The 245,146-nt window shown below is 37.8% G+C and overlaps 3 protein-coding genes and 1 long non-coding RNA gene across 17 annotated transcripts; 2 read left to right on the top strand and 2 right to left on the bottom strand.

Moving 5' to 3' along the window:
- The first annotated feature begins 19,835 nt into the window (after positions 1 to 19,835).
- On the top strand, positions 19,836 to 120,011 carry ZFP82 (ZFP82 zinc finger protein). Of its 7 annotated transcripts, XM_082439452.1 has the most exons (10): positions 19,837 to 23,703; positions 32,873 to 32,945; positions 36,614 to 36,709; positions 65,636 to 65,756; positions 69,858 to 69,975; positions 70,070 to 70,136; positions 101,745 to 101,830; positions 103,276 to 103,402; positions 105,564 to 105,656; positions 114,900 to 120,011. In XM_082439452.1, the coding sequence occupies exons 7-10, from the start codon at positions 101,822 to 101,824 to the stop codon at positions 116,255 to 116,257; spliced, it is 1,587 nt and encodes a 528-aa protein (XP_082295578.1). In that variant the 5' UTR covers positions 19,837 to 23,703; positions 32,873 to 32,945; positions 36,614 to 36,709; positions 65,636 to 65,756; positions 69,858 to 69,975; positions 70,070 to 70,136; positions 101,745 to 101,821; the 3' UTR covers positions 116,258 to 120,011. The 7 variants fall into 7 exon arrangements, with proteins under 7 accessions (XP_082295584.1, XP_082295583.1, XP_082295578.1 ...); XM_082439453.1 differs by lacking the exon at positions 65,636 to 65,756; XM_082439455.1 differs by lacking the exons at positions 19,837 to 23,703; positions 32,873 to 32,945 and adding an exon at positions 36,294 to 36,310.
- Positions 63,507 to 93,501, bottom strand: LOC309649438. Its single transcript, XR_014257113.1, has 3 exons — positions 92,896 to 93,501; positions 65,044 to 65,107; positions 63,507 to 64,327 (listed from the first exon to the last, which is right to left on the bottom strand). It is a non-coding gene; the product is annotated as an uncharacterized lncRNA (long non-coding RNA).
- On the top strand, positions 118,789 to 173,061 carry ZFP14 (ZFP14 zinc finger protein). 7 transcript variants are annotated; one of them, XM_082439437.1, is made up of 7 exons: positions 134,473 to 138,254; positions 138,911 to 138,953; positions 142,817 to 142,903; positions 144,734 to 144,812; positions 146,233 to 146,359; positions 147,491 to 147,589; positions 167,721 to 173,061. In XM_082439437.1, the coding sequence occupies exons 4-7, from the start codon at positions 144,783 to 144,785 to the stop codon at positions 169,085 to 169,087; spliced, it is 1,623 nt and encodes a 540-aa protein (XP_082295563.1). In that variant the 5' UTR covers positions 134,473 to 138,254; positions 138,911 to 138,953; positions 142,817 to 142,903; positions 144,734 to 144,782; the 3' UTR covers positions 169,088 to 173,061. The 7 variants fall into 7 exon arrangements, with proteins under 7 accessions (XP_082295565.1, XP_082295563.1, XP_082295564.1 ...); XM_082439436.1 differs by lacking the exon at positions 144,734 to 144,812 and adding an exon at positions 139,508 to 139,651 and having other exon boundaries at positions 138,236 to 138,254; positions 147,494 to 147,589; XM_082439435.1 differs by lacking the exon at positions 144,734 to 144,812 and adding an exon at positions 139,508 to 139,651 and having other exon boundaries at positions 138,236 to 138,254.
- An 8,715-nt stretch (positions 173,062 to 181,776) lies between these two features.
- On the bottom strand, positions 181,777 to 215,021 carry LOC309649428 (uncharacterized protein). 2 transcript variants are annotated; one of them, XM_082439450.1, is made up of 5 exons: positions 214,484 to 215,021; positions 213,330 to 213,382; positions 199,213 to 199,336; positions 198,821 to 198,916; positions 181,777 to 196,290 (listed from the first exon to the last, which is right to left on the bottom strand). In XM_082439450.1, the coding sequence occupies exons 2-5, from the start codon at positions 213,336 to 213,338 to the stop codon at positions 194,855 to 194,857; spliced, it is 1,665 nt and encodes a 554-aa protein (XP_082295576.1). In that variant the 5' UTR covers positions 213,339 to 213,382; positions 214,484 to 215,021; the 3' UTR covers positions 181,777 to 194,854. The 2 variants fall into 2 exon arrangements, with proteins under 2 accessions (XP_082295576.1, XP_082295577.1); XM_082439451.1 differs by lacking the exon at positions 214,484 to 215,021 and adding an exon at positions 214,140 to 214,282.
- Positions 215,022 to 245,146: the final 30,125 nt, after the last annotated feature.

The following is a 245,146-nucleotide window of genomic DNA, read 5'->3' as shown; positions in this document are numbered from 1 at the left end:
AACCTTCAAGGTGGGATGCCTGGGGCAAGAGATAATGGTGGGGACACAAACTATGGCCTGGAGGAAAAACTAGGGTAAAACTCTGGGAAAATAAGACATTCAAAAGCAGATGTATATAGGGGGGACTTTACTAAGACATACACATGTCCACACAGGGACTTCCCTGGCAATCCAGTGGTTAAGACTCTGCTTCCACTGCAGGGGGTGTGGGTTTGCTCCCTGGTCAGGGAACTAAGTTCCCATATGCCACACGGTGCAGCCAAAAAAAAAAAAAAAAAAAAAAAGAAAAGAAAAGAAAAAAAGATATACATATGTCCACACAAGAAGCATGCCAAGAAGTCTTACTTAATCTTGAGAAGACAAGATTTCACCTTGGGGTGATCCCTAGGCTCAGAGCAATTCTAGCTAAATGGTGAAGGAATGCCCCAGCACAGAACCAGCCTGCAAAGACTAGGGAAGGTGGCTGTTCTCTTGTGTGTGCGTGTTCGTGTATTGTTTGTTTCAGCTTCTGGCATTCAAGAAAATCTCTGTCAAAACAGTTAAAAGCAGATATACACAAAATGAACTAAAGAAAAAGGCTTTTAGGGACTTGCCTGGTGGTCTAGTGGTTAAGACTCTACACTCCCAATGCAGGGGGCCTGGGTTTGATCCCTCATCAGGGAACTGGACCCTGCATGCTGCAACTAAGAGTCCGCATGCCGCAACTAAAAACAAAGATTCCACATGCCACAACTAAAGATCCCACATGCCACAACAAAGACCCAGCACAGCCAAATAAATAAACAAATATTTTTAAAAAACAGAAAATGACTTTTAAGTTATCATGCATGCAAGAAACAGTCTATGCAAAAATAATTAGAAAAAGTATCAGATTACCACAGCCTTTAACAATCAAAAACATTGAAACTGGGGAAGGGGGAAAATCTGATTTCCGGAATTAACACTTTTTAATAGTGTCCAATTTACAATACAAAACATAAAACACATGAAGAAACGGGAAACATGACTCATTAAAAGGAGCAAAGTTAATTGACAGGAACTGTCCTTGAGGAAGCCCAGTCATGGACTTACTAGACAAAGATTTTTAAACAATTGTCTCAAATATGGTCAAAGAGCTAAATGACAATATGGACAAATAACTAAAGGAAACCAGGAAAATCACATGAATAAAATGAGAATATCAACAATCAGAAATTATAAAATGGAACCAAACAAATTCTGGAGCTACAGTATATAATAATTGATGTGAAAAATTTACTAGAGGGGTTGGTTCAACAGTGGACATGATTAGACAAAAAAGAAAAAATCAGCAAACTTGAATATATTAAATAATATATTATTTTATATTGAGTCTAAGAAGCAAATAGAAACCCAAATGAAGAAAAGTGCATAAGGGACTTGTTGGACACCAACAAGCAGATCAACATATGCATTATGGAGTCCCAGAAACAGAAGAGATACAGAAGGGAGTAGAGAGGTTATTTGAATGAATAGTGGCCCCAGACTTTAAAAATTTGATAAAAGACATGAATCTGGGGCTTCCCTGGTGGCACAGTGGTTAAGAATCCACCTGCCAATGAAGGGGACACGGGTTCGAGCCCTGGTCTGGGAAGATCCCACATGCCTCAGAGCAACTAAGCCCATGCGCCACAACTACTGAGCCTGTGCTCTAGAGCCTGCAAGACACAACTACTGAGCCTGTGTGCCACAACTACTGAAGCCCATGTGCCAAGAGCCCATGCTCCACAACAAGAGAAGCCACTGCAATGAGAAGCCCATGCACTGCAATGAAGAGTAGCCCCCACTTGCTACAACTAGAGAAAGCCCAGCGCAGCAACGAAGACACAATGCAGCCATAAATAAATAAATAAATTATTAAAAAAAAAAAAAAGACATGAATCTACAAGAAGCTCAACAATCCCCAGCTAGGATAAACCCAAAGAGACCCAGACTGAGACACAATGTAGTCAAATTTTCAAAAGCCAAAGACAGAGACACTTGAAAGCAACAAGAGAAAAGTGACTCATTTAATACAACAGATCCTCATAAGACTGTCACTCAATTTCTCACCGAAACCTTAGAGGCCAGATGGCCTACGATAAATGCTAAAGGGAGTCCTTCAGGTTGAAGATATACGATATAAGAAGAAACTCTACTCCAGTAGAGTAAAATACATGGGCAAATATTTTCATAATTTTGGTTTGTAACTCCACTTTTTATTTTCTACAGAATTTACAAGACAAATAGATTAAAATATTTACAAATCTATGTTATTGGGCACACATTGTATACAGATGCAACATTTTGACATTAATAACAAAGGGAGAACAGAACTCTATAGGAGAAGAATTTTGTTATGTGGCTGTAAATAAGTTGGTATTAATTCAAATTAGATTGTTATAACATTTAGGATGTTATATGTAATACCTATGGTAACCATAAGGATATATCTATAGCATATGAAATCAACAACATATGAAAAGGATTATACACCATGACCAAGTGGGATGTATTCCTGGATGATTCAACATATTCAAGGATAGTTCAGCACAAATCAATTAATGTAATACACTGCATTTAACAAAAGTCAATACCCACTCATGATAAAAAAACACTCAACAAATTAATAATAGAAGAAACCTCCTCAACATGATAAAGCCATATATGAAAAACCCATAGATAACATGATACAATGTTGAAAGACTGAAAACTTTTCCCTTAAAATCAGCAACAAGAGAAGGAAGTCTGCATTCACCATTTCTATTCAACATAGTATTGGAAGGTCTACCCAGACCAATTAGGCAAGAAAAAGAAAATGCATTTAAATTGGAAAGGAAGAAGTAAGATTTTCTCTATTCTCTGATACAATCTTTTATGTAGAAAACCCTAAGGATTCCATAAAATATATTAGAGCTAATAAATGAATTCAGCAAAGTTGCTGGATACAAAACCAACATGCAAAAAATCAATTTCATTCCTATACACTAACAATGAGAAAACCCCTCCCCATGCAAATTATGAAAACAATTCCATTTACAATAGCATCCATTCCACTTGCAACAATTTTGCATTGAAAAGAATAAACTACTTAGGAATAAATTAACCAAGGAGATCAAAGGTTTGTATGGTGAAAACTACATAATAGTTCTGAAAGAAATTAAAGAAAACATAAACAAATGGAAAGACAGCTCATGTTCATCAATAGAAGATGATACTGTTAAGATGACAGTACCACTCAAAGTGATATACAGATTAAATACAATCCCTATCAAAATCCCAGTAGTGCTTTGGTGGAAATAGAAAAACGTATCCTAAAATTCATATGAAATTTCAGTGGCCTGAACAGCCAAAGCAATCTTGAAAAAGAGAACAAAGTTAGAAGGTTTGCTGATCTTGATTTCAAAACTTACTACAAAGCTACAGTAATCAAAACAGTGCAGCACTGGACAGACAAATAGCAAACAGAATATAATAGCGACCCCAGAAACAAACTTTTGTGTATATTGTCAATTGATTTTTAACAAAAGTGCCAAGACCATTTAATGGGGAAAAGACAATCTTTTCAACAGATGTTGCTAGGAAAACTGGCTCAGGTTGTTATGAAGTTGAGCCCTTACCAAAAACCATATACAAAAATGAACTCAAAATGGAAAAGAAGACCTAACTTAAGACCTAAAACCATAAAACCCTTACAAGAAAACATAGGGGGAAAGCTTCATGACAATAGATTTGGCAATATTTTATTGGATATGATACCAAAAGCACAGGCAAACAAAAGAAAAAATAGATAAGTTTGACTAAATCAAAATTAAAAACTTGTGTATTAAAGGTCACTATCAAGAGAGTGAAAAGAGGGACTTCCCTGGTGGTCCAGTGGTTAAGAATCCACCTTCCAATGCAGAGGACGCAGGTTTGATCCCTGGTCGAGGAACTAAGATCCCACACGCTGCAGGGCAACTAAGCCCACGCACTCTAGAGCCCACATGCCACAACTAAGACAAGCCCGTGCACTGCAACAAAAGATCCCACATGCCACAATGAAGAGCCCGTGTGCCACACCTAAGACCTGATGCAGCCAAAAAAAAGAGAGAGAGAGAGTGAAAAGAAAATAATTGGAGAAAATATTTGCAGCACACATATTAGTATCCACAATATATAAAGAATTCCTACAACTCAACAACAAAAACAAACATACAAAGAAGAATTTATGCCTATCCTTCTCAAACTATTCCAAAAGATTGAAGAGGAGGGAACACTCCTAAGTCATTCTATGAAGCCACCATCAACCTGATATCAAAACGAGATAAAGACAGTATCAAAAAAGAAAATTACAGGCCAATATCTTTGTTGAATATAGATGCAAAAATCCTCAACAAATTATTAGTAAACCGAATACAGCAATATATAAAAAGGATCATACACCATGATCAAGTTGGATTCACTCCACGGTCACAAGGCTGGTTCAACATATGCAAATCAATCAGTGTGATATACTGCATTAACAAAAGGAAAGACAAAAACCACCTGATCATCTCAGTAGACAAAGAAAAAGCATTTGACAAAATTAAACATCCATTCATGATAAAAACTCTCACCAAAGTGGGTATAGAGGGAACATATCTCAATATAATAAAAGCCATTTATGACAAACCCACAGCAAATATAATACTCAACAATGAAAACTGAAAGCCTTCCTGCTAAATTCAGGAACAATACAAGGATGCCACAGCAATCAGACAAGAAAAAGAAATAAAAGGTATCCAAATTAGAAAGGAAGAGGTAAAACTCACTATTTGCAGATGACATGATACTCTATATAGAGAACCCTAAAGTCTCCACACAAAAACTATTAGAACTAATAAATGAATTCAGCAAGGCAGCAGGACACAAGATTAATATACAGAAATCTGTTGCGTTTCTTTACACTAATAGTGAAATATCAGAAAGAGAAAGTAAAAAAAAAAAATACCCATTTAAAATCACATTAAAAAAATACCTAGGAATAAACATAATCAAGGAAGTGAAAGACCTATACACTGAAAACTATAAAACTTTGATAAAGGAAATTGGAGATGATTCAAAGAAAGGGAAATAATATCCCATGCTCTTGGATTGGAAGAATTAATATTGTTAAGGTGGCCATACTACCCAAAGCAATCTACAGATTTAATGTGATCCCTATCAAAACACCCATGACATTTTCCACATATCTAGAGCAAATAATTCTAAAATTTATATGGAACCACAAAAGACCCAGAATTGCCAAAGCAATCCTGAGGAAAAAAGAACAAAGCTGGAGGCATAACCCTTCCAGACTTCAGACAATACTACTCAACTATGGTAATCAAAACAGCATGGTACTGGCACAGAAACAGACACATAGGTAAATGGAACAGAATAGAGAGCCCACAAATAAACCCACACACCTACAGTCAATCTATGACAAAGAAGGCAACAATATATAATGGAGAAAAGACAGTCTCTTCAACAAGTGGTGCTGGGAAAGCTGGACAGCTACATGTAAATCAATGAAATTAAAACACTCCTTCACACCACATACAAAAATAAACTCAAAATTGTTTAAAGACCTAAACATAAGATGTGATACCATAAAACTCCTAGAAGAAAACATAGGCAAAACATTCTATGACCTAAATCATAGCAATATTTTCTTAGATCAGTCTTCCAAAGTAAAAGAAATAAAGGCAAAAATAAACAAATGGGACCTAATCAAACTTAAAAGCTTTTGCACAGCAAAGGAAACTGTCAACAAAATGAAAAGACAACCTATGGACTGGGAGAAAATATTTGCAGACAATGAGACTGATAAGGGGTTAATATCCAAATTATATAAACAGCTTATACAACCCAATATTGTAAAAAACAACCCAATCAAAAAATGGGGAGAAGACTTAAATAGACATTTCCCTAAAGAAGACATACAGATGGCCAACAGGCACATGAAAAGATGCTCAACATCACTAATTATTAGAGCACTGTAAATCAAAACCACAATGAGTACCACCTCACACCAGTCAGAATGGCCATCTGTAAATGGCCATCTGTAAAGTTTATAAATAATAAATGCTCGAGAGGGTATGGAGAAAAGGGAATCCTCCTACATTGTTGGTGGGAATGTAAATTGGTGCAGCCACTATGGAAAACTGTATGGAGGTTCCTTAAAAAACTAAAAATAGAGCTACCATATGATCCAGCAATTCCACTCCTGGGTGTATATCCAGGAAAAATGAAAACCCTAATTCGAAAAGATGCATGCACCCCAATGTTCATAGCAGCACTGTTTACAATAGCCAAAACATGGAAATATCCCAAGTGCCCATCAACAAGATGAGTGGCCTAAGAAGATGTGGTATGTATATACAATGGAATATTACTCAGCCATAAAAAACAATGAAATATCGCAATTTGAGGCAGCATGGATGGACCTGGAAAATATTATACTTATTGATGTAAGTCAGACAGAGAAAAGACAAATGCTTTATATCACTTATATGTGGGATCTAAAAAATAATACAAATGACTCTATATACAAAACAGAAAGAGATTCACAGACATAGAAAACAAACTTATGATTACCAAAGGGGAGAGGGAAGGGGGGGTAAAAGTTGGGTATATGGGATTAACAGATACAACCTATTATACATAAAATAGATAAGTAACAAAAATTTACTCTACAGCACAGAGAATTATATTCAGTATCTTGTAATAACCTACAATGAAAAATAATCTGAAAAAATATATATATATATATATAACTGAATCACTTGCTGTACACCTGAAACTAATACAATATTGTAAATCAACTATACTTCAATTTTAAAAATTGTTAAAATGGTAAATGTTGTGTTATGTATACTTTACTACAATAAAAAATCTATTTCCTGGTAATAAGTATGCGATGAGTAAATGTTAATCATAATTATTATCTAGTATTTAAATGAGTAGTCTCACATCAGTAAGTTAAAAAATAATAAATCTACAATATTGGTCTAAGCTATGATTAAAAGAATAATATTTGTTCAGAGAAGGTAGAGACCAATGCTAATTGAAAGAGTTTTTTCATCTCAGGTAGGAATGCAAAATTAACATCAGAGGATGTTTTTATATGGACAGAGCATATAATAAAAGAGGCAGATGTAGGGAAGAATACAATGTGAAAAACTTGAAATGGAGTACAGGAAGAATAAATCTTGCCAACTCCAGTATAATTGATTTTCCTCTCTAGTACCTCAAGGCCTTGAAGGTTTTGAATCCAGATTCTGTGACCCAAAATGCATTCATTTGGCATAGTCTCCATAGACAACCTGGGTCATGAACGGAAACTATTTGAAGTGATCCCTCAAATGTGAAAAGGAAGGGTATGTCAGTCAGGCAACATTTTTCCCATCTTGCAACCATAGAGACATTTGTTGAACATCTACTACAGCCCAGGCCACTGAGGAGCTATGTGTTTCTAGAAAAGCCTCAGTCATATACTTTGCCAAATGTCCTAAGTATGAAGTGCAAAAAGTCAAATCTATTTTTCATTCAATTATTTATTGATCCCATCACTGAATTAGGTCCTGTTGTTGGCTAATGGATATGTAATACACAGTTTGCTCCCTGAGGCTCACATAGTGTAGTACAGGAAACAGATATAGGGTTAAATAATCATAAATGTTGTGGAATAGAAAAATGTGAAAGATATGCAAGAGTACAGAAGAGCCTGTGACAAATTTTGAAGCTGGGTCTGGGGAGGCTTCTCAGAGAAGGTAACATTTAAACTGAGTCTTGAAGGGTGAGAGTGACATCACTGGGCAGAGAAGGGAGAAAAGATCATTCCTAGGCAAAGGATACCCTATGTGCAATTGGTCAAGGGCTATATTACAGAAATTGTAAATATGCTGTCCCCAAGCTAGGAGCAGCTTCCCACCCACTTTACCTGATTGGTTCTGACTCATCAGCTCAGTGGTTAGTTTCTCAGGCAAGTAGCCTCTGAGAAAGCTGATTAGGGCAAAACTGCTATTTTTACTGGTCATCAAACTATATAAATCCTTGTTGTAACACTTAAAACTGCTGAGAATTTCCATTTTTTAATTACTGATAAATACCTGTCTCCTTATCTATGCTGCAAGACTCAGGAGGACAGAAAACATGTTTACTATTATTCACAATTGTATTTCACAGCTCTTAGCACAGTTTCTGGACCACAGAAGGTGCTCAATAAATATCTGAGGAATTAATTAATGAATGAAATGAATAAACCCCCTCAAGACATGACAAGTGAGTTGCCTATGACTGATAAATAGAAGATGAAGACAAATCCCCAGGATTCCTGATCTCTGCTCAGGGCTCATTTCAATAACAAAAAGCCCTGGGTTAGGGGAAAATTTTGTAGATATTTTGAAATTCAGCATTTTCCATCAATATAAAGACAAAGTTATATTCTTCTTAAACCGCTGTACCATTCTTTTTTGTGGTCATCTCCAAGGGCTCTCAAATGACCTTGAAAGGTCACAGACTTTGGAAGCAGTGATTTCTCTCTCTCTCTCTCTCTCTTTTGGGTACCGATATTCACATTATTCCATCTCTCAGGGAACTGTGAGATGAGATCTCAGATTTGACAAATATTTCCATTATCTGCCCTGGATAAAATGGGAATGACTTCTACTATGCTTTTTTACTCTCTTCGCACAAGTGATTCATGGTGTATTTGTGAATGGAATATTAGGACAAATAGTATCTATATTTCTATATTTATTAAATATTTCTAAATTGCATTAAAATTGTTGTACCAATTTATAGTTGCTTAGCAATGTATGAGAATCCCCACTGACCCACATCCTCACCAACCCGTTTTCACACTAATTTTCCCAAACATATTGATTGTGGAATGGTAGCTCACTATGGCTATAATTGGCATTTCTTTGGTTATTTGCGAGGATAAGCTTCTTTTCAAATGTTTGTTGTCCATCTAGTTTCCTCTTCTGTGGCTTTTCTGTTCATGTATACCCTTCACCCACTTCTTTTTTTTTTTTGCATTTACAAATAATTATGTATGAATTGTGTATATAATCTGAATACTAATCTTTTGTCAGTTATACATGTTGCAAATATCTACTCTCAGACTACAGCTTCTTTTTTCACTTTATGATATTTTTGGATGCCCAATAGTTTTAAATTTTAATATAATCACCTTACTCTTTTATGTTTGCATTTGGGATGTTGCTTATGAAGTATTTCCTACTCCATGGTATCAAAGCTATTGTACTATATTTTCTTTCAAGAGTCTAACAGATTTGCTTTTCATAGTTCTTTATCTTTTCCCCATATAATTGATATATAACATTATATTAATTTCAGGAACACAACATAATCATTTGAAATTTGTATATAGTGTGAAATGATCATAATAGCTCTAACATCCATCACCACACAGTTATAATTTTTCTTTTCTTGTGATGAGAACTTTTAAGATTCATTTTCTTTGAGACTTTCAGATATACAATATTATTAACTATAGTCACCATGCTGCACATTACATCCCCAGGACTTACTTATTTTATAACTGGAAGTCTGTACCTCTTAATAACCTTCATCCATTTCACCCACCCACCCACACCCACTCCACACCTCTGGCAACAACCAGTCTGTCCTCTGTATCTGTGAGTTTAGTTTTTGGATTTTTTTTTCTTTCCACATATAGGTGAGATCATATGGCATTTGTCTTCTGTCTGACTTATTTCACTTAGCATAATGCCCTCAAGGTCCATTAGTTTTGTCGCAAATGAGATTTCCTTCTTTTTTTGTAGCTGAATAATATTCCATTGTTATAGAAGATATACAGATGGCCAACAGGTATATGAAACGGTGCTAAACATCATTAATCATCAGGGAAATGAAAATCAAAACCATGAGCTATCTCCTCACACCTGTTAGAAGGGCTGTCATCAAAAAGACAAGAGATAAAAAATGTTGGTGAAGATGTGGAGAAAAGGGAACACTTGTGCACCGCTGGTGGGAATGTAAGTTTGTGGAGCCACACTAGAAAACAGTTTGGAGGTTCCTTAAAATATTAAAAATAGAACTACCATATAATCCAGCAATCCCACTTCTGGTATACAGTTGACCCTGAACAACATGGGTTTGAACTGCCTGGGCCCATTTATATATGGATTTTTTCAGTAAATACATACTACAGTACTACACGATCCATAGTTAGTTGAATCCTCAGATGCAGAACCGCAGATCCAGAGGACTGGCTGTAAAATTATACTCGGTTTTCAACTGCGTTGGGAATTTGTGCCCCTAACCCCTGCATTGTTCAAGGGTCAACTGTATATCCAAAGGAAATGAAAACAGGATTTCAAAGAGATAGCTGCACTCCCATGTTCATTGCAGCATTATTCACAATAGCCAAGATATGAAAACAACTTAAGCGTCTGTCAATGGATGAATGGAATAAAAAGACGTGGTATATATACAGTGGAATATTTTACAGCCATAGGACTTTATTTCAAAGGAGCAACAGGATTAGTTTTCAGATTCAACTCTTTTGAATGTTCACTACTTTGGACTTTAACTTTTGAGTGGTTTTAGTTTTTAGACTTTAAACAGGAAATATGAGTGGAAGGAAAATTTTCTCAAATTTGGTACATCTTATGTTGGGTATTTCATTAGTCCTTATTGCAGAATCTCTGTGATGGGCTTTATTAGACAGTAGAACTAAGCATAATTTGGGATGGAAAAAAATTATAGACTGATGTGAAAAACCAGAGCCGAACAGTAGCTAAGAGAGTAAAAATACATTTTATTCAGGACTATATCAATAGGGGAAAAGAGACCTCAGGCTCAATTCTGAATACAGCATGGACAAGTGGAAATTTATAGCCAGGGAACAGGATGAGGGTCAGTGGATGAAAAATTCTCAGAGGAAACATCAGGGGTAAGGGTGGTTCTGGCTAAATCAACCTAACAGGGTTCTTGTTGAAGGCAGGCCAGCATGATCCATCGTCACTTGGGGGATGGTGGATGATGAGGAACCTGATCAGATATCAAGAGTGATCAGATGTCAAGGGTGAAGGGTTCTAGTTCAACTGACTTAGCAGAGTTCTTGCTACATCTAGATTTCATAATAAGTGCACAGATAGACCTAGGAGATGGTTCAAGAATCTGACTAAAGTTTGCTCAGGCAAAGAATCTTTGTCACAGGATTGTTGGCATTTGGGCAAAGCAAGACCTTGGGGTTAATTAAACTAATGTGCTATGAATGACCCAATTCAGAGACTTCTGGAGGCAAATTATACATTTTCATTAGCAGTCCAAAAGGATGCCCCAAGTAACAAGGGTTGGTAGTGGGGCAGTGGTCTCACGAAGATGCAAGCAAGGCTATACTAATAAATTATTGACTCCAGAGGGTTTTGGCCATATCCGTTGAGTTAACAGAACAAAACCTGGGGAACGTTAGTGAATAATGCTTCTTTCCCACTCATCCATTTTTCAAGAGGAGAGATTTTCCCTAAATATTCTTGGCTTCTTGCCTTACCTCTTATTTCTCTCCTGGAAAGGTGGAGCAAAATAGCTGATTAGAGAATTTATTGCCGCTTAGCTCCAAATTAACCCTTTGTTGCCTGATCTGTGAGAAGAGATTTTTCTTTTTAAACATTTTTTCTTTCACCAGCTAGCATGATGTTTAGTTTCGTCATTAGAGGGTGCTGGAGAAACAATGCAGCAGGAAGGAGTTCTTGGTTGAGTGTGGCTCTCTCTCCAAGTTCCTGAAAATATGCTCTATTCTCTATTGCTTAGTTCCACAGTTTTCTCCAGTACAAAGTGCCTTTCTGGCACAGCTTTCTCCAGCATTTGGCCACCATGTTTTCTCTAGTCCTTTACTCAGTCACAGACATCATAGCCGAGCTCTTCAAACAAATGTGTCTGTGTCCCAGCCAGGTCTCTACTCCCTATACCCTTTCTAAAGCCCTACAAATGCACACTTGTGGGCCTCATGTAGCCAGCCATCTAGCAAGCCAGTACCTGGCCTTTATCAGCTGACAGCTACCAGGAGCTGTCCTGGCCCAAGCCCTTCATGGATATATGCTAGGTACCTACAAAGGGAGGCCTCTATAGCTCCACATTCCAGTAGTGTCCATAGTGATGCCCCAACTCCCTCTACATGTCTATCTATCAGCTTCTGCTCATCTCACTGCCTGGTGTAAATCATATCTGGGGTCTGAGCAACTCAGAAAACTTCTCTGCTATCCAGTGGTCTTTCAAGAAGTATGAACCCCTCCCCTTCCAAGTTGGTCCTTCCTTAGGTACACTGCCTCAGCCCCAGAGACCCTTGAGTCCCTTTCCATCTCAATAGTATATAAAAATAGCTCTATATAATTACTATTATTGCTTAATAATTCTTTATATTAAACTTCCCTGTTTCAGTTACTGTGTAGTTTCCTGTCTTCTGATTAAACCTAGACTGGCCTGGCCCTGCTTCTTTTCTCTTCTGCTGTGGAATCTGCCTGTCTGCATAGAGCACAGAGCATGCATTCCCTAGCCCACGCCTTGGGACTGGGTATTGAGAGTCTGTTTTTTCCACCGTCATGATTCACTAAGCCAGTCTATTTGTTTCTGGAGTCCAGTCAGGAATCTCATTGGACTCCCACACAAACCATCCTCCAATTTGCCTTTATCTATAATAAAGGCAATATTTAGCTTCCATATGTCTTAACACTTTGTCCCAAATCTCAGTTGAATAACAATTCATGGGAGGAAATGGGGTGATATATACTTGGCCTCTTCAGAAGCCCCAGCACACAATGTCACATGGACACTGATATAAAAATTTTACAGACTATCCTATGCTTTTATGATCTTGCTTATAGTAATTTCCATAAATAGCTTTTGGGAGGAGAAAAATCCAGACTTGCCACAACATGATCTATAAGAATGAATGAGAAAACCCCATGCTCACTTTCCAGACCAAGGGGACTTAATACTTGGACCCAAGACAGTTGAAACCATGGAAGAAAAGTTTCTATTAGGCATCAGTGGGATGGAAAGAATTGGAAGTGTTAAGAGAGAGGACTGAAAATGATTAGTGAGCATTTCCTACTATACTCAAGCCTCCAGTCCGGTTGTCACACCCACATTTTGCTCACTCACTCAGCCCCCTCAAAATGTAGACTTAGATTAAGAAGCCAGTGGAGGTTTGGGTTCAAGATGTTGACATAAGAGGCTCCTTAATATACCACCTCCCACAGACACACCAAATCTACAGCCACCTATGGAATAATTCCCTCTGAAAGAAATCCAGAAACTAGCTGAGTGACTCCTACATATCAGGAAAATGAGAAAAAATCCACAGTGAAACAGGTAGGAAAGTCTGAGACACAAACTCGCCATAAACCCCACTGCTGGCACAGTGACACACAGTCAAGAGAGAACCCAACTCCCAGCTTCTCCCTGCGGGGTAAAAGGTTTGGACCACATATCTGGCACCCTAACTTTTAAGAATTCCACCTGAGAGACAGACCCCCAAAATATCTAGCTCTGTAAGCCAATGAGGTGTGTCCACAAGACTCACAAGGCTATAGTGAACTAAGAAACAGTTCTTAACAGTCCTGTGAAAAATCACTGTGGCTATTCTCCCAGGGCTTGGTGCAGAAGCAGCAGACTAATTTTGTCTTTTAACCTTCATACTAGATTTATAAGTGATTAACCCACCACGATCACAACATTAGATTATTCTGAACTTAACTAAATAGTTACATTTACCAGTGAGATTTATACTTTCATATGTTTTCCTGTTACTAATTAGCACCCTTTCTTTCATCTTAAAGAAGTTGGTCAGACAGCAGCTTTTAAAGTATGCAAATATAAACTTCCCTGGCGGTCCACTGGTTAAGACTCTGTGCTTCCATTTCACGGGGAACAGGTTCGATCCCTGGTCAGGGGTCGAAAAGACCCCACATGCCCCGTGGTATGGCCAAAAAATAAAAATTAAAAAAAAAAAAAGTATGCAGATATACCTTTTCTGGGGAAGATTAGGAGATGGGTGTTTCTGTCTGCTCCCTCTGTACTAACCCCTGGAGGAATAGCCAGTTAAGAACTGCTTAGGTTTTTTTTGGTTTTTTGCTACCATCCCGTTGAACCCATGAACACAAGCACCACTGGCCACCAGAGTCTGGCTATAAGGAATGTGTCCTCTGGACAGCAGCCACCATAACCGGGGTGCCAGACTTTGCACAAGCTCCTTTCATGAAGACTCCAGCATGCAGGGGCAGAGGGAAAGCATAAAGATGGGGCCAACTGGTGTCCTGGTCTCTGGGGAGAATTGCAGTTAGCCCCTATATATGTGTTAAATTAGAAGCATACCCCTCAGGCTGCAGCTTTTAAGATGAGCAAATAGGCCTCTTTCACTAAAAGACTGGAGTTTCAAATAAACAACCTAACTTCACACTTCAAGAAACCAGAAGAAGAAGACCAAATTAAGCCCAAAGTTAACAGAAAGAAAGAAATAATAAAGATCAGAGTAAATAAATAAAGACCAGAAGAACAATAGGAAATATCAACAAAACCAATAGCTGATTTTTCAAAAACATAACCAAAATTGACAAACCTTTAGCTAGACAAAGAAAAAAAGAGAGAAGGTTCAAATAAATAAAATAATAATAGAGATGTTACAACTGATACTACAGAAATACACAGGATCATAAGAGACTGCTATGAATATGCCAACAAGTTAGATAATCTAGAAGAAGTGAACAAATTCCTAGAAACACACAACCTACCCAGACTGTACTGGGGGCTCCTCTGGTGGCGCAGTGGTTAAGAATCTGCCTGCCAATGCAGGGGACACAGGTTCTGGTCCAGGAAGATCCCACATGACGCAGAGCAACTAAGCCCGTGCGCCACAACTACTGAGCCTGGGCTCTAGAGTCTGTGAGCCACAACTACTGAAGCCCACGTGCCACAACTACTGAAGCCTGTGCGCCTAGACCCTGTACTCTGCAACAAGAGAAGCCACCACAATGAGAAGCCCTCACACAGCAACAAAGAGTAGCCCCCACTCACCGCAACTAGAGAAAGCCTGTGCACAGGCATGAAGACCGAATGCAGCCAATAAATAAATAAATAAATAAATAAATAAATAAATAAATAAAATTTATAAAAAGACTATATTAGGATGCAATAGAAAATCTGAACAGGCCAATAATGAGTAAAAAAAAGTGAATCAGTTATTAAAAACCTCCCAACACAGAGAACCCCAGGACCAGATGGTTTCACTGGCAAATTCTACCAAACATTTAAAGAATTAATGTCAATTGTTCTCAAACTCTTTCCAAAAACTGAAGAGGAGGAATATTTCCAAACTCATTTTACCACATCAGCATTAACCCGATACCAAAGCCAGAAAAGGACAAGAAAAGAAAATGATAGATCAATATCCCTGATGAATGTAAATGCAAAACTTCTCAACAAAATATTAGTAAACTGAATTCAAGAACACATTAAAGGATTAAACATCATGACCAAGTGGAATTTATCCCTGGAATGGAAGGATGATTCAACATTCACTAGTCAATAAATGATACTCCACAATAATAGAATAAAAGGTTAAAATCACATGATCATCTCAATAGATGTAGAAAAATCATTTGACAAAATACAATGTCCTTTCATGATAAAAACCCTCAAGAGGGGGCTTCCCTGGTGGTGCAGTGGTTAAGAATCTGCCTGCCAATGTGGGAGACATGGGTTCGAGCCTTGGTCCAGGAAGATCCCACATGCCGTGGAGCAACTAAGCCCATGCGCCACAACTACTGAGCCTGTGTTCTACCACCCATGAGCCACAACTACTGAGCCCACATGCCACAACTACTGAAGCCTGTGCTCCTGGAGCCCATGCTCTGCAACAAAAGAAGCCACCACAATGAGAAGCTCGCACACTGCAATGAAGAGTAGCCCCTGCTCGCCACAACTAGAGAAAGCCCAGAGGCAGCAATGAAGACCCAAAGCAGCCAAAAATAAATAAATAAATAAATAAATAAAATTTTAAAAATATGTTAAAACCCTCAAGAGATTGGGTATAGAGGGACTATACCTCAACATAATAAAGGCCACGTATGACAAAACCACAGCTAACATCATACTCCACAGTGAAAAATTCAAAGTTTTCCCCTATGATCAGGAACAAGACAAGGATGCCCACTCTCACCACTTCTATTCAATATAGTACTGGAAGTCCTAGCTAGAGCAATTAGGTAAGACAAAGAAATAAAAGGCATCCAAGTCAGAAAAAAAGTAGTAAAAGGGTTTATTTGTAGATTATATGATTTCTATATATAGAAAATCTCAGACTCAACCAAAAAAACTGTTGGTACTAATCAACAAATTCACTAAAGTTGCAGGGTATAAAATCAACAAACAGAAATCAGTTGCATTTCTATATAATATCAATGAAATATCTGAAAAAGAAATAGCCCATTCACAATAGTATCAAAACCAATAAAATACCTAGAAGTAAATTTAACCAAGGAAGTGAAATATCTCTACAATAAAAACTATAAGACTTTGTTGAAAGAAATTGAAGAAGACACAAACAAATGGAAAGACATCTTGTGTTCATAGATTGGAAAAATTAATATTGTTAAAATGTCCATACTACCCAAAGCCATATATAGATTCAATGCAATCCATATCAAAATTCCAGTGGCATCTTTCACAGAAATAGAAAAAACAATTCTAAAGTTTGTAGGGAATCACAAAAGACCCCAAATTGTCAACACAATACAAGAAAGAAGAACAAAGCCAGAGGCATCATACCCCCTGATTTCAAACTATACTACAAAGCTATAATATGAAACAGTATGCTAGTGGCATAAAGAGAGATACATAACCCAATGGAACAGAATAGAGAGCACAGAATTAAACCCCAACATACATGGTCAACTAATATTCAACAAGGGAGCCAAGCACCCTTGGTTTGGAATGGGGAAAAGGATAGTCTCTTCAACAGATGGTATTGGGAAAACTAGATGACCACATGCAGAAAAATGAAATTGGATCTCTGTCATACATGACTAACAAAAATTAACTAGAAATGAATGGAAGACTTAAATGTAAGACTTGATACAATAAAATGCCTAGAAGAAAACATATAGAAGAAGCTCCTCAACACTGGTCTTGGTAATCAGTTTTTTGGATATGACACCAAAAGCAAAGGCAACAAGCAAAAATCAACAAGTGGGACCACATCAAATTTAAAAGCTTCTGCATAGCAAAAGAAACAAACAAAATGAACAGCAACCTAAAGAATGGGAGAAAATATCTGCAAATCATATATCTGATAAGGGGTTAATATCCAAAGTATATAAGGAATTCATACTACTCAATAGCAAATAAAACAAACCATCTGATTAAAGAAATGGGCAGAGGAACTACATAGACATTTTTCTAAAGAAGGAATCCAAATGGCTAACAGGCACCTGAAAAGATGCTCAACACCACTAATCATCATGAAAATGCAAATGAAAACCACATTGACATATCACTTCACACTTGTTACAATGGCTATCATAAAGAAGACAAGAGATAACAAGTGTTGACAAGGATGTGGAGAAAGGAACCTCTTATGCACTGTTGGTGGGAATGTAAATTTGTTCAGCCACTAAGGAAAACAATATGGAAGTTCCTCAAAAAGTTAAAAATAGAACTACTATATGATCCAACAATCCCACTTCTGGGTATATACCCAAAGATAATGAAAACAGGATACTGAAGAGATATATGCACTCCCATGTTTATTGCATCGTTATTCTCAATAGCCAAGGTATGGAAACAACCTAATTTCTCTTCAACAGTGAATGGATAAAAAAGAAGTGAGATATATATATATATCTACACACACACACACACACACACACACACACACACACACACACACACACAGTGGAATATTATTCAGCCATGAGAAAGAAGGAAATCCTACCATTTTCACAACATGGATGGACCTTGAGGACTTTACGCTAAGCGAGAAAAATCAGAGAGAAAAAGACAAATACTGTATGTTATCACTTATATATGGAATCTAAAAAAAGCCAAATTCATAAGAACAAAGAGTAAAATGGTGGTTACCAGGGGGCTGGGGGCATAGGAGAGAGATTAAGGATACAAACTTGCAACTAGTAGATAAATAAGTCCTGGTGATCACTGGATCACCATTAGCACAGTACATTAGCACAGTACAGTGATTATATGCAACAAATTTGTATTATAAACATCACACCGGCTAACAGACTAGCTCTTAATAACTCCCACCACAAAAAAGAAATGATAATTATGTGACATGATAGAGGTGTTAGCTAATGCTACAATGGCAATCATATTGCAATATATGAATGTATCAAATCATCATGTTGTATACCTTAAACTTACACAATGTTATATATCAAATATAATTCAATGTAAAAAAGAAATTAAATTCACAGTTTAAAAATTCCAAAAAGAGAAAATTCCAACCCAGATGGTTTTGCTATTGAAGTCCACCAAATATTTAAAGAATACATAATGGGAATTCTGCATAATCTCTTCCAAAAAAACAGAAGGGAAAATGTCCTAACTCATTTTATGAGGCTAGCATTACTCTGATACCAAAACCAGACAAAGACAGTACCAAAAAAAAAAAAAAAAAAAAAGTAAAAGCACAGACCAATACCCTTGTTAACATAGACACAAATCTGCTCAACAAAAAGTTAGCAAATCAAAACCAGCAATACAGTATGTATCACAAGCAAGTTGGGTTTATCCCAGGAATGCAAAGCTGGTTTAATATTCAGAAATCAATTAATGTAATCCACCATATTAAACTAAAAACAAGAAAAACCATATGATCATATCAACTTATGCAGAAAAAGCATTTGACAAAATTTAAAGTCTATTCATAATAGAAACTCTCAGCAACCTAGGAGTAGAAATGACTTTTCTTAGCCTAATAGAGGACCTAACACTAGTGGTTAAAGATTGAATGCCTTCTCTCCCAGATCAGGGATAAGACAATGATGTCCACTCTCATTGCTCCTATTCAACATTATACTGGATGTCCTAGCCAGTGAAATAATAATAATAATAATAATACCCCAATGTTCATTGCAGCACTATTTACAATAGCCAGGACATGGAAACAACCTAGATGTCCATCAACAGAGGAATGGATAAAGAAGATGTGATACATATATACAATGGAATATTACTCAGCCATAAAAAGGAACGAAATTGGGTCATTTGTAGAGATGTGGGTGGACTGAGAGTCTGTCATACAGAGTGAAGTAAGTCAGAAAGAGAAAAACAAATATTGTATATTAACACATATATGTGGAATCTAGAAAAATGGTACAGATGAATCTACTTCCAGGGCAGGAATAGAGACGCAGACGTAGAGAATGGACATGTGGACACAGGGGGGCAAGGCAAGGGTGGGACAAATTGGGAGATTAGGATTGACATATATACAATACCATGTGTAAAACAGATAGCTAGTGGGAACCTGCTATAAAGCACAGGAAGCTCAATTTGGTGCTCTGTGATGACCTAGATGGGTGGGATGGGGGGGTGGGAGAGAGGTCCAAGAGGGAGGGGATATGTGCATACCTATAGCTGATTCACTTCATTGTACAACAGAAACTAACACAACATTGTCAAGCAATTATACTCCAATAATAATAATAACAACAATGATAACAATATGAAGAAGAAGGAGAAGAAGAAGAAGCAGCAGAAACAGAAGCAGCATACTGTGGAACACAGTATGGTGGTTCGTCAAAAAAATTAAACATTTAATTACCATATGATCCAGTAATTCCACTTCTAGGTATACCCACAAATTAATTGAAAGCAGGGTTTCAAAGATATGTTTGTATACCATGTTCACAGCAGCATTACTCACAACAACCAGAAGATGGAAACAACCCACATGTCCTTCAAGAGATAAATGGATAAACAAAATATGGTATAAACATACAATGAAATATTATTCAGCCTTCAAAAGGAATGAAATTCTGATACAGGCTACAACATGGATGAACCATGAAAGCATTATAGACTAAGTTAAATAAGCCAGGCAGAAAAGAACAAATATTGTATGGTTCTGCTTACGTGAGGTACCTAGAATAGTCAGATTCATAGAGACAGAAAGTAGTATAGTGGTTACCAGAAGGGAGAGGGGATCACTAATTATTGTTTAGTGTGTACAGAGTTTCAGGTTAGGATGATGAAAAAGTTCTGGAGGTGGATAGTGGTGGTGGTTGGACAACAATGTGAATGTACTAATGCCACTAAACTATACATTTAAAAATGATTAAAATGGTAAATTTTATGTTATGCATAATTTATCACATACAGAAAAAAGATAGGCCTAGCATGGAAACAAATCTGTTGGTCATGAGTCAGTAAATGTTGCTGAAGCCATCGTAGTGGGATATAGTTGCTCAAAAAGAAAAAAATTACAGATTAAGAGAAGATGGTCAATAACAGAATCCTAACTTTAAGAAGGCAAGTGGAAAAACAATTCACTAATGTTTTTGTTGCTGTTATTATTTGTTTTAGTGATCAGAGGATTAGAAGTAGAAAAATGAAAGAGAGGTTTGAAGGAAGTCAAGGAAATTGTCAAGAATGGGGTTGTGATACCTTTCTGAAAAGAAATGTAATGAACACAAAGATCTTGGATATGCATCATCATAACTAGATCTGTAGGATAAAATCCCAGAGGTGGGATTGCTCAGTCAAAGGATAAATGCAATTGGAATTTTGAAAGATGCTGCCAAATTGCCTTCCAAATAGTTTGTACCAATCGCAGTCCCTCTTAACAAGGTAAGTTTTCAAATTTTGGGAATATTTGCCATTCAAGTCTATAAGAAACAGTATCTCTACATAGTTTTAATGGCATTTATGTTCCTGTGAATGAGGTGGAGTGTATTTTCATATACTTGAGAACAATATGTAGACTCTGTTCTGAGTACTTTTTGTTAATCTCGTTCTCAGTTTTTATTGGGTTGTTAGTCTTTTTTGTTTAATCAATTTTTTGAGTGCTCCTTATATACTAGGGAGATTAGCTATTTGTTTGTAACAAAAAATGCAAATTTTTTCCAACTTGTCACTTTAACTTTTTTTTTTTTTTCTCATGTAGTAGCAATGATCAATCTTTTACGTCTTGGTTTTGGGATTTTGAAGTTAGGAAGGCCTTCCTCATTCCATGGTTATAAATTAATTCAAGCTTTCAGTCTCTGTAATTTATTTATTTTTTTGTTTAAGTTTTAAGTTTTGACCCATTTGGAGTTAACTCTGGATTCAGTACATGGCATAATCTATTTTTTTTTCCAGAAAGGCTACCAAATTGTTTCTATTACCATTATTGAAAAGTCCATTTTTTCCAACTGATTTGAGATGCCCCATTCACCAGACACTAAAATTCTTTATTTGGTTCCATTTTTGGATTCTCTGTTCTGTTCCACTGGTCTGTCCAGTCAGATAACAAGCCCGCATTATTTCAATTCTTGAAGTTTTAGGGTATGTTTTGTGATCGGGTAAGACTAGCCCCAACTGCCTCCCACTGCTTTTTTTCCCCCCAGATATACTGTCTATTCCTACCTTTGTCATTCCACTTGAACTTTAGAATAACCCCTATTTAGAAAAATATATTCTTTTCAATGGGATCATATTAAATTCATAAATTAATTTTAAATGACATGTTTATGATGTTAAAGATTTCTATTTAAGAATATGGTATAACTTTTCATTTGTTAATTCTTTGTGTGTCCTTCATAGTGTTTAAGTTTTTTATGTAGGTTTTATTTATTTCTTGCTAAGATAATTCTTAAGCATTTTATCCTATTCCAAGGTTTTGTTTGTACATATGAAGTTTATTTACACGAATTTTATACCCAACAACCGTATTTTCTCCTTTTATTTAAAACTACATTAAAAGTAACTGTAGTAAAATTCTTGGAGAAAGTATCTTTGCAATTAGAAGCAATTTATTTCTACACCTAACAAAATCCACCTGGCCTGGCGGGGGGGGGCGGGTAACCAGAAAAAATTAGTAAATCCGTTGATCTGACTAGGCTCCTTGAAGAACTTTAAACTTAAATTCCTTGATCTCTCTAGACCATGGTGTTTTCATCAGAAAATGGGAATAACACTCCCTAATTCACTTCTCTGCTTGTTTCCAATGGCCGATACTGCTCATCAAACTTTAAAGTCATTTCTTAGTCTAAGACTTCACAAATCAGCTCCCTTAGACCTAAACCCCTCCCCCAGGACATTAAAAGAACACGTAAGATTGAATGGCTATGCCTCCAGGGTCTGGGCTCTAAGCAAGAGCAAGCACCCCATTAAAAAAAAAAGAAAATAGAAAAAAAGTTCCTTTCAAACCGACTTTCTTTTTAACGAAAGCGCTGTTTTTATTTCTATTCCAAAATTGACGCTTCTGGTTGAACATAAAAGTCAAGCTTTCAATAATTTATTAGCTCAATTACGTAACCTTTCTCCCATCAAATCTAAAAAAAAAAAGAAAGAAAAGGCTTCCAGATCTATCCTTCTTGTTATTGTTTTACAATGAGGCTCAGAGATTATTTTCCAGTATACAATCCCAGTCATACATACGGTGATACTCATTTAAATTATCAATTACACAGACACACACACACACAGTTCTGTTCCTGCCCCTCTCTACTATCCCTGACACCCTAAGTCACACACATCCGGGCTTTCGTTACTTGCCTCCTGCACAACCTGCCTCACCGCCCCCTCATTCTCCTCACTCCCCGACTACCACAGAGAAATCAGTAAGTAGCACAGAATAGCATCAACCCCCTTCGCAGCATCGGAAACGCATCCCGTTCGGTTTACCCCTCCCTGTTTCACGTTTAGCGATTCCTCCCCCTTCAACCTCCCGAATAACTTTGCAGGTTCCTGGTTTCCTCCCCTTTGTCCTCCCTGACTAGATTTCAGAAGCTCAGGTCTCAGAAGCCCTCTGCACTGAGGAACCCCCAAACCAAACTCACGCCCGAAGAGCCAAAACGGCGACCCAGGATGCCTGCGCACTCCTTGGGCGCAGGGACACTCCCAGAAATCTCCGGGGTGTGACCAAGCGCAGGCTGTGAAGAATCAAGACGAATTTCAAACGACCCATCCACCGCTTTTCCTGCTCCCTAACTACATTTCCCAGAAGGCTCGGCTGTGCAAATTATCTCCCTTTGCGGACTAGTTCTTTTCTTCCAGAGCCTGTTCAACTCCAGGGGATAGTAGGGCGGGCCCGGAAGATCCATTTTCAAACGCTTCAGAGTGAGCTTCTTTGGGAGTAACGGCCCGAGGCTGAGCCACGCTCCGTGAGGCCTCCGATGCGCGGTTTGATGACGGAATGCGATCCTTTCGGCTGGGTCGCAGCTGAGCTCTGAGAGGAATCCGGGAGGCCGGCGGCCATCTTGCTCACCTCAGGGACGTCTCTGACTACACTTCCCAGAGGACTTCTCGGCAAGAACTTTATTCTCGCGCGAATTCAGCCTCAAAGTCACGCGCTGGCGGGACCCGCAGGTCTGCACAGACGACTGTTACAGTCCTTTGGAAGGTTCTGCTGCTTTGGAAGCTTGGAAGATCTGAAGTGGGGAACCAGAGGAGAGGGTGGGACCGGAGCCTCGGCTTTGTACCGCTGAGGGGGTGAGTTTGAAATTGTGTGATTGTCTGTGTAGTGGTATGTGATGAATGAACGCGTGATTGTATCTGGCTGTTCCTGTAGTGAGCGTGTGTGTGGTTCCAGTGATAATCGTGTGCAGCACAATCTGAGAGCCTGTGACTGTGCTGGTGTGATGGGATGCGACCCGGTGATGTGCGTGTAATCACGTGCGGCATTGTATGTAGGGGTGTGAGGAGCTTGTGACTCGGTGGATGTGATAGCGTTTGTCCCCGTAGAGGGGTGTGACTGTGCAACTGTGGGCTGCAGAGTACACGTGGGGGCACCTGTGGATACTGTGTGGTTTTAATCTGTGGTTAGTGTGATTGTGACTGTGCGACCATGTGCAGGTGTGCAGTGCCTGTGACAGTGCCGGTTGTGACTGACTGTCCTCTTGGTAAATGTGTGATTGTGCTTATGTGACCATTTGAGGCCCTGGGTATGCGGCCCTGTTGTTGGGTTGTGGGTTATCTCTAGCTGTATGTCACCATGGTGATTTAAGTTTGTGTGTGATTATGTTTGTGTGACTGGCTAAATGTTTGAAGTTTTTTCGCTTGTGTTTACCTCTTTAAGCATTATACTGTAGTTTCCCCCCCGTTTTTAAACTTTATATGAATGCTGCCATACTGTCTTTTATCTCTTACTTTGTTTATTTGTACAACTGTTTTTGAGAATTATGCATATTAGATATAATAGTGGTTCATTTGTTTTCCTTGCTATATTGTATTCCATCCCTTTAAAGTATACTACTATTATTCATCCCTTCTAGTAATGATGGGCATTTGAGTTATTTCTAGTTTTTGACTTTATAGACTATGCTGCCAGGAGCATTCTTTTACATAGGGTACACATGCATGAGTTTACCTACCAATGGAGTTGCTAGGTCATATATCTTCCACTTTACCAAATAGTGCCAAAATATTTACAAAAGAGGATGCCAGATTTATATTTGCACAGCAGTGTTTGAAACATCTCATTGCTCCATGTCCCTACCAAAACATGGTTCTGATAGTTTTTTTAAAACATTTTTATGACATATAGCATATATACAGTAAAGTGCACAAATCTTCAGTATACAGCGATAAAACAGTTTCCTGGATCAACATAAAGAACTTTGCCAGCACCCCAGAAGTTTCCCTCATGCCCCTTCCCAGTTATTCCTCTCCCAGAATCAATATTCAGAATTCTATAACCATTAATTAATTTTACCCATTCTTTTTTTTTTTTTTTAATTAATTAATTTATTTATTTTTGGCTGTGTTGGGTCTTCGTTTCTGTGCGAGGGCTTTCTCTAGTTGCGGTGAGCCGGGGCCCCTCTTCATCGCGGTGCGCGGGCCTCTCTTGTTGCGGAGCACAAGCTCCAGACGCGCAGGCTCAGTAGTTGCGACTCACGGGCCTAGTTGCTCCGTGGCATGTGGGATCCTCCCAGACCAGGGTTTGAACCCGTGTCCCCTGCATTAGTAGGCAGACTCTCAACCACTGCGCCACCTGGGAAGCCCCAATTTTACCCATTCTTGAATTTCATATATAAATGGAATTATATGGCATGTGTTCTTTTATGCCTGGCTTCTTTTGTTCCACGTTATGTCTATGAGATTCATCTATGTTTTTGAGTGTAATTGTACTTAGTTCTCATTACATTTCGGGGTATATTGCAATTTATTAATTGATTACACTGTTCAGGGACATTTGATATTTTCTAATTTGGGGCTATTACGAATTGTGTTGCTGCTATGAACATTCTACTGTGGTTTTGGTGAACACGTAAATGCTCTTCTCTTGAGTAAATATTTAGGAGTGGAATTGCTAGATCATTGGGCAGGCATGTTTAATGGATACTACCAATATCTCATGTTGTACCAATTTACATTCCATCCAGTAATGTATGAGAGTTTCAGGTGTTCCACATCGTCTCCATTATTTGAAATTATCAATCTTTTAACTATTCTGGTGGATGTGTAGTGGAATTTCATCACAGTTTTAATTTGCATTTCCCTGGTGTGTAATGATGTTCAGCACCTTTTCATATCTTTATTGGCCATTTGAATATCCAATTTTTAAAAGTGTTCTCTTGTCCTTTTAATTTTTTTCATTAAAAAAAACTTTATTTTCATATTGTAAACATAGTGCAAAGAATTCCAATATACTCTTCACTCAGGTGTCCACAGTACAATTATGAAAACCAGGAAATTTACCCTGATACAAAACATTTGCTAATTTACAAACCTTACTTAAATTTTGCTAATTGTCTTATCAGTGCCCTGTTCTGTTCCAGAATCCAATCTAAGTTCCCAGATTGATTTAATTGTCTTGTTTTGTTAGTCTCTTCCCATCTGACATAGTTCTTTAGTCCTTTTTGTCTTTTATGACCTTGACACTTTTGAGGAGCACTGGCCAGTTATTTTGTAGAATGTCTTTCATTTGGATTTGTCTGCTGTTTCCTCGTGACTAAATTTAGACTATGCATTTTTGGCAAAAAGATCACAGAAATGATGTTGTGTTCTTCTCAATGTGTCATATCAGGAGTTATATCAGTATATCTCATTATTGGTAATGTTAACTTTGATCACTTGGTTAAAGGTGGTGTCTGCCTGGTTTCTCCTTTGTAAAATTACTGTATTCCTCTTTTTAATTAATAAGTATCTCGTGGGGAGGTGCTTTGGGACTATGCAAAAATACTGTTTCTCATTATACTTTCACTCATTAATTTTAATATCCATTGATAATTCTTATCTGTAACAATTATTACTGTGATGTTTGCCTAGTGGTGATTTTCCCTTTCCATCATTCCTTCTACATTTATTAATTTAAATTCTAGTGTAAAGAAGAGTTGTCCCTTATTCCTCTTATGTGTTCAATTATTTATGAACTCATAGATATATATATATTATTCTGAGTTCATAATCTATTATTGTTACATATTTTGTTGCTCAAATTGTCCCAGATTTGGCCACTAGGAACTCCTTCAGTTTGACTTCTGTGTCCTTTCAACATGCCATTATTTTTTTGAGCACTGTCTTACTTTCTGGCACCAATATGTTCCAGGCTTGTATTTTTCCCTCCTCTAGCCCTGGAATCAGCAATTTCTCCAAGGATCCCTGGTTTCTTTTATTGGAGAGTGGATTTATAAACCAAGCTCTGGGCACTTGTTGTGCTCATTTCTATCTGGGTGTAATTCCTCTAGTTCCTGGCAACGGACAGAGCTAGAAAATAAGCAAATGTATATACACACATCTCTATCTACCTATCTATCTATCTATCTTTATTTGTATATATTTAAAAACCACCAGTTCATACTCATACTTTCAATTCCAGTTCAATACCATGGGATTCTGTCAAGAACTGTGAAGTGTCTGAGATTTTACCCTACTTATAAGTTAAAAGTTAGCTTGGGCAGCTTCACAGATGCTGGTAGAAGACATGAGATTTCGGAGTCAGAGATGAAAGTTTGTTGCTCATTGTGGTAACAGTAGCCAAAGTATCAATATTTTCCTTGCACTGGTTCACTTGCACCCATAGGGTGATGCAAAATACACAGGTATTTATGTGCTCCCTTGAATTTAGGGAACCTGAACCTTTTATAATGGGTAATAAGCATGCCTGGCTTTTGCTCTAGAGAGAGACTATCTCTGTCCTCCAAGGCTGTTCATTATATAAACATCTTGCAGAAATTATCCAGAATAAAAGCACTTAGTCTCTGATCTGGCAACATGTGCAGAAACATGCAAGACTCATGGAGAATTGTCTCCCTTCAGGTTTGGCCATTTCCTTATTTGTAACTCTTTTCTCCAACAGTGAGAAACCTGCTTCTTAGTATCAATAATTTTTTTACACATATCCTAGAATGTATATAAAGTAGTTGCAGAATTGCTAACCCCATACTCGTGTAAAAAATAAATGTACTAAGTACAGTAAAGTATTTGTGTGCAACTTTTTTGTTCTTTAACTTAAACTTATATAGTCAAAACTGTTTCCAAAGTTACTCAATTTAGTTTTCTTCACTACCCTCTTCAGTATAGTTTTGTTACTCATTTTTCCTACATTTAGCTTTGTGTGTTACACTTTGGGTTCCTTCACATCCTGGTTGATTGTAACATGTCATAATATTTTGAGTATGAAAACATTAACATGGTTCCTGCCCACTTCTTGTACATAATCAGTCTCGTTAGTTTCTGTTTTATCCTTCTGGTATTTCCTTTGCACAAATGAGCAGATACAGGTACTCTTTTGAATGACCTCTTTTTTTTTCATTAAAGATAACATATTCTAGGTACTCTTTTGAACATTGTTTCTTTCACTTAATGACATATCCTGGACATTATTCTACTGCAATTCAAAGAGATACTAATAACTCTTTTTTACAGCTACATAATATTCCAGTATATGGATTTAATCATAGTTTATTCAACCACTCTCCTATTATGGGCATTTAGGTCAATATTTTACTACTAGAAATAGTGCTGCAATGAATACTTTGTATATATGTATTTTTGTATTGCTGGAGGTATATCTTCAGAGTAGATTCCTAGAAGTGGGATTGCTGGGTCAAGAGGTAGGTGTGTATGCAGTTTTGTTAGGTGTTGCTAAATTCTCCTTTAGAGCTGTTGTACCAGTTTTCATTCCCACTTGCAGTGTGTAAGAGTGCCTCTTTCTCCCCACAGCCTAGGAGCAGAATGTGTCCTCATGCATGCCTTTTGTTTTTACCAATCTAATACGTGAAACATAGTATCTCGGTGTTGTTTTCTAATTTCTTTAATTATGAATGTGCTTGAACATTTTAAAATCTTTTTTTGATTGCCTATTTATATCTTTCGCCATTTTTCTAGCAGTTTTTCAGCCCTTTGTCTTTTAGGATTAGTGGTTTTTTTATATCTTGGAAAGAAATCTTTGATTATTCCCAAGGTCTTGAAGATACACTCCTATGTTTTCTTTTAGAAGCTTTATAAATTTATCATTCACATTTAAGACTATGATCCATATTGAATTAATTTTTGTGTATGGTGAGAGGTAAGGATAAAGGTTAATTTTTTTTCCATTCAAGTACCCAGTTGTTCCACCACTATTTTATTGAACATACCATCCTTGCCCATTTGAATTGCAAGGAGCTTTTATCATAAATCAGGTGGTATTATATATGTGGCTCTCTTTCTGAACTGTATTCTTTTTTTATTTTTTGTCTTTTGTCAGTACCACTGTCTTGAAATCTGTAGTATTAATCCTCTGACTTTTTTTCTTTTTCAAGAAATCAATTTCCTGTAGATGTTAGAATCAATTTGTTAATTCTCACCAAAAAAGAAAAATCATTGCTGGGATTTTGTTTGTGTATCTATTTGTTAATATGGGGAGAATTGACATCAGTATTGCATCTTCCAACTATTAAATATGGCTTATATCTACATTTGTTAAGGTCTTTAATTTCTCTCATCAGTTAGCTATGGTTTTCAGTGCACATCTTTTGTAGATTTATACCTGGGTATTTGACATTTACTGTTGAAATTGTAACAGCATTTAAATTTTGAAAAATTTCCAATTGCTGCTAAAAGTACAATTGCTTTTTGTATTTGTCCTTGTATTAGCATCTACAAAAACACCTATTGTAGATGCTATTTATCAGGTTGAGGGAGTTCGCTTTCTCATTTGCTAAGACTTTTTTACATTAATGAGGGCTGAATTTAGTTAAATGCGTTTTCTGTGTCTATGAAAGGATCAAATGTGGTATTGTTTATTATTAATCTGGTAAATTATGTTGATTTTCAAAAGTTGAACCAACCTTTTATTCCTGAAATAAACCCTACTTAGCCATAATGTATTACATTTTTCCCCCAGTGGGTTAGATTTGCTAATACTTTTTGTAGAATTTCTGCATGTGTGTTCATGAGAAATATTGGCCTATAATTTTCTTTTCTTCTAATGTCTTCATTAAGTTTTGGTGTCAGGCTTACATTAGCCTCATATGAGTTGGGAAGAATTCCTTGTGTTCTCTTTTCACTACATTGTAAGGCTACAGTTAATCCTTAACTTTGGAAGAATTCACTGGTGAAGCTATCTGGGCCTGAAATTTTCTTGATAGGTAAATTTTAAATTATGGAATCAATTTAACTTTTCAGCTATTCTGTTGTTTCTGTTTGTTTTGTCAGTTTTGGCATTTTTTTCCAGGGAATCTGTCCATTTCATCTAAGCTTTCAAACTTAAGAACATAAAGTTATTAGTATTCTCTTATTATCTTTTTAACATCAATGCTATCTTTAATAATGTTCCCTTTTTCATTCCTGATTTTGTTCATGTTATCCCTTTCTTTTTTATCAGTGCTGTTGGTAATAGATCTTTCATTCTTCTGGGTACTATCAATAATTTTTTCCTTTCTCTTTGGTTTTTAGCGGTTTGACTCTGATATGCTTGGTTGTGGTTTTGCTTTTGTTTTGTGTGTTTTGTTTACCTTCTTATATATTATTCATCAGGTTTGCTGAAGAAACCTGAAGAAGGGGGTTGAAACTCTTGTTGAGACTTTTAATCAATTAATCTATTCAAATTAAAAAAAAAATTTTTTTAAATTTAAAAAATTTTTTTCAGATCGGTCTCCCCCATAGGCTCTTTTGTTGTTGTTGTTGTTTAATTTTTTAATTTAATTTTATTTATTTTTTTATACGGCAGGTTCTTATTAGTCATCAATTTTATACACATCAGTGTATACATCTATTCAAATATTAATTCCTCTCCAATCTCTTCTCCTTCTGAGATTCCACTTATGTTTGTGGTAGATCTTTTAACTGTGTCTCGTGTGTCTTTTATACTCCTGTTATTTTTTTTCTCCCACACTTCATGTGGCTATTTTTTGTTGGCTTGTCTTTGAGTTCAGTGATCCTGTCTTCTGCTTGTCTGACCTCAAAACCATGCAATGACTTCTTTGTTTCTTAATTTGCCAAAATTTTATGGATTTCAATTCTGTTTAGTTTCTTCGTCTTATCATCCATTTGCCTATCTTTTCCTTGGTTGCCTTTAACATTTTAATTATAGCCATTTAAAATTATTTGTTTGCCAACTCCAGTATCTAAATTGTCTTTGGTTCTGCTGCTGTTTTCTGTTTTTATCTCTTTGCATGTCTAGTAATCTTTAATTGTATGATAGATATTGTGTCTAAAACAACCATGGGGACCCAAGCCAGCCACTACCTACTTCTAGCCTTCTCATTATATAAGAAAAATTAAACTGCTTTTCAGGTCTCTGTTACTAGCAGACAACTACAGTTCCTAGCATACAGGAAATTTTTAGGGTAATGCTGGAAATATTTAATACATTACATTTTTTTTTTAATTAAAAGAGGTGTGTTATTTAGAAGAGTGCAAAATTCTCAAAAATTTTAAATCACCTATTAGATTGTAAGACTCTCTTCTCCGTAGTGGTATCTTCTGGCAGTGCTCCATGCCCCAGGTGTGGTCATGTTGCAAATATACGATGGTCTTGGCCACAGAGATTGTTGGCTTTAAAAGGGAGGAGCAGATCCTCCAGATGCAAGAATTCAGCCTGGGAGTATACCATCTGGGGCAAAGATGAAGAGGGCTGGGAATGTGACAAACATAGTATGGAGCTATTGAAGTGAGATGTTTCCTGCCCATTCTGCTTGGAAGGTATAGCACTTGAGGAAGTCCCTTTAAAGTCAGGGAAAGGCCAGGAAGAGAGACCAGAAAGGGGGACTTAAAAGTGAGGAGTATAGGAGAAGGAACTCTTTCTTTCTGGATTACTGTTGATTCTTTAGTATCAACAGTGACCTCCACAGTCCCCCCTTCTTCTTTTAGCACAATACCTGGCATGTAAGAGGCTATGTGGTTGATAAAAATACTAAGAACTTAGTAAGTAGTAATAATAGTTATTTAAAGGAATGCTTTCAGGTTTTAAGGAAGAGGCATTTGTGGATTACTTTGGTTTTCATTTCCTGGAATGTGTTTACCTGTGGGGGAATGCAGTGAGTAACTAGGGGTAGAAGTAGCCATTAAATAATTTATAACATGATACCATGGTGTTACTTCCTCCGTGGTCAGTTTTACATGAAATTATTGATAAATTGTTTGATGATCAAGGAGCTTGGTATATATAGAGGATGCTCACTGCCCGTTATACTTTTATAATGCTCAGTTTATTACATTCCTATATCCAATAAACAAAAAAACACAAATTTTCTTAAACATTTAAACATCGATGACAAATTCAGTCACTCCCCTTAAACAGTTTTAGACTTCTATTAGTATAGAAGCACACAGAATATACACAATTATTATGAATTTTATTACTGTACTTATAGTCAAAAGCTGTTCTAAAGCATCAGTGATGTGGGTTTAGTCCATTTCTATGTTATTTCTGTAGTTTTTAATTCCTTTCTATTGTTATGCTAATTTTAATATCTTCCCCAAATTACTGTAAATTCTGTAAAATTACTTTGTTTGCTTTTCTGGATTTCAGTTTTCTTAAGTCAAGGCTCATTAACCCCAAAAGTCTTCTCAACTAGGCAAGATTAGAGGATCTGGTTTATCAACCAGATGTTTCTTGGTCAGGACTTGGGACCTGATTGTACAATCCAAGATCATTGAAAATTGGTTTGACCAATGTATATCCAAATTAAAATGCATATGATCAACTTTTAGGAATTAATCATTCAGAATTTATATACAGGTAAAATGATATATGTACAAGAATATATATCACAGCATTGTTTGTTATAGTGAAAGACTGGAAACAACCCAAATGATCATTGGCAGCAAATTGGTTGAATAAATTAAAGTGTATCCATTTAGTAGAATACAATGTAGCTAAGAGAATTATGTAGCTCTGAATGTACTAGTTGGGATCTGGTCCAAGATATATTAAGTAAAAATAGTAACAGTGTGTATAATATTCTAAAATTTGTACTTTTCAAAAGTACATCTTTGTGTGTATATGTGTATATATACAAGCTATGTTCTCTAACCCATGTCAAGTTGTCCAGATCTATCTGGCTCTAGTCAAAGCTTGAGGTTTCTGGAGTAGGGGATAATGAGAGATTTGCCCATTCTTCTCACTGATACCCCTCAACTGTTTGTGTGGAGTGAACAGAGGGGAAATATGATCATTCTGGGAGGTATGAGGCAAGTGGGATCTTATATAGCTTCTTTTCATCTCCACCAGCTCTGCCTTTTTCCAGAAGAGGAGCCCAGAGGAAGACTGGTCCTTTTCTGCAAATATCAAAGCCATGGCTCAGGTGAGATGCTGTTTCTTTTTGCTCAAATAGAGTCATTTTTACCCAATACATGTAAATATTTGCTTTCCTCATCATGAGCTTTTAGGTGTTTTTAAAAAACAACTTTCAGACAGTTTAGTTATAAGCAATGCCAAAATTCTCTTACTCTTGCTCTAAAGAAAAGGTCTCTAATAAGTCAATTCAAAAATTTCTCACGGTGGAAATATTTATAGAAAAAATAAGTGGTTAGATAATCATTGTTGGAAAAAAGGAAGGAATGTCCGGTTAAAGATCTTTATACTCTTAAATTACAGATAACTGTTAGAGGGCTGAGGGGTTAGATAACAAGTTTCTCTGAAGGGGTCTTAATCAGATTGAAATCCATTAGAAAATTGCTTATGGAGTTCATCAAGTATCTTTATTTGTTCCCACAAATTGTTAATTACATAATGTAAAAACAGTCTGACTGAGACCAGGTTTGGAAGAAAGTTTTTTTCACTGGTTAACATGGTCCCCCTTCAGGAACCTGACCCCTATTTCCTCCTAAACTACCCAGTGCCCTCCACAGTCCCCCCTTCTTCTTTTAAACAGTATTTACAAATCCATTTAGTAAGTCCTTCAGCATCTTCTCTCAGAGTTGTGTCAGAAATCTTGGTAGAACAGAAATGTGTTTTCCATTTGTTAATCTAATTTGCTTTGGACAGTGATTTGATAGGATGGAGATGGGTAATTAGGGGCACCTCATAGGGAAAAGCCCTGATCATCTCCACAGACCTAGGTTTTCCAGTAAGAAAGTATGTGGAATGGTTTTGTTTGATTTCATTCTTAACACACAGAAAGATCTCCTATGTATGAGACTTTCAAGTTTGGAGGTATGACTGGTGGTTGGTACAAAGCTCTGACACCCCACGAGATCATCCATGATAAATAGACATCAGTAATGCCATTGTGTGAAACTGGATCACGTTCTGCCAATTTCCTGTAGTTCAGGAACAAAGGAAGTTTACAGTTGAGCAATGGGCGGTTTTAGGTGAGATTGGGCCAATGTTGGGAAGGTCTTTAAAGATCACCTTCAGCCTCAACGTCTGAAAGCAAAGGAGAAGTTGTCATTTATGTCCATATTATAGAATATTATTCAGTGAAAAAAATATGCTTATGGAAAGAATTTAACAAGGAATAACTTATTATACAGTAGTGTGACATTAGAATGGATCAGTCTTGAATTATATGCAAATTTAAAATATTTTTTAAAGTCATATTATACATGTTCAGAAGTAAAGTAGTGCTGTTTCAATCTGGCTCCACTACCAGTTCCACTCCCAAAAGGTAGCTGCCCTCAACTCTTGAATATTGATAATCAGTTTTACTCATTATCTCTTGACTTACTGCAGAGTGGAAAGGACATTATACTTTCATATTGCACCCTTCATTTCCTCTGATTCTGTTATTATATCACAATTTTTGGTTAAATCAATAGTGTACACATTCTTAGGACTGCAAATATCACTCACTGCTGAGCCAGCTCATGGCTTTTTTCTGTTACAAGCTTTCATTTTTCTTGGGGTTAATTGCTTTCTTTCCCCCATTTGCTTAGTTTTCCATGTATTTATATCCAAAATCTCCAGAATCGCTGCCACATGCCAATCAATACGTTTTCCATCCGGTCAAACACATCAATTCCTTTTGAACATGGAGACATCCGTCCCTATTCCCTTTTTCACCCTGCTCCCATCTAGTTGCTCTCTAGGTCTGTTTCCCAAAGACTTCCCTTTTTTTTTTTTTTTTTTTCCCCCTGGGATTTTCCTTCACTGTTCTCCCGTGTTAATTCACTTATTTCTTGAATCCCATGTCTTCCTCTTTTCTAGTTTACTCTCTGATTTTGGTGGAGCACAGCCTCTGGTAGTTTCCTAAGAAATTGTGCTGAGTCGTTCCATGTCTAGGAATTTCTTTTTTCAATTGTCACAACAGAATGAAAATTTGGTTATAGATTTCTAGATCAGAATTTCTTTTCTTCATCAGCATATTGAAGAATTGTTCTTACCATTTCTTGTTTTTAGTGGTTTTCTTAAGAACCCCATTGCCTCTCTGGTTCGTTTTTTTTTTTTTTTTTAAAGTATTATTTATTTATTTATTTATTTGGCTGCATTGGGTCTTTGTTGCTGCGCTCAGGCTTTCTCTAGTTGCGGCGAGCAGGGGCTGCTCTTCATTGCGGTGCAGGGGCTTCTCATTGCAGTGGCTTCTCTTGTTGCGGAGCACAGGATCTAGGCGCGCAGGCATCAGTAGTTGTGGCACATGGGCTCAGTAGTTGTGGCTTACGAGCTTAGTTGCTCTGCAGCATGTGGGATCTTCCCGGCCCAGGGCTCAAACCCGTGTCCCCTGCCTTGGCAGGAGAATTCTTAACCACTGCGCCACCAGGGAAGCCCCACCTCTCTGATTCTTGATGGCTTTTGTCCAACCTGCTTTTAATGTCTTCTTTTTATCCCTTATTCTGAAATTTTACTTATAGCTATTTTGGAAAAGATAGTCACATGTATTCATAACATATTATATGACAAGCATTTGCTAGTTGTTTGTGTATACTATTTCATTTAATGAGGAAACTCGTCTTGGCTGGATTTTGTACCTTCCCAGACTTACTTGGATAATGGAAGTGTCCCACTATACACAGGCATTTTCCTTGGAGGAAACAGATGACTTGGAAGCTCAGTGATTCAGTCCTGCTTATTTGTTTACAGTCCTCCAGATGCATCCCAGACATTCAGCCCCACTCTGTATGCTTGCTGGTTTTCACTTCTTCTAGCTTTATTTTAATAAATTTATTTATTTATTTATTTAGGGCTGTGTTGGGTCTTTGTTGCTGTGCGTGGGCTTTCTCTAGTTGTGGTGAGCGGGGGCTACTCTTCCTTGTGGTGCGTGGGCTTCTCACTGCAGTGGTTTCTCTTGTTGCAGAGCACAGGCTCTAGGCACGTGGGCTTCAGTAGTTGTGGCACGTGGGCTCAGTAATTGTGGCTCGCAGGCTCTAGGGCGCAGGCTCAGTAGTTGTGGCGCACTGGCTTTGTTGCTCCGCAGCATGTGGGATCTTCCCGGACCAGGGCTCGAACCTGTGTCCCCTGCATTGGCAGGCAGATTCTTAACCACTGCGCCACCAGGGAAGTCCCTCTTCTAGCTTTATTTTTTTCTTCTCTCTTTCTGTCACAAAAACACTTATGTTTATTAATCCAATCTAATTTTTAACAATTTAACATGGTTGTTGTTCCAGGAGTCAGTGATGTTCAGTGATGTGTCCATAGACTTCTCTCAGGAGGAGTGGGAGTACCTGAATGATGCTCAGAGAGATTTATACAGAGAGGTGATGTTGGAGAATTACAGCAACCTGGTTTCAATGGGTAAGGACGTCCATAATAATTCAGATTCTGCCTTGAGAAGGTCTACTTATTCTGGTGTTATACTCACCTACCTTTCAAGTAACCATTTGGATTTCTACAGCTTATTTCCGGAGGAATAATTTTAATACTGTAGAGTTAGAAAGAGGAAGCTGCATTGAGTTATGAGGGAAGTTTCAAGTCCTCTGTTATGTTTCATAAATCTGATGTATCTTTCTTTGACTCTTTCTTAATAATGAAGGGACTGGATTTGAATTCTGGGACATTCTCATCATAAACTTATCTCATTACTTCTTTTGTAAGCAGGACGTTCTATTTCTAAACCAGATGTGATCTCCTTCTTGGAGCAAGGGAAGGAACCCTGGTTGGTTGACAGAGAACTAACAAGAGACCAGTGGCCAGGTAAGTGAGGCATGGCAGGTAATGACCCAATTGGTCAGTGGAGAGACTGCACCTTTGAGATGAAATCTGGGAAACTCTCCTTAAAAACTTTAGGCCTGTTGTGCAAAAGTAAGCCTTTTCAGCATGACATTTCAAATGATCTTACCTTTTCCCCTTACTTAACACATTCCACCTGCTCTTCTCCTCGTGTACTTCTGTCCCAATTCTAAACAGCTGGTGCCCTCCTCCACCTTCTCTAATAATATTCCTTTCTTTCCAAATTTGGATCTACTTCCTTATCAGCTTATCCTCTTTTGTATTTAGTCTTTAAAAAGCATCACTGTCTCCTGAAATATTTTTTTTTTCTACATTACCAAAGACTTATTTCCTTTAGGGTTTTTATGATACAGTAGCTCATACACTCATTGATTCATTCATTTACTGATTTTCTAATGTGTGTGAAGTACTCTGTCTGCTAGGTACTGAAGAGATTAAAAAACAAACAAGCAGGAATTCCCTGGTGGTCCAGTGGTTAGGACTCCACGCTTCCACTGAAGGGGGCACGGGTTCGATCCCTGGTCGGGGAACTAAGATCCCTTAAGCCGCATGGTACAGCCAAAAATGAAAAAAAAAAAAACAACAAAAAATGAATAAGCAATTTCAGAGTTTATAGCTTAATAGGGATACTATGTATAACTCCTAAAATGTAGAAGCACCATAAGTGAGGTTAAAATAGGGAGCCCAGCAGAAAGTGAGGGCTAAAGAGGTAGAAAAGGAGTTGATCCACATAGATGTCATAGAGGGAAATTTGAGCATGCATGTCATTGACTTTAATGGAAAAAAGGCAAAAAGGCTCTGTGCCTCCATTGAGAGCTTAGTGCTAGCAAAGATAAATTTAAAAAAAAAAGGAAAAACCAGGACAGCACATTCCTTAATTCAGTATATGTTTTTTTTTTTAATTTTTATTTTATATTGAAGAACAGTTGATTAACAATGTTGTGTTAGTTTCAGGTGTACAACAAAGTGATTCATTTATACATATACATGTATCTATTCTTTTTCAAATTCTTTTCCCATTTAGGTTATTACAGAATATTGAGCAGAGTTCCCTGTGCTATACAGTAGGTCCTTGTTGGTTACCTGTTTTAAATATAGCAGTGTGTACATGTCATTCCCAAACTCCCAGTTTATCCCTCCCCGCCACCCTTCCCCCTGGTAACCATAAGTTCATTCTCTAAGTCTGTGAGTCTGTTTCTGTTTTGTAAATAAGTTCATTTGTATTATTATTTTTTTTAATTCCACGTATAAGTGATAGCGTATGATATTTGTCTTTCTCTGTCTGACTTCGCTTAGTATGATAATCTTCAGGTCCATCCATATTGCTGCAAATGGCATTATTTCATTCTTTTTAATGGCTGAGTAATGTTCCATTGTATATATGTACCACTTCTTTTTTTTTTTAAACATCTTTATTGAAGTATAATTGCTTTACAATGGTGTGTTAGTTTCTGCTTTATAACAAAGTGAATCAGTTATACATATACATATGTTCCCATATCTATTCCATCTCCCTCCCTCCCACCCTCCCCATCCCACCCCTCTAGGTGGTCACAAAGCACCGAGCTGATCTCCCTGTGCTATGCGGCTGCTTCCCACTAGCTATCTATTTTACATTTGGTAGTGTATATATGTCCATGACACTCTCTCACCCTGTCACATCTCACCCCTCCCCCTCCCCATATCCTCAAGTCCATTCTCTAGTAGGTCTGTATCTTTATTCCCATCTTGCCACTAGGTTCTTCATGGCTTTTTTTTTTTTTTCCTTAGATTCCATATATATGTGTTAGCATACTGTATTTGTTTTTCTCTTTCTGACTTACTTCACTCTGTATGACAGACTCTAACTCCATCCACCTCATTACAAATACCTCCATTTCATTTCTTTTTATGGCTGAGTAATATTCCATTGTATATATGTGCCACATCTTCTTTATCCATTCATCTGTCGATGGACATTTAGGTTGCTTCCATGTCCTGGCTATTGTAAATAGAGCTGCAATGAACATTTTGGTACATGACTCTTTTTGAACTATGGTTTTCTCAGGGTATATGCCCAGTAGTGGGATTGCTGGGTCGTATGGTAGTTCTATTTGTAGTTTTTTAAGGAACCTCCATACTGTTCTCCATAGTGGCTGTATCAATTTACATTCCCACCAACAGTGCAAGAGTGTTCCCTTTCCTCCACACCCTCTCCAGCATTTATTGTTTCTAGATTTTTTGATGATGGCCATTCTGACCAGTGTGAGATGATATCTCATTGTAGTTTTGATTTGCATTTCTCTAATGATTAATGATGTTGAGCACTCTTTCATGTGTCTGTTGGCAATCTGTATATCTTCTTTGGAGAAATGTCTATTTAGGTCTTCCACCCATTTTTGGATTGGGTTGTTCATTTTTTTGTTATTGAGCTGTGTGAGCTGCTTGTAAATCTTGGAGATTAATCCTTTGTCAGTTGCTTCATTTGCAAATATTTTCTCCCATTCTGATGGTTGTCTTTTGGTCTTGTTTATGGTTTCCTTTGCTGTGCAAAAGCTTTTAAGTTTCATTAGGTCCCATTTGTTTATTTGTGTTCTTATTTCCATTTCTCTAGGAGCTGGGTCAAAAAGAATCTTGCTGTGATGTATGTCATAGAGTGTTCTGCCTATGTTTTCCTCTAAGAGTTTGATAGTGTCTGGCCTTACACTTAGGTCTTTAATCCATTTTGAGTTTATTTTTGTGCATGGTGTCCGGGAGTGTTCTAATTTCATACTTTTACATGTATCTGTCCAATTTTCCCAGCACCACTTATTGAAGAGGCTGTCTTTTCTCCACTGTATATGCTTGCCTCCTTTATCAAAGATAAGGTGACCATATGTGCGTGGGTTTATCTCTGGGCTTTCTATCCTGTTCCATTGATCTATATTTCTGTTTTTGTGCCAGTACCAAACTGTCTTGATTACTGTAGCTTTGTAATATAGTCTGAAGTCAGGGAGCCTGATTCCCCCAGCTCCATTTTTCGTTCTCAAGATTGCTTTGGCTATTCGGGGTCTTTTGTGTTTCCATACAAATTGTGAAATTTTTTGTTCTAGTTCTGTGAAAAATGCCAGTGGTAGTTTGATAGGGATTGCATTGAATCTGTAGATTGCTTTGGGTAGTAGAGTCATTTTCACAATGTTGATTCTTCCAATCCAAGAACATGGTATATCTCTCCATCTATTTGTATCATCTTTAATTTCTTTCATCAGTGTCTTATAATTTTCTGCATACAGGTCTTTTGTCTCCTTAGGTAGGTTTATTCCTAGATATTTTATTCTTTTTGTTGCAATGGTAAACGGGAGTGTTTTCTTAATTTCACTTTCAGATTTTTCGTCATTAGTGTATAGAAATGCAAGAGATTTCTGTGCATTAATTTTGTATCCTGCTACTTTACTAAATTCATTGATTAGCTCTAGGAGTTTTCTGGTAGCATCTTTAGGATTCTTTATGTATAGTATCATGTCATCTGCAAACAGTGACAGCTTTACTTCTTCTTTTCCGATTTGGATTCCTTTTATTTCTTTTTCTTCTCTGATTGCTGTGGCTAACACTTCCAAAACTATGTTGACTAATAGTGGTAAGAGTGGGCAACCTTGTCTTGTTCCTGATCTTAGTGGAAATGGTTTCAGTTTTTCACCATTGAGGACAATGTTGGCTGTGGGTTTGTCATATATGGCCTTTATTATGTTGAGGAAAGTTCCCTCTATGCCTACTTTCTGCAGGGCTTTTATCATAAATGGGTGTTGAATTTTGTCGAAAGCTTTCTCTGCATCTATTGAGATGATCAGATGGTTTTTCTCCTTCAATTTGTTAATATGGTGTATCACATTGATTGATTTGCGTATATTGAAGAATCCTTGCATTCCTGGGATAAACCCCACTTGATCATGGTGTATGATCCTTTTAATGTGCTGTTGGATTCTGTTTGCTAGTATTTTGTTGAGGATTTTTGCATCTATGTTCATCAGTGATATTGGCCTGTAGTTTTCTTTCTTTGTGACATCTTTGTCTGGTTTTGGTATCAGGGTGATGGTGGCCTCGTAGAATGAGTTTGGGAGTGTTCCTCCCTCTGCAATATTTTGGAAGAGTTTGAGAAGGATAGGTGTTAGCTCTTCTCTAAATGTTTGATAGAATTCACCTGTGAAGCCATCTGGTCCTGGGCTCTTGTTTGTTGGAAGGTTTTTAATCACAGTTTCAATTTCAGTGCTTGTGATTGGTCTGTTCATATTTTCTATTTCTTCCTGGTTCAGTCTCGGCAGTTTGTGCATTTCTAAGAATCTGTCCATTTCTTCCAGGTTGTCCATTTTATTGGCATAGAGTTGCTTGTAGTAATCTCTCATGATCTTTTGTATTTCTGCAGTGTCAGTGGTTACTTCTCCTTTTTCATTTCTAATTCTATTGATTTGAGTCTTCTCCCTTTTTCTCTTGATGAGTCTGGCTAATGGTTTATCAATTTTGTTTATCTTCTCAAAGAACCAGCTTTTAGTTTCATTGATTTTTGCTATTGTTTCCTTCATTTCTTTTTCATTTATTTCTGACCTGATCTTTATGATTTCTTTCCTTTTGCTAGCTTTGGGGTTTTTTTGTTCTTCTTTCTCTAATTGCTTTAGGTGCAAGGTTAGGTTGTTTATTCGAGATGTTTCCTGTTTCTTGAGGTAGGCTTGTATTGCTATAAACTTCCCTCTTAGCGCTGCTTTTGCTGCGTCCCGTAGGTTTTGGGTCGTCGTGTCTCCATTGTCATTTGTTTCTAGGTATTTTTTGATTTCCCCTTTGATTTCTTCAGTGATCACTTCGTTATTAAGTAGTGTATTGTGTAGCCTCCATGTGTTTGTATTTTTTACACATCTTTTCCTGTAATTGATATCTAGTCTCATAGCGTTGTGGTCGGAAAAGATACTTGATACGATTTCAATTTTCTTAAATTTACCAAGGCTTGATTTGTGACCCAAGATATGATCTATCCTGGAGAATGTTCCATGAGCACTTGAGAACCACATCTTCTTTATCTATTCATCTGTCGATAGATCAGTATATGTTTATTGAATACCTGTTGCATGCCCAGCACTACAGTCAACACTGAGGTTACAGCAGTGAATAGAATGTGCAGACTCTCTATTTCCAGAGTTTACCCTCTGGTGCACGGAGAGATACACAAATAAATGAATATATAATATATAATGGTAAGTGCTGAAAAGAAAAACAAAGTGGAGAAAGGGGATGGGGTGCTATTTTATGTGATATGGTACAAGAAACTTTTTCTAACACGATGACATTGGGACAGAGACCTGAAGAAGTATAGCTGTAAATCATTGTATATGATTACTGGGAGGAAGAACATTCCAGAGAGAGGAAGCCAAACATTTAAGGGCCCGAGGCAGGTATGCATTGGCTCTGTGTGAGGAGCAGCCAGGAGGCCAGTGCTTCATCTATCCCAGTTGTTATTATTAAAGTATTTTCAAATCCAAGACTTCATGTCATTTCACCCTTGTATAACCTCAATATGTAATTCTAAAAAATATGGGAATTTTCTCCCTTATATAACTTTAATGCTTTATCATCCCTAATAACTTTTACACTGATTTCTTGGTACACTGGATTGTTTTAGTGTCATTCTACTGAGTACTAGTGAGAGTGAACATTTTCACCTTAATGGTGCTACTGTTTTTAACTTGTTTGCTACTATATTTTACACTTTTTATCTATTACTGTCCTAATTTTTTTCAGTCAATTTTTATGGACTTTATGAAATAAAAACATTATATACCCATTTGCACAGGGTGCTTTTTACTTTTTAAATTTTAATTTGGAGTGGCATCTTTAAGTGTATGCTTTAATGTGTCTGTAGTCAGCTCTTTTGTGGTTATTACAATTTCTAATTTTAGAAAATTAACTGACTTCTACAAACTTCATAGATATTTTGTTCTTTTTGAAACATTTTTCTACTATTTTCAATAGCATTTAAATCCATTTTAAAGTTCTTTTACAATAAGCTGTAAATTGAGAGTCCAAATCAATCCCCCCTCCCATGCCCCCATACCTTATTTTAGCACCATTTACTGAACAGCTGCTTATATCATCATTGTTTCATCTGCCTGTTCAGTTATAAGTTCTGATTTATGTTAGTTCGTATTTCAGGGCCTCTTTTTCTATTTCTTTTATCCATCTATCCACTTGTACCTGCAGAGATAGACAGGCCCAGGAGACAGTTTAATATATTTTAATTCTTTTTATTGGAAATTATCTCAAGTACAGAAAAGTAACAAACTATAGGTAGATATTCAAACAGTTATAGAATGAATTCTCATGGAACCATCACCCAGGTCAAGAACTACAACACTATCAGCACAGATCTCTCTTTGTCCATAGTATCTTTGTGTCCCTTTATACTTTTACCACCTAAGAGAGCCACCCAGTTTTTTATAGTCAGAGTTGATTCATTTGATTACATGAATATACCACAGTTTATTTTTCAGTTCTACTTTTCATAGGCAGTTAGGTTGTTTCCAGTTTTTGACAGTTATAAATCACTACTATGAACATTTTCTATGTTATTTGAATAGGATAGAAATGAATGGATCATAAGACATCATATCTTTAGCTGTCCATTTTTCAACTTTTCTTTAATGCGTATACTAGTTTACAATCCCACCAGCAGTATATAGGAGCTCCCATTGTTGCACATGCTTCCTAATGTATGGTATTGTCAAACTTAGATTTTTACCAATTGCTGAGCATATAGTGATACTTCAGTGTGGTTTTATTTTTATTTATTTATTTATGTTGGGTCTTCGTTTCTGTGCGAGGGCTTTCTCCAGTTGCGGCAAGCGGGGGCCACTCTTCATCGCGATGCGCGGGCCTCTCACTATCACGGCCTCTTGTTGCGGAGCGCAGGCTCCAGACGCACAGGCTCAGTAATTGTAGCCCACGGGCCCAGCCGCTCCGCGGCATGTGGGATCTTCCCAGACCAGGGCTCGAACCCGTGTCACCTGCACTGGCAGGCAGACTCTCAACCACTGCACCACCAGGGAAGCCCCTTCAGTGTGGTTTTAATTTGCATTTCCCTTTTTATTGATGAGCTTGAACACATTTTCATATCATTATCGTCTTTTGAAATTCTTTAGTCAATTGCCTGTTCGTCTTTTTTACCTGTTTTTCTATTGTATTGCCTGTATTTTTCTTAATGATGTATAAGAGTTCTTTATATATTTTGCTTATGAGTATATTCCATGTTCTAAAAATTGCTGATATCTTCTTCCACTCTGAATTGTCCTTTAGCTCTCTTTATGGTTTCTTTTTGTGAACAGAAGTTCTTCATTTTGGTCAAATTTATCAATCTTTCCTTTTGTGCGTCACACTTATTAGGACTTATGTAAGAAATTCTTCCTTGGCCTATTTTTGAATCTTATATAAACAGATCATGCTATCTGTACTTCTTGTCCTGTTTAAGAAACCTTTGCTTACCATAAGACCATAAAGATATTCTCCAATGTTTTCTTCTCAACGTATGATTGTTGTTCCTTTATAAACTTTTCTTCTAAGGGGCTAAATTTTTACTGTAATATTCAGGTGTGGTTACCTTTATTCTGCCATATTTTGCTTCTGGTTGTATTTTTAAATCTGAGCAGTTATATCTTTTTCTTGTGATAGGAAATCCTTACCAGTCATCTCTTCAAACATTACCTTACTACCATTTACTCTTTTCTCTCTTAAGCTCCTATTAAACAGACATTAGAACATCTGGATCACCTCCAATGGCTTAAACTCTTCATCTCTTTTTCCATTTATACTGCCTTTACGTAGAATTCCTTGCCTCGATTTGTATTGATTCACTGATATATTCTTCAGTTATGTATGACCTTTTGGCTCTTCAGCTTATCCACTAAGTTTTTTTTTTTTAATTAGTATAGTTATTTATAAAATATAGTACATGCACAATAGGATATATGTAACAATTAACATAAAATTATAAGAGAATAACATATAAATCTCTAGATTTGCATATACAAGAGATTTACTAGGAAATACACCTAGGAATATAATTGCTGGGTCTTGGCATACATTTTTTTCCCCCCACCTTTAAAGAGTGATTTTTATTAAACTTTTAAAAATTTGCTTTAAAAAATCAGTTAACCTGTTGGATCCTGATATCTCCAGATAGTCACTTCAAGTCTCCATTCCACTTAGCTTGTATAGACATATAGCCAAAAAAGAGGGTAAAGGCTTCTGGGGCTTTGTCTGAGAATTTAGTGGACATTAAAACACACCAGACAGGCTGTGTGGCCCAGTTGACTTTAAATAGGCATACTTTCTTATTCAGCTTTACCAGGTAATACCAAACTGTTTTCCAAGTATCTGTATCACCATCTTTCCCTGTAATTGATATTGTAAGATTTTTTTCATTTTTTAACAATCTGATTGGTGAGTATAAAATCTCATTTTGGGGCTTCCCTGGTGGCACAGTGGTTAAGAATCTGCCTGCCGTAGCCGCATAGCACAGGGAGATCAGCTCTGTGCTCTGTGACCACCTAGAGGGGTGGGATAGGGAGGGTGGGAGGGAGACGCAAGAGGGAGGGGCTATGGGGATATGTGTATATGTAGAGCTGATTCACTTTGTTATACAGCAGAAACTAACACACCACTGTAAAGCAATTATACTCCAATAAAGATGTAAGACAAAAAGCATCCGCCTGCTGGGACTTCCCTGGTAGCACAGTGGTTAAGAATCCGCCTGCCAATGCAGGGGACACGGGTTCGATCCTGGTCTGGGAAGATCCCACATGCCGCGGAGCAACTAAGCCCATGTGCCACAACTACCGAGTCTGTGTGCCACAACTGCTGAAGCCCGCACACCTAGAGCCCATGCTCCGCAACAAGAGAAGCCACCACAATGAGAAGCCCGTGCACAGCAATGAAGGCACAACGTAGCCATAAATAAATAAATAGAATAGAATAGAATAGAATGGAATAGAATCTGCCTGCCAATGCAGGGGACACGGGTTCGAGCCCTGGTCCGGGAACATCCCACGTGCCGCAGAGCAACTAAGACCGTGCACCACAACTACTGAGCCTGTGCTCTAGAGCCCACATGCCACAACTACTAAGGCCCACGCGCCTAGAGCTCGTGCTCCACAACAAGAAAAGCCACTGCAATGAGAAGCCCGTGCACCGCAATGAAGAGTAGTCCCCGCTTGCCACACACAGCAATGAAGACCCAATGCAGCCAAAAAAAAAAGTCTTATTTCATTGTTTTAAATTGAGTTTTCCTGGTTACTGTTGAAGATGATTATCTTTCCACATGTTTGGCCAATAGTGTTTCTTCTGTGTAATGCCATTTTTTTTTTAAACTGCTATCCTTCCCTTCTCTTAATTGCAGTAGCTGCAGTGCAGCTATGCTCCACTTCATCTGATTTGATAATCTGCACTTTTTTTTTAAAGATTTATTTATTATTTATTTTTGGCTGTGTAGGGTCTTAGGTGTGGCACACCGGATCCTCGTTGAGGCATTCAGGATCCTCCATTGTGGTGCACAGGCCCCTCACTGTGGCACGCATGCCTTTCTCCAGTTGTTGTGTGCAGGCCCTCTCCTCTCTAGTTGCGGCATGCAGGCTCCAGGGTGCATGGGCTCTGCAGTTGTGGCACACGAGCTCAGCATTTGTGGCACGTGAGCTCAGCAGTTGTGGCGTGTGGGCCCAGCTGCCCTGTGGCATGTGGGGTCCCAGTTCCCCAACCAGGGGTCAAACCCACGTCCCCTGCACTGTAAGATGGATTCTCTACGACTGGACCACCACAGAAGTCCCTATAATGCCATTTTGATCATTTTTTTATTAGACTATTTGTCTTTTTCCTAAAATTTATAGGAATTCCTTATATATTTTCTAGGTACTAATTTTTGGTCAGTAGCATGTTTTATAGACATCTTTTCCTGTTGTAGCTTATTTATTCATTTTCTTTATGATCTTTTGATGAACAGTAATTCTTTGTGTTATTATGGTTACATTATATATTTAATAGTTAAATTATATATAATTATATAATTTTATATAATTATACATAATTATAATTATATAAGTTTATTAAAAAATTCTACTTTTTTCCTTCATAGGCTTCACACCTTTGGGGTCATAAGAAACCTTTTCCTAGCCCCATTTTCTCCTGTTTTTTCTTCCAAGAATGTTTATGGTTTTACTTTCTTATTAAAGCCCTGTTAATGTAACTGGAGTTGATTTTCACAAATGGTATGAGATCAGTTATAATTTTTTCCCCGTAGAGAAAACAAATTATTTTTGCCCCACTGAATGAAGAGTCCATTTGTTTTCCACTGATCCACAGTCACATATTAAAACTCCATGTATACATAGGTCACTCTTATTCTATTGGCCTTTTTATCTATACCTGTCCTAATTACTCTTGCTTTTATCAAAAGTCCTGATCTCTGATGGGACAGGTCCCTCCACCTTTTTCTTCAGAAGTATTTGGTTATACTTGTCTTTTTGGTCTTTCATATAAATTTTAAAATTACATTAAGTAAAATTTCATTTATGTTGTTTTTTGTCAACATCCAATCATGATAAAAACTCTGAACAAAGGGGGAACATATCTCAACATACTAAAGGCCATTTGTGACAAGCCCACAGCTAACATCATACTCAGTGGTAAAAAATTGAAAGCTTTTCCTTTAAGATCAGGAACGAGACATGGATCCCCACTCTCACCACTTTTATTCAACATAGTACCGGAAGTCTAAGCCAGAGCAACTACGGAAGAAAAAGAAATATAAGTCATCCAAATCAGAAAGGAAGAAGTAAAACTGTCACTATTTGCAGATAACATGATATTATATATAGAAAATCCCAAAGACTCCACTAAAAAAAATGTTAGAATTATTTATTTTTATTGAAGTATAGTTGATTTACAATGTGTTAATTTCTGCTGTACAGCAAAGTGGTTCAGTTATACATATATACATTTTTTTAAAGCACTATTCTTAATGTTTTCTTTCTTTAATATTTTATTTATTTTGTTTGGCTGCGTTGGGTCTTCATTGCTGTGCGCGGGCTTTCTCTAATTGTGGCGAGTGGGGGTTACTCTTCGTTGCGGTGTGCGGGCTTCTCATTGCAGTGGCTTCTCTTGTTGTGGAGCACAGGCTCTAGGCACGTGGGCTTCAGTAGTTGTGGCACGCGGGCTCAGCAGTTGTGGCTCGCGGGCTCTAGAGTGCAGGCTCAGTAGTTTTGGTGCACGGGCTTAGTTGCTCCGCGGCACGTGGGATCTTCCCAGACCAGGGCTTGAACCCGTGTCCCCTGCATTGGCAGGTAGATTCTTAACCACTGTGCAACCAGGGAAGTCCTATATATACATTTTTTTACTACTCTTTTCCATTATGGTTTATCATAGGATACTGAATATAGTTCTCTGTGCTATACAGCAGGACCTTGTTGTTTATCCATTCCATATACAATAGGTTACATCTGCTAACCCCAACCTCCCACTCCATCCCTTCCCAAATCCTCTCCCCCTTGGCAACCACAAGTCTGTTCTCTATGTCCGTGAGTGTGTTTCTGTTTCATAGATAGGTTTATTTGTGTCATATTTTAGATTCCACATATAAGTGATATCATGTGGTATTTGTCTTTCCTTTTCTGATTTCGCTTAGTATGATAATCTCTAGTGGCACCTATGTTGCTGCAAATGGCATTATTTCATTCTTTTTTATGGCTGAGTAGTATTCCATTGTATATATTTACCACATCTTCTTTATCCGTTCCTCTGTTGATGGAAATTTAGATTGCTTCCATGTCTTGGCTGTTGTGAATAGTGCTGCTGTGAACACAGAGGTGCATGTATCATTTTGGATTAGAGTTTTGTCTAATCCAAATGCTCAGGAGCAGGATTGCTGGATCATATGGTAATTCTGTTTTTAGAAAAACTGTTAGAATTAATAAATGAATTCAGTAAAGTTGCAGGATACAAAATCCACATACAAAAATCAGTTGCATGTCTGTAGACTAGTAATGAACACTCAGAAAGAGAAATTAAGAAAAAAATCTCATTTACAAGTGCATCAAAAAAAAAAAAGAATAAAATACCTAGAAATAAATTTAACTAAGGAGGTGAAAAGACCTGTACATTGAAAACTATAAGACACTGATAAAAGAAATTGAAGAAGTCACAAATAAATGGAAAGCTATTCCATTTTCATGGATTGGAAGAATTAATATTGTTAAAATGTTCATACAACCCAAAGTAGTCTACAGATTCAGTGCACTCCCTATCAAAATTCCAAGGCATCTTTCAGAGAAATAGAACAAACAATTCTAAAATTTGTATGAAACCTACAAAAGACCCTAAATTGTCAAAGTAATCTTGAGAAAGAAGAACAAAGCTGGAGGCATCATGCCTCTTGATTTCAAACTAGATTACAAAGCTGTAGTAAAAATAGTATGGTATTGGCATAAAAACAAACACTTAGATCAATGGAAGAAAAGAGAGCCAAGAAATAAACCCACATATATATGGTCAGTTAAAATGAAAAAGCCAAGAATATACAATGGGAAAAGGACAGTCTCTTCAATAAGTGGTGTTGGAAATACTGGACCACTGTCTGACACCTTACATAAAAATCAACTCAGTATGGATTAAAGACTTGAATACAAGACCTGAAACCATAAAACTCCTAGAAGAAAACATAGAGGGTAAGCTCCTTGACATTAGTCTTGTATTTTTTTGGATATGACACCAAAGCAAAGGCAACAAAAGCAAAAATTAACAAATGGGATGACATCCAACTAAAAATCTGCACAGAAAAGGAAACCATAAGTGAAAAAGGCAGCCTACTGAATGAGAGAAAATATTTGCAAATCATATATCTAATAAGGAGTTAATATCCGTTTTATACACACATACACACACACACACACACACACACACACAGAACCCATACAACTCAATAGCAAAAAAAAAAAAAAATACAATTTAACGAAAATGTAAAAAGAAACAAATGGAAATTTTAGAACTGAAAAATACAATGGCCAAAAATTTTTAAACTCACTGGATAGGCTCAATAGGAGAATGGAGAGAACAGAGGGAAATTAGTGAACTAGAAGGTAGATCAAGATAATTAGCCAATATGAGTAGCAGAAGAAAGATTGAAAACTTAAAAAGAGTGACTCAGGGACATGTGGGACAACAACAAAGGTTTCATATTTATGTCACTGAAGTCCCAAAAGGACCATAGTAAATGAAAGAACCATAGAAAAATAATGTGTTACTTGTAGGGAAACAAAGATTTGAATGACTAGATTTATCTTCATAAACCATGGAGGTCAGCAAAAAGTAGAACAATATTTTATTTGCTAAAGGACTGTCAACCCAGAATTCCATAGCCTGCAAAAACTCTTCAGAAATGAAAGTAAAATTTTAAAAGGCAATATTGCAAATGTACATGGCAACTGAAACTCTGGCCTGAGCATCCATGTGGGGCTAGGAAATAGTGGGGACAGTGGGTAATGAGAGAGAGTCTGTACCCTGTCTCAAAGGAGTAGAACTTGTTAAGTCTAGGAGACAGCTGTCATGAGAATACAGGCCTAGTGCTGCCACATAATCTGGTCCTTCAAGGAAAGGCAGAAATCCAGATTTCTGTATTAAATCTCCTGATATGTCTACACTGGTAACTAATTCAAAACTTTAGAGAACTATTGGGGCAACACCAAACACAAACATGTGAATAGGATACAACTTGATTCATTGGGTTTCTACTTATATAGAGTTATCTTTTTCTTTGAACCTCAGAAGTTCTACCAAGGTATATCTAGTTAAAACTCTTTCCTTGGGACTTGCCTGGTGGCACAGTGGTTAAGACTCTGCGCTCCCAATGCAGGGGGCCCGGGTTCGATCGCTGGTCCAGGAACTAGATCCCATATGCATGCCGCAACTAAGAGTTCGCATGCTACAAATGAGGAGCTGGCGAGCCACAATTAAGGAGCCTATGAGCTGCAACTAAGGAGCCCATGTGTCACGACTAAGAAGCTGGTGAGCTGCAACTAAGGTGCCCACGAGCCACAACTAAGGAGTCTGCCTGCCACAACTAAGACCCGACACATCCAAATAAATAAATAAATAAATTTAAAAGAACAAAAACAAAAAGTCTTTCCTCATAAACTCTGCTCAGCACAGAAAGGAACCATCTGATTACTAAGAGTTTTCTTTGACTCTGGGAATTTGTCTTATTGTTGGTTTTGCATCATCACCGTATTCTCCTTCTGGAACTCATATTTTACATTTATTTTATTTCCTATATAATTTTCCTTCCCCATGACCCTGTCATATTTTGGGGGGGGGGTCACCATTTCTATCTTTTCTCTTCTGAGAATTTTTTTTCAAGAGTTAATTCTAGTTATAGTGATGATTCACTTTTCACTGTGGAATTTGAAGATTTAGCTTACTTCATATCCTCTTTCCTCATCCTCCATATATACTGTATATAGTATATATAATCCTCCATATATACTATATCACAATTTTAATTAAATTGTTGTTCAGTTCACTCACTGACTATGTAAATGTTTTTTGTTGCTGAGCTCTGTAGTCACATTTCACTCCTTGTACAACTTTTCTTTACCATGGAGTTAAACCTTGTCTTAATTGAGAGTTTGCTTAGTTTTCTGTTTATCTGTCACTAATCTCTTTTCAGACACATCAGGTAACTGTGGGGTATTGTTTTGTTTTGTTGTTTTTGTTTTTGTATACTAGCCTGGTGTGTCCTTTATTTTTTTTTTTTTTAATTTTTATTGGAGTATAATGGCTTTACAATGTTGTATTTCTATTGTACAGGAAAGTGAATCAGTTATACATATATCCACTCTTTTATTTTTTAAATTTTTTTATTTTATTTTTTTTAAGATTTTTTTTTCACGTGGACCATTTTTAACACCTTTATTGAATTTGTTACAGTGTTGCTTCTGTTTTGTTTTGGTTTTTTGGCCCTGAGGCATGTGGGATCTTAGCTTCCCTATAGAACCTGCACCCCCTCCATTGGAAGGCAGAGTCTTAACCACTGGACTGCCAGGGAAGTCCCCTATCCACTCTTTTTTAGATTTCCTTCCCATTTAGGTCACCACAGAGCACTGAGTAGAGTTCCCTGTGCTATACAGTATGTTCTCACTAGTTGTCTGTTTTATATATAGTAGTGAATATATGTCAGTCCCAATCTCCCAATTCATCCCACCCCCCCCTTCCCCCCTTGGTAACAATAAGTTTGTTTTTTACGTCTGTGACTCTGTGCTTTGCAAATAAGTTCATCTGTACCATTTTTCTAGATTCCACCTATAAGTGATATTATACGATATTTGTCTTTCTCTTTCTGACTTACTTTACTCTATATGACAATCTCTAGGTCCATCCATGTCACTGCAAATGGCATTATTTCGTTTCTTTTTATGGTGGAGTAATATTCCATTGTATATATGTACCACATCTCCTTTATCCATTCCTCTGTTGATGGATATTTAGGTTGCTGCCATGTCCTGGCTATTGTACATAGTGCTGCAATGAACATTGGGTGCATGCATCCTTTTGAATTATGGTTTTCTCCGGATATATGCCCAGGAGTGGGATTGCTGGGTCATATGGCAGCTCTATTTTTAGTTTTTTAAGGGACCTCCATACTGTTCTCCATAGTGGCTGTACCAATTTACATTCCCACCAACAGTGTAGGGGGGTTCCTTTTTCTCCACACCCTCTCCAGCATTTACTGTTTGTAGATTTTTTGATGATGGCCATTCTGATCAGTGTGAGGAGATACCTCATTATAGTTTTGATTTGCATTTCTCTAATAATTAGTGATATTGAGCGTCTTTTCATGTGTTTTTTGCCCATCTGTATGTCGTCTTTGGAGAAATGTCTATTTAGATCTTCCACCCATTTTTTGATTGGGTTGTTTGTTTTTTTGATATTGAGCTGTATGAGCTGTTTGTGTATTTTGGAGATTAATCCCTTGTCAGTTGCTTCATTTGCAAATATTTTCTCCAGTTCTGTGGTTTGTTTTTTAACTGAGATATCCCTCCTCTAACCCTCTGTTCTTCCTCCCCAGGTGTGATTGTAACATAGCTTTATTTTAGAATTTTCCTTTATTATCATCCAGTGGATTCCCTTAGGATCATCCCTTTGATTCCCTTAACTCGTCCCCTTTGAATTCGTTTTGATTCTCTTCTGTATTTGCATGCCTTGGGTACTTTTGTATACCTAGACTGTTGGATCTCTTGCCTTCCTCTTTGTTGATTTGTTTTCTTATTATTCTGAAGCACATCTTTCAAAAGCAACCAAGGGAAGGATGCAAAAGAAGTAAATAGAAAGTATATTTTGTGAATCCTTTCATGAATAAAAATGTTTTCATTTCACTCTCATAATTTGATTGATAATTTGACTGGAGATGTCATTTTAGGTTGAAAAACTGACTTCAACTTTTTAAAGGCATTGCTCCAAGGATTTCTAAAATCTTCTACTATCTAGTGTTGTGGAGAAGTCCAAAACCCATTCAGGTTCTTAATTCTTTTAAGTGACCTGTTTAATGTCTTTGGAAGCTTTTAGCATTTGTTATTTATTTATGATGTTCTAATATTTCGTGTTGAGGTATCATGATGTTTATTTTATTCTTTCTTGTACCAGGGCACTCACTTATTCCAGAAACTAAAAATCTCTGTAATTTTCTTCTGTTATTTTGTTGATCATTTGTTCTGCATTGTTTTCTCTTTTTCTCTGTTCTCTATGTTTCAAATGTTGATTGATCATTTTTTATGTCCAGTGCTTGGCACCATGTCTGACACATAGTAAGAGCTCATTAAATTTTTTGAATGATTGAACACTTGTAATTCAGATCTTAAATTTTTTGTGCTATCTCTAGAATTTCTTTTTCTTTTTTTTAAATTGAAGTATAGTTGATTTACAGTGTTGTGTTAGTTTCTGGTGTACAGTGAAGTGATTCAGTTATACATGTATATATACATATTATTTTTTCATATAGTTCTCTGTGCTATACAGTAGGACCTTGTTGTTTATCTATTTTATATATAGTAGTTTGTATCTGCTCTTTTTTTTTTTTTCTAGTTTCCATCTCTCTTTTTATGTTGTACTTTCTGTGATGTTTTATTAAGTTCTCATCTTTGTATTTTTATTTAAAAAATTTTTTTCAGTATTTCTTTTTCTGACATCATTCTCTTATGGAATTGCTATATAATATTGTTTTTAGAAGCATTCTTTTCTTTTTTTTTTTTTTTAGAAGCATTCTTCTTTTGAATTTTGGGTTTTTTTCCCTCCATTGTCTCTCCTGTTTCTCTTTGTGTATTTTAAGCTCTTATGGTTTTTTTGGTTTTGTTTTTAATTAATTAATTTATTTATTTTTGGCTGTGTTGGGTCTTCGTTGCTGCGTGCTGACTTTTTCTAGTTGTGGCGAGCGGGGGCTACTCTTCGTTGTGGTGCGCAGGCTTCTCATTGCGGTGGCTTCTCTTGTTGCCGAGCACGGGCTCTAGGCACGTGGGCTTCAGTAGTTGTGGCACACAGGCTCAGTAGTGTGGCTCATGGGCTCTAGAGCGCAGGCTCAGTAGTTGTGGCGCATGGGCTTAGTTGCTCCGTGGCATGGGGGATCTTTCCGGACCAGGGCTCGAACACGTGTCCCCTGCATTGGCAGGCAGATTCTTAACCACTGCGCCACCAGGGAAGTCCCTTAAGCTCTTATATTTAATGTTTTCCTGAAATAGCTAGTGACTCAAAGCTATTTGCTCATATAAAACTGTGGCATTAAAAAGCTGATTTGAGCTTATTTGTGACAGGATTTGTAGATTTATTGGTGGTAGTCACTGTAGAGTGATCTGCCTAGAACAGTTCATTGGCTGACACCACCTATCAGGTCTTTTCTCTTGGGCTGATTTTCTCCAGAATGGGTTCCTCTACTTTCTTTCTGGAATTAATAATATAAGCATGGCTGCCCGATTCTTGAGAGCTTTTGGGTATAGTTGACTGTGGAATCAGCCTGCTATATGGAGTAGGTTTGAGAATCTGCAGTCTGTCTGTTTCTTACAGATTTTCAGTTAATTATCCTTTTTGCAACCCTTATGCACCCTAGTTTCAAGGGTATCTGGTGATTGCATTCTTGAAAATATCTGGTATTCTACAATAAGACTAATCTGTGACTTAGGTTTCAAGGCTCAAGGTTAATACATCATTTATTACTATTCCATCTATTCTCTAGTTTCCAAATTTTTGTTGATGCCCTTTTTTTCCCCCACTCTCATTGTCCTCATGGAGTTTCTTCTTTTGTTGAATCTCATTACTGTCTTTAGTGGCACTTCATGAAAGAGCAGTAATAAATGCATATATCCAATGTACCATATTTGCAAAAAGTGTGTCCTTTTTTTTTTAATTAATTAATTTTTTTGGCCGCGTTGGGTCTCCATTGCTGTGTGCAGTCTTTCTCTAGTTGCAGCGAGCAGGGACTGCTCTTCGTTGCGGTGTGCGGGCTTTTCATTGCAGTGGCTTCTGTTGTTGCGGAGCACAGGCTTTAGATGCACAGGCTTCAGTAGTTGTGGCACGCGAGCTCAGTAGCTGTGGCTCACGGGCTCTAGAGCGCAGGCTCAGTAGTTGTGGCACATGGGCTTAGTTGCTCTGCGGCATGTGGGATCTTCCCGGACCAGGGATTGAACCTGTGTCCCCTGCATTGGCAGGTGGATTCTTAACCACTGTGCCACCAGGGAAGTCCCTGTCCTTTTTCCCTAGAGGAAATTTTTAAACATTTTTCATTAAGAAGTATATATTTAAATACTTTCTAATTGAGTCAGTAAGTAAATATTTGTTGATCTTCCAATATGTACCATGTACCATGCTCAGAGTTGGATACACATTGATGAAGACAATAGACATTTTCCTTGCCTTCACGGAACTTAAGACCTATTGAAGGAAAAGATAGTAAATGAACCTAAATAAGTATGTAATTACAAATTATGAAAATCCTGTTAAGGAAGAGAACAGAGTGCTAAAAATATAATTACAAGGAGGGTGTAATTTGGTCATAGGATCAGAGAAGACCTCAAAAAGTATGACCTTTATGTAGAGATTTGGAAAATAAGTAATAGTTACCAAGGCCAAGAGTAAAAGAAAATACCTTCTATACATAAGGAAAAGTACCTAGAAAGGTCTAAACAGGGACTAATAGTTAGGAGCATTTGAAGAACTATAAAATAGGACCAATGTGGATGGAGCTTAGAAACCAAAATGGAGCATAGTGTGAGATTTGGTTGAAAGGTAGGCAGGAACCAGGTCATTCAGAGTTTTGTAGACCACATTCAGGAGTTTGGCTTTTATTGTAAGAGCAATATCGTATAGGAAACCACCAAAGGATTTTAAGCAGAGCATTGGCAGGCTAATGCCATTCTAGTGACATGGATTCAAGACTACAAACCTCAAGTGGAGAAACTAGGTTGGAGGCTATTCCAGTATTCCGAGGGAGAGATATTTCATATTAGGTATTATCTTGAATATAAAGGGAAGAGTGTCAGGATATATTTAGGAGCAATATTAAACAGTATTTGCTAAATAATTATATGAGAGGAAGATGAATAAGATGGTACTAGAATGATCTTCACTTTTTTGGCTTGAGGTTTTTCCTCTGGGTCCATAGTGTGGTCTTCAAAACACTTCACTTGCCTAACATCCCTATTTTTATATGGAAATTCTTCCATAATATTATCTCCCAAATACTAAATAATTATTTAATACCAAGTATTTTTTCATGTAGTATTCCCAGTCCTCACAATGATTATAAGAGTTAGTTATCATTCCTATCATATAGACAGACAGTTGGGGGCTCAGAAAGATGAACTAATTTGCCCAAGAAAACAAAGCTTGTAATTAACTGAGTTTGAGTTCAAAACTCATACAACTGAATCTTGTACCTCTGATCTTTCAATAGCAATACACTGCCTCCCATTATATTCTTTTCACTTCTCTTTGAACCTACAAATGCCCTTCCTGTCAGTTGGTCATCACTACTACAGTGCTTGTGCACTTGTTAAGTCCTCTCCTCTTTTTTCCTAAGTTCAGAATCACAGAATTCCAAGGCATAGTATTTTCATCAAACCCCAAGCATATACCATATCGAGCCACAGAAAATCCTCCCTATATAACACTCATGCTAGGTTCATTCAGCACCTGACTTTTCTTAAGGTACTCTCCCATCTGGATTGCCACCTTCTGTTTCCCTGTCATTGGTTGAAGAGAACCTAAGCCTCTAGTTACTTAATCTAGAATTTTCAGCAATGGTGGAAATGTCTGATGTTTGTGATTTCCAGTATGGTAGACACTAGCTATATTTGGCTATTTCTAACACTAGAAATGTGGATATTGCCATTGAGGAACTGAATTTGAATTTTTATTTAATCTTAATTATGTTAAATTCAAATAGACATATATGCTAGTAGCTACTGTAATGGACAACACAGATCTAACCAGGGCCTGGCAAACTTTTCAACAGGCCAGATAGTAAATATTTTAGGCTTGCAGTCAATGTGGTCTCTGTTGCAACTGTAGCTCAAAAACAGCCATAGACAATACATAAATGAATAAATGTGGCTGTGTTCCAATAAAACTTTACTTATAAAAATTATTGCAGGGCTGCAGTACATAGTTTGCCAACCCCTGGACATTCTCCCTTAGACATATTCATTTAATCCTGACAACCACCCTATTAAATGGTATGATCATTCCCCTTATTTTACAGTTCATGCTGTGCGCTGCTCTTATATGTGTGTTTGCATATGCTGTGAGATTTTGTGTGTGTGTATGTATGATTAGAGCCATCCTGTAACAAGGGAGTCTAAGGCATCTGTATATTTACCAAGCTCCCGTAAGTAATTCTGACTTATAGCAACGTTTAGAAACCAGTGGCTTACTTACTGTCCTCACCTTACTATGTCATCTCTCTTCACTCTTCTTTTCTTGTCCATTTTTTAAAATTTCAGTTTAATTCTCCCATTTTAATTGAAGTTTTATTTCTCCCAAACAAGAAAAATGTGAGTGATTGCTTTCATATTTTCTTTCAGTCCTGGAGTCAAGATGTGAGACCAAGAAATTATTTCTGAAGAAGGAAATTTATGAAATAGAGTCAGCCCAGTGGGAGATAATGGAAAGACTTACAAGACATGACCTTCAGTGCTCTAGTTTCAGAGATGATTGGGAATGTAATGGCCAGTTTGAGAAACAACATGGCTCTCAGGAGGGACATTTCAGTCAACTGATATTCACCCGTGAAGGCATGCCCACTTTTAGTCAACATCCATCCTTTACATTACAGCAAATCATTAGTAATAAAGAGAAATACTGTGCAACTAAGGAATATAGGAAAACCTTTAGACATGACTCACAGCTTACCACCCATCAGATAATTCATACTGTTGAGAAACCCTATGAATGTAAGGAATGTGGAAAGGCCTTTAGACATCCCTCAAGACTCAGTCATCATCAGAAAATTCATACTGGCAAGAAACCCTTTGAATGTAAGGAATGTGGAAAAACCTTTATTTGTGGCTCAGACCTTACTCGACATCACCGAATTCACACTGGTGAGAAACCCTATGAATGTAAGGAATGTGGAAAGGCCTTTAGTAGTGGCTCCAACTTCACTCGACATCAGAGAATTCACACTGGTGAAAAGCCCTATGAATGTAAAGAATGTGGGAAGGCCTTTAGTAGTGGCTCAAACTTTACTCAGCATCAGAGAATTCATACAGGGGAGAAACCCTATGAATGTAAGGAATGTGGCAATGCCTTTAGTCAGAGTTCACAACTTATTAAACATCAGAGAATCCACACAGGTGAGAAACCCTATGAATGTAAGGAATGTGAAAAGGCTTTTCGTTCTGGTTCAGACCTTACTCGACATCAGAGAATTCATACTGGTGAGAAGCCCTATGAATGTAAGATATGTGGGAAAGCCTATTCTCAGAGTTCACAACTTATTAGTCATCATAGAATTCATACTAGTGAGAAACCCTATGAATATAGGGAATGTGGGAAGACCTTTAATTATGACTCACAGCTGATTCAACATCAAAATTTGTACTGGTGATAAAACATAGAATATATGAAATGTGTGCAAATGCTTTTATTTACAGCTCAAAACTATTAACATCAACTATTTAACAAAAGAGAATTTATCTCTATATTAATCCCTCTAAATAGAAGAAGGTAGAAACATCTTATTTGCTGACTACAGCTTGTTCAGCCCAAGAAAAATCATGTAGGAGAAACACCCTATGAGTAGAATATGTTTTGGAAGCCATTTAATAAAAGCCCCTATTTCCCTTGCCATCAGGTAATTCAGTCTAGTAAATACTCAGAATGACAACAGCACTTCTGGCACCTTTCTAATCTTATCTTAAACATCAGAGAATACATGCTGAAATGTAATCCTGTGATTTTCATTTTATTTTCCCCCCAATTTGTCTATAGTTGTAATATTCTTAATCTTTTAATCCATTTAAATTTATATAACTGTAAAGTCCATCTGTGTATATCATGGTTTGTAAAATATCTTTATTTTTAAGATACCTTTAATACCCAAGAGCAGTGACCTCTTTATTTTTGAAGATAGCTTATTCCTTTTGCTCTTTACAAAATTTAGACTTTCTTGTTGTAAAAACGTTCATGTAATGACTTACCACTCAGTAAATAGAGATCCTTTACTATCTTCATGGTGTTTTCCTTGTGTTGCTATAATATCATTTCATCAAATCCTTATTGATAGACATTGTAGTTTCCTCCAGCATTTTTGCCATTATACACAGTGCCCTGACGGGCATTCTCCCTAGGTATATCTTTATGTCAGGTCTTTTATTTTAATTGCAGAAATAATGCCTCAACATATATTTTCCTTATAATAGGTTTAAACATTACAAGTAAGGCCTTTGACCACTATCCTTGTACCCATATCTCTCCCTGTTTAGTATTTATCCTTCCTGAGCATTTTCCTATGTTTTTATACATATATGTTTTGGTAGAAATTATAAAATGGGGATAATTATAATACCTACCTCATAATTTTGTGTGAAGATCAAATAAAGAGACACAAAGTGCTTAGAATTGTGCCTGTCATATAATAAATAGATACCCACAGAATGTTGGTCATTGTTAATTGTATTCACTGTTGTCATTATTAGTATTATTTGTTGAAAAGCAACTGTTTCTACAGACCTTACTCAACATCAGACAGGATAGATAATTGAAGAAAGACCCATTGAGGGTAATGAATTAAGAAATTTTCCATTATCACTTACTTCCTATGGAACATGAAGTAATCCTGGGTGTTGGTGGGGAAAGTAATGTGTGTAATGAGTAGGAAACGCTGTATTCAGACTGGTATCCTTTTCACTACATCATATAATACCTAATATAAAGACAGACGATAATATAGACAAAACATTGGTGACACTGATGAAAAAATATGAAAAGACAAACAGCATTATGTTTGAAAATGAATATGCATATGTACATAAAGAGAAACCTTATAGTGACTGATTTTAAATGTTATACTGAATACAGTACTTCCAATACATTTGAAAACCTAAACAAAATTATTTTTTAGGAAAATAAAAATTACAGTATTGACTCAAAGAGAATTAGAACTCTTGGGAGACTCATAAACACAGGTAAAAGGGGAAATTTAGCGTGAGATATAGTAGCTATTACTAATGAAGCATCAAACCCAATTTCTTTTCAGGCAGAACTCTTTTTTTAAAAAATTGGGATATAATTGATACCAACATTATATTAGTTTCAGGTGCACAACATAATAATCTGATGTTTGTATACATTGGAAAATGACCAGCATAATAAGTCTAGTTAACATCCACCACCATGCATACTTACAGAATGTTTTTTCTTGTGATGAGAACAGGCAAGACTTTATCAAGTATTCAAGGAACTATTTGTTATATAGAAGTAGACATCTCATAACATACTCTAACATAATCCTGATGTTAGATATGGATTAGGAGAACACAAACAGGAAGCTATTTTTCAGGGTCATCCATGAAGATATATACAAGCATACTAAAGAAAATAGCAAACTGTAGGTATCTATTAAATGAACAGAAATGAACCTGCATTGGGACAGTAACTGAAGAGGATCCCCAGTGCCCAGTTCCAGCTAATGAGTGCTATGAGAAAATGCAGGCCTTGTTTTGCCAGCTGTTCTGACTTTTGGGGAAAATCCAGAAATCTACATTTTTTCAGTGTGTGATAGCCCTTGATTTTTTAAATGGCAGCTAGGGTTTTGTTTGGTTTTTTTTTAAACATGGTATGGACCAAAGATATATTGACGCTGCAAGTAGCAAGTGACCCATAGCTTACTTTTGTTCTGGACACTAGAGCAGTGAGTGTGCAAAAGGCTCACAGGAGGAGTTTTTAATAGTGCAAATCCCTTAGCCCCAAGGAAACTTAAGGGCGGCAGGGGAATAGTGAAATACAAGATAATTTACCTGGAATTTATTAGATGTGAAAAGTATTTTCAGAGATAAAGTAGCTAAGCTCCAAATATAGTTTTTTTTTAAGGACTTGATCCAGTCCCATATTTTCTACATGCAGTTTTTCTCAGCATCATGTCATTTAACAACTAGGGTATATTTTATATGTTGTAATCCCATTCTTGAGCTATATAACTATACACACACAACTGAAAATAAGAATAAAGAGTTAACCTATTGAGAAAAATAAATAGACCATCACTCTAGCAGCAAATATGTCACTGGAATTATGCATTCTGTTTCAGACCAAGGATCAGCAAACTTTCTGTAAAGGGCCGGAAAATAAATATTTTACCCTCTGTATGTCATACTATTTCTGTTGCAACTACTCACCTCTGCCATTATAGTGTGGAAGCCTACTAAAGTTTCTTAAGAAATCCTGAAGTTAAAAAAAAAAAGTGTCCCACAGCTTAGCTTTGTTTAGGTTTAGGTTAGTGTTTGAGATGGGCTTTTACTGTTCCTCAATTTTCATGCTCAGCAAGCAGCTTCCTACACTGAATGGTACCATTCTGTGGAAGGAAAATCCATATATCCAAAGTTACTATAGATCTGTCCTTCTATGCCCCACTCTCTTTTTTCTTAGATCCCATATTAGAGGACTTTAAAAAACAAAACAAAACATTGAGCTACTTTATTTTTTACGAGGCATGAAGAAGTAAAATATTTAATAATCAATTTGAGATAAGTAGAGTGAGCAACATATCTGCAGCTGGAAGAATTAGTAAAGACGAGGCTGTTTTGTTCTAATATTTTGCATTACACTAAAATGAGAACTAAGTGGAATTTTATATTCTTATGTCATTTTAAAGTCATTTATTGAGTTCCTCATCTAAAATTACACAAGTAATGCATTTGCACTCGAACCAATGAAACAATGCCAGTAAAAAGAAAAAAACAGTATCTCTGCTCCTCTCCATTCCTCACTCCCTTCTCCTCTGTCCATTTCCTTCTGAGTAATGTCTAAACCTCGTGTATCTCCCCCATATATTTCTTCATGCTTAAACAGTAACACAAATAAATTATTTTAGTATTTTTTACCCCCAAAAATGGATGATACTTTATACATTTCTCTGTAATTTGCTTTTTTACATTCAACAGTACATTTTGGATTTTCTTTCAAGTCAGTAAATGATGATTGAACTTAGTTGTTTTAACGGTTACAGTATATTCCACAGTATGCTTGTACCAATACCTACTCAACTACAGTATTTCCCCAGTTGTGATATTTCATATTATCTCCTCTTCTTTGCCATTTAAAATTAGTGCTGCAATAAACATTCATATATTATATTCTTGTCTATTTTATTTCTATAAAATAGGTTTCCCAAAACATTTCCAATGTTTTCCATGTTTCTTAGAAAAGTATTGCTTGTAGAAAATTTCAGAGGACAGGAGGATAAAGGAAAAAAGTACAGTTTTTCGTATATGTGTTTATGTGGGTATGTACACACACAGATTTAACACTTAATCCATTTGGACTGATTATTACATATGGTGTAATATAGTATGTTGGCTTGTTCTCATCCAGAAATAAAGCCAATTATGCCAGAAACAATTATTAAACTATCGAACTATTAAACTATTCATCTTCTACTGAATTAAATACTATCTATCATATATTAAATGCTCATATCCTCAAACCTATTTGCCAGCAATCTTTGATTTATACTTTTCAGTAACTTATTACTTGTAAATAAAAATACATATATTATAATTACATAGTTTTTATTTGAAAATAAAGACAAATGTTTCGTCATAAGAATTAAAATTTTTTTTTATCCAGTTCCAGTAAAGATCCTCATTGGGATTATATTTTGAATTATTAAGTTTAAATACAGAGTATCCCAAATGAATGCATGATTGACACTGGATATTCATTAATATATATGTATGTCTTGAAATTTCTTTGAGAACTCTTCATCCTCCTTACTCTCTAATATCTTTATAATGTACATAAAATATAATATATATAGTCCTTAAGGTATGCTAGTAATAGCTGAAAGTTTAACATATTTTATTAGGGTATTGATTATAAAGTGATAGATTCTTTTGATCTTTTATAATGTGCAGATAAAAGATATACCCATCTCACAGTATTACACCTATTTTATTTTCTTGTCTTATTTCATGTGGTAGACCTGATGACAGTGGATTTTGAGCAGGACTTCTTTTTTACCAGATTTTCCCCATTTTTACAGACTGAAGAGCTGGATTTTGAGGATAATTTCTGCTTCCTGTTTTCATCCCTACTCTTGTTTGTGTGTCATAAGAGAAATGATTTATTACCTTGGTGAAATGTATTAAAACACATAAATTACCTCCCTTTATTTGACCCTGAATTTCTCATGTTTCCTGGGGCAGGCTATGATTCTCTATGCTGACTCTGCAGACCCATTCCTCTGCTGGTATATGTCCCAATATCTAGAGTTTGAATGAAGTATTAGGTTGTGCATTTTAACTCCAGGTTCAAGCTGCCTCTTTCAATAAAGCATTACCAAAAAAATGTTCTATTTCTCAATCAGTCCAGAAATCAGGATGAGAGAGTTATAGTTAATTATCACCCACAAAAAATTTTTCTATAGCCAGTTTTGTTTTATTTCTAATTTTAATGGAAATACATCAGTTACAGTCAATATGTTCTACATTTTATTAATTTGAGTGGATAAAGAATTCATTCAAATGGTTTTGAGTTGCTCATGGAAAATCTTAATGTGCTGAAGAACAAAGATACAGAACCAGAAACAATGCTCCAAATGATGACACAGAGCTTGTGTGGTGAGATCACCACTGCTGCTGCTGTACACAGAATCCCTAGCTTACACTACTGACACCATGGGTGCTGGGCTCTGGATGTTCCTGCTACTGCCACCTGTGTACCTGGGGTTACCCATCACCCAGATGGAATTTCCACAGTCCTTGTTCCTTTGTACCATCAGCTTGCTGTTTGGAGAGGAGTGTGTTTGAGTGCTGAAGCCTAGGTTCCATCCCTGTGCATTAGCTGCTGTGGAGACAGATACATTTTCAGATTAGTAAGGATCAGCCTCTGCTGCTTTTTTGAAATATATATATATATATATATATATATATATATATATATATATATATATATATATGTGTATATATATGTGTATATATATATATATATATATATATATTTATTTATTTATTTATTTATTTATTTATTTATTTTTGGCTGCGTTGGGTCTTTGTTGCTGTACACGGGCTTTCTCTAGTTGCGGCAAGCGGGGTCTACTCTTTGTTGCGGTGTGCGGGCTTCTCATTGCAGTGGCTTCTCTTGTGGCAGAGCACGGACTCTAGGTGTGTGGGCTTCAGTAGTTGTGGAACGTGGGCTCCAATAGTTGTGGTTCGTGGGCTCTAGAGCGCAGGCTCAGTAGTTGTGGCGCACGGGCTTAGTTGCTCCGTGGCATGTGGGATCTTCCCGGACCAGGGCTCGAACCCATGTCCCCTGCATTGGTAGGTGGATTCTTAACCACTGCACCACCAGGGAAGCCTCCAGCCTCTGCTTCTTAAAGACGGATGTTTCCCATCATAGCAAGGGTACACATGAACTGGGCAGCCAAACGAATGGCCAGTGTTTATAAGATGGCATCCCATTAATCATACATAATTCTTCCCACAGCTGAAAATGAAAACCTCACTTAAAATAATATAGCCATTCCCCCACTCAACTGAAAATGTGCTGGGTAATGTCTATACCTCTTCTATATCTGTCAGGATCCTTTGTAGACATTCTGTAAATTTTGTCTTAAGTGGTAACAACCTACATATAAGAAAAAGAGTAAAAAGAAATGTAATCATAATATATAGGTATATATAAATTAGGTAGATGCTCCAGTCTTCTTCTCTGTAAATGACAGGTGTGACACACTCCCTTTTAATTTAGTAGATTGGGGAGTTTTTATAGGTAAAGTGACCTAAACCTTGATAAAAAAAGGATCTGAATCCTTGTTGGTTATTATAGTTTTCTATTAACTTTTACTACTGGAAATGATTTAGAAGTAGGAGTTGACCCAGGGGAATCTTTGTGTTCTATCCATGTTCCATTTGGAAATTTCAAACCTATCTTTCCCTTGAGAGCCAGGATCAATCAGCCTGGCAAACACCAACCTACACCCTTCTTCTTCTTCCACCCCAGCCTTTGGTCTGTTGCCCAGGGTCACAAGGAGCTCTAAATAGCCAAGTTATGGGCTCACTTTACATTGTATTGGAATCACTGTTGTGTCCACTGGTGAAAGTATTTCTTCATATATTCTCTACATTATCCTTAGACAATGTTTTTGATATTTAGGTTTGACTTTCAGAATATGCTGAGATTTGATTATAATTTATGGTCTGGATATAAGGGGAGTGGAGCATGAGAAAAGTAACACTATTGCAAGATAACTACATCAGACAAGATCTTCAAACAGGTATCTCTAATAATGCATCGTGTCTTAAAGTTTAGGTTGTCTGCTAGTAGTATAGTTACATGAATTGTTTATTGTTTGTATGATATAATTTAATTTCAATTAATTAAATTTCAATTATTTTAATTTCAATTTTTTGTATCCTTAAGTTATAGATGTGTCTTCTAAACACAATATAGTTGCATTTTTTAATACAATATGACATTCTTTGTCTTTTAAATAGAGTATTAGATCTAATTTATTCAATGTAATTACTGATATATTTAGCTTTAAATCTACCATCTTTAATCTTTTCTGTTTATCTTGTCAATTCTATATTATTTTTTTCCTCTTTGTTTTCTTCATGATTTTAAAAATTGTCATTTTGTTTTTTACCTCTATTATTGGAAATTCTACATACTATTTCTATGCTTTAAGGGTTACTTCAGAAAATATCATGAATACTAAAACCTATCATGGTCTAAAACAGTTCATATCTTTATTCACTCCCATGACAATAGAACATACTTAGAGTACTTTAGCTACATTTATCCACCCATATCCCAATGTAGATTATTGTTTTCTTGCATTTTTATTATCTTTATTTAACCTCATAGACATAATTTTTTATAGTCAATGTTCATTTACATTTGCCCCCATAATTCCTATATTGCTTTTCATTCATTCTTGTTTCTCAACACTTCCATTGGGGATCATTTTCCCTATGTCTCATTATTATTTTATTTCAGTGGATAGTATTTTATTTCAGCTATCATTCCACTCTCCTTACTTTCATTGCTGCTGTGAAAAGTCAGCTGTCAGTCTAATGGCTAATTTGAAGGTAATTTATCCTTTCTTGTTTGCTGTTTTAAGATTTTCTCATTGTCTTTGATTTTATGCAGTTTCTCCATAATGGGTCTAGGTTGAAGGATTTGAGTCAATGGTTTAGAGACTGCCATCATCTTTGGAAATTGTTCACTTATTGTTTCTTCTAATATTGAAATTTAGCTGCAACTCCAACTCTATCTGGCATATCTTTAAACTCTCTTTTATATACAGCCTCATTTTATCTCTCTGTGATAGATTCTGTGTATTTTTATCTTTCTTCCAGTTAAGTAATTCTCTTTTCTGTTTTGTCCAATTTTGTGCCCAACCTGTACAATAAGTATCTAATTTCAGTTATTGTACTTTTCATGTATGAAAGTTTTACTTTGTTCTTTTTCAAATCGTAATTTTTATAGTTCCCTACACATATTTTAAAGAAATAAAATCGAGCTTTAAACATAAGCAAAGTTCTTTGGTAACTTGTATCTATGATTCAAATGAAGGCCTATTGTCACTATGTTGTGTTTCTGCTGGTTCTCTTTCATAATACCTTGTTTCATTGAGGGCTTAGTTTCTTTTACCACATGCTTCTCATTGACCTTGAAAATAATTATTTGTGAAGATTCCCTGAGATCAAGAAACAATTAATATTACTTCTGCCAGGAAGATAAGGGTACCTGTTGTAGATTACCTTAAACCATGTTCAGGGCTTGAATTCCTGTCCCATACAGGCTTTGTCTACTCAGGCTCTAAATATGCTTGAGGGCTAGTAGGCATGATATCTTATCCTTTTAGAATTTCAGTGTTTGTTCATTCTCTGTGTAACTGGAACAGTTTTCCAGCAAATACAAATGTTTTCAGGCTTGAGTGGCTTTCAACAGCACTGACTTTTCGCCTCCATGTTTACATGCTGTGAAGGAGGAGAAAAGTTATAATTCCTGAGACTCTGTTTTTCATCGTTGTTGGTTTTTTTAAATCTTTTTTTATTGCAAAAATAAAACACACACAGAAAAACCACAAAAATACACCCAAATGAATTGTTATAAGACAAATACCCCTGTAACCATCACTCAGGTCAAAAAATAGAAATTTACCAGATAAGTCAAAAATTCCTCCATGTGTACTGTCCCAATCATTACCTTGCCCTGTCTCCAAAAGTAACCACTACCACTCTCCTAACTTTTCTTCCTTGTGTTATTTCTTCCTTGTGTTTCTTTATAATTTATCCATTTGTACATCTCTAAACATTATGTTTTACCTTACCCCTTTTTTTAATTTGACATGTCTTTTAAGTTTCTTTTAACCTACAATATTTCTCCATACTCATATGTTAATAAATGTTTTTTAGTTTTGCTGGGTATAAAATATTTGGCTCATATTTTCTTTCATTGAGTATTTAAAATATGCTATTCCATTTTATATTTCTAAATATACTGTATTTACTGTCAAAATGTCTGGTGATAACCTGACTTTCTTTTTCCTTTTAAAAGTCACTTATGGACTTCCCTGATGGTCCAGTGGTTAAGACTACATGCTTCCAATGCAGGGGGCACGGGTTTGATCCCTAGTTGGGGAAGTTCCACATGCCAAGCAGTGCGGCCAAAAAAAAAAAAAAAGTTACTTATATTTATTTCTCCCTAGGTGCCCAAATAATTTTTTTCTTTTCTTTAAAGTAATTTTACTAATATGACTTGGAGTTTGTTGTTCTGAATTGATATTCTCAGGTACACCATCTACTTTTTCAATATGCAATTGCAAATCTTTTTTATATCAGTATTATTATTATTATTATAAGTTTTTAGTATTCTGTTCCTTTGCTTTTGTTTTCTTCTTCAGGAACTTCCGTTAATATGTTTGATCTTCTTTGCCTATCTCCAATATTTTTCTCTGTCTCTCAAGTCTTTTTAAATTTCTTTCTTCATTTCTTTCCAATTTTAGAAATTTTCCTCATTTTTACCTTCTATTTCTCTTAGGCATTTCTTGGTTTAGTCATTGTTGTATTCCTTCTGGTTGAGTCTTTATTTCCGTTTTTTAAAAAATTTTTATTGGCGTATAGTTGATTTACAATGTTGTGTTAGTTTCAGGTGTAGAGCAAAGTGAATCAGTTATACATATACATAAATCCACTCTTTTTTTAGATTCTTTGTCCGTATAGGCCATTACAGAGTATTGAGTTCCCTGTGCTATACACTAGGTCCATACTAGTTATCTATTTTATATATAGTAGTGTGATATATCAATCCCAATCTCCCAGTTTATCTCTCCGCCCCATCCCCTGGTAACCATAAGTTTGTTTTACACATCTGTGACTCTTTCTGTTTTGTAAATAAGTTCATTTGTACCCTTTTTAAAGATTCTACATGTAAGTGATATTATATGATATTTGTCTTTCTCTGTCTGACTTACTTCACTCAGTATGACAATCTCTAGGTCCATCCATGTTGCTGCAAATGGCATTTTTGTTCTTTTTATGGCTGAGTACTATTCCACTGTATATATGTACCACATCTTCTTTACCCATTCTTCCATTGATGGACATTTAGTTTGCTTCCATGTCCTGGCTATTGTACATAGTAAATAGTGCTGCAATGAACATTGGGGTGCATGTATCTTTTCAAATTATGTTTTCTCTGGGTATATGCCTAGGAGTGGGATTGCTGGGTCATATGGTAGTTCTATTTTTAGTTTTTTTAAGAGAGTCTTTATTTCTGAAATGACTTATTTCTTATTCTCTTCTGAGTTAGCACCCCATTTCTGAATTTTTTTTGGTTCTAATTTATATTATTCTTTCATATTTTGTATCATTTTCTAAATGCAATATTAGCTCATTTTAGAATAGTAGATTCCAATTTTGATCTTTCTGATATGCTTTCATTGTCTGTAAGGATGTTATTGTATTCCTTATTCTCTCTCTCTCTCTCTTTTAAAATAGTAACTTTTATGGAGTTGGTCTGATACCTTTCTGTTACTTATTTTTATATGGTAGTTTCCCTGAACCACTTTAGAAGGAGGCTTGATTCAGGGTAATTTTTTACACCTACAGAGCTCCTTCTGTAGGCTTCACACAGTGTTGAAAAAGAAATACACACACACACACACACACACACACACACACACACACACATATATATATATATATATATATATATATATATATATATATATATATATATATATATAGGCTTTCTGACACTTAATTGCTCTCTTCCTCCCTCCCACTTTTATCTGGACCTTGACTTTGAGTCTGTTTTCCCTGTCCAGCTCAATTATGATTCCCCATTCTTTGCATTTTCTCCTCAGGGAGGAACTTTCTCCTGGAAAGAAATTTGGGCTGTCTACTTTGAGAGTTCTCGCAGACAAAGCTTCACAAGCCCCTTCAGATCTTCCGTCATGGACAACTTGCACTCCTGTCCCATTGGTGTGTGCAAAGCTGCATCCCGTTTCAGCTGTTGTTCTCAACTTGGCCCACTGTGCTTTCCAGTGAATATGTTTTGGTGTTCTCTTGTTTTCAGGTTACTTCAGATGTCCAATTACTTTGCTTGGCTTCCTTCTTCACAGATGCACAGATTCACCATGCAGGTATTGCATTATGATTTTTCCCTATCTGCTTTTATTTGGGGATTCATGGGGATGTTATCTGTATTAGTTTGCTGGGGCTGTCATAACAAATTACCACAGGCCGGGTGGCTTAAGCAACAGAAATTTATTTTCTCACAGTTCTGGTTGCTATTAGTCCAAGATCAAGATGTCAGGAAGTCTTTTCCTGCCTCTCTCCTTGGCTTGCAGATGGCCACCTTCTCACTGTGTCCTCACATAGCCTTTCCACTGGGCCAGCACTTCCCTAGTGTTTCTCAGAGTATCCAAATTTCCTCTTCTTATAAGAAGAGACTGGATTAGGGCCCACACTAATCATCTTAATTTAATCATCTCTTTAAAGCCCCTATCTTCAGATATGGTCACATTCTGAGGTACTGGGGGTTAGGGTTTCAACATATGAATTTGAGGGGAGGTGCAATTAAGCCCATAAAATTGTTTCATCCAGTTTTACTTAAATGTTGCCAATGGGTTTTTGGTTTTACTGGCTGCTTGCTCTATATTTATGTGGGGATTTGGGACGATTTAAAAACTTTGCTAATGTAACTCCTATTTTTCTAGAATCTTTTTTACTTTTTATTGGTTTTGTTTAATCAGCTTTATTGAGGTACAATTTACATGCAGTAAAATTCACCAATTTTAAGTGAACAATTTGATGACTTTTGAAAAATGTATACAATCATGTAATTGCTACCACAAGCATGATTTAGAATGTTTCCTTCACTTCAAAAAGTTCCTTCAGGGACTTCCCTGGTGATCTAGTTGTTAAGACTCCATGCTTCCAATGCAGGGGGGCAGGTTCGATCCCTGGTTGGGGAACTAAGATCCCACATGCCGTGCGGCACAGCCAAAAAAAAAAAAAGTTCCTTCATGCCTTTTTGTCATCAACCCCTTCCCCAATCTCTGCCCCTGGCCTCTGGTAGCCACTAATCTACTTTCTGTCCACAAAAATTTCAACTTTTCCAGAATTTCATATAAATGGAATCTACAGTACATAATGTATTATGTAAGACTTCTTGTATTTAACATAATTCTTTAGAGATTCGTTCATGTTGTTCTGTGTATCAGTAGATTATCTAATTCTTTTTTTCTTTCTGAGTAATACAGCATTGTACAGAAATACTCTGATTTGTTTATCTCTTCACCAATTGATGCACATTGGGTGGTTTCCATTTTTTGGCAGTGTGAATAAAGCTACTATGAACATTCAAGTGCAAATCTTTGTATAAGCAGGTATTCATTTCTCTCGGGTGAATAAAGTCATATGCTGGGTATATCTTTAACTTTATAAGAACATTGATATGTACCATCAATGTTTGAGAGTTCCAGTTGTTCCATAAACTTGCCAACACTTAATATTTTCAGTTAAAAATTTTAACCATTTTAATGAGTGTATAGTATCATCTCGTTTTAATTTACATTTAATTTGTATTTTAATTTACATCTCACTGTTTTAATCTACTAGTGATGTTGAGCATCTCTTCATGTGGGTTTTTGTTCTATTTTGTTTTGTTATGCCATTCACATATAATTTTTGGTGTAGTATCTGTTAAATCTTTTTTTTTTAAATTAATTTATTTATTTTTTAAATTATTATTTATTTTGGCTGTGTTGGGTCTTCGTTTCTGTGCGAGGGCTTCGTCTAGTTGCGGCAAGCGGGGGCCACTCTTCATCACGGTGCGCGGGCCTCTCACTATCGCGGCCTCTCTTGTTGCAGAGCACAGGCTCCAGACGCGCAGGCTCAGTAGTTGTGGCTCACGGGCCCAGTTGCTCCGCGGCATGTGGGATCTTCCCAGACCAGGGCTCGAACCCGTGTCCCCTGCATTGGCAGGCAGATTCTCAACCACTGCGCCACCAGGGAAGCCCTCTGTTAAATCTTTTACCAGTCTTTATTGGGTTATTTGCCTTCTTATTATGTCATATGAATTATTTGTATATTCAAGATACAAGTCCTTTATTAGACATATGGTCAGCAACTATTTTCTGCCAATCTGTAGCTTGCTTTTTCATTTACTTAACAGTGGATTTTGAAGAGAAAACGTTTTTAGTTTTTTTTTTTTTTTTTAAAAAGTTTTTAGTTTTGATGAAATCAATTTGTCATTTTTTTTTCTTTCATGGTTCATGCTTTTTACATCCTATCTAAGAAATATTTCCTAAACCAGGGTAACTAAGATTTATCACTTTTATTTTTAAATGGATTGAGAGAATTCAGGGTTGGGCAGTGAATAAAAAAGAAGCTCAAGTCATAAGTTTAAGTAATATATCAATTATAATAAAAATATGGGAGTCAGGGAAGACTACTCTATAATAATAGTCTATGGTATGAGCATATCAAAATTCATTTGCCCACATTTTTTTGAGACTTCAAACACAATTCTTTAATTACTTGGGGTTGCTTCCCCCATACATTCCAACACTAGGCAACCACTAATCTATTTTCTGTCTTTATAGATTTGCCTATTCAATATGTTTAATGTAAATGCAATCATATAATATGCTGTCTTTTGTGTCTGCATTCTTTCACAGAGCATGTTTTCAAGGTTCATCCATGTTGTAGTTGTGTCAGTACTTCATTCTTTTTATGGCTGAATAGTATCCTGTTGTATGTATACTACATTTCATTCCTTCATTCATTAGTTGCTGGACATCTAGGTTGTTTTTACTCTTTGGTTATGATTAATAATGCTATGAACATTCATGAAATTTTTCTGTGGACATATAGTTTCATTTTTCTTGGGTATATATATCTAAGAGTGGAATTGCTGGGTTGTATGGTTATATGGCTTTAACAGTTCGAGGAACTTCCAGACTGTTTTCCAAAGAGGCTGCACCATTTTATATTTCCACCAGGAGTGTATGAGTGTACTGATTTCTTCACAGCCTTGTCAATACTTGTTGTTATCTGTCTTTTTTATTACAACTATCCTAATACATGAAGTGGTATCTCATAGTTTTGACTTGCATTTCCCTGGTGACTAGTGACGTTGAGCATATTTTCATGTGCTTATTGGCCTGTATATATCTTCTTTGCAGAAATGTCTATTCAGATATTTTGTCCATTTTTAAGTTGGGTTGTCTTTTTACTATTAAGTTGTAAGAGTTCTTTATATAATTCTAGATGAAAGTTCCTTATCAGATATATGATTTGCAAAATTTTTTCCCATTCCGTGAGATGTCTTTTCACTTCCTTTTATTAATTTATTTATTTTTATTTTTTAAATTTAAAAGAATTTTTGGCTGCATTGGGTCTTTGTTGCTGAGCATGGGCTTTGTCTAGTTGTGGTGAGCGGGGGCTACTCTTCGTTGTGGTGCATGGGCTTCTTGTTGTGGTAGCTTCTCTCATTGCAGAGCATGGGCTCTAGGCATGCAGGCTCAGTAGTTGTGGCACATGGGCTCTAGGGCACGTGGGCTTCAGTAGTTGTGGTACACGGGCTCAGTAGTTATGGCTTGCGGGCTCTAGAGCACAGGCTCAGTAGTTGTGGCACATGGGCTTAGTTACTCCGTGGCATGTGGGGTCTTCCCAGACCAGGGATCGCACCCATGTCCCCTGCATTGACAGGCAGATTCTTAACCACTGCACCACCAGGGAAGTCCTCTTTTCACTTTCTTTCACCAGTGTCTTTTGAAGCACAAAATTGTTTTTTAAATTTGATAAAGAACAATTCATATATTTTTTCTTTTATTACTTATGCTTTTAGTTTCATATCTAAATCATTGCCTAATCCAAAGTTTCACAGATTTACAGCCATGTTTTCTTTTAGATGTTTTATACTTTTTAGCTCTTATATTTAAGTATTTGATCAATTTTGAGTTACTTTATGTTTATGGTGTGATGTAGGGGTCCAACTTCATCATTTCCATGTGAAAATGTGGTCCCAAGATGATTTGTTGAAAGACTATTACTGCCCCTATGGAATTGCCCTTTCTCAAAAATCAGTTGATTGTAGGGCTTCCCTGGTGGAGCAGTGGTTAAGAATCCACCTGCCAATGCAGGGGACATGGGTTCGAGCCCTGGTCCGGGAAGATCCCACATGCCGTGGAACAACTAAGCCCATGCGCCACAACTGAGCCTGCGCTCTAGAGCCTGTGAGCCACAACTACTGAGCCTGCGTGCCACAACTACTGAACCCCGCGTGCCTAGAGCACATGCTCTGCAACAAGAGAAGCCACCACAATGAGAAGACTGCACACTGCAATGAAGAGTAGCCCCCGCTTGCCATAGCTAGAGAAAGAACGCGCAGCTACAAAGACCCAGCGCAGCCAAAAATAAATAAATTTATTTTAAAAAAATCAATTGATTGTAATCTGAGGGTTTATTTCTGAATTCTCAGTTCTATTCCATTGATCCTCATACCACTATCATACTATCTTGACTACTGTAGTGTACTGTTCTGTATTTAGGAAATGTGAGTCCTCCATCTTTGTTCTTTTTCAAGATTGTTTTGATTATTCTAGGTCCCTTGTATTCAAATATGAATGTTCAGATCAGCTTGTCAACTTATCAAGGAAGCCAGGTGGGATTTTTATAGGGATTGCACTGAACCTGTAGATCAATTTAGGAAATATTGCCACTTTAACAATATTAAGTGTTCTGACTCATGAACATGAAATGCCTTTCCATTTATTTAGATTTTCTTTAATTTCTTTCATCAATGCTTTATAGTTTAAAAAGTATAAGTTTTACACTTATTTTGTTGAAGTTATTCCTAAATATTTAATTTTTGATGCTATTACAAATGGAATTTTTTCTTATTTTCAATTCTGATACTCATTGTATCAGTCTATGGAAATACAATTAATCTTTGTATATTGATCATGTACCCTGCAACTTCTTTAAACTCATTTATTAGTTCTAACAGTTTTTTAGTGGATTCCTTAGGATTTTCTATACACAAGACCATGCCATCTTCAAAGAGATAGTTTTACTTCTTCCCTTTTATTCTTGAAGCTTTTTATTTCATTTTCTCTTGCCTAATTGCTGTACCTATAACCTCCAGTACAATGTCAAACAGAAGTGGTGAGAATAGACATCCTTATCTTGTTCTTAATTTTAGGAGGAAAGCATCCAGTCTTTTGGCATTAAATATGATGTTATCTGTGAATTTTTTGTAGAAGAACATTATCAGGTTGAAAAAAAAAATCCCTTCTATTCCTGGTTTGTTTAGTATTTTTGTCATGAAGGGGAACTGGATTTTGTCAAATGCTTTTTGTGCATCTATTGGGACTTTTTTGTCCTTTATTCCATTGATATGGTGTACTACATTAATGGATTTTTGAATGTTAAACCCATCTTGCATTCCCGGGATAAATCCCACTTGGTCATGGTGTATATGTATAGCTGGATTCGGTTTGGTAATACTTTGTTGAGGATTTTTGCATCTATATTCATAACAGATATTGATTTGTAGAATTTGTTCCTTGTGATGTCTTTTTCTGGTTTGATATTAGGCTAATATTGGACTTAAAGCAAAGTTGGGAAATATAACCTCCCCTTCTATTTTTTGGAAGAGTTTGTTAAGAATTGGTTGTAATTTTCTACAAGTTTGGTAGAATTCACCAGTGAAGGCATCTCAGCCCAGTCTTTTCTCTTTGGGTAGTGTCTAAATTACTAATTCAATCTCTTTATTTTTTATGAATCTATTCAGACTTTCTGTTTCTTCTTCAGTCAGTACTTTATGTCTTTCTAAGTATGTGCCCATTTCACCTCAGTTATTTAATATATTGGTATATAATTGTTCATAGTATTCCTTTATAATATTAAAAAATTTTTGTATGGTCAATAATGATGTCCTCTTTTTCTTTTTCTTTTCTTTTCTTTTTTTTTATTAACATATTTCCATACATATTTCCATACAAATACAAATATAAGATTTTTAGAAATTTCATGTAATGTCTGAAACATTTATATTAACATATTTCCATACAAATAACCCAATGAAAGTTTAGTATTAGTTGTTTTGTTTGTTGTTTTATACTGCAGGTTCTTATTAGGCATCAATTTTATACACATCAGTGTATACATGTCAATCCCAATCGCCCAATTCAGCACACCACCATCCCCAACCCACCGCAGTTTTCCCCCCTTGGTGTCCATATGTCCATTCTCTACATCTGTGTCTCAACTTCTGCCCTGCAAACTGGCTCATCTGTACCATTTTTCTAGGTTCCACATACATGCATTAATATACGATATTTGTTTTTCTCTTTCTGACTTACTTCACTCTGTATGACAGTCTCTAGATCCATCCACTTCTCAACAAATGACTCAATTTCTTTCCTTTTTATGGCTGAGTAATATTCCATTGTATATATGTACCACAACTTCTTTATTCATTCGTCTGTTGATGGGCATTTAGGTTGCTTCCATGACCTGGCTATTGTAAATAGTGCTGCAATGAACATTGGGGTGCATGTGTTTTTTTGAATTACGGTTTTCTCTGGGTATATGCCCAGTAGTGGGATTGCTGGGTCATATGGTAATTCTATTTTTAGTTTTTTAAGGAACCTCCATATTGTTCTCCATAGTGGCTGTATCAATTTACATTCCCACCAACAGTGCAAGAGGGTTCCCTTTTCTCCACACCCTCTCCAGCATTTGTTGTTTGTAGATTTTCTGATGATGCCCATTCTAACAGGAGTGAGGTGATACCTCATTGTAGTTTTGATTTGCATTTCTCTAATAATTAGTGATGTTGAGCATCTTTTCATGTGCTTCGTGGCCGCCTGTATGTCTTCTTTGGAGAAATGTCTATTTAGGTCTTCTGCCCATTTTTGGATTGGGGTGTTTGTTTCTTTAATATTGAGCTGAATGAGCTGTTTATATATTTTGGAGATTAATCCTTTGTCCGTTGATTCGTTTGCAAATATTTTCTCCCATTCTGAGGGTTGTCTTTTCGTCTTGTTTATGGTTTCCTTTGCTGTGCAAAAGGTTTGAAGTTTCATTAGGTCCCATTTGTTTATTTTTGTTTTTACTTCCATTACTCTAGGAGGTGGATCAAAAAAGATCTTGCTGTGATTTATGTCAAAGAGTGTTCTTCCTATGTTTTCCTCTAAGAGTTTTATAGTGTCCAGTCTTATATTTAGGTCTCTAATCCATTTTGAGTTTATTTTTGTGTATGGTGTTAGGGAGTATTCTAATTTCATTCTTTTACATGTAGCTATCCTGTTTTCCCAGCACCACTTATTGAAGAGACTGTCTTTTCTCCATTGTATATCTTTGCCTCCTTTGTCATAGATTAGTTGACCATAGGTGCGTGGGTTAATCTCTGGGCTTTCTATCTTGTTCCATTGATCTATGTTTCTGTTTTTGTGCCAGTACCATATTGTCTTGATTACTGTAGCTTTGTAGTAGAGTCTGAAGTCAGGGAGTCTGATTTTTCCAGCTCCATTTTTTTGCCTCAAGACTGCTTTGGCTATTCGGGGTCTTTTGTGTCTCCATACAAATTTTAAGATGATTTGTTCTAGTTCCGTAAAAAATGCCATTGGTAATTTGATAGGGATTGCATTGAATCTGTAGATTGCTTTGGGTAGTATACTCATTTTCACAATGTTGATTCTTCCAATCCAAGAACATGGTATATCTCTCCATCTGTTGGTATCATCTTTAATTTCTTTCATCAGTGTCTTATAGTTTTCTGCATACAGGTCTTTTGTCTCCCTAGGTAGGTTTATTCCTAGGTATTTTATTCTTTTTGTTGCAAGGGTAAATGGGAGTGTTTCCATAATTTCTCTTTCAGATTTTTCATCATTAGTGTATAGGAATGCAAGAGATTTCTGTGCATTAATTTTGTATCCTGCAACTTTACCATATTCATTAATTAGCTCTAGCAGTTTTCTGGTGGCAGTTTTAGGATTCTCTATGTATAGTATCATGTCATCCGCAAAGAGTGACAGTTTTACTTCTTCTTTTCCAATTTGTATTCCTTTTATTTCTTTTTCTTCTCTGATTGCCGTGGCTAGGACTTCCAGAACTATGTTGAATAATAGTGGTGAGAGTGGACATCCTTGTCTCGTTCCTGATCTTAGAGGAAATGCTTTCAGTTTTTCACCACTGAGAACGATGTTTGCTGTGGGTTTGTCATATATGGCCTTTATTATGTTGAGGTAGGTTCCCTCTATGCCCACTTTCTGGAGAGTTTTTATCATAAATGGGTGTTGAATTTTGTCGAAAGCTTTTTCTGCATCTATTGAGATGATCATATGGTTTTTATTCTTCAATTTGTTAATATGGTGTATCACATTGATTGATTTGCGTATATTGAAGAATCCTTGCATCCCTGGGATAAATCCCACTTGATCGTGGTGTATGATCCTTTTAATGTGTTGTTGGATTCTGTTTGCTAGTATTTTGTTGAGGATTTTTGCATCTATATTCATCAGTGATATTGGTCTGTAATTTTCTTTTTTTGTAGTGTCTTTGTCTGGTTTTGGTATCAGGGTGATGGTGGCCTCATAGAATGAGTTTGGGAGTGTTCCATCCTCTGCAATTTTTTGGAAGAGTTTGAGAAGGATAGGTGTTAGCTCTTCTCTAAATGTTTGATAGAATTCACCTGTGAAGCCAGCTGGTCCTGGACTTTTGTTTGTTGGAAGATTTTTAATCACAGTTTCAATTTCATTACTTGTGATTGGTCTGTTCATATTTTCTGTTTCTTCCTGGTTCAGTCTTGGAAGGTTATACCTTTCTAAAAATTTGTCCATTTCTTCCAGGTTGTCCATTTTATTGGCATAAAGTTGCTTGTAGTAGTCTCTTAGGATGCTTTGTATTTCTGTGGTGTCTGTTGTAACTTCTCCTTTTTCATTTCTGATATTATTGATTTGAGTCCTCTCCCTCTTTTTCTTGATGAGTCTGGCTAATGGCTTATCAATTTTGTTTATCTTCTCAAAGAACCAGCTTTTAGTTTTATTGGTCTTTGCTATTGTTTTCTTTGTTTCTATTTCATTTATTTCTGCTCTGATCTTTATGATTTCTTTCCTTCTGCTAACTTTGGGTTTTGTTTGTTCTTCTTTCTCTACTTTCTTTAGGTGTAAGGTTAGATTGTTTATTTGAGATTTTTCTTGTTTCTTTAGGTAGGCTTGTATAGCTATAAACATCCCTCTTAGAACTGCTTTCGCTGCATCCCATAGGTTTTGGGTCGTCGTGTTTTCATTGTCATTTGTCTCTAGGTATTTTTTTATTTCCTCTTTGATTTCTTCAGTCATCTCTTGGTTGTTTAGTAACGTATTGTTTAGCCTCCATGTGTTTGTCTTTTTTACGTTTTTTTCCCTGTAATTCATTTCTAATCTCATAGAGTTGTGGTCAGAAAAGATGCTTGATATGATTTCAATTTTCTTAAATTTACTGAGGCTTGATTTGTGACCCAAGATGTGATCTATCCTGGAGAATGTTCCGTGTGCACTTGAGAAGAACGTGTAATCTGCTGTTTTTGGATGGAATGTCCTATATATATCAATTAAATCTATCTGGTCTATTGTGTCATTTAAAGCTTCTGTTTCCTTATTTATTTTCATTTTGGATGATCTGTCCATTGGTGTAAGTGAGGTGTTAAAGTCCCCCACTATGATTGTGTTACTGTCAATTTCCTCTTTTATAGCTGTTAGCAGTTGCCTTATGTATTGAGGTGCTCCTATGTTGGGTGCATATATATTTATAATTGTTATATCTTCTTCTTGGATTGATCCCTTGATCATTATGTAGTGTCCTTCCTTGTCTCTTATAACATTCTTTATTTTAAAGTCTATCTTATCTGATATGAGTATAGCTACTCCAGCTTTCTTTTGATTTCCATTTGCATGGAATATCTTTTTCCATCCCCTCACTTTCAGTCTGTATGTGTCCCTAGGTCTACAGTGGGTCTCTTGTAGACAGCATATATATGGGTCTTGTTTTTGTATCCATTCAGCCAGTCTATGTCTTTTGGTTGGGGCATTTAATCCATTCACGTTTAAGGTAATTATCGATATGTATGTCCCTATGACCATTTTCTTAATTGTTTTGGGTTTGTTTTTGTAGGTCCTTTACTTCTCTTGTGTTTCCCACTTAGAGAAGTTCCTTTAGCATTTGTTGTAGAGCTGGTTTGGTGGTGCTGAATTCTCTTAGCTTTTGCTTGTCTGTAAAGCTTTTGATTTCTCCATCAACTCTAAATGAGATCCTTGCCGGGTAGAGTAATCTTGGTTGTAGGTTCTTCCCTTTCATCACTTTAAGTATATCATGCCACTCCCTTCTGGCTTGTAGAGTTTCTGCTGAGAAATCAGCTGTTAACCTTATGGGAGTTCCCTTGTATGTTATTTGTCGTTTTTCCCTTGCTGCTTTCAATAATTTTTCTTTGTCTTTAATTTTTGCAAATTTGATTACTATGTGTCTCGGCGTGTTTCTCCTTGGGTTTATCCTGCCTGGGACTCTGCACTTCCTGGAGTTGGGTGGCTATTTCCTTTCCCATGTTAGGGAAGTTTTTGACTATAATCTCTTCAAATATTTTCTCTGGTCCTTTCTCTCTCTCTTCACCTTCTGGGACCCCTATAATGCGAATGTTGTTGCGTTTAATGTTGTCCCAGAGGTCTCTTAAGCTGTCTTCATTTCTTTTCATTCTTTTTTCTTTAGTCTGTTCCGCAGCAGTGAATTCCACCATTCTGTCTTCCAGGTCACTTATCCGTTCTTCTGCCTCAGTTATTCTGCTATTGATTCCTTCTAGTGTAGTTTTCATTTCAGTTATTGTATTGGTCATCTCTGTTTGTTTGTTCTTTAATTCTTCTAGGTCTTTGTTAATCATTTCTTGCATCTTCTCAATCTTTGCCTCCATTCTTATTCCGAGGTCCTGGATCATCTTCACTATCATTATTCTGAATTCTTTTTCTGGAAGGTTGCCTATCTCCACTTCATTTAGTTGTTTTTCTGGGGTTTTTTCTTGTTCCTTCATCTGGTACATAGCCCTCTGCCTTTTCATCTTGTCTATCTTTCTGTAACTGTGGTTTTTGGTCCACAGGCTGCAGGATTGTAGTTTTTCTTGCTTCTGCTGTCTGCCCTCTGGTGGTTGAGGCTATCTCGATGTCCTCTTTTTCATTCCTGATTTTGGTAATTTGAGTCTTTCCTTTTTCTTAGTCAATGTAGGTAAAAGTTCGTTAATTTGGTTGATCTTTTCAAAGAACCAACATTTTATTTTTGTTGATTTTCACTTTTGTTTTTCTATTCTCTATTTCATTAATTTCCACTCTAATCTTTATTTCCTTTCTTTTGTTTCTTGTACACTTAGTTTGCTCTTCTTTTTCCAGTGTCGTAAGGTAGAACTTCAGATAATTTTTTTTTTTTTTAATTTTTGACTGTGTTGGGTCTTCGTTTCTGTGCACTGGCTTTCTCTAGTTGTGGCGAGTGGGGGCTGCTCTTCGTTGTGGTGTGCGGGCTTCTCATTGCGATGGCTTCTCTTGTTGTGGAGCAGGGGCTCTAGGCACGTGGGCTTCAGTAGTTGTGGCACACGGGCTCAGTAGTTGTGGCTCGCAGGCTCTAGAGAGCCGGCTCTAGTAGTTGTGGTGCATGGGCTTAGTTGCTCCACGTCATGTGGGATCTTCATGGACCAGGACTTGAACCCGTGTCCCCTGCATTGGCAGGTGGATTCTTAACCACCAGGGAAGTCCAGAACTTTAGATTATTGATTTCAGATCTTTTTTAAAAAAATATATGCCTTTTAATGCTATTAGCTTTAGCTGCTTCCTGTAAGTTTGGTAGGCTGTGTCTTCATTTTCATTTATTTCAAAGTACTTGCTAATTTCCCTTGTGATTTTTTTTTTCTTTGGTCCATTGATTCTTTAGGAGTGTGTTCTTTAATTTCCACATATTTGTGAATTTCCCAAATTTTCTTCTGTTATTCGTTTTTAATTTCATTCCATTGTAGTCAGAGAACATGATGCACATGATTTCAATCCTTTTAAATTTATTGAGGCTTATTTTATAACCCAGCAAGTGGTCCATCCTGTAGAAAATTCCATGTGTACTTGGGGAGAATATGTATTCCAGAATTGTTGGATGGTGTATTCTATAGATGTCTGTTAGGTCTAGTCAGTGTACAGTGTTGTGCAAGTCCTCCATTTCCTTGCTGATCTTCTACTTAGTTTTTCTATCCATTATTGAAAATGGGGTATTGCATTCTCCAACTGTTATTGTTGAATTGTGTATTTCTCTCTTCATTTTTTCCAATTTTTAAGTCATGTATTTAGGGACTCTATTATTAGGTGCTTATGTGTTTCAAATTGTTATATCTTCCTGATGGATTGACCCTTTTATCATAGATAAGATTTTTTAATATTTATTTTATTTATTATTATTTATTTTTGGCTGCATTGGGTCTTTGTTGCTGCATGCGGGGTTTCTCTAGTTGCGGTGAGTGGGGGCTACTCTTCATTGCGGTGCGTGGGCTTCTCATTGCGGTGGCTTCTCTTGTTGCAGAGCACCACAGGCTCTAGGCATGCAGGCTTCAGTAGTTGTGGCTTGTGGGCTCAGTAGTTGTGGTGCACGGACTTAGTTGCTCTGCGGTATGTGGGATCTTCCCAGACCAGGGCTCAAACCTGTGTCCCCTGCATTGGCAGGCGGATTCTTAACCACTGTGCCACCAGGGAAGCCCCCTTTCATCATAATAAATGGTCCCTCTTTATCTCTAGTAACTTTTGTGTTTTACTTTTTTTTTTTTTTTTTTGCCATGCCATGGGGCTTGTGGGATCTTAGTTCCCTGACCAGGGATCAAACCCTGGGCCCATGGCAGTGAAAGCGCCAAGTCTTAACCACTGGACCGACAGGGAATTCCCATGTTTTACTCTGTCTTTGACTGGTATTAGTATAGCCAATCCAGCTTTGTTATGGTTGGTTTATAACTAACTTTTTTGTATCTTTAAATCAAAAGTGTAACTCATGTAGACAGAATATAGTTGGATCTTTAAAAAATAAATACCGTCTGACAATCTCAGCTTTTTGATTGGATTGTTTAATTCATTCACATCTAATGTTATTGATATTGTTGCATTTATTGCTGCCTTGTTACTTTTGTTTTCTATGTCTTATGCCCTTTTTGTTCCTCTATTATTCTTTACTTCTTTATTTTGCATTAAGTGAATATTTTCTAACATAACATTTAAATTCTTTTAATGATTTTTTTACCATATTTTAAAAGTTATTTTCTTGGTGGTTGCTCTAGGGCTTACCATACGTATCTTACATTATCAGAATCTATTTCAGATTTAGAGATATGGTTATGTTACTCCTATATAGCTCTATTCCCTCTCCCTCTTTTTTTTGTAAATTTATTTATTTTATTTTATTTATTTATTTTTGGCTGCATTGGATCTTTGTTGCTGCAAATGGGCTTTCTCTAGTTGCAGCGAGCAGGGACTTCTCTTCGTTCAGTGCATGGGCTTCTCATTGTGGTGGCTTCTCTTGTTGCGGAGCATGGGCTCTAGGGTGCACGGGCTTCAGTAGTTGTGGCTCACGGGCTCTAGAGCGAAAGCTCAGCAGTTGTGGCACACAGGCTTAGTTGCTCCACAGCATGTGGGCTCTTCCCAGACAAGGGATCGAACCCGTGTCCCCTGCACTGGCAGGTGGATTCTTAACCACTGCGCCACCAGCGTAGTCCCTCCCTCTCCCCCTTTTCTTGCTATATTGTTATCTATATTATACTTATATATGCTACATATCCAACAATACATTATTTTAACTATTGCTTTACATGATTTTATGGTTATTAAAGAAGCTGAGATAAGAAAGGAGAAGAAGGATATATTTATAGAGTTTGCTATATTAACCTTCTTGTTGACCATTTATGGGTCTCATTTGTTCCTGTGGATTCGAGTTACCACCCTTTACTGGGTGTTGTTTCCTTAGCCTGGTACATCTTTGCTCCCATTCACCTTCTTTGTGCTGTTACTGGCAAATATATTTCTATATGTTATAGGTCCTAAATACTATTATATACATATAGTTTTATTAAATTATTTTTTAAATGAGTAAAGAGAAGAATAGAAAAGAAATATGCATTTATATACTTTTATAATTAAGTAATTATCTTTACTGGTACTCTTTGTTTTTTTCATGTGGATTTGAATTACTGTATAAGGTCACTTGCTTTTAACCTGAAAAGCTTCCTGTAGTATTTCTTATCTTTTTAAAAATATTTATTTATTTATTTGGCTGTGCCGAGTCTTAGTTGGTGCATGTGGGGTATTCGTTGCAGCATGTGGGATCTTTTTAGTTGTGGCATGCGGGCAGGATCTTTTAGTTGCAGCATGTGGGCTCTTAATTGCGGCATGCGAGATCTAGTTCCCTGACAAGGGATCAAACCCTGGGCCCCCTGCATTGGGAGCACAGAGTCTTAACCACTGGATCACCAGGGAAGTCCCCCTGTAGTACTTCTTATAAGGTGTATCTGCTAGTAAATAAATCTCTCAGTTTTTATCTGTTCTCCATTTGTTCTATTGAAAAGTCAGCTATTCATCTTATTGGTGTTCTCTTATACATTACAAGTTGGTTTGCTCTGTTGCTTTCAATAGATTTCTTTGTGTTTAGCTTTCAGTGTTTTTATTATGATGTTTCTATGTGTCGATCTCTGTGTGATTATCCATCTTGCAGTTCATTAAGTTTCTTGGCTGTGTAAATTCATGTTTTTCATCAAGTTTAGGAATTTTTCTGCTGTGATTTCTTTGAATATATTTCTGCTCTTTTCCTTCTCTCCTTTCCTTGTGTTACTCACATTATGCATAATTTGGTGCTCTTATTGGTGTCCCATATTTCTCTGAGGTGCTGTCTACTTTTATTCATTTCTCTCTCTGTTCTTTGGATTGTTAGATCTCTATCAATCTACAAGTTTGCTAATTCCTTCTTCACCAATTCAAATCTATTACTGAGCCGCTCTAGTAAATTTTTTATTTTGGTTATTGTTATTTTCAACTCCAGAATTTCCATTTGGCTTTCTTATTTCTTTCTCTTTATTTATATTGCCTATTTTTTTAACATCTTTATTGGAGTATAATTGCTTTACAATGGTGTGTTAGTTTCTGCTTTATAACAAAGTGAATCAGCTATACATATACATATATCCCCATATCTCCTCCCTCTTGCGTCTCCCTCCCACCCTCCCTATCCCACCCCTCTAGGTGGACACAAAGCACCAAGCTGATCTCCCTGTGCTATGCGGCTGCTTCCCACTAGCTATCTATTTTACATTTGGTAGTATATATAAGTTCATGCCACTCTCTCACTTCGTCCCAGCTTACCCTTTGCCCTCCCTGTGTCCTCAAGTCCATTCTCTACATCTGCATCTTTAATTCTGGCCTGCCCCTAGGTTCTTCAGAACTTTTTTTTTTTTAGATTCCATATATATGTGTTAGTATACAGTATTTGTTTTTCTCTTTCTGACTTACTTCACTCTGTATGACAGACTCTAGGTCCATCCACCTCACTACAAATAACTCAATTTCATTTCTTTTTATGGCTGAATAATATTCCATTGTATATATGTGCTACATCTTCTTTATCCATTCATCTGTCGATGGACACTTAGGTTGCTTCCATGTCCTGGCTATTGTAAATAGAGCTGCAGTGAACATTCTGGTACATGACTCTTTTTGAATTATCGTTTTCTCAGGGTATGTGCCCAGTAGTGGGATTGCTGGGTCGTATGGTAGTTCTATTTTTAGTTTTTTAAGGAACCTCCATACTGTTCTCCATAGTGGCTGTATCAATTTACATTCCCACCAACAGTGCAAGAGGGTTCCCTTTTCTCCACAACCTCTCCAGCATTTATTGTTTGTAGATTTTTTGATGATGGCCATTCTGACTGGTGTGAGGTGATACCTCATTGTAGTTTTGATTTGCATTTCTCTAATGATTAGTGATGTTGAGCATTCTTTCATGTGTTTGTTGCCAGTCTGTATATCTTCTTTGGAGAAATGTCTATTTAGGTCTTCTGCCCATTTTTGGATTGGGTTGTTTGTTTTTTGATATTGAGCTGCATGAGCTGCTTGTAAATTTTGGAGATTAATCCTTTGTCAGTTGCTTCATTTGCAAATATTTTCTCCCATTCTGAGGGTTGTCTATTTTTGTAAGACATTTTCATCATAACTTCCTTTACTTCTTTAAGTATGGTTTAACTTAGTTCTTTTGAGATATTTATAATGGCTACTTTGAAGTTTTTGTCTGAACCTTATTAGTGAAATTTTCTGTTTGTTGCTTTTTTCCTGTGTATGGGTCACACTTTCTGGTTTCTCTGCATGTGTCACAATTTTTTGTTGGAAACTGAACATTTTAGAGACTGGGCACATAAGATGGCATCATCGATCATTCCCAACTTCAATCCCCCTCACAAGAAGACCAACCAGAAACTATCCATAGACAAGACACTATTGTGAAAAACCCCTGCTTGATCACAAAGCATGAGAAGAACCACAATAGAAGGGTAAGAAGAGTGGCTTCCTTTTGACCACATTGCCCCTCCCCCAGTCCAGCACAACACTGTACCAAGAAGGGCCCCCCAGGCCTACAGTTATTCCAGTAGGAAAAAGAGGACCCAATGTGGACATGTAGCTTCCCCAGCATTGTGGGACACTTTCCAGGAAACCCACTCAGGTGTTACCTCATGGGATTCACTGGGGGAGCCTGTAGAGTTCTACCACAAGTGATCAGATAGAGATGAAGAAGGGAGGTGGACAAAGAATCAACCAGCATTTAGATCTTTACAGACTGTATTCCTGCTTACAGCAGTGCCTGAGCAAAGAGCCTAGCTAGTAGCTTTGCCCACCTGTAAAACTGAGCTAGTGGTCCCATGGCCAGGGAGCTCAGTCAGCAGTTCTACCTGATTAGGATCCCCAGCCAATGAGCTGTATTGGCCATGGAGCCCATTCTGTGGCTCCACTCAGGCAGGAGAGGAACTGCTAAGCATAGTTACCAGTCTCACCCCACCAGGAAGCCTGACCACAGACACCTAGGACCCACAGAGCATATCCTTTGGCCTACCCAGGCAGGGTTGCAAACTAACAGTACCACCAAACAGCTGAGCATAGCATCTAGTTCCATTCCTCTGGGGAGTGTAGCCACAGATGCTCAGCAGCTGCAGAGCACATCCTATGGCCCAACCACAGAGCCCAGCCTACAACTCCACCCAGTAGCAGATCCCGGACCACAACCCTGCCCAATTACTGAAAACAGCCTGGGTCCTTGCATAGGCAGGGAGCTCAGCCAGTGACGCCACCCAATTGCAAAACATAGACTGTGGTCCCACCTAGTCATGGAGCCTGAACAATGACCCAGCCTAACCATGGAGCACAGTTTCCAGACCCAACCAACTGTGGGGTACAGCAGGAGCCCCTGCCTGACCAGAGAGCCTGGCCAGTGACCATGCCCAATAGTGGAGCCAATGGTGTATCTAGTCACAAAGCCCAGCCTGCAGCCCCACCCAACTTTGGGGCACAACCTGCAGCCCCTGCTGATTGCAGAGTACAGCCTGAGGCCCCAAACTACCATGAAGCCTGGCCTATGGCCCTGCCTGAACTTAGACTCCAGCCAGTGGCAGCATCTAGTCAGGAAGCACAGCCTGAGGCCCAGCCAACCAAGATCAGTTCAGAGCACAGCCTGCCACCCTGCCCAATCACAGAAGCCAACCAGTGGCACTGCCCTGTCAGGGAACACAGCCTGATATCCCCATGTGACCAGAAGTGATTGCAGAGCCCAGCAAGTGACTCCACGCAACAGCAGAGCCTAGGCAGTGGCAACCCCTGACCTCAGAGCATGGGCAGTGGCCTCACCCATCTAGAGACCCTGATTGCAAGCCCCAGCTGCTCATGGATGCTACCAGCTCACCAATCCAGTACCCCAAGCTGAGTAAACTAGTGAAGTTCTTTCCTTGCTGAAGCAAATATGTAAAGTCTGGAAGAGAAGACCATTTAATCAAATGTGCAGTTACCAACTCAAGGATACAAGGACCACAAAAAATCAGGTAAACATAACACCACCAAAGGAAACTAGTAAAGCTCCAATAACTGACTCTAAAGGAATGGAGATCTATGAACTGTCTGACAATGAATTCAAAATAATCCTCTTAAAGAAGTTCAGCAAACTACAAGAACACACAGACAGACAACTAAACTAAATTAGGAAAACAATGTATGAACAAAATGAGAAGTTCAACAAAGAAACAGAAATCATAAAAAAAAAATCCTAGAGCTAAAGCATACAATGTCTGAACTGAAGAATTTAATAGAGAGCTTCAATAGCAGAGTCGACCAATAAAAAGAAAGAATCAGTGAACTATTGTAGAAGACACCTCGTTTGAAATTTTCCAGTCTGGGACTTAATGGAAACGCCATCAAAAGAAATCCATAGACACAGAATACACGTTAGTGGCACACGGAGCAAAATGTTCCTGTGAGTTTTGTTAGCTGATCTAGCAAATTAATCAGACCCAAGGAGGGGGTTGTTTGAACCTCCAATCTATAACCAGTTGGTCAGAGGCACAGGTGATAACCTGGATGCCAGATGCCTGCAACTGGCATCTGAAGTTGGGGGTGGGGAGATGTAGGGCTGAGTCCTTAACCTCTGGGATCTGACACTATCTCCAGGTACACAGAGTCAGAATTGAGTCCAATTGCAGGACACCCAGCTGGTGTCCGAGAATTGCTTGGTGGTGTGGGGAACACACACACACACACACACACACACGCGCGCACACACACACGCGCACACACACACACACTGAAATTGGATGCAGAACCCTTTAGTAAGCAAATATGAGGTTTAGTCTAGGCAATCTACACCTAAGAAGTGACCAGTGCAATAGTGCCCTCCCTCCCTGGACAGGGACCAGTAGAAATCCATTTGAGGATGCACACAAACTACCAGCACATCTTCTGTAATCAGAACTCATTCACCCAGCTATTGCCCAGCTTTGGAAAAGCTATTCTCTGGGCACCTTGTTTGCACCAATGCAAGTGGCACTATGAGTGTCAAGGCTCTGTAAAGAAGCAGAAGTGCTGGTCAGCAGCAGGCAAGGCAAACATTTAGCATTGGGAAAAATCAGATAGAGACTGACTTCAAAGAAAACTCAGTATTGCCTGATAAATTGTGTTATAATATTATCCTACCAATGGCTAGCCTTCATGCCATGACGATGTATCCATTTTAACAATGTCACTATCTTACCTAACTGCAGATGATAGGTGACATGAAAGAAGACAACAGAAATGAATGTGAACTTAAAGGAAAACATCATACTATACAAAAATCTTCATCAAATCCAAATATTGTAAATGTACTTGAAGCAGAGTTCACAGCCATGTAAAACAAACTTATTAGCTGGCATTCTTCTTTTTCTCTTGTTTATGGATTTTAATTTATTTAATGGGTTATAATTAATTACGGAATTTATTGATGGCACAGGAAAAGAATTATTTCAAGTAGTTTTTAAACACTCTATAATTAAGAAGGATATACTCTAAAACAGGAGCCAGCAAACTTTTTCTGTAAAAGGCCAGATAGTAAATGCAGTCTATCCTTATTATTTGCAGATTCCATATTTGCAAACTAACCTACTTGCTAAAATTCATTTGTAACCCCAGAGTCAATACTCCCAGCACCTTTTTGGTCATTCGTTGGCATGTGAAAATCGATGACCTATGAGTCTCCCGACACACATGTTCTCAGCTGAAGTCAAATAGGGTACCCTCTGCCTTCTTGTTTCTGGTTTTTTTTTTTTTTTCTAATTAATTTATTTTATTTTATTTTTGGCTGCGTTGGGTCTTCGTTGCTGAGCGCGGGCTTTTCTCTGGTTGCAGCGAATGGGGGCTACTCTTCGTTGCGGTGTGTGGGCTTCTCATTGCGGTGGCTTCTCTTTTTGTGGAGCATGGGCTCTAGGCACGTGGGTTTCAGTAGTTGTGGCACACGGGCTCAGTAGTTGTGGCTTGCAGGGTCTAGAGTGCAGACTCAGTGGTTGTGGCACATGGGCTTAGTTGCTCCATGGCATGTGGGATCTTCCCAGACCAGGGCTGGAACCTGTGTCCCCTGCATTGGCAGGTGGATTCTTAACCACTGTGCCACCAGGGAAGCCTTTGTTTCTGTTCTTATACCATAAATACATATCCTTTTCTCAGTGTGGTATTACTATTTTCCTCTCATTTTTGTGCTTTTTAAAAAATATTTATTTATTTATTTATTATTATTTTTGGCTGTGCTGGGTCTTAGTTGTGGCATGTGGGATCTTTAGTTGTGGCATGCATGCAGGATCTAGTTCCCCAACCAGGGATTGAACCCTGGCCCCCTGCATTGGGAGCACGGAGTCTTACCCCCTGGACTACCAGGGAAGTCCCTCATCTTTGTGCTTTTTGTTGGTGATTTTGCTGTTTAAAATGGCCCCAAAGTTTATGCTGAAGTGTTGTCTAGTGTTCCTAAGGGCAAGAAGGATTACAGAGATGTGCCTTACAGAGACAATACATGTGTTAGATAAACTTCATTCAGGAATGAGTTATGCTGTTGTTGGCCTTGAGTTCAATGTCAATACATCAATAACATATAAAAAGTATCTTTAAATAGAAACACATAAAACAATGTTATGTATTGACTGGTTGAGGAAAATGTTGTAACCAGATATTTATAGGAAACTAACTTTATATCTCTGCTAGGAGCAACAGTTCACTAATTCAGTGTTTGCAACAACTTTATAGAATATAACTACCATGAATAATGAGAATCCACAGGCCATTCAGTCTACACTAACTACTCAAGTCTGCCCTTGTAGTTCAAATGTAGCCATAGACAATACATAAAGGAGGATGGCTATGTCCCAATAAAACTTTGTGTAGGACACTGAAATTGAAATATATAATTTTCACACCTCATGAAATATTATTCTTCTTGATTATTATGATTATTGATTTTTTTAAACCATTAAAAAAACAGACACCATAGACACTCACTAGCTATACAACAGGTGGCAGGCCAGATTTGGCCTGCAGGCTATAGCTTGCCAACCCCTGCTTTAAAAGCACTACAGTCTAAAATTATATTTACAGGCTTGACTGTTAGTAATAATATTGGTATTACAATTTTAAACTATTTTATAGCAATTCTAGGCTAAGGGAAATAAATAAATATGTTAATATTACTAGGAACTAGGATTTCTGTTAGAGAAAAGAAGCAGAAATATAAAAGGTAAGAATAAAACCCTGTAATGTTAAATTTGAATTAGTAATGTCAGTATGAACTCATGCTTTGAGTCTTAAACAAGTTTCTTGCCCTCCTTTAACAAAGGGAAAATAGTGTCTGATCCAGAACTCAAGATATCTGACTTCCTAATCCTGGACTGTCTGCTCTAGCCATACTGCTCCTCTTCTGTGTAAAGATTTTTTTTCATAGAGTAGGGCTTCTTAAGTCTTCCTAACAAAATCCCCTTAACACTATGAGAGAGGAAAAGCCCACTCATGGGAATTTGGGGCAGAAGCAAATCAACTACTCTATGCAGGAATTTCCTTTGAAATCTTTTTTTTTTTTTTTGAAGTTTTTTCCTTTGTGATGAGAACTCTTTTTTTTTTTTTTAATTTTTATTTATTTATGGCTGTGTTGGGTCTTCGTTTCTGTGCGAGGGCTTTCTCTAGTTGTGGCAAGTGGGGGCCACTCCTCATCGTGGTGCACGGGCCTCTCACTATCGCAGGCTCTCCTGTTGCGGAGCACAGGCTGCAGACGCGCAGGCTCAGTAATTGTGGCTCACGGGCCCAGCCGTTCCGCGGCATGTGGGATCTTCCCAGACCAGGGCTCGAACCCGTGTCCCCTGCATTGGCAGGCAGATTCTCAACCACTGCGCCACCAGGGAAGCCCGAAATCTTATTTTTAAAGTAATGCTTATTTGCATTTTTCTCCATAAGAAACCTGTGATTAAATGTGAAATAATTTCCCAGAAAAGTCCGTTTTTTCACTAAATCCTTCAGTAAAGTTGATGCTCCTTGAAGATGCAATATTCCTTTCTCTGTTTCAGACCTGAGGAGAGTGAGGCTCCTGGTCACATCCAATCATCCCGAGAGCCACCTCCTCACAGTCCTGCAGGAACATACCAGAAGCACACACACTCGCCACACAATCAGGCAGGTCGTTTCTCAGACACACACTGAGTGACTCACATTCAGGGTCTGCAGAGAAGGCCCAAGGAAAAAAAATCTACCAAAACCGAGCCACATAAATGCTCAATTACAGACAGGTTCACAGAAACGCAACCTCATGCACTCAGTCAGCCCCACTCTCTCACAGGCCCTCACAACATTCTCAGCCCGACACAGCCCGACACAATTCCAGTCATAAAATCTTCATAAACCGCATTCCAATCCCAGCAGTCGCACCATCTCAAACACAACCAGCCACATTCAGTGAAAAACATCGCACCCAGAACCACTCCAAAGACAGATACACAAGCGCTGTCCTTGGTCACACACCTCTCCGGTTGGCCCCACGGAGAGTCCTATTTTCGCATACACATCCCTCTTTAATGCGCCCGTCGTCCCTCCCCGCCCCGCTCCAGGCCCTGCCGCGACTTCCTCAGGACAAAGAGCCGAGAACCACGCCCCGCTGGGGAGCGACTGGATCTCGGGCTCAGTCGACACATCCCACTCAAAGCAGCTCACTCACTGATGCCCCGCCCACTGGGGCTCGGCCGCGCCTGCGCACTCAGTGCGTGCAGCCTGCGCTCCCAACAAGCCCCGCGCGCGGCCCGTTAGGCCCCGGGGGCTGTGGACTTACCTGAGCTGTCGCGCGCTCTCTTCCACTGGGCATCACCGTGAGACGGGTTCGGCGCCCCAGGTGAGCAGTCCAGGCTCGGAGCATTTGTTCTGGCCATCGGTAGGAAAGGCGTTGCGGCCTGGCGATGAGGGAGAGGGAAGGGAAGCGCTGCAGCACCTCAGAGTGTCGGGAGCCCAGCATCTCAGCCCCGAGTGGGCGTGAGAACCGCGGAGGTGTAACGGTGTGGTGTGTCTGTGGGCGTGCCTGCACCGGGGTATGGCATCGGGACTATGTGCGGTTGTGAGGCCGGAACTAGTGGGTGATGGCGTTTGTGTGACTGAATGGGGTGCAGAGCCTCTTGTGTGACCGTCGGTTGCGGACTGGGTGACTCCGACCCTAGCGTCACGGCTGAATCTTCTGCCAGCCGCAGAGAAATGGCCCCCAGTCAGATAACTGAGAGCCCGAGAAAAGACTCCCAACAAAAAGACTCAGACCCGTCTTGGGATAAGAATGCTAGAACTGAACGTGCCCCCCAGGCTGGCTCCTGGGAGTATTGCCAGCGCACTACATCCTCCGGCGGGCGCGCGCGGACACACACGCGCGGTTGCTCACACAGCTCCGCACTTTCCACCTGCAGGTTTCGGAGCCACGGAATTGCCTCTCTGAAGTCCAATTCCAGTCCCGCACAGCCGTGACCCTGGCTTTTCTCTAATACTGGGAAGAGTCAGTACTCTTCCTCTTCCTTACTCTGGGCTTGCGTGGGTGGTGGTTGGTGGGGACAGATGTGGTCGTGGCGTGCCCTAATTTAGCCGGCGTGGGCAGGGCTCCAAGAAAGGCCTATATTGTCTTAAGATTCCCTTCTTCCTGAGTCTTGTCAAACTAAGAAAAGGGCTCTGATGAGGAGGAGGAATGAATTGCTATTGCCCACTTCAAAGTCAAGGTCAAGACGAGTGGGTATTTCCTCTTGTTCTGTGAAATGCATTTTTATTTTTTAGGACCTGGGAACATTTGCTTCCTTCTGCTTAATATGACCTGTCCATTAACTTGATATCTAGTTCCCCTCCCTAGTGCCTATATGCATATATCCATGTGGCAGATACTTCCCCTTACTTCTGAGAGCTTTCTTTTTTTTTTTTTAACTATGTGTAAAGGTCTTGTACCACTGCCTGATACTTCATAAGTACTTGATAAACATTAGCTATTTGTTGTTAAGTGGTGGTTTGGAGCAATTCCCCATAGGCCTCCAATAGATCAGGAAAAATGGAAATACCGTGCTAATTGTGTTGAACATTTCCTAGTTTAAAAAAATGAGGTGCTCCAGGGAACTCTACTCAATGCTCTGCGGTGACCTAAATGTGAAGGAAATCCAAAAAAGAGGGGATATATGTATAGGTATAGCTGATTCACTTTGCTGTACAGTAGAAACTAACACAACATTGTAAAGCAACTATACTCCAATAAAACTTAAAAAAAAAAAAAATGAGGTGCTCAAATGGTTTGAATAGGAATTCTTAACTAGTGGTAATTTAAATCCATTTGGGGCTTTCACTTTACCAGAAACCCCTTGAGATTGTATGTAAAATTATAATAGTTGTTAATATGCCATTTTTCTGGGAAGGAAGTCCATAATTTAATGAGATTATCAAACATGACCCAAAAAGATTCATATCCATTGGCCTAGAATCAAAGACTGTAATGTCTGAGAATGTTCTTTGAAATAAGAACTATATAAAATTAGTATCTATGGGAATTTTCTGGGGGTCCAGTGGTTAAGACTCCACGTTTTCACTACCATGGGCCACTGGGTTCAATCCCTGGTCAGGGAACTAAGATTCTGTAAGCTGCGTGGTGCAGACAAAAATAAATAAAATAAGGTAAGATAAGAGAAAATAAAATGTGTCTAATAATAGGAAATTATTAAATAAATCACATTCCATCCATGTGATGCGATTTTATGCCATTGGTATTGACTCATGGGAAGGAAAAGAAGTAAAATGATCAATTTTAAGCAACAGTTACAGTTTTGAACAAGATGACTCAAGACATTTTTAGTTATATATGAATTCCTTTTAATAAACTAGGGATTTGTGTGACATTTTGCAAGGATATATCTAATATAAAAATTTAATTAGTTATTCAGTGGAGAAAGGAGGAGATAAAGCATCTGTTGTATACCAAATACTGTTCTGTCTGCTTTGGTATACTCTTTCTAAATTTGGGAATGCTGTTTACCTTCATTGTGTTCAGTAACAGGAGAAGGATTGTGAAGATAGCTTATCGTTTTGATGAACAGTAAAAGAACAGTTAGTTATTTCTGCCATACTAATTTGTGTGTGTGTGTGTGTGTGGAACCCTCTCATGTCACAGGCCTATGACTCACATTTCTCTAAACAACTGGAAGGTACTCCCTCTCCCATCTATTTTATTTATATGGAAATAGTAATTTTTGTTTCTGATGATAGAATTCATGCAGGTTTATTGTAAAAAGAAAAAAAATACAGGAACCTAAGGAAGTTTTAAGAAGAAAATTTTAAATGCCCTTAGTCCCATCATCCAGAGTTAATGAATATTACAATTTTGGTGTTTGTTTTTCCAAATTTTTTTTGTGCACTTGTGTACATATGTTTGGTTTGCAAAATAGAATCATAAAAATTGGTTATTTAAGGAGATAAAGACTCTCCAACACTTTGAAAAAGCAATCCAGTGCAGTCATAAGATTTATTATATTGTTACGCCTATGCAGGGTAAAGGGGAGTGCAATGGTTCCCCTCTAATTTGAAAAACTTTTCAAGAATTTACACTTCTTAGTTATGGAGATATTGATTTTTGTTAATTACTTTCTCAAGCCTAGTTCTAAAATTTATTGATGTTGTAAGAAAGACCAGTTGTGAAAATCTCAAAAAATTTACTCTTAAGAAAAAAGAGAAAGGGCATTCTAGTATTAAAATTATTAGAGGACTTCCCTGGTGGCTCAGTGGTTGAGAATCCACCTGCCAGTGCAGGGGACACGGGTTCGAGCCCTGGTCCGGGAGGATCCCACATGCCGCGGAGCAACTAGGCCCATGCGCCACAGCTGCTGAGCCTGCTCTCTAGAGCCCGCTAGCTACAACTACCAAGCCCGTGAGCCACAACAACTGAGCCTGCGTGCCACAACTACTGAAGCCTGCGCGCCTGGAGCCCATGCTCTGCAACATGAGAAGCCACCGCAATGAGAAGCCCGCGCACTGAAACGAAGAGTAGCCCCCGCTCACCGCAACTAGAGAAAGCCTGCACGTAGCAATGAAGACCCAATGAGGCCAAAAAATAAATGTTCCTTAAAAAAATAATTATTAGAGATGATTTATCAAAAAATTTAAATTTTTAATTAAAAATTATTAAAGATAATTTTCTTTAATAAATAGAATGAAGGACATGTCATGTTTTTCATTTTATTCAGTGCTTATAATAAGCTGCTTTAAGTTCTTTATATGTATTATATTAACGATTCACAACAACCCTATAAGATACTGTTATTTTTTTGATGTGGTCCGTTTTTAAAGTCTTTATTGAATTTGTTACAGTATTGCTTCTGTTTTTATGTTTTCGTTTTTTGGCTTCCAGACATGTGGGATCTTAGTTCTCCGACCAGGGATCGAACCTGCACCCCCTGCATTGGGAGGTGAAGTCTTAACCACTGGACCACCAGGGAAGTCCCCTAGATACTGTTATTCTCCAGTTTGTCTATGAGGGAACAGAGGCACTGGAAATTAGTAACGTGTCCAAAGCCTCCTAGCTGATAACTGTCAGAGCTTAGATTCACATCCTGCATCCTGACAGCAAAGCCTGTGTTTTTCATATGTGAGAGTCAATCACCTCCCAACATTGTGCATATTCTTTTTAGTCTGCCTAGTGTACTTGGCAGTTTATCATGGATATCTTTCTTCATTAATTAATATGAACTAGTATCATCATTATTAATAATTGTATAAAATGCCATCATACAGTGGAACATAATTTATTTAGCTTGTTGACTATTGTTAGGTATTCTTTTGGTTATAAATTATTCTTTGAAGAACTTCCTTGCATATACTTCTTTGTGTATACTTTTACAAATATTCCCTAAGGATAAATTCCTAGAATTGGAATTTCTAGGTTAAATTATCAGACATTTAAAAAGAACTCATATCATGCCAGATCCTGTGCTAGTGCTTGGGGAAAATACAGTAACTAAAATCCTTAAGTTGCTTTTTGTCTATCAAGGTAGATAAACCTCTACAGGAGTAAGACTAAAATAAAGTCAATGAAGAAGTCTGATGGCATGGCTTGGGAGTTCCTGGAAAGGAGACATCATCTGATTATAGCAAGCACTATCAGGTTGTGACCAAATAGTACCAAACCCATCAGATTTCTGTGGAGGTCAATGGATTTTATGTAATAAGCTTTTTCTCACAGTTTATTTTTTCCTCATGATGTTGATGCAGGGCGAGACCAACAGAACAAAGACAATTCATTAGCTCTTTGGAGGGCATCGTGACTAAAATGACTAATTCAGAACCAAGATAAATTCATCAGTCAAAAAGTTATGAGAAGCAGCAGAAACTTAGAAATCATAGAGTTGGTTCAGATATTGGGAGCTGAAATAAATTAAAAAATAGCAGCTTTTTTCCTCCAAGTTCAAGGGATGACTGCTTTAAAAAATCCCTTTCACCTACTTGAAGAAAAACTTCCTGTTTATAAAATTTTTTAAAATATATATATTTCAAGGGTATATATGGCCATATAAAATTATGAAGTAAATGTAAGCAAAAAGAAGAAAATTAAGATCACAATGTAGAAATAAGCAATCTTTGCAGATTTTTTTCTGTCGATGCCTGTTAGTACCTCTTTATGCCAATATATATGTATACTTTACAAATATAATTATAATATCCATTTCATTTTATTTTTCTAAAGACTGCATATCTTGAATATTTGTATGTCTGTGTATTTTCTAAAGCTTAAACTTATACAATATTTTACATCAGCTATGCCTCAATCGAAAAAATTATTTTAATACTAAAGGTTAGCATTTAGTGATTACTTTGCACATACATGAATATATAGATACATATAGGTGTTTTTACCTGCCATGACAGTATCACAGTACTCACAACTGTTGTTACCTGCATTCTTCACTCAGCAACATGTAGTAAACATATTTCCATCTTTTCTATTAAAGATCTACATCATAATTTTTATTTTTATTTTAAAAATTTTTAAAAAAATTTTATTTATTTTATATTGGCTGCTTTGGGTCTTCGTTGCTGCACGTGGGTTTTTCTCTGGTTGTGGCGAGTGGGGGCTACTCTTCATTGTGGTGCGCAGGCTTCTCATTGCGGGGGCTTCCCTTGTTGTGGCTCGCGGGCTCTAGGCATGCAGGCTCAGTAGTTGTGGCGCATGGGCTTAGTTGCTCTGGGGCATGTGGGATCTTCCCGGACCAGGGCTTGAACGCGTGTCCCCTGCATTGGCAGGCGGATTCTTAACCACTGCGCCACCAGGGAAGCCCTACATCATAATTTTTAAATGGAAAGTTTTTTCATGCTATGGATGCTTTATAATTTATTAAATCTATTCCTACTGAAGGATGCTTCAGTTCTGGAAAGGTTTTTTTCCCCTAGGAATAATGTCTGTCAGCACACTTTTACATTTTTGTCCATATATACAATTATTTAATATTTTCTTTAATCCCATAAGTTAGAATTTCTGCATCAAAGGGTTTTCATGGTTTAAATGCTGCTTGTACCTACTTTAAATTTTGTGCAGTCTACAGGTTAGAATGTTCATATCCTTACAAACTTGCTAATATGGGCATCAGTACTCTTAAAATGAGGTTTAATATCTTTAGGTAATTTGATGTGCTATTTCTATTTTTTAGTGAGTCATACCTGCTCATGTTTCTCTCACTGGGACAAGAGATTCTGGGTTTCAGGGGCAAAAGCTAGAGGTGAAAGAGAGCTGACTTTGTGGTTAGAAAAATAAGGATTCCAAATGCAGCTTTGCTACTTATTAACTGAATTTCTGCAAGTGATTTCACTTCTTTTAGTGTGAATTTTCTGATCCATTGCATAGATAGGATAATTACAATACTACATAGCAATCCTGCAGATACAATTAACATATAAAATACCTATCATATAAAAGTCCTTTTTTTCTCTTCTGATTTTTAATTGATGTATAATTGACATAGAACACTGTTTTAGTTTCAAGTGTACAACATAATGATTTGATATTTGTATATATTGCAAAATGATCACAGTAAGTCTAGTTAACATCTGTGGACATACATAGTTACAATTTTTTTTTCTTGTGATAAGAACTACTCTCTTAGCAACTTTCAAATATGCAATACTATATTATATATATAAATATTAACTATATCACCATGCTATACATTACAACCCATGACATTAATTTTAAAACTAGAAGTTTGTCCCTTTGCCCCCCCTTCAACCATATCACCCTCTCCAACCCTCCCATCCCCCCACCTCTGGAAGCTACTAATCTGTTCTTTGTATCTGTGAGCTTGGTTAGAGCTTGTTTGTTTGTGTTTTTTAGATTTTACATATAAGCAAGATTATACAGTATTTGTCTTTCTCTGTCTGACTTATTCCGCTTAGCATGATGCGCTCAAAGTCCGTCTGTGTTGTTGAAAATGGCAAAATTTTATTCTTTTTATGGCTGAATAATATCCCTGTGTATGTGTGTGTGTTTCACATTTTCTTTATCCATTAATCCATCGATGGACATTTAGGTTGTTTCCATAATTTGGCTGTTGTAAATAATGTTGCAGTGAACATGGGGGTGCATAAATCTTTTCAAATTAGTGTTTTCATTTTCTTCAGAAAATACCTAGTAGTGCAATTGCTGGATCATATGGTAGGTCTATTTTTAATTTTTTGAGAAACCTCCATACTGTTTTCCTTAATGGCTGTACCAATTTACATTCCTGCCAACAGTGCACAAAGGTTCCCTATTCTCCACATTCTTGCCAACATTTGTTATTTCTTTTTTTTTTTTGATAATAGCCATTCTAACAGGTGTATGATGATATCTCATTATGGTTTTGGTTTGCATTTCCCTGACAATTAGTGATGTTGAGCATCTTTTCATGTACCTGTTGGCCATCTGTTATGACTTCTTTGGGAAAATGTCTATTTAGATCTGCCCATTTTTTAATCAAGGTTTTTGTTTTTTGCTATTGTATGGGTTCTTTATATATTTTGGAATTGATCCCTTATCAGATATATGATTTGCAAATATTTTCTCCTTTTCAGTAGGTTGCCTTTTCATTTTGTTGATGATTTCTTTGCTGTGCAGAAGCTTTTTAGTTTGATGTAGTCCCACTTGTTTATTTTTGCTTTTGTTGCCTTTACTTTTGGTGTCAAAAAATCATCACCAAGACCTATGTCTAGGCACTTACCTCCTGTGTTTTCTTCTAGGAGTTTTACGGTTTCAGGTCTTAAACATTCAAGTTTTTTATCCATTTTGAGTTCATTTTTGTGTATGGTATGAAATAGTGGTCCAATTTCATTCTTTTGCATGCGGCTGTCTGGTTTTCCCAACACCATTTATTGAGGAGACTGTCCTTTTCCCACTGTATATTCTTGGCTCCTTTTTGTAAATTAATTGATCATGTACACATGGATTTTATTTCTGGGCTCTCTATTCTGTTCCATTGACCTATATAGCTGGTTTTTTTGGGGGGGTCGATATCATATTGTTTTGATTACTGTAGCTTTGTAATATATTTTGAAATCAGGAAGCATGATACCTCCAGCTTTTTTCTTCTTTCTCAAGATTGCTTTGGCTATTTGGGGCCTTTTGTGGTTCCATACAACTTTTAGGGTTGTTTGTTCTAGTTCCGTGGAATAGTCCAGTGGAATTTTTGATAGAGATTGCATTTAATCTGTAGATTGCTCTGGGCAGTATGAACATTTTAACAATATTAATTCTTCTAATTTATGAACATGGAATATCTTTCTATTTATTTGTGTCATCTTCAGTTTCTTTCATCAGTGTCTTCTAGCTTTCAGTGTGCAGGTCTATTTAACCTCCTTGGTTAAATATATTCCTAGTTATTTTATTCTTTTGATGCAATTATAAATGGGATTGTTTTCTTAATTTCTCTTTCTTATAGTTCATTATTAGTAGATATAAATGCAACTGATTTTTGTAAATTGATTTTGCATCCTGCAACTTTACTGAATTCTTTTATTCTAACAGTTTTTCTGTGGGGTCCTTACGATTTTCTATATATAATATCATGTCTGCAAATAGAGATAGTTTTACTTCTTCCTTTCCAGTTTGGATGCCTTTTATTTCATTTTCTTGTGGAAAGTCTTGACAAATAGATATGTGTTTTTGTCTAACTGCTGAGAACATGAATCCACACCTCTTCAGACTAGGTTGTAAGAAGCAGAATGACAAATGAAGTCATCCAGGAAAGCAATGGGGATGATTCTGATTGAAAATAGTGATGAGCCCAGAGGATTCTGGAAGTTATTGTTCTGACTGCAGGCAGGCAGGGCTGCCAGTGTAGTAATTTCTCAGTGGTAACGGCTGCTAGCATTAGTCCTATGAATTTCTCTCTTTGTATCTGTTTAATTTAAGCAGGCTTGTGAGGTTTTGAAAGAGATTCTGGTTTAGATGATGTGGTCCCTTATCAGCCCTGAAATTTATAAATAGGGATTAGATTTGTCCATACCTCCTCAAATTTCTGTGTGTGTGTGTGTGTGTGTGTGTGTGTGTGTGTGTGTGTGGTGGGGAGGTCCAGGGAGGGGAAAGAATATATTAAACTGAGTCGTTTTGAGAGTTCTGAGGCCTATCTCATGGCCCCCTTTTTCTCCCCCTAGCTCTGGCCTCTGTGAACTCTGCTTCTTCAGGCAAGTAAACCCCAAGGAGGACTGACCAGTTCTTGAATTTCTAAACCATGGCCCATGTAAGTTGCTGTTTCTTTCACCTTCTGGAAGTTAAGGTCCTATAAACTTTTCTTTATCCTGAAACTTTTTACTTATCAGAGCCCCATCTAAGGAACCATTTCCTCCAGATCCAGTGAGAGATGAGGCCAAATAAATAGTACAATGCCCTTCTTGTGAGTCCGCTTTTTTCCAGTCATTGTTCATGTATTCATTGAACAAATCATTCAGCATCTCTTATATGTGCTCAGTCTTCTGCTAAAAGCTGCAGTGGAGCAGAAATGAAATCCCTTTAAGGAGACGTTTCACCATCTCTTTTGAGTAGTTGAGAGAGTATGGGCCCATTTGACTGCTCATGGGAAAACGCTAAATTTTTCCAAACTTGAGTTTTCCAAGTAGGTGAGATTTGCTGTTGGTTGACCTCAGCCTCAGTACATGGTGAGATCTCATGCTTTATGAGGCTTTTAGGACTAGGTAGGATTATGGTTGGGTCTTGCATGCAGAGAGTTCAAGTATCTTCTCTGGAAATCCCTAAGAGTTGTATACCATTTATATTGGAACAGGATGAGCTAGTCTAGAATGACATCTTTGTGATTCTGGATCACCAGTATCCAGAATCTACATCAGTATCCTCTAACTCAGGAACAAGGAATGCATACAGTGAGGGATGGAAAATGATAGATAAGAAGATCATGCAGATATCTATTGCATAGACTATTATACAACCAATTTTTAAAATTTCATTAAAGAATTTGTCATAAATGGGGAAATGCTTATGATATGATCTGATTCAATGATGAACTTGGAAGAAATTTTTAATTGTATTTGGATCCTTTTCCAACATAGAGATATCATAGGAAAACTTTTTTAAAAAAATCTGTTCTTTAAGGGGAAAGGGTAGAAGAACACATTTTTTGAGAATTTGTGAGGGAGACATATAACAGGCAGAAGACTTATACACAGTATTTCATTTAATTAGAAAACTGAGGGACTTCCCTGGTGGTCCAATGGGTAAGACTCCACGCTCCCAGTGCAAGGGGCCCGGGTTTGCTCCCTGGTCAGGGAACTAGGTCCCGCATGCATGCCGCAACTAAGAGTCCGCATGCTGCAACTAAGAAGTCTGCGTACTGCAACTAAAGATCCCGCATGCCACAACTAAGACCTGGCACAGCATAAATACATACGTACATACATACATACTGATTATTTTTTTTCCCCAGATGTGTTTGGATAGTTAAGATATGCTAGAGTATACAAGAGGCTGTGTCTGTAACAACAGGATCCTTCAGGAACATATAGGCATCCTGCTTTAAGCACACTCATTTCCTAACTACTGTGTTACAGGCTTCCAGCCCAAGCCTGTTTGCTTGCTCTATGATCCATTTCCTGCAGTATCTCTTCCATTTTTTTCTCTTTCCATCTTAAAACAAATTTTCTTTAATTTCAGTTGTATGGTTTGTCATTTCAGGGATCAGTGATGTTCAGTGATGTGTCCATAGATTTCTCTCAGGAGGAGTGGGACTACCTGGACTTGGAGCAGAGGGATTTGTATAGAGATGTAATGTTGGAGAACTACAGCAACTTGGTCTCATTGGGTAAGGTTATCTGCCTCCAGAAATTTAGACTCTGTTCTCTGCAAAATTAGCTTTCTTCTCTGGAAATTTCAGGAATGTCTTTCAAGAAACTATCTAAATTTCTGCTCCCTGTTCTCAAGGGAATGGTTTGAGCTTTTTTGTTCGGAAGTGAGCACCTTCACTAAGCATATTCATCTTTCCCATCCTTATGTGGCCTTCAGGCCTTCCTTAATGATGAAAGGACTGGGTTTGAAATCTGGGTGATTTACAACCTTACCAGTGTCAAAGAAAGCAGGCTTCACTTTGTATCCGAACTCAGAATTGCTATAGGTGTTTTGTTGTTTGTTGGTATACCTATAAGGAAAATAGCTAGACCTTATATCTTGGTTTTTCTCTGACTCTCCGATGAACACATAATTTTTTTAGTGGTAAGTTGTATCAACCGGATTTATTTACAGTTCAAGAGAACTCATGTCTTATATTAATAAACAAACATATTCACTCCAACCTACTTTTATGATTAAAAGTTAAAAATCCAAGAACTTTGCATGTAACATTGTATGAATATCCTAAGAAAAAACAGTAAATGCCTCAGGAAACTTCTTATTTTCCTCTCATTAAAATAGCAATTAGGGCTTCCCTGGTGGCGCAGTGGTTGAGAATCTGCCTGCCAATGCAGGGGACACGGGTTCGAGCCCTGGTCTGGGAAGATCCCACATGCCGCGGAGCAACTAAGCCCGTGAGCCACAACTACTGAGCCTGCGCGTCTGGAGCCTGTGCTCCGCAACAAGAGAGGCCACGATAGTGAGAGGCCCGCGCACCGCGATGAAGAGTGGACCCCACTTGCCACAACTAGAGAAAGCCCTCGCACAGAAACGAAGACCCAACACAGTCATAAATAAATAAATAAAAATTAAAAAAAAAAAAAAAAGCAATTATATGATACAGCCACTGTGGAGAACAGTATGGAGGTTCCTTAAAAAACTAAAAATAGAACTACCATACAACCCAGCAATCCCACTACTGGGCATATACCCTGAGAAAACCATAATTCAAAAAGAGTCATGCACCACAATGTTCATTGCAGCACTATTTACAATAGCCAGGACATGGAAGCAACCTAAGTGTCCATCGACAGATGAATGGATAAAGAAGATGTGGCACATATATACAATGGAATATTACTCAGCCATAAAAAGAAATGAAATTGAGTTATTTGTAGTGAAGTAGATGGACCTAGAGTCTGTCATACAGAGTGAAGTAAGTCAGAAAGAGAAAAACAAATACCATATGCTAACACATATATATGGAATCTAAAAAAAAAAAAAAGAAAAAGAAAAGGTTCTGATGAACCCAGGGGCAGGACAGGAATAAAGATGCAGACGTAGAGAGAATGGACTTGAGGACACAGGGAGGGGGAAGGGTAAGCTGGGACGAAGTGAGAGAGGAACATTGACATATGACACTACCAAATGTAAAATAGATAGCTAGTGGGAAGCAGCTGCATAGCACAGGGAGATCAGCTCGGTGCTTTGTGACCGCCTAGAGGGGTGGGATAGGGAGGGTGGGAGAGAGATGCAAGAGGGAGGGGATATGGGGATATAAGTATACATATAGCTGATTCACTTTGTTATACAGCAGAAACTAACACAACAATGTAAAACAATTATACTCCAATAAAGATGTTTAAAAAAATAATTATAGTAAATAATAGCTAATAAGATATATGTAGCACTTAGTGTATATTCTAGGCAATGTTTAGGTATGGATATATATTAATATAACCTGCACAACAATCATGTACGATAGGTACTATAATTATCCCTATTTTATAGGTGAGGAAGATAAAGCATAGTGGTAACTTGTCCAAGGTCGCACTACTGGGTTATGGCAAAGGCAAAATTTGAACCCAGATGTCTATCAACCACGGTTGCTCTCAAGAAAAGGAGTACTTGTGTGAATATAAATGAAAATAAGACCTTTTCCCTCCCTCTGCAATCTCCATTTCTTATGTAATATTAACATGATGTTTTTTAATCATCTCAGTTTTCTTTGTTCTGAAGGCTTTATCAATTACCATTTGACCTATAGTTTATTAAAACTTTAACCAAGACTGAATCAAAGTAATTTTGAATTTATTTTTTATTTCCATGTTACCTTACATTTCTTTTCTTCTGTCCAGGATGCTTCGTTTCTAAACCAGATGTGATTTCCTTATTGGAGCAAGGAAAAGAGCCCTGGAAAGTAGTGAGGAAGGGAAGAAGACGATATCCAGGTAAGTGAGGGCTAATAAGATAGGGGAAACCATCACCAGAGAAAACTGCCCTGCTAGTTAGGGAAGAGGCACACCCTTCTGATGTTGTTTAGAAAGCCCACTTTGAAAGACCATGGCCTAAGGAGAAAAGGGCTGAGACCCTGGGAGCAAATTAAGGACTTAGCTGGGGTTACTAATAGTACTACTGTATCCTATTTACCACTCTCCTTTTTTTATTGTTGTTGTTCTCTCTAATTTTCCTCCCCTTTGAAGGGGGCATGAGGTATGGAAAGGTGCTCTCTGTTCCCAATATTATTCTATCTATATTTTGATTTCTTCTTTTGCATGTATAGATAGATAGGCAGACAGACAGATAGATCGATCGACCAACTGGGCTCTGAGCTAGGCACTATGCTGGACACCATCAATACAGTGGTAAATAAAACCACTAGAATCCCTGTCCTATGAGGATTTACCCTGATTTACAGAAACATAGTAACTGTAAGTAAATAGAAAATATGTTAGGTAATAAGGGAGTACTATGAATAAAGGTAAGCACAGTAAGGGAATAGAGAATGGTATGGGATGGGAAGGCTGTTTTAGTTATGGTCAGGAAAGCCTTTCTTCCCTAACTTTTCTCATAAAATTTAAAATGGGAAATAGAAGACTGTGGAGATGAGTGTGCTTGACGTGGTAATAATATCATACGTTTTATCAGCAACTGAAGTTTCATGTGAATTACTCTAGAATATAGATCCTTAGTTTACAGAATATCATTTTTATTTACCTTTTTCCATGTATGTATATATCTACCTTCATTTCAGGAAGAAACATGAATGTAATAGACTGTAGGGAAAATGATCCCTTGGTTTAGCTTCTACCTCTGTGCTATTTTCATCTCTCTTTGGACCTTTTGTTAAAAGAAGATCCTTAAAATTCTTGATATAGAGATATATGTTGTCACTTTATATTTTGCTCTGTGTTATATTCAGGTCTGACAGAGGAGGCTCATATTAGGCTAAAAGTTCTTTTGTAACACCAGGGCCATTTCAGTGCCCATACTGTTTATAAGGTTATATCTTCTGATTCACTTTCTACCAAAGGAAAGAAAAATATGCTGTTTTTCCCAATCCTAACTTATTTTCTATCATCTGATTAAATGATATTTACAACTGTTAATACTACAAAAATAATGAAATACAGTGGTTCCAAGTGAATAAGATAATATCAGTTTAATCAGGAAATATTTAGCCAAAATAACAACTGTTGATTCAAAGTTAGACATCTTAAACAAGGTCATTATTTTTTTCCTTTCCTTTTCTTTCTTTGTTTCTTTCTTCCTTTTAGTAAGTTTTATTGAAGTATAAATGCATATAGAAATGTGGACAAATGAAGGAAGGTTTTTTTGAGGAGATGGTATTTGAGGAGAGATGTGAAGTAAGGGCTCAAGCCATTTGACTCTAGAGGAAGAGCATTCTGAGCAGATAGAAAAGGCCTAAGGAAGAAGTTAGCTTTGCATGTTTGAAAGCCATTATGGCTAGAACATGGGGGAGAGGAAGGGAAAGTAATAAGAGATGAGATCAGAGTTAGTCAAGGGCCATATAATATAATCATTAAGAGAAATTGGAAGCTATAGTCTGCTTTCTGTTTTAAAATGATCCCTCTGGTCAAGTGCAAAAGTAGGAAGGACCAGTGTGGAAGCAGTTTCAGTTCAGACTGGAAGTAATGGTGGTTTGGATAAAGATGGCAGCAGTAGGAGGTAGTAAGAAGCTGTTAGACTCAGGTTATGTATGAAGGTAGTGCCAAAAGAACATGCTGATGGACTTATAAATGCAGTAAGTAAGAAAGACATATCAAAGGAGGAGATAAGGGTGTTAGCTTGAACAGCTAGGTGAATGGAAGCACAATTTACTGAGGTAGGGAAGATAGGAAGAGCAGGATAGCAGGTAGACGTTGAGAGTTTCTGTTTTGGATATTTTAAGTTTGAATTGTCTTTTATTTTTCCAGTTTTAGATGTTGAGTAGGCAGCTGAATATGTATATACACATGGAGCTCAGGGAGAGGTTACAGCCTGATGTCCATCTGGGTGTCTTCACTTTATGGTTAAAATTGAAATCTATGGGTCTGAATGTGTTCATCTAAGGAACACATGCAGGTAGAAGAAAGCAGATAAAGAGAAGAGGCCTAAAGACTGATTCATGGGGTACTCCCCTATTCAGACGTTAGAAAGAGGGGGCCGCAAAGGACATGCAGAAGGAGCAGCCACGATACAAACAAAAGAAAATGTTTCAAAATGGAAGGAGTAGAGAATGAGGACTGAGAATTGACCCCAGATTCTGGCAAGATGGAGAATGCTGGTGACCTTGTCAAGAATGATTTTAGTGGAGTCAGGGTGAAAACCTGATTGGAGTGACTTAATAAGAGTAGGTAAGGCAGTGATGAGATGGGTGTAAGACAACTCTGGAAGAAGTATGTATGAAGGGAAGCTGGGAGATAGAGTTGGTAGTTACACTGGGGTTTTGGGTTATAAGCAGTGTAGTTTATGGTATGCAATAATAGACCATGTTTGTGTGCCCATGGGAATGATTCTGTAGGTGGGGGAAATTGATGCAGTAGAGAGAGCATAAATTTGGAAACAGTGTCCTTGAGGTGGGGGTGGAGGAAGGGGATAGGATCCAGGGAACAAGAGAGAATTAAAGGGAAAACAATGTAGTTATGAATGCAAGTAAGTTGGTCTGGGTAGTGGCGAGAGGACAGCGTATTCTTCTATTGTTATTTCCTCAGTGAAATCAGAAAGATGATCATGAATAGAATGAGGATTATTCAATGGTAGCATTCACTATGGCCTTATTCAGGATGTGACTAAAATTGATAACTTCAGAAGTACAGTTCCTTGGATGTTAGGTTTTATTATTTTCCAATCTTTGTACTCTGTCCACAGTGTTGAAATGCAAATAGGATTACCTTGGAACCAAATCTTCTATATCCAATTTTTTTTGTATCAACAAAGCAAGGTGGTTAATAATAAAATGCCTAAACAGACTAAGTACTAAGTTCAGGTAATTTATGTGACATTTTCCATTTAATTAAAGCTGGTTCTCTGAAACGGGGGAATCACATTTGTGATTTTTTATATTTATATATTTTTAACTGATCAAAGAAAGGGCTTATATTTTTCTATATTCTCATCAGCATTGTGTAATAGAATAGAAATCCTTTGGTCCAACAGAATTGGGACTGGTATTTGGTTTGTTTATTCATAAAAATGGGTTAGATATTTTATGTACATACCATAAAAGTAATATTTTTAATCTCAACATTAAAATGTAGCTCTTTGTCAATACTTTTGACATGTGTCTAAGGCTTTCTTTCCATTGTGTCTCTTATTTAATTTTTCATCTAAACCACACATACAATTTATAGTCTATTACTATTTCTAGTTAAAAAATTTTTAAGTAGAACAAGAACCAAATTTGCAACAAGTACAGAACACTTCTTGATTATTATGTTTTCCCCATCTTTTACTGTTGTCTCTCCCACACTTAGTTTTTGTTAGCCATGTTTTGTTTTTGTTTTTATTTTTTCTGGCTGTGCTATGTGGCATGCAGGATCTTAGTTCCCCGACCAGGGATTAAATCTGTACCCACTGCATTGTGAGCACAGAGTCTTAACCACTGGACCGCCAGGGATGTCCCTGTTAGCCATGATTTTTAACAATGTATTTATGACATTAATACATACAATGTATGTATTTCCAAAGTGTTCAATTTCATTTTCATAGAACCAATCTCTTCTCATAGTTACTTATAAGTTTACATATTGTTTAATTAAATTGGGTACTTTCAGGAAAATGTGAAACTGGCCTAAACTTGTTTGGAACAAACAGAGTTAACTCTTGTGAGATAGGAGTGCTTTGTCAACTGGGCCTGTGGAGGTGGCCATATCCCCTGGACGTGACCAGCCACTGGCCTGTCTCTCATGCCCTAGCCCGCATATCTGTTGCCTACTCTGCAGGCAGACAACAGAAGTTGCTATCTGGCCCAGGGGTGATAATCTGCAGGATTCGATATACCTGGCTACTTTGAATACAGAATTTACCCTGTTGTTTGCCATTGTCTCCATACCTGCTCAGCTTCTCAGCATGAACACCCTTGATAGACTGCTGTCCCCTTGTGCAGAGTAATCTCCCTCTTGTGATTTCGTGTGTGATATCTTTAGAAAATCTAATGCCAGATGCTTCATGAGTGTTTCAGTGTTTTCTTCATAAAGGTTGTATATATATTTTAAGTTTACTCTTGAAACTGTTGTGACTGGAATCTTTTTTTCTCCATCATATTTTATTATTAAATGTATGTATAAAGGCTATTAGTTTTTTTTTATATCCTCCTACCTTATTAAATTCTGTTATTATTTATATTATTTAAACCTCTTAAGTTTTCCAATTATGAATTATCATCTGAAAATACAGTTTTATCTCTTCTTTTAAATTCTTAAGACTACCTCTCATTTTTTTCTGATATTTAAGTGTCTTGAGTAATAACTCCAAAGCTGTCTTTTTGTTAAGGTAATATGTATTTTATCATTTTAGGGAGGTAATTATTCCTCCTTTATTGAGCTTTTTTTAAAAATCAGGAATGTTTCCCTTTTTTAGTTGCCTTTTCAGCGTCTATGGAGTTGATCAGGTGAATTTAAAAAAAAATATTGGGACTTCCCTGGTGGTGCAGTGGTTAAGACTCCACACTCCCAATACAGGGGGCCCAGGTTCAATTCCTGTTTAGGGAACTAGATTCTGCATGCATGCCACAACTAAGAGTTCACATGCCTCAAGTAAGGAGCCAGTGAGCCACAACTAAGACCCGGCACAGCCAAATAAATAAATATTTTAAAAAATATATTTATTTGGCTGTGCCGGGTCTTAGTTGTGGCATACGGGATCTTCGTTGACACGTGCAGGATCTTTAGTTGCGGCATGTGGGATCTAGTTCCTTGACCAGGGATAGAACCCGGGCCCCCTGCATAGGAAGCGCGGAGTCTTAGCCACTGGACCAACAGGGAAGCCCCCGATCATGTGATTTTTATTTTTCCCTTTCCTCAGCTGTATTAAATGTGTTGAATTATCTTAATAGATTTCCCCATACTGGACCTCTTTAACATTCTTTGAATAAAAGACGCTGGGTCTTTTGACACACTGTTTTATTAGATGCTTAGAATTTTTACATCAGTTTTCAGAAAACTGGTGTGTAGTTTTCTTTTTATGAACAGGATTTAGTATGATAATATTACATCATGAAAATAGTTTGGAAGTCCTCCTTTTTCTTAGTTCTCAGTCTAAACAGAATTTGTATGGCCTGTTCTTTAAAGCTTCAGTAACCTTTTTAAAGCTTTTTCCTTGAAGAAGGAGATGGTAAGTCTGACTACAATCTCTGTTTGCTTTATGGAAATTAATCTGTTGAAACATTGTATCTCTTTTGTGGTCAGTTTTGGTAACCTATATTTTCTTAGAAAATTATTCATTTTAGCTGTGTTTTAAAACTTATTGGCAAAGTAATCTTTCTTCCAACTATGTTCTGTATTTAATCATTATTTTCACTTTGCCATTTTTTAATTTCTATGTCTGTGCGTTTTTGCTGTTTTTATTATATTAACTAATGGTTATCTGTTTTGCTGATTCATTTATAAAAAAAGAATCTGGTTTTACTTTGTGTGTTAGTTCTTTTTTTCTGTTTTCTAACTATTCTAATTCTGCTTTTATATAGTTAATTTCTTTTTTCTGCTTTGCTTCAGTTTGCTTTTCTAATATTTTGGGGTGGGATTTTTAGTTAATTTTTTCTTTCATTTTTTTGCTGTATGTATTAAGATTTTTTAAAAAATAAATTTATTTATTTATTTTTGGCTGCGTTGGGTCTTCATTGCTGTGTGCAGGCTTTCTCTAGTTGCGGCGAGTGGGGGCTACTCTTCGTTGCGGTGCACAGGCTTCTCATTGCAGTGGCTTCTCTTGTTGCAGAGCATGGGCTCTAGGCGCACGGGCTTCAGTAGTTGTGGCTCTCAGGCTCCAGAGTGCAGGCTCAGTAGTTGTGGCTCATGGGCTTAGTTGCTCCGTGGCATGTGGGATCTTCCCGGACCAGGGATCGATCCCGTGTCCCCTGCATTGGCAGGTGGATTCTTAACCACTGCGCCACCAGGGAAGTCCCATGTATTTAAGTTTTTGAATTTTCTTCTAAGCTCTGTGGTTACAGTTTCACAGGTAATTTAATGTAGATTTTTTTTTTATTGTTACTATTGTTTTCTTTAAACAAATACCATTTGGGATCTTATTTCTCTATTGATCTAAGAGTTATTTAAGATAGACTTCTAAAATTCCAAGTGGATTTACTTTTTTGTTGTTATTATTAATTCCCAGTTTTAGTAGAAACTATATGATTTCAGCTTTCTTATACAGACTATATTATAATATTTGAAAACATCATCATTTTTCTCTCTCATACACAGCTCATTCAGCACTTAAATTCCCCTCTGGCTATTTCTCCTCTTGGCTTACCATCCTCTGGTTTACATCTATTATGACCTTTGTTAGCAAGTTCTTCACACTCAAGTTACTACAAAACCCTTTGACCCTATTAGTGAGTTACTTACAAATTACGTCTTTTTTTTTTTGCTAAGGATTTCATAAACTTCAGTAAGGTATAAACATATTTTCCTGTCTGAAAGTCACATTTCTAGGAAATAAGGAATGGTCTTGCCTCTGAGGGGATGGAAGGGAGGAGACCAGAATAAGGGGATGAAGGAACAAAATCCACTGAGCATTTGCAAAATGGATGAGTAATAGAATAAGCTTAAAGGGAGCTTAAGTACATAGAGTTTCTCAGTGTCTTTGTTGTGATGTGGAGACAAAGAAAGAGCAACCCATAGCTATGCGAAGGAGGGAATGGCAATGTAGAGAATACTGCATAAATAAGGGTATAAGCAATGGAAGGATGTACAGGAAAATACAACCACCATTTTTCATTTATATAGTCAGCTGGGCTAGCTCGAATGAATAAAGAAAATATTTAATCATTGTAGTAAGATGTGAGAGGTTAGAGGCAGAGAAATATATTCAAAATAAGTATATAAATATAGGAATTAAATGAGTGAAATCTATTTTGTGCTCTGGATTTATTATTTAATGGAGAGTAAAGCAGGGATTGTTTCTGCCCTTAATGAGGTTTAGGGGTAAGAAAATAAGCAGAATAACAATTGGAAAAATTAATAAATAGATAATTTCAACATAGATCTATGTTGTATATGATATATGTATAATAACAATGCAGATATACAGTTAACCCTTGAACAACACAGGGTTTAGGGTGTTGACACCCCAGCATTCGCAAAAATCCACATATAACTTTTTAAAAAATATTTATTTTTTTAATTTATTTATTTTCTTTCTATTTTTTTGGCTCCGTTGGGTCTTCTTTGTGGCACGCGGGCTTCTCTCTAGCTGTGGCATGGGGGTTTTCTCTCTCTAGTTGTGGCACGTGGGCTCCAGAGCACGTGGGCTCTGTAGTTTGTGGCATGCAGGCTCTCTTTTTGAGGCGCATGAGGTCAGTAGTTGTGGCACGTGGGCTTAGTTGCCACGTGGCGTGTGGGATCTTAGTTCCCTGACCAGGGATCGAACCTGTGTCCCCTGCGTTGGAAGGCAGATTTTTTACCACCAGGGAAGTCCCCACATATAACTTTTGACTCCCTCAAAACTTAGCTGCTTATTAGCCTATTGTTGACCGGAAGCCTTACCAATAACATAAATAGTAGATTAACACATATGTTATATATATTATATACTGTATTCTTATAATAAAGTTAGCTAGAGAAAAGAAAATGTTATTAAGAAAATCACAAGGAAGAGAAAATACATTTACAGTACTGTACTGTATTTATTGATACCATAAGTTTATGTTGTCTGTTTATAAGATAAATTTTCTGTCAGTTCTACATCAATATTGTCTTATATGATAAACACAGAACGTATTATATGTATTACTAACACTGGACATCAGAAATGAAAAGATAATGTGAAAAAAATTTATATTTCTTTACAGATATAATGACTCATGCATTGGTAATGAAGAAGCAGCAATATGATTGCTTTACGGTAACCTAATGTAATTGATGTGAATGCTTCATGGTAGCCTAGCTTATACAGTAATGAATGAATCAGCGTAAAACTTTTCTGGCATACAATATTACAGTCACATTTATAAAACAGTATTGGAAACATTGTTACATTTTTTAAAAAACCACTTACTGTGATGATAGGCTGATATGCAGTTTATCCAATCACAAGAGAGAGAAGCACACTGTACAGTAATGTAATTCTTTAAAAGCAAAGTTGTAAAACAGTAAGAAAGCTAACACATTATTAATTTTATATTAAATATCACTCACCTTATGCCTATGTAAGGATAGATTATCCACTTCAATACAAGTCTTGCACATGATGTTCTACACATATATGTTTGTATATTTATTGAAAAAAGTCCATGTATAGTGGATCTGCACAGTTCAAACCCATGTTGTTCAAGGGTCAACTGTATAATAAGCACATAGCTTTAAGTACTGTCAGTAGATTCAGCCTTAGAGTGAGTAACTTAATCTAAGACCTCAGAGTGAGAAGGAGCCAGCCATGCAAAGAGCCCAAACAGAAGATTTGTGGGGAAATAGAGCAGACTGAAAAGTCCGATGGAAGTAAGTGGGAACATGTTCTAAGATCTGAAAAGAGGCCTCTCCAGGTAGCAGTAAAGAGAACAGTGGTTTGAGATGATGCGTTATAGGTAAGCAGAGGCCTTTTAGCAAGTTTGATTTTATTCTAAGAATAAAGAGAAATTGTTGAAAGAATTTATGTATGAATTCTCAACCTTTCATGTCCATCAAAATCATTGAATGGAGAATATTAAATATAGGACTGCCCAGGACTGTAGAATCTGATCCAAGTGGTTTAGGTGGTGTCTAAATCATAGTATTTGTAACAAGCTCCCTTGTGATTCTGATTCACATTTCAGCTTGAGAACCACTGACTTAAAATATTTACTTAGTCACTAATCTCATTTTCCTGCATGAACTCTCATTTTCCTGGTGTTGCCTTTTGCTTTTTTTTTTTTTTTTAGCTATGTAACTATTTTTAGAATTTCATTGGGTAGTACTTTGGTTGTCTTTTATTTCTACTGTAGAAATTTTACTACTTTTAGAAAAAGAAAACTGCATGTTTGCTCTCTTGTTTTCTTTCAGATTTGGAGACCAACTATGAGACCAAGAAGTTATCTTCAGAAAATGACATTCACGAAATAAACTTATCCCAGTGGAAAATAATGGAGAGAATTAAAAACCATGGCCTTAAGAGACTCATTTTAAAAAATGATTGGGAGTCCAAAAGAAAATTTGAAGGACAAGAGGAATATTTCAATCAAGTGAAAATTACATCTCAAAAAGTGTCCTCTTACCAAAAACACTCATCTTTTTCTTCACATCAGAGAATTCATTTTGTCGAGAAACCCTATGAATGTAAGGAATGTGGGAAGGCCTTTAGAGTACGGCAACAACTTACTTTTCATCACAGAATTCATACTGGTGAGAAACCTTATGAATGTAAGGAGTGTGGGATGGCTTTTAGACAGACTGCACATCTTACCCGACATCAGAGACTTCATTCTGGTGAAAAACTCTATGAATGTAAGGAATGTGGAGAATCTTTCATATGTGGCCCAGACCTTAGAGTACATCAAAAAATTCATATTGGTGAGAAACCCTATGAATGCAAAGAATGTGGGAAAGCCTTCAGAGTTCGTGGACAACTTACTCTCCATCAGAGGATTCATACTGGTGAGAAACCCTATGTATGTACAGAATGTGGGAAGGCCTTTAGACAGTATGCACACCTTACTCGACATCAGAAGCTTAATATTGCTGACAAACTCTATGAATGTAAAGAATGTGGGAAGGCCTTTTTGTGTGGCTCTGGCCTTAGAGTACATCACAAACTTCATACTGGGGAGAAACCCTATGAATGTAAAGAATGTGGGAAGGCCTTTAGAGTACGACAGCAACTGACACTCCACCAGAGAATTCATACTGGTGAGAAACCCTATGAATGTAAGGAATGTGGAAAGACTTTTAGTCGTGGTTATCATCTTATTCTACATCACAGAATTCATACTGGTGAGAAACCTTATGAATGTAAGGAATGCTGGAAGGCCTTTAGTCGTTACTCACAACTTATTTCACACCAGAGTATTCATATTGGTGTTAAACCCTATGACTGTAAGGAATGCGGGAAGGCCTTTAGACTACTCTCACAACTTACACAACATCAGAGTATTCACATTGGTGAGAAACCGTATAAATGTAAGGAATGCGGGAAGGCCTTTAGATTGCGCCAAAAACTTACTCTACATCAGAGCATTCATACTGGTGAAAAACCCTTTGAATGTAAGGAATGTAGGAAGGCCTTTAGGCTTAATTCATCTCTTATTCAGCATCTGAGAATTCATTCTGGTGAGAAACCCTATGAATGTAAGGAATGTAAGAAGGCCTTTAGACAACATTCACACCTTACCCATCATCTGAAAATTCATAATGTAAAAATATAAGAAAGCCTTTTTAGTCTATGAATGTAGTAATTAGTTCCTTTTGCTTCCTCCATGCACCTGACTTGGCATAACGGGGTTTAAATCATTAAAAGAATGTGTTAATTTAATATATTCCACCATCACTCAGACCTGAGAATCTTCACATTCATTCTAGAAACTAATCCTATTAATATAACAAATGTGGGAAAGACACATCATCATTTCTAGCCCATCACTTTCCTACCTGTGTTATATTGAACAAGACGTTTAACTGCTAGATGCTATAGTTTCTTCATTTATAAAATTATAATACTGTGGCAGAATAAAGATTACTGCCGATTCTTTGGTACTCCACCCATCAAGACGTGGAATCCACATCCTTTCCCTTTGAATCTGGGCAGACTGTGACTACTTTGACCAGTAGAATAGCAGAAGTACTGCTGTGCTAGTTTCTGGACCCAGACTTTACTGGTAGATTTTGCCTCATCTCTTGGAATACCCTCTCAAGTTCAGACCTGAACTGTTATGTTAAAAAGTCTAGCTACTCTGCTGAAGAGACCACATGGAAAGGCCCTGAGACTACATAGAGAAGGAGAGGCACTCTGCTGTGCCCAGTCTTCCAGATTGCCCATGAAAACATCGGACATTTGAGTGAAATAGTTTTGGATCCTCCAAACCAGCCATCAGCTGAATGCCAGTGAATAACCTCAGTTGATGCCGTGTAGAACAGAAAAATCCACCAACTGAGCCCCTGCCCAAATTCCTGACCCACGAAATCATGAGATATAATTAAATGGTTGTTGTTTTAAGCTACTAAATATTGTTTTATTATTATCATCATTAATATTACTCTCTTGAAAATCCATATGAAAGACTATGGGCACAGTGAATATAGAAATGCCTTCCACCAACACTCATCCATTATTGAATGTCAGATAACTTATTCTTGTTAAAATAGTGAAAGTGAGAAATCCTTTTTCAATTTTTTCATAAAAAAGAAGATATTCTACAATCTATGCTCTCTGGCCTCAGTATAAATTTGATTTAAAATTAACAGAGGATGGATGGACCTAGAGATTGTCATACTAAGTGAAGTAAGTCAGACAGAGTAAGACAAATATTGTATCACTTGTTTGTGGAAACTAAAAATAGTACAAATGAACTTATTTACAAAACAGAAACAGACTCACAGACATAGAAAACAAACATGGTTATCAAAGGGGAAGTGGGGGGATAAATAAAATTAGGAGTATGGTATTAACAGATAACATACTACCATATATAACATAGGTAAACAATAAGGATTTACTGTATAGCATTGGGAACTATATTCAATATCTTGTAATAACCTATAATGGAAAATAATTTTTTAAAAGAATATATGTATATATATATATTCACTGTATGAATATATATATACACACTGTATGTATGTATATACATATATGTGTGTATATGTAACCAAATCACTGTGCTGTACACCTAAAACTAGCACAATATTGTAAATCAACTATACTTCAATTAAATACATAAAATTAACAAAGAATAAGATAAAAAGAAACTATTTGGAAATTTAAAATCACCTATAAGTCCAGCATCAATTTTTAAAAATCCATTGTAGCCTTTTAAAAAAATGCTCAAATTGTCCTATATTTGGCCAGTGGGAATCCCCTCAATTTGGATCCTTTGTCCTTTTGTCATGATTACTGTAGCCTGTGATAGCTTCCTTTTTTTCTAACAAAATGCATTGGTCAGCTACAGAGCACATTAGGGCATTTATTAATAAATAAAGGGAAAATGGAGCATTTATCCTGCCTTTCCTTTATGAACTATATTTCAAGACAACCAAAAGTTGATGAAGAAAAGTTCTTTATTATTAGAGAATTCTAGCTAATAAAGGTCAAAGGAATGATAGAATCCAAAAAGTCACACTTTTTATTTATGAAATAATGGGTCTTGATGGTATCAGTGGATGTGAAAACCACTAGGTGAGAGATTATTCTAAGATTTTAAAGGACAGAGCAGAATGACAACCCGTTAACCTATAGTAACATCTCTAAATTAAATCAGCAAGACTATGTGCTTCTTGATGTAATGCAATGGATGTATACTACCTGTGGAGTATTCTTGTCCAAAATATTGATTCAGAAGTGTAATTTAGTCTCTAAACCTACCAGTTTACAGGAAACTTGGGAAATAAATGAACAGATTCATGACACAAAGAAGCAAACAGCCAAATCCAGAATGTGGGAAATTCCACAAAATAAAAGCCCTAGTTTCTTAACCAATATATGTTAAGAGAATAAAAACAGAATTTTACAAATTAAAAGAGACTTGAGACATATTAATTAAATACAGTGTATGGAATATATTGAGATGCTTGTGTTAAAATGTACCCAGGATTTGCTTTAATCAGGTATGGTAAGTCACGAAGACATGGAAATGATTATGATGAAGGAAGAAGCTTATACGCGGAGATTTCTGCAAACAGGAGGAACTGAGTACACATAGGAGAACATGGAAGGAGCACCTAGTCCTGTTAGGAGGCAGAAGGCGGAAGAGGGCAGAGCATGACTCAGAACCTTTACTGGAGTTTTCCCAGGAAGGAATGGGTGACGTGATGCCAGGTAGGTACACTGAGCAAGTTTAAGACTGGGTAGATTGAATAATTTTGTGGGCTCTGAGCTCCAGTGGTGGTCCTCAGTTGTCCAGTACCTGGCCCTGGGGTGATTTAGGGCAGGAGGAATATTGGTTTGGTGTGTGAGAGTTTGATAAAGGAGATGTTTGATAAAGGGGTGTGGACTTTGGATTGGTTGGTTTATATATCAACGGCATGCTTGCAGGAGGGTTGTTTGTCAAGGAACTTGCGAGCCCTAGAAGTGGTAGTCTCTCCAAGATCAAGTCCCCAAATGCCAGAGCATCAAGAATACGGAAAATAAGAAAATACAGGCAATACAATCCTGATTTGGACAGATAAAAAAAAGACAACTTTTTACATTATTGTGAAAAAGTAAACCTAGAGTGGGTATTAAATTATATTAAATAATTATTATTCATTTGTTAGGCATGATGATGGCATGGGAGTGGGTGTGTGTATGTGTGTATAAATCCTTATGCATTAGAGAGCCATACTGAAGTATTCAAGGATGAAATTATATGTATGATTTGCTTTATAATACTAAAGAAAAAATGGGAAGGATAGATGAAACAAGATTGGAAAAATGCTGTAAATTGTTGAAGCCGGGTAATGGGTACATAGGGTTCACTGTGCTATTCTTACTACCTTTGCATATATTTGAAAACTTCCATAATAAAGTTTTTGTTTAAGTAGAAAATCTGAAATTTTAGACTACTTAGTGATAAATGATAATTTGATCCCTACAGATAAAAATTTGTGGGAAGGACTTCCCTGGTGGCGCAGTGGTTAAGAATCCACCTGCCAATGCAGGGGACTCGGGTTTGAGCCACGGTCCAGGAAGATCCCACATGCCACGGAGCAACTAATCCCATGCACCACAACTACTGAGCCTGCGCTCCAGAGCCTGTGAGCCACAACTCCTGAAGCCCGGGCGCCTAGAGCCCGTGCTCTGCAACAAGAGAAGCCACCGCAATGAGAAGCCCCCGCTCACCGCAACTAGAGAAAGCCCGCGCACAGCAACAAAGACCCAACGCAGCCGAAAATAAATAAATTAAATAAATTAATTAAAAAAAATTTGTGGGAAGCCACCAAAGCTCTACTTTGTAGGAAATAAACAACCTTAATGCATTTAGAAAACCTGGATTGAGCAGTTAGTTCACGACTCTGTTACCACACATACCGTGCCTGTCACATAGCAGGCAGTTGACAGAAGTGTTGGGGAAAAAAAGCATTAACTTAAGCCAGAAAACGTGTTTTTTACACGGGCTCTCAGCAGTGAAAGCGCGGAGTCCTAACCACTGGACTGCCAGGAAATTCCCAGAAAACATTTATTTATTTATTTATTCATTAATTTATTTAATTTATTTTTGGCTGCGTTGGGTCTTGTTGCTGCGCGCGGGCTTTTTCTAGTTGCGGCGAGTGGGGCCCACTCTTCGTTGTGGTGCACGGGTCTCTCATTGCGGTGGCTTCTCTTGTTGTGGAGCATGGGCTCTAGGCACGTGGGTTTCAGTAGTTGTGGCTCGCTGGCTCTAGAGTGCAGGCTCAGTAGTTGTGGCGCACAGGCTTCGTTGCTCCCTGGCATGTGGGATCTTCCCGGACCAGGGCTCAAACCCCTGTTCCCTGCATTGGCAGGCAGATTCTTAACCTCTGTGCCACCAGGGAAACCCCCCCTTTTTTTTTTTAATTAAGGTAAATAGCAGGAAGTAATTCATACAATAAAAGTAAAAGTACAACTTAAAAAAAGTAGAAGAGGGACTTCCCTGGTGGTGCAGTGGTTAAGAATCCACCTGCCAGTGCAGGGGACATGGCTTCGAGCCCTGGTCTGGGAAGATCCCACATGCTGCGGAGCAACTAAGCCCAACTACTTAGCCACAACTACTGAGCCTGCACTCTAGAGCCCGCGACCCACAACTACTGAGCCCATGTGCCGCAACTACTGAAGCCTGTGTACCTAGAGCCTGTGCTCCGCAACAAGAGAAGCCACTGCATTGAGAAGCCCGCGCACTGCAACGAAGAGTGGCCCCCGCTCACTGCAACTAGAGAAAGCCCATACGCAGCAACAAAGACCCAATGCAGCCAAAAATAAATAAATAAATAATTTTTTTTTTTAAAAGTAAAAGAATAGTTAATAAAGTAGTAGATTTTATCCAAGAATATTCTCTTTGAAAATACCATTAATATAGAATCAGCAGTTATTATTGAGGGACAAAAGATGATTCAATTACAGCTTTATGTATGGGAATGGTGAAATAGGTACATATATCAAAGAGATTTAAAAGTTTTAAAATTTACATGTTACTATATACGTATATTTCAGTATGTATAAAAATATAGAGAATGAGCTATCTAGAGAAACCTAAATGATCAAAGTTGACTCAAGAGACTATAGAAAGCCTGAACAATGTATAGATTTTATATTTTATTTTATATTTTAAACAATTTATAATTTATAGATTTTATAAGTTATAGTTTTATAATGTATGAGATCTGTAAACAAAGGAAATTTAAGTGGAGTTCTTGTTTTTTTAAAAACTAGAATCGATAGTTTTTCAGGCAATAAAGTTTTAAAGAATAGGTAACCTCTAACAAAATTTTGCAGGATCATTCTATAAGGCAGATATCCCAATAATAAAATTTTAGATGAGGGTAATCCCTAAAAAGCAAAATCTAGACCAGTATCATTTAAGATACATGCAGACATTCCAAATAAAGTTCAGTAAATTGAACTCAGTAGTCTAAAAAAACAGTTATAAAACATAAAATGATTTACCAGGAATACCCAGGGCCTGACCTTTTGTGATTTAGTTAGGCATTTAGGTTTTCTAACTTGAGCAGTGTAACAGTGTTGGGAAAAATGACGTGATCCTGCCCCAATAATTTCTTTCTATTGTTTCTCTTCTTTTTCTCGTTTATTTTAGCTTCATCAATTTTATAAAAGGAATGAAAAATTATTTGAAAAATAGGCATTCAATACTTAAAAGTTATTACCTTCTACAAAAGAAAAACAAGTATTGCCACAGCACTTTATTTTCAGCCAAATGAATGTCACTGTCATACACTGACTTGTACCTCTAAGTCCATTTTGCTCAGAGTGGGCAGATTGGGCAGATGTCATTGAATAATCAGTCACCATCTAGAATAATAAATCTCTTCCACTCATGATTTCAAATTGCTTTTAATTTGTGGACATAACACAGTGTTTACACAAAAATGTAACATACACAATGAGCATTTTAAGTGCTATTATGTGTTTCTTCTCCCTGGTAACATTTTCTTGTTAACTGAAGTCTTTTGGGGACAGTACATTAACTCAAAATTTCTTAAAGTATGTTCCACAAAACACCAGTACTTAATGGTTCTTGAAGAAAATGATTTTGTGTTCAAACAAGCATGCAAGCTCTATATTCTATATTTCTTGGGAGAAAAAAATCACATTAAGTGCCGAACAAAAGACTATCAAAAATGTTTCATGTTATCAAACTCAATGTATCTCATACTTCACTATAGAGCTCCCATTCCCAATACCTATTGTAGGTGTAATTCCACTTTGGCAGATGTTGCCCTAACCAAAAGGAGAGGCTTCAAGGATGGAAGTGTCAGCATTGTGGCAGGTGTATGGTTATCTAGCAAGGCAAGCAACTCAGCATGCTGTCCAACCAGCTGCTTGCTCTTTTTTGGATTTAACATGGTGCTTTTTAGTAGAATAGAAAACCCCTAGTCCTTTTCTTTATATAAATACACCATATGTATTGAGGCCTTTTGTTGGTCAATATTTAGGTTATATATAATTTCTCACTGAAAAATATCTTGTTGAATATCTGAGTTTCTTGCTATACATAACAAGGGTTTCTCTGAGGTATTTATCAAAAGGTGAGATAGGTAAGTCAGAGGTTATGTTCATGTTCAACCTCACTAGATATTGCCGTAGAAGAGGAGAACATCTTTATGGTACCAATTTACAACCCCTTCAAACCAGTGAAATATTATTTCCTTATATCCCCACTTCTGGTATGTGCTTTAATATTTTCCTGGTAAATAATGAGTTGAGCATCTTTTCACATATGTTTATTGCTAAATACTATAGCTTGCCAATTCATATGTATTGCCCATGTTCCTTTTTTAAAAAACATTCATATAAAAATAGTGGGAAAAAAAAAAAAATAGTGGGATTCTTAAAAATAACATTCTAGATAGTAATCCTTTACCTAGTATTATGATGGACTCACCTTCTCCCAGACTGTGGCTTATTTCTGTTTTTATTGTGATATTGTCATATTAAAATTTTAAATATGGATACAATCATCAATTTCATTATTACCCAATAACCTTTAAAATTCATTTTTTTACTAGACTCTTAATTTTTTAGGCAATCAGTTATGTCAACTACAAATAGATATGATTTTTCCTGAATATTTATAGTGATTATTTTATTATTCTTACTCTAACAGAAATAATTTCCAGAACAAGATTTAGTATTAGTGGTGATAGCGGGCATCTAGTTGTTTTTCCCAACTTAATGGAAATCACTTAGTGTAATGTTTGCTCTCTGTTTGAGGTAAACAGACCTTGTGTGGTTCACTTGTTTCCTTCAGTCCCTATTTAACTTTTTTTTTTTTCAATTAAAAATGCCTGCTGAATATTGTCAGATGCCTTTTTGGCGCACTGATATATTTTCCTTCTTCAATTTGTTAATGTGATAAGGTGTACTTTGGTCATTAAGGCAACATGATACTGATGCAAAACGAACAAGTAGACCAATAGAACAAAATAAAGAGCACTGAAACAGACCTACATACATGTGGTCATCTGAGTTATGACAAAGGTTCCTCTGCAGTGTGGTTGCAGAGGAAGTGATGTTCTTTTCAATAAGTAGCACTGGATCAATTGCATATCCATATCGATAAAAAATTAACCTTGGCTCTTATCTTACACTTCACACAAACCAATTCCAGATGTGTTAATGATGTAATTGTAGAAGATACGACAAAGGCTTTAGAAGAAAACATAGAATATCTTTCTAGCCTTGGGATAGCAAAGATTTCTTAAACAGAACACAAAAAGCACTAACCATATGGAGAAAAAAAAGTAAATTTTACTATATTAAATTTAAAAATCTATTTTCATCAAAAGACACCATTAAAGTGAAAAGGCAAGCCACAGACTGGGAGACTATATTCACAATACATAAATTTGACCAAGAATATATAAAGAACCACTACAAATCAATAAGTGACAGACAACCAAATAAGAAATGAGGGTACTTCCCTGGCAGTCCAGTGGTTAAGACTCCGTGCTTCCATTGCAGGCCGTGCAGCACGGCCAAAAAAAAAAAAAAAAAGCACTTCCAAAAAATGGATATCCAAATGGCCAATAAAGATATCAGACTGTGCTCATGTTCGTTAATTATCAAGAAAATGGAAAAATTAAAACCACAATGTGATATGGCTGTACACCCACCAGAATAGCTAATAAAAAAATGCGTGCAAATGCTTGTGCATAATGCATACCTGGAGGGTGCCATGAAGTGCTCTGGCTATTTCAGTATGTTAGTGGATATTAAAGACAAGATCCCCAATCTCCAGGAAAATCTGGAAAGCAGAAAACCGGTGAGTACCTAACTAAGAAAACTTCACATATTGATAAGAGTCATGAAGAGAAAGGTACTGGGAAGGAGAGTTACTGGAGGGGGACAACTCAGTTAATCTTTTCATCTCAAGTGTATACAGTATCTATAGTGGCAGCAATACAGGTTTTATGTAAGTATAGCCAGGCTAACACTGAAAAAGAAAAGCTGCAAAGTGGTACTAGTCCAATCAGATAATTAAAAATACTAAAAAGTCCCTATAATCGAAACGATGTGGTACTCATGAACAGACCAGTGGAATAGAACAGAATTCCATAAATAAACCCAAGTACATAGGGGATTTTAGTACATAAAGGGACAGGGACGTGACACATTCTTTTAATTTTTTGTATTTTTTTACTTTGGGGACCATATTAATGTTTTACAAATTTTAAAAGTCAATAACAGGGACTTCCCTGGTGGTCCAGTGGTTAAGAATCTGTCTCGCAATGCAGAGGACGCTGGTTCGATCCCTGGTTGGGGAAGTAAGATCTCACATGCTGCGGGGCAGCTGAGCCCGCATGCCAAAACTAGAGAGAAGCCCGCGCACCGCAGCAAACAGCCCATGTGCTGAAGCAAAGGATCCAGCGTGCTGCAACTAAGACCTGACGCAGCCAATAAATAAATAAATAAGTAAATAATTTTTAAAAGTCAATAACAACCAAAGGGGAAAGTGGGGAGGGATAAACTAAGAGTATGGATTAACATACAGCTATATATAAAACACATAAACAACAAGGATTTACTGTATAGCACAGGGAACTATACTCAATATCTTTCTTTAAAATAAATTTACTTATTTATTTTTGACTGTATTGGGTCTTCATTGCTGCACGCAGGCTTTCTCTAGTTGTGGCGAGCGGGGGCTACTCTTCATTGCGGTGTGCGAGCTTCTCATTGCGGTGGCTTCTCTTATTGTGGAGTACAGGCTCTAGGCGCGTGGGCTTCAGTAGTTGTGGCACGCAGGCTCAGTAGTTGTGGCTCACGGGCGTAGTTGCTCCACAGCATGTGGGATCTTCCCAGACCAGGGATCGAACCCGTGTCCCCTGCATTGGCAGGCGGATTCTTAAGCACTGCACCACCAGGGAAATCCCTATGCTCAATATCTTATAATAACCTCTAACGAAAAATAATCTGAAAAAGAATATATATGTATAACTGAATCCCTTTGCTGTACACTTGAAACTAACACAATATCGTAAATCAACTATAGTTCAGTTTTTTAAAAAAGTGAATAACAGGAGAGAACCTAAATTGGAATATAAGCAAAAAAAAAAAAGTTTCCTTCACACTAAAGGGGGAAAAAAGACTTAGGCAAGCAACTTTTGAAGACAATTTGACCATATTCCCTCAGGCTAAAAACAGAAGAAGAAAAAAAAACCCCGTAAACAAGTAATTAACTCTCATTAGTAGGATTGATTTACACAGTGATTACAGATTAGTAATTCTGGAACTATTTCATGTATTCTAGAATCAAGCAAAAAAGTAACTGTATTTCGGAGTAAGTAAATATAATGGGAGCCAAGTTTGTTGTTGCTGGAGAAGGGCGTTGCAATAGGGAGAGCAGGAGGCTAGGATGAACCCTGTGGTGTTGGATTGCAATTGGAGGTATCACTACAAAGTCGTGTTTAAAAAAAAAAAAAAATTAGAGATTCATATAAAGGTGTGTGTATGTATGTCCCCCTAGCAGAGAGGACATAGAAGCAATTACACCACTGTAGCAATGAGAATATCCAGCACCCAGATCCCAGGAACAAGGGCTCCTTGGAGACATAGCATAAGACACTGAGCAGAGAAAACACAAGATGGGATTGGAACATTCTGAGGGGGTAGAAAGTAGGGAAGTGCTCAAAAAATGGTTGAAATATGTCAAAAAGTCACAGTATCTCAAGGAGTTCTCACTGGCCAAATCTGGACAATCTGAGCATCAAAACAGGTCATAATAGTAGCAGATTGAGTAAAACCATTGACTAATACAGTAACTAAAAGAAGCATCCATGAAACATGCTTTATAGTAGAATGCCAACTTACTAATGTAGAAGGAATGGGGAAATTAGAAAATCACCATCCATCAACCATCACAGTAATCATTGATTCTGGTAAGAATCATCAATGTATGCCAAAACTAATGGGTGAAAATTTGATGAGAAACAGAATTTGATACCATCGTAAAGTCTCTCTCCACAAATATTAATTACAAAGGGGAAAGTAGTAACATTACAGTGAAGAAACCTGGCAGACAGCATCTTGACCAGTTATCAAAGTTAACATAACCAGTGTGGCACAAAATGACATCCTGTACCTCCAGAACAGAGCGACTCCTGTGATATTCCTGCCAAAAGGCATAACCAGAATTTAATCATAAGGAAATCACAGAAAAATGCAAATTGAGCAATGCTCTACAAAATAACTGGCCTTTGCTCTTCAAAAATGTCAAGGTCAAGAAGGACAAAGCTTGAGGAATTGTTTCAGGTTAAAGGAGACTAAAGAGACATGACAAGTGTAATATATGACCCTGGAACAGAAATTTTTTTCTGTAAAGGCTTTATTGGAACAATTGTGAATTTGAATAAGGTAAATATTAAAATAAAAGTATTATATCCATGTAAATTTCATAATTTTGATCATTGTAATTATGGAGATTAAGGGAGAGAATGTCTTTGCTTTTAGGATGTATACACTGAAACATTTAGGGGTAAAGGAGCCTTACGTGGGCAACTGACTTTTCTGAATGAAATTCCAAGTGTTCAGAAAAAAATAGGATTGTAAAATAAATGCAGTAAATGTTAGTATTTACAGAATCTGTGTGAAGGGTATACAGGAATTCTTTGTGCTATTCTTGCAACTTTTCTGTACATTTGATATTATGTCAAAATAAAAAGTTTCATTAACAAAGAAAGCAGGTTTGCATTCTGCCTCCTCCATTAATTGCTCTGTGATGTTGAACAGGTCGCTTCACCTCTGTGCTTCTGTGTCTGTCACATGAGGATCGAAATAGTACCCACATGATGGGATTGTTATGAAAAATAATTAATGCATGTAACATTCTTTAAACTAGGCCTGGTAAAAGAAAGAGCACTTTAAATTTTAGCTTTTATAACTTTTACTTGAAAATTTGTCTTTTTTCACCTCCAAAAATTTTTCTCTGTCTTCCTTTTTTCTTTTTTTCTTAAAATTCCCTTTTCTTCCTTATTATTGGTTTCTCCTTGTAGAATTCCTATTAGACAGACATTAGAATTTCTGGCACTGCCTTTCACATGTCATTTTCTCTCATGTTTTCCACTTTTATCCTTTTGCACAGAATTTTGGGAGAAACTCTAAGCATGATTTTTCTATTCTTATAGTTATTCTTCCATATATCTCCAATTCTACTATTCAGCCAAGCTGTTGAGTTATTTACTTCATGTGTTTAATCTCCAAGAAAGCAGATTGGTTTTAGAAAAGCCTAATCTGGTTTTATGCATACTCTTTCCTTTCTGGTATTTCAGAAGGTAAGGAGTGAGGTGGAGGGCGGTGGTGGGGGGCAAGGCAGAGGCCTAACTGAGTTTTTAAAGTTCTGTTCCAAATTCTTGAGGTTCAGCCACTTTTTTGCCATTGGGATCCTTAAAACACTCTAGTATAGTAATATAAATCTCACTTTTCACTGTTACTCCTTAATTTAAAACGTCTAATGCAAGTTTCCTGCACCCATTGTCTTGTTCTATAGTCTCATACTTTATTTTATTTTTTAAATTATTTATTTGTTTGTTTGTTTGTTTGTTTATTTATGGGCTGCGTCAGGTCTTAGTTGCGGCACTTGGGAATTTTTCGTTGCTGTGCGCAGGCTCCAGAGCGCGTGGGCTCAGTACCTGCAGTGCACGGACTCTCTAGTTGTGGCTCGCATGCTCAGTAGTTGCGGCACGTGAGCTTAGTTCCCCTGCAGCATGTGGGATCTTAATTCCCCAAGCAGGGATCGAACCGGCATCCCCTGCATTGCAACACGGATTCTTAACCACTGGACCACCAGGGAAGTCCCTACTTTATTTTAAATAAGCTTTTTCTGTTAGAATGGTTTTAGATTTACAGAAAAGTTGCAAAAATAGTTCAGAGTTCCCGAATAATGAACACCCAGTTTCCCCTTTTGTTAACGTCTTATACTACTACAGTACATTTGTATATTCTTATTAACTGAAGCCCATACTCCAGTCAAATTTCCTTAGTTTTTACCTAATGTCCTTCTGTTCCAGAATCCTATCCAGGATACCACATTACATTTAGTCTTCTGTGTCCTTATGCTCCTCAAGACTGTGACAGTTTCTCAGAGTTTCCTTGCTTTTGATGTCCTTGACAGTTTTGAGGAGTACTGGTTAGTTGTTTTATAAATGTCCCTGAAGTTGTGATTGTCTAATGTTTTTTTCCTAGTTAGGCTGGGGGTTTGAATTTGGGGGAGGAAGACCACACTAACTGCCATTCTTACAACATCATATTAGAGGTATATGCTATCAACATAACTTATCACTGATGATATTAGCCTTGAATTCCTAGCCAAGGTAGTGTTTGCCAGATTTCTCCACTGTACAGTTACTTTATCCCTCCTCCCAGACTATGCTCTTTGGAAGGAAGTCACCATGCACAGTCCACACTTAAGGGGTGGGGAGTAATGCTTCAACTACTCGAGGAGGGGTAATCCACACAAATTATTTAGAATTCTTTTACATGGGAGATTTGGTCAATGTCCCCCATTTATTTATTCAACCATTTATTTATGTCAGGATGGACTCATTGATATTTATTTTATACTTTGGGTTATAATTCAATACTATGTATTTTTGTTTTTGTTTGTTTTTCTCAAATTGTTCCAGCTTTGGCTATTGTGAGCTCTTTCAGTTGGCTCCTGTGTCCCTTTGACATACCCCATCATTTTGTTTTTTGAAGCACTTCCTTTATTTTCTGGTACTACAAGACATTGCAGGCTCATCTTGTATATTTCCTGCCCAGCCTTAGAATCAGCCATTTCTCCAAGGAATTCTGGTTCCTGTCAACCTAAATAAACCTAGGAGGCAATAATCAAGCAAAAAAACATTTATTTAGGATCAAAGAATTGCAATTTCAGGCACATAGATTCTGGTAACAACCCAGTGTCCCACTAGGGAGTATAAGTCAGGGACTTTCAAAGGCAAAGAAAGCAAGTTTGCATTACAGACTCTTAACTGGAATTGGAGGCAGAAGCTAGTTTTGGCTAAACATGATTGAGTGCTAAGGCTACCACAGCAGGGAGGTAAAAGTCCGTTACTGTGACAAGTTGCAGGTGTTCTTGCAGAGTCCTTGGAATATCTGTGGTTTGGTCTCACCTGGCTCCACCTGGTGAGGACGTTCATAAGGTCCACCTTCTAATGGCCTTCTGGCTCCATTTTAAAACCCCTTGACATTAGTGACTCCATTTTATTTCACATTTCACACTTCTTTCATTGTTGAATGGTATTAGAAACCAAATGCTGGGCATACGGATTGCTCATTTTTTCTGGGATTGCTTCTAGGCCCTCTCAGCAAACAGAGCTAGAGAACATATTTGTATATACTAACCCAGGTATATATACAAATCTATATTATTTATATATGTGTATGTATTAAGCTAAATATGAATTCATATTGATTTCTCTGACTCTAATCCAGTAACAAATAGTTCATTCTGCCTTCTGTGATATTGTGTTATAATAAGAAATATATATTTGGTCTTATACCCCATTCCTGGCACAGAGCTTCTAAAATCCTTGAAATTTCCTACGTGGTGAGAGTGATAAAGGTGTCTTTTGTTGTGTTAAGGAAGTGACTTTTGGAAAGCACCTAAGGATGAGATCTGGTAGCCAGTGGAGCCAACCGTGTGATTAGAGGTTGAAACTTTCAGTCCCCATTTTCCTCTCCTTCACTACCGTCCCACCGCTGGGGAGGGGGGAGGAGCTGGAGATTGAGTTCAATCATGCCTATATAATGAAGCCTCCATAAAAACCCAAAAGGAGGGAGTTCAGAGAGCTTCTAGGTTAGGGAACCAGAATGCTTCCATGTGCCACTGTGCCGGGCCCCAAACTCCATGAGAATAGATGCTCCTTTGGGATGTTCCCCTCCATATCTCTTCATTTCGCTGTTCATTCATATCCTTCATAATAAATCGGTAATCTAGTAAGTAAACAGGTTTCCTTAGGTCTATGAGCCATTCTAGCAAATTAGTCAAACCTGAAGAAGGGGTTGTGAGAACATAACCAATTGGACAGAAACAGGTAAAACCTAGCTTCCAATTGGTCAGAAGCACAGGTAACAATCTGGGCTTGCAATTGGCATCTGAAGTGGCGAGGAGTGGGCAGTCTTATAGGACTGAGCCCTCAGCCTGTGGAATCTGATGCTATCTCTGGGAAAATGGTGTCAGAATTGGGTTGAATTGTAGGACATCCAGCTGGTGTCCAAAAATTGCTTGGTGGTGTGTGGGAAACCCACTGCACACATTGTAATTGGTAACTAGAACCCTCTTACCTCCCCGCCTTGGGTGGTCTGGAACTTCCCACTCCAAGACTGAGGAACCTGGCTTTCATTGTCTTTCATCCATTTATTTATTTGTTTACATGTAGTGGTTTCAGAATTGTTTACCCATACACCATTTATGTACACTTGTCTTTAGACTTACAGTTTCTACTCATTCGCAAAGTTACTTAAGTCAGCTTCTTTTCCCCCCCATATTCTTCAGTGAGGTTTATCATACATTTTTAATACAATTGGATTCTTTTATCATTGTCTGAATTTCATCCTGGGATCCCTCAGGGTCAACTTCCTAATTTATTTTTTTATGTGTAAACATTAAGGTTCACTATTTGTGCTGTGATGTTCTATGGATTTGGACAAATGCATAGTGTTATATATCCACTACCACAGTAACATACAGAATAGTTTCACCACTCTAAAAAATTCCCTGTGCTTCACATGTTCAACTCTTCCAAATCCCTAAACCTCTGGCAATCAGTGAACTGTTTAATGTCTTTATAGTTTGCCTTTTTCAGAATGTCATATAAAATGTATGTATGTATGTATGTAGCCTTTTAGACTAGTACCGTTGTAAGAAGACAGGAGAGCTTGCTTAAGCTCTTCTCTCTGCCATGTGAAGATGAAACAAGAAGATAACCATCTGCAAACCAGGAAGCAAGCCCTCACTAGACACTAAGTCTGCCTATGCCTTGATCTTGATCTGCTGGCTAGCCTCCAGAACTGTGAGAAATAAGTGTTTGTTGTTTTAGCCACACAGTCTATCCTAATTTGGTTTTTGTTTTTGTTTATTATTTTATATGGAGCATCTGTTTTATTTATTTTAAGAATTTTTTAAAAAATTAATTAATTTATTTATTTTTTGCTGCATTGGGTCTTCATTGCTGTGCGTGGGCTTTCTCTAGTTGCAGCGAGCAGGGGCTACTCTTCGTTGTGGTGCGTGGGCTTTTCATTGCACTGGCTTCTCTTGTTGCAGAGCACGGGCTCTAGGTACGTGGGCTTCAGTAGTTGTGGCACTCGGGCTCAGTAGTTGTGGCTCGCAGGCTCTAGAGTGCAGGCTCAGTAGTTGTGGCGCATGGGCTTAGTTGCTCAGCGTCATGTGGGATCTTCCTGGACCAGGGCTCGAACCCATGTCCTCTGCATTGGCAGGCGGATTCTTAACCACTGTGCCACCAGGGAAGCCCCTTATTTTTTAAAAAAATATTTAATTAATTAATTTATTTGGCTGCGCCGGGTCTTAGTTGCGGCACGCGATATCTTCATTGCCGCGTGCGGGATCTTCATTGTGGCATGTGGGATGTTTAGTTGTGGCATGTGAACTCTTAGTTGTGGCGTGTGGGATCTAGTTCCCTGACCAGGGATTGAACCCGGGCCCCCTGCATTGGGAGCATGGAGTCTTAGCCACTGGACCACCAGGGAAGTCCCTATCCTAATTTGTTATAGCAGCCCAAACTAAGATAGTAGTGATATCTCGTTGTTTAATTTGCAGTTCCCTAATGACAAATGATGTTGAGAATATTTTCATATGCTTATTTGCCACCTGTATATCTTCTTTGGTGAGGTATATGCTGAAAGCTTTTGCCCATTTTTCAAATGGGTTATTTTCTTATTGTTGAGTTTTAAGATTTTAAAAATATATTCTGGATACAAATCTTTTATTAGATATGTATTTGCAAATATTTTCTTCCAGTCTATGGCTTGTCTTTTCATTCTCTTGGTGTCTTTCACACAACAAAATGTTTTTGATTTTTAATAAGGTCTAACTTATTGATCTGTTCTTTCATGGCTCATGCTTTTGTTGTTGTACCTAAAAATTCATCAACCATCCAAGGTCACACAGATTTTCTCTTATTTTTTTTCTAAAAGTTTTATAGTTTTGTGTTATATATTTAGGGCTATGATCCATTTTGAGTATCAAGGTTTTGTGATATTTTGCTTTTTGTTCTTTTTGCATATGGGCATCCAGTTGTTTTGCACCATTTGTTGAAAATATTATCCTTTCTCCATTGAATTTCCTTTGCTCCTTTGTCAAAGATTAGTTGACTATATTTGTGTGAATCTATTGCTGGGCTCTCTCCTTGGTACCACTGATATTTTATCTATTCTTTTACTGATACCATGCTGTTTTAATTGCTGTTACATTATAGAAAGTCTTGCAATCAGTAATATGAGTTCTCCAAACATTATCTTTTTATATAACTCCATACTTTTGGTGGGAACATATATATTTCTTGAAAAAATCATACTTGTGCTTTAAGATTCAGTTCAAACGTAAGGTCTAGAAACCATTTACCCATCATTTGAATTCTCATTGCATCCTGTACTTACCTTGATTATTGCACTTATATGAATATAATCTCCTTCTATAATTTTTATGCCCAGAATCTACCAGTGTTATCAAAATCGACAGTCAAGAAGTATCTACTGTTCTCAGTGGAACAAACTGCTATCTGAATTGTGTATGTAAACATTCTCACCCAATAATTGGCTATACTATATACTCAAATGTTAAAAGGAGATTTTTATACCCTAGTGTCTCCATGTGTTCATTTTTCATATGTTTAAGCGCTTGATATTTGCCAGGAACTAGGTGAGATGCTGCTGATGAAATGGTGAATAAGAGTCCTGATCAAGCCAGTCTTGTCAGATTAATTTTGTACTTAACATGTTGTGTTAAAATGGTCATTTTTCAGGGACTTCCCTGGTGGTCCAGTGGTTAAGAATCTGCCTTCCAATGCAGGGTATGTGGGTTCGATCCCTGATCAGGGAACTAAGATCCCACATGCTGCAGGGCAACTAAGCCCATGCGCCGCAACTACAGAGCCCATGCACTCTGGAGCCTGCGTGCCACAACTAGAGAGCCCACACACAGCAACTACTGAGCCTGTGCACCACAACTAGAAAGAAGCCCACACACCACAACGAAGAGCCCGCGTGCCACAATGGAAGATCCTGCATGCCACGATTAAAACCTGATGCAGCCAAAAATATAAATAAATAAATAAATAAATATAAAATGGTCATTTTTCAGTTCTTGGCTGTGAGCTCATTGAGGGTAGTAACTGGGCTTTTGTGTGTGATTTTACTTATTAATTAATTAATGTATCTGATGCATAATAATGCCTGGTTGGGATCTCCCTGGTAGTCCAGTGGTTAAGATTCTGTGCTTCCAATGCAAGGGGCATGGGTTCGATCCCTGGTCTAGGAACTAAGATCCCACATGCTGCGCCACACAGCATGGCCAAAAAAAAAAAAGCCTGGTCTATGTGTATGATAAGTATTTGGTGAATAACTTATGAAGGACTTTCTTTCAGTTAAATGTGACTAAGAGAAAGTATTAACATTTTAAAAGTAACACCTAAAGACAGGATGGGACCAAAAGCCTAATTGTCTCATTAAAGTAAAAGAAAAATGCAGCTATCTTAGATTTAAAAAAATAAAATACAATCACTGCAGGACACGGTTTCATTTTTCCACTGAGATGCCTGAAATTGCAGATTCTTTTTGTTGAATCCAATCAAGTACGTCATGAGCACTGTAATAAAAGCAATGTATTCCTAAGTGCTAGACGGGTCAAATGTACTAAAAACTCAATTAATTAACTTACTTAAGGTTGTGAACTAGCAAAGGATGTTGGTTCAGTCTCCAACCAACAATCCTAGTGAACTAGAAATACAAGAGAGGTATGGATTCCAGGAATTTAAAAAATTTTAAAGCCTCCTGACCATGATGGAGTAACTGATATCAAACTAGGTTTCTTGCCAAAAACAATCATAAAACTAGGCAAAATATATGAGGCAATGGTTTTCAAACTTTGGACAATAGGCAGTGCAGGACTATGATCACTGATAGAAGAGAAAAACATGAAGTAAGCCCATGATTGTCTCTGCTTTCTGCCTGGGGCTACTTTCTGGAGTATGGTATGGAGAGGTATAGCTCAAGTAAACTCAGAGTCTCACTGAGCGGAGTAGGCTAAGAATTTGGCCTAAGCCTAAGAGTTTGGGGATGCTAAGTGGCTGGAATTAGTGGGGTAGAGTCAAGAGAATAGTTTTCTGCAAAGACGGAGTCCCAGAACTGTGCCTAGGGATCTTCTTAAATTTTTAATTAATACTAATCTGTGCATGTACAGGAAGAGACTCCACAAAGCCTAGCAGAGAACAGCTGCTGGGGAATTACGAGCTGAACAGAGATTCTAGAAGTGCTGGGAAAAAGGAAATTCCAAACATTTAGAGTGGACAGACACTTCTGAACACCCTAGTAGTCAGCTCACACCCTAAAAAGGCCACACCTTTAGAGTACGGTTATGCTAGCCCTAAGCAAAGGCTACTCTAGATCTAAGGGAAGAAAGATTTAAAATAGGCCTTGAAGGGATCAGACTGATCTGCCAGTAAATTAACTGGCTGCTATAAAAAAATCAATAATCTTTAAAGAAAGATAACGAAATCTGAACTCTCAACAACATAGCATCCACAATGTATAACATACAATCAAAAATGACTACTCATTCAAAAAAGCAGGAAAATGTGATCCATAAGCAGGAAAAAAGCAACCAATGGAAATAGAACTTGAGATTACCCAGATATTGGAATTAATTAGGAGGTAGTATAAAAATGTTTATTGACTTAATGGAAAATATAGTCATAATGAATAAATGGACAGGAACTTCAGCAGAAAAATGGAAAGGATAAAATAGAATTGGGAATGAGAGTTTTATAACTGAAAAAACAAACAAAAATTTCACTGAATGAGCATAAGAACAGATGGTGGGCATCAGAAGAAATGGTCAGTAATCTCCATGATAGATCAGTAATAATTATCCAATCTTAAGTACAAAAAGGAAAAAGATTGAAAAAAGAAAGATATTTATGGAACAATATTAAGTGACCTACTGTACTTGTAAATAGAGTCCTAGAATGAGAGGATTGATAGAATGTGGTAGAACAATAACTATGGCCAAAATCCCCCAAATCTAATAAATAGAAAATCCTGTAATCAGATAGAAAAAAACAATACATAACATATTGGGAAACAAAAATATGAATAATGCTGACTTAATCAGAAACAATAAAAGCCAAAAGACAATGGAATAACATCTTTAAAGTACTAAAGAAAAAAATGTGAATTCAGAATTCTATCCCCAGAGAAAAATATCCTTTTAAAATGAAGATGAAATGAAGATATTTTCAGATAAATGAAGATTTAGATCATAACCAGTATAACTGTAGTATAGAAAACACTAGAGGGAGTTCTTCAGGTTGAAGGGAATTGACATTGGATGAAACAGGAAGGAAAGACCAACAGGTAGGAAAGAAGAGTATCAGAAATGGAAAATATGTGGGTAACTCTAAAATTTGTTTTCTTTCCTAAATGTTATTAAAGTATATGACTGTTTAAAGCAAAATAATGTAACATGGTACGGTGGGTTTTATAAGGTATGTAGTTGAAATGACAACAGTAGGAGAAAGAATAAAAAGTTCAGGGACTTCCCTGGTGGTTCAGTGGTTGAGACTCCACCCTTCCCCTAGGGGGTGTGGGTTCGATCCCTGGTTGGGGAACTAAGATTGTCATGCCCCATAGTGTGGCCAAAAAAAAAAAAAAAAAAAGAATGAGGAGTGCAAATGAAATGATATTGTTACAGGTTCTTATATTTTACATGAAGTGGTATGATATTAATTCTAGTGTAAACTATATTAAAGATGCATATTTAATCCCTGGAGCAACCTCTAACAAGATGCATAGAGGTATAGCTGAAGAGCCAACAGAATTCAAATATATCAGAAAAAATTAATCAACCCCCCTCAAAAAAAAGCAAGAAAGGAGAAATAGTTAATTTTTTTTAATGTGGCAAATAGAAATCAACAAAATAGTAAACCCAAACAAATTAATAATTACATCAATATAAATTGATTACATATTTCAGTGAAAAGCCCCAAGACTGCCACACTGGATAAAAAATGTGAAACCCAAACTACATGCTATCTACCAGAAATGTATATTAAATGTAATCACAGATGGGTTCAAGGGAAAAAGGTAGAACAAGATATACTTGTGCACACAGTAAGCACAAGCAAACTAGAGTGACTCTACTAATGTTAGATAAAACAGATGTCAAGACAAGAGACACAGAGAAATGTTTCATAATAGAAGGGTCAATTCATTGGGAAGAAACAATCATAAATGTGCATATACTATAATAACAGCTTCAAAATACATGATGCAAAAACTGAATGAACTAAAGGTAGAAATAGACAAATCCACAATCGCAGTTTTCATGTATCTCCTACTTCATACATATTCTACTGTTCGAAAAATGAGATTTAAGATTAGCCTAGATATTTTCAGATAATTTCTAAAGTTTTTTGAGAGGAGAAAAATCCTTCCATCTATGAACTAATACATAAAAAATTTAAGATGCGGAGGATGCTGCAGTGTGGTCGCTGGCAGGCTTATCCGCTTTCTTTCCTGAATGAACTCAAGACAGGACAAATCCAATTATTATTCATCTGGGAGACTTCTGAAGACACCCTCCGTAATGTTTACTTTTAAATCCTCCTCATCGGAAAACAATCATAGATGTATGTACTTAACAGAGCTTGAAAATACTTGAAGCAAAACTTAGTAGTACTGAAAGGAAAATAGAAATAGCCACACCTATCTCAGGAATTACTAGAACTAGATTTTTAAAAATCAGTAAGGATAAAGAACCTCTAAGTGACAATATCAACCACCTTAAACGAATAGACTTTTATAGAACTAAACGTTCACAAGCGCAGGGGGGAGAGAGGGAAAAAACCCAAAGAGAGGAGGGAGGGAGGGAGCGAGAGCGCGAGCAACCTCTGTGGGTCCAGGTTCTGCTAGGGTTTGGGGGATATTGAGACTTGATGTATATCTACGTCCTGCTTGGGTATATATACTGAGCACCTGCCGTGTGCCTAGTACATATATTAGGCGCCTGCTGGTGCCAAGACCTCTCTAAGCCCTAGTAGGGGTTCCTCAGGGACAAAGCAAATCCAAGCTGCCAGCGTGTGCCTCGTTCAGCCCGGGGCAGCTTCGAAACCCCTCCCCCAGTAGCCCATCTCCAAGTCCGGAGGTCCACCGCCCGCTCCCGCCCCAAGCGCTCGCGCCCGCGCTTGCGCATTCCTCTCAGCCCGTTGGGGCGAGGACCAGGCCCTCCCTACCGGGACTACATTTCCCACAAGCCTCTGCACCTAGTTTCCTTCCGCCTTCCTTGCTGGTGTCGGCTCGGAGAGGTGAGTTGGTCTGGTGCATTGAGGAAATGGGCGCGGGGGCGTCGCGGGGGCTGCGCGGGCTTCTGTGTGCACTGGGCTGAAGTGACTGTGTAGTTTGTGACGCTGACTGGACACTGGGCGCCCTGGTGCGTCCTCTGTCCTCCTGCTTCAGGGCCGCACAGATGCAGCGGCCCAGAATGGCCCCGAGTTAGATTTATGAACCTCACAGTGAAGGCCCCTAACAAAAAGACGCAGAAGAACAACAGCTCTCAGAACCACAGCTTAACCAGAGCTCCCTCCCAAGGCAGCTTTTGAGAACTCAGAGACATATTCCAGCCCTGGTCTTTGTACTCTGGCCATTCTCACCCGGAAGGGTCAGCTTCTCCCCAGGCTCCCTCTTACTTCCATCGGGTTATGTGTGTGGTGGATGGCGGGAGCAAATGTGGTAACGGGGGTGTGTCCTTAATCTGGACAGGCTGAGCTCCGAAAAAGGCGCAATGTGTCCAGATTCCCGTCTCCTTCCCCCAACCTGCTGATCTTTAGGAATGGAGTCAGAAAGGGGAAAATAATTATATATATACAATTATATATGTGTGTGTATATATATATATATATAATTATATATACGTTTATCTTTCCTCTTTGTTCCATGAAATGTAATTTTTATTTTTTTCTAGACGTGGGGACGTTTGCTTCTCCTGTGAAAGAGTGAAAAATCAGGTCGGACTGAAAAAAGAAAAAGCGGCCCTGCCATTAATCTGGATGGGAGAGAATAGACAGATAAAGCAAGCTGCAGAGTTAATATAAAACATTATTTCTGCCCAGGTCATGCAGCAGTTCTAAAATGCCATAAAGACTCCCTTTTGGAGAGCTTATAGCTTTCTTACCAGTGTTGTTCCAGACCTGCCTTGCTGATTTTATTTTATCAGTGGGGATACCCAGCTGCTAAATTACCCTCACTTCACTTTCTAGCACTCAATCTCCAATTAATCCCTGCCTCTCCTATTCTCACCTCTGAAACAGCAGTCACTGAAGAATGGTTCCCCACTTCCTCAGAATCCTTCAGCTGGAATTCAGCTCTTTACAAAAGAGCTTTTCTTATCCCTCTCCTCCATCACATTCCAGCCATTCCTGTGGAATTTCCTCCCTCTCTTGAGTCAATAAATCTTATTTTGTTGGACTGTACAGGATTGTTACAGGTAGTCTTTAGCTGGTTAGGCTTTAACACCGGAATATCCTATCCATTGGCGTGGTACTTTGTTCTTCCTTCCCAGTGAATGGTGGAGAGGATGAGGGTAGAGTCCCCCACCTCCACCAAGGGTATCCTCTCCTCTCCAGTGGCTATTCAGATGAACATTTGGCAGTCATTTAATTCCGCCTGTGAGCTGCTGCTTTCTAATAATTTGAATGGTCTGCAGGTAAACCTCATGCAGGGACGCTAACCGTAGAGCTTTATTTTAGGCTGTGATTTATTTATTATAGTTTAGTTGGAATCATACACTAGGTGCTTTGATCTTTTCCACTGCCCTGAGGTCAAAAGCAGGGAAAGATACGAGATGGTTTGATTGGTGACAGGGTCTTATGCTTTTGAGGCTTTTAGGAGTGGTAAGGTGATAGATTTTTAACAGAGAACTCTGTGTTAACAAGACAAGGGATTACTGGTGGGAGGGAAGGGAAACATCAGTAGAAATTTGAAAAGTGGTTTGAGGTTTTTGACGGCATGAGTTTGTTTCAGGCCACATATTTATGTGGTTTTATGACAGGCAGTTTAGGATAGTTGCAGTATGGGTTAAGGAGCTGAATTATCAGGGTTCTAATCCTAATCCTTCACCCTTAGAGCTGGGTGAAGTTGGGGCAATTTATTTCATCTCTTTGTGCCACAGTTCCTTCATCTGTAAAAGGAGGATAATAATAGAACCTACTGTATAGGGTTGCTAAGAATAGGTGAATTAATATATGTAAAGTCCTCAGATAATGCTTGATACATAAGTGCTCAGTAGATTTAGTTGATATTATTAAAGTGTGATCCATGTTTTTTCTCATCACCCAGATCCAAAAATTATGAGGATTGTGCCATGTGTGCTTCATCCATCCACATACCCTCCCTTTGTAAATTGTTGTTAATCAAGAGGAATTGCCTATCAGTCTGAAGCTCTGAAATTTATTAGCATTCTAAGGAAGAGCGGGGCTGAGAAGCTCAAATTTTTTGCGGAAGAAAAAAGAAAGCGCAGAAGAGAATTTTCTTTAATAACTGTGGGAAGCAGTATGTAGTATTCTTCATCTTCAGTGATATAGCTGATGTTTATTAAATGTTTATTTGCTACTTTAGTGTGTTATTATATGTAGTGTCTTATTTAATACACATAACAATGCTTTGGGATAGAATCTATAGTTATCACCATTTTATATAGGAGGAATCTAAGGCTGAAAAGTTAAGTAACATGTCCAAGATAACACACTTAATAACTGTCAGAGGTGAGATTTATATCTTGGAAGTTTGACAGCAAAGCCTATGTTAGTAATTACAACAGTATACCAAATCTCGTCATCACGTATACTTGAACAAATCCTTCCCACCTTACTCAGTAATCCATCATGAGGGGGGTGATATTAAGCTGACGACAGCAAGCACTGTCAAGTTATGTCCAGGTTATAGCTGTGAGGTCTCTGTAAAAGAATTTCATACAGTACGATTTATGCCTTACAATTTTTATTTTAATGATGTTACATGCAAGGTTAGACAGATAGGACAAGAAGATCTAATAGCAGTTGGAGGGCTTCATAGGCACCTTAGCCCAAAGGATTGGTTCAGAAGCAAAAGAAACCCATTTGTCAGGACGCTGTGAAAGGAAGCAGCCATGAGACTGCCATCAGTGCCTAAAAGATATCAGAGACTTTGTCATCCTTTTCTAGGTAGTACTCTAACATATGGGTAAATTAAATCATAGAGTTGGTTCATGATTAAATCATGAATTAGGCGCTGAAGTAAAGAAGAAAAGCCACTCAGGAAAAACAACAGCTGTTTTTAAGAGTATCCTGAACTTTTTTCTTCAGTTCAACAGAAGACTGGAGGAAAACTTGAATTGGGAAAGTCTTTCCCTTCTTTGGAGTATTTGCATACTCTAGGGTCACACTGTGTTTAATATGGTGGTGAGTGTTGTGAGCTACCACTGTAAACATTTTAACTGGTCCTTCTAGGCATACATGTGATTTTTTTTTTTTCTGTCAAAATAGTTTAAGGCCACACATGCTGGGGGGGTTTTGTATTTAACATACTGGCTTTACCCATTTCATCAAAGTTAGGGCAACATCATCACTTTTTACTCTTTGCATGGTTTTCAGTGGTATAGATGCAGTACAGTTTATTTAATCATTCCCCAGTTTAATTATTTTCAACTTTTATTCATTATAAACCGAATCTGTTCGCATATCTCTGCAAACATCTCTATATACATGTGCAAATAGTTCCTTTAGTCCCAGAAGTGGAGTTTCTGGTTTACAGCGTTACGGGGTTTGGGGTTTAAATGCCGTTTCACACAGTTCTAAATCTGGACCAACCTAGTGTGCTGTGACCTTGCTAATACAGCGTATCATCAGTCTTTTAGATCTCCCAATCTAGTCGCTGTAAAGAGGTATTTTTTGGTTGCTTTAACACATTTCGTTAATTAGTAGTGAGGTCTAGTATCTTTTGAAAGGTTATTTCTATTTTTTAGTGAATTGCCCTTGCTCAGGTTTCTCTCAGTGAAGTAGAAATTCTACCCTTCAGAGACAAAAACCAAAGTTGAAAGATGGCTTTTTAGTTAGAGGAATGTGGACTCAAAACAAAGCTCTGCCACTTAATAACTGTGAATCTGGGCAAATGATCTGACCCCTGAGCATTAGTTTTCTGAACTATGGAAAGGAGAGAGGAACTACTTTGCACAACAATGCTGAGTGATGTACCTAAAGCAGCCATCACATGAAAGTTCTCAATGAATGTTTGTTGTTGACTAACTGCAACAATCATGAATCCTCTACTGAAAGAGAGGGGGTGGAAAAGGACGTCATGGTATGAGAGGTTCTGATTGGGAAACAGAGTAGTGAGTTGTCCTGGCTGGGGAAAGGCCAGTGCAGCTTTACAGTGGCAGGAGCTGCCAGGCCCAATCTGTGTGGTTTTCAGTCTTTGTGTTTAGGAGGTTCAGGCAGGATCCTGGGGCTCATAGGGGGCTCTGTGTGCATGGTGTGGCCCTTTCTCAGCCCTGAAAAATTGAACTGGAAAGGGGAGATGCTGCTCAGGACAAGTCTGAGGAATCCAGTGTCAGGACCAGATCCACACTGCCAGACGGGAAACTGGATAGAAATCCTCCCGCTGAAGTATCTGGGCTCTGCACAAAGATCATCATTGTTTAGCTGAGTTTCGTCAGGGCTTGGATTTCTTCAGACTCCCTATACTCTCCTCCAGTTGGGTATGAGAGCAATGAGGGTATAGCGGTGAGGAGTAGTTTGGAAGCAGGAATGGAAGAAAAAAAAAGCTCATACTAACATAAGTCATTTTGGGAGCTCTGAGGCACATCTGGTTTCATGGCTGCTTTTTCTTCTTCCAGGTCTGGCTTATCTGGACTCTGTACTTCTCCAACACAGAAGTCTTGAAAAGGACTGACCGGTTCTTGCAGTTGGAAACAATGGCCCATGTAAGTTGGTGTTTCTTCTTCGTTTTTGAAATATTGCCAATTTCTAGACCATGTTTCAGCATAAGGAATGATTATTCCTTATCCTGAAACTTCCTATTTAACAGAACTCCATCCAAGAACCCACTCTGGTTCCTCTCATTCCTGTGAGAGTTGGGGACAAATAGCTCAGTGTCCCCTATGTGCCCCCTTTCCTTTTTTCCACTAATGTGGACCATCTCCTATCTACAGAATCTTCTGTCAATAGCCATCAAGGAGCAAAAGTGAAATGCCTTGAGAAGAATGTGGGTATTCTCTGCAGAGTGTCCCCCCGTTAACATTTTTGATTTTAGCTTTTGATTTTAATACCTAAACTTCAGAGAAAGCATATTTCTCTGAATTACAGTGATTTTGGGTCTAGTTTTATATGGGAAAAATTTACATCCCCAATACACAATTTGACATCTTTTAAAAGTTTTTTTAACTTTGTTTTGCTGTGTAACGTACATAGAGAATAGTGCACAAATCAGAAGTGTGCAGCTGAATGAATTTTCATAAATTGAGTATATCTATGCTGTCAGCACTCAGGTCAAGAAAGAGACTATTACTAGCATTCACATGCCCCCCTTTCAGTCACTTTCTACCTACCCAGTCCAAATGTAACCAAATGTAATCCTGACTTTGCACACCATACAATAATGTTGCCTATTTTTAGAACTTTATGTAAGTGAAATTGTATAGTTCAATGTAACTTTTTTTTAAACAAAAAACAATGTGTAGGAAGTCTTGTTATATTCCAAATACAATTGCTGGATCATCAGAACCATCTGCAGATGTTTTGAAATGCATGCAGATATCATTAAAGGGGATGTGTATAACTGGTACTGCTGGTGATAAGGGGGACCTCAGAGCATCATACAGAGTGTGAGCCAGGCCTGCCATTATGTTATCCTTGGAAACGCATTTGCAAAGTGCACTTCACATGTAGCCCCTGTTTTTGTCATTTTGTAAAATGAGTTCCTAAGAAGTTGGAAAAGTATTGAAGAAACTTGTATAGAAAGAAGCAAAGCAAGTGAGAAAAAAAAATTTGGTAAAAGAGACAGTGAAAGTACTAAAGCCAGAGATATCATGTGTGCACTGACCCACATGTACTCTAATTCTGTCCTGGGGGAAATGTGAAGCTAGTTGGAGGGTTGGCATTGATGTATAATGCAGTATAATTCTTTGCTTTAAAATGATGGGAAAATAGGCACCCACCCAAAATGGTGGGAAAATAATGTAGTGTTAGAATGTCTTGATTTTCAGGAATGGATTATTAATATTAAGTGGGAGATCCCTGTTTTGAACTTTCCTTGATGATCTTGTGGTTTGATGAAAGAGAGAATTTGGTCTTATTTGACTGCTTATAGGGAAAACTCCAAACTTCTCCACAGACCTGAATTTTTTAAGTACATAAGATGAGATTTAGTATTGGCTGGTCTTAGTCCCTGTATGCGTTGAGATCTTATGGTATGTAAGGCTTTTAGGATTGGGTGGATTAGGTAGGGATATGATTGCGGCCTTGTATTGTGAGGCCTAAAAGTTCATATGCTGCCTTGATATCTTATCAAGTCTCCAAAGACTTAACCAAGAGTTCCCCTGCTCTCACCAGATGTGGCCCCCATGCAATGGAAAAGACTCTTTACCTGGCTAGTTTCCCTATCAGCTAGACCAGCTAAACCCCTCCTAGTCCTCAACCTAATAGGTTTCACCTCCTTGCCAGCCCACAGAATTATTCAAACAAGCCCATCACATCCTCCTGCATTGGCCAGGGACCCCTCATCCTCTTTTTACTATAAAGCCTGCCTCCCACAGATCCTGCTTGTTCACCCTATTCCTGAGTGCAACCCCTGTGTGGCCCTGCATGACGTGTGGTGTCTTCCTCTCCCGGGCTGTGAGTATATGTGACTAATAACCTGCTGTCAGTCTCATCTGTCAGGTGTCGGATATTCAGTCATCTCATACCATTTAGGGTGAGGGATCCCTCCTTCAGCTATGGGGTGAGTAGGAGGTGATCGGAACAGAACTGCAAATACAGATGAAGAATCATCTCCAGGAACCCCTGACAGAAGGATACTAGGAGCAGAGTACATCGTGTAGTTTTACAGGATGCTCTGGTTTAGAGCAGGGTTTCTCAACCTTGGAACTACACTTGACCTTTGAACAACGCAGGGATTAGGGACACTGACCCTTTGTGCAGTTGAAAATCTGGCCCTCTGTATATGCCATTCCTCCATATCTGGAATTCCTCATTATATGCAGTTCTGCATCCACAGATTCAACCAACCAAGAATTGCATAATACTGTAGTATTTACTATTGAAAAAAATATATGTATAACTGGTACCACGCAGTTCAAATCTGTGTTGTTCAAGTTTCAACTGTATTAATATTTTGAGCCAGAGAATATTTTATTGTGGGGGATTGTCCTCTGCATTGTAGGATGTTTAACGGTATCCCTGGCCTCTACCAATTAGACGCTTCTAACACTCACACCCCTTCTCCCTAGTTGTGCCTATCAGAATTGTCTCCAGACATGACCAGATGTCTTCTGGGAAGTAAAATCACTCCTCATTGAAAACCACTGGTCCAGGGTGATACCTTTACCATTCGGTATCCTCTAACTCAGGAGTGAGGAAAGGTGTTCAGTGAGGGATGATGGATGATAAATAGTAAGAAGATCATCCAGATGCATAAGTAATAGATAAAGTAGAATGTGAGAGTTGAGGAAGATTTTTGAGACTGTATTGAATCCAGACATCTAAAGAGAGAGGAAAAAAGGATTGGATTTAATACATTTGAAATGTGGACTGGCATGTAGCAAATTTTAAAAAATTTACTAAAGAATTTGTCGTAACAGGGAAGATGCTTATAATAAAATGTGACTTTATGGTGAACTTGAGTCTATTTTCTTAGAGATTTCGTAGTACATTTCATTTTTATCAATGTTTTTTCATGATCAGTAAAGGGGAAAGAAGGTAGAAGACCTCATATTTCTTAAGAATTTGTGGTGGAGATACAGCTTGCAGAGGGTTTGTGTGCACTGTTTCATTTAATTGGAACTTCTTTTGGTTATTTTATTCCTTTCCAGATATTTTTGGGTAAAAATTTAATCTTATCTGCACTCACAGGACTGTTCAAGACATGTAGCACTATGCTTCAGTGATACTAATTTTGTTACTGTTCCTTACACATGTCATAAAGTTGCTTGCTGTGTGCTCCCTCCCTCTTTGCAATGCAATCATTGATCTCTCTTTCCATTTGAAAAATATTTCATTTATTTTCACAAGTTATCCATGAGTTTTATTTTTTCAGGGTTCAGTGACATTCAGAGATGTGGCCATAGACTTCTCACAGGAAGAATGGGAATTCCTGGACTCAGCTCAGAGGGACTTATATAAGGATGTCATGTGGGAGAATTATAGCAACTTCATCTCACTAGGTAAGGCTGTTTATCCCAAATTATACTGGCTTTCTCTTCTGTCAGTATCAGGACTATGTTTTGAGAAACTAGATAAAATTTTTCTCTCTGTTCCAAAGGAATGGTTCAAGCTTTGTTAGGTTGGAAGTAAGCCCCTCCTTTTAACACTTCATCACTCTCAGGTTCATCAGGCTAGGTCCTTCAGACTTGCTTCAGGCTCTGTTGTTTCCATGTTTCCTTAGTATCCAAGGGGCTGGGTTTGAATTCTGGGTTTTTTACGACAGAAGCATTCTCCAAGAAATCAGACTTCACTTTGTATTTGAGCTCGGAATTGATGTAGATGCTTAACCCGCCTTTATAATCCACCTGCAAAGAGAATACCTAGACTCAGGGATTCTGAGTCTCTTTAAAAATCAGAGGAGCCTGTAGAACTTACATAGTATGAGGTGGATCCACAAAGTTCATCTAAAACTCAAGTAAGTGCATTCTGTTTCCTATAACAGACATATTCAGTTCTACTTGCTTTGTGGTTGAAAGTTAAAGTCTAAGAACTTTGCATTCAACATTAAATGAATATCTTAGTAAGGATATGAGGATGTCTGAGGAAGCTTCTTATTCTCCTCTCAGCAAATTGATAACAATAAAAATTAATAGCTAGTATACACACATATTATGTGTATACACATACATGTAACTACATATACTTAGGTACTATTCTGAGCATTGTACATTATTAATTAATCCTCACAACAACTCTATGAGAAATATGCTATTATTACCCTTATTTCAGATGAGAAAATTTAGGCCAAAATGTTAATAACTTGCAGAGGTAGCATAGCAACAAAGGCAGGATATGAACCCATGCAGTCTGGATCCATATTCTGTGTTCTCAACTATTACAAAAGACTGCCTCTCAACAGAGCTTGTATGAGGTATGAGTTTAAATTGTTTTAAGGCCTGTTCTTACCCATCTGGTGTCTATTCCTTGTGGTCCTGAGGTTACCCTAGTATGAGTGTTCTTCAACTCCCTAGCATTTCTTTGCTCTTAGGCTTTATAAAGTACCATTTTGATCTATCGTTTATTATAAATTTAACCAAATCTGAACCTAAGGACCTTGGGGCTTATAATTTCATGTCACATTATCTTTTAAGCAGGACCTTCCATTTCTAAACCAGATGTGATTACCTTATTGGATGAAGGGAAGGAGCCCTGGATGGTTGTAAGGGAAGGGACAAGAAGACATCACCCTGGTGAGTGAGGGCTTAGCAGGCATGGGGAAGTCATTACTGTAGGCAATAGCCAAGTATGTTAGGGTAGAGACATACCCTTGAGATGTTACACATCTCTCTTCAAAAGCCCATAGCCTGTGGAGAAAAGGCCTGAGACCTAGGAAGCAAATTAAAATCTTTTAAGCCTGGGCTAGCAAAGGAACTTCCTACTGGCCTTGATTACAACTCTGTGTTTCTTGTCTCATGTTTCTCTCCCACTTCAAAGAGAGAAGCTGTTCTCAGTAGAAGGAAAAAAATGATAATAAATATGAGTTAAAATCAACAAAATAGAAAAAGAAAAACAGTGAAAATTAATAAAACTTAGAGTTGATTTCTTGAAAAGATCAACAAAATTGATAAACACCAGCTTGACTAATCACGAAAGAAAGAGAGACAACATAAATTACTAATACCAGGAATGAAAGAGAGGTTTTCACTTCACATTTTACAGCCATTAAAAAAATAATAAGAGAATACCATGAATACCTTTATGTCAGTAAATTTGACAACTTAAATGAAATGGAAAAATTCCTTGAAAAATATAGCTTACCAGACCTGACACAAGAGAAAAAAGAAAATATGAATAACTTCATATCTGCTAAAGTAATTGAATCCATTATCAGAAGTCTTTCCAGAAAGAAAATGCTAGGCCCAGATGGTTTCACTGGTGAATTCTATTAAATATTTAAGGAAGTAATATTACAGTATTACACAAATTCCTTCAGAAAAAGAACTCCTTCCACCTCATTTTATGAGACTACTATAACTCTTTTACTAAGTTCATGAAGGATATAAGTCTATAATTTTTTTCCCTTTGGTAATTTCTATCCTTTGTGAATATAGATATAAAATGCTTAAAAAATATCAGGAAATTAAATCCAGCAATATATAAAAATGATGACCAAGTAGGGTTTATCCCAGGAAAACCGTAGCTTAGTTTAACATTAAAAAATTAATCAGTGTAATTTATCATATTAACAGAAATGTGAGAAACCATGTGATCATCTCCATAGATGTAAAAATAGCATATGACAAAATTCAATATCCATTCATGATAAAAATTCTCAGGAAACTAGAAACTGAGGGGAGCTTCCTCAATCTGATAAAGGACATCTGCTGAAAAAATACTACATCATAAACTTCATCATACTTGATTGAAGAGTTTCCCCCAAGATTGTGAACAAGGCAAGGATGCCCAGTCTCCCCAATTCTACTTAACATTGTATTGAAGGTTCTAGCATTGCAATAAGGCAAAAAGAGATAAGAGATATTATAAAGATGAGAAAGGAAGAAGTAAAACTATTTGGAGATGGCATAATTATATACTTAGAAAATTGTAAGGAATCAAAATAACAGCTGCTCAAAGCAGTAAGTGAAGATCACAGTAAGATCACAGGATACAAGGTTGAGCTACAAAAATCAATTGTGTTATTATAAACTAAGAGTGAAAAAAATTAGAAAATTAAAGTCAATTAAGAAAAATTAAAGTCAATTAAGTCAATTTACAGTAGTGTCAAAAAAACAAAATACTAAGGAATAAATTTGACAAAATGTGTAAAACCTCTATAATAAAAATGATGGAACATTGCTAAGAGAAATAAAAGAAGACCTAATGAATAGAAAGATACCATTTTGGGGATGGGGACTCGGTATTGTAAAAATGTCAATTGTATAGATTCAACACAATTCCAGTCATAATCCTAGGAACCTTTTTTTTTTTTTTTTTTTGTAGACATTAACAAGCTGATTCTAAAATTTATATGGAAAAGCAGTGGACTTAGCATGTCTAAAACAGTCTTGAAAAAGGAAGAACATATTATAGAACTTAGACTACATGACTTCAAGATACTTCAAGATATATTATAAAACTCTAATAATCAAGACATTATGGTATTGGCTAAGGATCAACAAACAGAACAGAGACCCTATATGTAGACCTCACATGCACTTAAAGGGTCATTTATTTATTGACAAAGGCATCAAAGCATTCTAGTGGAGAAAGGAAAGTCTTTTCAACAACTGATGCTGGAATAGCTGGAAAAAAACCTTGGACTCTGTCTCATTCCAAAATTAATTTGAGATGTATTTTAAACATAAATATAAAAACTAAACATTAAAAAATCTTAAAAACCAAATATAAAAGCTAAGTATAAAAAATAAAATGAAAATTTAAGAACTAAGTATACATTTTATATATGAGAAATATAAAGCTTTTAGAGGAAAACATAGGGAATGACTTGATAGTAGGCAAAGGTTTCTTAGGAGAAAGCAATAACCATAAAAATTAAAAATTGATAAGTCACAATTTATCCAAATTAAAAACTTTGTCTTATCAAAATATACTAATAAAAAAATGAATAGGTGAGTCACAGACTGAGAGAAAATAGTAGTAAAACAGAGGACCAGTATCCAGTCTCTACACTACAACTCAACACTATGATGAACAACCCAATTAAAAAATGGGTAAATGGTACATCCATACCATGGAATAATGCTCACCAACAAAAAGGAATACATTATTAATGCACACAACGACTTGGATGAACCTCAAGGAAATTATGCAGAGTGAGAAAAACCAATCACAAAAGGTTATATACTGTATGACTCTAATTGTCTAATATTTATGAAATAATAAAATTATAGAGATGGGAAATGGATTAGTGGTTGCCAGGGGTTAGGAACGTAGGGAGGGGAGGAGATGGTTGGGCTATAAAGGAATAACACAAGGGAGTCTTGTGGTTATGATATAGTTGAGTATGTTCATTGTGGTAGTGGTTATGCAAGGCTACACATGTGATAAAATTGCATAGAACTATATACATACACATACGTGATGGCATGTATAACTGGTGAAATCTAAGTAAGCCCTATGGATTATACCAAGGGTAATTTCTTGGTTTGAATATTGTACTATAGTTTGTAAGATGTTAACATTGAAAGGGGCTGGGTGAAGCCTGCATGAGAGTTTCCTGTACATTTCTTTGCAACCTCCTGTGAATCTACAGTTATTTCAAAATAAAAGTAAATAAAAAATGTCCTGTTGGGGGTGATAGGTAAAAGATTTGACAAAGAGAGGAGCTACTCTTTTTTCTTGATCAATGACTACAATTCATCTATATCTAAATCTGTATTAGGCAGCTCAGGCTGCCATAACAAAATACCATGGACTGAGTGACTTAGACAACAGAAATGTATTTTCTCATAATTCTGGTGGCTAGAAGTCTGAGATTAGCATCTTGGGGCCTGACGAGGGCTCTCTTCCTGGCTTGCAGATGACTCTGTTCTCACACTGTCCTCACATGGTGAAGAGAGAGAGCACAATCTCTCTCTTCCTCCTGTAAGACCACCAGTCCTATCCTATCCTATTCTACCCACCAGTCCTGTGAATTAGGACTCCACCCTTACTACTTCATTTAACCTTAATTGCCTCCTAAAAGCACTTTCTCCAAATACAGTCACATTGGGTGTCAGGGCTTAAATGTATAATTTTGGGGGGCCACAATTTGGTCCATAGCAATATCTATATGGGATCCAGTTTCTTTCCAGTCTAACTAGTATATATATATTTGCTTGCCTAAAAATATGTTCATTCATTTATTCGGCAAATACTTGTGTGCCCAGTCTGAACCAAGCACTGTCCTAGACACCAGTAGGACAATTGTGAGCAAGAGTGGTAGTTCCCAGCAGTCTTGTTGTTTACATTTTAATAGGAGAAGGGACATTAAGTAAACAAGTAAATGAATAAACAGTATTATATAGTGACAAGTGTTATTAAGAAAAGTGAGAAGAACAAGGGATAGAAATTGGCAGGTGTAGACAGGTTTGTTTTAGGGTGGTTGGGGCTTTTTGTGGAGGTTATATTCGAGTGGAGACATGAAAAAAGAGCTCAAACCATATGAATATCTAAAGCAAGAAGCAAGAGCAGTCCTAATGGAACAGTAAATGCAGAGGTCTTGGGTCGGAGGAACAAAGGCTTTGATGTTTGAGGAACAGCAAGAAGACCAGGATGATTATTCAAAAGGTAAGTGAAAAGTAGAATAACAAGATGAAGGCAGAAAGTCAGGCAAGGGCTAAATCACGTAGAAGTATGTATGTCATAGGGGAAGGCATGTGACTTTATTTTTATTTTTTGCCCTGCTGCACCGCTTGCCGGATCTCAGTTCCCCAACCAGGGATTGAACCCGGGCCACAGCAGTGAAAGCCTGAAATCCTAACCCTTAGGCCACCAGGGAACTCCTGGCATGTGACTTTTAAGTGTGATAGAAAGTCATTGGAGATTTCTGAGCAGGGGAATGACATGAGCTGATTTGTTTTATAATTATCACTCTATGGAGAATAGATCGAATGGGGGCAAGATGGATAGTAGGAAGACCAATTAGGAGGCTATTTCATTTGTTCCAGTGGAATATGGTAGTGGTTTTTTAAAAAAATTTATTTATTCATTCATTCATTCATTCGTTTATTTATTTATTTATTTATTTATTTATTTATTTATGGCTGCGTTGGGTCTTGTTGCACGTGGGCTTTCTCCAGTTGCGGCGAGTGGGGGCTACTCCTTGTTGCGGTGCACGGGCTTCTCATTGTGGCGGCTTCTCCTGTTGTGGAGCACGGGCTCCAGGTGCGGGGGCTTCAGTAGTTGTGGCACGCAGGCTCAGTAGACGTGGCTTGTGGGCTCTAGAGTGCAGGCTCAGTAGTTGTGGCCCATGGGCTTAGTTGCTCCATGGCATGTGGGATCTTCCTGGACCAGGGCTCAAACCTGTGTCCCCTGCATTGGCAGGCAGATCCTTAACCACTGTGCCACTGGGGAAGTCCCTGATAGTGGTTTTAATTTGAATGGTACTGGTGGAATGACAGATATTAGATTCATGGTGGGTTTGCCCAGAAGATGCTGGGCTGCTCCTCTGTCTGGATCCTCTCCTTTTCTCACTGGAACTCCCCAACAACCTGTACAAGGCTCCCCCCACAAGTGGATGTCCTCTTTACCCGGATTGGACTCCTCACACAGCCTCCTCCCCCCTATGTAGATAAGGAGCATCTTTATCTTTTAATTGGTGTATTTTATACATCTACATTTAAGTAATTTTCTTATATATTTGGGTTTAAATCTACTGTCTTCCTAGTGTTTTCTGTTTGTTCAACATGTTCTTTCTTCCTTTTTTCCGTCTCCTGCCTATTTTTTGATTAATCAAGTATTTTTATTTTAGCTTTTGCCTCTTGAGTGTGTTAGTTATACATACTTCTATTTTTCCTAGTTGCCCTAGAGATTAACACATGCATTCTTCACTTACTACATTGTACCTTAAATTAGTTCCTTTATATCTTTCCCAATATTGTAGAGATATTAAGAACACTTAAATTCCTTTTATGTATCCTCTACTTTTTGTACCATTGTTGTCATGTATCTTAATTCTATATACATTTAAATCCTCACAGAGTATTAATTTATATAATGTTATCAGTATTGATTTAGATTTACCTACACACATACCTTTTACAGTGGTCTTTTTTCTTTTCTGCATTGTAATCCTTCTGTTTAGAATCATTTTCTCTGTTCCTGAAGAACTTCCTTTAGTATTTCTACTAAGTCTAATCTGCTGTTAAAGCTATCTGTTAAATTTTTTTTTTAATCTTTAGGCTCTGTGGTTAGGCAAAGGGATTTTTAAAAAATTTTTATTTATTTTTTTGGCTGCTCTGTGCGGCTTGCAGGATCTTAGTTCCGCAACCAGGGATTGAACCTGCGCCCTTGGCAGTGAAAGCATGGAGTCCTAACCACTGGACTGCCAGGGAATTCCCATAAAGCTATCTGTTAAATATTTAATTTTAGTTATTGTATTTTTAAGTTATAAAAATTCTATTTGGATATTTTTAATGAATTCCACTTCTGGTTAAATTCTCCATCTTATATCTGTTTTCTTGGAATTTTTGAAAAATATTTATTTGGTTGTGTGGGGCCTTAGTTGTGGCAGGCGGGCTCCTTAGTTGTGGCTCGTGGGCTCCTTAGTTGCAGCATGTGGGCTCCTTAGTTGTGGCAGGCGGGCTCCTTAGTTGCAGCTCCAGGGCTCCTTAGTTGTGGCTCTAGGTCTCCTTACTTGTGGCGCCCCAGCTCCTTAGTTGTGGCACATGGGCTCCTTAGTTGCGGCTCACCAGCTCATTAGTTGTGGCACGTGGGCTCCTCAGTTGTGGCCTGCGAACTCTTAGTTGCAGCATGCATGTAGGATATAGTTTCCTGACTGGGGATTGAACCTGGGCCCCCTGCATTGGGAGCGTGGAGTCTTAGCCACTGCGCCACCAGGGAAGTCCCTGTTTTCTTGGAATATTAATCACAGTTTTGGAATAGCTTGGGTCTGTTTCTGTTGTCTGCTTAACCCCTTGGTTTTTTAGTCATTTTTCTCCAGTCTTTTATACCTGATTATTTATAGTCGAATACTGGACATTGTGTTTGAAAATTTTTAGAGGCTCTGAATGATACTGTTTCTGAACAATATGTTGTCTTTCTTCAGAGATGATTTAATTTGCCTCTGGTAAGCATACAGAGCATGGGCTGATCAACTTCATCCATTTAAGAATAGTCTGTTTACTGCCTGTTTGTAGCTCTTCTGGGGTCTTAGCTGAAAGTCTGGGATGATTATTAGGAAACTTCCTCTTTAGGGGGATCTGGACTCTAATTTCTGTCTCCCCAGCACTTTGAGACTGCCAAAATCTCTACTTGGACCTTTAGCCTTTTAGAAGTTACTTTCTGCTTAACTTCATTGCCGTGATTGATGCTCAGTTTGAGAGTCAGCAAATACCTCAGGGGAAATTCCATGCAGAGTGTTGGCTTAATTCAACATATTTGCTTTCTCTCCAGGACGTTGGCTGTCTAGTCCTGGCTGCTTTGGTTTTTAATTATTATCATCAAACAATTATTTTAATTAACCATTTCAGTTGTCTTGGGTGGGTTAGTCTAAAACTAGCTTCTCTGTCATAGCCAGAAACAGAAGTCTCTTTCCCACCTCTTCTTATAGTATTTCTATATTTTAGAGCAAATAACATGTAAATTATGTTCTGTAACCCTAATTCTCACATTATTAACACATTTTGTTAATATTAGTCATAGACTTAAAAAGGTTCAATACTCATACCAATTGTTATGACTTAGTTTTGTTTTTTCTTCTCTCCAGGTCTCTCTTGCTTTTCTTAATTTATTCTTTATTGAATTCCTCAAAAAAGGCTGATGGGGCCTAATGAAATTTACATATCTCCTAATTTACTTTATTTAAGTGCATAATATTGTTATCAACAATATTTTTTATCGTTTTTTTTTGAATTTTTGAATTTAATTTTATTTTTTTTATACAGCCGGTTCTTATTAGTCATCCATTTAATACACATCAGTGTATACATGTCAATCCCAATCTCCCAATTCATCACACCACCACCCCCACCCCCCCGCCACTTCCCCCCTTGGTGTCCAAACGTTTGTTCTCTACATCTGTGTCTCAATTTCTGCCCTGCAAACCAGTTCATCTGTACCATTTTTCTAGGTTCCACATATATGTGTTAACATGCGGTATTTGTTTTTCTCTTTCTGATTTACTTCACTCTGTATGACAGTCTCTAGATCCATCAATGTCTCTACAAATGACCCAATTTCGTTCCTTTTTATGGCTGAGTAATATTCCATTGTATATATGTACCACATCTTTATCCATTCGTCTGTTGATGGGCATTTAGGTTGCTTCCATGACCTGGCTCTTGTAAATAGTGCTTCAATGAACATTGGGGTGCATGTGTCTTTTTGAATTATGGTTTTCTCTGGGTATATGCCCAGTAGTGAGATTGCTGGGTCATATGGTAATTCTATTTTTAGTTTTTTAAGGAACCTCCATACTGTTCTCCATAGTGGCTGTATCAATTTACATTCCCACCAACAGTGCAAGAGGGTTCCCTTTTCTCCACACCCTCTCCAGCATTTCTTGTTTGTAGATTTTCTGATGATGCCCATTCCAACTGGTGTGAGGTGATACCTCATTGTAGTTTTGATTTGCATTTCTGTAATAATTAGTGATGTTGAGCAGCTTTTCATGTGCCTCTTGGCCATCTGTATGTCTTCTTTGGAGAAATGTCTATTTAGGTCTTCTGCCCATTTTTGGATTGGGTTGTTTGGTTTTTTACTATTGAGCTGCATGAGCTGTTTATATATTTTGGAGATTAATCCTTTGTCCATTGATTCATTTGCAAATATTTTCTCCCATTTTGAGGGCTGTCTTTTTGTCTTGTTTATGATTTCCTTTGCTGTGCAAAAGCTTTTAAGTTTCATTAGGTCCCATTTGTTTATTTTTGTTTTTATTTCCATTACTCTGGGAGGTGGATCAAAAAAAATCTTGTGGTGATTTATGTCAAAGAGTGTTCTTCCTATGTTTTCCTCTGAGAGTTTTATAGTGTCCGGTCTTACAGTTAGGTCTATAATCCATTTTGAGTTTGTTTTTGTGTATGGTGTTAGGGAGTGTTCTAATTTCATTCTTTTACATGTAGCTGTCCAGTTTTCCCAGCACCACTTATTGAAGAGACTGTCTTTTCTGCATTGTATATCCTTGCCTCCTTTGTATATGCTTGCCTCCTTTGTCATAGATTAGTTGACCATAGGTGCGTGGGTTTATCTCTGGGCTTTCTATCTTGTTCCATTGATCTGTATTTCTGTTTTTGTGCCAGTACCATATTGTTTTGATTACTGTAGCTTTGTAGTATAGTCTGAAGTCAGAGAGTCTGATTCCTCCAGCTCCGTTTTTTTCCCTCAAGACTGCTTTGGCTATTCGGGGTCTTTTCTGTCTCCATACAAATTTAAAAAAATTTTTTTTCTCGTTCCATAAAAAATGCCATTGGTAATTTGATAGGGCTTGCTTTCAATCTGTAGATTGCTTTGGGTAGTATAGTCATTTTCACAATATTGATTCTTCCAGTCTAAGAACATGGTATATCTCTCCATCTGTTGGTATCATCTTTAATTTCTTCCATCAGTGTCTTATAGTTTTCTGCATACAGTTCTTTTGTTTCCCTCGGTAGGTTTATTTCTAGGTATTTTATTCTTTTTGTTGCAGTGGTAAATGGGAGTGTATCCTTAATTTCTCTTTCAGATTTTTCATCATTAGTGTATAGGAATGCAAGAGATTTCTGTGCATTAATTTTGTATTCTGCAACTTTACGAGATTCATTGATTAGCTCTAGTAGTTTTCTGGTGGCATCTGTAGAATTCTCTATGTATAGTATCATGGCATCTGCAAACAGTGACAGTTTTACTTCGTCTTTTCCAATTTATATTCCTTTTATTTCTTTTTCTTTTCTGATTGCCGTGGCTAGGACTTCCAAAACTATGTTGAATAATAGTGGTGAGAGTGGACATCTTTGTCTTGTTCCTGATCTTAGAGGAAATGCTTTCAGTTTTTCCCCATGGAGAATGATGTTTGCTGTGGGTTTGTCATCTATGGCCTTTATTATGTTGAGGTAGGTTCCCTCTATACCCACTTTCTGGAGAGTTTTTATCATAAATGGTGTTGAATTTTGTCAAAAGCATTTTCTGCATCTGTTGAGATGATCATATGGTTTTCATTCTTCAATTTCTTAATATGGTGTATCACATTGATTGATTTGCATATATTGAAGAATTCTTGCATCCCTGGGATAAATCTCACTTGATCATGGTGTATGATCCTTTTAACGTGTTGTTGGATTCTGTTTGCTAGTATTTTGTTGAGGATTTTTGCATCTATATTCATCAGTGATATTGGTCTGTAATTTTCTTTTTTTGTGGTATCTTTGTCTGGTTTTGGTATCAGGGTGATGGTGGCCTCATAGAATGAGTTTGGGAGTGTTCCTTCCTCTGCACTTTTCTGGAAGAGTTTCAGAAGGATGGGTGTTAGCTCTTCTCTAAATGTTTGATAGAATTCACCTGTGAAGCCATCTGGTCCTGGCCTTTTGTTTGTTAGAAGATTTTTAATCACAGTTTCAATTTCATTCCTTGTGATTGATCTGTTCATATTTTCTGTTTCTTCCTGGTTCAGTCTTGGAAGGTTATACCTTTCTAAGAATTTGTCCATTTCTTCCATGTTGTTCATTTTATTGGCACAGAGTTGCTTGTAGTAGTCTCTTAGGATGCTTTGTATTTCTGCGGTGTCTGTTGTAACTTCTCCTTTTTCATTTCGAATTTTATTGATTTGAGTCCTCTTCCTTTTTTTCTTGATGAGTCTGGCTAATGGTTTATCAATTTTCTTTATTTTCTCAAAGAACCAGCTTTTTTTCTTTTTCTTTTAAGAACCAGCTTTTAGTTTTATTGATCCTTGCTATTGTTTTCTTTGTTTCTATTTCATTTATTTCTGCTCTGATCTTTATGATTTCTTTCCTTCTGCTAACTTTGAGTTTTGTTTGTTCTTCTTTCTCTAGTTCCTTTTTGTGTAAGGTTAGATTGTTTATTTGAGATTTTTCTTGTTTCTTGAGGTAGGCTTGTATAGCTATAAACTTCCCTCTTAGAACTGCTTTTGCCACATCCCATAGGTTTTGGATCGTCCTGTTTTCATTATCATTTGTCTCTAGGTATTTTTTTATTTCCTGTTTGATTTCTTCAGTGATCTCTTGATTATTTAGTAACGTATTGTTTAGCCTCCATGTGTTTGGGTTTTTTTACATTTTTTTTCCCTGTAATTCATTTCTAATCTCATAGCATTGTGGTCAGAAAAGATGCTTGATATGATTTCAATTTTCTTAAATTTCCTGAGGCTTGATTTGTGACCCAAGATGTGATCTATCCTGGAGAATGTTCCGTGCACACTTTAGAAGAAAGTGTAATCTGCTGTTTTTGGATGGAATGTCCTATAAATATCAATTAAATCTATCTGGTCTATTGTGTCATTTAAAACTTGTGTTTCCTTATTAATTTTCTGTTTGGATGATCTGTCCGTTGGTGTAAGTGAGGTGTTAAGCTCCCCCAGTATTACTGTGTTACTGTCAATTTCCTCTTTTTAACAGCTGTTAGCAGTTTCCTTATGTATTGAGGTGCTCCTGTGTTGGGTGCATATATATTTATAATTGTTATATCTTCTTCTTGGATTGATCCCTTGATCATTATGTAGTGTCCTTCCTTGTCTCTTGTAACATTCTTTATTTTAAAGTCTGTTTTATCTGGTATGAGTATTGCTACTGTAGCTTTCTTTTGATTTCCATTTGCATGGAATATCTTTTTCCATCCTCTCACTTTCAGTCTGTTTGTGTCCCTAGGTCTGAAGTGGGTCTCTTGTAGACAGCATATATATAAGTCTTGTTTTTGTATCCATTCAGCAAGCCTGTGTCTTTTGGTTGGAGCATTTAATCCATTCACATTTAAGGTAATTATTGATATGTATTTCCTATGACCATTTTCTTAATTGTTTTGGGTTTGTTTTTGTAGGTCCTTTTCTTCTCTTGTGTTTCCCACTTAGAGAAGTTCCTTTAGTATTTGTTGTAGAGCTGGTTTGGTGGTGCTGAATTCTCTTAGCTTTTGCTTGTCTGTAAAGCTTTTGATTTCTCCATCGAATCTGAATGAGATCCTTGCCGGGTAGAGTAATCTTGGTTGTAGTTTCTTCCCTTTCATTACTTTAAGTATATCATGCCACTCCCTTCTGGCTTGTAGAGTTTCTGCTGAGAAATCAGCTGTTAACCTTATGGGAGTTCCCTTGTATGTTATTTGTCGTTTTTCCCTTGCTGCTTTCAATAATTTTTCTTTGTCTTTAATTTTTGCCAATTTGATTACTATGTGTCTTGGCATGTTTCTCCTTGGGTTTACCCTGTATGGGACTCTCTGCGCTTCCTGGACTTGGGTGGCTATTTCCTTTCCCATGTTGGGGAAGTTTTCAACTATAATCTCTTCAATTATTTTCTCTGGTCCTTTCTCTCTCTCTCTTGTCGTTCTGGGACCCCTATAATGCGAATGTTGTTGCATTTAATGTTGTCCCAGAGGTCTCTTAGGCTGTCTTCATTTCTTTTCATTCTTTTTTCTTTATTCTGTTCCACAGCAGTGAATTCTACCATTCTGTCTTCCAGGTCACTTATCTGTTCTTCTGCCTCAGTTATTCTGCTATTGATTCCTTCTAGTGTATTTTTCATTACAATTATTATATTGTTCGTCTCTGTTTGTTTGTTCTTTAATTCTTCTAGATCTTTGTTAAACATTTCTTGTATCTTCTCAATCTTTGCCTCCATTCTTTTTCCAAGGTCCTGGATCATCTTCACTATCATTATTCTGAATTCTTTTTCTGGAAAGTTGCCTATCTCCACTTCATTTAGTTTTTTTCTGGGGTTTTATCTTGTTCCTTCATCTGGTACATAGCCCTCTGCCTTTTCATCTTGTCTATCTTTCTGTAACTGTGGTTTTTGTTTCACAGGCTGCAGGATTGTAGTTCTTCTTACTTCTCAACAATATGTTTAACCTGAAATTGTTTTAATATTTTAATGCAGTTTTTTGTCATCAGTGTCAATATTATTTTATTTAGTTATTTATTTATTTAAATATGTATTGTATTTTATTTATTTTGGTTGCGTCGGGTCTTAGTTGCAGGCACACAGGATCTTCATTGAGGCATGCGGGATCTTTTTTTGGTGGCACGCAGGCTCTTTGTTGTGGCACTTGGGCTTCTCTCTAGTTGTGGTGCGCAGGCTGCAGGGCACGTGGGCTCTGTAGTTGTGGCGCGCAGGCTCCAGAGCGTGTGGGCTCTGTAGTTAGTGACACACGGGCTCTCTAGTTGAGATGCACGAGCTCAGTAGTTGTGGTGCACAGTCTTAGTTGCCCCGTGGCATGTGGTATCTTAATTCCCTGACCAGGGATCAAACCCGCATCCCCTGCATTGGAAAGTGGATTGTTTACCACTGGACCACCAGGGAAGTCCCTCTATAATTACTGGAGCTTTTTAGTGTGCCTCTACTAACCTTTGGGGTATTCCCTTCTTATTACTCTTCTTTTCCAGTTTTTAAAAAATTCTTGGTTATTTCTCCATATGGATTTTTGAATTAACATGTCTAATTCTAGAAAAAAAAATTCATTGGTATTTTTAATTTGGATTGCATTAATTTCATTCTACCTCTCTGTTTGCATAAAATGCATCTGTTGGATCTTACAGCAAGATTGCATTTCTAAGGACCATTATAAGAAAGAAATCAATCATTTGACTGGCATGTTATTCTGATAAAAGACTAACTTTCTAGTTCTAGAGGAGAATAAATTATTTTCTTCTTCCGCTTGTTGAGTAGAATTTTCCACTGGGATTCAGAATCACAGAGTATCAGTTAAAACTGCAAGCCACCTTATGGCCACCCCCCTTATGCTTTTGGGATCTCTCAGGAAGGAACCACATGGTGCTGATTTCTCTGAAAGCTGCTTTCTCCAAAGCAGGAGGAGCACTTCGTCCAGGAGGTCTCAGAATTTTGCAGCTCAGGTGGAGTCATATCCTGATCTCTTTGGTTGCCCTGCTGAGACATCTTCCAGACTTTCCATGTTTTGGGGTCTGCTCGTGTTACCTAATAAATAGGGACTGCGTAGTGTAATCTCGTGGAGGTTGACCTGGATTTAGGGCGTCAGCTACCCCAGTTTATCAGTGGTACCTATATATTTGTGTAGAAAGCCCCAAACAAAAATATTTCGCTAATCCTTTTAAAACATATACTTAAGGGCTTCCCTGATGGCTCAGTGGTTTAGAATTTACCTGTCAATGCAGGGGACACAGGTTCGAGCCCTGGTCCAGGAAGATCCCACATGCCGCGGGGCAACTAAGCCTGTGCACCACAACTACTGAGCCTGCACTCTAAAGCCCATGAGCCACAACTACTGAGCCCACATGCCACAACTGCTGAAGCCAACACGCCTAGAGCCCGTGGTCCACAATAAGAGAAGCCACCACAATGAGGAACCCGCACACCGCAACAAAGAGTAGCCCCCGCTCGCCACAACTAGAGGATGCCTGTTCACAGCAATGAAGACCCAAGGCAGCCAAAAATCAATAATTAATAAAAAATTAAAAAAAATAATAAACCATATACTTAAAAGCCATTTACACAAATGGATTTAAAGTGTAGTGTTGATCCTTAATTCAAATCACTGTAGCATTATTGCATTGCATTAGGCCACTTATATCTCTGACCTACAGGCTTTTTCCATTCTAGGTGATAATCTGGTGACTAAAGAAAGCCATTACAAATTAATTTTTGGAACAGAGTTTGGGCAAAAAGAAAAATGACTTTTAGAGTTCATAATTAAATATTTCAGAACCAGAAAAAAGAAGTAGAACATAGGTGAGTTAGAGGGACAAGACACTTCACACTCATATTTTTGAAATTGACTTCATTCATAGACAGTCTCCGTTCACAGCAAAATTGAATGGAAGGTACAGAAAATTTCCACATACTCCCTGAGGATTGCATTATTTTTATAAGTTAGTGGGAATCTACATCTTTTTTGTGTTTACATTTTTAAAATACTTTAAAAAGTTCAGTTTATTGATGAATATATAATTGACATACATTAAAATTCACTCTTTTTAGTATCCAGTTTTAGGCATTTTAATAAATGTATATAGTTATGTAACTACCACCACAATCAATTTTTAGAACAGTTCCTAAGTCTTCTCATGCTCCCAGTGTTTCTTCACTAGGTTAAATCTAGCTTTTGGGCTAAGAAATATATTTTTTATCATGTTAAGGAAGTAACTGTATATTCCTTTTAGTTTGAGTGCTTTTTTATAAATAATGAGTGCTGAGTTAATGTCAGATGGCTTTTCAGTGTCTTTAGAAATAAGTGTATCATTTTAATAGAATAATTAATATTATAGGGATTTCCTTGACAGTCCAGTGGTTAAGACTCCATGCTTCCAATGCAGGGGGCATGGGTTCAATCCCTGGTCAGGTAACTAAGATTCCACATGCCGTGTGGCCAAAAAAATAAAAATAAATTTTAAAAAAGAATAATTAATATTATAAATTTTTTAGTAGATTCACTAATGTTGAACTGCCCTTCCATTCTCAGGGTAAGCCACAGTTAGTTATGATATATTTTCTTTTAGTGTGCTATGAGTTTTGGAATGAATTTTTATAAGTGATATTGGCATATAGCTTTCCTTTACTAGGTTTAGATTTCATTTTTAAACTCACTTAAAAATAATTTAGGGGGCTTCCCTGGTGGCACAGTGGTTAAGAATCCACCTGCCGCTGTAGGGGACACGGGTTCGATCCCTGGTCCAGGAAGATCCCACATGCCACGGAGCAACTAAGCCCATGCACCACAACTACTAAGCCTGTGCTCTAGAGCCTGTGAGCCACAACTACTGAGCCTGCGAGCCACAACTACTGAAGCCTGAGCGCCTAGAGGCCATGCTCCGCAACAAGAACAATGAGAAGGCTGCACGCTGCAATGAAGAGTAGCCACTGCTTGCTGCAACTAGAGAAAGCCCATGTGCAACAACGAAGTCCCAACGCAGCCAAAAATAAAATAAATAAAAATTGTTAAATAACTTGGAATTTTTTTCTTTTTTTTAACATGCTGGGCTACTTTAAATATTGGGCTACATGCTTTCTAAAGTTTTGATAATCTTCAAGATAGTTTTTGGAGAAGGTCTTTGACTACTTTCTCTGTATTTTCTTAGAAAATTACCGTTTATTGCCATAGTAGTTCCTTACGATTTTCAAAATATTCTGTTTTATTAATAATTTGTTAGTGTCAAGAAGTGTAAAGGGTCTGAAATTTTACCCTACTTGCAAGCTAACAAGTAGCCTACAGCAGTGTCATGGTTGCTGGCAGAAGACACAAGACTCCTAAGCCAAAGGCAAAGGATTTTATTGCTCAAAGCACAACAAGCAGCATGAACATCAACATATTTGCCTTGTTCCTCTTTGCCCACAAGTTCCATGGGGGTGATACGGATGGTCCAGGTAGATAACTGAACATTCAGTGAGCTGCCTTATGGGAGAGGACCTGGAGTTTAGAGAACCCAAATCTTTCATAATGGGCAATACACACGCATGACCTTTGCTTTGAGGGAGATACTACCTTTAATATATTGAACAGTTAGCAAACCTGTATGTTGATTTACAGAGAGTATTTCTACCTTCCAAGGGTATTTGTTATACAAACATTCTCAAAATGATAGTCCAGAACAAAGGTAGTCAGTGCTTCTGCTTGCAAGATGTGCTCTGATACCTAGTTGCTATTTTTTATTTTGTTTGAATGCTTTCCTTTTTTTTTTCTTTAAAAAAAATTTTTTTTAATTTATTATTTTTGGCTGCGTTGGGTCTTTGTAGCTGTGCGTGGGCTTTCTCTAGTTGTGGCGAGCGGGGGCTACTCTTCATTGCGGTGCATGGGCTTCTCATTGCGGTGGCTTCTCTTGTTGCAGAGCACAGGCTCTAGGCGCGCAGACTCAGTAGTTGTGGCTCGTGGGCTCCAGAGCGCAGGCTCAGTAGTTGCAGTGCATGGGCTTAGTTGCTCCATGGCATGTGGGATCTTCCCGGACCAGGGATCGAACCTGTGTCCCCTGCATTGGCAGGCGGATTCTTAACCGCTGTGCCACCAGGGAAGTCCCTCCTGTTTTTTCTTATTATCTTAGCAGATGGTTAATATATTTTCATTTAATTTTTTTCAAGCAACCTGGGTTTTTCACTTGCATATTAATTTCATTATTTTTCTGTTATCTAATTAATGAAGTTCTGCATTTATTTTAATTTAGTCTCTCCTGGGTTCCTCAGTATATTTTGTTGTTCTTAATTTTTGAGTGGAATACTCATATATTTTTTTCTTTCATTTCTATTGCTCTAAGTATTTAAATGTATTGATGAATTTTCTTCTAAGATCTGTAGCTGTATTTCATAGATTCTTGATAATGTGGTGTTTTCAATATTCTAGAAATTCTTCAATTTTTAAAATTTAGTAAATAGTTTTAAAATTTGGAAGTGAAGATGTCTCTTGGTTTTATGATTTTATTTCTCATTTTGTTTCACAGTGATTAGGCTATGATTTGAGTCATTTCAACAGTTTTATACATTTATACTGTAGTCGCAGAAAAATACTTTCCTATCTCTCCTATCCCATGTCCTCCCATCTCTTTTCTTACTTCATTTGCATTTAGATATTCTTCACTCAAGTCCCCCATCTGGGTCACTGTCTTCACGCTCACACCTAACATAGCCTTTATTTTTACTCTCTTGCACTCAGGTGATACCAAATCCCATTCCATAGTTGACAGCCATTCTGCTGTACTCAATATCTACACATGCCTTTTTGCTCAGGATTTAATAAGCCTGTCCATATTAGCATGATTGAAAAATATTTGAGATCGTTCTCTGGGAAGTATGAAAGTTGCTGCGGCTATGTGGGATTGGAGAGGAGCACCTAGGGAAGATATGGAGGAGCAAGTGTTTGAGTAAATGTAGCACTGATGTAGTAATCGTATGAACTCCGGTGGAGATAAGCAAGTCATTGTAGTACAGTATAAAAGATTAAAGGCAGGGCCTCCCTGGTGGTGCAGCGGTTAAGAATCCACCTGCCAGTGCAGGGGACACTGGTTTGAGTCCTGGTCTGGGAAGATCCCACATGCTGTGGAGCAGCTAGGCCCATGCACCACAACTACTGAGCCTGCACTCTACAGCCCACGAGCCACAACTACTGAGCCCACATGCCACAATTACTGATGCCTGCATGCCACAACTCCTGAAGCCCGCGTGACCCAACTACTGAAGCCTGCATGCCTAGAGCCTGTGCTCCGCAGCAAAAGAAGCCACTGCAATGAGAAGCCCACGCACCACAACAAAGAGTAGCCCCTGCTCACTGCAACTAGAGAAAGCCTGCACGCAGCAACGAAGACCCAACTCAGCCAGAAATAAAATTTTAAAAAAAGATTAGAGACAGATGTACATATTTGTTAGTGATTACATAATTGTGGGAATTAAATGAGTAACATCTATTGTGAATTTGGGGTTGCTTATTCAATAGTAAGTGAACTTAGAATCGTTTCTGCCACTGGGAAAACTTAGGGGTAAGAGACTAACAGAATAACAAGTGAGAAAATTAATAAATATATTATTCCAAAATTGAGAAAAATGTTATAGAGACGAGCAACACGTTGCTGGGATAGAGCATAAAGTGCCTAGACTTAAATAGGATCAACAGGAATATCTTTTCTGAAGAAGTGATTTTTGATTAGAGATCTGAGGATGAAGAGAAGTCAACCACGCAAAGTCAGAGGATTTCTCAAAGAAGGAGCAACCTGTCAAGAGCCCTATTTAATGGCAACAGTTGCATTAAACATTAAACAGTGCATTTTGTGAGCTGAAAAGAGGCCTTTATGGCATGAACAGAGATAGTAAATGGGAGAGGAGTTGATAAGCAGAAGCCTTATTATTCATGCTCAGGTATTTCTATTTTATTCTAATTGTAAAGAGAAATCATTGAAAACGTTTAAGTAGAGAGACTCAAACATTGATCAGCAACGGTCATTTATTGTCAGATATAAATAAGAACAAAACAAAAACGTGCAGGAACTAGTCCTGTAGATCTTGTTTCAGTCAAACATATCTCTGTATAGTTTTAACAGACCTTTAGGTGATTCTTACACACACTTAAATCAGGCCTCCACTGATTTACCTTGTTTCCCTAATCACCAACCTCACCTCCATTCCTGAACTTTCTTTATTCTCTGTTTCCTTTGCCTTGTTTTGAAATAAATGAGAATATAGTCTGTTCCATAATACAGTTAATAATCTGTAATACAAATTAGCTTAGTAATGATATGAAGTAGGGAATGATACCAGTATAATGTGGAACTTAGTTGTTTCACAGGTAATTTTCCTAGTTGAATAGTAGAATAGTACTATTCTGCCAGAATAGTAGAAATAGATTTATAACATTCAGCAGGAAAGGCAAAAGCCTTTAATTTGATACTTTATTGTTAAGAGCCCTTACACCTCTATATTAAGAAAATTAATAATAAATGCCTACATTCAGGGCTCCCTCCCCAGACATGGATACCATCAACCCTGCATGTCTCCTAGCTGATGACAGGTTTCACTTCATCCTATTTCCATCTTAATGGTAGCCTCACTGGCTCAGGGCTTTATTTTCATGTACAATGTCTCAGCACCTGAAATCCAGTGTTTTCAGTTTTTTGTGTGTGCATTTTAATATCCATGATGCAGCCTTCAGCTGTGTTGAGCTGCCTTTCAGGTTATCTCTTGAGATATCAATTATTATATTTGTTAGTGCTCTGCCAATAAAATTGCATAGATTTGAGTGTTCTTCTCCAGCCCTGTTTTCCCCATAAACTGTAATTTTTGGTGTGTAATTTTACAGAAGATAGGTTTTTTTTAGGTACACATATGTGTTATTGTAGCAGGAATGCCTATCTTCTAGAGATGTCTAATCCATTCACTGGTAATGATGCTGAAAATTCAGCCTTTGTGCACCAGTGCCGAATTGAATCTCGGAGATGGAGTTTTGGGTGAAGTAGAAAAGAATGGCTTTATTGCTTTGCCAGGCAAAGGGGGACACAGCAGGCTAGTGCCTCAAAAACTGTGTGTCCCAACCCAGGGGGATTTGGTGAGGAGTTTTATAGCAGTGGTTCAAGGGTGGGGTTGCTGATAAGGATCAGAGTGTGTGCAGGGCCTGTATTCCTTTAATCTGGCCTCAGGTTGTCTCCTGATGAGCTTCTCGAGGTTATCAAACTGTGACTTTCTCTCTGGAACGTCTTCCGTTTGGTAGGGGTTTTAGTTCTGCAGAAGAGCTCAAAGTTACTGTTATGTGTATCCCTTGAGGTGGAACCAGGACCCCCCCACCCCGCAAGGCTGTACTGTTGTTTCTTGACTGCTCCTTCCTTGTTTCTGCATCCCCTCCCTTCCCTGATTAGCAGCTGTTCAAATCTGCCCTTTGGAACTCAGGGAAGGTCATGGAGGCTGGAGTCTGTTCCCTGCAAACAAAGAAATGGGGGACACAGAAAGGCTTCTGTGCCCAGGAGCCCCACAGGGTCCTGCTCAGTTTCAGTAATAGGCATTATTTTAGGTGCTTTTTATTTCTGTATAGTTTTCTTTCTTCTGGAACCGGAAAACAACGTGTATTTGCTTTCTTGTTTTCTTTCAGACTTGGAGTCCAGATACAGGACCAATACTTTATCTCCAGAAAAGGACATTTATGAAATATATTCATTCCAGTGGGAGATAATGGAAAGAATTAAAAGCTATGGCCTTCAGGACTCCATTTTTAGAAATGATTGGGAATGCAAAAGCAAGATTGAGGGGCAAAAGGAACCACAAGAGGGATATTTTGGGCAAGTGAAAATTGCTTCTGAAAAAATGTCCACTTACAAAAGGCATAATCTTCTTGCTGAGTATCAGAGAATTCATAATGGAGAAAAGTTATATGAATGTAAGGAATGCAGGAAGACCTTTATTCGTCGCTCAACACTTAGTCAACACCTGAGAATTCATACTGGTGAAAAACCTTACAAATGTAAAGAATGTGGGCAGGCCTTTAGACAGCGTGCACACCTTATTAGACATCACAAACTTCATACTGGTGAGAAACCCTATGAATGTAAGGAATGTGGGAAGGCCTTTACAGTCCTCCAAGAACTTACTCAACATCAGAGACTTCATACTGGTGAGAAGCCCTATGAATGTAAGGAATGTGGAAAGGCCTTTAGAGTACATCAGCAGCTTGCTCGACATCAGAGAATTCACACTGGTGAGAAGCCCTATGAATGTAAGGCATGTGGGAAGACTTTTAGGCAGTGTACACACCTTACTCGACATCAGAGACTTCATACTTCTGAGAAGCTCTATGAGTGTAAGGAATGTGGGAAGGCCTTCGTATGTGGTCCAGACCTTAGAATACATCAGAAAATTCATTTTGGGGAGAAACCCTATGAATGTAAGGAATGTGGAAAGGCTTTTAGAATATGCCAACAGCTTACTGTCCATCAGAGTATTCATACTGGTGAGAAACCCTATGAATGTAAAGAATGTGGGAAGACTTTTAGATTAAGGCAACAACTTGTTCGCCATCAGAGAATTCATACTCGTGAGAAACCCTATGAATGTATGGAATGTTGGAAGACCTTTAGTAGTTACTCACAACTTATTTCCCATCAGAGCATTCATATTGGTGAGAGACCTTATGAATGTGAAGAATGTGGGAAGGCCTTTAGACTACTCTCACAACTTACTCAACATCAGAGTATTCATACTGGTGAGAAACCTTATGAATGTAAGGAATGTAGAAAGCCTTTTAGATTGCTCTCACAGCTTACTCAACATCAGAGTATTCATACTGGAGAGAAACCTTATGAATGTAAGGAATGTGGTAAAGCTTTTAGACTTTATTCTTTTCTTACTCAACACCAGAGAATTCATACTGGTGAGAAACCCTACAAATGTAAGGAATGTAAGAAGGCCTTTAGACAACATTCACACCTTACTCAACATCAGAAAATTCATAATGGAATTTAATACAAGAAGGCTTTCAAATGTACATTATGTTACAGAACATCAGAAAATTCATTTTTGAGAAAATTTATTTCATGCTCATAACTAAGCATTAAAAAGCTTATATTTCAGAAAAAATTGTTGCTTTAAAACCTTCCACCACCATTCAAACACTGTTTATCTTCAGCAAATTTATATGAGGAAATAGTATAATGAATGCAGGAAAATCTTTAGCCTTATCTATCATTATTGCCATTTCACCCCTTTATTACCAGTGTGTTATTAGATAAAGTACTTAAATTTCTGTGCCTCATTTTGCTCACTTGTAAAATGGTGATAGTAGTACTTATGTATATTAGTTATTTATTGCTGTGTAATAAATTACCACAAACTTAGTAGCTTAAAATAATACACATTATCTCAGTTTCTGTGGGTCAGGAGTCTAGGCATAACTTAGTTGGGTCCTCTGCTTCAGGGCCTCTCACAAGGCTAAAATCAAGATTTCAACCATGGCTGAGTCTCACCAGAAGGCTCAGCTGGGGAAGGGATCCACTTCCAACCTCATGTGGTTGTTGACCAAATTAATTCACTGAGGGCTGTTGCGCTGAGGTCCTCAGTTTCTAGCTGGCTGTTGGCTAAAGGCTGACTTCAGTTCCTTGCTACATTGGCCTCTTCAAGGTGGCTGCTTACTTCTTCAGAGTGTGCAAGCCAAGGAAGCAAGAGGCTGCTAGCATCAAAGAAGCTATCATCTTGTGTAATCTAATCATTGAAATGACATTATTTCATCGCCTTTGCTATCTTCTTTTGGTTAGAAGCAAGGAACTAGGCCACCCTACACTCAAGGGAACAGGCTTACACAAGAGTATGAATACCAGGAGGAAGGGACTACTGGGGCCAATTCAGAGTCAGCCTGCTACATCATGTAATAGAATTGTTGTGAGGAGTGAGTAGTTAATACTTGGAAAAATAGCAGCCACAAAGCATGTTTTCTGTAAATATTACCTATAGTTGTTATTAACATCATTAGTATTAGTGAATTCATATGAAAGGAATATCCTATAGAAGTAATAAATGTAGAAATGCCTCCTGTCACTGCTCAGCACTTACTAAACTTAAGATAATTTATTCTGGATAAAATCTAGGAGGTTATATTGAATGTGAGAAGTTCTTCATCACTTGAGCTGCATCCAAAATTTCATGCTGAAAAGAAACCTTATGAATTTCATGAATATGAGGTTGTTAAGAGTACAACTATTAGAAGAATCAAAGAGAAATATGAAATTATTTTCCCATAATAAATTCCAAAGAGTAAATGTTTTATAATCCCTCATCTCTGACCACCATTCAATTAATTAGAAATTATCAAAAAGGTGGCATAAAGGAACTAACCACTTGGAAATTTAATTGTGTGTGTGTGTGTATGATACTCTTGTATAAAAGAAAGAAAACATTCCATTGCAGTCAATATACTTTTTGATGCTCAAATTGCCCCATCTTCAGCCAGTGGGAGTTGGGTCTTTTCACATGACCCCAATAGCAGTTTGATAGTTTACTCAGTTATGGCTGTTACGGAAAATGCTTGGGTACCAACTCATCATTCTGAAAACCAATAAATAAAGGGAAAAATAAGTATTTATTTTGCTTTTCCCATGTGAATCAACTTTCAGAGTCACCCAAAGCTCATCAAATTAAAATTTTTTTTAATTTAAGAAATCTCACCAGTAAATACAGAAAAATTGATAGGATTAGAAAAATTTTCTAGTTCCTAATGGAATAATGGGTCCAGAAAATGATCTTCAGTGGATATTAAAACTACTTGGGAAAAAGTTTATAGTGAGAACGTTATATTGGATTTATCAAGCTGACCACCTCTGAGCCCTTTATTCAATTTTAACCTCTATAAAGGTGGGACTATCAGACAATAGGCACCTCCTGATACAATGCAATTAGGAAGTACATACCACTACCTATGAAGTCTTATTGCCAAAATAATGAACTGAAGGAATCAAACCTTTAAATCAAAAAAATTTTTAAAGCCAAGAATTTGGGAAATAGATGAAAAAGTAAATGGCACCGCAAGGAAGCAGCCAAGCAGATCCAGAATGTGTAAAATTCTACAAAACAAATGACCTGATTTCTTCAACTAATGAGTGGCATGAAAAAGAAAAGAAGGGCACTGTTAACAGATTTAAAAAGACAAGAGGCATATCAACTAAATTCAATATGTGGGTATTATTTGGACCCAGATTGAACAAAATGTAAAACAACATTTTGGAGACTGGGAGTAATGTGGACATGCACTGAGTATTAAATGATTTTTAGAAATATTAGTTTTGTTAGGGATGATAATGTCAATGTGGTTATTAAAAGATAGAACATCCTATGTGTTAGAGATACATATATATGAAATAAGATACTCAGATTTGCATTAAAATAACTCCAGCAAAAGAAAAAGAAAGTAGCAAATTGGCAAAGAGCTAGAAAGTAGATTAGCAAAATGTTGATAATTACTGAAGTAGAGTGGCTGTTTATGGAGGGTTCATTGTTCTAACATTTTTACTTTTTTATGTATTTGAAATAATAAAATATTTAAAATCAAAGCTGAAATTATACACTACTTAAGAAATGATTGTTAATGAGATGCCTGCATATCTAAATTTGTCAGATGTAACCAAAGTTCTATTCAGTGAGAAATGTGTGCCCCTGAATGCATTAAGGAAACTTCGTTTGTGGACCCAGTCTTCATCTTCTTCACTTACCTGCAGCAATCAGTGCTGGGCCTGTCACGTAAATAAATGTATTAAAGGAATGAATAAGCATTTATGTCAAGAAACAAGAAACAGAACAAAGTAAAACCAACACAAGAGAAGCAAAGTACAATTGAAAGTAGAAATTAAGAGATTAGACACTAGTAGACTTCCAATGTTAATGACTGTATCTTGGCAGGTCTAATCAAGGAAAAGAAAATGAAATTAAACATTCAGCATTAATGATGATAAAAGTGATTACAGATTATCAATAAATTTTCCTTTTAATTATAAGGTAACACTGTATGTACTATATATATTCCAATATGTGTAAAAATATAGAGGGATTACATTTTCTTCTCTAAGTATGTTATCACAATTGACTGTGCTCTAGAACCCACAGACCAACAAATAAATGTGTCTGTGTATGAAGTTCCTGTTGAAGGAAAAATTGTGATAGTTGTGTAGGTAAAAACCTTAAGAATAGATAATCCTTAACAAGATTTTACCAATTAATTTTACACAGGTGAAATAATCTGATACAAAACTAGATGAAGATAAGGAGCAAAATCTAGACCAGCTTCACTTATGAAAATTCTATTCTTCATAATTCTAAATAGTTATATTTAGAATTTCTTACAAAATCAGTCTTCACTAATAGGCCAGTGTTTTGCCTTTCCCAAGTACAAAGTATCTCCAGAAGACCAGTGTTTAACCAACATTCTCCACAAGTTTGTTTCAAGGAATACTAGTCCTTGATGATATTTGAAAAAAGGTATCTTGGGAAAAAGTGTAAATGAAACGAAGGATAAAGTATCTACTTCTGGGGGAAATCCAAGTACACGTTATCAGCTTGTCGAAAGATGTATTAAAGAAATTTTCATTTAACATAGTGTATCTCAAATTTACTTCATTGTGCACGTCTCACTCCAAATACCTTTTAACACCTTTAGAATGTGAACCACTTTGGTAGATGCTACCATAACCACAATGAATGTCTTCAAGGATGTCATTTCAGACGTGGTGAGTGATTGTGTTGGGAAGGGGTGAGGAAGGGCACTTTTCTTTTGCAGCTCACATTATACTCTGAAAGCAGCTTCCTGCTTGAACGGAAGGCTAGTGATTTTCTATAGAATGGAAAAGATTCCAGCCTGGTGCTTGATAATGTATGTATTAAACATGCTTAAATATTCTATTAAACAGTGATTAGGACAAAATGATTTTTCATTTTAATAAAAATGCTATATTGAATACCATTTTGTGCGTTTTCTTTTTTTTTTCTTTCTTATTTTTATTTTTTGGAGTCAAGCCATTTTATTGAGGGGCTTTGGGGGAGGGTCGAAAGTCTGGGAGGATAATGAGATCCGATGTCCTTCTCCTAGCCGGGACCTCCCCAGCTTCACAGTCGCTGAAAGCCATTTTCTTATTTCTTTGAAGAGTTGAGACTCAAAGGTGCATATCTAGAAGTGCTGTGTATACTGTGTTTCACATATTGCTAGATTGTTGCTCCATCATTGCACCAATATTGAATCCCTTAAGTTATTGAATATGAGTGTCTGTACTTCCCTGATTACAAGTGAATTGAGCACATTTTTTCATATGTGTTTATTGGCCAATGATGTTTCCCTTAGTGCTTTTTTTATTCACACATTTTCTCTCTTTCTTTTTGGGTTATCTCATTGATTTTTTTAGGATTCTTAAAATAATCCAGGTATTGATAATTCCAGGTACTACACATTTATAAATGTTGGACTTATTTTCTCTCAAGGTGGCTTGTGTTTTAACTGTATTATTGTGTTTATTGTTTTGCTAACATTAAGTTTAGATACAATTTTCATTTTAAGCCATACCAAATAATTGTATTCTTTTTTCTTTTTTATATTTTATTTTTTCTGCCATGCATCTGCAAATAGAAATAAGTTCCCTCAATATTTTTTATTATTTATTTTATTTCTATTTCTTATTGCAGTAGCCGGAGTTTTCAGAATAAAGTTGAATACTAGTGGGAATAACTTCCCTCATTTTTCCAATTTAATGGAAATCACATATCTATTTAAACATTTAGTGTAATGCTTATTGACTTAGAGTAAATAGTCTGTTATATGTAAGTAGTTTCATTCAGTCCCTGTTCTACTTAATGCCTGTTAGATTTTGTTGGGAGCTATTTTATCATCTGTTGGTGTGAACCTGTTTTTTCTCCTTTAATTATCTGATGTGATGAATTATACAGATTTCTTGACAAATTCAGGGGTTCCTATAACCATTCTTAGGTTGAGTAGTTCACTACAACAACTGACTGAACTCAGGAATGTAGTGCAGTTATGATTAGTTTTATTACAGTGAAAAGATACAAATTAGAATCAGCTAAAGGGAGAGATGGATGCATAGGACAAAGTGTGGGAGGGATCCAAATGTGGAGCTTCTGCTCATCTTCTCCTTGAACACAAGGATGATATTACCTCCTCTTGGCCATGAGTTGTGACAATATGCACAAGAAAGCTTGCCCAAGCCTGTGGTCTCCAGATTTTTTGTTGGTGCTCACATTCTGTCCATGAGGTTAGACTGATCTTTAGCCTTCAACTCCTTCAGAAGGTTCAAGCTCACACCTTTCAAGTATGAGCATCGCAGTTTCAAGTCTCCAGTTCTTCCAGTGGTTAGAACTGATATGGTGTGTCCCAAAACCTCTATCATAAATCACATTGTTGGGGGCTTCCCTGGTGGCGCAGTGGTTGAGAGTCTGCCTGCCAATGCAGGGGACACGGGTTCGAGCCCTGGTCTGGGAGGATCCCACATGCCGCAGAGCGACTAGGCCCGTGAGCCACAACTGCTGAGTCTGTGCGTCTGGAGCCTGTGCTCCGCAACAAGAGAGGCCGCGACAGAGGCCTGTGCACCGCGAAGAGGAGTGGCCCCCGCTTGCCGCAACTGGAGAGGGCCCTCGTGCAGAAACGAAGACCCAACACAGCCATAAATAAATAAATAAATAAATAAACATTAAAAAAAAATAAATAAATAAAATAAATCACATTGTTAGACTGGTGGCCAGAGCCCCCAAGCAAACAAAGACCCTCCTATCAGGCAGGACATTCTATGGGTCTAGAGATTACAAGTCTAAGGACATGTTGCCTGTAAGTAAAATTCTATATGTATATCCCACAAATGCTCAAATGCTTTGTATTTAACTTGATGTCATCACATTAGGCTGACAACGAGAATCTTTGTAATGTGGGCTTAATAGCAGAGCTGCAAGTCAAAGTGAATTTTATGTTTACCTATATTCTATTTTACCAATATACAAGAATAACACGATGTCTTAAAGGGTGCAGGTAGTTCAGAAGAAGTATTATTGGAAAAGGAAAGAAGAGTAAAAATACCCTACTATACCAAGGGATGGAGAGAAACGTTATTGTTTATTTTATATAGGTAACATCTGTTTAATTGGTCCTATTATATTTCCATTCTCTTTTTTAAAAAGTCTTACCTGTATGTATCTTAAGAATACACAACAGGGGCTTCCCTGGTGACGCAGTGGTTAAGAATCTGCCTGCCAATGCAGGGGACACGGGTTCGATCCCTGGTCTGAGAAGATCCCACATGGCGCAGAGCAACTAAGCCCGTGCACCACAACTACTGAGCCTGCGCTCTAGAGCCCGTGAGCCACAACTACTGAAGCCCGCGCGCCTAGAGCCCGTGCTGTGCAACAAGAGAATCCACCACAGTGAGAAGCCTGCGCACAGCAACGAAGAGTAGCCCCCGCTCGCCGCAACTAGAGAAAAGCCCACGCGTGGCAGCAAAGACCCAATGCAGCCAAAAAGAAAATAAACAAAAATAAAATAAATATTTAAAAAAAAAAAGAATACACAACAGGGACTTCCCTGGCGGTCCAGTGGTTAAGACTTCACCTTCCAATGCAGGAAGTACAGGTTCGATCTCTGGTTGGGGAGCTAAGATCCTACATGACTCGCGACCAAAATACCAAAACATAAAACAGAAGCAATATTGTAACAAATTCAATAAAGACTTTAAAAATGGTCCACATCAAAAAAAATCTCTTTTTAAAAAAAGACTACACAACAATATGGCCTACATAATTTAAATATTAAATAGAGTTAAATTGCTGAATCAGAGAACAGAAAGTTTATAAAAATAGTTATATTTTCTTACACATTTAATTTAGTTAGTCCTAGTAATTGCTACTGTTAACTAGTCCTGTTGTTTAAATGATAGCCTGTATGTAACAGAAAATTAAATTGTGTGGCTGAACCACACTAACTCTATTTTGTCAGCCCCATCTTAGGCCTGCAGCCCTACCTGCTCCTCTTTCTGCATAACTGAGCTTTAGCCTACTTACAAGGAATGCGCCCCAGCTAAATGAGTTCCCTATCAACTTTTTAAAATTTTAATAAATTTATTTATTCATTTTTGGCTGCGTTGGGTCTTCGTTGCTGCGTGCAGTCTTTCTCTAGTTGCGGCGAGCAGGCGCTACTCTTCGTTGCAGTGCTCAAGCTTCTCATTGTGGCAGATTCTCTTGTTGCCAAGCACGGGCTCTAAGCGTGTGGGCTCAGTAGTTGTGGCTCGTGGGCTCTAGAGCGCAGGCTCAGTAGTTGTGGCACACGGGCTTAGTTGCTCTAGGGCATGTGGGATCTTCCTGGACCAGGGCTCAAACCTGTGTCCCCTGCATTGGCAGGCAGATTCTTAACCACTGTGCCACAAGGGAAGCCCCAACACTGGATAAGTTTAAGGTGTACAGCATAATGATCTGACTTACATCTATAATGAAATGATTACCATGGTAAGTTTAGTGAACATCCATCATCTCATATAGATACAAAATAAAAGAAACAAAAAAATATTTTCCTTGTGATGAGAAAGAACTCTTACAATTTTACTGCTAGTCCTTTAACAGGTTTCATATATAACATACAGCAGTGTTAAGAATATTTATCATGTTGTACATTATATCCCTACTAGTTATTTATCTCATGACTGAAAGTTTCTACCTTTTTACTACCTTCATCCAATTGCCCCTCTCCCAACCGCCACCTCACCTCTGATAACCACAAATCAGGTCTCTTTTTCCATGAATATGTTTGTTTCTTTGTTTTTGAAGTATAATTGGCCTACAAGACTATGTTAGTTCCTGTTACACAACATAATGATTCGATATTTCCATATATTCCGAAATTATTACCACAATAAGTCTAGTTATGATATGTCACCATACAAAGATATTACATAGTTATTGACTATATTTCCCACAAGGTACATTTCATATCTGTGACTCATTTACTGTGCAACTGGAAGTTTGTGCCTCTTAATCTCCCTCACCTATTTCTCTACTTCCCTCAACCCCTCCCCTCTGGCTTGTTTCATCTCTGTATCTATAAATCTGTTTCTGTTTTGTTATGCTTGTTCATCTGTTTTGTTTTTTAGGCTCCACATATAAGTGAAATCATAGAGTATTTGTCTTTCTCTGTCAGACTTATTTCACTTAACATAATACCATCTAGGTCCATCCATGTTGCCACAAAGGGCATTATTTCATTCTTTTTAATGGCTGAGTAATATTCCATTATAATAAATACCACATCTTCTTTATCCATTCATCTCTTGATGGGTATTTAGGTTGCTTCTATGTCTTGGCTATTGTAAATAATGCTGCAGTGAACATTGGGGTACATGTATCTTTTCAAATTAGTGTTTTCATTTTCTTCAGATACATAACAAGGAGTGGAATTGATGGATCATATGGTTGTTCTATTTTTAAGTTTTTCAGGAATCTCCATATGATTTTCCAGAATGGCTGCACCAATTTACATTCCCACCCACAGGGTTCCCTTTTCTCGACATTCTTGCCAACACTTATTATTTGTTGTCTTTTTGATAATAGCCATTCCGACAGGTATCAGAATGATCAGGTCATTCAAGATGGCTGTTCTCTTGCTCTTTGTGAATCCCCTACTTGACCAGTTCCTCCTTCACCTGTAACCTACTCACGTGAACGTCTTTGCCTCCTGCCCCAGCTAGTGATGGTTCTAATCCTCAGGCCAGAATGGCTCCACCTGCTACTTTATTAAAGGGAAACATCTGCCCTCATGATGCATGTTAATCTGAGGGGCTGTGAGGGACGTGCTTCAGCTGCTGGTTTCCCTGGTAACTGATGAGCCAAGCTGATGTCATTTCCCCCTATAAATTATAGCCTCCTTCTCCCCTGAGTAGTAAGGACTGCTGCCATGTCCTACTCGCTGTCTGATGCACACTGTGGGGTGTCACTCCAGGACCTTCTTTCAGGTATGTAAGATCTTCTCACCCAATAAATCATTGATGTCTCTGTTGCTGTCTCTGGGCTCTTTCTTCGGTCTTGAGGCTGGGCAACTACAAGACTTGCAGTTCTGTGGGGTACAGCCCAATAATTGGCCAGCCAGGAGGCCGAGGAAACTCCCACAAGTGCCATGAGGTCACGATATAAAGATGGGGAACACAAAGTTATGGGGGTGATCCCGAGGTGGCTTTCCACTAACATGTGGGGCCCTGTGGCAGCTGACTACTATGAGGCATGTCTTTCTCTTCCATTATATCAATGATATCCTGTTAACCTCAGAGTCTCTTTCCAGTTTAAAAGTAGCAGCCCAATGCTTATGTCTTATCTGACTGCACATGGATGGCTGATGAATACAACACACAAGGACCTGGATTATCTACAAAAGACAAGCATCACCCCCCCGACCCCTCACCCCTAAACAATTACAGACACAAGCTTTAGGGATAGGCTTGTGAATTGGACGTGGCCAGTTACCCGGAAGGGTTTGATTGGGGCCTGTGGCAATGGCAAAATAATAGTAACCTTGGACTTCTGGTCCCAGCTATGGAAGAAGGTAGAGCAACGATCTAGTGCCATGGAAGTATAGCTATATGCATTGCAAAGGTGGAAGACATTACCAAAGACCTACCCGAGTCATCTAACAATGCAAAACCCCCCCACCATTTGGGGTCTAGAACACCTGTGTGCAACATATAGGACCCCCATGGACATCAGGAAGGAAGGAATCTTCCTTCATCAAGGAATCTACTTTACCAGCCATGATGTTCAGGAATGGGCTGATTAAAAATGACATACGCTGGCATTTCCACCTGTCCTCCAACCTCACTGCTGCCGGGCTAATGGAAAGAATAAATGGACTCCTTAACAACTGATGATGGAGACCCATGCTCTCAATATGCGGACCAGAGGCTAACTCAAGCCCTAAGGACTATAACTGAACATCTCAGGAGCAATTGTCCCAATGACCAAGCCATATTAACCCAGAGACAACTAGTCAACGCAATCTGAGTTCAACGGTTGCCCACCGAAGGACTGTTGCCAACTATTGGTCAGGACAGTAACTCACTCTGACCCTTGCCACAGGGTCTACCTCCAGGGGAACACGTTATAAAATGGCCCTGGGACTGGCAGGTAAGTCCCGGGTGTTTGGGGTTTGCTGCCCCACGGGGGACAGGATTAGAATGGGACTGACAGACTTCACCTGTCTCCTACTCAGCCCACCTAAGACTACTAAGGTAATTACTCCGGGCCCCTTACTAGAGAAAGGCGCCATCATATTAACCCTGTGGTGGGTTGTTACACCACCTCTCCAGTATTCGGCACCAGCTGTGGGGCTAAGGGTGGACTGGCGGAATGGTACTGCAGGCCAGGACCACGGGCAGAGGTGGTATTATCTCAGAATGTGATTACTGCTTGTATTTTGCTTAATGGTCACGACCTTCCCTGTGTTGTGCCTGTTAAACATCTTACATTTTGTCCCTAGTCTGAGGGGAGGGAATTTGTTTGTGGACTGGGTCACAATGGAGGCCTCACTGTGAAATGAGTCTGATTGCTGGGTCTACAGTGACAGGCTGTTGATGTCCTCCTGGACTTCCATGAAAAATTGACCTGATAAGCGTCTGGCTACAAAGTTTTTCCACCTCTTGGACTCTTGATATCCTTTAGATGCTGTTGTCTGTATTGCATTTGTGGTATTTGATTGCAGTGTACCTCTACATACCTGACCCCAGAGATATCTCGGAAGAGGGGTGGACCAAAATTGTAAGAGTCATGCAGGGTATGTAGGGGTGGAGTGTTTGGTCAGGTCACTCAATGTGGCTGTTCTCTTGCTCTGTGCATCCCCTGCTCGATCAGTCCTTTCTTTTTTTAAAAAAATAAATTTATTTATTTTTGGCTGCGTTGGGTCTTCGTTGCAGCACACAGGCTTTCTCTAGTTGTGGCGAGTGGGGGCTACTCTTTGTTGTGGTGCGCGGGCTTCTCATTGCGGTGGCTTCTCTCGTTGCGGTGCACGGGCCCTAGGCACGCAGGCTCAGTAGTTGTGGTGCACGGGCTTAGTTGCTCCGTGGCATGTGGGATCTTCCTGCACCAGGGCTCAAACCTGTGTCCCCTGTATTGGCAGACGGATTCTTAACCACTGCACCACCAGGGAAGCCCTCGATCAATCTTTTCTTTACCTGCACCCTACTCATGTGAATGTCTTTGCCCCTTGCATTAGCTATGAATGGTTCTAATCCTCAGGCTGGAATGGCTCCACCTCCTAGTTTACTAAAGGGAAACATCTGCCCTAGTGATGCTTGTTAATCTGAGGGGCTGTGAGGGATGTGCCCCAGTTGCTGGTTTCCCTGGTAACTGATGAGCCAAGCTGACATCAATCCCCCTATAAATGGTAGCCTCCTTCTCCCCTGAGTAGTGAAGACTGCTGCAATGTCCTGCCCACTGTCTTTAAGATACCCTGTCCAAAAAACTATTGACGTCTCTGTTGCTGTCTCCAGGCTTTCTTTGGTCTCTAGGCTGAGCAACTACAAGGCTTGCAGCCCAACAGTGTGCTACTCCGGCCCATTTACCAGGTGACCTGAAAATCTGGTGGTTTTAAGTGGGGCCCAGAACAAGAGAAAGCTCTGCAACAGGTCCAGGCTGCCATGCAAGCTGCTCTGCCACGTGAACCATATGATCCAGCAGACCCAGAATGCTTGACAAAATATCTCGGCACCATGGTCCAGCCATACTGACACAAAATTAACTATCACAAAGATATTAAAAACTATAAACAAGTAAGCTTCATTCAGTAGGTTATTTTAAAAGTCAACAAGGACTTCCCTGGTGGTGCAGTGGTTAAGAATTGTGTTCGTTATTCTGAGGATTTTACTTTTCCTCGTAAACTTTAGAATAATTTTGATATCTACAAAATTTCTGGCATTTTGATTGAGAATTGTACTGAATCTACAGATCAAGTCTGGAACAGTTGACGTCTTCACAATATTGAGTATAAAAATTTCTTTTTTGAATTTTATTTTATTTATTTTTTTATACAGCAGGTTCTTATTAGGTATCCATTTTATACATATTACTGTATATATGTTAATCGCAATCTCCCAATTCATCACACCACCACCACCCCCTCCACTTTCCCCCCTTGAGTATTCAAATTTATGAACTTGATTCTCTCCATTTATCTAGATCTTTGATTTATTTCATCAGAGTTTTATAGTCTTTCACATATAGATCCTATATATAAATAAATACATATATATATACACACACTTACATTTTGCTATGAGTCTGTCTAATTAATACTTGTTAAGTGGAGCACAGGGCCAGATAGCTATGATTCAACAATAGACCACAAGAGAAATTGAAATAGGGAAGTTTACTCACAGGTCCTGGAGAAAGTACCCAGCATGCATCAAGGGGACATTGGGGGAGGTCAAAGCAGAGTGCAGACAGAGATAGGACCTGAGGCACATACCTTTATTAGGGTCATGAAGGAAGGCTTTGGGGTTCCTGGGCTAAGGCTGGATTGGCCAATTCAAATCAAAAGAGAGCTTTGACAAGCCCCACAGGGGCTGCAGAAGACTAAGGGGTGCACAAGAAAGTGCTGGGAGGCAGGGGAGATAGTTGATCACAAAGGTATTGAAGAGGTCATATCAGGAACTTACATTTGCTAGTGACTCTGCAGACTGTTATCTAGGGCATGTGCTAGCATGAGGGGCTAGTGTCAGTTGATGGTCCCTGCAGGCTGCTTGGCCAAACAAAATGGATGCCAAGACAGCAATACTATGAGTAACTTACCTAAACTCTCGACAGATTTATACCTAATTATTTATTTTCATGCTAATATAAATGGTGCTGCATCTTTAAATTTCAAATTCCTATTGTTCATTACTGGTATATAGGAAAGCAGTTGACTTGGTATCCTGTGACCTTGCTATACTTGCATGTTAGTTCCAGGAATTTTTTCTTGATCCTTTGGGATTACATAGACTATTGTGTCATCTATGACCAAAGAAAGTTTTATTTCCTCCTTCCAATCTGTACACATTTTATTTCATTTTCTTACTGAACTAGTTAGGACTTCCTGTCTGATATTGAATAGGAATAGTGAAAGAGGATATGCTTGCCTTGTTCCTGATCTTAGGAGAAAAGCATCCAGTTTCTCACCATTAAGTATGATGTTAGCTGTAGGTTTTTTGTAGATGCTCTTCATCATGATGAGGAAGTTCTCCTCTTCTCCAAATTATCTGGGAATTATTTTATCAGGAATGGATTTTGGATTTTGTCAAAAGCTTTTTGTGTCACTGATATAATCACATGCTCTCTCTTTTGTCTGATGTGGTGGATTACATTAACTTTTTTTCTTTTTTTTAATGTTGACAGCCTTGAATAGCTGGAATAAATCCCACTTGATCGTGGTGTATAATTCTTTTAATATATTGTTGAATTTGATTTGCTAATATTTTTGTGAGAATTTTTGCATCTGTATTGATGAGAGAGATTGGTCTGTAGTTTTCTTATAAATTTTATCTGGTTTTGGTATTAAGATAATGCTGGCCTCATAGAATGAATTATTAGTGTTCTCTCTTGCTTCCATTATCTGGAAGAGATTGTGTAAATTGGTTTTATTTCTTCCTTAAATGTTTAGTAGCACTCACTGTTGAAACCATCTGTGCCTGGTCTTTCTTCTTGGGGGGTTATTAATTATTGATTCAATTTCTTCAAAATAAAGGGCTACTTCGTTATCTGTTTCTCCTTGTGTGAGCTTTGGTAGTTTGTGTCTTCAAGGAATTGGTCCATTTCATCTAAATTATCAAAGTCGTAGATGTAGAATTGTTTATAATATTCCCATATTATTCTTTTAATGTATATGGGATCAGTACTGATGACCCCTCTTTCATTTCTGATATTGGTGATTGGTATTTTCTTTTTCTTTTACCTTGGCTAGAGATTTATCAATTTTATTAATCTTTTCTAAAACTTTGATTTCCTCTATTCTGTTTTCAATTTCAATGATTTCTGCTCTAAATTTTTTTTTTCTCTTACTTGCTTTAGGCTGAAGTTACTCTTCTCTACTTTCCTATGGTGGAAGCTTAGGTTCTTGAGTCTATATCTTTCTTCTTCTCTAACATATGCATGTGATGCTATAAATTTCCCTCTAAGCACCGTTTTCACTTATTACCACACACTCAATGGCTTAAAACAACAGTAACTTATTCTCTCTCAGTTCTGGAGGCTAGAAGTCTGAAATCAGAATAACTGGGCTGAAATCAAGGATTCATGTGTCATGCTTCCTCCAGGGGTTCTAGGAGAAGATCCATTCCTTGCCTTTTCCAGCTTCTGCTAATTGCTGTAATTCCTTTGGGTGATTTCACTTTAGCCCTCGGAACTGACATCTTCAAATATATCTTGGCTGTGTCTTCACATTACCTTTTCTTCTGTGTGTGTCAAATCTCCCTCTTCCTCCTTTTTAGGGCCCAATCAGGTAAACCAGGATAATCTCTCCATTTCAAGATCTGTAACTTATTTATATCTACAAAGACACTTTTCCCAAATAATGTAACAATCACAGGTTTAGGGATTAAGATGTGGATATTATTGGGGGGAGTACATTTTTCAGCCTATTACAGTTGTATTTTCTTTCTTTTAGTTTAAAATATTAAAAATGTCTCAAGAATTCTTTCATCCATCTGTTATAAAGAACTGTGTTAAATTTCCATGTATTTGGAGATTTTTCCAGCTATCTTTCCAATTCCTAGTTTAATTCCATTGAGGTCTGAGAATATATTTGTATGATTTCTACTTTAAATTTGTTAAGGTGTGTCTTATGGCCAATAATGTAGTCTAACTTGGTGAATGTTCCATGGGAGCACAGGAATGTATATTCTATTGTTGGATGGAGTATACTATAAAGGTACAAACTTCCAATTATAAGATAAATACACTGGGCATGTAATGTACGACATGATTATAGTTAACACTGCTGTCTTGTACATTTGGAAATTGCTAAGAGTAAATCTTAAAAGTGTTTACAAGGAAAACTTTTTTTTGATACCTATACGAGGTGATGGATTTAACTGACCTTATTGGGGTAATCATTGCACAGGATAGTATGTCAAGTCACTACATTGTACACCTTAAACTTGTGCTGTATGTTAGCTCAATAAAACAAAAAACTCAAAACTAAAAAAACGAATTCAATCATGCTGAATTGACAGTAATGCTGTTAAGGTCAACCATATCGTTACTGATTTTCTATCCGTTTGATCTATCAATTACTGACAGGAGAGTGAAGTCTACAACTGTAACTAGTGGATTTGTCTATTTCTCCTTTCAGTTCTATCAGTTTTTGCTTCATGTACTTTGATGTTCTGTTGTCAAGTACATACATTTAGGATTATCTTCTTGGAAACTGCCTCTTTATCATTATGTTGTGCCCCTCTTTAATCCTGATAATGTTTGTTCTGAAGTCTGCTCTGATGCAGGTATAAACAGATCTTGACCGTGTCCGGGTTTGCCTGTCTCTCTAGATTTCAGGATAGTGGATTGCCCTGCAACCTGTTTTCTGATGTGTCCAAGAGAAGTTTTGTTTTTTAATTTGTCCAGCTTTTTCTTGTTTTGAGATGGGAGTGATGACTTCCAAGCACTTTAAATCTCAGCACCGAAACCAGAAGTTCCTGATCTTTTTTTTGTTAAACAGATTAGTTTTGTTAATCATCTTCACTTAATCTTTCCTCTATCACCTTCATTCTGATATGGAGCCCATATGGTGAACTATGAGTTATATTTTTCGTTCTAAAATTTTCATTTGGATATTTTTTACCCAGAGACACCCTCCTCCCTGTCCTCTGGTAGGTGAGACAACTTGCTTTTCTGTTCTACCATGCATTTCTTGTGAACCTCTAGGGCCATGCAGTAAACATATATAAAGAAAGCAACAGGATTCCCCACATGTTTTTGGAAACACAGTTCCTCAGGTCAGAGAGAAAGGTTTTCCTCCCTTCAAATTTTTGGCATTGTCCCAACTGCCTATGCTGTCACCACTATTGCTGCCATGGGACTGCTGGAGGCCTTTCTGGTGTTTTGTGGTACAAAATCTCACTTCGAATTTCTCTTCAAGACTTCTTCATTAAGCTCCCAAGCTTGTGGTATCAGTTGATATTCTCCCATATGCTTTCTTTTCTTTTTTTTTTTAAAATAAATTTATTTATTTATTTATTTTTGGCTGCATTGGGTCTTCGTTGCTGCGCGCGGGCTTTCTCTAGTTGCAGCGAGTGGGAGTACTCTTTGTTGCAGTGCGCAGGCTTCTCACTGCAGTGGCTTCTCTTGTTGTGGAGCACAGGCTCTAGGCATGCGGGCTTCAGTAGTTGTAGCACGCAGGCTCAGTAGTTGTGGCTCACAGGCTCTAGAGCACAGGCTCAGTAGTTGTGGCGCACGGGCTTAGTTGCTTTGCGGCATGTGGGATCTTCCCAGACCAGGCCTCAAACCCGTGTCCCCTGCATTGGCAGGCGGATTCTTAACCACTGTGCCACCAGGGAAGTCCTCATATGCTTTCCATCTTCTAAAAATCTGTCATTTTTTCTGTTAATTCCCCTTTCATCCATCCTCTTTTTTTTTTTTTTTTGGCTGTGCCGCCTGGCTTGTGGGATCTTAGTTCCCTGACCAGGGATTGAACCCAGGCTACGGCAGTGAAAGCGCGGAGTCCTAACCACTGTACCGCCAGGGAATTCCCTGTTCTTTTGATTTTACAGTTGACTGTCATTTTAAGGGAGAAAGCAGAAATAAGCATGGTATGTAATCACAAGTCTGTCTCTTCTCTGGTCATTCTGTTCCTTGTTTAGTTATCCTATGTGGACCCTCCTAGTTTTATGCCACACTTTCACTGTAATTGTCACAATGTTTTCTGCAATGTGCTAAGTTATCTTTAAAAGCAATCAAGGCTATGGATAACTGTTATTGTTGGTTTCTACCCATACTCAAAGGAGCTTCCCTCTCAAATGTTAACCAACAGAACACATTTCCACTTTGGATTTCTCTCCTAGGAGAGTAGGTCTGAAACCAAGACTCAATCCCACAATAAAACACTGCTGAAATTATATGAATTTACTATAAAATAATAGAAAATTTACAACTGTTGAAGTTAGTAATAAATTGCAGCTAATATTTACATAACAGTATGTGTATTATCTTCATCAACAGTTAACAGGTCAATTAGGATCTGTTCTAAACACCTTGCACATTAATTTGTTGAACTGATGATTCTTGTACAACCTTTTAGAAGCAGCCTGAGAAGCTCATGAATAGTGATTCGATGGATGGGCATTTTTTCACGCAAGCACAGAACTTTTATACAAATTGAGAATATTCTGAGCCATAAAACAAATTTCAACAAATCTCAAAAGGATTAGAATCATAGGATATGACGATCATAGTAATGATTCAATGAAGAATCATCAATGGATATTAAACCTTTAATGGAGAACAATTATTTTAATAATCTAAAAGCATCTCCCCACATATTACATATTAACTACAAAGAGAAAGATATTCTTTCTAGTGGAGAAACCTGGAAAACATCACCTTAATCAGGTGATTAAGTTACCATCACCAATAATAAGATAGCCGCATCATGTATTTCTTCACATAATGTCTGAAGAGAGATTAGTGTTTGTCAAAAATTCATAAAAGCAAAGATGCATATTCTGAACTTAATCATGAGGGAACACTTAACAGACTCAAATTGAGTAATCCGTCACATTAACAGCTAAGAAAAAATATTTAGAGAAAGATAAACCTGAGAATACTAAAATAGACACAAATCAGAAAAGGAATGCAGGACTTCCCTGGCTGTCCAGTGGTTAAGACTCCACGCAGGGGGCACTGGTTCGATCCCTGGTAGGGGAACTAAGATCCTGCATGCCACACGGCATGGCCAAGAAATAAAATAAAGGTGTATTTTTTAAAAAAAAGGAATGCAAAAAAGAGTATTGAATAGGTCATCAGTTTTATATGCTGAGGGCCTGCAAAGAACTTTAAGCACCCCAGCAGAAAAGCAGCAAGTGCAGGGAGCAGTGTGGCACGATCACCATTATCATGCAAATAGGAACTTGACTCTCTCTCCAATACTTAAGCTCCATAAAGGAAACAATCAGAAACTAGGACAGCTGGGAGATGAGGAAAAAAATGACATGGATGGCTTCTGCCTTTCCAGTCTCTTTCTCAGCTGCCATCTTACCCACCCTCCAACATGCCTGAGGTAAGGGAAGGGAGAAGCCCACCTGTAAACGATGTTTAAGTAAGTCAGACAGAGAAAGGGTGGGGAGGAGGGATAGATTGGGAGTTTGGGATTAACATGTACACACCGCTATACTTAAAATAGATAACCAACAAGGACCTACTGTTAAAAAATAATAATAATAATAATAATAAATTAATTAAAAACAAAGGTTTTGCTTTCTATACATGGTCTGCCCATGATTTCCGGGGTCAGAGAAAGTACTTGTTCTACCAAATTAGAATAATATGTTAAAATAAGAATGAATCTGCCTTGTCATCCCCCAAGTTGTGATTGCTCATCACAATTCACATACTTCACCTGGACCCCACTGTAGCTGGGAGCTGGAATGCAACTCCCTGGCTTCTACCAGGCACTACTTGAACACTGGAGGTGGAAGACATGAGTATAATGAGGTGGTGGCAACATATCCAGGGGTAGGACCCACAGTGGCAGGAGTGACTGGTTCTCCTGAGGCAGCTATGGAAGTTTCTAGCATCCGTTCCCTAAAACACTAGGTGATATGCAGTAAGTAGCAGCAGCAGTTTTCCTTAAACACAGTACCATCCAAGTACTGTTCAAGGAACAGTGTATCTGAGCCTTTATCAGCGCATCTGTGCTATATTTGGGCCTCATTCTTACTACTTTTTTCTGGATGGTGCACTCCAAAGGCCCGATTCCTTGGCCTCCTGAAAATTCTTCAAATTACAAAATACCTCTTATTAAATCCATCGCTGCTTAGAATAGAATGGATTCTTATTTGCAATTGTTTTTCTATATTTTATCAGTAAAGAAACCGATAAATGCATAAAAATACAACAGCAAGTAGAAGAATTATATCAGTATTTTTCAATAGTTTTAGATCCTACTAAAATACTGTCAATAAAGAAAATTACAGATGTATCACTGCTTGTGTTACTTAGGTGGTACCTCATACAATGCATTTCTATGTGTACACCAAGTGTTGGTTTTCTATTGCTTCTACAGACCCAGGGAGAAAAGCAGGGCTGAAGGGAAAAGACTTGACCTATTTCTGAGATGATTTATAAAATTTTAATCAAAAACAATGAGGGGAACTTCCCTGGTGGCACAGTGGTTAAGAATCTGCCTGCCAATGCAGGGGACATGGGTTCAAGCCCTGGTCCGGGAAGATCCCACATGCCGCAGAGCAACTAAGCCCGTGCACCACAACTACTGAGCCTGTGCTCTAGAGCCCGCGCTCTAGAGCCCGCGAGCCACAACTACTGAGCCCGTGTGCCGCAACTACTGAAGCCCGTGCACCTAGAGCCTGTGCTCCGCAACAAGAGAAGCCACTGCAACGAGAAGCCCGTGCACCACAACGAAGAGTAGCCCCCCACTCGCCGCAACTAGAGAAAGCCTGTGCACAGCAACGAAGACCCAACACAGCCAAAAATAGATAAAAACATTTAAAAAACAAAACAATAAGAGGCCTAATTATTAGGCAGTAGTTGCTATTGTTTTGTATTTTATTTAGTCAAGATTTAAAAGCATACAATAAAATGGAAGAAAATTTGGAAAAATGAGATGAAAGACAATTCAGGAACAAAACCAGAAAACGAGATCTCATATAGCAAAAAGATAATTTAAAACAGGCATCAACAAACGACAACCTGTAAGCCAAATGTGGACTGTTGTTTTTCTGAATACAGTTTTATTGGAACACAGCCATGCCCACTTGCTTACAGGTCAGGATTTCTCAACTTCAGCACCACTGACTTTCTGGACCAGATAATTCTTCTGTTGGTGTGGGGGTGGGGAGGGTGGGTAGAATGTTTAGCGCATCCGAGATGCCAGCAGCACTCCCCTTCATAGCAATAACCAAAAAATGTCTCTTTAATTGCCAAATGTCTCTGGGGGTTGGGGGTAGGGAAGGCAAAACTACCTCTGATTGAGAACCGCTGGTTTATTATGTGTTTTCATATTACAAAGGCAGTAGAGACTGTACGACCACAAAGCCTAAAATATTTACTGGCTGGCCCTTCACAAAAGTTTGACTTTTTGTCACAGAAAGGAAGATACATGCTAGACTAAGAAAACAAACTACAAAATATATGACAAAACAATCTCCTTAACAAAATTTCTACAAATTGCTTTAAAAGCTAGTCTAATTAAAAGGAATAGATTAAAAAAAGCAATTCACAGAAATAAAATTCAAATGAGTCAGGCATGGTAGATGCTCAACCTCATTGGCAGTTAAGAAAATGCAAATTGAGGGCACATTCTTTTTCTTCATCCAATTTAACAAAAAAGGTTCAGTCCTGGTTGAAGTTAGGTTGGAAATAGATACAAATTCCTGTAGAGTTTAATGGCAAGTTTCACCAAAAATAAAAAAATAAAAAAAAAATAAGGCATTAACTACATTTAAAATATACTATGTTGTCAGGCAAGGAATCCAACTGATAGGAATCTACCCACTTCCAGAAATTAAAAAAGCAACATGAAACAATACATGTGCAGTAAAATTGTACAATCATTTGTAAAAATAACAAACCTGGACTTTCATTGGTAGAATAGGGTTTGTCTTTATTATGTAATCATTTAAAATTTTTTTTATTTTATATTGGAGTATAGTTGATTAACAATGTGTCAGTTTCAGGTGTACAGCAAAGTGATTCAGTTATACATATATCCATTCTTTTTCATTTTCCCATATAGGTTATTACAGAATATTGAGTATAGTTCTCTGTGCTATACAGTAGGTCCTTGTTTATTTTATATACAGTAATGTGTATATGTTAATCCCAAACTCCTGATTTATACCCCCCCATTTCCCCTTTGGTAACTATAAGTTTGTTTTTGAAGTCTGAGTCCGTTTTTGTTTTGTAAATAAGTTCATTTGTATCATTTTTTTTAGATTCCACATATGTGATATCATATATTTGTCTTTCACTGACTTCACTTAGTATGATCTCATCCATGTTGCTGCAAATGGCATAATTTCATTCTTTTTTATGGCTGAGTATTATCCCATTGTATAAATATACTACATCTTTTTCCTCCATTCCTCTGTTGATGGACATTTAGGTTGTTTCCATGTCCTGGCTATTGTAAGTAGCACTGCAGTGAACACTAGGGTGCATGTAATTTTCCAAATTATGGTTTTCTCCAGATACATGCCCAGGAGTGGGCTTGATGGATCATATGGTAGTTCTATTTTTAGTTTTTTAAGGAACCTCCATACTGTTCTCCATCATGGTTGTACCAATTTACATTCCCACCAACAGCGTAGGAGGGGTCCCTTTTCTCCACACCCTCTCCAGCACTGTTTGTAGACTTTCTGATGATGGCCATTCTGACTGGTGTGAGATGGTACTTGTGGTTTTGATTTGCATTTCTCTAATAATTAGTGATGTTGGGCATCTTTTCATGTGCTTTTTCTATGTAAGCATTTAAAGCTAACTAGTTACATCTGTAGGTTTTGACTGGAAGGAAGTCCACTGGTATGTTATCAAGTGAGAAAAGGAGGGTATACTTCAATGTGTCAGCACAATCCCATTCAAACTACACCGCTCCCAGCCATAACCCCCATCACGAAAATAAAGCTCCAGTGTGGGTATGAGAGAGTATGGAGAAAAGGATGAAAGGCTTTTGATGTTGGCACTTCAGAAAATAGGTATAGATAGCTCTTCTTTTTGTTTTGTTTAAACCTTTGCAGTATATCTCATTTTTGGCAAAACATGTTACATAAATTTGGAATAGAACTCTCAAATCTTGAAAATAGAAATATGTATACATGGGCAAAAAATCAGAATCATTTCTTTTTTAGATTTTTTATTGAAGTATAGTTGAATTACAATGTGTTAATTACTGCTGTACAGGAAAGTGACTGAGTTATACATATATTTTTTCATATTCTTTTCCATTATGGTTTATCACAGGATATTGAATATAGTTCCCTGTGCTATACAGTAGGACCTTGTTGTTATCCATTCTATATATACCAGTTTGCATCTGCTAATCCCAAACTCCCAATCCAACCCTCTCCCATCCCCCTCCCCCTTGGCAACCCCCAGCCTACAGAGAATCATTTCTTGAAATTCATTATAACATTTATTATAACTCAAAAAATGTTAGAAATTGTAGAGAAAGTATAGATAAAATTTAGTAATCATTTCCCTCTTTTAAAAAAATGCTCAAATTTTTGTTATAAGTTGTCCTCCAATGGGTTGATTGATATTTAGCTATGACCAATTTAATCTGTCACATAATACATGTTTACATTAAACTTAGTATGTAATATTTTTCTAAAGTGCGGGGCAAAGGTGGAATACACTGGATGGTGATTATTCCAAATGCTGTGACTGACTACACCCCATGAGCTGTGATTAAGAGGACAATGCAGTGACCTCACAGCAGTTGAATATGCATATGCTGTTAATAGTTTACTACTTTCAGTGGATAAGTTGTTTTAGTGTCTAGTTTTCAACGTGCAAACACTACATTTATACATCACATTTTTTACAATCTGACAGATCAGGTCATGGACCATTTTATTCTAGACAAAACAACCCTCTGTTTTCTCTTAATAGGCTGCTAGCTTTGGCTTGCTATTTTAATTGGAATACTCATATACCATGAGTACAATGGATTATTTTTATAGCTGATTTGAGCTGGATGCTGTCCTTTTCCAAATTTGGTACAGGGGTTGTGTCAGCCTCATAGCTGATACTCTTTATATCTTAAAGACTTAGATTTTATCTGTAAGTTACTCTAGAGGAATTATATGGTGTAGCTCTTTAATTAGTTTTTTCTTGGTTCTTACTATATTCAGGAAACTACTACTTTTCCTGGATTTCAGACATACTAAAAAAAATTGCATATAAACATATACTGTGAGATGCTGAATGCAAACAGACATTTCCTACATCTTAACAAATCAAAGTTGTATATATATACACACACATATACGTTTAAGAAAATAATGCTTTTTCTATAATTTCACATACACTATAAAAAGCTTAATATAAACATTTTCTCATCTTACTAAATTAAAGTGGAATAAACGTGTATATATAGGAAAATATTTTTTTCCAGGACTCGGATATATAAAGTTGAATATAAACTTACAACAGATAGGCATGGAATTTCTTAGTTCACACCCGTCTGGGCACAGGGCAGTTCTGAATTGTTTCATCATCTCAATAATGTCAAAAACACAAGTTATTCCTGTGCCAATCTCAGTTTCTCGCCTCCCCTGGTTGCAAAATGGCCATAATTCCAGGTATCAAACAGACACAGAAACATGCATCCTGTATATAGGAAGACCATTTCCTCCTATTTTGTTAGTAAAGAATATTTAACTGAAGCTCACCTGCAGACTTTTTGCTTAGATCTTCTATGGCCGGGACTGTTACACACATGCCCAGCTGCAAAGCAATTAGGAGGGCAGGCATCTGGCATTTAGACTTAGGTGGGCAGCAGGCAATCCTGGCAAAGGGAGAATGGTTAATACCAATGGACAGGCAACCAACAGTGTCGGCCACAACAATATTGGCTTATTTCTTCACCTCCTTCATTTCTGTAGTTACATATCCTTTCTCACTTATGACGCTTGAGTTTTTTCTTTCTAGGGTGCAATCTTTTTCACTTCAAAAAGTTTAAGGTGTTTTTTTGGGCTTTGTACTTATTTTGTTAGAGCACCTCAACATACTAGAGTTGGATGCTTATTCATTCACGCTCTCGTTCCTCTGATCAACAAATGTTTACTGGGAACCTACCAGGAATAGGCAGTGCACTAAGTATAAGGAAGTGAGAATGAATCCTCGCTTTGAATTGTCCCTGTTTTCTACATATATTGAAAGAAGTTAAATTCCCTCAGAGTAAAGCTTTGGTTGCGTCCTACAAATTTTAACATGAAGTTGTCTCTTTGTCATTCATTTGAATGACAGTCTGCCTAACGATAATTTGCCTTGATTTCCTTTTTTAAAAAAAATTATTTATTTATTTTTATTTTTGGCTGCGTTGGGTCTTTGTTGCTGCGCGTGGGCTAAGCGGCAAGCAGGGGCTACTCTTCGTTGCGGTGCCCGGGCTTCTCATTGGGTGGCTTCTCTTGTTGCAGAGCATGGGCTCTAGGCACACGGGCTTCAGTAGTTGTGGCACTTGGGCTCAGTAGTTGTAGCTCGCGGGCTCTAGAGCACAGGCTCAGTAGCTGTGGCACATGGGCTTAGTTGCTCGGCAGTATGTGGGATCTTCCCAGAGCAGGGCTTGAACCCGTGTCCCCTGCATCGGCAGGCGGATTCTTAACCACTGAGCCACCAGGGAAGCCCTGCTTTGATTTCCTTTTTAATGTAAAAATTATTTATACAAGTATCTTAAATTTCCTTGTGGAGAAATGGATTTTGGCTGAGCCTTTATTTTCTAATTCACTAAAAGAGAGGCCAGAGATCATGGCATATGTCTCTTGTTTTTTGGAAGGTCTTAAAAAAAATTATCTAAGTCTTCCCTCTGACCTCACAGCACCCCACTTTTATTCTACTGGGGTTCTTTACATCATGAATCCCCTAATGGGGGAAAGGGCAACCTATGAAAAGCTTCAGTTTTAAAATTTTTCTGCAGAAGGAACTATCTAACATTCCATGAAGAAAGATGATGTAAGATGTTCATATAGTCACTGCACACATAAGGCCTTCCTCTCATATGATCTCTAATACACAATTAGGAAAACAAAATTAAGAATAAAGCCCCTCTTATTTAACACACTTTCAATATGCGCCAGACACTATTCTAAGGGATACAATATACACAATGCTAAGAAATATGATGCTAATATTACTAATTGATAAATGAGAGAATTTGGTTAAGTTATTAGCCCTATAAGAAATGAGTAATAATGGTGAAGCCAAGTAAACAGTAAATATTGGTTAAATCCTTTCCCACTCTGATTCAGTTCAGATTAATTTTAGAGAATGAGCTTGCAAACATTTAACAGGAGTTGAATGGAATGGAAGAATCTGCTGCATTTTTAACAATGTAGCCTTCCTCTAGTACGAATTATCAGATGAATAATTAGTTAGCTAAAGCAAATTGGTGCTCCATATAAATATTTATATTGTGACTCCTGATTTCCCATAAGGGCTAATGACCCTTGATGTTGAGAAAAGTTAGAATGATTAATGTTTCTAACACTGCTTTCTTAATAAGCCTTCCCACTTTCCTTATATTCATGGAGTTTTTCACTTTTTCACCAATTGATTGAACTCTGATGTCTAATAAATTCTGAAACACAAATACACCCCTCCCAATTCATAACATTTATAAGGTTTTTTATCAGTAACAAATGTCAAATTCTGGACTGCCTCACATCCACAGTATGAACTCTGATATTAAGTTGTTATCCTTAAATGCTTTCCCACATTCCTTACAATTACAGGGGTTTTTGTTTGTGTTTTACTAGTATGAATTTCCAGGTGTCAATTAAATTCCAAGCTTCCCACATGTTTTCATTCACTCCTCTGTCCTGTATGAATTCTTTGATGTTGACTAAGGTGTGAGCCACGAATAAAGGCTTTCCCACATTCCTTACATTCATAGGGTTTCTCACCAGTATGAATCTTCTGGTGTCGACTAAGTTCTGAGCCACGACCAAAGGCCTTCCCACATTCCTTACACTCATAGGGTTTTTCACCACTATGACTCCTCTTGTGATGAGTAAGTTCTGACCTTCGAATAAAAGCCTTCCCACATTCCTTACATTTATGGGGTCTCTCACCAGTGTGAACTTTTTGATGTCGGATAAGTTCTGTGCTACAAGTAAAGGCCATTTCACATTCCCGACATTTATAAGGTTTCTCACCCGTGTGAGCTCTCTGATGTCTGGTAAGTTCTGAGCCACGACGAAAAGACTTCCCACATTGCTTACATTTATATGGTTTCTCACCAGTATGAACACTCTGATGTCGGACAAGATGTGAATCAGAGATAAAAGCTTTCCCACATTCCTTACATTTATGAGGTTTCTCACCAGTATGAATTCTTTGATGTAGATTCAGTTGTGAGGCACAACTATAGACCTTCCCACATTCCTTACATTCATAGCGTCTTTCACCAGTATGAATTATCTGATGAAGACTAAGTTGTGTGTCATAACGAAAAGCTTTCCCACATTCCTTACACTTATGGGGTTTCTCACCAGTATGGATTCTCTGATGTCGAAGAAGGTGTGAGGGACGGGTAAAGGCTTTCCCGCACTCCTTACATTCATAGTATTTCTCATCAGTATGAATTCTCTGATGTAAATTAAGTTGTGAGGTAGATGGAAATGCCTTTCCACACTCTGTACATTTATAGGGTTTCTCACCTATATGAATCCTTTGATGTTTACTAAGTTGCGAGTTAGAATGAAAGGCTTTCCCACATTCCTTACATTTATGAGGTTTCTCAGCAGTATTAATGCTCTGAGATTTAGTAATCTGAGCGTCACGAATAAAGGCACATTTCTTATTTTCATCACTTTTTTTGCTTTCATGAATTCTCTGATGCTTATTCAAGTCTGACCTACTATTAAAGGCTTTCCCACATTCTCCACATTTAGAGCCTTTTTCCTTATTATGACTTCTTTCATGTTGACTATGGTGTGATTGGTACCTGAAAGTCTTACATTCCTTGGATTCACAGGATTTTGCTCCAGTATGAGTTGTCTGAGGTGTTCTATGATCTGTGCGCTGAATGGAAGTGGATCTTTCTTCAGAGGTTATTATGGCTTGTCTGAAACGTCCTTCTTGTAGCCTCTCCAAGTGGCATCTGATTTCTCTGTTACTTCTGACCCTAGTGCACTCAAGGGTAGAGCTTGTAAGTCTTTTTGTTATCTCTGGTTGCAATGATTGAACTTCATAACTGTCCTCCTTTAGCATCTTGGTTTCTCTTCTAGACTCCCAGTCTGTAAGATAACAAAGAAAATAGTGGGTATTTTCATGTTGCAGGAGAGGAAAGTTCTCAGGTAGAAATGACAAACTAAAAATAGTGAATAATGTAAACTGCTCTTAACACTGCATTGCAACTTGAAAAAAAGGGTGGGGGGGAATAAGAACAGAGAAAATGAGGGGAGCTTGTGAAGGAAGTGATTTTTCGCCTCTGGTTAAGAATCAGAATCAGCTGGGGAACTTGTTAAAAATATAATGTCCAGGACCCAACCAACTAAATGAGAATCTAAAGGAGTAGGACATTATCTAACAGCAAGTCCTCTCATCTCTAGCCTCAAATATATCCAGGTTTTGACTACTTCTACTAGTATTTCTAGTAGCGATCACCTTGTCCAAAGCCATCCCTCACCAAGATTAACAAAACACTATCCTGGAGTATCTCCCTACTTCCTCCTTACATTCCACACACAACACAGTGGCTAGACTGTTCTTGTTAAAATAAGCTAGATCATGCCATTCTTCTGTTCAAAATTCTCCACTGTATTTCCCTCTCATGCAGAGTAAAAGTCAAAATCCTCCTGTGATCTACAGGGCCTTCCCTGAACTTGTCCTGCACTACCTCATTCTAACCTCACTGCCTAACTCCTCCCCTTAGCTGACTCTGTTCCAGCTCCCTGACCAACTGGATGTTCAAACTTGCCAAGCACACCTCTCCTTCAGAATCTCTGCCTGCAAATATCTTCCCTAAGATATCAATATGGCTCTTTCAATTACTTCATTCTGACCTCTATGCAAACGCAGACTTAAAGAGAGCACTATTTTCTTTTTTTGGCCATGCCCCACGGCATCTCACTTCCCCAACCAGGGATTGAACCCGGGCCCTGGCAATGAAAGCACCGAGTCCTAACCACTGGGCCACCTGGGGATTCCCCAAGAGACCATGCTTTACAAAACAGGACCCTTATCACACTACTTACTGCATTTTTCTGCAGTACACATGTCATTTAATCTATTTCTCCAACATTATTATGAAAACTTTCAAACATAAAGAAAAATGAAAAGAATCAGACAGGGAACCCCCATATTCCCACTAGCTAGATTCTACAATAAACATTTGGCTCTACTTGCGTTTTCACACATCTATCTACCCCTCCATCCATCAATCCATCTTGCAGACATTAGTATACTTCACCTCAAAACTCAACAGATTATACTTTAACTTGTTTACTTCTCTACTGTCTGCTCACCCTTCACTGTACCTATAAGAGTAAATACTCAATGACTGTTTGGTGAATGAATGGCCAGTTTTTCTTTTTTTTTTAATCTCCCTCACTGATTGAGGCAACTCAAAGTGTGGCACTCACTGTTTAAATACAGTGCCTTTCCCACTGCACTTAAAAAAAAAATACAAAATTCCCTACCAGACCTGCAAAATTCTATAGTATCTGGCCCCTGCTTCCCTATTCACCTTCATTTTGAGGTGCTCTCACCTTGACTCACCATGAGTTCACTATACTGGCATCCATTTGACTCCCATATCATGCCAATTACTTTCTCATCTTAGACCCTTTCAGGAAATGTTTCATCTTTCATGAATGTTTTGTGTTCCAGGATCTCTCCATGGCCAGCTTCTCTCATTCTAAATATCTTAATTTTCTGTCATGTATCCTGTTCTTTGCCCTCGATCTTTTTCTCAGTTCTGGAATTACATATTTGTTCATCAGTTTATCTACTGGTATAATTTCTCCGTAAGTGGCCTAGAACTAACATAATACTTATTTTATGCTCCATGATATAACCAACCCCAGCATACAGTTCAATTAATGTTAAATAAACTAATCAGTAGATTAAGCGTTTTCAGATGGAAATAAAGAGAAATATGCTAAAGATAATGAGATTAGGAGAGTGACTTGAGATTCACTTATCACTCCATGCTTCCAATTATTTAACAGGTGATAGAGGTGTCTTCCTGCCTCTGATTCCTTCCCAGCTTCAATATGCTCTCCCTACATCACTTCCGATGCATATGGCAGTTAACGCAGAAGCAAGCCTGTCATTAGAGCAAATCTGTTCATGTGCCTACACCAGTGTCCTAGAATATTGACAGTTTTACACAACAATAAAAATCTATGTAATCTTACTCAATAACAGCCCAATCAAAAAATAGGCAGAAGACCTAAATAGACATACAGATGGCCAACAAGTACATGAAAAGATGCTCAACATTGCTAATTATTAGAGAAATGCAAATCAAAACTACAATGAGGTACCACCTCATACTGGTCAGAATGGCCATCATCAAAAAGTCTTCAAATCACAAATGCTGGAGAGGGTGTGGAAAAAAGGAAACCCTCCTACCCTGTTGGTGGGAATGTAAATTGGTGCAGCCACTATAGAAAACGGTATGGAGCTTCCTCAAAAAACTAAAAATAGACTTGTCATATGATCCAGAAATCCCACTCCTGGGCATATATCTGGAGAAAACAATACTTCGGAAAGATACATGTACCCCAATGTTCACTGCATTAGGTGAGTTCCATTACTCACCTGGGCACCATTCTTTTGTCTCCTTGCTGTTAACCATCCAAGGTTCCTTCCCCTGCTCCAATAAGGAGATCACATCTGGCTTAGAATCAGAAAATCCTGTTCAAGAAAGAAAAAAAGGACCAAGTTATATTGTGGGTGTCCCAGAATTAAAATCAGTCCATGATTATCAGGAAAGAGGACTAAGTAAATTAAGGGTCAGAGGAAAGGCTGAAGAAGATAAAGTCCGATGGAGCAGCCAATTTCTAACTTCACAAGGCACAAAAAGCATTCTCTGGTAAGCAAGAATCATTAATTCAGTCAAGCACTTGGGAGGCACTCACAAGAAATTTATAACAATAAACATAAAAATTCCAGAAGGTCAATTCTGAATTTTGGAGAGCAGGTAAACTTACCCAGTGAGATCAGGGTATTATAATTCTCCAACATCACATCTCGGTACAAATCCTTTTGAGCAGAGTGCAAGCACTCCCACTCCTTCTGAGAGAAGTAAATGGCCACATCTTTGAACTTCAAGTCCTGAAACCACAGACAAAAATACACAGAAATTAACGGGCAAAATCTTTACAATAAAATAGAAGAAATTTTGAGAAAGCAATTCAATAGGTGAACACCGTTGGGAAAACAGGATGTGCTGGACCTTTCAATATGAGTAAGTCAACAGCTCAATATCAAAAACAAACAACCCAATCAAAAAATGGGCAGAAGACCTAAATAGACATTTCTCCAAAGAAGACATACAGATGGTCAAAAGGCACATGAAAAGATGCTCAACATCGCTAATTATTAGAAAAATGCAAATCAAAACTACAATGAGGTATCACCTCACACCGGTCACAATGGCCATCATCAAAAAGTCTACAAAGAATAAATGCTGGATAGGGTGTGGAGAAAAGGGAACCCTCCTACACTGTTGGTGGGAATGTAAATTGATACAGCCACTATGGAAAAGCATGGAGGTTCCTTAAAAAACTAAAAACAGAGCTACCATATGATCCTGCAAGCCCCTCCTGGGCATATATCCAGAGACAACCATAATTCGAAAAGATACATGCACCCCAGTGTTAACTGCAGCACTACTGACAATAGCCAAGACATGGAAGCAACCTAAATGTCCATCTACAGATAAATGGATAAAGACGATATGGTACATTTATACAATGGAATATTACTCAGCCATAAAAAAAGAATGAAATAATGCCATTTGTAGCAACATGGATGGACCTAGAGATTATCATACTAAGTGAAGTAAGCCAGACAGAGAAAGACAAATATCATATGATATTGCTTATATGTGGAATCTAAAAAAAAAAAGATACAGGCTTCCCTGGTGGCGCAGTGGTTAAGAATCCACCTGCCAACGCAGGGGACACGGGTTTGAGCCCTGGGCTGGGAAGATCCCACATGCCGCAGAGCAACTAAGCCCGTGCGCTACAACTACTGAGCCTGCGCTCTAGAGCCTGCGAGCCACAACTACTGAGCCCACATGCTGCAACTACTGAAGGCTGCACACCTAGAACCCGTGCTCTGCAACAAGAGACGCCACCGCAATGAGAAGCCCGCACACTGCAACGAAGAGTAGCCCCCACTCACTGCAAGTAGAGAAATCCCGCACGCAGCAAGAAAGACCCAACGCAGCCAAAAATAAATAAAAATAAAATAAATAAGTTTATATAAATAAATAAATAAATTTTAAAAAAGATACAAATGAACTTATATACAAAACAGAAATAGACCCACAGATATAGAACACAAATTTATGGTTACTAAAGGGGAAATGTGGGCGGGGGAGAGATAAATTAGGAGTTTGGGATTAACATATATATATACTACTCTTTATAAAATAGATAATAAGTACCTACTGTATAGAACAGAGAACTATACTCAATATTTTGTAATAACCTATAAGGGAAAAGAATCTGAAAACAATATATGTATAACTGAATCACTTTGCTGTACACCTGAAACCAACACAACATTGTATCAATAAATTGATTATACTTCTATTAGAAAAAAAAAAAAAGAAAACATGGATAGGTCAGTGTGGAAACAAGGATGATCACAGCACACGTTCTTGGTGCACACATCATTCTTTTTTCTTTTTTTTAATTGAGGTACAGTTGATGTACAAATTATATGTTTCACGTATATAACAGTGATTCACAATTTTTAAAAGTTATATTACATTTATAGTTATTATAAAATATTGGTTACATTCCCTGTGTTGTACAAATCATTCTTAAACATGCTTGCTACTACAGATATAACCGCTTGGCATTATCCTCTTCCATTATCCGCCCAGGCCTGGGAATAAACAAAGTCCAGATAATGGGTGTCTTCCAATTAAATGAAACTGTACGTACATGTACATAGCACATGCTATGTTCAGCACATAATACTGTGACCATCTCCTTCCATTCTCTCATTTTAAAAACTTGTTTAAAAGTCTGAAGAATTCAGAAATTCCCTGGTGGTCCAGTGGTTGGGACTCAGCGCTCTCACTGCCAAGGGCCTGGGTTCAATCTCTAATCGGGGAACTAAGATCCCACAAGCCACGCGAAACGGCAAAAAAAAAAGTCTGAAGAATTCAAAGATATCTTTAAAAATCTCTCTTATGATTTGGATATAACTTATGTGATTTAATTTCTTAAAAACTCAGGCTCATATTTAATCCTAGCTGTTTTCCATGTCACTATAAATAGACATCATTTTCTTTGGCTGTATGATGCCCCATCTTATGTATTCAATGTTCTTATTTTGCAGCACTAGCTTAGACAAGTTCTCTTGCGGTTACAAGAGTCGTTACTTCTCAATAATTTATGCATCTGGTTAAATTGTTCCTGTTACAATAAGTTGTCCCTAACTATACTCTCCTTGTTCCAGAACTACCAGGACTGATGGAGTAAGATCCAGACTCACATTGATGTGACCCAAGATAAGTATACACCACACAAGTTCAAAATGGACCCATGGACTCCTTGGAATATCACATAACTTCATATACTCAATCTATCATATCTCCTATCATATTCCCAGTCAAAAAGAATCTCAAAGCTAAAGATATGGGCAAACACTGAGAGTGCAACAAGTCAGTGTCAATTACCTTCTTGTTTATCTGGAAAACCCAAGTTTTCCATGCAACATGGAATCTCACTTAATGACTCACCTCCACTTCAACAAAGCACAGCTCTAACAAGGGAGGTACAAAATTTTCAGCAAGGGTTGATCTTCCCATTCCATCAGTACTCCTGGTGGAAGGATAAGCACTCATGGAATGCTAAGGGGTTTTCTGAATAAATAGCTAAACATCTGTTGGAGAACAGAGAGACACTTATGGGACAGCAGCCTTTGGTAGCATCACTCATTGGAATAGGAAGAAGTGGGGAACAAGTCCCTTGGAAAGGCTCAGGGAGGCAGGCAGTTTCAGGAAAAAGAAATCCACTGTTCAAATCTTCCAGAATAAAAAATGCTTTCAATGAAGGAGAGAAGAAACATCAATTCATATAAACAATGGCTTTTAGGGTTGCAAAACCAGATCATTTATATCCTGGGCTCATCTAAGAGAAAAGGAAGCTTAAAAAGGCAAAGGAAGAAGAAGCAAGAGCAGCCCTGAGTTACCAGACTGACCTCAGAGTTCCCAAAGGACTGAAAATGAATTTTCCTCTCTCCTCCTCTGTTCCTATCTTCCTGCTTTTGGCAACCCAGTGAGTACACACACACACACAGAATCTCTTTCTCTTTCTTGATTTGAAGGAGAATAACAAACCTTTGCTTTCCCTGAATCCCAGGGAATCCAACTGTCCATAATGTATTCAGAAGAAATAACCTTCCCACTGTCAGGAGCTCATCTGAGCCCAGAAGTGCCTGCTCTAACCTGCCCTGGGTTGACCCTTGTTCTACCTGAAAGACACTGAGCTCCTCAGCCATGGAGGCATCTCAACGACATGACGACACCCTCAGGCCCAGGAGCACAGGATATTTAGGAAGGCCCAGCCCTGGACGGTTTCTGCGACAGAGGTCTCCAGCCTCCTCCAGGCCTAAGACTCAGGTACCTCCTTGGCTTTGTTCCCATAACCCAGAACTAGGGCCCTTAGAACCCAAACTGGAACCTCTTTCCACAAAGACCCTATCCAGAATCACCAGTACTGAGCCAGTACATGAAACCGTAATTCTCAGAATCCTTGTGGCCAAGTACATTCTGGTTCCCAACGAAGATCACCCATGGCTTTCCTGCCTGACATTATTCCTTCTCACCCCACCCTCAGCCTTCCTGTTGATAGGCAGTGTTCACTGCATCTCAAGCACAATTATTGCGCATTAAGCACTTTAAGTTCCTGGTGCCTTGTATGTATTAATCCTCAAGAGAGGCCTATGAATCTTAACTCAAAGGAAACTTTAGGTTAGAGAAGTGAAGTCATTTACTCAAATCTGCATGCAGTAAGCAATGGCATTGCTGGGCTTTAGATCTAGATTTCTCCAATTCTATAGCTGAATGCCTTCCACTTCTGACTCTTGCAGATGCAGTCAGGGATTTCCTGATCCTTTGCAAGAACCCTGAGCTGGACTCTGCACTTAGGGAAGCAGAAAATGCTTGGTCTGCTCTGTCTGTCACTGCTGAGCACAGCACTCTATGAGGGAAAATCAAAGGTAGAAGTGAAAGGAGGAAAGAAACAGTTCTGCAAACAAAATTCCTTTATCCAAAAATTTCAACCAAAATCCCCCATGACTCTGGCTCTGTGTGGGCACTGGGGACATGATGAGTCTGACCCAGCACTTGTCCTTAAAAAGCTCAGAATCAGGGAGAAAAACAGAAAAATAGAGACAATCACCGGACATCAAGCTCTGTGGGGGACTGGTTACCACGACCAAATCGCCAGCTGAAAAACAATGTACTGAGTATTAAAAAGATTTTAACGGAATGTAATGATGAACTGGCAAAGACGGAAAATAATCCCGAGAGGCTAAAACTAAGTCAAAATGGGAACCAAGAGGAGTGTGCTGAGCCACTGATGCTTATTTTACCAGAGAACCTCTGCTGAGCCCAGATGACCATAAGCTTTGATACTCATGACCTTAAAGGGTAGGGAGATAGGAGATCAAGCCTACAGCTGGCCCAGATGGGAGTCCAATTGGTTCTGCACTGCAAAGACCTGGGACCTCTAGGACCAGGCCCTCAGAGTAAGGGAAAAGTAGAAGCAGCACTCCCATTCTCAGGGGCTACAAGGAAAACTGCCTGACTTGAACTCTGGCTGCTGGTGGAAGGAAAATATTCTCCCCTGAGGAACTGTAACCACAAATTAGCTCTCACACAGGTCTCAGCTCACATTCCTATTACTAAAGTGAATCTAAAAAACCTACCATCTATGTATGAATCTACTGTAACGTGGTTCTGGTTTGGCAGTGCTCCTGGAAGAAGCAAGCCCAGATGTGTCCTACAAGAACAACCTTCATCCAGACCTCAAGAATCCATGGGTAGAATTCCAAGGAAAATGACCAAAGAGTCAAAAATAATAAAACAACACGACATTGTGAATGAACTAAATGCCACTGTACTGTACACTTTAAAATGATTAATTGTATGTTATGTGAATTTCACCTAAATAAAAAATTAAATAAAAATGAAACATGCAAAGAGGCATAATTCCATGATCCAAGAGTCAGGAAAATCAATTGTTTCAACTTTCATTATATTTGAAAATTTCCATAATAAAATGTTGGAGGGAAAATATCACACCTGCAAAAATTTACATATTACGCAGATAACGCAGGTATATGTTTTTTAGAAAGGGGGTAAGGTATTAAGAAACAAAACTCCACGAAAATAACAGGTAGATTTAAAAGAAAAAAATTAAAACTTCTAGAATAAAAAACATAATACCTAAAATTAAATCATACAATGGCTGGAATAAATATCTCTGAAGAAAAAAATTACTGGACTGAAATATTTAAAAAGAAATTACGCAGAATGCTATCAAAGACAATGTGGGAAAGTATTAAGAGGTTAAGAAGATAAAGTAAGAAGGTTTAACATATCTAATTAGAGTTCTAGAAGAAAAAAGGAGAAAGGACTGAAAAAGGTAGTAATTGAAGACATAATGGCTAAGAAATTTTCACAACTGGCAAAAGAAAGCATTATTCAGAAGCCAAATGAGTCTCAAACAATAAATAAAAAGAAATCCGGGGCAATTATATCAAAACTGCAGAGCATTAAAAACATAGACTATGTTAAAAGTAATTTGATATTAAAGACAGATTGTCTACAAAAGAATAACAGTCTGATTGACAGATGTCTATTCAACAGCAACAATGTAAATCAGAGATGACAGAATAAAAATTCTCTCTCACAAGTGAGGACAAATAAAAACATTTTCAAAAAACCAAAAGAACAGAAATTCATTAATGTATGTACTTCCAACTAAAGGAAAGTGTTCCCAGATAGAGGGTTTGAGATGTAAGAATGGTGAATGGTGCTGTTCTTTAAAATGGCAAAAATGTGGATAAACTAAGCTAACATTCAATATATAAAATAATAAAAATGTTTTATGGACTAAAAAAAAAAACAATGAAAGAAAAATACCTGACTACAATATAAGTTGTTTGATCAGCTGGAATATCTAGTTCCTTATACTATCCAGCAAGAGCATAAAGATGTTCTTTAGTTTCAGACACTGGTAAGAAAGTATGTTAAAATGTCTAAGGTAAGCAATAAATAAACAAACATAGTTTATAACTTTCAAACTCACAGAAGGGAAAATGGAATGAGATAATAAAATACAGAAAAGGTAGAATAAAAAGCACAAACTAAGTCAACAAAGATACTTTCAATTATGTCAGTAATTACAACCACTGTATAGACTAAATGCTCTCATTAAAAGATAAAGTTGGTCAAAAACCAAAGCCCAGTTATATGCTGTTTACAAGAGACACATCCAAAACATAAATATCCAGAAAGACTGGAAGTAAAAGGCTAGTAGATAACGTGTACACACCTAACAAATAATAAATATATATAGTACATACACATACACACAAAACAAAAAGGAACAGAATTATGACAGATAAACCCTCATCATTATGGGAAATTTAACATACCTCTCAAAATAACTGATAGATAACACAGATAAAAAGTCAGTAAAAATAGAGAACATTTAAATAATAAAACTAGTGAGAGCTTGATTTATTGGCCACATAGAGAAAAATGCACCCAACTCAATTAATAATCATCTCAATCATAACTGGAAGATTCTGAAAAACTGACCACACTGGACTTTAAGACAAGACACAAACATTTTTCATGAATACATACTAATAAAAAGATGCACCTTAATAGGATTGCCTATGGGGGGGAGGGGTAAATGGAATGGAAGAGAAGTAAATAAATCATCAGAACAAGAGAACAACCTTGCCCAGACCAACAACAATGTGCCATGAAGTGAAGATTATGATTAACACTGCACTCAAAGCCTCCCCCCCATCCTACCAAGGGAAAAAGAAAAAAGAAGAGAAGGGAACACTATGACATATTTTATGAGGCTAGACCAGAAGTCAGCAAACTTTTTCTATAAAGGGACAGAAAGTAGATATTTTATTTTTTAAATTTTATTTATTTATTTATTTATATTTTGCTGCATTGGGTCTTCGTTGCTGCATGCGGGCTTCTCACTGTGGTGGCTTCTCTTGTTGTGGAGCACGGGCTCTAGGCACGCGGGCTTCAGTAGTTGTTGCACGTGGGCTCAGTAGTTGTGGCTCGTGGGGTCTAGAGCACAGGCTCAGTAGTTGTGGTACACGGGCTTAGTTGCTCCGCAGCATGTGGGATCTTCCCGGACCAGGGCTCAAACCCATGTCCCCTGCATTGGCAGGCAGATTCTTAACCAGTGCGCCACCAGGGAAGCCCAAGTAAATATTTTAAAGTCTGTGGGTCATTGCCATCTCTTGCAACTACTCTACTCTCACAGGGGCATGGAAGTAGCCGTAGACATTACATGAATGAATGAGTGCAGCTATGTTCTAATAAAGCCTTATTTATGGACATTGAAATCTAAATTATATCATTTTCATATGTCATAAAATATTATTATTCTTTTAATTTTTTTTCTAACTATTTAAAAATGTAGAAAACATTCTTGGCTTACAGGCCAGGGCCACAGTTTGCTGACTCCTGGACTAGAGTAACCTTGACAACATAACTTGCATAAAGATTTTATGAAGAATGGAAATTATAGGCCAATCTTACACATGCTACAGATGTAAAAATTCTAAATAAATTATTAGCAAACTGAATTCAGCAATATGAAAAAGAATCATAACACATCATGGCCAAGTTAGGTTTTTCCTGGTGTAACAAGGTATAAATGATTTTAGAAATCAATTAAAGTTACTAAGCACACATTAGCAAATTAAAAGAGAAAATCCATAAGATCACCTCAAGAGATGTAGAAAGATGTTTCAAAGAATTCAATATTCATTCGTGATTAAAAATTCAGAGCAAATTAGGAATAAAAAGTAATGTCTCTAACCTGATAAAGGACATCTTGAAAAAAATCAAAAATCCAAGAGAAAGCATCATAAATACAAGTGAAACATCAAAGGAATTCTCTCTAAAACTGGGACTAAGAAAAGGTGCCCAAATTCTCACCAGTCAATACTGTTCTGGGAGATGGAACCAGTGTGATAAGACAAGAATTAGCACCAAATAAACACTGAAAAAAGGAAAACATCAATATTTACAGATAACACAATTATTTACACACAAAAAGTGTCCTTATTCATCAATGATATGATTATCTAAGTTAGACGACCCCAAATCCGAAAGAACCTACAAGATATTACAATAAATGAGTTCAGCAAGTTGGATGGATATAAAATCATTATCTAAAAATCAATTTCATGTCTGTATACAAGAAACAATGAGAAAATTAGTCTAAAAGTTAATACCATTTACAAAAAACATAAAATATAAAAATACCTAGGAATAAAATTAACAAAAGACGTGTAAGACTCCAATTAAAAAACTTTATTGGAAACCATTATACAAAACTGAAATCAGCAGAGTTATACCACATAGAGTGAGAGGGAAACTCAATACTGTAAAAATGTCAACATTCCACAAAACGATCTAAGATTCAATGCTGTATGAATTGATATCCCAACTGGTAACTTGATCAGCCAATTCTAAAATTTATATGGAGAATCCAAAGGCCAGGAACAGCTAAGCCACTCTTTGAGGACAAGACTATGATGGTAGAGGAACATGACTTACCAAATATCAAATATTATTACCAAGCTGTCTTAATTAAGACAATGTGGTTTTGGTGGAGGGATAGACAAATAGGCCAGTAGGGAAAAACAAACAGACCAGTGGATTAGAAAGGACAGAATAGACCAAAGCGCATATATTGAGATAGATATATATATATATGAACTTAATTTATGACAGAATTGCCACTGAAGTACAGAGAGGAAAGGATGATTGTGGAGTAAGAAATTTGGCCTCCAAAGTGAGATTCTTGCCTTTGTCTAGCTAATAGGACAACCTCTAAACACTTGGAATTCCCCAAGTGACAGGAGTGTCTTTGTTATTTATGGTGGGCCCCCAAGACCACATATGTTAGTTTATGCTAACGAAACTACGCAGGGTAGGGGCTGGCCATGCCAGAAAGACCAACCATGTCATCAGAATCTTGGGGCTTTGGGTTATGTGATATCAGCTTGACTTCCAGGCAAGTAGGGAAGGGAGATGCTGGAGATTGCATTTAACCACGTGAAAATGATTCAATCTTGCCTATGCAATGAAGCCTCAATAAAAACTCTAGACACTGAGCTCAGGTGAGCTTCCCTGCATGTTATCACATATCAATATTGGGAAGGTAAACTTCAAGTTTGGAACCCTCCCAGATTCTATCCTATGCATCTTTTCCCTTGGCTAATTTTGTTGTTGTTGTTGTTCTATTGGTCCAGTAAGACTGCAAGTTTTTTTTTTAATTGAAGTATAGTTGATGTACAATATTATATGTTACAGGTGTACAATATAGTGATCCCTTGGCTAATTTTAATGTATCCTTTCCCTGTAATAAATGTGATCATGAATATAATAGCTTTCAGTGAGTTCTGTGGGTCTTTCCAATAAATTGTTGAACCTGAGGATGGTTGTGAGAATTTCTAAATTTATAGCCAGCTGGTCTGAAGTGAGGGTGGCCCTGGGGCCTTCAAACTTGCAGCTGGCGTCTGAAGTGAGAGCAGGCAGTCTTACAGGGTTTATTCCCTTCGGCTGTGCAGTTTGCCTAAACCTTTGCAATGGCCTTTTCCATAAATGATGCTGGGATGTTAGTTATCCAAATGGAAAAAGTAAAATTGGACCCTTGCCATACACCATGGTAAAAATCAACCCCAAGTGAATTAAAAGCTTAAACACAAAAGGCAAAACAAAACCATTTATAGAAAACATTATGGGAGAGTATCTTTACTCTTAGGAGAAAAGAGATTTCTTAAACAAGACATACATAAATTAGTTAAGGAAAACAGTGTTAAATTTGATGGCATTAAAATTGAGAATTTCTACTATCTAAAGGTTAGAAGTTAAGACAAAAAATGAGAGAAAGCATGTACAGCACATATGACTGACAATCCACAATATTTAAGGAATGCCTACAAAGCATTAAAGGGGACGAAAAACTGGAAATATAAAACTCAATAGAAAAATTAGAAAATGAGATGAAATGGTACTTCAGAGAAGAGAAAGCATGAAAGGGGGCTCAACTTCATTTAAAACCAAGATACGCACATTTAAATTCAGAATAACATAGCAATTCACGCCCACCAAATGGGTAAAAATTGAAGTCTGACAGTACCAAGTATTTGGTGAGGATATGAAGTAACAGGATTTACTACTGGGTATAAACACTAGAACAACTGGGCAATGTCTAGTAAGATTAAAGATGCACATACGCTATGACCCAACAATTCCATTTCCAGTTATATACCTAGAGAAATTCTTGTGCATGATACCAAGAGACAAATTCAAGGATGTTCATAGGAATAATGACTGTAATATGAAAGAAAAAAATATATATTTATACAGTGGATGGCTATACAGTAGGATAAATTCACAATGTGAATGAATCTCATGAATATATGTTGAGAGACAAGTAATGAAGTTGCAGAAGATTCTAAACAGTTTGATTTTATTTATATCAAATTTTAAAATGACAATAAACACATATGATTGAAACTGTAAAGAAAAGCAAGGGAAAGAAAAACATAAAATTCAGAATAACAGTTACCTCTGAGGGGCAGAAAAGGGAATTGGATTGGGATGATTCACAGCACACATGGGGTTTTTAACAATGCTTAATGTTCTACTTCTTAAATATGGGTGTTCAGTCATTCACCACACCATAAACATTTTTTACTATTCAATATTTAATAAAAGTAGTCTTTAAATGAGAGTTACAATACAGTGTGATAAGAACAGATGCAACACAGGGGAATGTAGCCACTCAGAGGCAGCAAGCATAATCAGGAAAGTGAAGTAGGCTTCACAGAACCCCGAGAAAGTGGCGGTGAGGGATAAGCGCCGCTCTTGTGCTTCTTGTGCCACGGAGGCCAGAGATAGCACTGTGCATTCTGAGAACAGCTAAAGTCAAGTCAGAGAGGGAGCAGAGCAATGAGACTGAAAACAAGTATCAGCTCACGAGACCTTCAGAGGTTCTCACAGGTCAGGGATGTTTTTTTTTTTTTTGCCGTGCCATGTGGCTTGTGGGATCTTAGTTCCCCAAGCAGGGATTGAACCTGCGCCCTGGGCAGTGAAAGTGTGGAGTCCTAACCACTGGAGCACCAGGGAATTCCCTCACAGGTCAGGGATTTTAAGCAGGATACATGAGCTCCGATTACAAGTAGAAGAAACTTCCTATGGGAAATGAGGTACAGTGACTGACTTAGGTTGAGGGCAATGTGGAGAATTTCATGTAACATGTAGAAGATTAACTGGGGCCCTGAAAAGGAACAGAACTCCAACAAACAAAAACAGACCAAGCAGCATTCCAAGCAGAGTGAACGTGGTAAGTTGTAGGTAGAGAGGGAGACTAATTGAATCCTGTGTGTCTGAGGAGCAGACAGTTCATTGGGGTAACTGGTGAGGGATTCTGGGCAAGGAGTAGATAGAAGCGATGCTGAAGAAGTCCAAAGGGATCAGAACAGAAAGGTCTTGGGTGACGGTCACCTCTGCCAGGACTAAACATACAATCTTTACTCACCACTTTAGTCCAATACTAGGATTGGTGCTCTAGTAAATACAGAATGTGCTTTTTAGTAAATAAACAATGAATGTGAAAGAGCTAGAGCTTTATCCTGAAAGTAACTGGGATTCACTGAATAAAGGAAGTGACATAACTGGACTATTTTATTTTGGAGTAATAACCTAGAGCCAGGGAGTACAATTAGGTCAATGTACCACCCACTTCCACAAAAGTCTCGTCTGGCACACAGACAGTGGAGTGAGGTCGCAGGGCATGAGACCAAGGAGCAGGAAAGGGACAGATGCAAAGGGATCTGCCGCCGCACTGAATGTTGGGGAGATCAGGAAGTAGGAGTTGGGGACCTCCCGGTTGCTGGTGTAAGTGCACATTCAGGTGAATTTCCATTACCAGCATATTCCCCAAACCCTGTAGACTACATTATACAGAAGAAGTTATGAGGAAGCCATGGTCTGAGAGCTAATAAATGACGGAAATGGGGTAAGACTCTACCCTTTTATGCAGTGCAGAGCCTCTTATTAATACAGCGAAAGTACAATGATCACTCTGAGGAGAGGGGGAAACAGAGGGAGAAATGGACAGTCGAAGGTTGAAGGGCAAAGGGGAGCTAGACTTTCTTCCTCACCAAAATGTGCTGAGAATTGATGGGGAGAATGTGGTCCTCTTCTGAGAATCTTAGGAAGGGTCCGGCCAGAATGGAAATTGGAAGACAAACTCAATAAGTTCTCACAGGATTCAGAAAAGTCAAAGAGAAAGGAAGAAACAGATTCATCCAGAAAAGAAAGAATATTTCTTTAGTCTTTAGGGTGAAAAGAATCCTTGAAAAGCAAGCGGACAGAATTAATAAAGGAAGACCTACACTCAGACACATCCAGGAAAAAACCCCCAAATTTCACATACTACAAATAGCATGCCATTCTTTAAAATCAACTAGGAATTTTACAGCCAACATTCTCTAGTTATATCTCAAACCAGATACCTTAAGGATTAAATTGTTTAGACAAAAGTACTTTAGAAAAATGAGTGACTTTCTATTTTTGTAGAGAAGACCTTCTGGCATGACATAAAGAAAACATTTTTTGAAAACTCTGAATCTTAAAAACACACAAAAGATAGATTAACTGTGAAAAAATATTTCGAAAACAACCTATAAATGACAAAGAGAAAATATGCTTAACGTATAAACTGACAACTGGGCAGAAGAAATCAGTAGGCAATTTAGAAATCCCAACTGTATCATTTATTAACTGTAATTTTGGACCAAGTAACTTAACAGAATCTATTTTCTCATCTGTCAACTTAGAATAATAATATATTTCATAAAATCTGAGATGCCACTGACTGTAAAGCCACCATTACTTCATATACCACGAAAGAAAAAAAATGCAATCGATGAAACTATAACTTACAGGGAATTGAAAAATCCATCCTGATTTCAGAGAAGTTAAAATGTGGGGGAAAAAGCATCACTGAATTAATGAAATACAGTCATACCTGACTCATAGGGTTGTTATGTGGATTCAACAAGGTAACACATACCAAGAACTTCAAACTAGAAGTGGCTCAAAGTAAACACCCAATAAGTTAGTTGCTTCTATTAGTAATGTGATCCCATTCAGTAAACAAAATTACATACCCACACATATGTGCAGACAAAATAATTTTAAAACATTAATAGTGATTAACCTCTAGGTGGTGGGACCATGGGCCATAAACTTTAATAACTTCCTCAAATTTTGAAATTTTTGCAAAAATCCTATATTACTTTAATCGTTAGAAAGAGAGCAATTAGGTTATTTCTATTTGGGGGGGAGGAGCTCCGATTACAAGTAGAAGAAACTTCCTATGGGAAATGAGGTACTTCTAAATCTGAAGGGGGCAGGCAGGCATTCCAAGCTGTTAGAAATTTGGAAGCAAATAGGCTACTGCATGTGACTCTGGAGGGGACAACAAAGAAATTAGTGAGACTTAACTAAACTTATTCTGTTCTTCAACTTCCCTGCCAAACCATGGAGGCACATCCTGTCAAGACTGTTATAGCACTGAACAAAATCCAGGGAAATGGAAAATCCAGATCAGATAAGACAATGTATGCAAGGCAGACAGCCCAGGTTTAGGTTCCTGGCTGGTTTAGGAGGAAACCGTCTCTTCCCCTTTCTCCAAATCACTACTGTAAATCTCTTGGCTAGAATCCTGAAATAGGATAGTGTCCTGAAAACAGAGAAGCCCTTTCCAAGAAGAAAATTGCAAATACAACTTACCTCCGCCATGACTTTTGATGCCCAGCAGCTCTTTTCTCCTCCTCTTCTGGATTCTTAGAGAAGGAAAAAGGTAGAAAATGGTTAAGAAACTAAGAGGCAGCAGTTCCTTCCTGGAGCTCAGAGGAGGCCAAGTTAGCACAAATCCCTACCCCACCCCAGGCACTGAGAGGGAGCCCCAAACCAAAGAAGCCTGCAACCCCACCACCCTCTCTCATCATCAAAAAGAAGAGCAGGCGACCTTAGGGGCCCAGATGGGAGTTCTGGGAAAGACTCCCAGACTGTGGCCTCTTTCCTCCATAAGAGCCTGACTTTGGGTATTTTCAGACCCCAGTATCTTACACTGAGCCCAGATCTGTGGCTCCAAGAAACATCCTAATTGGATTCACCTGTTAAGAGTCCCACATGCCTGAACTTTAGGCTGGGGGCACCTGCATGGGCCTTGGTGGTCACACGGTGAAAGAACAGAGGAGTGGAAGTAGGAGGGGGGGTCCCAGCCCGGGGTCCCAGTCCAAAGCTCTAGAAACCCCCCCGACACCACCATAAACAGCCCCAGGAGAACGGCATTCACGGCGCTGGAGAGCGAGCGGCTGCAGCTGTGCCAGTTCTTGGGCTGGAGAGTGCAATGGGAGCGCAATCCCGGCCTGAGGTAGACGCCCGGAACCCACGCACCCGCGGAACCCACTCAGCACCGACCAAAAATGTACAAAGAGGGCGCCATTCCCAGCTCCAAAGGGCAGAGTCTGCGATGTGGCCACATTGGGCGCGCGCACACAAGAGCCACAGAGAGTCCCGCTTTGATAGGGTACCCACCATGGGCCCGCGAGGCAATGGTTGCCGAGCACCGGACGTCTGGCGCACAAACCAACACCAGGGAGTATCTCACGGACTTTCCCCAGGCAGGAGGCCACACAGCTGCGACACCCATGACCTCCAGACATCCCCAGCCCGCCCCCGCGCCAGCCTGAAGCCACACCCACCCGTGATGGCGCGCGGCCCATACCTCCCACCCCCGAGTGTCGACAAGCGGCCTGGAGAGAACCACCCTCCCCGTCGTCCTTTATTTTCCAAGCGCGGGCACGCAGCTTGGACATGCCCGCCAGCCACCCATATTTAAAACTCCCGACAGACCCCAGCCCTGCCACGAGCCTCCTCACCGTCCACTTTTCCGGGGTCCTCTCACTCCAGTCTGATTTAATCCGCCCCAAACCAGTGAGCGAGGCAACCTGGAATGCCCCGATCCTTTGCGTCCGAACTCCCGGCAACTCACACCGGTCAGCCAACTTCGGCCGAATCCGCAAACACCGCGGAGCCCTCGGGGAAATGTAGTCCAGAGGGGGTTAAAAATCCAACTAGAGCCTGAACCGGCACAACAGTCTTCTCCGCCCCAAGTCGCGTCGTATTCCAAGCTTCAATGAAGCCCAGTCCTGACCGCCCAGCCGCACGCGAGCATCCTCCGAGAACCTGGACAAACCCACAGGTCGAGGTAGCAATAGGTGGCTGCGGAGGGGTAAGAAAGGGTTGTGGCCCGTAGAGGCTTCTGGGAAATGTGGCCCACAGGCGGGGAAAGGGGGTGCTCAAGTTTCCGCTGAGAATTCATTCCCAGGTCCCGGGCGCCGCCGGGAAGTGCAGTCCTCACTCCGAAACGCCAGAACGCTGCAGCCTGAAGTCCCGGCTTTTCAGCACGATTTGGGCGGGGCCCCAGGGACGCCCGGTAGGGGCTGGGCCCACCCTGGAGGCGTCTGGGAAATGTAGTACCAGCCTAGCGTGTTGGGGACGTGGCGGGGGAGAGTCTGAAGGAGAGCAGTAGAGTTCAGGGTGGGGGAGTCTGAGAAGGGCCTGGGGAGGTTCAGGAAGGACAACCCTGAGTCCGGAATGGAATACCAATACTAAACTCTGTATACTATGTAATACTGTTTTCAAACATTTTATAAGTACATAAATATAGATAAAAAGACACTTAGGTAATAAGATCGCTGGAAAGTCACACTAACATTTGTTAACAGTAGTTAATTTCTAGGATGTGTGAGTTTTTTCTTTTTACTTTAAGAGTATCACCTTATATTTTGGCCATTTTCATGTCCTTCTTATAAAACATTACTTATTAAATTTTGTTAAATATAAAATGAATAACTATTGTGGATGCAAATAATCAATAAACCATCTACAATAAGGAATAGAAGAGTTTTATTCCAGCTGCGCTGAGGACTATAGTGGGGGATATAGCCTCTCAGTAGTTCTGAGAAACTGCTCCAGGGAAGCATGGCTTTCAGCATAGTTTTATATCTTGTCAGAACAAAGAACATACATCAAACATGACATGGGTACATTCCTTCAAGCTTTCAAAAGAGACAGATTAGCACGTACACAGTGAGTCAGTATAGGCTTGGTGTCTGGGAAAGGAACCTTATCTTTAAAGGAGAACTGGCATGGGCTTATAGGAAGGGAGGCATTTATCCTTATCTTCAAAGTGGACATTCTTTACTTCTGGATCATGCATTTTTTTCTTTAATGGTTAAAGCAGATGTGTAATGTATGATAAACAGGACACAAGGCTGTTCCAGGAACATAAAGTTCAGGCCAAATTATGTATAAACCAGAATGATTTCCCCATATCTCAATATATGAAAATTTCTTCTATCAGTATAGATTCTGAAAATGATGAACTAGAAAACAAAAAAGTGGGCTGGATTTTTAAAAATTCACAATTTGGTTCTAAAAGATAAATGAAACACAATATTGATAAACAATAACAAAACAAAACAAAAAATTAAAACAAAAACATTAGGAGTGTGGAAGGTTAAACCATAGACATAATGTTCAAAATAATTTTGAGGCTATGTGCAACTTTATAACCACAGTAGAGGTAACTGTAGATTTTCTAGTAAAATTTAAATTACTAATTTCTACTAAGAAGTAGAAAACCTGAACAGAACACTAGCTATAATGAAATTTAAATATATCTTAAAATATGTACTATTAAAAAGGTACCAGATGGTTATAATTGAGTTTCAGCTAATTTTTGAACTAATAACGATTGTTCAGTTTATTCAGATCCTAGGAAAAGAAGGAATGCTCTCTAATTAACTTTGTTTAACTAGCATAAAACCTGATAACGACAGGCCAAAAGAAATGTATTAATCAGTTTCATTTGTGTTAAAAGATATACTGAGACACAGAATTTTTTAAGCTTACTTGCGCATACATCAATTTGAATCAGGCAGCATCAAGTCGAAAGTGGTTAGGAGCACTCAACAAATAGGAGCTAGTGGAGAGGTTTTTACAGAGAAGACCCCAAAGCAAAGCAAGGAAGTTATTTGATTGGCTATACCTTAAGCAGTCGTCTTATTTGGGAAAGCTGAGTTGGCTGTTTGTGATTGGTTGTCCCTAAGGTTTATTCTCTCCGATTTGAGTGCACTGACTCTGGGTTAGGTTTTGGTTTGCTTACATAGGCTGCCAAGGCATTAGAGTCACCTCAGTCTAATAGCCTCCTTCTTTAATTACTTTAACATTTGTGATTATAGATGCAAAAATTCCAAATAAAAGGCTGATTTCAATAATGTAGTATAAAATTTGTACAATTAATTATGTCAAAAGATTTCCTAATGTTGAAAGAACAACAAAATGAGAAAACGTATTGCATGAACAAATTAAAGGAGAAAAAATTATATATATATATATACATATATATATATATATATACATATATATATATATACGTATATATATATATATATATATATATATATACATATATATATATCAAATGATGCCAATAAGATAATGTGGTAGACAGAATAATGCCCCTTCTCCCATAAGATGTCTAAGTCCTACGCTTCAGAACTTGTGAATGACTATGTTATGTTACATAGCAAAAGAGACTTTGCAGATATGCTTAAATTAAGGACCTTTCGAGATAAGATTATCCTGGATCATCTGAGAAGCCCCAAAGTAATCACACAGTTCTTTATAAGAGGAAGGCAGGAGGGTCAGAGTCAGAAAGGAGAAGTGAGGAAAGAAGGGGAGGTTAGAATGATGTGCTCTGAAGAGGGAGTAAGGGGCCATGAACCAAGGAGTACAGGTGATTCTAGAAGCTGGAAAAGGCAAGAGAAAATATGCTCCGCTTGGGACTTTTCTTGTGGTCCAGTGGTTAAGACTCCGCGCTTCCACTGTAGGGGGCCGTGGGTTCGATCTCTGGTTGGGGAACTAAGATCCCACAAGCTGCGCAGCCAAAAAAAAAAAAAAAAATTAAAAAAAAAGCTCCCCTAGAGCCTTTAGAAGGCATGTTGCTCTGCCAACACCTTGATTTTAGCCCATAAGATCAATTTCAGTCTTCTAACATCTGTCTGGGTGAGTAAATCTTCCTTCAGAGCAGTAGAAGGAATGGAATGACCTATCAATTCATCAGAAAGCCAAGTCCTTCTGCCTCACTTCCTGAGATACTTCACCTCCCCCCCCCCACCCCTTGGCCCAACCAGGATATTCTGCATTCCTTCTCCAGAAACTTCTTTTACGGAAACAAATTGGAGAACTGGCTCCCTAGTTCTCCTGTTCCAGTGGGGCCTTTGGGTACATCCTTAAGCATCTCAGTGCCCTCCCACATTTATTTCTCTCATATGGTAGAGCGGAATCACCCAACAGGCACATTTTCTTCAATTTTTTATTTTGAAAATTTTCAAATCTCTGGAAGCATTCAAAGAATAGTACAAAGTACTCTTATACATGCCTATCCCCTGGATTCATCAGTTGTTAACAACTTGCCACTTTTGATAAACTTTCTTTCCCATTTGAAAATAAATTCAAGTATCATGATGCTTCACTACTAAATATGTCAGCACATATCTCTTAAAAACAAGGACATTTTCTTACCACACACCACTAAACACAGTGTCTCACACATATATCACCACATACCGCAAAAAACACTCAATTGTTTTGATACCACAAAAAACACTCACACTCACATCAGTAAACACAGTAGCACATCCCATGTATCTCTAACCACAATACCATGATTAGAGCCAAGGAAATTAATAATTCCACAATTCACTTGCAATTTCCCCCAAATGTCCCCAAAGTGTCTTGTTCAGGTTTTTCTTTAATCAGGACACAATGTTTATGCATTACATTTGAGGTTATGTCTCTTTAGTCTCTTTTAATCTAGAACAGTCCCTCCACCTTTTTGTTTTCTTTAAACATTGATTTTTTTTTTTTAAAAAAAGGGACTTCCCTGGAGGTCCAGTGGTTAAGACTCTGCACTTCCAATGCAAGGGGCGCGGGTTCAATCCCTGGTTGGGGAACTAAGATCCCACATGCTGCGTGGTGTCACCAAAAAAACTAAAAAATAAGATTCTAGCTTAGTTATTCTACAGAATGTCTTACATTCTAGGTTTATCTGGTTATTTCCTCATGGTAAAATACAGGTTAAACATATTTGGTAAGGATACTACATAGACAATGTTGTGTCCTCTTGTTGTATCACATTAGGAGAAACATGAAGCCAGGTCATGTCACTATTGCTGATGCTAAATTTGATCATTTGGTTAAGGTGGTAATGGCCAGATATCTTAATTGTAAAGTTCTATTTTTTCCTCTCTAACTGGTGAGTAACCTGAGGGCTGATAACTTAGGACCACATGAATATCCTATTTCTCAACAATCAGACGCATATTTAATATAAGGTACATGTTACATAAATTAATATATGTGTTAATCTTTCACATAAATATGAACCATGAAATTGTATTTTATATATGGACTTTATATGATATATTATTAACACATATATACACATTATTCCTCAGTGTTAGGTAATCAATCCATGTTATATGCCTTGTGAACCATTTAAGATATTTTATAGTATAATTTAGACTACAACCAATTTTTTATTCTGTTCCTGACTTCTGAATTTAACCCCCATAAAAATATAACATCACTGTAAATAAATATTCATTTTCAGGTTGTTGAGCTTCTCCATCATGCTCAAAATTGGCAGAAACACATATCTTGGAGAGAAAGTTGAGAGTCTTTATTGTGGAGATTATGATCTGTCAAGGAGGCAGATGGCAAAAACTATCCTGCCTTACAAGACTTTTAATAGTTGTGTATCATAGAGAACTTAAGTGTGAAGGTCTTGGTGAATAATGGTGGGTTTTTGCCAAAAATGAATGAGAAGTTTTTGCACAGTCAGTTTGTATCAGTTTGGGTTCATTCACAAAACAAAAATTGTACCAGAATTTAAACAGAAGTTTAATATAAAGAATTATTAAGCAATGATAGGAGAGTAACTATAAAGACATCAAAGAATTTGAAAGGGTCCTTTAGGGCTGAGGAAGGACAAATTTGTAAGGAGGGTCCCTCCCAGAAGCTGGGTTTCAGACCTCATTTGATAAAATGTGGTTGCAGCCCATTGGATGGCAAAGAAATTTGCTGGGATGCCAAGTACTCAAAGAGAGTTAGAATAGCACTGCAGGTATGAGGCCTGAGATGCATGGTACCCACATCAGGAGAGTTCCAGGAAATAGCCCTCCAAGGCACATGCAAGCCAAAGCTGATGGGCAGGCATGCAGAGAGAGTTGGTATGCCACTATGGGCATGAGGTCTGGAGCACACAGTGTCTCATCAGGAGGGCCTCAGCAAGGTGGTCACTGGGTCCAGGCCAAGTCTGCGAGATCTCCAAGAGACTGCATGCTCTGGAGCACAGCTGGTGCTGAGCATCACTGAAGGTTCACACACACACACACACACACACACACACACACACACAAACACCCCTCATGGACCATGAAGCAAGAGCAAGAAAAAGCAAAATGCAGCGACCAGAACCAGGAACAGATGCTGCCTTCCTCCTCCAGTGCCCTCTACTGACAAAGCTTCACATCATATTCACTGTAAAGATGCTTAAAGAATCCAGTCCAGGGACTTCCCTGGTGGTCCAATTCTTAAGAATCTGCTTTCCCAGGGCAGACAGCAGAAGCAAGAAGAACTACAATCCTGCAGCCTGTGGAACAAAAACCACATTCACAGAAAGACAGACAAGATGAAAAGGCAGAGGGCTATGTATCAGATGAAGGAACAAGATAAAACCCCAGAAAAACAACTAAATGAAGTGGAGATAGGCAACCTTCCAGAAAAAGAATGCAGAATAATGATAGTGAAGATGATCCAGGACCTCAGAAAAAGAATGGAGGCAAAGATCAAGAAGATGCAAGAAACGTTTAACAAAGCCCTAGAAGAATTAAAGAACAAACAGAGATGAACAATACAATAACTGAAGTGAAAACTACACTAGAAGGAATCAATAGCAGAATAACTGAGGCAGAAGAACAGATAAGTGACCTGGAAGACAGAATGGTGGGATTCACTGCTGTGGGACAGAGTAAAGAAAAAAGAATGAAAAGAAATGAAGACAGCCTAAGAGACCTCTGGGACAACATTAAATGCAATAACATTTGCATTATAGGGGTCCCAGAAAGAGAAGAGAGACAGGAAGGACCCAAGAAAATATTTGAAGAGATTATAGTCGAAAACTTCCCCAACACGGGAAAGGAAATAGCCACCCAAGTCCAGGAAGTGCAGAGAGTCCCATACAGGATAAACCCGAGGAGAAACACGCCAAGACACATAGTAATCAAATTTGCAAAAATTAAAGACAAAGAAAAATTATTGAAAGCAGCAAGGGAAAAACGACAAATAACATACAAGGGAACTCCCATAAGGTTAACAACTGATTTCTCAGCAGAAACTCTACAAGCCAGAAGGGAGTGGCATGATATACTTAAAGTAATGAAAGGGAAGAACTTACAACCAAGATTACTCTACCCGGCAAGGATCTCATTCAGATTCGATGGAGAAATCAAAAGCTTTACAGACAAGCAAAACCTAAGAGAATTCAGCACCACCAAACCAGCTCTACAACAAATGCTAAAGGAACTTCACTAAGTGGGAAACACAAGAGAAGAAAAGGACCTACAAAAACAAACCCAAAACAATTAAGAAAATGGTCATAGGAGCATATATATCGATAATTACCTTAAAAGTGAATGGATTAAATGCTCCAACCAAAAGACACAGGCTTGCTGAATGGATACAAAAGCAAGACCCGTATATATGCTGTCTACAAGAGACCCAATTCAGACCTAGGGACACGTACTGACTGAAAGTGAGGGGATGGAAAAAGATATTCCATGCAAATGGAAATCAAAAGAAAGCTGGAGTAGCAATACTCATATCAGATAAAATAGACTTTAAAATAAAGAATGTTACAAGAGACAAGAAAGGACACTACATAATGATCAAGGGATCAATCCAAGAAGAAGATATAACAATTATAAATATATATGCACCCAACATAGGAGCACCTCAACACATAAGGCAACTGCTAACAGCTATAAAAGAGGAAATCGAGAGTAACACAATAATAGTGGGGGCCTTTAACACCTCACTTACACCAATGGACAGATCATCCAGACAGAACATTAGTAAGGAAACACAAGCTTTAAATGACACAATAGACCAGATAGATTTAATTGATATTTATAGGACATTCCGTCCAAAATCAGCAGATTACACTTTCTTCTCAAGTGCATATGGAACATTCTCCAGGATAGATCACATCTTAGGTCACAAATCAAGCCTCAGTAAATTTAAGAAAATTGAAATCATATCAAGCATCTTTTCTGACCACAACGCTATGAGATTAGAAATGAATTACAGGGAAAAAAACGTAAAAAACACAAACACATGGAGGCTAAACAATACGTTACTAAATAACCAAGAGATCACTGAAGAAATCACAGTGGAAATCAAAAAATACCTATAGACAAATGACAATGAAAACACGACGATCCAAAACCTATGGGATGCAGGAAAAACAGTTTTAAGATGGAAGTTTATAGCTATACAAGCCTACCTCAAGAAACAAGAAAAATCTCAAATAAACAATGTAACCTTATACCTAAAGGAACTAGAGAAAGAAGAAAACAAACAAAACCCAAAGTTAGCAGAAGGAAAGAAATCATAAAGATCAGAGCAAAAATAAATGAAATAGAAACAAAGAAAACAATAGCAAAGATCAATAAAACTAAAAGCTGGCTCTTTGAGAAGATAAACAGAATTGATAAACCATTAGCCAGACTCATCAAGAAAAAGAGGGAGAGGACTCAAATTAATAAAATTAGAAATGAAAAAGGAGAAGTTACAACAGACACCGCAGAAATACAAAGCATCCTAAGAGACTACTACAAGCAACTCTATGCCAATAAAATGGACAACCTGGAAGAAATGGACAAATTCTCAGAAAGGTATAACCTTCCAAGACTGAACCAGGAAGAAACGGAAAATATAAACAGACCAATCACAAGCACTGAAATTGAAACTGTGATTAAAAATCTTCCAACAAACAAAAGTCCAGGACCAGATGGCTTCACAGATGAATTCTATCAAACATTTAGAGAAGAGCTAACACCCATCCTTCTGAAACTCTTCCAAAAAAGTACAGAGGAAGGAACACTCCCAAACTATTCTATGAGGCCACCATCACCCTGATACCAAAACCAGACAAAGATACTACAAAAAAAGAAAATTACAGACCAATATCACTGATGAATATAGATGCAAAAATCCTCAACAAAATATTAGCAAACAGAATCCAACAACACATTAAAAGGATCATACACCATGATCAAGTGGGATTTATCCCAGGGATGCAAGGATTCTTCAATATATGCAAATCAATCAATGCGATACACCATATTAACAAATTGAAGAATAAAAACCATATGATCATCTCAATAGATGCAGAAAAAGCTTTTGACTAAATTCAACACCCATTTATGATAAAAACTGTCCAGAAAGTGGGCATATAGGGAACCTACCTCAACATAATAAAGGCCATAGACGACAAACCCACAGCAAACATCATTCTCCATGGGGAAAAACTGAAAGTATTTCCTCTAAGATCAGGAACAAGACAAGGATGTCCACTCTCGCCACTATTATTCAATATAGCCACGGCAATCAGAGAAGAAAAAGAAATAAAAGGAATACAAACTGGAAAAGAAGAAGTAAAACTCTCACTGTTTGCAGATGACATGATACTATACATAGAGAATTCTAAAGATGCCACCAGAAAACTTCTAGAGCTAATGAATGAATTTGGTAAAGTTGCAGGATACAAAATTAATGCACAGAAATCTCTTGCATTCCTATACACTAATGATAAAAAATCTGAAAGAGAAAGTAAGGAAACACTCCCATTTACCACTGCAACAAAAAGAAAAAAATACCTAGGAATAAACCTACCTAGGGAGACAAAAGACCTGTATGCAGAGAACTATAAGGCAATGATGAAAGAAATTAAAGATGATACCAACAGATGGAGAGATATACCATGTTCTTGGATTGGAAGAATCAACATTGTGAAAATGACTATGCTACCCAAAGCAATCTACAGATTCAACGCAATCCCTATCAAATTACCAATGGCATTTTTTACGGAACTAGAACAAAAAATCTTAAAATTTTTATGGAGACACAAAAGACCCCGAATAGCCAAAGCAGTCTTGAGGGAAAAAAATTGAGCTGGAGGAATCAGACTCCCTGACTTCAGACTATACTATAAAGCTACAGTAATCAAGACAATATGGTACTGGCACAAAAACAGAAACATAGATCAATGGAACAAGATAGAAAGTCCAGAGATAAACCCACGCACCTATGGTCAACTAATCTATGACAAAGGAGGCAAGGATATACAATGGAGAAAAAACAGTCTCTTCAATAAGTGGTGCTGGGAAAACTGGACAGCTACATGTAAAAGAATGAAATTAGAACACTCCCTAACACCATACACAAAAATAAACTCAAAATGGATTAGAGACCTAAATGTAAGACCGGACACTATAAAACGCTTAGAGGAAAACATAGGAAGAACACTCTCTGACATAAATCACAGTAAGATCGTTTTTGATCCACCTCCTAGAGTAATGGAAATAAACCAAAAATAAACAAATGGGACCTAATGAAACTTCAAACCTTTTGCACAGCAAAGGAAACCATAAACAAGATGAAAAGACAACCCTCAGAATGGGAGAACATATTTGCAAACGAATCAACGGACAAAGGATTAATCTCCAAAATATATAAATGGCTCATGCAGCTCAATATTTAAAAAACAAACAACCCAATCCAAAAATGGGCAGAAGACCTAAATAGACATTTCTCCAAAGAAGACATACAGATGGCCAAGAAGCACATGAAAAGCTGCTCAATGTCACTAATTATTAGAGAAATGCAAATCAAAACTACAATGAGGTATCACCTCACTCCTGTTAGAATGGGCATCATCAGAAAATCTACAAACAACAAATGCTGGAGAGGGTGTGGAGAAAAGGGAACCCTCTTGCACTGTTGGTGGGAATGTAAATTGATACAGCCACTATGGAGGACAGTATGGAGGTTCCTTAAAAAACTAAAAATAGAACTACCATATGACCCAGCAATCCCACTACTGGGCATATATCCAGAGAAAACCATAATTCAAAAAGACACATGCACCCCAATGTTCATTGCAGCACTATTTACAATAGCCAGGTCATGGAAGCAACCTAGATGACCATCGACAGACGAATGGATAAAGAAGATGTGCCACATATATACAATGGAATATTACTCAGCCATAAAAAGGAACGAAATTGGGTCATTTGTTGAGACTTGGATGGATCTAGAGACTGTCATACAGAGTGAAGTAAGTCAGAAAGAGAAAAACAAATATCGTATATTTACGCGTATATGTGGAACCTAGAAAAATGGTACAGATGAACCAGTTTGCAGGGCAGAAATTGAGACACAGATGTAGAGAACAAACGTATGGACACCAAGGAAGGAAAGCGGTGGGGTGGTAAGGGTGGTGGTGTGAGGAATTGGGCGATTGGGAATGACATGTATACACTGATGTGTATAAAATTGATGACTAATAAGAACCTGCTGTATAAAAAAATAAATAAAATAAATTTCAAAAAAAAAAAAGAATCTGCTTTCCAATGCAGGGGATGCTGGTTTGATCCCCAGTAGGAACTAAGATGCCCTGGGGCAACTAACCCCCGCACTGCAAGTACTGAGCCTGTGCACCACAACTAGAGAGCCCATGCACTCTGGAGCCCGCACACCACAACTAGAGAGAAGCCCATGCGCCACAACGAAAGATCCCTCATGCCGCAACTAAGACCCAATGCAGCCTAAAATAAAGAAATAAATATTAAAAAAAAAAAATCCAGCCCATAGTCACAGAGCAGGTATTGAAGGGTGAATTTGGAGCTGAGAGGCAATAATAACTGGGCACAGTCAACCCCTTTGGCTACTCAGTTTCTAAACAACTTTATACACACATTTGCGCTCCCATACAATAACAAAACAACTCTACATATCTGCCTAGCTAGGTACAACTATCCAAACAAGAAAATGTACAATCCCAGGAGCTAGCTATAATGATTACTAATTAATTAATTTTTGGCTATATTAATTATTCCTCAAGCCAAAGTGGGATTCAGTAATAGCCCCACTGAATATTCTCTTGCCTAGAGAATAAATTGTAAAGTTAACCTCCAACAACTTCTTGTATATAAAATAAAAATGAGAAGAAAGAAGAAAAAGTAGTTAGTACATACAAATAAACTCATACAACAAGCAACTACAGTCCTTATGTCTAACTAGATATGAGGTCATAGTTGATGTCTATGGCTTCCTTCTTCAACAACCCATTCCATATTTCCATTGCCTTCGAAAAGAACCTCAGATGTTCTAGATTCTTTACCTGGTAGATTTACCCAAACCTTCATTCCTGAAGATTCAGTGTCCTCAATCATTCTGTATTTTTTTATTTTTGTTACCTACATTTTCCATTAATTTTTACTTTGAGGCATGGAAGTACTAAGAGGAATGCCAGAGATGTCCAGATATGTCCCTCTTTACCTCCATTGTATAACAGTAACCTGATTTCTCCTTGGTAATTAGGGTCAATCATTCCAGCCAGCAGATTAACTTTTTTCCCCTGTTGGTACAGTGGTATAAGGAGCCCAAAATGTTCAAGAGGTAAGTCTCATCTTCCAATTCCATAGACCAAGTGCCACTGGTGTGTCTCCAGGTGGAAGAATTGCCCCCTTGGGAACTATTCTCTCCACAGCAGCAAAGCTCAAATTCCATGAGTGGGTTATTAGGTGTCACAGTGGGAGAAGCTACTCCCACTTCACTCCTTCATTTCTGGAGCATGTGTTTTGCCTATGCGGGAGGCCATAATGGTCTCCAATTCAAAATATATACTGCATCCTGTAAAACAGAACTCCAGCCGTTCAGGGTGATGTCTCCAACTGGTTCTGTAACTGAATCTTCAGTAAGCCATTCCATCTTTCAACTGGGCCAGCTGATTACAGGTGATACAGCATGTGATAAGACCACTTAATTCCCTGGGCATTAATGCACTGCTGCACTTCCTTTGCTGTGAAATCAGTTTCTTGTTCATACAAAAATTTGTGCAGAATGCCATAATGGTAGATGAAGCATTCTATGAGTCTGTGGTTAGTGATGCTGGCAGAAGCATTAAAGGGAGGGAAAGGAAATCTAAGATAATATGTGTCTATACTTGTGAGGATGAATCTCTGTCTCATCCATGATGGAAATGTCTAATGTAATCGACCTTCTACCAGGCTGGTCCTCACAGGGAATGAATGGTGCCTTATCAGGGACTCAAGGTTGGTCTCTGCTGTTGGCAAAAATTAAGGGGAAAGACTTTGCTATATAACTGTTCCCCTTCTATTAAGAAAGAAAATGCTGACACCCTGACCCCCAAATATATCTGCTTATATATCACTGACCAGATTTATGGCACATGGTTGCCCTTAGTCACAAGGTAGGTTGGAAAATAAAATACTGAATTCCTCCAAAATCTGTAATGGAAATCAGCAAAGTAAAGGTGGGCTGAGACTGTCTATTATGTCTGTCAAACATCAGTGTGTAACACAAGCATCCACCAGAAGAGAACTGGTTTCTTGCCGGAAAGATACAAACTTGGGCCCAGAGTGAAGATTCTGGGTAAAGAGACAATGTTTCTGAGCTTAAGACATGGGCAAAAATCACACTGTTAGAACTAGAGACACCTGCAAATCAGATTCTTTGGAGGGAAATAAGAGGACATGGCCTTAGAAACAGAAATCACCCCTGAGAGTAACCCCTGGTAAAACCTGTGAGGAAGGGCCAAGGTGAGACTCTCCTGGAAGTGGCAGAGGCTGGTGATGTTTTGGATGGAGCATTTATTACCAGGGTAGAAGAAACAGTGTACACTCTGAGGCCTGTGGATAGAGGTAATAGTGACAGGTAGATGGCAGTTGGGTAGCACAGAAGAGGTAAGTTCCTACTCAACACCTTAAATAGCTCATTTGTCACAGAAACTGAAAAATGTGTTATGCACAGTGTTCATTCAGAGTGTGTGTATAGACACAGTATGGAGAATTGCTATTGCCTTCATATGTTCTTTGGTTAGGATTATGGAACTACAAAAGCTATGAGTATAATAGTAATTTTGTATCACCCCTATGCACACTTTAATGAACAATGTGAAGTGTTTAATATTATTTTCTTTTTCCCTGTTATGTTTGTTCTGATTATATTTATGAAAATCTAATTTTATGTTTGTTGAATCTAAAAATGAAAAAAATTGGGGCTGTTATGTATGTCTTTTTTATTTTTCATTAAATTTATGTTTATTATATTTTCCAAAAGTCTTGGTCCACAACAGTTTGCAAATTTTAAATAAGAAAAGAAAAAAGATCTTGTCTTTCACCACAATTTGAGAAGCTCTACTTTAAAAGACAAAGGATGGGATGGGATATTTACTTAGTCTTCTTTAAAGAGATAGCTAATAGTTTTCTGTATTCTAGTCAATACGACCAAAGAAATAAAATAAGATCTCATTTATATCCTTAATGAAAATTTCAAGGCCAGCTGTAATCTCCCTCCTGTAACATTTGTATGTCCCCAAATAACTAAAGACCAAACTAGTGTCCTAATTAAGAGAGTGCAAAAGATAAATGCTTTTATTCAGAGGTACCCTCTTCTACCTCTAACACTGGGGGCATCAGTCAGCCCATGGGACATACCTTATTTGTCTTCTGCTGCAAGCTCAACCACCTCTTATGTCTACCTTCACTTCACTGTTTTTATTTAAAGATCAGATCAGTTTGAGTGCCTCATATTTTAAATAACACTTATGACTTACTCTGTGCCTTCAGTATTTGTCCCTTGAAGGAACTCCCAGACATAGCAGAAATCATGCCTGCACACTAGACACCAGGAGATCTTAGAAAGGTATTGTCCAACATGCAACAAGAAAGTAAAATTTCACAAAGGTTGAGGCCAATATAAATTCATGTGGCTTGAAACAACTTTGGGATGGGGCAGCAGTCATAGTATAGCTCTCTGCCAAGTTCATTTAACAGAGACTCTATTGGGAGCATTGCATAAAATGGCTGCTCATGTTGCTCTTGGTTGTCAAATTTAGAGAAGAACTAGCAGCTGGTTATCTGGGAACACTAAAACAGTCATTAATTATGCCCCAGAAACAGCTGCTGAAGCTTTGCCTTGGCTTTTCCACTGGCGCTCTGCCCAAAGCCTGGTGCAGCTGATGGTCACCTGTATCTGTTGGTCCACAATTATCAGTCGAAATTGCCACTGTGGCTAATATTTCCATGGGTTGCCAAGCTAAGAAAATGAAACTACTGAGACTGAATTAACAGTATCAAAAATTAAGAATCTTTATACATATACCTTATATAGAACTCAGTCAATCCACTCCTAGGTATTTATCCAAGAGAAATGGAAACATAGATCTATACAAAGACTTGTACACAAATGTTCATGGTAGCTTTATCTGTAATAGTCCCAAACTGGAAACAACCCAACTATTCACCAACAGGTGATTTGATAAACAAACTGTGGTACCCTTACTCAGCAATGAAAAGAAAGAAACTGCTACACACAACATAGATGAATCTCACATCTGAGCAAATGAAGCAGATACCAAAGACATTGTATGATTCCACTTATATGGAGTTCTAAAGCAAGCAAAACTAATCTACGGAAATGGAGGTCAGAAGGGTGATTACCTCAGAAGAGGATGGTAGCTGTTGTCTGGGAAGGAGCCAAGGGAACTTTCTCAGGGAATGGAAAATATTCTATTTCTTGATCTGGGTGAGGGATACACAGTTATACGCACATGATGCATACTTAATATTTTTATATTTTATTATATGTAAATTATACCTCAATTTTTTAAAAGGGAAAGAGTGGAGAAAAAGACATTAAAAGACCTTTAGTCATTAAGGAAGTAGGCGGGGAAGTTTTAGAGACATGACTCAGGGATAGAGTAAAGGATGAAGTGATGATGGGCAAACCACCTGATCCCTGTGGACTATTCTAGGGCCTACAAATATTTCAGACCTATGTGTAGGCTTTAAAACATGAGACCTACAATATAAAAATTACCATTTATAATCAAATGTCTCTAAAATTCAATTTGACAGGTTTAATATTCAACATAATTCTATGGAGCTACATAAAAATAATTTTAATGTAGGCTATATGTGGGTTTTTTTTACTGCATTTATTTGATTTTAAGTGTACTGAAGCCTTCATAAGTCCTTTAAGTTTATTGCAATCTTAAAGTAGCAGTGACTCTTCCTTCATTTCCTCTCTCCCCTCTGTGTTTTGCCTCCCTTATTCCCACACTTCTGAGTTGGAAATAATCTTCTACCCCAAGGATCTTGGCCTCTGCCTTCTACATTTCAACTTGGTTCAACACACCCAGTTCCCATTCAACTCCCGGTGAAAGGACATTTCACTAGGCCCAATGCAGATCAATAGGACATGGAATTCTCTCTTATTAGAGATCTTCTTGAACCCATTTCCTCTACAGGCCCCCAAACCATCCAATTTTCCCACAAACAAAACTAACCAAAATCTAGGGTACCTTTGGGCAAACTTTGAGGCCCGTTGCACTAAATCCAAAGAGAAAGGCCAATGTAACATGATTAAATAAAGCAAGTACCCCTCCTTCTTACTTTAGCAAAACCCTTACACACCCTTCCTAGTAATTCTTGAGACACAGTCCAATAGAAATAGAGACTTCCACCAAATCCTTTGAAAATCATAGGGCAACTAACTTCCATCAGAATTTCATCTGAAAACTTCGACTTTACAGACATTATATCTTAATCACAGGCTTGGGAAGTAGGTGGTTATTTATCTTTTCCAGAGATGCTTATTTTTGAAGTCTTTCTGTCAATTTTGAAGACATTATTTGGACTTCAGAATTGTAAGGAATGTAATTCTACTGAGAAGAAATGTAGATACCAGATCCATGTCTCCTAACTTTGTCTTTGGTTTTGCTGGGTTTTGTCTGATATATAAATATTTTTTCTATTTATTTATTTATTTATTTATTTATTTATTTATTTATTTATTTATTTATTTATTTATGGCTGTGTTGGATCTTCATTGCTGCGTGCAGGCCTTCTCTAGTTGCGGTGAGCAGGGGCTACTCTTCGTTGAGGTGCGTGGGCTTCTCCTTGTGGTGGCTTCTCTTGTTGCAGAGCATGGGCTCTAGGCACGCGGGCTTCAGTAGTTGTGGCTTGCAGGCTCAGTAGTTGTGGCTCACGGGCTCTAGAGCACAGGCTCAGTAGTTGTGGCGCACGGGCTTAGTTGCTCCGCGGCATGTGGGATCTTCCCGGACCAAGGCTCAAACCCATGTCCCCTGCATTGGCAGGCGGATTTTTAACCACTGCGCCACCAGGGAAGTCCCTGTCTGATATTTTTACCTCAGGTGCACATAGTTATATTAGTAACAACCTTTGTCCATTCAGAGCCCACATGAGGTTTTTTAGTTGGCTAGTGTGGTAGACTTTGATATTAAACCATACTTTTTACCACTTTTCTCTGGGCCCCTCCTTAGAAGAGGATTATACTGCCTGCCCATTGATATCAGGCTTGGTAATGTGTGAAAGTGACATGTGCCAGTTCAGAGCAGGAGCTTTAAGAGTAGTTGTTTGGTTTCACCATCTCTCTTTCCCCTCTGCCATGAGACTGCCACATTTTATATAAGTGCTGCTTCTGCAATCTAGGTACTGGAATAAAGATAACATGGAACAGACCAGCTGCCAACTTACAATGGACATGAATATGAGTGAGAAATAATTCGTTGTTGTTTGTCACTAAGATCTCAGACTCACTCATTACAACATGGTAATTCATTCTAAACTGATCAATGAAGTTTGTTATTTTAAATAATGTTATAAGCACTCATGAACCCACCACCCAGCATAATAAATATAACCTTGGTAATAGCCTATATGTAACTATATGTTAACTCTCTCCAGCCCCCTTCCTCTCCCGGTAATCACCATCCTGAATCCTGTTTTCATCAGTCCCTTGGTTTGCTTTTATGCAGTTTTACTGCATATGTTTTGCTAAAAAGTATATTATTAATTATTTTTTACTTGATTAAAAAAAGTTACTTCATTATATGTAATCTTTGGAATTTACTTTTTCTTCTAGTATTATTATATCACTAAGACTTTCTGTACTGTTGTGTGTCATTGCAGTTCATTCATTTTGACTGCTATCTCATAAGTAGCCCTCTATGAGAGTAAAGCACTTTTTCCTGTTGATGGACATCTGGGTTGTTTCTATGTTTTGGCTATTGAGAATGGTTCAGCGATTAACATTCTTGTGCGTGTCTCCTGGTGTACATGTGTAACAGCTTATCTTGGGTATACTCCTAGGAGTACAGTTCCTGGGCATGTAAATGTTCAACCATAGAAGATAAAAACGAAACTGCCAAACTCTTTTCACAAATGGCTCACTAATTTATGTTCCTACCAGCAACGAATGACAGAACTTGGGAACACGTCCTCTCCAACATTTGGGATTTGTACTGAATAGCTTTCTTTTGCCTCTCCTGATCAATTCTCTATCATTTTCCACCCTATTCTGTGCAGGAGAGGCTGACCGGCATCAATGTCAGTTATATGTATAGCAAATATATTTTCCTAATTTGTAACTTTTTTTTTTTAAGACTAGTCAAGTGCAGTAGTGAGAAGGGGGGAAAGAGTAGAATGAGGAGTTCGATCTGTAACTGACTATGAACAATCTATTGAGATAATGCACAACCTTCGGACCAGCTGTAACTTGTGTTTTCTAATTGCATTCCTTCAATGGGAGCTTTACCAGGAGATCAGAGGGAGAAAGGAAAGTGGATGAGGCATTTATTCCTTCCCCATTCCTTCCCTGCGGAAGCGTGATGTTGGCTGTGACCCTCAACTAAAGTTCTCAGGTCTTGACAAACATTCCCTCTCCACATGGCCCTCTCTATTTGGGGGTTCTGGTACTCTCTTCCCCAGACTCCTCTCAGGTTTAGGGTGATAATGGATCTCTGCCTCAGGATACTGTGGTTTCTCTACACTCTATCCACATTTTTATAAATAGTTCCTTTAATTACCTCTACTCAATGCACCCAATTTGAATGACTACCTATTTCCTGCAAGGCCTGGATTGATACATTATTGTTAGACTCTAACTTTTGCTGATCCAATGGGTGTTAAATAATATTTTGCTGTGGTTTTGAACTTGCATTTCCTCTACTCCTAATTACATTGAACATCTCTTAATGTATTTATTGATCTCATATATTTTTTTCTTGAAATGCTTATGTTTCCTGTCAATATTCCTACTGGGTTGTTTTGCTTTTCTCCTTGATTTGTAGAGTGTTTTCTTGATATCAATTCTTTGTCAGCTATGTGTATGGCAAATGTCTTTTCCTAATTTATAACTTGTTTTTTTGGTTTAAGATATCATTTGATGAATGACCACTTAAAATGGCCAAATACATTAATTCTTTCTTTTTTAATCAACTCTTTGGTGTTTTATTTAAGAAATATTTCCCTACCCCAATGTCTAAAAGACATGCAACTATATTTTTTTAACCAGTGTTTTAAAGTTTTATGTTTAACATGAAAATCCTTCATCTTTATGGAGTTGATCTTGTGTATTATTGAAGGTTGAATTTCATCTTTTGCCAAATAAAAAACCAATTTTTTCCTGCTCCTTTGATTCAACTGTCCCTTCTTTCCTCACTGACCTGACAGGCTGTCTCCATCTATACGGGATTGAATGGTGGCCCAGATATACCACGTTCATTGACTGCAAGATTGTTGTTACTATGTCAATTTTCATTCAAATTGATCTATAAATTCAATGTAGTCCCAATCAAAATTTCAGCACAATTTTTGTGGAAATTGGCAGGCTAATTCCAAAATGATATGGAAATGCAAAGGCTCTATTATAACCAAGAAAATATGAAGAAGCTGAAGGACTTAATTACCATCTACCAAGACTTGTGCTAAAGTCACAGCCAATAAGACTGTGGTTTGGTGCAAGGATAAATAAATAGATCAACAGAACAGAGTAGAAAGTCCAGAAACAGACTGAGCATATTTAGATACCTGATTTATAAAAAAGAAGCCATTGAAATTCAACGGGTAAAGAATGGTCTTTTCAATTCACAGTGCTTGATCAATTGGATATTCATGTGAGGAAAAAAATAAACCTTGATCCTTAATTCAAACTATACATAATAATTCAAAATTGATAATACACGTAAGTGTGGAAGATAAAACATTAAGGCCTCTAGAAGAAACTAAAGGGAAATATATTTATGATACTTCTATAGGCAAAGATTTTTAAAATTGGACACAGAAAGCACTAATCATAAAAGAAAAAATATTGATGTCACTCAAATTTAAGAACTTCTGTTCATTAAGAGATACCATTAAGAGAGTCAAAAACCAAGCCACTGGGAGAAGATAATGCATACATCTGACAAAGGATACATATCCAGAATATATATCCACAAATTAATAAAGATGGACAATCCAATAAATATATGGGCAATAGACTACAACAGGCATTTAGCAAATCTAAATGGTCAATAATATACAAAAAGGTACCGCAATAAAATACCACTATACTCCCAAATATCCTTTTGCCACTGGTTTCATCAAAAAAGGATCCAAACAGGGACTTCCCTGGTGGCAGAGTGGTTAAGAATCCGTCTGCCAATGCGGGGGACGCGGGTTCGATCCCTGGTCCAGGAAGATCCCACATGCCGCAGAGCAACTGAGCCCATGCGCCACAACTACTGAGCCTGCGCTCTAGAGCCTGTGTGCCACAACTACTGAAGCCCGTGTGCCTAGAACCCATGCTCTGCAACAAGAGAAGCCACTGCAATTGGAAGCCCGTGCACCACGATGAAGAGTAGCCCCCACTCGCCACAACTAGAAAGGCCGCGTGCAGCAACGAAGATCCAATGCAGCCAAAAATAAATTAAAAAAAAAAAAAAAGGATCCAAACAGAGTCTACACATTGTGTTTGGCTGTTATGTCTCTCAAGTCTATTTATTTATTTTAAAATTTGGTTTACATTTGTTGGATTTAAATTGTCTGAATTTTGAGGTTCAAGTCTCTTTTAATCTAGAATGTTCCTTTGTTTTCATGCCACTGACTTACTGAAACTGAATAGATCAGTTGTCCAACAGAATATGCAATATTTGGGATTTGCCTGATTGCTTCTTTTTGGCATTACTTTCCCTCTACTCTTTATGTAAATTAGAAGTTAAACGTTCAATTAGATTCCAGTGAAACATTACTGGCCCTGCCTTTATATTGTATAACACCAATCAGTACCTAGTATTTAGTTGTCCTACTTTGAGTCTGAGATTGACCAGTGATCCTTCCACTTTAAAGTTAAGTTGCCTTTTAAGTACGGTGACACTTTGGAATCCTAAAAATATCCACTTCTCAATCAAACATTTATTTAGGGTTTTAGCATAGATTGATGATGATTGCTTGTATCAGTTATTTCATTTAAGGTTGTAAAATGTTGATTTTTCTAATTCTAGCATACTTTTTCTCTAGCATACTTCTTAGACTTATTAACTAGAATTACTCTGTACAGACTTTTCTTTTTAAACTACTTAGCTATTTGCAACCACTATTAGGACTATTTGGGTACTATGAAATACAGTTCATACAGAGAACTCTTTAATTATCACATTTTCAATATAAGGAGTTGGTGCACCAGCCACTGGTGAAAAATAAGTTTTGATTTCTTGCTATTTTTTCCAGCATAATTTGATCCTATGCATTTTCACAAATTGTTATATTTCAGTCCTCTGTAGTCATTAGTCTTTTCCTTGTTAAAGTCATCTTTGGCCAGTGAGAGTCCCTTCAAGTTGGCTCCTGCGTTCTTTGAAATGACCCCAGTAATCTGATAACTTTCTTGCTTTCTGATATACTGAAAGGTCCCAGGCTTTTTGTAACTGATATCTGGTTTAACTGCAATGTGATGAGATTGCAGCTTAAGGTATTAATCTACTGATATTTGCTTGATACTTTCTTTATGGTCAACTTCTATAAATGTTCCATGTTTGCTTGGAAAGAATGTATATTCTGAAGTTGTCAGATGCATGCTTTAGATATGTCCAGCAGGTCAAATTTGTTAATTGTGCTGCTTAGATTATCTATAAGCCTAAAAACATTTTGTCTGCTTGATCAGTCAATTACAGAGATTGTAAAATCTCCCATCGCTATAGTCATTTTAACTACATATTCTATCTACTTTCAGAGTTTTACTTACCACCACTTTACTGAAACTAATCTTGTCAAGGTCACCAATAACTTTACTGTTGCTAAAGAATTCAGTGGTCAGTATCTCAGTCTTCTTCTTCTTCTTTTTTAAAAATATTTATTCATTTGGTTGCACCAGGTCTTAGTTGCGGCAGGCGGGCTCCTTTAGTTGTGGCTTGAGGGCTCCTTAGTTGTGGCATGCGAACTCTTAGTTGCAGCATGAGTGTGGGATCTAGTTCCCTGACCAGGGATCGAACCCGGGCCCCCTGCACTGGGAGCGCAGAGTCTTAACCACTGCACCACCAGGGAAGTCCCTCAGTCTTCTTTTTACTTGACCAATGAGCAAAATTTGAGAAAGTTCATCATTCCCTCCTTTTAAAAACGCTTTCTTCACTTTGCTCCCAGTACATTTTCCTCCCTGGGTTTTTGTTCTAACTCCCTGGCTCCACTTTCTTATCTCCTATGCTGCTTGCTCTTCGTTTCTCTGCCCTCTAAATGATGGAGTTCCCCCCAAAGATCAGTCCTTAGATCTCTTGTCATCCAGTCTCATGGCTTTAAACACAATTAATATTCTAACAACTCATGAAAGTATATCTCTAGTCAGACATCCCTCCTGGATTCCAGATCCACATATCTAGTTGTCTAGTAGACTTCTGTGCTTGGAAATCTAGGCCTCTCCCTAGCAACCTGTCCATCCAGACCCTCAAACAAGCTTGTCCTGTAGCTTTTCCATGTCAACAGATAGAAATTGCATCTTTTAAGTTGATCAGGCCAAAAATCTGGGCATCATCTTGATTTTTCTCTTTCTCTAATGAACCACACCGAATCTATCAGCCAATCTTTATAGCTCTACCTTGAAAATATCTCAAAAAACTGACTAGTTCTCAATACATCAACCATTATCACCCAGATCCAAGCCCTTATTACCTCAAGCCTCTCAATTTGTATCTCTGGTTCCACATTTGCTCCTCTGCCCTCTATTATTAATAGGTCCTATAAGACAATCCCTTTAAAACATAAGCCATATTGTGTTAGTCCTCTATGTATGGCCTTCCAATGGTTTCCCACTCCTTACAAAACAAAAGCCAATCCCTTCCTAGACTTATCTTCAAGACACAACTTAATCTGGCCTTCAATCTCTTTCTAAACTTCATCACTTACTAGTCCCTTCTTACCTCTCTTTTCTCTGACCATAATGTCCTGCTCCTTACCAGTCCTTGAACATGTCTTGTCTTTTTGACAGTAGCCATTCTGACAGGTGTGAAGTAATATCTCACTATGGTTTTGACTTGCATTTCCTTGATGATTAGTAATGTTGCACATCTTTTCATGTCTGTTGGTCATCCATATGTCTTCTTGGAAAAATGCCTATTCAGGTCCTTTGCCCATTTTTAAATCAGGTTGTTTGTTTTTGCTACTGAGCTGTATGAGTTCCTAATATGTTTTGGATATTAACCTCTTATCAGACATATCATTTGCAAATATCTTCTCCCATTCAGGAGGTTGCTTTTTTTGTTTTGTTGATGGTTTCATTAGCTGTGCAAAAGCTTTTAAGTTTGATTAGGTCCCACTTGTTTTATTTTTGCTCTTGTTTCCCTTGCATAAGGAGACAGATCCAAAAAAACAAAAAACAAAAAAAATTGCTAAGACCTGAAAAGAGTGTATTATGTTTTCTTCTAGGAGTATTATGATTTCAGGTCTTACAATAGGTCTTTGATTAATTTTGAGTTTATTTTTGTATATGGTGTGAGAAAATGTTCTAATTTCATTCTTTTACATGTAGCTGTCCAGTTTTCCCAACATCACTTATGGAAGAGGCTGTCTCTTCATTGTATATTCTTGCCTCCTATGTCATAGATTAATTGACCAGATATGTGTGGGTTTAATTCTGGGCTCTCTATTTTGTTCCATTTATCTATGTGTCTGTTTTTGTGCCAGCACCATACTATTTCGATTACTATAGCTTTGTAGAATGCTAGGGTTTTTTCCCCCAGCACTTTACATATTTCACTCCATTCTCTTCATGCTTACACGGTTTCTGGAGAGAAGCCCAATGTAATTCTTATCCTTGTTCCTCCAGAGTTCAGATGTTCCCCCCACCACCAAACCTAGCTTCTTTCAAGATTTTTCTCTTTGTCTTTGGTTTTCTCCAGTTTCAATATGATATACAGTTGCTGCTTGAACAACACGGGTTTGAACTGCACGGGTGCACTTATACATGGATTACTTTCAATAAATACAGTACGTATATTTTCATTTTACAGATCTTTATGTGTGGGGAAAGGTTTGTGTTCAATTAGAAATCACAATATGTGGGATCAAAAGAACTAGGGTTTGAGTCCTGATTCTATCCAAACTGTTTCAGTCTCCTGTCCTTGGGTGAGTCATTTATCAATTCCTTTGTTTCTGAGACAGAGATAGCAGTATGTGGATTTTTGACTGTTCTGAGGGTCAGCACCCCTAATCCCTGCATTGTTCAAGGATCAACTGTACATATGTGTAGATTTCTTGGTATTTCACCTGCTTGGTGTTTCCTGAGCCTCCTGGATCTGTCATTTGGTGTTATTAATTTTGGAAAACTCTCCTCCATTATTATTTCAAATATTTCTCCTTTTTCTCCTCCTTCTGGAATCCTAATTACATGTATGTAACACCTTTTGTTGTTTACCCCCAGTTCTTGGATATTTTGTTCTGGCTTTTTGTTTTGTTTTGTTTTTGAGTTGGTTGTTTTTAAATGATTTTTTTCTCTTTACATTTCAGTTTGGCAAATTTCTACTGACATAGCTCCAAGCTCACTGATTCTTTGACCATATTCATTCTACTGATGAACCTATCAAAGGTATTCTGATTTCTAGCACTTTCTTTTGATCTTTTGTTAGAGTATTCATCTCTTTGCTTACACTACCCAACTGTCTTGCATAGTGCCTACATTTTCCATTAGAGTCCTTTAGCATATTAATCACAGTTATTTTGAATTTCCTACCTGATAATTCCAAAATCTGGGTCATATCTGAGCCTGGTTCTAATGCTTGCATCATCTCTTCAGTTTTTCTTGCCTTTTAGCATAGCTTGTAATTGTTTGTTGAAAACTGGATATGATGTATTGGATAATATAAACTGAAGTAATATACCTTAGTGTGAGATTTTATGTAAATCTGGCCAGTAGCTGGACCATGTTTAATGTTTGCTACAGCTGTAAGTGCCAGAGGCTTCAGTTTTCTCTGGTGTCATTGTTTCTTCCTCCTCTGTTGTCTTTGGGTTTCCCTAAGATGTCCTTCTTAAATCAAGTCTGAATCTTGTGGCTCTTTCCATTGCAATCCACTGTTATTATACAGGAGCCCTATCAATGTGGTGCTAAGGTGTGGGGGAGGGGAAGCATTCTATAATCTTATAGTTAAATCTCATTTTTTAGTGGGTCTGAATATTTTGGAAGTATTTCTCAGCCTTTTTTTCCCTTCTCCATTTCAGTGAGACAGGAAGGTTAAAGGGGGCTGGCACTGGCTAGCTGCCCTTCCCTCCAGGAGATAGGGCTCTGGTAATACCATTTGCCTAGGAGAGCAGGCATTTATTATGTAGAACACTCTAAGTGTATTTCAAAAAGGCTGCCCTTTCCTAGTCCCAAAAATGAGGGGGGGGTGGTGTTTCTTAGATCTTTACCTTGAGAACCTGGTGGGTTCTTAAGAAATAAAACCCATGAAAGTGTGGGGGTTCCCTAAGGCTGGGCCCTCAGAACTTCTCACACTCAAGCTAATCCACACTCACCCTTCAGCAATTCATCAAAACTATCATTTAAGTGTTCTTAACAGTTTATGGCTCCTGTGGCTTTTGCTCCAGGTAAGCTGATTTTGGCTGTTATCTATATTTTTCCATCTCTCCACAATTCAGAGTGGCGGTTTTCCTTGTGACCTCAATTCTCTGATGGGTTTAAGAAAAGTCATTGTTTTCACGAAGTAAGTCAGAAAGAGAAAGACAAATACTATATGATATCACTTATATGTGGAATCTAAAATATGATTCAAATCGACATATCTACAAAACAAAAGCAGACTCACAGATATAGAGAACAGAATTGTGGTTGCCAAGGGGGAGGGGAGGTAGGGGAGGGAAGGAATGGGAGTTTGGGATTAGCAGAGGCAAACTATTATATATAGAATGGATAAACAACAAGGTCCTACTGTATAGCACAGGCAACTATATTCAATATCCTGTGACAAACCATAATGGAACAGAATATCAAAAACAATATATGTATATAACTGAGTCACTTTGCTGTATAGTAGAAATGAATACAACATTGTAAATCAACTATACTTCAATAAAATTTTAAAAAATTCTCCATATGTCAGCAGGGAAATTAATATTAAAACAACCATGAGATACCAACTATACATACCCATTAGAATGGCCAAAATTTGGAATGTTGACAACACCAAATGCTGACAAGGATGTGGAGCAACAGGAACTCTCATTCATTGTTGGTGGGATGCAAAATGATACAGCCACTTTTTTTTAAAAATAAATTTATTTATTTATTTATTTTTGGCTGTGTTGCTGTGTGCAGGCTTTCTCTAGTTGCAGTGAGCAGGGGCTACTCTTTTTTGCGGTGCTTGGGCTTCTCAATGCAGTGGCTTCTCCTGTTGCAGAGCATGGGCTCTAGGGGTACAGGCTTCGGTAGTTGTGGCTTGCAGGTTCTAGGGCGCAGGCTCAGTAGTTGTGGCGCACGGGCTTAGTTGCTCCATGGCATGTGGGATCTTCCCGGACAAGGGATCGAACCCATGTCCCCTGAATTGGCAGGAGGATTCTTAACCACTGTGCCACCAGGGAAGCCGATACAGCCACTTTGGAAGAGAGTTTGGCAGTTTCTTATAAAACTAAACATACTCTAACCAAATATTCCAGCAATCACACTCCTTGGTATTGATATTTACCCAAAAGAGATGAACACTTCTGTCTGCACAAAAACCTGCACACGGATGTTTACAGCAGCTTTATCCATACATGCCTAAGCCTGGAAGCAACCAAGATGTCCTTCAGCAGGTGAATGAATAAACTGTGGCATATCCAGACAATTCAGTGCTGAAAAGAAATAAGCTATTAAGCCATGAAAAGACATGGAAGAACTTTAAATGCATATTATTAAGTAAAAGAAGCCAATCTGAAAAGGCTACATATTATCTAATTCCAACTATATGGAAAAGGCAAAACTATGGAGACAAAAAGATCAGTGGTTGCCAAGGGTTGGGGTGAGGGAGGAATGAAGAGCAGAAAGGATTTTAAGAGCAGTGAAAATATTCTGTATGATACTATAATGGTGGATTTATGGGGATACTTTTGTCCAAACCCATAGAATATACAACACCAAGAGTGAACCCTGATGTTAACTATGAACTTTGGGTGATTATGATGTGCCAATGTAGGTCCATCAATTGTAAAAAATGTACCACTCTGGTGGGGGATGTTGGTAATGGGGTGGCTAGGCATGCGTGGGGGCAGGGGGCATATGGGAAATCACTGTACCTTCCCCTCAGTTTTCCTGTTAACTGAAAACTTCCCTTAAAAAAATCTTTAAAAAATAATAGCAATAATTGTGGGTTCCCAGAGTTGGGGGGGAGTCATTGATTTTCAGTTTGTTCAGGTTTTATTTTTCTCCTTGTTGTAAGGATGGGAACAATGACTTCCAAGCTCCTTAAATGTCAGAGCTGAAACCAGAAATCCTGAATTTTTTAATCAGTATGAAAACTTTAATTTCCAAAAAAGTCATACATTTCACATCATTACCATTCACTTACTTGCATAATCATCAGTGCTGGATGTTATGTCTTTGTAATTTCCCAGCTGGCTCTGCAGCTACTTCTGTTCTTGTTACTAAGTGCTAGCCAGTAGAATGTGAAGGAAAGTAATGTCTCCAACTTTAGATACCTGTCCTTAAAGTAAACTGATGTGCCTCTCTGCCCCCTTTTCCACTTGGCTCCTTGGGGTGTGAATATGATAGTGTGCCATCTTGGGCTGTGTGAATAAGGTCACCACCCTAGGAGTGTTGGAAAACAAGAAAGAGAAGTCGTACCAGTTCTGTATTACCTAACTTCAGACTATTAAAGTAAGGATTAAAAAAATCAGTTTTTAATTTTATTTTAAGGCACTGTTATTTGAGGTCTCTTACATTCTAAATCTGTATCTCAAAACATTAGCTTTAACAATAAAGGGACCTGAAATACTTTAAATCAAACCCACACCAATCCTGTGAATTATATGCCAGTGTTTTCCAGTAATTTCACTGTTGTTTTTAATGCCGTAAGTCAATTCTGCTATTCTGTTCCACTGTCAATATTTGTTCTATTTACTCACATTTTAACATTTTCTTTGCTCACTTTTCTTGTTTCTCAAATCCTCTATCTAGGACCACTTATATTTTTAAATAGCATGCCAATACCTCTCCTCAGTTCCCCTCCCTTCATAACTTTTTAGTCCATTAACAATGAGTTTTTGAAGAGACCAGGGCAGATGTCAAAACATCAGTTCTTAAAGAGTGGTTGGAGAATCCCTCGGGGTCCCTTAGGTCAAAATATTTTCATAGTAATTCCAAGACTTTATTTTCCTTTTTCACTTTCATTCTCTCATGAGTGTAGAGTCTCCCAGCCTATATAACATGTGACATTGCTACAGAATGAACGCAGATGTGAGAAACCAGCTGTCTTCCATTAAACCATTAAAGGTATCTGAAAAATTATATAATGATGCCACTCTCATTATTTTTGTTCTGGAAAATAATTACTTTCATAAAATGTTATCATGTTAACATGTGATGAGTTTATTCATTTTTAAATGAATTTAAATTTTTTATTTCAGTTTGAGACTTGCTGTTGCAAAATGTCCACCTGTCTTAGGTCAGGTTCCCTGGGAAACAGAATCTGAGAGGAAGCAGATTGGGTGGAAGGTGAAGTTGATCTGTGATAGGGCTGCAATCTGTTAGGGAGATCTAGGACTGGATTGGCTCTTTGGACTTGCTCTAAATTGCCCTTGGGGAGGCAGTGTTAACCGTGCATGACCCAGCTCTCTTTGTGCAAGAGCAACTCCTATAGAGGAACTTAGCTGTGAGCTGTCAGCAGTCAAGATCCTCAGAGCTGGCAGCACAATGAGGGGGGAATCTTGACAAGTCTAAGGCATAACTTACATTCTAGAGTTCCCTTAGTGATCAGGCTGAAACGATCCATGGCAGGACTACAGCTGAGATCACACCCTTAACTCCCTCTTTACCTCCTGCTTCTTCATGCCCTTACCATTCTTACTGGGAGAACTTCCTTAATAAACCACTTGCATAGGAATCCTCATCTTAAGGTCTGCTTCTGGCAGATACAAGGTAAAAGAATGTCCACAATAGAACTCGATTCCATCCTCCAATCTTTACCCCAAAATGTTTCTCCCTAGTCTGCTGCATTTTTAGCAAATGGCAACCATCCAGCTGTTGCTCTCCACAAAAATGTAAGAGTTATCCTTTATCTCTCTTTTCCTCATCTTTCATATCAGCAAACTTCAAATTAAGTCTGAAACCTAGACTGGAAATTCTCCAGGCAGCAGTTCACATGCGTCCAAGTGGAGAGGGATTTATCGTAATTTGATTAATGATTTTTTTTCAGATGTTATCTCGGTCACTTATACCTTACTTCTGTTCCTTAGGACAGGGAAAAAACTTAGAGACCAGATCACTTTCTTGTTGACATATAGTCAGCAGAACAACCTTCCTAGACTTGAGATTCAGGTTTACTCTCAGGCACTTTATCTCACCCAATAAGCACAGCCACTCTTAGTGGGAGAGGCTAAAAGAGGCCCCTAAGATAGTCCTTATGGACTGCAGGTGAAATTTTAAAACTTTCTGTGGACTCCAAAGCTATGTAAAGGGGCAGAAGATTTAAATGAGATATGAGCCAAATAAAGAAACATGAAGAATTGGGAATTCCCTGGCAGTCCAGTGGTTAGGACTCTGTGCTCTCACTGCTGGGGAACTAAGATCCCGCAAGCTGTGTGGTGCGGCAAAAACCGAACAAACAAAAATAAAAATAAAAAACATGAAGAAGAAAATCAGGGGACTTCCCTGGTGGCACAGTGGTTAAGAATCCACCTGCCAATGCAGGGGACACAGGTTCAAGGCCCGGTCCGGGAAGATCCCACATGCTGTGGAGCAACTAAGCCTGTGTGCCAGAACTACTGAGCCTGTACTCTAGAGCCTGCGAGCCACAACTACTGAGCCCACGTGCCACAACTACTGAAGCCTGTGCACCTAGAGCCCATGCTCTGCAACAAGAGAACCACCGCAATAAGAAGCCTGTGCACTGCAACGAAGAGTAGCCCCTGCTTGCCCCAACTAGAGAAAGCTGGCATGCAGCAACAGAGACCCAACGCAGCCAAAAATAAAAATTAATTAATTATTTTAAAAAAGAAGAAAATCAGAGTGAAAAATGACAGTTTATACCCCCCAAAAAAAGTTTTGCAACTAAAAATATACAGATCTTGTTATGTATATAACACATGAACTTTGAAAACTATTTTTAAAAAAAAGGAAGTCTACAAAAAAGTGTGCTGGCAAAATTGGACTCAGCACAAAAGCTATGAAAGAAGAGATTATGAAATTACAACACTCATTTAGATATTTAAGTTTTGGTAAATTATTGATTTTATAAAAATCAGCACCTGCTATTTATAATTATAAGTCACTGTCAGTCTTCAGAAATAGCTAATAAAAGTAAAACTGGCATTATTCATGCTTGTACTTCATAAATTTAGTTTGAGAAAGATTTAGTTTTGTGAAATCAGCTTCAAAGTAAATGCGGCTGGCATTCAAACATTCAAAGCTAAAGGTTCCTTTTGAACAACATCGCCAATCCTAATCACATTTTAAAAAAGGCACTAATGGTTTTCTGTATGTCAAGTAATATTGTAGAGGTGGTATAATTAAAAAAAAAAAATACCTGAAGGGGTGATTCATGTATTGTTACAGAGAATGAGATCCTTTTAGTGAAACTCTTATTACTGCTCAGGGTCTTAGACCACCAATGCTTCCAACCAAAACTAGATAGGTACATAAAACAAGAGTTGTAG

This window comes from Balaenoptera physalus (assembly GCF_965194825.1).
Source record: "Balaenoptera physalus genome assembly, chromosome: 19".
NCBI classification, from domain to species: Eukaryota; Metazoa; Chordata; class Mammalia; order Artiodactyla; family Balaenopteridae; genus Balaenoptera; species Balaenoptera physalus.
Note: the sequence above shows the minus strand (reverse complement) of the source record. Positions and strands in the feature narration are given on the sequence as shown.

Excerpts from the sequence above, each read along its gene's own strand:
- ZFP82 (XM_082439454.1), top strand. Across the intron at positions 103,403-105,563 it reads CAGCAACTTGGTCTCATTGG|GATGCTTCGTTTCTAAACCA; the intron begins GTAAGGTTATCT and ends TCTTCTGTCCAG. Across the intron at positions 105,657-114,899 it reads GGGAAGAAGACGATATCCAG|ATTTGGAGACCAACTATGAG; the intron begins GTAAGTGAGGGC and ends GTTTTCTTTCAG.
- ZFP14 (XM_082439435.1), top strand. The coding sequence starts at position 139,511 with ATGGTGGAGAGGATGAGGGTAGAGTCCCCCACCTCCACCAAGGGTATC. Across the intron at positions 139,652-142,816 it reads ATAATTTGAATGGTCTGCAG|GTCTGGCTTATCTGGACTCT; the intron begins GTAAACCTCATG and ends TTCTTCTTCCAG. Across the intron at positions 142,904-146,232 it reads AGTTGGAAACAATGGCCCAT|GGTTCAGTGACATTCAGAGA; the intron begins GTAAGTTGGTGT and ends TTATTTTTTCAG.
- LOC309649428 (XM_082439451.1), bottom strand. The coding sequence starts at position 214,254 with ATGGGTGTCGCAGCTGTGTGGCCTCCTGCCTGGGGAAAGTCCGTGAGA. Across the intron at positions 199,337-213,329 it reads CATCAAAAGTCATGGCGGAG|GACTTGAAGTTCAAAGATGT; the intron begins GTAAGTTGTATT and ends CTGTGGTTTCAG. Across the intron at positions 196,291-198,820 it reads GACAAAAGAATGGTGCCCAG|ACTGGGAGTCTAGAAGAGAA; the intron begins GTGAGTAATGGA and ends GTTATCTTACAG.